Source organism: Uloborus diversus, chromosome 6 (genome assembly GCF_026930045.1).
Source record: "Uloborus diversus isolate 005 chromosome 6, Udiv.v.3.1, whole genome shotgun sequence".
In the NCBI taxonomy this organism is placed as follows: Eukaryota; Metazoa; Arthropoda; class Arachnida; order Araneae; family Uloboridae; genus Uloborus; species Uloborus diversus.
In genome coordinates, this window is record NC_072736.1 from 91328450 (window position 1) to 91569685 (window position 241236).

General features: G+C 32.3%; 3 protein-coding genes across 3 annotated transcripts; 1 reads left to right on the top strand and 2 right to left on the bottom strand.

The window, feature by feature from the left end:
• Positions 1-37332: 37332 nt before the first annotated feature.
• Positions 37333-37929, bottom strand: LOC129225221 (gastrula zinc finger protein XlCGF32.1-like). Its single transcript, XM_054859794.1, has one exon. The coding sequence runs from the start codon at positions 37876-37878 to the stop codon at positions 37402-37404; it is 477 nt and encodes a 158-aa protein (XP_054715769.1). The 5' UTR covers positions 37879-37929; the 3' UTR covers positions 37333-37401.
• A 77522-nt stretch (positions 37930-115451) lies between these two features.
• On the bottom strand, positions 115452-158115 carry LOC129224009 (heterogeneous nuclear ribonucleoprotein H2-like). Its single transcript, XM_054858404.1, has 10 exons — positions 157939-158115; positions 157465-157562; positions 154758-154913; positions 154117-154260; positions 144054-144192; positions 140205-140344; positions 136769-136899; positions 135371-135506; positions 128901-129563; positions 115452-116103 (listed from the first exon to the last, which is right to left on the bottom strand). The coding sequence occupies exons 1-10, from the start codon at positions 157953-157955 to the stop codon at positions 115976-115978; spliced, it is 1752 nt and encodes a 583-aa protein (XP_054714379.1). The 5' UTR covers positions 157956-158115; the 3' UTR covers positions 115452-115975.
• A 1522-nt stretch (positions 158116-159637) lies between these two features.
• On the top strand, positions 159638-241036 carry LOC129224425 (GON-4-like protein). Its single transcript, XM_054858874.1, has 17 exons — positions 159638-160084; positions 160169-160315; positions 176332-176448; positions 177214-177390; positions 201652-201820; positions 203175-203309; positions 207192-207294; positions 212612-212732; positions 216154-216240; positions 219373-219529; positions 220917-221049; positions 226468-226621; positions 230245-230358; positions 235183-235917; positions 239119-239256; positions 240371-240523; positions 240697-241036. Exons 1-17 carry the CDS (start codon positions 159737-159739, stop codon positions 240877-240879), a joined length of 3171 nt encoding a protein of 1056 aa, XP_054714849.1. The 5' UTR covers positions 159638-159736; the 3' UTR covers positions 240880-241036.
• The last annotated feature ends 200 nt before the right edge of the window (positions 241037-241236 follow it).

Below are 241236 nucleotides of genomic sequence, written 5' to 3' on the forward strand. Positions count from 1 at the left end.
AATAAAATAAATAAATAAAATAAAATAAATAAAAAAATTAAAAAAATAATAATAATAAATATATATACGTATATTACTTGTTTTAAAATTAAAAGAATTTTTAGTCTAGAAAAAAAAAACTTTGTATAATTCACTGCAGTAGCGAATAATAGGATGGCAAAAAAACAAAGTTAATTTTGATTTAATTCAATTTTAGCAAATAAATTTAAAACATGAAGAAGTAATAATTTTTCAGCTTTTTTCAAAATGTATCTTAAAAAACAGAGATTTCTTGAAATCGTGATTATAGTGTGTTAATTACTTTACGACAATGAATAAAAGCAAGGGCGCTAAGACAGTAATGACAGCTTCTTCTTTGCCTGTAGGGTTGTTTATTTTACGTAGCATGGAACGTGTGAAAGAAAAATTCAAGCAATATAAAATAAACAACTCAACAGACACAGAAGCAGTCTGAGGAGTTGAATCCTGGTTTATAAATTAAAGGTCAGTACTAAGACGTTGAGGAAAAAAGAAGCACAAAAATGCAGTACCGTATGATCCGCTCCTCATTCATTTTACTTTTTCAAACAGATAATGGGTGGATAATGCGGAGGGAATTAAGGTATTTTAATTTTTCAAAGCAAAAAAAAAAAAAAAATTTTTTTAATGTAATCAATTTTCCCTGAATTTTTGTTATTTCTTCGAAATTCCCTGATCAATAAAACCCTGATTTCTAGGTTCTATAGCCACCCCTGTAAGAAATAAATAACAAGGGGGGGGGGGACTTTATTCGTTTCTAACAAATTAAAAGTTCGCAATCAAGAATTGCAGTTCACACAATAATTGTAAAAGTTGAAATATACCCAAAATCCGGCGTTCGAAAATTAGCAAGACCCGAAAATCGGAAATTGAAAGTAATTAGTTTCATTTTTTCCACGTGAGTGCTAAAGCGGGGGGGGGGGGGGGGGCGACAATATTTTGGTTTGAAAATAGAAAAAAAAAATTGTAAGAGGCAAAAGTTTTTTCTCTTGTAAATGATAATAAGTATTTCTTGCAGCATTCAAAAATTTAAGAAGTTCAGAGAAAACAGAATTGAGTATATATTATTTTTATTTGTATAAACGAAGAGCTCCGTTTTTGCGATTGCGATACCTTTCCCGCAGTAAGCTCTCAAAAATATCTTTTTTTTGGTAAATTTCGTTGTTTTGATGAAAAAATCGGGAGACATTTACTTTATAAGGGAGCTCGAGGAAATCTCCCAAACGAATTGGGAGAGTTGGCACACTGTATGGATGGTCGTGCGTAAGGTAGGAAATTTCCTTTGATAAAACCAGATTGGAAGAGATAAGTTTTTTTTTTAGATCACTTTCTGAAAATAGGCTATTCCTTTTAGTTTTGTTCAAGAAGTATTTTGGCTGCATGATGAATTGGGAGGCATCAAGATGGAAATCTTAACAATAGCGTCGTTTTTAAATCCACTAGAACTATACAAATTCTCAGAAATATAAAAATGAATTTCAATAAAAAAACATGAACTGATTTAAAGTTGTTTGTAACTGCGTGGGATTTAAATTACACGAGTTCTTGTCCTGTAAAGAATATTCGTAGAAGTACGAATTTCAGCATCTTGCTCTCATGGGTGAAAAATTCAACCTCAATGAGAAAGAAAAAAAAAAAAAATGACATCGTGGTTCGTTGATTTAAATCAAGTGGTTTAAAAAAAAATCATTGATTTAAATCAAGTGCTTTTTTTAACAAAATCAGTAACAAAAATCTGTTTATTTTATTTTATACTAGTGATACCCGTACGGCTTTGCCCGTAATAGAAAAATCAAAAGGTCTTTTGGTTCGCATGTATATTTACAAATAATGTATGGTGAATTTTTTCGCCAGTTGATTTGTACCCATCTTACGGTTCCACGTTATGATAATTTCGTATCTCGCCAACTGGCTTGTGCCCATGTTACGGTTCCACGTTATGATAATTTCGTAATTTACTCGTCCATTTTATATTTTTTTTTTCTTAAAATTGGAATAGGAAAAGAACTACATCGAATTTTAGAAAAATCGCTTCGAGGTGCACACCCCCATGCTACATACTAACTTTGTGCCAAATTTCATGAAAATCGGTCGAACGGTCTAGGCGCTATGCGCGTCACAGACATCCTACAGACAACCTCCGGACAGAGAGACTTTCAGCTTTATTATTAGTAAGTAAGTAAAGATAAAGAAATTAATTTTGCATTTTTGAAAATGTGTTGCTCTAAATTTAATTCGCAACTCCAGTGCTCGAATACGCTACCTTGCGGTGATTTACAAAACTGCCGAAAAAACTAAAACATTGCCACGTTGTGTTCCATGTGTGTCTGTTGACGTAAACACAGGCAGTTTGCTAGGAGTATTTATTAACGCATTCGATGTGTCTTAGATTGCTTTCAGCAACAGAAATTGTTTGTCGTCCCTTAATGGTATCCTCGATCTTCTCAAAATAATGTTAGTTTTCATTATTTCCCTAAAAAGTGTGATGATTGTCGTAAATGGCGAAAGACAAGAAAACTCTGGGTAAACAAACTTCGTATTTGCTCTCTGTTCGATGCATTTTTCTTTTTTTTTTTTGAAAGAGGATAACGGTATACCAGGTAAGTTTTTTTTTCCAATTGTTTTGTGTGAATTTGTAAGAATATGGGGGTTTTTAATCTTAAAATCGAAAGAAGGATTTGATAACATTAGCAGAAGAATTAGGGCTTTCATCTCCGCCTAGTTTAAAAATAATTAATTTAACCAACCTAATTTTACTGCAGCATTTAGTTGGAATGGGCAGTATGCAAAATATTTTCTTGAATATATTATTTTAGAACGAAATGAAAAATGTTTAACGCTGAGAATTTTCCTCGCCAAAATAGTGGGATTATAGTTTAGGGTTATAGTTTTAGTATTGTGCGAGAAGAACATTTGGCGAGATTTCGCATCTCAGTTAAACCATATTTATTTTTTATCATGAGTGGAATAAAATGGTAGATAGATTACAGAATTCGATAAGTTTAAAGAAATAATGTTAGATCAATTGAAAAGAAAACTCCGTGAGAGAAATCCGTGAGAATGTTGTTGATGATGTGCATGGCATGACATAATTAAATCATAACGCAGAAATTAAAAAATTTGGTAATTTGTGAAAAATAACTCTGCTACAAATGCAAAACAATTAGCGCTAGCCAAGCAAGGCAAAGAAGTATCATCTTCATTTGATAATAATTCGTAATGTAATATTAAATTTTTTTGCATTAATTGTTATTCTTGTCAGGCCACAATTAAGTTAGTTTTATCAAGAATATCGAATTCAACATCGTGGAAATGGCTGCTTAGAACTACGAACTACGTAGTTTACATTAATATTTGACGTTTAGTAATGCTTCTTGAATTCTCATATTCCTTTCTACGTGGGCCAGAATATCCACAAGACTTTGAAAATTAATTTAAAAAGAATAAAGCGAAAAAATCATTCATACGAACAAAATTTACTTGGCTTATTAGCATTTTCTTCGTTACTACGTGCCTTTGTTTTACCTTTTTCGTCCGCCATTAGAAAGTGGCTACAAAGCCCCCTATAGTTCGTTGAAGTTGCGAATAACACAGCAGCATTATACAATCTTAACTTCAACAGGCATCTTTATACATAAATGGCTACTTCTGTATGTATGTACAGTGGCTCCCAAAAGTGTTCGTACACCTTGAAATTTTGTAGTAAAACCAAAATAACGCAAAACTGAATTCGAATATGAAGACCAATTTTTTTTCCACACTTTTCCTATGCCATTCTGAATAAAACACAGTAGTTTTTTTTTTTTTTTTTTTCAAAATATTGCCTAATTTTATATTTGAAATTTGTCAAAAAACGACGAGACAGAGAAAAAATACGCCACAAAAGTCATCGTACACTGAAATATTTTCGAATAAATTCATGATTAAAATCATCATATGTGGGTTTTTTATTATTTTTGCATTGTAATGACACTGTAAAGTCATTTGCCTTTATTTTTTTGTTTATTTATTCCCTAATATTCTGCTTATTATTTTTAAATGACAGGTATGTGTAGAAAACAACAAACACGATTCGAAATATGATTTTTTTTCCCTCACTGTAGCCATAAATTGGTTTGAAATGTCTCTTAATTACTTAATTTACAACATTCTATGGTGAAGGGCTTGATAAAATGCTTTAAAGACAAGAATCGGATCGAAAACAAGGTAAGAAAAGGTCAACTGGCAAAGTTAAAAAAGCATGATCGGAGGTTTACTGTTAAAAAAATTTATGAAAAATACACATTTGAGCGCTGAAACAGTTTCTGCAGAATTGAATGAAACATTTTACGTTTAATTTTCAGCTAAAATTGTTCGTCAAGTTCTCTGATTAGCTGGATTAAAGGGGACCTCTTCCCGCAGAAATTTTCTTGTTCGTGCGAAAAACAGAAAGTTGACGGTTTCCGTCGTAAAATCAATGATAAATAATCTCAAAACGTTTTGGAACAACGTCTTACTTATAGATGAAAATAAATTCAACATTTTGGGTTAAATTGTTGCATAATTGTCATTAGAAGAAAAAATGAGGAATTTAATCTTAAGAACTTAGCTGGATCAGTTAATCAGGACGGTGAAGGTGTTTTTGTGTGAGGGTGCATAACAGCATCAGGACTTGGAAAATTGGAATTTTTTGATGAAATGATGAATCATGCTGTTCATTTAAATGTTTCAAAAAACAATTTTAAACCCTTAGCAGAAAATTTGGCAACACGTTTGCGTTTGGTGCCTCAAAAATTGTCCTTAGAAATATCTCCTCAATCGCCAGATTTAAACTTAATGGAACATATTTAGAGATATCTGGTGACTAGATTTCGAAAATAAGCCATTGGAACGAAAAGCGAAGTAAAAACAGTAAGACTTGAAGTGCGGCTCAACACTTGTCCGGAAATTGCATAAAAAAAGAAAGAAAAAACAATGAAATCTATTCCCAGACGTTTAAAAGCTGTTGTTGATACTGCATGGTATTCTACTAAATAATAATTTTGTAAAAAGTTAGATTATTAACTTATTTTTTGACATTTTTTTAAAAGTGTACGAAGACTTTTGTGAAATAAAATTTCCGGCACTTTTTGTTTTTTGTTTTTTAAAAAATTAAGTTTCAATGTTTCATTAAAAATTTTCGGGTAGTTTCGTTAAAAATAGATCATGGATCTTATAATTAAATACGTATTCCGAAGTAATAATTCTAACCAATGCATAGGGGCCTTTTTCATTGAAAGTCATAGGTGTACGAACACTTTTGGGAGCCACTGTATGTATATCCGGGGTAATCATCAAAACTACTGGACAGATTTTAACCATTTCTTCCACATAGATAGCTACATTATCAGGGAACAACTTAGGCTATAATTTATTGCTAAAAAACTTAGTTTGGAAACGGCGTGATCGAAAACAGTAAATGTCATGTAATTTCCACATCAAATGATTAAATATAAAACACATTGTTTCGAATATTGGTTGCCTTACAACAGCAATATTAAAAGTAATCATGATGAAAATTTTGAATCAAGGCTTCTCCGGAGCAAACATGAGTTTCAAGTCATTTAAACATTTGGATACTCTACTTTTCGCACACTTAGGGAAACATAGTAGAGCGCTTTTTTTTTCTTTCTTTTTGTGTGTGTGTGTGTATGCTATTTAATTAAATAAAACGTACGGTTTTCTTAGTGATTTTGTTAGTTCATATTTTGGAAATTCTTCAAATTTTTATATACTTCAATTCGTGCTTTCGTTTCTAAATGAATACTCGTTCGTTCTTTATACTTATTGCTATTTTACTTTTATGGGAAAGGAAGAAGCTTGATTTTTAATCACGTCAAAGCATAGTGTTTTGAATTCTTTCAGCTAAAACAGAAAACGAAAGAAAGTAGCGATTGTTTCTCACAATTATTACTGACCCAGGCAACGCCGGGTATTTTTGATAGTAACTACATAGATCCCTCTTTCTGTGTGTGAAACAGATTTTCACTCTTACAATATTGCTTTTACACCAAAACTACGGTTCAATTCAGTACAGAACCTAATAAAAATTTACAGTTTTTCTCATACACCATTTATTGCTCAACATATTCTTTTACACTAAAACGTACATGATGATGGAAACCTTATTTTTAAGCAAAGCATAAAACAGAATCACTTACCTAATAATTATAGCGTATTTATAAATCTTAAAAATGTATTGAATAGTTAGAGAACTGAGCTTAGTTTTATAAAAGTAACCTGAATGGATTCATCTACTGTATGAAATATATTATTTTTATAAATGTTAAGTAATTAATCAAACAAATTTTTTTAAGATAAAAAAAATCTGATTTAAATTTTAAAAAAATCCGACTTTTTTGATTAAAAAAGAAAAAATCACGAACCCTGATTGACATGCACTAGGGAGATCAATGGTAAACGCATTGAGAGTAAAAATGTTAAGACCTGTTAAGGAAGCAAAAAGATTGCATGTGGCAACACGTAGATACTTTAAACGAAATAAAAGGTAACCTGGTGAATTGAAAAATAGATAAAATTTAAAAAATCCTCTTTTTAATACTAAAAAGACAAATATGAAAGAGATTTAATGCAAATCTGCATTTGTAAAAAGTTTTGTATTTTCTTCCTTTTTTTGAGATGAGTTAATATTTGGAAGATCAGGATAATAAAATAGCAAAAAACATAATGCATTTATTGAATTGTCTAAGCCTGGAACTCATTTTAGTACTCAACTTTCCTGCAGTTGAAAAATTTGATCTTGTTAGTTTCTCTTATTCGTCTTCGTTTTTTTCGCTCAAAATTCTTTACAATTTAAATAATGTGAATGTCTGAAAGTATGTTTCAATTGATTAAGCTTTACTTCTATGCAAAATTTCAAGGCACTATTAGCCCAGTAAATTTAGGCCAAAAATAGGATCGATGCGCCACAAATTTACAGGGTGGCGACAGGAACTGTGAAAAAAAGTTCCCTGACTTTTCCCTGATTAAGTTCACCAAATTTCCCTGATTTACGTTACCAATGATAATAGATTTCTTTCTTTGCTCTACTTGAAGTCCGTTGTATGTTTGTATAAAATGCAGTATTTTAAACGTTTTAAGTTGTGTAAACTTGTTGAACTAAAGATATATTTTAAAAAAATGCTACTTTTTTAATAAAATGGTTTTAAAAAAAAGACATTTTTTGGGGGGGGGGGAACCTACAAAACAGTATATTAAATTTTTACACATGGAAAGATTATAGAAAATTTAAAAAAAAATACTTCACTTCCAGAAACCACTTAGCATAAGAATTTTTAGAAGCTATTAAAATGACTTTTAAAATCATATGTGTCCTTATGACAGAACTAAAAAGTAATTGAAATTATTTTGAACTAAGTTTTTAAACAGTACAATAATTGTTGCAAGAATAACAAGTAATAGTAGTCTTATATAACTAATTGACATATTTATGCAAAACAGATGAAACCATTTGACATCCATTCATAGAGAGCTTTTCTCTAATCAAGAACATAGGTTTTAATGAATGAATACAGCATTTTAACAATAAAAAATAAAGATATTTACTTAAGTACACAAGTTAACTCTATTTCAAATGATTTAAGTATGTAACGAAAAAAATCTTAGATTGCTTTTGTAACAAACAACTTTGAAATACAAGGAAAAAAAAGCAATTAGTTAATTTCAAAATATATAAAAGAACCCTAGTAGCACCCGATATCTTAGCGTCATCTGTACGTCATTGCCGTATATCGTTTCATCTACCCGATATCGTATATCGTTTCTACTGTATAGCTCGTCATCGGCACGATATCACACGAAACGGCATTTTACAAAATTGCTTATAATAGTCAAATTTCAAAACTGTACAGTTATTTTATGAATAAAATGGAATAAATCAAAAATAATTCAGTTTTAATAAAAAAAATTCATATATTTGAAATTTCACGCACTTCTCTAATCGCGACGCGATGACGCTTACGTTATCGTTACAAAGACGCGTAAACGATAAAGGCAGATATCGCAAACGATGACTGCACAATGACGCTTGCGTTATCGTTACAATCACGCGTGACGATTTTGTCAATGGCACACGCTCTGTCGGATTAGACATCATTTTATATCGTGACCCGATGACGCAGCGATATAGGATTGGTTATTTTCACGATATCGTCGTACGTCATTGTAATTTCTTTTTTTTTTACTTGTACCCATTTATATTGGATAGTCACTCCTCTCTAAACAAGAAATTTCGAAAAATAACTTATTCTACGTTCGAAAATAGGTTTCATATTTTTTCTTTTTTTTTTTAGGAATGACAACGATATTTTTCGCTTCTTCCAGAAGCCAGAGGGCGTTCGCGCTGTTTTCTAATTCAAATTTCAAGTGTAAACAAACATTTGCTTCGAGCGAACGTGGAAAATTTCATAATTAATTTTCGGGATCTACATTATGATATTTGACTGTTTTGTGTCAACAAGCTCTAAAATTCAAAGTCAAACTCTAAAGTAATGAATTTGTGTTTAAAATTTAAACATTGTTTTAGCGACAGTGAGTTTGAATGCATGGTAATGGAACGCTGTTATGGCTGAAACATGATTTTTTTGTTGCTAATTGAAACTAAATCACAAATTTAATTCCTTATGCAAAGCTGCTTCAGTAAATTGATTTCAGATGAAATTCCATTAAAACAAACACTTGCATTGTATATAACTAGGTTTAGTATTTTTTTAAACGGTACAATAAAAATGGCAGATATGCTTGCCTGCTCCTGGATTATCCATCTCATTACTAGAAATGCTGCAATTTTGAATATTCTACAGCAAGATGAATTATAGTTTGACATTTTTCCCCCAATAAATTTTGATTTTCTTATTATGTCCCCCCCCCCTCCCCTGGCATTTTAAGAAGACCCTGTGCCATCTTTTAGTATTTCTCAGTACACTGTCCTTGCGGGAAAAAAAACACAGAAGATCTTGTTTTAAAAATAGGCCAAAAAGCACCGGTGGAATGGTTTAATTGATGGAAAAAACTGCTTTTCTTTTCTGCTAATTTAGTAATTTAAAACAGTTTAGTTGACTGATTGCAATTTTAATTTACAGCATATTGCATGCCTTATTGAAAAAAATGTTGTTTTTTTCTGGATTCTTTTCGATTATTGTTATCAAAATATATTTGTCCCAAAGCTATTGCATTGAGCGTTACTGTACTGTTTTTTCCTAACATTTGCAATGTGTATATGTCCATTGCCTCGCTCCCCGTGAAAAAATTTTAAATGATGGGCTTAGTGCGCACTAGAACTGCCTGAAATTCTACATTATGGTTGCAACAACAGACAAGAAAGCTAGTGAAATAGAATTCCAATATATACAGTGAACTCTCAGTAACTCAAAGTCCCAAAAACGTGGTTAAAACCTTCCAGTAATCAGCAGTTCCAGTTAGCGTAATTTCCTTTCCTATCATTCTCAAGTATAATTTTTATTTTGTTTCTCAAGAATAGTGCCCGATACATAAACTATTATAACATGCATAGTTTGGATAAATTAAATATTAATATGTATTAAATAAAAATAACTTTACAAAGAACAGAATAAATTTTTTAAGATACTGTCACTTAATGGGGTAACAGATAAATGACTACACCGATTGTATGAATAAAACCTCCTGAAACCAAAATTTTCCCCATATATGCAGTTTTAAAGACAGGGCTGGATTAAGTTCCATATACACCCTAGGCCAAACTTTGAAATGACGCCCCACCTCACATCCGAACTATATCGAAATCAGCCCCCCACCCCAATGGGGTTAGGCTTAGAAAAGGCCTCCTTCCTCGTATTTTGCTTTGTCCGTAATATATACAGTTGGCTCTCTGTTTAACGACGGCTTTTCACGGTCCCAGATAGTCCACTATAATGTTAAAAGCATTATATTTAAGGACGCTTTCTACTTAAGGATGATTTTTTGTGGTCCCTTGAAAGTCGTTAAACAGAGAGCCTACTGTATTTTTTATTTTTAAAAATATTTTGTAAAGCATCCTGCCATACTTTTTCTTTTCCAAAAATATTTAACTTTTAGTTTTCCCATAAAGGAATTTTCAAATTTCAATCTCAAATTTTTGTTCCCCCTGAAAAAGGAAATATTGATACTATGGGCTGAGGTGGGTATCTTATGTATTTTTTTTTTTTTTATTTACTCAAATTTAAATATGTCTCTTGAATTTCCTGATACACTTTTGTTCACCATTCATTTTTTACCTTAGGACCATTTATAACTGCTAGTATCTCTTCCTTACCATATTCTAAATTACTTTCTTCATTTTATTTATTTATTTTTTTTTCTATTTAAAACATATTTTGGGTCATCCCATGTATTTTTATCCACTTTGTTGGTGTCTTCGTGATGAAATTTTGAATAAAAATGCTCCAAAAAATATGTTGGCAGCAAACTCCGATAACCGATATAATTATGAACAAAATATATAAAACTGTGTATATAATTTGCTATCAATTTGAAACTTTCACGCAATTAATGTGTGTGTAGAGAATTTAAGCAGTCTATGGCAAATATTTTGTGCAAAATAGGTGATATGTCTTGCAGAGGCGCCCCAATGGAGGTGTCATGAGACATCCCCAAACTTTTTCTCTCTTGAACCTGTGCAACATTTTTTTTTCTTTTTCTTTGTGCCTTTGAATCTGTGAGCTCTTCGAGAGGACCCAGTCTAACCCTGAGCAAAGCTATACTTTGAAGAAATTATTGTTCAAATCAAAGATATTGAAAATTATCTGCTTTTACTGGAAAAGGACCTCGACTCAAGCATACACCCCCTCAGCTCTCCTCAAATAGCTTTTTTTCTGTCTAAATATCTGGTTATAAAGTTGAATTTTGCTTCTTCATAATAGCATGCCAGTTTTTTTTTTTTTTTCAACAAGCTATTAATTTTTTTTCCCGTGACGTGTGCCCTTTTCGGCTTGCACTTTTAGCCCAGGGCTTAGGGTGGCCTATTGTGTAATCCGGCCTGATTAAAGACTCTAGCTTAATCGAATAATTTTCCTGGGTAATTGAATAATAGTGATCAGCTTTCAAATATTTTTGTTGAGAAATTTTTTAAATAAATTTGAAATTAGTAAGAACAATTATTGACGTAAAGATGTAAAATAATATTTTCCGCCCTCAACGGGCGAGAAAAAACTTGAATTTTCCATCAAAACATTTCGTCTATTCTTATTGTTTTTTCTTGCTGCCATTACAAGAAAAGACTATAGTGCAGTCGCAGGGGTACATTTGAGACATAAAAACAACTTGGTATCAAGAAAAACTTAATTATTTTGGGACCAAATGGAAACATCGAAATGAACGAATGTTTAAGTTATAAGCCTTCGAGTTATCGAGAGTCGACAGTAGTATAGTATTCTGATTTTTTTGCTCTTGAAATAGAGGAAGGCTATCATATTTCAATTTTTTGGCTCTTGGTTAAATTTTGCCGTAAACTAAAATTAGGGTTAAAACAGATTTAACTTTAGTTAAATAGGGACGACCACCTGAGGGGGGGGGGATCATGGTGCCGACTGCGTCCAAAAAGTTTTTAGGGGTTATTTTTTACCTTTTTAGGGAGGTTCTTGGTTTTTGGGGGTCTTCGTGATTTTTAAGGGGGCTGGGCACTCCTGAGTTAAAACTGTTTTGCGAAATTCCTTAAGTGGTCTTAATCAGGGCTACAATAACAAATATAGAGTGATTTAGCAGTAAGTTACCACTCCTAAGCTAGGGCTAAGGCAGAAATACATGAAATACAGCACGGTTATCGAGGCTTGTAACTATAAATTTTGGGCCCTCCTACAACAAAATCTGTATGCCCGCCCCTCAAAGGCCAACAGTGTAAATTTGCAACGTTCATAAGTTGTAGTGCTCATGTTTTTTTTAAAACCTCTTAAGGACGTACCCCCCCCCCCCCCACTCCAGGGGTATGCAGATCGGAGCCTGCGGTTATCACATCCAGGGACTGCAGTTCCGCTCTTATTAGAACTCATCAGTCTAAAATAGTGAATAACCAAGCTGGAGGCAGATGTAATGGCATTGAAGCTGAGAATGCCAACTAACGAAAGGTAAAGTAAATTTATCTCACCATTGAGTGTATGAAGCATTGTTCAGTTTGACTCATGATTAAATTACGAATTGGGAGAAAACCTATAAAGCGGGCAAAAATGTAAGCCTAACTTGAAAGATTTATAGAATGAAAGCCCTACCCTGTACTACGTTAAGCTGATTCCGTGTAATGTAAAAATTCTTTCAAAACCGAAACAGTTTTGAGGTTCTTAAACTTGGATTGAAATTAAAAGATTGGTTAAATCTCGGAGAGCTGTAAAATTATGGGAAACTTGTTTCTTTGCTGACATAACTTATAAACGAAATGAGTTTAACAAAATCAACATTAAAAAACCCACGTAACTACCTCGATACGCTTAAACAGGTAAGTTAAAAATCAATAAACTATAATATAAGAATAAAATGAAATAAAAACACTTGAACAAATAAATCCAAAATTTGAGAAGAAATATTGAAACAGGTAGAAACAAGCAACTATCACTTGGTTAAAAATTCATCGTTTGGGGGAGGGGGGGCAATCCAGTGAGCCGCTGGGACACTGCAAAATTTTTGAAGAGGGCCGCTTACAATTTACAGATCCGTGCCGGCTGGATGGCCATGGTTTCAATTCCTGTCGGTGTAAGTTTATCCATGTTTGCTAATGGTGACTGGTGTATGATTAATCTGTAGAAATCTCAGTCTTTCAAATTATCCTGTTTGCATTTTTGAAATTTACCAACCATAAATGAGTTATGTTAGCTGTAAAATTTGTGGAAAAAAAATCGAAAGGCATTGGTTGAAATGACAATTGCATGCGATTGTGGATGTTTAGTTGGGTAGTGACTCCATGATCCTCTCCTTGTATCCGTCCCTTAATACTCAGCTCTTGGCCAAAGTTTGACTATGTAGGGGGAGATGATGCATGTAGTTTGAATGCATAAGTTTGAATGCAATAACATGCATTTTGAGCAAGTCAAATATTTTTAAAATGAAAAAAGTATGTTTTCAGCAGTTTTGAAAATTAATTTCAACACTAGCTGAGTGATTTTGATAGGCAAAATTTTATTTTGTCATTTTAATGACCTTGCTGGTTGCTATTGAATAACCCCAAAGAATAGCTATTGCTGTTGACTAGTGCATCAGGTAAAGTAAAGAAATTTTGTGAAGTAAGTGTTCATTTTACTATGCAGATCAGCAATTCTCAACCAATGGTCCCAAGGACCAAAAACTGGTTCACAGAAAAATTTGACTGGTCCTCAGAGGTTTTTGTTAGTTCATGTTAAAAAAGTTACCTTATTTTTTTTAGAAAAAAGGAAAGAAAAAAAAAGATTTAATGTTTAGCTCACAACATTTAGAGTACAATCCCTGGCACACATGTGAGTTTCGGCATCTTGAATTCAAATTATGTTTTTCGCAGCCACAAGTTATGATAGGATCATACTCTTTGGGATTCTTGTTTTTACAAATGCCTCCTATTGTAATTATAATTTAATAAGAACTTAGTTTGGATTCAAGATGTCAAAATTCAAATTAATGCAGGGAACTGGATGCCAGATGCTGTGCGCAGGGTTCCGGATGTCTACAAAGGATTGTATAAAGTCAAGTGGGTCCGGCATAAATGAAATCTATTCCAGGTCAGGTGACATGGATGCCACAGCCCAGGAAGAGCACCAGTCTGTGGATTCTGGGGGGGGGGGGGAGGTGTTCAAACAGGAAAGAATGTCTTTCAACTTCAACGTTCAAGTAAAACCGCAAACAATTGTGACTTCTCAATAAAAAATATTCCATTATCTGACCTATTTGAAATCTTTTACGTTAATTTGTTATTAATATTCGTATTTTTCTACTTTGTTTAACATTGCAGTCTTTATTACGCATGTATAATTATATCAGAATAATTTCTAATCTTATAATTAACGTTTAAATATTTTTTAAAAATAGTTCTTTAAATCCAGAGCTGCGAAGTGGGAGGAAAAATGACCAACTCTCTGATTACTCTACTTTAAAATCAGACTGATTCAAACTCTGACTCCGCAAGCACAGGCAGCATTACAAACTTTGGGAGAAAATGACTCATTCCAACTCTTGAAATTTCAAACGTTCGATTCCTTCTCCTTCACCCCAAAATCAATACGGCTCCGACTCCACAACCCTATTTAAAACTAAACAAAGCTTGATTAAACTATTTATCAATTAATTTTTATCAAAGGTACCCACAGGGGAAGATTATTGCGCAAGTTGCGGCATCAAAAAAAAAAAAAAAAAAAAGCAAGGGGGGGGGGGAGACAGCATTCATTTTTTAAAATTTATTGATTTATTTTTAGTTTCAATTATTAATTTACTTCAATTTATTTATTTATTTAGCTTGTGTGTGTGTCATTGGCATAGCACAGATCTTTTCTATCAAAATAATAATAGCAACAATAATTAAAATAAATAAATTATCAAATAAATATTTTAAAAAAATCAATGAAATTACGAAAAAGTGAAAAAATTAAAAAAAAAAAAGGAAAGAGAGTTGAGATGAGGGGGGGGGGGAGCAAACCTGATTTTTATTATTTCTTTGTAAAAAAAGATGATCTTAATTACAGCTAGCGATGTCGACATATAAAGCGAAATAGGGGTGATATCAGAATAGTCAACCAAATGATGACAGCACGATGTCACTTACAATATCGTCACAATGACGCTTACGTTATCGTTACAATGACGCATAAACGATATAGGGAGATATCGGAACTATGGGCAAAACGACGACGACACAATGACGCTTACGTTATCGTTACAATAACGCATAAACGATATAGGGAGATATCGGAACTATGGGCAAAACGATGACGACACAATGACGCTTCCGTTATCGCTGTAATATCGAATACGATATTGTTACGATAGCGCACGCTCTGTCGGATTAGACATCGTTTTATATCGTGATCCGATGACGCAGCGATATAGTATTGGTAAATTTTACGATATCGTCGTACGTTATGTGCTACTAGGGTAAATAATTGAAATTAATAGAGTCATTAGTTAAAATTAGTGGACAAAAATTTTATGTTAAGTGATAAATTAATTATTGAAAGTTTAATTTTAGCAATTAAATTCATAGTAATAAGCTAATAAGCTTTCACAGTATTAATTCAAAAACCAAAGATTTCTTCTTGAAATCGTTACAGTACTTAATTACTTCGAAACAATGAAAAAAGGCAAAGGAGCTAAGGCATTAATGAAGGCTTCCTCTTTGCCAGTACGGTTGTTTATTTTACGTAGCATTGAAAGCATAAAAGGAAATTTCAAGCTAGGTAAAATAAACTACCTAACAGACATAGAAGCAATCTTAGGAAGTTCATCCTGTGGTTAATAAGTAAGATTCAATACTTTGATGTTGAGGAAAAAAGATGCACAAATATGCGGTAGTGTATAAACACACCTCATTAATTTTACCTTTTTTTTTTTTTTTGAACAGATAATTGGTGGAAAATGCGTAGGGAATTAGAGTATTTAATTTTGTAAAGTGAAAAAAAAATTTTTTTTCTTTATAAAATCAATTTTCCCTGATTTTTTGTTATTTTTTCGAAATTCCCTGATTTCTCCCTGATTAATAAAGTTCCCTGACTTTTCCCTGATCTGTCGCCACCCTGATTTATAATTAGCTGAATTTTTCAGGATTAGTTTCTGAACATGTGTAGAATAAACCCTGAAAAGTCCCCTAAGTTCCCATGTGAGCTTCTATCCAAAATGGCGGATCAAAGATGGCCGCTTAGTACTTATTGTTTTCCTTATAACTCGGTCAAAAATTAAAAAAAAAAAATCAGTTCTGAAAAAAAAAAAAAAAAAAAAAAAAAAAAAACTGTAGACTCTAGAAGTAACATTGTTTTGATGCATAACTTAAAATAACAAATAAAAAATTTCTAACATTTGTTTTTACACCAAAAACTGAAATTTCTGTCTTCTATGTAACATACAGCAGAACACATAAACTACTAAAATTAATAATTGTATACTATTTTTAGAGGTTTTTTTTTAAAAATATTTTCACTCATACATTAGTCAATAATTGTTATTTCTCAGTTTTAAAAAAATGCTATATATGTTTGAATTGGTGCTTGTGTTTTACCGACATGTCTCCATAAAAAATTATAAACATATATGATCCACAAATTGTGTTTTTTGTCTGAAATGCAAAATTTTCGGTGTGAAAATTCAATGCTGATTTGTTTAGCTGTTTGAAACTACCATAAATCGTAAAGTGGCTAGTTACTCAAGAATTGATTTTTTTTAAAATTACGTTTCCATATAATTATGTGACAATGGAAAAAATGTCGGTGAAAGATCACTGCCTTCAACTATAAGAAGTTCTTTTGGGGAAGTTAAACTTAAAAAAAAAAAAAGGGGGGGGGGGTAATATTAAGAAATGAGCGTTCTGTTCAGTCTTCCAGTTTTTGACCAGGATGCTGCTGTTTTCAAATCAAATGATAATTTACGAGATATCTCAAATACGAAGCCCCTAACCTACACTTGCTTTTAGGTTTTATTTCTCTGCGAAAGGTTAAAAACACAAGCCTAGCAGCTATCATTGAATTAGTAGAGCCTTTTGTTAAGCCACCCGCCACCAATCTCTTTATTCATTACAGATGGATTTCTTATGCACGCATTGGCATGGGACGAGTCAGACATATAATAAAAAGACATATTCCTCAAATACTTCAGCTGTCTTCAGAAAAAACTTCCTTTTTATGTCAAGCAGTGGTTTTAATGGATACGCTGATGCATTACCAACTAAGATTGGGAAGAAACAAATAAGGATGATGTCGAAAATGGCTGACACTACTGCTTTTTGAAAAAAATTTAGTGGGAACGACTTAGTAGGCTAACTTTTTGCGGAATTCTGAGAACAAATCAAGATTAATTCAAATTATGATGGAATACTTCAGATTATAAGGAATGACTGTTGTACAATTGGATAGGGAAGCAAGCCATCAATGCATTAATTTGCTCAATTGCGATAAAAACATGCCAGAACAGCTCCAGACCAGTCACAGTAATAGGAATAGGTACTGATACAGATCTGCTCTCGATTCTAAGTGAATGAGGTATGTCTGAAACATCACGGTATTTTTTACCCAAAAAACCAATTAAATACAAAGAAAATGTTACACAGGGGTGATTGTGAGTTCATCAAAAAATACCTGAAAGTTTCAAAGCGAGAACGGGGGGGGGGGGTAATCTTTGGCCCCTATTACTTAAGTGCACCTATGTCATAGCATTAAATAGTTCAATAGTCAGAGTCAAAATAGTGTGTGTACATTTGATTCAAATTTTAATGGGTTACAAAGTTACTTTTGAGCTGGTGTTATACAAAATTATCTTGACATTTGTCCCTCTTAAGGGATAGGTGTCCACCTTCCCAGACAACCACAAATGTCTCTTAGACATCCAAAAAGGTCCATGACATATCCAAATATCCATTGGATTTGCCATACAGCTGATGGATATCCATATCTGGTTATGTCTATGGATATGGATTTCTGGTATATCTTCAAGACATCCAAACGGTTACATGTTTTGGATGTGGATATTCGGATAGCTTATGGATATCCAGGTTTTGGATATGGAACCTGAATGTTTAAAAAAAATATCCATCTAAGTCTCATTTATGGATATCTGCTAGATATTTGACTTTTGGATATTACTTGATTTGTTTATATTCAGGTCTCTGTGGCAAAATTCTTTTAATTTAAAGTTTTGTTGATTTCAGGTGAGTTTTTCTTAAATTCATTTCCTTTTAAAATGTGATGAACTAAGAAAACTAACACTTCTTCTTCTAAACTTCATTGTTTATCAACAAAATCGCGATCGCGATGCGGCGTGAGTTCGGTGGTAAAAATTTTGTACTGGATACTTTTCTTTGCTGTAACTACATTAATTAATATAGCTATTTTCTTTTCTCAGATAAGTGTTTCAGATGCTGCTGATTTTGTGTTTTTCACATTTTAGAACATTTGTTGGTCAGCAAAAGTTAAGTGTTTGTATGTTACCTACCGCTTTTCCGTTTGATTTGAATGTCGGCCATTGCTACTTTGTTTGCTGTTTTAATAATTTAGTGGAGTATTAAACTGTTTTGAAGTTTTTCTTTTCTTTATTGGTATGTTTCTTTGTTTCTGGTAAATGTATTTTTTTTTTTACTCAATGATAATTTTTTCACTAATGTGGAGTTAAGTTCACAGGTACCCTAACTTTGATTTCTGTTCGTGTATGTTCGATCTGCATTTCTTCCACAATGTTAACTTTTCATTTTTTTTAAACATAAAAATCTATCTTGCAAGTAGGCTAGGTATTAACTTAGATTTCTTTGCATGTGTTGTGTTACTTTGCTGAAAGAATTAAAACTCTAAAGTTGTTTTGTGGAAATGTTTAAGGCTTATTTTCTAGAAATTTTTATGTTCATGAATGTTCAGTTTAACCATTCGATTTAAGCATGCATTCCCCCAAAACATCTATCCAGTTTGTTAATTTTTACAATTGCACATTGCTTGAATATGTGTTTGCATTATAAAGATAAAGATTGCATTTTAGTCTTTCCCCTTGTTGTCGGATGGCACAAAAAAGCCCAATGCTGGGTTTATTATTTGCATTCATGTTTTAGCACCTCTACTTTTACATTAGCAAGATGAGCACTACTATTAATATTATTTCTCCCTAAAAGCTATGAAATCTCATATGCTGGAATTTTGGTTTTACCAATGTATTAAAAGTGTCTCACTTCTCCTCCATAATAATTAGCATTTTTTGGCATGATTTTTTTTTTTTCAATTTCCCGATTGTTTTATTTAAATTCAAATGGTATTATATTTGCTTGAAAACTCAGCCCACTGTTGACTAAAAAGTGGTTTTGTTTAAAAATGCCAGGTTAATGAGAGTGCATATGTAAAGTTTTTCTCTCAGGTGTTTTCGTCCTGCCAGAATGTAGATGAGTTTTCTGGATTTGACAGGGTTATTAAGTATCAAGTTTTTGGAAAATCTAACATATTAAAATTAGTGTAATGTTTTATAAGTCTCTGAATGCTGTAAATTTTGCAACAATTAAATATGAATCCAAGTTTGCCAACTATTACTCATAAAAGTTTGGCTTCAAAATTCACATTGTATGTATTTGATGTGTAGGTTTCACTAGTGCCGTACCAAGTAGCTCTTAGTTCGAGTTCAGAGCATCAACCTTGTTGACATACACTTTACCGAGCACTTAGAATGACACTAAATACTCATAATACAATATACAAATTATTCTTTTGCAAATATTTAATTATTTTATAGTATGAAAGAGAAAATAGAGAATGAGAAACATCCGGAGAGGAACATTTTACCGCGACTACCTAATAAAATTGATGTAGTTTCTTTTTTATGTTCCTTCTCTGTCAAGCCAGTTTTTTTTTTTTTATTGCAGTATCCTGTGTTTGTCAAGTATGTAAATATATAATTCATAAATTGTTATGAAAAACAAGATAGCAAATATTTATTTCTTTATTTTAGCAGAGAAGAAAAAAACCAAGCGGAAAAATTACTGAGAAAAACATTCAGGAGGAACTATTTAAATTAATGTAGTTTCTCTTTTATGTTTGTTCTCTGTGTTTTCGACATCTTTTAAAATTATATCCTTTAACACTCAAACATATAAAGTAAGTATATCTTATAATTTAATAATTCCAAATGTGAAAACACATGCTTTATGCAGCATCAGTCCATTATTTTTGCAATTTTCTCATTTTTTGAATTAAAAGGTTTTCTTGGCTGTTTTTCAGAACAAAAATTAGAAAAGGGAGATGTTTAATTCAAATATTTTGGAACAGTTTGGACTTTTTGGTGAAAAGGTCTTCACGCCAGTTACATCTGCAATTGTGGTTATGGCTGCAATTTTCTTGAGTATTGTATACTCAACTGCAAGCTTACTTGACAATGGAGAAATAAGATGAGACCAAATGAAGGAAATAGTTCATTGTGTCTTTTCCGATATTCGGGGTAAATTACGCTCTACCGTTTAGAAATCAGATTTGTTCGTTAAACCCACGCATACTACCTTTTTTAGTCATAATTTCTGTCAATCTTTAAATATTTTCAATTTTACGAGCGAAGCAGCGCGGAACATTAAAACCATTTGAATCAAACATGCCAGCCAGTAGCAGCTCATACACAGGTGGTGATCTCCTCTTATTTGTGAAGCAGGTAGGGTGAGGAAGCTAGTAAGTGTGACGTTTTATCTGTTAACACGGTTTTTCTTCTGTGTGTCGTGATGATGCCACTGTCCACTTGAGTTGCAGGCAAGTATAGTTCCAAATGTCATGATGTTATTGTAATTGAAATTCTAAATTTTTGCATTAAATTCTAAGTATTTTTTCCTGCTGTAATATGTATTAACAAAGTTCCAGATGTTGCATTGGCATTGCCAAAATAAGTATTTTTATAAATTGGTTTTCTCCCAGTATTAATCAAAATTAGGGCAACAGGTTCTGCCATGAAAGTTGTGGTTAAAAATTAGTTGCGGCACATCAAAACCTGACTAGATAAAATTAAATAAATAATAATAATAAACCTGAATTTTTGACATCTTGAATTAAAATTAAGCTTTTTGCAATCATGAGTGTGCATGTACTGGTGCGTGTGTTTTTGTGTATGTGTATTTGTAAAGATATGTGAATGTTTGATGGCGTGTGTGTGCGTAAAGACGTGTGTATGTTTGAAGGTGTGTGTGTAGGATACAGAAGCAACCGCACAGCAGGAGCGGATTCTGGTGGTCAGTGTTGCTGGTTTAGACCGTGCTTGCTGGAGAAGCAGGACTTGAGCCAGTTAACGGTGGTACTCCCGAGGCTCCTTTTCAAAAATCAAAGGACTAACATCATTCACCGGTGAAGTGAAAACAAGAAGCAATTCCTGATTGCTGAAAACAAACATAGATGTTTTGTCCCTGTCAAATTTTCATGCAATTGTGATGTTTTGTTTGTATGCATTTTTTTAAATGTTAGTCAATAAAAACATTTTACAGTAATTTTGATGACATTAAAGCTTTTTTCACTACGTAGAATTTAGTTAAAAAAAGTAGAGATTTGCTGTGTGTAACTCATGTAAAGGAAGGAACATATAAAGGTAGGTCATTTTGCCTAGGAATATCAAAATTTTATTGAAGTTCAGTTTTCAGATTTGAAATTCGACATCTTTTAAGAGATATGAAACAAAATAAATATTTTCATATTTGTCTATTATTTTTTTTCAGATTATACATGCATTAATCACAATGCATCATAATATTTTAGTGTTATAGTTAATTCTTTTTGAACACTTATCAAATAAACTAAACTTTATTAAGTATTATGCTTTATTAAGTATAAAACTTCCAAAAAGAAAATGATACTTCAAAATTCAGAAAACTAGAATTTGCAAACTAAGACTAAATTTAATTCATTTTTTAGAGGAAATAGGAACCGTTTTGCAGAAAGGAGGGGGAAATACAGTCGAGCCCGCCTATTAGAATATCGGTTAACTGTATATCCTGCTTAATGTAATACATTTTCAATGTACAGAACCATTTATGTCTATTTTAATTCTGTTTAATAGAATATCCGGCATATTAGAGTAATTTTTGTGGAAGACTGGCTATTCCATTAGGCGAGCTTGACTGTATTTGGAAAAAATCGTAACACTGTGCAATAAAACATTTTATAGTGCACAAGTGATAAGAACTCATCCTTTGAGGATCATCAAGTCAATAGAACAAGCCTGTAAATAGAATGTTATTTTTATTAAAATTTTTGTGGCATATACTTTAAATCTATAGACAAACTTACACGTTTTAAGATTGTTTTTTTTTTATCAGCAAATAAGTTATTTACAAATATTAACACTTTTATTCATAAGTATCAGGAACAGATCTTACTCATGGTGCCAAATAAGTTACTTAAAGTATTAAAGCTTTCGCATTTAACTACAGTTATTAACATTTTTCCGAATTATTATTAGCAGAGATGCTAAATTTAGGTGATTTATTCATCGACACCAAAGAGCTGCTACTTTTTAACTTGTAAAATTGGTTAAAGCAAATTACTTGGAAAGTCTGAAACAGTATGCGAAAAAGTAAAAACTCCTTTTATAGGTACCCACAGGATGAAAACTCATCCTTTGATGATTATTGAAAAATGAAAAGTCTGTAAATAACTTATGAATCTAGACTTCATTTATTACTAAATTTTGTGGAATATATTTTAAAGCTGTAAACAGATTACAGGTTTAAAAATTACAATTTTTTATATCAATAAATTAATTTATTTGCAAATATAACACTTATATTCATGACAATCGGTGAAAAAAATCTAGAACAGTATGCAAAAAAAAAAAAAAAAATTATAGGTAGGTATAGAATGAAAATTCCTCCTTTGAAGATTGAAAAAAAAGAAGAAAAGTTTATAAATGACTTTTATGACTGAAGACTTTATTTAAAACTTATTACTAATTTTTCTGAAATATATTTTAAAGCTGTAGACAAGTTTACAGGTTTCAAAATCACAATTTTTGTGTATCAATAAATAAGTTATTTGCAAATATAACACTTTAATTCATATTTATCAGTAAAAAGAATCGTCACTGCATTGAGAAAGCAAATTTAAGATATTTTCCAAATAACTTATTTTTTAATACACAAAAAGTTGCGTGTTTTAAACCTGTAAATTTGTTTCCAGCTTTAAAATATATTTAAAAACATGAAATCTATAAAACATCGATTCTAATATCTCCTATACATCTATATGATCAAAAATCCATATCTATAAGCAGTTATAAAGACATCCAAAAGCTTTCTGGACATTACATCCTATGAATAGGAAAGAAATATCCTCTACATGTGCATGAGCTATCCAGAATATCCCCTTCATATCTCTGAGATCGCCGCAGAACGTCTGGATATTTTGGATGTCACTGGAAGTTAAAAATTTTCAACCTTTCGACCACTGGTGGATATTCAATTAGACATTCGGACATCCCATGCACATGTTTTGTATTTGGCTCATATCCAGTTCTATGGCTAGTGGATCTCTTGTAGATAACTTTTAAAGATAGGTGGTTGTCTGGGTTAAGGCTCTTGCAGGTATATTTGATGAGTATTATATAATTTTTAAAAAGTTGTGGAGGTAGGGAGATAAAAGCATAACAAAAAAAACATAATTCCGGTATTTTCGGAAATAAAAATACCGGAAAAATGTCCGAAAATACCGGAAATTCGGTAAAATACCGGAACACAATCACCCCTGTGTTACAATAGTATATTGAAAGTACAAGAAGCCTTGGTCCCGTGAAGGATCCTCTTCTTTTGCTTCATGCAGCCACAGGATGTGGCTCCAACTCCACGTCAGATATATTCAGAAAGGGTAAATCTTGAGCTTTGATGTTGCTAAAAAAAAATCTCAAACTGCTTTCTCTGATCTCACAGCTCAGTAGTTATGTGAGACTGTGATCTAGATGCCAATGAAAACGCAGACCTTTAATGTTCCAAGTTTTACATGCACTGTTTAGGTGAAACATGTAAAAATTCAACTTCTCTACACAGTTTCAAAGATGAGAATGATGATATTGAATGTTGATGCTTTTTTTTCTCCCGATTTTTACTGACATTACTATCTTCTCTTTATATAATTTACATGCTTTTTAAAAAGATATTATATGTCAGTTTTTAAAGTACTAAATAAATGATATTTTGCAATTTTTTTGATTATTCATTATATAAGGTCACTTTTTTTTCTCTAATCATATTCTCATTTCAAAGCTAGAAATAGCAAGATTTCTTTCAGAAATGGAATAAAAGCTACTTGATTGTTCAATAAATGGAATATATTCATCCTTTTTTTCATATTTAAAAAAGAATACCATAAAAACTTCTTTACTTTAGTAGCTTTTTCGTTCTGCTGCATATTACGTAGAAAATATAAATTTTAGCTTTTGATGTCAAAACAATTGTTTGAACTTTTTTATTAGTTGTTTTAGAGTATATATCGAAACAGTATTACTTTTGGAGTATACAGATTTTTTTAGAACTGAAAAATCTTTATTTTTGACTGAGTTATAAGGAAAACAAAAAGTACTAGGCGGCCATCTTTGATCCGCCATTTTGGATGGAAGCTCACATGGGATCTTAAGGGACTTTTTAGGATTTATTCTACATGCTATGAGGAACTAATTCTGAAAATATTTCTTAATTATAAATTTGTGGTGCAAAAAATCCTAAATTTACTGGACTATATGTAATTTCTAAATATTAGCTTTCAAATATAAAACCAACTAGTGAGACAACAAACCAATACTGGTGACAACTAATTACCATTTGTTATGCTAACAAGAAAAAGCTTTTGTCAAAATTTAGTACAGTTAAGACAAATGTATTTTTAAAAACATCATAAAGTAGGGGAAGCTGCTGTACCCACGGACAAAATTTACTTTTCGATTTTTCTGATCTCTGGGAATGGATAATAGATCGGAAAAATTTTATGGCAGAATCTACAACTTACCATCTGATTCGGCAATTTTTGTCAGGTGAAAATCTCAAGCTTTCAACTTAAAATTTTTTTTTTTAAAAACTATCTTTTTTGTCCGTGGTTACAACACCCCGTTCACCCCGCGGACAGGTACCTTTGTACACATGGACATACAAAAAAATAATACATAAATCGGTCTGAGGAACTCAATTATACTCAATACATTTTCATAGCCATTTTATATCGAAATACTTCAAACATACACTGAAAATAACATTAAATAAAATATCCATCAGAAATTAAACTTTGAAAATTAATCGAAGGTTTTTTCCCTTTTATTAATTTTCCTTAATTTTTAACATCAGTGAATTCCTTAAAAAAGTTATTACTCTTAAGAGAGTTAATGATGTTATGAATAATTAATATGCTTTAAACAAAAAAATAACTAGATTCATGATATTATGGCTCTCTATGTACCTACATAATAACCTCAATTTATATGCAAATTGAAACTTTTAACCAAAATTAACCCATTACAAAAAAAAACTCAGTTTAGATTAAACCAACAAAAATCTATAAAAGTCGACTTCAAATAAAAACAGGTGGATTGACGGTCTGTAGATCCTACAACAGGTGGGGATTACTTCAACACTATATCTTCAAGCCGTAATTCAAATTCATCATCATTGTTAAAAGCTAATTTCGGACGTTGATGACAAGCACCATTTTGAGGTACTTCACATTGTAAGAAGACTCACGTGTGACCCAAGGAGACTAAAAATTGCCGTCCGTGGGTACATATGGTTACATGTCCTTGGGTACAAAGGTACGCCCTTTTGGTTTTGCAAGCCAGTTACATTGACAGGACCAGTTTTACAACATTAAAAATCAGAAACAAAACCTTCAAAATATAGGGAATCATGATATCTACAACAAAAATGAATAATACAATCCATGACAGACGAAAAAAAAAAAAGAAATTGCTCATGTTTTTTTTACTTAGATCCCACTAAAACCGAAAAAAAGGTGATAGAATCTTAAATATTCGTTTGATAGGGTTGAAACTTCCTGGGGTACTGGAGAGGTCTGTGACACATCTATTGAACCCCAATTAAGATCTCTCTTGACGATACCCAGAATTTCCCAACGAACGTCCGTAGGTACAACCGTCCGTGGGTACAGCAGCTTCCCCTATTACTGCAATTGATGGTTGGGATAAATTTTTCACAGGACAAATGCATTTAAAATTACACTCGAAATTACCTTTCACAAAAGGGAAAGTGAGTGACCAAGAAAATGGAAAAAATAAAAACGTAGTGCACAAAAGTGCATGAAAATACGATTCATCTTACCATTTAGTAATGACAGTATCATCTTGCAATCTTTCCGTTACTTTCGTTAAATGATATTCTATTGGTTTGTGCTTTTGAAGTCAAATTTTTTCATCAATACAGTGGCTCCCAAAAGTGTTCGTACACTTTGAAATTTTTTAGTAAAACCAAAATAACTCGAAACTGAATTCGAATATGAAGTCCAATATTTTTTCACATCATTCCTATGTCATTCTAAATACAACCCATTGGTATTTTCAAAATATTGACGGATCTTTTTTTTCGAAATGGGTCAGAAAACGAAGAGACAGAGAAATAACACGCCACAAAAATCATCGTACACTCAAATGTTTTCGAATAAATTCATGATTAAAATTATCATTTGTCGTTTTATTAATATTTTTGCATTGTGTTGACCCTTATAAATCATTTGGCTTTATTTTTTTGTTTATTTATTCCTTAATATTGGGCTTATTACTGTAAAAAGGCTGGTATTCGTAAAAAACAGCAAACACCATTCAAAATTTGAATTTTTTCCCCACAGTAGTGGTAAATTGGTTTGAAATGTCTTTAAATTAGTTAATTTATTTGTTTGTATAGTAAAGTGCTTGATAAAATGCTTTAAAGAAAGGAATCGGACCGAAAACAAGGTAAAAAAAGGTCAACCGGCAAAGTTGACAAAACGTGATCGGAGATTTAAAGTTAAAAAAATTATGAAAAATACACATTTGAGTGCTGTAAAAGTTTCTGCAGAGTTAAATGAAACATTTTACATTTAATATTCACCTAAAATTGTTCGCCAAGTTCTCTGATTAGCTGGAATAAATGGGACCTCTTCCCGCAGAAATGTTCTTGGTCGTGCGTAAAACAGAAAGCTTACGCTTTTCGTCGCAAAATCAATGATAAATAAGCTAAAATCGTTTTAGAATCATGTCTTACTTACAGATAAACATTAATTTAACATTTTTGGTTAAATTGTTGTATAATTGTAAGTAGAAGAAAAAATTAGGAACTTAATCTTAAGAACTTACTTGGATCAGTTTATCAGGACGGTTCAGGTGTTCTAGCGTGAGGGTGAATATCAGCATCAGGATTTGGTAGTTTGTAATTTTTTGATGAAATAATGAATCATGTTGTTCCTTTAAATGTTTTAAAAACCAATTTTCAACTCTTAGCCAAAAATTTGGTTATTGGAAACAACTTTGTTTTTTTTTATCAAGATAATGATAAGAAGCACACGGTTTTCAACGTTTGCGTCTAGTGCCTCGAAAATTGTCCTTAAGTTTAGAAAATACCCCCTCTCCCCCCAATGTCCTGATTTTAACTTAATGTAACGTATTTAGAGATATCTGGAGGCTAGATTATGAAAATAGGGCTTTAAGACGAAAATAGAGCTAGAAACAGTGAGACTCGAAGTGTGGTTAAACATTTACTCAGAAATTACGCAAAAAAAAAAAGAAAGAAAAAAATAAATAAAATCTATTCCCAGACGTTTAAAAGGTGTTATGAATACTGTATGATATTCTACTAATTAATAACTTAATCAAAAGTTAGATTATTCAATAATATATAGACATTTTATAAAGTGTACGAAGACTTTTGTGAGATAAAATTTCCGGCACTTTTTGGTTTTTGATTTTTAAAAAATTATGTTTTAATATTTTTTAAAAATTTTTCATGTAGTTTTGTTAAAAGTTGATCATAGATCTTATAATTAAATACCTATTCCGAAATATTGATTCTAACCAATGGATTGGGGCCTATTTTGATGAAAGTTGTAGGTGTACGAAGACTTTTGGGAGCCACTGTAGATTGATTTTGGTTCTGTATCATGGAAAAAGAAATATACATTTTCATTAAAATAGCTATTCAATAAGTTCAATTAAAAAATCTTTAACTGAAACTATTATTTTCAGCTAATACCAAAAATACTGGTATTTTACCTCAGCAAATACCTGTATAATGAAATTGCAAAGTTTCTCAAAATACCAGTATTTGGTGCTGCAATCACTAGGCGTAATGCTAGTTAAATATATTGCTCAAAATCAATCATATTTATAAGGTAATTTCACAAACGTATGATGAAATATTTAAATATGTAACACTCAGATATGATAAATTAAGTTATAAAAGGACTATTTATTTACAAATTCAAATTATAATTCAATATTTTATGAAATGGTTGACAATGTGACAAATAAAATATTGTTTACATTTTACATGTATTTTACAAGTAATAACAACAATAATGGCAGAAATACTTCTAACAGCTTGAAAACAGAAAAACATGTTGGGAGGGGACAAAAATGAAGCAGGAAGTTAATGCTATTATAAAACACATGAAGCAAGAACTCAATTTAAAAATGTTAAATTACACGCAGAAAAAAAAAACATTTTCACAAAAATTGATAAACCCGTACTTGAATACTACACAGAATGAAGCTTAAAAAAACTTGACAAACATGTGCAATAAAAGGGAACAAACAAGGGTAAGATAAACACATATGTCAGTTTCACAGTATGTTGGTACCTTCAATGTAAGAAAAAAATAAAATCATTTTTGTTATTTTTGCTTAATTTTATGTTTTTTTTTTTAAATTTTATTTTAAATTAAAACATGGTTTAAAATAAATTTCTTCTGCAAGAAAATGCATGTTTAAACATTTTTCAATTTTACCTAATTTGAAAATTTATACAGCTGCATAATATTTATATGGAAACTTCAAAATTGTAATACTGATTGGATGCTTTATTATAATAACAATTGTCAATTAATGCTAACTATTCAGCGGAAGTGAATTCAAAAATTTAAAAACTGTTACATTAAGTATTCGTAGGCTTTTACAGATTTTGAGATAAGTAGAAAATCTGAAGCCTTGTGTCAGCATTTAGGATTCTGATGGTAGACAAACCTAGCACCTAGTTTTCTCTAGTTATTTTTCTTCAGAACGTAGTATTTTCTGAACAACACAGTTCAAAGAAATAACACTGAAAAAGCTAAAATACTGGTTGGTGGAGTAAAAAATAACATTATCAAAAATTTAATTTTATGGGTTGATTCTTAAACACTTCTCACTTTATCTAGATAAGATTTCATATAAAAAATTAACAGAGTACTATATAATGAAATAACAATACGACAATCATTGTGACTAGTAACTTAGCTCGGTTATGGTTAAAATAAACAATTAAAGAACTCCACTTAACAATTCAATCATTGAGTCCATACTTTTTTTTCAGCTCATTTAAATATCAAATATCTAATAATAAAGTTTGATATATATATATATATATAAAATTAAGCAAACAGAATTACAAATATTAAACAAATTATAAATAACAAATGATGATAAAAAGGAAAAATGCAAACAGCTATTAAGTAGGAATAGAAAAAGAGTGAATCCAGAGCTCATCAGCCGTGGAGGATTCATTAATTATGGTCAAAAGACCAAAATTTTAACTATAAACTAGAAGAGAATGTTTAAGCTCCAGTACATGTAATATAGAGTAACAATGGGCAAACGCACCACTTGCTAAGCTAAAAACAATAAACTAGAGCTCAAACCTAAAACTAAAAGCAGGGGGTTTCGCCTCGACTAATTAGGAAAACAAGTTCCGATAATTAGCCTTAAACGGGACAGTACCTGCCAATAACAAAATTGTCTTACCTCGAAATCCGCGTAAACAAATCCAATCCATTGTTCAGCCTGATAAAAAAACCAATCCATTTGTCAACAAAACATTAAAAACATAAAAACATATCCCGAAATCGGTCCATAGACATACCGAGTCGCCTGTTTCGCACGTGTAAAATTCATCCACCACGGTGATTCATAAAAAAATGGTTTTTCATGGTTGCATCATACATTTACACAGTTAAACAGTTTCAAAGGAAGCGAAATGTTCATCGAAGGCTATACTTAAGCAGATGTTTACAACTAGATTTTTAGGGAAGTGATTATTAAAAAGTAAGTTTTTGAGTACTGAAATTTCTGGCTTAAATGCAGAAATGGTATTGCAAATTCTTTTAATTCTGATAGCTTGCGAAACAATAATGCCAATAAAAACCTTTTTACTTAGGCAGGAGGAAAAATCTTGTAAACTGTTAACTGTGAAATTGAATTCACGTCTTTCATCATAGATTGTAGTGGAACAATTTCAGTCAATTTGTATGTTGATATCTAAGAAATTAAAGCTATTTTGATTCGAACTGGTCTTTTTGAGCGTTAATGAACTATGATAAATAGTTTTGCTGAGTTCAGAAAAATTAGGAAAATTTATACACAAAAGGTCATCAATGTATCTGCAACAAAGAGGTGTAGAGGAAGGATTGTCTATTTTTTTTTTTTTTTGTTCATAATATAAAAGAAAAAGGTTGGCTAATGTAGAGCTAAAATTAGTTCCCATTGCTATGCCATTAATTTGTAGAAAACATGAATTACCATTTTTGAAAAAATTATTGAAAATACAAAATTTAAAAAGACCAAGAAAAAACATTTCATTAAAATCAAGGGAATCCTTGACTGAATTAAAAAGTTCTGAAACAGAGGAAAAAAGTTCAATGAGTGGGATATTGGTGAAGAGGTTTTCAAAATCAAAAGTTTCTAAGTGATTTATATCAAGCATATTAAGTAAATTGATGACTTCAACACTATTATTAACAATCCAGAACCAATTCATTTGTTGAAGTTTAAGTTGTTCAAGAATTTTTTTGAGAAACTGTTCAAGCTTTACACTCAGATTTTTTCCAATGGTGTTGGTGGCAGAGCAAATAAAGCGAAATCCAACAGGTGTTTTATGAAATTTTGGAATTGCATATAAGTAAGGTAAGTTAACAGAATCGGGACGTGGCAATTTAAAAAGTTTGTAAGCAGCAGCAAATTTTTTGATGATGGAGGATTCATTAAGTTTGGAGGAAACATAAGTGGTGGTTTTTTTCTAGTTCATTTTTCAAAATATTAGCATATAATTTTTTGCAGCAGTAATTAGAACTGGCTTTATCAACAACTGTAAAGACAAAAGCTTTTTTAAAATCATTGATGGCATTATTTTCATCAGCAGAAAGATGGAAGTATGAAGAATCAGTGTTAACAATATCACGTAAACGTGATTTCAGTTCAATTAAAAAGTGGTGTCTATATTCAAGAAATGCATTAAGTGGAACATTAAAACAATAGGAGATTTTTCTTAAAAAATATTCAAGTTCAAATGTAAGCTTATTAAAAGCTTTTAGGAAATTAATACGAAAATTAGGCCGATATTTAGTACCCAAACTAAAAAGTTTAATGAGTTTTTTGTTTTGTAAAAAATTCAAATCACCGGTCAGAATATGACCAAAATCAGAGTTGAAGAAGATTTTGGATTTTTTTCCCATTAAGGATCTACAAATTGTCTTCAGCTACAAATTCAATCCTCCTTTCTCGAAAAAAATTCTAAACTATCAAGAAGTTGCAAAAAATTTTGATAAATATTTGAATTTTGATTGTAATTGTGCTAATTTCTCTATTTCCATCTTCTTCAACTCTGATTTTGGTCATATTCTGACCGGTGATTTGAATTTTTTACAAAACAAAAAACTCATTAAACTTTTTAGTTTGGGTACTAAATATCGCCCTAATTTTCGTATTAATTTCCTAAAAGCTTTTAATAAGCTTACATTTGAACTTGAATATTTTTTAAGAAAAATCTCCTATTGTTTTAATGTTCCACTTAATGCATTTCTTGAATATAGACACCACTTTTTAATTGAACTGAAATCAGGTTTATGTGATATTGTTAACACTGATTCTTCATACTTCCATCTTTCTGCTGATGAAAATAATGCCATCAATGATTTTAAAAAAGCTTTTGTCTTTACAGTTGTTGATAAAGCCAGTTCTAATTACTGCCGCAAAAAATTATATGCTAATATTTTGAAAAATGAACTAGAAAAAACCACCACTTATGTTTCCTCCAAACTTAATGAATCCTCCATCATCAAAAAATTTGCTGCTGCTTACAAACTTTTTAAATTGCCACGTCCCGATTCTGTTAACTTACCTTACTTATATGCAATTCCAAAATTTCATAAAACACCTGTTGGATTTCACTTTATTTGCTCTGCCACCAACACCATTGGAAAAAATCTGAGTGTAAAGCTTGAACAGTTTCTCAAAAAAATTCTTGAACAACTTAAACTTCAACAAATGAATTGGTTCTGGATTGTTAATAATAGTGTTGAAGTCATCAATTTACTTAATATGCTTGATATAAATCACTTAGAAACTTTTGATTTTGAAAACCTCTTTACCAATATCCCACTCATTGAACTTTTTTCCTCTGTTTCAGAACTTTTTAATTCAATCAAGGATTCCCTTGATTTTAATGAATTGTTTTTTCTTGGTCTTTTTAAATTTTGTATTTTCAATAATTTTTTCAAAAATGGTAATTCATGTTTTCTACAAATTAATGGCATAGCAATGGGAGCTAATTTTAGCTCTACAATAGCCAACCTTTTTCTTTTATATTATGAACGAAAATATTTAATTGACAATCCTTCCTCTACACCTCTTTGTTGCAGATACATTGATGACCTTTTGTGTATAAATTTTCCTAATTTTTCTGAACTCAGCAAAACTATTTATCATAGTTCATTAACGCTCAAAAAGACCAGTTCGAATCAAAATAGCTTTAATTTCTTGGATATCAACATACAAATTGACTCAAATTGTTCCACTACAATCTATGATAAAAGACGTGAATTCAATTTCACAGTTAACAGTTTACAAGATTTTTCCTCCTGTCTAAGTAAAAAGGTTTTTATTGGCATTATTGTTTCGCAAGCTATCAGAATTAAAAGAATTTGCAATACCATTTCTGCATTTAAGCAAGAAATTTCAGTACTCAAAAACTTACTTTTTAATAATCACTTCCCTAAAAATCTAGTTGAAAACATCTGCTTAAGTATAGCCTTCGATCAGCATTTCGCTTCCTTTGAAACTGTTTAACTGTGTAAATGTATGATACAACCGTGACAAACCATTTTTTTGTGAATCACCGTGGTGGATGAATTTTACACGTGCGAAACAGGCGACTCGGTATGTCTATGGACCGATTTCGGGATATGTTTTTAATGTTTCGTTGACAAATGGATTGGTTTTTTTATCTGGCTGAACAATGGATTGGATTTGTTTACGCGGATTTCAAGGTAAGGCAATTTTGTTATTGGCAGGTACTGTCCCGTGGAAGGCTAATTATCGGAACTTGTTTTCCTAATTAGTCGAGGCGAAACCCCCTGCTTTTAGTTTTAGGTTTGAGCTCTAGTTTATTGTTTTTAGCTTAGCAAGTGGTGCGTTTGCCCATTGTTACTCTATATTACATGTACTGGAGCTTAAACATTCTCTTATAGTTTATAGTTAAAATTTTGGTCTTTTGACCATAATTAATGAATCCTCCACGGCTGATGAGCTCTGGATTCACTCTTTTTCTATTCCTACTTAATAGCTGTTTGCATTTTTCCTTTTTATCATCATTTGTTATTTATAATTTGTTTAATATTTGTAATTCTGTTTGCTTAATTTTATATTTACTTGGCTTTTTAGTTTTGCTGCGTTGCGCATCTATGGGCTCTTGGTGTGGTCTTTTCAATATTTTTCACTTTTATTATATATATATATATATATATATATATATATAAGCATAACATTTCCTATTACAAAAATTATACTCGCCAAACAAAATGTTTAAAGGGAAATTTAAACCAAATATTTTTTTAAGTTTTAAAATAATAAACTATCAATCTAACAAAAACTTTTAATTACACTGCACACCAGTTAATTGTGCTGCTATAAATTATTTTAAGATAAGGAATATTTAAGGTAAGCAATCAGCTTGTGTTCAAGTTCAAAGTGTGTAAAAACTTAAAAATTTTATTTCTGAAAAATTTTGGTCTATGTCTGAGAATAAATCTGGTGTTTTTCAATTCTTGTGAAGCTAAATACTTTAGATGATACTTAGGATGAAAAGCTGCTTCAATGCATTAACTTAGAACCGACATACTCACACAAGCATAAAAATAAAAAATTGAGATAGAAAATGAACAATATCCGAGTACTGAATCCAAATATTTAATATTCTACTCGATTTCATAAAGATAATTTTGTTTTGTGTTTAAATCTTTATGAAAACTAATTCAGGTAACTAAATGACGAGACAGAAAAATACTGCAATATAAAATTATTGATTTGAATTTTTAAATGAAACTTGTCCCCTTTAAATAATTTTGGTTTTTCACAATCAAATAGAAAATCTGTTCGAATATCAGAGGAAAGAAATTCACACTATAAGTATAAGATATACATTTATGTGAAAAAATATTTTCAAGCAGTGCTTTTTCTATACAAAATATTATGAAATCCCTAAATAGGATATGTACAAATTAGGGTAAAAAATACAATAGGAATTAACATTTTTCACATCTAACAAATAAAATAAAACATTATGAAAAATAGCAACATAAACTATTTTTGTTAGCAATTGCTGTTTAAAAAAGGCATAAAATTGTCCCTATGAATTGAAACTTTAATTGAAAAAAGTTTTACTCTATTCAAATTTGAATGAAATTTTGGAGTTTTCATAATACTTCTAGAATGATGTTGAGCAGTTTTTTTGGTTCGTTTGAATTAATTTTCATGCATAACTTAAAAAATGTTTAACTACGTCATTTTCCCACAATAAACTTATTTTTAAATTCTTTTGAAATACGATAACCCGTTGTAACAACGCGCCTCATCATATCGTTCATTTGGATGCATCACGCTTTTCCATTGTCTCTTGAACAATTATATTCAAAAAATTGTTGCTTCAAAGAAAAAAAAAAAGTTCCTCAGAAACTTTATTTTTTCTCCTTCTTAATTCAATGAACAAAACTGGTATGTTTTCCATATGCTTAAATTCGTTGTAGTTTAAGCTGAAACTTTCAGCTCATATTCCATCATAAAACAATAGCATCTCTAACTATTTTCTTTACGTGAAAAGAACAATTAAAAAGCTAATTTCCTTTTGCTTTTCATAAGAATTTTATTATTTTTGCTTTTATTAATCTTAATTTGATTTAAATTTTTTTTTTTGTAGGAGTAAACGTTGTTGTACGTTAATTCAATCGCTACTTTTTATAACCCTGTTACATCCTCTAAATCAAAGAATAAAGCAGCTAATTTTGTAATTTCTTCTTACAAATAGAAATTTCGTTTGTGAGATTAGTGGAAGTTATAGTCTCAGTAAGGGGTTAATTTAGCAAAAGCACTACAGAACGTTATTAATTGCACTGCAGCTGGCTCTCATTTCATTTTGGATTCATTCAAGTGTGAATATGTCTTATTCAAAAGTGTAGTTTCTTCGGCATACCATATATAAACAATGGATTTCTCTTTTTCAAATTTTGCATTCACATTTTGTAATCTATAATAGTATGCTGATTTTAGTTACCAACCTTACAGCTAGTTAACACAACAAATTTTCATTGATTTGAAAGAGTGACTAAAAAATAAATAAAAAATGTTACATTTAAGTTTGAGATTACAAACTATAAGAGAGGGATTATAAACTATATTTAGGTTAGTGGTCAACCAAACAATATTTTGAAAATACACTACATATGTACATGTAAATACTAAGGCATGTTTTGATGCAGTTAAATAATAACAACAAAAAATACCAATAAAAATGTACCAATATGGATGGCCTTAATATACTACTAACTTATTGTTCTGAAGTAGTTTCTTTTATATTTCATTTAAAAATTTCTCTTTTTTTAAATAAAATAACACATGAATATGCATTCAATAAACTTAAGCTTCTGGTGAATTGATTACAGCAATTTGAAGATTATTCTAAGCAATAAAAACTAATCCAAAGGTGCATTAATGGAAAAAAAAATAATAATAAAATCTGCAATTCAACATATTAGATCAAATTTTGCAGCAAATAGAGATGTAAGAACTCAAAATATTATTTATTTACTTTAAAGTTTTATTCTGTACATTATGAAATAAAATTTCAATGCATTTCAGGTATGTTACATCTCAAACATCATAAGAGAATGCAAATATAAAGCACTGATGAGACTTGTAGTTCAAAAAAATTGAGAAGTGCAAGTACTACGATTCAGTATAAATTTTATTCTTCACAATAGCAGGAAGAATTTGTTTAGGGCGCAAGTTGTTGCTTCACACGATATCATTATTAATTTTTTTTTTTAAAATCAACAAATATTGCATTGCATTCAGCAGATACGGGGGGGGGGGGATACAGGTATCTTTTTCTTATTTCTTCAGTACAAACTACTTCTAGTAATTAAAGATTTGTTTCTATTAATGCAATGACAATTTTAAAAAAATGCTTTATACTCGAAAAGGGTTTTACCAAACCAATTTTGAGGAATATTTTACAAATTTGAATAAAAGTTGAGAAAAAAGTAATTGTTTTTATATATATATATATATCTCTCTCTCTCTTTGAAGGCAAGATACTAAACAATAAACAAATACTTTTGTTTTATGACTATATTTATATTTTTTGATCACTGACAAATTAAACCATGAAAAATAAAAACAAGTATTTTTGTTTTATATTGAGTTAAGAAAGAACTATATTTATCGCTTAAAGTTCAAAATATATTTTACAAATAGCTGATTCGATCATAAAATTACAAAAGTAGGGACTTTTTGTAATGAAAAAGGGTAAAGAAAATAGGGGGGGGGGGGGGATCATTTGAAACTACTAATTTGATGAAGAAAGTAAAGAAGGTAACTTTTATAAATCACAAGAAATAAAAACTTCAGGTCTTAAGTCAAGTAATACAGTTGTATTTAGAGATATTTTACAAATTTGAAAGATGATAATAAAAAGATACACTAAAAACTTGGTTGTATTCAGTTTTATTTATATACAGATTTAAGTTTCTCACAAAAATATGTGGGTTCTCACAATTATCAAGCATAAAGATGCATTTTACTTGTTTTGTACTGTTTCTTCATCAGAAAGCGAGTGTATTGCAGAAGGTGACTGATTATGCTTCATGAAAAATCTAGCATGCTATTTTAACACCACTTATTTGTTTTAAATAATCATATTGGGCCAAGAAAATGCAACAGGAACTAAAATATTATTAAAATAAAAATACAAACATTTAAAGATAAACAACATAATTTCAGGAACACATACAACTTAAATCTTACATATCTTCATGTATATTATTAACAATAGTAAGAACTTTAAATTGTTTGCTAATTTTGACATCTATTATTTAATCAGTACCAGCCGTGAAAATACACACAAACAACCAGTCTCTGAAAAAAAAAAAAAAAAAATCATATACATTTGATAACATTTTTATTACACTGAAAGAGAGGTGAAACAGATGTGAAATTTACATCCAATGATTCAATGTTGGATACACCAAGAACCATTTATTTCTGAAAATCATCCATTTGGTGCTGAACTGCTAAATGTTTCTTCATAGCAGCATTATTATTAAAAGTTTTATCACACATGGGGCAATGAATGTCAATACCCAAATGTATTTTCATATGAGTCCTCAATGAAGAATTATGCTTGAATTTTTTCTCACAATACACACATACAAAAGGTTGTCCAGGCTCATGAGTCTGCATGTGAGCATGAAGTCTTCCTGCAGTTTTAAATCCTTTGCCACATGTCTGGCAGTCATGTGTTTTGTAAGGTTTGTGGCCTTCCATGTGTGACTGGAAAGCTCCAGCCGAATGCGTCTCAAATGGACACACGTCACAGTGGTACAAATTCATCATTTTAGAAGTAGGTGGTGGTTGCTGTTTGGTTTCAAAAATTGTTAACTCTGGTCTTTGTTTGAGGAAGGGTAAAATTTCTGCAGGAATAGTCTCCCTAACATTGCTTTCTTCAAATGTCATAAAATCTGGGAAAGGAAATAAATAAGAATAAATTTATAGGTAAAAAGTGGGATGATTACTTTTAAAGAAGAATTTTACAATTTTTAATTTTAATAAACTTACAATTAATTTGAAAAACTTATCTCAGTTAAAAATTTACTTTGTTGTCAATTTAAAATTTGAAAAGCTCTAAACTCAGCCAAAAACTATTGCATTACACTGCACTGAACAAATAACATTAAATGAGTATATAACAGTAATAAAGTAAGAAATACCATATTCATGAACCAACCTGAAAGAAATGAAATACGCTTATTAGTTTATGAAGGATGGCATGTTTATCAAATGCATTAGTTATACAACAAAGAAATAAGGGCCATTGATTTCTAAGATCATATATTTACCAAAACTTTCTCAGGATGACTGCAGAAATAGCTAATTTTTAAAAAGTAATTTTCTTAGTACATTTGCATTTATGCTTTAATCTTGAATGTTACGTACATAAAAACATGCATACAAAACCAACAATAACATACATATTAAACAACTCATTAGGTGTGCAGAAGCAGATTTTTAAAATAGTTAACAAAAAAATATCATTCGTGTATCAATAATAATTAGAATACTTTATAGTGTACCATTATTATACTTCAAAATTATTTTAAAACAAATACTTATTGCATGATAGCTTTATTTATTCACTATAGATGATGGTTTTATGCACTAACAGGGCTGGGCGATACATCGCCAAAAACCGGTGTGCATCCTACATCGTTAAACCGGTTTAGTCAACATACAATTGCTATTCTAGTCCAATTTTTGGTACTAACATTCTTTTATATTGACTTTTTCTCAGAATTTTATGCTGTGTCAGTCAATACTTTTTTGGAAAGCACTTTTAGAGAATTTCATTGTTTATCTAGGGATCTAATGTCCACTCTGCTGTTAGTGCAATTCTAAAAGGCTAGCAAAGAAAGGGTAGATGACATGTTATTGAAACAAGCGTGAGCAGGACCTTTAACAGACCAGACTGTGGTTTAAAAAAAAATGTACAATAAAAACTTCATTTACTTGTTTAGTATTATATATAACAAATGCAAATATCATCAGAACAAAAAATGCTCAGTTATTCGTTAAACAAACATAAATAAGTGCTAAATTATGATTTTGTACAACTGCATCATCATTTACAAACTGGTTAAAGCCAGAAAATGTATGGAAACTATAGTTAAGTCACAGGAAACTAGAATAAAAATAAAGCACAATATTAAGATGTACAAAAAACAAAAACAACAACAAAAACAAAAAATTCAAACAATAAACATATATTTACCTGAGAAGTCCCAAACATAAAATGGTACATAACAAGGTGAAGTTTCAATAACTGAAATATACTGAATTAAATTAATGTAACCCTGTAAAACTATAAATTATAAACCATTGAACAAAAACAAAAGAGATTTTTTTTTCTCAGAAATTAGAAATGTAACAAAAATTGAGTTACAAAAACATCAGCACAAATATACATCAACATAAAATTTACCCTTAAACAAATACACTTAACTGCTTCTCTTTTCATCTGAAATATAAATTCAACATAAATTACGATGTTTGATTTCATAAACTAAAATTAAGAAAATTATTTTTATACATAGGGAAATACAGAAACTGAAGAAAATTTAAAACTTGAAAAGGCAAAAAATTTCTAAATAATAATTTTTTTAAATCAATAACAATAATAATTAAAGAATGTAATGATAAATAAGTTTTCAAGTGTAACAAGAACAAATGTCAATATAAAAATAATATAGTCATTGGAAGTTATTCATTGAATAAAATAACATCTATGAAATACATATTTAGTACGCATGTTCATACAGAATTTAGGCAAATTAAAGGTAAATTGGCAGTAAAAATATAAAAACTACATAAATAATGATTGCAATGAAAATACATAAATAAAAATAAAAGATAAAATGCATCAATAATAAACTTGAACAAACAAATAAGTCCCCCAATATCCTTAAATTTGTAGAAATTGAAGAATGAATATCATACTATTAGTCCAAGCCAGAGAGCTATCAGAAATTTCACAGTCTGAGCCCACGCTCATCTCTAGTGCAGGCGCCAGTGGCGGCGCTAGGCGTCGGCGACGTCGGCGACTGCCGACGGCCTCGCGCAGATAGGGCCTCGCAAAATTCTCAGAAGTAAATTCTCAAAAGTTTTAAGAAATTTCCATGTTTTCAATTGAAGCTCTTATTAAATGCAACAAACACAAAAGTAATCAAAATAGTGCGTGCAGCGGAGACTTCACAGAGCCAGCTTTAGCAAATGCGGGGCCCAATTCTGTTGGAACCTGAATTTAAATTATTCACTAGCTACAGCTTATTGATCAGCTAACTCTATTCCCCCCCCCCCCCCCGCTCCCAGTTCTATTTCTTTTCTTTTTCTCTTGTTGAAAAATTAGAAAATATTCAAAATGCTGCTCCTCCGAACACACACCCCTCCATACACGCGCGTACCGATAGCATTATGGAGCATCTGAAATTTCGTTTCGAGATCCTAAATTTCGCGATATTTCCAGCTTAAAGCTAAAACCCCCAAATACTAAACAACATCGAAAATCGCTTAAAATTGTGTTTTTGTAGCACACTTTTGATTTTCAATTATTAATTTCAAAAATTACCGAACCTAATATTACAAAATATGGCCTTAGAATCGCATTTTTAAGGCTTGAATATCAGAAAATATTCATGCAAGGGTCCCCATACCGCCTTTCTTTTATATCATTAGCAATCAGGTTTTTTAAACTACATCAACAAAAAGTTTAGGTGGACTGGCTTCTGAATATAAAATATTGCTAAAGTTTTTAGAAGCATAATTTTCAAAATTTTTCGAGGGAAGAGCTCCCTCCCTTTCCGTAAAATCATCAAAGTTTGTCTAAAATTCTGTTTTTGAAACTTCGATTTCGAGCCGAGAATTTGCAGGGGATTGATTTTGACCTATTTTTTTTAAACAAAAGAATCGATCTGGGACACTCTCTGACCCTTTAAGTCAATAAAAATGGCCTATAATTGCGTTTTTAAGGCTTCAATTTCTAGAAATTTCCACCGAGACCTCTGTAAATTTTTTCCCCTAACATCAGCAAAGAAAGCCTAAAATGGCGTTTTTAAACTAAAAATTTTAAAAATTTTCCGGGGGAGGACCCCCGGACCCACCTTTCTATCAGGTCATTTTTCCTCTTTCAATGTGCCGCCCCCTCCCCCCCACCACCAAAAAAAACTTTTTGATTGCGCTACTAGTCACGAAACGTTTTTGTCCCAGCAATTAAGTGAATTGGAAACTATAAGTGCCAATAGTTAGTACAAAAATTAATTCCGTGAATTCAATGATTTGTCTGAAAATATTTTATGATTAAAAGGGCCTCGCAAAACTGCATCGCCGACGTCTACTTTTGCTCTCGCGCCGCCACTGGCAGGCGCCTCTGGAAATATCGGTTTAGTAAACAGAAATATATACATACACATTTGACAAGTTATGATCTTACCATTTATAATTAGCTTAAGGGATAAAAATGACAGCAAATATAGCTAAGTCAAAGGAAGCTACAGTACAAAGGAACCCCACACTAAGCATCATGGGTTTATGTTAACAACAACTGTTTAAGCCTCCTTTTCTCAGGTTGCGTTCTCTCAGGTTTCCCGTTTCACGTGCGTGGTATCTCAAAAAGTTTCCTATATATTTCCGTAAAGCTTTTAATACATGTTTCTCTGGTTTATTTTTATGATCCTAACCTAAAAATGATTTTTTAAAATTATTTATTTATTTTTTAATTTTATAAGTTAATATCAAAATTTTCCAAAATTTTGGGGTTTTTTTTATATTATTTTTTATAGTTAAAATTTAGGTTCAGATCATAAAACAGACAAACATGCATGAAAAGTTAAACAGAAAAACAGAAGAAACTTTATGAAATATTCCGCGCACAAAACGAGAAACTGGCATCTGCAAAAAAGAAGCTTAAACAGCTGAAATGAAAATTTTTTTGGGTATGGTAATAAATAAGGTATTAAATTGTTCAGAATTAAATTACGCATAACATATATTCTTTCCAGAAAGTCGAAAATTTTGAAGGTTAAGGGTCCTTAGACCCCTTAAGAGCACACATAGTTTTCATTTATGCTTGTAAAGTTTGCGAGTGAAAAAAACCCCAAATGACAAAAAAAAAAAAAAACTTGAAAGGATGACCGAAAATTGCAAGAAAAAAGGTTAAATTTTTAATTAGAGACGATTATTTCAAAAATTCGAGGAGAATAGCGAGCACCTCTGTGGTCTGCAACGCAATGAGTTGGAAATAACAGAGCTATACCTAAAAAAAGTCAAACGGCGCGGGTCTAAAAGCCACTACTCCAAAAGCAGGTTGCAAACAAAATAAGCCCATGGCAGAAAATCGAGAGAATGTCGTTGTAAATTCGTGGTTATGGAACTGTCCAGTAATTAAAGCATATTTTTCAAACACTCAATTTTTCTTTTTTAAGTAAAAACTGAAAGAAAGTCATCCAATTTCTTTCCGTCCCAACCTCCGTCTTGGAAATTTGTCCAAGACAGAAATCCATCCTGAGACGGAAGGTCTTGCACTCATGCTAAGCATAGAAATTATTAAGAAATAATAATTTTTTTCTTGAGGAGTTCAAAAATATAATAGTATGCGACAAGGGTTAAACTTGATCTGAAAAATTAAATATTAAATTAAATACAACATAATAAAAGTATGAATCAATAATTGCTGAAAGAAAATCAGTGGGAACCTTTTTCATCAACTTGAAATAAAACAAGTATTAAAATAATGAAAATAAATAAATAACAGCACAGAAAAACATGAGCATAAAATTTACATACTTTATGTTAGAAAAAAATAACTTTAAAAAATGTACAACAAAAACCTAACTTCCTTGTTTAATATTATATAAAACAAATGTGAAAATCAACAGAACAGAAAGCTGCTTCTGCTTCTCTTTTCATCTGAAAGATAAATTCAACGTAAATTACGACGTTTGATTTCATAAACTGAAATTAAGAAAATTATTTTTATACATAGGGAAATACAGAAACTGAAAGAGTTGTAAAACTTGAAGAAAAAGGCAAAAAAATTCTAAATAATGATTATTTTTTAAAAAATCAATAATAATAATTAAAGAATGTAATGATAAATAAGTTTTCAATTGTAACAAGAACAAATGTCAATACAAAAATAATATAGTCATTGGAAGTTATTCATTGCAAAAAATAACATCTATGAAATATATATTTAGTAATCATGTTCATACACAATTTAGGCAAGTTAAAGGTAAATTGGCAGTAAAAATATGAAAACTACATAAATAATGATTGCAATAAAAATACATAAATAAAAATAAAAGATAAAATGCATCAATAATAAACTTGAACAAACAAAAAAGTTCCCCAATATCCTTAAATGTGTAGAAATTGAAGAATGAATATCATACTATTAGTCCAAGCCAGAGAGCTATCAGAAATTTCACAGCCTGAACCCACGCTCATCTCTAGTGCACACGCCTCTGGAAATATCGGTTTAGTAAACAGAAATATATACATACACATTTGACGAGTTATGATCTTACCATTTATAACTAGCTTAAAGGATAAAAATGAGATCAAATATAGCTGAGTCAAAGGAAACTACAGTACAAAGGAACCTTACACTAAGCATCATGGGTTTGTGTTAACAACTGTTTAAACCTCTTTTCCTCAGGTTGAGTTCTCTCAAGTTTCCCATTTCACGTGCGTAATATCTCAAAAAGTTTTATATATTTCCGTAAAACTTTTAATACACGTTTGTCTGATAAGATACGATAAATAAATACCTTTACATGTTTGTCTGGTTTATTTTTATGATCTGAACCTAAATTTATTTAATTTTAAAAATTATTTATTTTTTTTCTTTAAATATTAACTTGCATTTTTAGTTAAAATTTAGGTTTAGATCATAAATCAGACAAACTTCCATGGAAAGTTTAACAGAAATACATAAGAAACTTAATGATATATCACGCACACAAAACGAGAAACCGGCACCTGAGAAAAAGAGGCTTAAACAGCTGCTGTAAACATAAATCTCTATGGGTAAAGTTTATTCATTTTTGCGATAGCTTGAAAAGTTTTTGCGTATGGTAATAAATAAAGTATCAAATTGTTCAGAATTAAATAATGCATAACATAACATAACATATTTTTCCAGAAAGTCTAAAATTTTGAAGGTGAAGGGTCCTTAGACCCCTTAAGAGCAAACATAGTTTTCATTTAAGCTTTTAAAGTTTGCGAGGGTAATAAAACGCAAATGACAAAAAAAAAAAAAAAAAAAAAACACGAAAGGATGACCGAAAATTGCAAGAAAAAAGGTTAAATTTTTAATTAGATACGATTATTTCAAAAATTCGAGGGGAATAGCGAGCAACTCTGTGGTCTGCAATGCAATGAGTTGGAAATAGCAGAGCGATAACTAAAAAAAGTCAAACAGTGCGAGTCTAAAAGCCACTCCTTCAAAAGCAGGTTGCAAACAAAATAAGCCCATGGCAGAAAATCGAGAGAACGTCGTTGTAAATTCGTTGTTATGGAATGGTCCAGTAATTAAAGCATATTTTTCAAACACTCAATTTTTCTTTTTTAAGTAAAAACTGAGAGAAAGTCATCCAATTTCTTTCCGTCCCAACCTCCGTCTTGGAAATTTGTGCAAAACAGAAATCCATCCTGAGAGGGAAGGTCTTGCACACATGTTAAGCATAGAAATTACTAAGAAATAATAATTTTTTTCTTAAGGAGTTCAAAAATATAATAGTATGCAACAAGGGTTAAACTTGATCTGAATAATTCAATATTAAATTAAATACAACACATTAAATGTATGAATCAATAATTGCTGAAAGAAAATCAATAGGAACCTTTTTCATCAACTTGAAATAAAATAAGCATTAAAATAATCAAAAATAAATAAATAAATAAATACCAGCACAAAAACCATGAGCATAAAATTTACATACTTTATGTTAGAAAAAAATAATTTTAAAAATTAAAAAAACCTAACTTTCTTATTTAGTATTATGTATAACAAATGTGAAAATCAGCAGAACAAAAACAACGTTTAGCTATTTGTTAAAAAAACATATATAAATGATAAATTATGATATTGAACAATTGCATCATCTAAATCAGGGCTCTCCAAACTATGGCCAGCAGGCCGAATCCGGCCCGCAAACAGTTTTTGTCCGGTCCGCGGGAAGCTTACAAACTTTTCTCTATTTTTCGGAACAGAGACAGTCTTGTTGGGAATATAATTGATACATTATTTTTAATTACAAATAGTTATTTTAAAATCTTTTTACTGATAATTTTTATCATTTTTTAATCATTTTTTTACCATTAACTACAAATGCAGCATCCATCTTTCTTTTGCTCTTTCTGAAAACAAATCTCTTTTCTCTGCGCTACATACTACCGTTAGTTCCCTGGCATTGAGCATTTCTTGGCCCCAGGGAAAGCATGTGCCAGGCTGATACCAGATTTAAATGTTTATTGCCAAACTCTAATGCTAGATTCTGAATTTTGTGAAAAAACTTGATAACAGAAATTGAAAGTTTCCCACAAATAGCATTTAAAGCAGAAAATCAACCATTGTAGATTTATCTCTTCGTTTTTCATTTTCATAATTTTGTTCTTTCATGCATGCGCGTCTTTTTATTTAGCTTAGAAATATGGGAAAGTGTATTCTCAATCCCTTAAAAAATTTATCTAGAAGAAAGGATGGTTTTTGCTCAGGTTGGCTTTTTTTTCTAAATTTTTATGTCAATCCTGGCATAGATATGTAGATTGCAGCTTTACATGCTTCATGAAATGTGCAGCAATCGTGAACAGTATCTTTTATCTTTATAGTGTAGTTTAGCATTACAATGACTTTGTTCAAAAAAAATGGAAAGTTGTTTATAGTGCTGTACTTTGAATAGACAGCGGACACACATTATTTTATGATCGATAACAATAATAAAGCAGTGTTTTATTTGCAAAGAGCTTATTGTCATGAAAGAATTTAATGTCCGTAGACATTAGGATACAAAAATGATGCAAATTTTACAATTTAACTTCCAAACTACTAGAGGATTAAATTGCTTCTTTGAAAAATTCTCTTTCAACTCAGAAACAAATCTTTACGAAGCCGGTAAAAACCAGTTTCAAAGTCAGCCATATTCTGGCTAAAGCTGGTAAACCTTTTACAAACGGTCAATTGGTGAAAGATTGCATCTTGGTGACTGGTTGTGAACAGATGTTTTCAAAATTGAAGTATATTAAATCTAGGTATAGATTGCTTTTTCATACGAACATTTAAAATCCCTCTTAATGATCGGAACTACGAAATTTGTCTCAGAATCAAGGTGGCGACAGGAATGGCGAAAAAAAGTTCCCTGACTTTTCCCTGATTAAGTTCACTGAATTACCCTGATTTACATGTTACCATAGATAATGGTTTTCTTCCTTTACCCTACCCGAAAACCATTGCATATTAAATGAAATGCAGTGTTTAAAACATTTTAAGCTATTAATTAAAAAAATATATTTTGAAAATAAGCTTCTTTTTTTTAGTAAAAATAGTATATTAAATTATCTACGGAGAAATATTATAGGAAATCTAAAACAAATACTTTACTTCTAGTAACCTGTTAACATAAGAATTCTAAGAAAATATTAAAACCACTCTTAAAGACATATCTAATCATGATAAAACTGAAAGGAAATAATTTTGAACTGAATTTTCAAGCAGCATAATTGTTGCTGCGATAATAACAAGTAATTGTGAAAGTATAGAAGTAATGCATTACTTTGTACTATTTTACTTACATAAATAATGAACATATTTATGTAAATCAAATTGGAAGCTTTAAACAACCAGTCATATTGAGCTACTCTCTAATCAAGAACTTAGGTTTTAATGAAGGAATACTGCATTTTAACTAGTAAAAAATAGTAAAAATATTTACTTATGTACACAATTCAATTTCAAATGATCTTATTATTAGTCAAAAAATCTTTTGTAACAAACAACATTGAAATGTAAAAAAACAATAATTCATTTCAAAATTTATACAGGGCTCCCAACACATTTTAGCCATAGAAAAGGGTAAAAGAGGACCACTTTGAATCAAAAAGGGGACCAAAGAGGACCAGTTAGGATTAAAAAGAGGACCTTGGGAGGACCATTCATAGTTAAACCCAGGGTAGCACCAAACGGCAAATTAGCTGTCTGGCAATAAATACGTGAAGATAATTCGTTAATTAACCAAAATAATGATTTTTAATGATAAATCCTTATCACCTTCTGTACATCTGAACTTCTTATCCATTGAATTATATTATTCACACAAACATTTGGATGGGGGGGGGGGGGAATGACAAGCAAGCATGTGACTGACCATCTTACAGAGTAACTTTAATTGTAAAATAAATTTTCTACTACTTAACAGGTAAAAACTGGCTAGTTAAAAATAATCACCCAAGTGACCGATCAATCAGTGCATACCTAATAAAGATCTTTTAGATACAGTTATTACAGTAAACACCTTAGTACATAGTAGTTTACAAAAATTTTTACATAACCAGTTTAAAGAGAATTCATTTTGATATAAGGTACCACAAGACAAGAAGATATAGTTTGGAGGCCAGGAGGTCCCACTCCCCCCCCCCCCACAGCCCTTGGTTTTTACACATATTTCCAGCCAAAATATGGTAAGTTTATATACATATGAGAGTTTATGACCAAACACCAAAGCAGGAGGTAATTTCTGGCTACGCTACTAACTGACTAAGTTCAAAAATATTAGAGGTTTGCAAATCATTTATTAGTATGCTAAGTTTCCAAATCATTTCTTCATATGTATGTATTATTTGTTCGGGCACCAAAAAAATATTGTAACTGTCTTCAAGTACATATAAAAATTAGTGAGAAAGAAAATTTTTTTATTAAAGTCACCATACCCAAAAATATACAAATGCTGCTTAAGCGATAAATACACTGAATGTAAATTTGAGCCTGCTTTTACTGGATAACTTAGTGTAATAAATAAATGTGTAAGTTTAGATTCATAGAGCTATATTTTCAAATTGAAAATACTCATTATGAGTACTTAAAAAAATGAGGATACAAAATTTTTTAGTTTTTAAAAATAAAATTAAATAAAAAAATTTGAGGTAGCACATGTTAAAACAGCTTCCAATTTTAAAAAATATTAAAATAATAACAAGATACAAAAGGATTGAAATCTTGCACAAGAGAATCAAATTTTCGCGAAGTATGTTCACTGTTGGCATAATTTCCAAAAAAAAAAAAAAAAGAATATTCTCTAAAACTAAACATGACTAAAATTGAACAAAAATATGCTAGTCTAGGATAGCATATGTGATAATAACATTCGATTGCGCAAAATATCAAAATATGTACAAGATGCAAAAAGATTGAAATCTGAAAGACAAGAAGCAATTCCTCGCGAAGTTCCAATAAGTGCAATGCTGCAATGGTTCCAAAAATAAGAAAGTTTATTATCTATTAAAATTAAACAAAAAATAAACTATTCTATGATGGCGTATGTCAAAATAACTTCCGATTGCCAAAAATATCATAACATTAACAAGATGCAAAAAGATCGCGAAGTGCGAGTAAGTTCAACGTTGCCATGGTTTCGAAAAAAAAAAGTAATTTATTACCTATTAAAATTAAACAAAAAATAAGCTAATCTATGGTGGCGTATGCCAAAATAACTCCCGATTGCCAAAAATATCAAAATATTAACAAGATGCAAAAAGATTGAAATCTCAAACACGACAAGCAATTTTCCGCGAAGTGCGAGTAAGTTCAATGTTGCCATGGTTTTGAAAAAAAAGTAGTCTCTTATCTATTAAAATTAAACAAAAAATAAGCTAATCTATGGTGGAGTGTGTCAAAATAACTTCTGATTGACAAAAATATCAAATTATTTACAAGATGCAAAAAGATTGAAATCTCAAACACGACAAGCACTTTTCGCGAAGTGCGAGAAAGTTCAATGTTGCTATGGTACCAAAAATATAAAAATTGTCTATTAAAATTAACCAAAAAATAAGCTAATCTAAGGAGGTGTTATGTCAAAATAACTTCCGCTTGCCAAAAATATCATAACATTAACAAGATGCAAAAAGATCGCGAAGTGCGAGTAAGTTCAATGTTGCCATGGTTTCGAAAAAAAAGTTTATTATCTAATGTAATTAAACATAAAATAAGCTAATCTAAGTTAATGGATGTTAAAGTAACTTCTGATTGTCAAAAACATCAAAATATTAACAAGATGCAAAAAGATTGAACTCGGAAACACAGGAAGTAATTTTTCGCGATGCTACATATCGAACACAAGTTCAGAAAATTGCTAGGGCTCGACCGATGGCATTTTTTGGCCGATGGGCCGATGCCGATTGTTGGCCGATTGTTCAAAGATGGCCGATGGCCGATTGTTTTCCTTCAAATGGCCGATTGCCGATGGCCGATGGCAAAAAAAAAAGAAAAAAAAATCTAACAGAAATAAATTGATAAGATTGTCAAGGATTTAAAGGATCATTGATTCATTTCACTTTACTTCCTTTCTAGGAATAAGGAATTGTAATCCCCCCCCCAAAAAAAAAATCAGATTTCGACCTAAATTTTTATTTTACTATCATCCAATTTAAACTTTACAAGTTTTTTCAGCGCATATGTACCTAAGAACATATAGATGACCGAAATATCCATTTTGAACGCCTCCTTAGTTAATTATCGCAAATTCTCTTGTGATGTCTTCATGCGCGTAAACTTACGTTACACAAAAACGTTATGAAATAGAAAGTTGAAAACTCATACGTAAGTAGTATGATCTAAAAGTTCGAGGACAAGTTGTATAAAAATATCGTGAATAGTTCACATTACCGAAGTACATCTACAGTGGCTCCCAAAAGTGTTCGTACACTTTGAAATTTTGTAGTAAAACCAAAGTAACGCAAAACTGAATTCGAATATGAAGACCATTTTTTTTTACACTATTCCTATGCCATTCTGAATAAAACCCAGTAGTTTTTCTCAAAATATTGCCAAATTTCATTTTTGAAATTTGTCAAAAAACGATGAGACAGAGAAAAAACACTGAAATATTTTCGAATAAATTCATGATTAAAATTATTATATGTGGTTTTTTTTATTGTTTTTACATTGTAATGACACTGTAAAGTCATTTGCCTTTAATTTTCTGTTTATTTATTCCCTAAGCTTCTGCTTATTATTTTTAAATGGCAGGTATGCGCAGAAAACAACAAACACGATTCGAAATTTGATTTTTTTCCCTCACAGTAGCCATAAATTGGTTTGAAATGTCTCGAAATTAGTTAATTTATACCATTCTATAGTGAAGTGCTTGATAAAATGCTTTAAAGACAAGAATCGGATCGAAAACAAGGTAACAAAAGGTCAACTGGCAAAGTTAACAGCGTGATCGGAGGTTTACAGTTAAAAAAAATTATGAAAAATACACATTTGAGCGCTGAAAAAGTTTCTACAGAATGAAATGAAACATTTTACGTTTAATTTTCACCTAAAATTGTTCGCCAAGTTCTCTGATTAGCTGGATTAAAGGGGACCCCTTCCCGCAGAAAATTTCTTGTTCGCGCGAAAAGCAGTAAACTTACGCTTTCCGTCGTAAAATAAATGATAAATAAGCTCAAAACGTTTTGAAACAACGTCTTACTTATTGATAAAAATAAATTCAATATTTTGGGTTAAAATAGTGCATAATTGTCAACAGAAGAAAAAATGAGGAATTTAATCTTAAGAGCTTAACTGGATCAGTTAATCAGGACGGTGAAGGTGTTTTTTGTGTGAGGGTGCATAATAGCATCAGGACTTGGAAATTTGGAATTTTTTGATGAAATAATGAATCATGCTGTTCACTTAAATATTTCAAAAACCAATTTTAAACTATTAGCCCAAAATTTGGTAATCAGAAACAACTTTGTTTTTTATCAAGTTAACGATAAGAAGCACACGTTCGAGTTTGGTGCCTCAAAATTTGTCCTTAAGCATAGAAATTTCTCCTCAATCGCCAGATTTAAACTTAATGGAACATATTTGGAGATATCTGGTGGTTAGATTACGAAAATACATCATTGAAACGAAAAACGAACTAGAAACAGTAAGACTCGTAGTGCGGCTGAACATTTACTCAGAAATTGCACAAAAAAGGACAGAAAAAACAATGAAATCTCTTCTCAGACGTTTAAAAGCTGTTATTGTTACTGCATGATATTCTACTAATAAAAAGTTAGATTATTTAATAATTTTTTGTTATTTTTTCCGAAGTGTACGAAGACTTCTGTAAAATAAAATTTCCGGCACTTTTTGGTTTTTGATTTTTAAAAAATTAAGTTTTCATGTTTTATTAAAAATTTTCGTGCAGTTTTGTTAAAAATAGATCATAGATCTTATAATCAAATACCTATTCCGAAATATTAATTCTAACCAATGCCATAGGGGCTTATTTCATTGAAAGTCGTGGGTGTACGAACACTTTTGGGAGCCACTGTATCTACAAAATAGTCACCTTGAACGATTATACACTTCTGCCAACGTTCGTATAGCTTTTAGAAGGGCTCCTGGACATTTGTCGCAACCTCCTGTAAGGCCTCTTGCGCTGCTGCTTCAACTTCATCGTGGGGAAGAAGGCGACTTTCTTGTTGAGGATGCACGGTTCGATTGGTCAATACTCTTATATGATAAGGAAATAACATAACATTTCGTCGGACTTAGCTCCGTGTGATGTTTACCTGTTCCCAGCAAAAAAAAAAAAAAAACATTTACATGGACACCGCTTTCTTCCGTCAGGAGAAGATAAAGCTGCATCACAGAAGGTAGCAAAAAATGGCTTCCAGGAGTGTTTCCAAAAGTTATATGAACACTGGCAGAAGTACATAGTCCCTCAAAATGACCTTTTGAAGGTGGATGTGCTTCGGTAATGTGAACTATTCTGGGTAAGGATTTATACAACTTGTTCCCCGAACTTTTGGATCGTACTACGTACAATCTGTATAGGGTGCACTGTTAAAAAAAAACCTGAAAGTTCAGGTAGTTTTCTGACTGATTTTAACAGAATATTTCCGTAATAGCTTCAAAACGTATTTTTTCCTTACAAAAATGGAAATATCACGAAAAAGAATAACGAAAACAGAATTTTTCCATTTTTAGGGTTGCCGCTGTGTTGTACTTTGTTAGTATTGTGATTAGCCTTCAAGTTATGATAAACGTCACTTTTTGATTATGCTTATTAAATCGCACTGTTACATGTTATTAATTAAAAGCTTATTTAGAATAACATCTCACATGTCGCAGACAAAATAGAAAGCTTGCTATTTCCTGTCTGGAGAGTAATATATTCGTATGTCGAAATTGTTTTTACGCCTTTGGACTTTGTAGGTTTGGAAAAAATGTTCGCGCCATTTTCAGACAGGCCAGATGTGTTTTGATCCCCCTGGTGATTTGTTGTGGATTTTACTGAGTCAGTATTAGAATATTATTGCGGTGTATTATTTTGCTCAATACTTCGAACAATACTATTCGTTAGTCATATTGTGTGTTCTAGCGGTGAGAAAAGTTTTAGGATCTCTTGTTATCCATTTAAAATAAAGGCTATTTATTGGATTACTTGTATCCAGTTGCAATTTAGATACTTAAATTTAGCATCGCTGGTCACATGTAAGTATTGATCTTTGTACATGTTAATATACAAATGTATTTTTCTTGTTAATATGCATTTGATAGAATTCCGATGGTAGCTGATTTAGAATTTATAGAACTATTATAAAGTTATTGTTTTTGCTCTAACGCATTGTATTCTTTTGAAAGTCATTAAAACATAAAACATTAAGTGCCAACATTTCGTATCAACCGGAGATTATCGTGGTGTGCGAGCAAGACAGAAAAAATCACTCAATTTTTTTTTTTTGACTGATTGAAAGTAAACATTTTAAATCTCTAAATAAAACTATTTCTTGCTGTTATATTTTTTGCGAAAAGGCATAGTAGATTGTTAATCTTTGAAAATACGATTAAAATTTTGACAAGAATAAGTTTTCTTGACTACTTAAAATCTGGAAACATTCATTACTCCTTTCGGGATTTCATTTATAATAATAAATATAAATTACTTAATTTATTTTATTAGGATATCATCCAACCACTTATTTGAGATTATTGCAAGTTTCTTGTAAAAACATTTCGGGTAAAACGAACTGATTGATATGTTTAGCCTAAATATAATGCTTATGCACTAAAAATCTATGTTGCTATTCCAATGAGTGGAAAATGCGGAAATCACCGGGGGGGGGGGGGGGGGGGGGGTATACATCATCTGAGCCAAAAATTCTTCACGTGTATGTCAATGATTCTGCTTTTAAACACAGTAAATTGGTATACTCTCCAATCAGGTATATTATTCCATGATAAAGTCAACTGGTTTTTAGTGGTATTTTATTTGACTCATTCTTCAAATAAAAATATTCTATGTTTCATATATGCTTTTCCATGCCACCCCAGACAATGTACGACGAAGAGAATATCGAACAGTATCAGCAGGGACAATTGGTGTCATATTCAAATCCATCAATTTTTCTGCTAGTACTATTTGATTGATTTGATTCATCTGAAGGTGTATGGTAGGTAAGTTATCAAGCAAAATTTTCACTTAAAATATATTTTAGTAATAAATACAAATTAAAATAATAATAGTTTTTGAATGGTTATCTATTTTTCTATTATACATATATAATTTTAAAGATAGAATAAAAAAACGTGAATGAAATTTCAGTAAAATATGTGAAAATGAAAAACGAAAAAATAGCGCAACGAAAAATCAAGAACCGAAAGTTCTGTAAAGACACAGAAAATTTAAAAACGGAAAAAGAGATGAACGGAAAATTTAAAAACGGAAAAATAGATCAACGGAAAGAAGAGAAATGGAATTTTCGTTAAATCACGGAAAATTTATAAATGGATGAACAGAACTAAACGGAGAAATGAGAGATGGAACTTCTGTTAAGTCACGGAAAATAATTTAACGGAAACGTAATATTTACGGCAACTTTGCTGCCGGTACTTTATCCGTTATTTTCAGGAAATTTTTTTAACAGTGTGTAGTAATGCTTCTACTTTTTTGTGTGCTGTATGATGGAAGACAAAGAACTACAGCCAAAAAAAAAAAAAAAAGGAAGAAAAACAAAGATACTGTTTAATAACCAATTGATTTTTTTTAATTGAACACATAACAAAGACTTCAGTAATATTGTATGATTTAAGTAAACTAAACATAGTTAAAAAACATTAAATTATGTTGTTTTATCATACAAAAAAAAAAGAATAAAACTATGAAACCGTCAACAAATTACGCAATTAAAGTGGAAAGATTGCACGTCGACATTTTTTAATCATCAAATTAAACAAAAAAGGTAACAGATAAATTAAAATATTAAATCATAATAGGAATATTTTTATACTTATTTAAAATTTATGAATAGAAAAGTTCGCATTTTTCATAAATGTATAACAATGACATAAGTTTTGCGGAAAAAAGAAATAGCCATGAAAAGAGCGAGGTTCTTAAAACGCAGCTACAATAAACAAACTCAATATTTACACCAAGTTAATAACTGAATACATATACTACTTGATCTGATGTTTGCACACGTAATATTGAGCAATTTTAATGTTTAATCTTTTATGCAGCACTACAAACAAATTCAATCTAAATTTTTCAATTTAACAATAATTTTCTGAAATTTAAAAAATGGTATAGTAGGAAATCCTTGAAACTTTTCTATAACATATTATTAAACGTATGATGAAAACGAAAATAACTTATTCCTTGATTTTATATAAAGACATAAAAATAGTTACTTACAACAGAAAAAAAAATCGATCGCTATTAATGATGCAAAAAAGATGGCGCATTACAAAATATAGATGAAATAAGTACAAGAAATACGCAAGATGGCATTTCTTGACCAAAATGAATAACCGCTAATTATTTAAGAAATGCTTGAAACGACGAGGATGGGTTAGGGGGGTCACCCTCTGTTTTTGGAGTAACTCACAACGTTAAACTTCGGCCGCAACTTCGACTTAATTTTTTTAGTACAGAACCGCTACCACCAACGTCTCGGAAGAGTTTCTGAATCTACTTCAGCACTTCCGAAGAAAAAATTCAAAAGTCCCTGTTTTCCGAGTTATGCCACCATTCAAAACGTCTTTAATCAATTTCTTACATGAATACTCTAAATTCTTCCTGAACAATAGATAAAGCTTGAAAAAAATCTCTAATTTTATGAATGGTGTTAGTTTTAAACAACTCAGAAGTACAACTAGAGTTTAATTTCAGAAATTGAGGGAGTGGGAGGAGGGGCACGCAAGTGTTCTCGGAAATACAAAAAATAGAGTTCAAAATAATCATAAATATTGAGCAGAAAAACCCTTTTAAAACTTGCACCCGAGTTTGTTTTGACGTGCAGTGGCGGATTTAAAATATAGCGAATGTTGCAATTGCGCGAGAGGTCCCATATACATAGGGGCACCGTAGGAGTTACAAAAATGCTTATGATAAATGTTTTACAACTTTTGTGATAGAGAAATAGGGCCCCAAACATGTAGCTCCGCCGAAGCGATACAGAAAAGACTGCATTACTGTGGTTCATATTACAAATATCGAAAAATTAAAAGTTACCGTCGGTTCAACGGGAATCTAACAAAATGAAACAAAACCGGTTTCTGCATCTCATATTTGTTTTCATAGTCTCCAGTTCTGCAATATATCACTAAATGATTGTCAGTCTGAGACGCTATATTAATTTTGCTTTGAAATAAGTAATTAATAGCCACAAAAAATCGGTTAATAAGCTTTTTAGTACACCCGATCGAAAACAAAAAGCGAAGTGCACAACTGGAACGTGCGCACATCCCACATGCTAAAATTTAGCCTTCTACAGCTTACCATTTTTAAGTTTTGACTTATGAGAGATACATACATACATCCAGCAGCAAGAAACAACGCAATAATTAATTTGTTTGGTACCTGAATGCAGTATTAAAAACTCTTTCAGGGGTGACTATAGAAATTCATACTGAAATTTAAGTAAACAATTTTGTTTGAAAATAATAATTCCCTTTACTCTGTATTAAAATGTAAAACAACAAAAGTCCTTTTTTTTTCAAAAACATCGGCCAATTCCATCGGCTTTTCGATGTTTTTAAGGCCGATGGGCCGATGTTTCCTGCAAGTTAGCATCGGCCGCCGATGCCGATGCCTAAATCGTTGAACCATCGGCGCCGATGCATCGTCCAGGCCGATGCATCGGTCGAGTCCTAAAAATTGCACTGATGAAACATTCTTGATTTTTTTCAAGTGCTTACGAACCCGTGAAAAATATCAGTAGCAAAATGCTTTGATTTCACGTTATAACTCTTCCCCCAAACTTCTCCATTTGCTAGATTTCCATGTTACAGCGGTGGGAGGAGGAGTAATGACGTCAATCTGAAGCGAAAAGCGAAATAATACCAGAAAGTCAAGTTCAATAGAAAAACGGCGCCGCGGCAGCGTGTTCGGGCTTAACATAAGTCAGCACACAGTATCTTTTAATGTAATGAAAATTTTTAAAATCTGATTTTTTAGTAAAAACAATACAAAAGCGGACTAAACGGACCAAAATGTTAAAAAGCGGTCTAAAGCGGACTTAACCCTAAAAAACGGACTTTGGCGGGAAAAGCGGACCATTTGGGAGCCCTGTTTATAGTATATAACTTGGTTTTAAAATAAAAGAATTTAAAAGTCAAAAAAAAAAAAAACCCTTTGTATAATCTAAAGCGACAGCGAATAATAAGATGGCAAAAAAAAAACTAAGTTGATTTTCTTTTAACATTCAATTTTAGCAATTAAATTGAAAATGTCAAGTAAAATACCTTTTAAGCTCTTAGCAGTATCAATTTAAAAAAGAAAAGTTTCTTGAAATTGTGATTACAGTAATCTAGCTAATTCAAGACAATGAGTAAAGGTAATGGAGCAAAGTCTTTAATGGCGGCTTCCTCTTTGCCTGAAGGGTCGTTTATTTTACATAGCATGGAACGCCGGGCAGAAAAATTCGAATTACGTAAAATAAACAATTTGATTGACACAGAAGCTTAGGAAGTTCATCCTGTGGTTAATAACATAAGATTCAATACATTGACCTTAAGGAAAAAAAATGCACAAACATGTGTCAGTGTATAATTGCAGCTCACTAATTTTACTTTTTTTAACAAATAATTGGGAGAAAATGCATAAGAAAAAGGGTGTTTAATTTTGCAAAGCAAAAAAAAAAAAAAAAAAAAAGAAAGAAAAATTTCTGCATTTGATCAATTTTCCATGAATTTTTATTATTTTTTCGAAATTCCCTGATATTTCCCTGATCAATAAAGTCCCCTGACTTTTCGATGATCTGTTGCCACCCTGAGAATGGACTGAAATTTTAAGTGGTAAACAAATGCGATCTTCTTTTTAACTTTTAAAAATATTTTAAAATCTTTACATGTGCTGTGTTCTTATTTATTTCCAAGTTTTTAATCATCATTAATTCAATAACATAAATTTGTAGTGCATTGCAATAATTTTATCTCGTATCACTCTCTTATTAGCCTTTTTTTTTTAAACTTCACTTTATTTTGTGATAAAAAATACTTTTTATAACAGTTTTTGTACTATTCTAAATTTTTCAAGACTCCCTATGGTTTTATTATTAGAAATTTAAGGGCACTTAAAATATAATTTCATTTAGCTAACAGCAAATATGCATAAAGAATTATAGCAACTTAGAAGCAAGCTCAGAAATTTTCAAAAACCACCACTGAGCGCTTTTAAAGAATATAATGATAAATAATTTAACAAGAAGAAATTTCAGTATAAAAAATATAGTCATTGGAAGCTATTCATTGCATAAAATAACATCTATGAAATGCATAATTTAGTAATCATGTTTAGCTAACAGCAAATATGTATAAAGAATTATAGCAACTTAGAAGCAAGCTCAGAAATTTTCAAAAATCACCACTGAGCGCTTTTAAAGAATATAATGATAAATAATTTAACAAGAAGAAATTTCAGTATAAAAAATATAGTCATTGGAAGCTATTCATTGCATAAAATAACATCTATGAAATGCATAATTTAGTAATCATGTTCGTAATACACAATTTAGGCAATTGGCAGCAAAAATGTTTAAACTACATGAATGATCTAAGTCAATAAGAATAATAATTAAAGAATATAATGATAAATAAGTTAACACAAGAAGAAATATCAGTATAAAAATATAGTCATTAGAAGCTATTCATTGCATAAAATAATATCTATGAAATGCATAATTTAGTAATCATGTTCATAATACACAATTTAGGCAAATTGGCAGTAAAAATGTTTAAACTACATAAATGAACTAAATCAATAAGAATAATAATTAAAGAATATAATGATAAATAAGTTAACAAGAAGAAATATCAGCATAAAAATATAGTCATTGGAAGCTATTCATTGCATAAAATAACATCTACGAAATGCATAATTTAGTAATCATGTTCATAATACACAATTTAGGCAAATTGGCAGTAAAAATATTTAAACTACATAGATAATGATAACAATGGAAATAAATGCACTTGGTAATAATTTCACTGAACAAGTATGGCTTATTTTTAAGTAAAACAATTGATTTACTAATATCTAAACTATGAATACATAAACAAAAGTTACACCTTGTGCTAAATAATGTTTTGTAAACAGATATAAAAAGTAAAACAAATAATTATGTTTTGTAGTAAGTTACTGCCCTAAGCCAGGGCTAAGGCAGAAATACTTAAAATACACCACCAGCTCAGTTATTCCATCTGAGGACTGCAGTTTTGTGCTTTTTAGCACTCTGAGGAATAGGAATCACATGAGCTGGAGGAGAAAAACCTCTTAAGGGAGCCAAGAGAGCCAGTTTGGCTCTCTTGGCTCCCTTAAGAGGTTTTTCGCCACCAGCTCATGTGATTCCTATTCCGGGCTGATGAGTGCTAAAACGTAGGAAACTGCAGTCCTTGAATGGAATAACTGAGCTGGTGGTGTATTTTAAGTAAGTAATTATGTTCTGAAAATTTCAATATTTCTGTTTTTTTTCTTTCAAGTTTTGGTTTCTAAATTGTAAAATAAAATAAATAAATGAAACATAAAAAGTGGAGAGGGGGGCATTTGCATCACCCACCCCTTCCCCATTTCTGCCATTGTAAATGCTAACTGGAAATGCTTGTAAAAGATTTTTATACTTATTTTTCTTTCCATGCCATAAAAAACTTATTGTGAATGCTTTTCAAAATTTCTTATCTTTAAAACACTTTTAAATCTTCTGTTTCTGATTCACTTTTAAGCTAAACAGAGGACAGCTGTAGAGCCTAAAATCAAAAGAACATCACAACTTGAAAAAGTAAAAATGAAAAAAGTATGTACAGTATAAACCCTGATTTAACGATTGTCAAGGGACTTAAGTTATCTTTAAACCAAAGATATTGTTTAATTGAGGAGCATTTACATTGGATGCAGTTAAATCTGGACCAGTGAAATATACCATCCATTAAATTGTGGAAATTGTTCAATCGAAGTTATACTGCATTTGAATATAACAGGCGTCATTAGATCATAACATTAAATTTTAGTTTGCTTAGTATTTTCGAAAACTTGAGAACATAATGCTCCCCTATATACATACTTTTTATGGTAAAATGTTATACAAAATGAATTATTGGGTCATTCTCAGAAAAATCAGGAATTTGTTTCTGGTTTTTACTATAAAGAATAAAAGTTTAGAAAATAATTAAAGATGCCACTAAGTTTAACTGCCTCCTTTTATTTAATTTGAACTTCTACAGTAAAAAGTTAGTTGTACCAAATAATTAACATTTTCTTCATGTATTTATTAGATTATGATAATACAATCATTTTATTTTAACTATATGATTAGTTTTAAACTATTTTACTAATAACAAATATTAAAATTATACTTCAGTTATGCAATAATTTTATTGCATCATAGCAATATATTTACGCTTTTAACATGTGGAAAATCAGTGGATTTTTTTTTCGTCGAGTTTTGTCCATTTTTTCCTATTTCTTCTGGCGTCCCGGACTTATGGCAAAAAAATGGACAAAATACCAACCCTGCTACTAGAACAATTATTATTACATTTACAGAAAAAGCGGCCAGAAAGATGAAAGGGTTTATTGGCCACTGGCTAGTAACTGAAAATTGAAACTTACAGGTCTACTCTTTTCCCCCTCAAAATCCTGAAACCTATTTTCAAATAAATTTTGGAAAATTTTGCTCTGGTTATGTAATTTATGATTTTACTGGAGAAGCTTCTTTTATTTTTTTTCCTTGTCTAAACATTTCTTTTCTTTCAAAACAAATAAATATATATTTTCTTTAAAAAAAATTTAAATGCACTCAAAGGTCCCACATAATTACGCGTGGGTCGTAGGTTGTGCACCTCTAATTTACTGTTTTGCTTCATACAAATCTTTTAACACAAAAAATAATATTCACTATAGGTATATGGATGTTACAAACATGTTGTAAAAATTTACAGAGATCTCATAATACAGTCGAGTCCCGACTTACGCGAGGGATGCGTTCGAAGACCCCTCGCGCAAGTCGAAATTTCGTGTTGTGGAACAAAGTAGGGTCAGTTGGGGTGAAATGGGTCATGCTGTGTATTTTTATTAATAAAAATTTTTGGTCTGGCTGAATTTTTCTCAAACTTGACACAAGTTATGAGGGGCTTTTTGGCTACAATTCTGATTTTAAAAAAGTTTCTGGGTAAATTGCTGGGAGCACTAATGACATTTTGTTTCTCAAGTCACATGTTAATTTTTAGGAAGCCTGACAAACTTCTTAAAATCTTGCTATACATTTTTTTTCTCTTGAAATTCTCAAGTGTTATCAGTTAGAACAGACTTTTATCTACAATTCGCAAAAAACAGGTAGGAAAAGTATCAATTCTTTCTTCTTTTGTTGCTATTTTCATGTGGTGGGGTGAAATGGAGCATAGTTAGGCTTAGCGAATTTTAATTCATAATGAGAGTAAATTGACTTTTAAAATCCATAAGTTGGTCTTAAACTGAAATTTAGAAGATTTTTAAATGTAACAAAAATAAAGTATGTATTATTAATGTGTAGATTTCAAAAGCTAAACTTGCCATCCATATTTACAACCTATTACTTACCTACTCTTTCCTACTTCAAATTTTTAATTTAGTCAATGAAAATGCCTGGGGTGTATGTAAGAAAAAGGAGAAAAAAAATATTCAGACTCTGATTTAGAGGCTGCACTAATTGAAGTTGAAGGTGGTTTAGCAATTCCTGCAGCTGCAAGGAAATATAATATGCCAAGAGAAACACCGAGGAGATGGATCTCCGACACACAAAGTCGAAAAGGTTCAGGTGGACTTACAACGCTAAGTGAAGAAAAAGAAAGATGTATTGCTTCAGCTCTACAAAGTGTGGTTTCCCATTTGATAGAAAGATACAATCATTGTTGCTTAGGATTTCATAAAGACCAATCCTGAAAAATGCAATTGTGGCACTCTCGGCATAGAGTGGGCCAAGAATTTTGAAAAAAGGTCGGCATGCCACTAATGTCAGAGGAAGCCAGAATTGCTCACGAAAGCAAGAGCCAGGACATCTTCTAAGAAGCAGCAACCGAATGAAACCCAACTCTTGGATGAAGAAATATCTGAGTTACTTATTCAAGAACCAACACCTGGGAAGTGAGATCTTGTCTAATACAAGGTCAAGAAATCATCAAAAGAATTTGTTGATTACTTGACAGAAGTCCATGACCTATATTACAACAACGTAAATTTTCTACGAAAAGCCAACTCATGCAAATACTACATCTTCCCTGAGTAGGAAGATACTTACATTGTTTCTAGATGTCAAATTCTGAAGACATTGAACGAGCAGAATTCGATTGTTGTGGACATTATATTTTTGAGTTTTAGTTCAAAATATTTTGGTGTTGAATAAGTTAAAATAAATAAATGGTTCATTGGAAACAATTTCTTTCAGCTATTGTACGTGTTTTGGTAATAATTTCTTAGTTATTCTATGTTTTTATTGCTATGACCCATTTCACCCCATCAAAACCCATTTCACCCCACCGTGGGGTGAAATGGGTCAGATACTTGAATTGCAATTTTCAGATTGTCAATGACAACAAATTTCAATGAGAAGCAGCTTAAATTAGAGAGGAAGAATCAAATGTAAAGAAATTTTTTTAAAAAAAGTACAAAAAAAAGTATATGGGTTTGCAAATGGCATCATTTAAAAAAATAGACAAAATCCGCCTCATTTCACCCCACCTGACCCTATGTTTAGAAATTTTTTATAAGCATGTCCAATTATTTCAGACATGTGTTAACACCCCTCAAATTGTTTCAAACCATTTCTCATCTATATATATTACTGTACCTTTTACAAAGAATCGACTTTTTACTGTATTTTAGAAAAAGCGTTACTATTTAACATAAATTACTCTGTTATGTTGCACAAAATCAATAATCAATGAGAGATATGAATTAAAACAGTACGGCATTTACATTATACATAAACATTACATTATACATTTACGGCATACATAATTGCATTATGATAGCACTGAACAGTAGATATTGTAAACTTAATTATATTTTTTAAAATGATGAAGATGATGGTTTATGCAGTGTGGGAACACCCCTCTTTCTGACTTCTTTTAACCACAATTAAAGAGCAGCTTCTATTTTCATGATGTTTGTATTTTGCTCCACCAGCTTCAGTATTAAAGCTAAGTTCTGAACTTTTACAGATTTCCTTTTTCTTGAATTTTAATGGAACGTATCGAAGATTCACTCATACCTAATTGTCCTGCTACCTTCGAAGCAATTTTAAATTGTTCAATCATATCAAGAATCTTGACCTTTTCTTTAATGCTCAGAACCTTTCTCTTTTTCTTTCCACTTCCACCAACTCAAAATGAAAAGACAAGTTTGGGAACTATTCCATTTTATCAACGTTCATTATGTAGAATGAAGGGGAAAAAAAAACGTTGAATCGGAGGGAGCGGTTATTTGTATCAACTAAAGCAAAGCGTTGTTTAGACTAATGCACCATGTGAACTTCCCCTTTCAGTGATGCTAAAGGGAAGAAATTTAGTGTCAGCAAAGCTCATTCTAATGTTCGGCTGCTAATTTTCAAAAAAAATTAATGTTGCAGGCGAGGAATTTGTACCCGCAATAAAAAATTCATTACTCATGAAAAACTCGCATTATAGCCATTTCGCTCAAGTCGGATCACATCGCGCATAAGTTGGATGTACTTAATTAGCACAAAAGTTAGTAAATATTTCACAAAAAAAATATGACAATGTTACTTTCCTACTTTTAAAAGTAAGCTGAAGGGTTCATTAGTTCAGATTGCTTTATTATTATTATTTTCTTTTTTTTGCCTTCTTCATCCCAATTGAACAACTGAATCCATTTCAGAACTTTTGTTGACTCTAAGCTGATGAACATAAAAAAACTGTCAAATTTTAAGAATTTTTTCTTCTAAAAAGTATGAAAAATATAATTCTAGGAAATAGTGGTATTACTGTTTTCTAGAATTATAGTTCAAGGATTGGTGGTTGTAGTGGTGGGCAGGGAGAGGGGGTAACTTTTAATTTTTATTTGAATCATGCATCTGTGTAAACAGATCTACTTAAACTATTATTGAAAATAGCTACTGCCATGAAATGAAAATAGCTAAAAAGTTGCTTTTCATCTATAGTATGAAATATATTATGTTAATAAATGTAAAGTTATTAATATCCACAAATTTTTTGAAGATTTTTAAAAAATAAAAAAAATCTGATTTAAATAAAAAAAATCCAATTAAAAAAAAATCTGACTTTTTCGATTAAAAAAAAAATTAGGCTCTCCTCTGATATGCCCCCCTCTTGGCGAGATTTTAATTTTTCGCTCGATACGAAAATTGCCAATAAGGCGATAACTTGGCAACCCTGGTTTTGCAACTTGAACGCTGGAAAGTAGTTTCTCTAAGTCTGTTTTTGCACGTGTATGTGTTTTAGGAGGTAGGTGCTCATATGTTTCGCTCTTAGGGAGATTTTAAGTTGAATACTCTAAAATAAAGTTTCAATTCAAACTTTATTTTAGAGTATTCTTTTTCTTGTTGTTTTTTAATGTTAATTTAGTTGAATTTTCTATTTTAATTATGAGTTCGGTTTGTGATGTTGTCCAAATGTATCAATTGAAATTTTTGAATGAATCTTCTTTTTCTTTTTCGTCAGGTCGTCCAACGTTTGGACGTACCGGAGTCCTAAATAGATTTTTTATATTTAAACTAATTGAAAATAAAGAGGTTAGGTAAGTGAACATATTTTGAATTATTGTGTTTTTAGTGTGTTTCTGGTAGTTTGTATTTTGGTCTGGTTGGCATTTTTGTAGCACAAAAATGGTGTTAATTTCACATAAAATCTGTGACTTTATTGTATACTGAACGGAGGAGATCTGTGACTTATATCCGACTGTGATGTATATTAAAAGTCGGAGGGATAATGGACCGAGCGGCAGCGAGGTCCTGGCGAGCCCGAGGTGTCATAGTACTTTCGTAATGAGACCGAGGCAGGGCCGGCGAGCCGAGGTCTCATTACGAAAGTACTATGAGACCGAGGGCTCGTATCCCGGAGAAACAACGGAAAAAAATTAATGCATTAATTTCATTAAATAATTAATGACATAATTTGAATTTTTCCTGTTGGCGCTAAAAAAGCATCGCTAAGAACGATGTATGACATATGACGTCATACATAGTTTTCTTGGCGACGCTTTTTTGGCGCCAACAGGAAAAAGTCGCCAAGAGGGGGGTATATCAGATTTGTTCCAAAAATTAAAATAACCAGCCCTTTTACAGTTCCATTTCAGAAACTAGCGGCTAATGTCCTTTTTGTATACAAAAACATTATAAACGCTTCAAGTATTTGTGCAGTGATATGTTATAAGAGACATTTTTGAGTTTCTGCTCTGTTTCAGCATCAGTAAATGTACTTGGGTTATTTTTTTCTTAAAGGGGTCAAAATGACACCTTCCAACGTTTCTAGGTATAACCCTATAGTTTGGGTTTTAAACAAAATACAATTTTTTTGAAACCTTTATATTATGACACAGCACAATGATTTAGAAAAACTCAAGGAACGATGAAGCTTTTTATAAAGATACTGAAGTGCAGTTAGCAAAACAAGTGTGCTAAGGGTCAAAATGACCCCTCCCAAAATTTTAGTGTTAAAAAAATAAGTAAATGTTGCTTGAAAAACTAAATGCAGTTTTGTTCTAGCAAACAAGCAAATTCCGTTGAGAAAGTTATAAAAATTCTCAAGAATTCAACTCTTCATTTAAAATTTAAAAGGGGGGGGGAGGAGCCTCAAATTTAGTTCTTAAATAAAAGGATTTCGTACATAAAAGCAATATGCATGTACAAGAAGTATAAATAAAACTAGAGACGTACAGAGTCGCATTTTGGCCGAGTACCGAGTTTTAATTATGTTTTAAGAAGAACCACCGACACATACGTGATGAATTTTGAACTCATTGGAATAGTAGCATTGACCTCCATGTCCAAATAATAGTTTTTAAAACAAAATTATTGCTGAAATTTGATTATGCATTATTTAAAAAATTTTGTTTGTGCCAATAACTATACAAATAAGTTATTTTTTTAAATTAAAAATAAACAAATAGATAAAAGGTAGGATTAATCAAGTTGGAATTCAAACAAACTATATCAATCTATGTACCTCTAAATTGCCAAAGGTAAATAATTTTTTAAAGGCAAATGAAACAACGTTAAAAGTAGGCTTGCCAGACATCCTAGTTCGATCGGGACAGTCCCGGTTTTCAGACAAAATTCCGGTGTCCTGGTCGGTTTACTTAACGTCCCGGAAAATGATAAATCTGAATATAGATGACCAAAAACATCTAAAAATAATTAACGGTGAAAGATTATTTAGGATAATTTACTTTGTCATTTGTAACTCATTAATATGTGAAACAATTATTCAATTAGCTCGTGAAGAATTTTACAACAATATTAAAACCAAAAGAGTTCCATCCAATGAAAAGTACAGGTTTTTTTCTGTTCCTTATTCTAAGTGTTTCTACTTACTTAAATAACTTGAAAATATTAACGTGTAAGAAATAGATTGTTTCAATTATCTGCTTGGGTCATGTACTATTTACTCCTGGTTTTGGTTCATAATTTAGTTACCATTAATTCAAAGAATTAAGAATGAACTACTCTCTAAAACATTCTAAAAACCAGTTAAGATTGTAAACCCTTTTGAATACCAGCGACACGGGTGGGGGGGGGGGGGTGGAGAAGGTTTCACTTACGGTGTCCCGGTTGAACATTTCAGAAATCTGGCAAGCCTGGTTAAAAACACAAATGTGCAGGAGCACTGCAGACATGTGTTTTTGCATTACAAGGAATGTCTTTTTTAGTGCATAAAATGTAAGTTAATGAATGTAAAAAAAATCCGACTTTTGTCGTATGTCTTTAAATCCATAAGCTCATATTTTGTGCATTGAAAACAGCATTCTTTGTAATGTCAAAACACCTGTCTGCAGTGTTCCTGCACATTTGTGCTTTTAAGGTTCTATTTTATTTTTTAAGAAAAGTTATTTTTATGCTTCTTATAAATAATTTTGTTGGTGGCAAAAATCTATTTAATAATATAAAAATTTCATATTTTCTGTACTTACCTTTTTTTGGTTCATTTTTAATAAATAAGTTTCATTAACTTTGGGGCATTAAATAAAAGATTTACTAATGAAGCATAACAAACTTCATTATTCTCAAAATTTAAGTTTGACTTGTTAAGTTGAATTGTAAATGATTGCAGTATATTACCTATATGCTTGTAAAATCTGCTTTGAACAATAGTCAATTTTTTACAACTACTTGGTATTGGCCGTGTACCTGATCAAAATTTGGCTGAGTACCGAGTAGTTACTGAGTACTTGGTACGTCTCTACCTTATTTTTTACGAAAAGTGTTCAAAAGTAGAAAATATTGCAACACACTGAAAAATTATGATTTTTTGAGAAATAAAATTATAAGAAAATTTTTCACTTGTTTAAAAAATAATTTTCATCATTAGGCAATAAAGAGCAGTTTTCTTTTTAGTATGATCACAAAATACTATTTAAAAAATAAAAAACAGCTATTTCATCTTCCCAATTACTAAACAAATTCAATGATTATTAATTAATTCTTTAATTTTTACTTTGCCGTCTCTCTTCCAGTTTCTTTTTTTTTTAAATGACGGAAATCCGTCGAAAGATTGAAAATTTTCATCATTGAGCGAAATTTTAAATTGATGCTCTCGTTCATCATACAACGAACATAAGCGTTCGCATTCTCGAATTTCTTACTGAAACCTTAGGCTTAAATGCTTGTTAATTCCTATTTTTGACTCTAACTATTATATTTGAAAAATACACAAGAATGTGTTGCAGCTCATCAGCTTTGCTGGGTTTACAGCTTTGGGGGGGGGGGGGGGCTTGTCAAAATTAATAGGGCTTGCAGATGAACAGATCAAGAAAATATAATTTTCATGTGCTTTCTGGATCCTTTTCTCGCCCTTATGCCGTGACGTCCCTTGCAATTGCAACATCTGCCACTGTGCATGAAGAAATCATTTTGAATCTTTAAGAGGAATTAAGACTTGAAAGGACTATTTTCTAAGACTTTCTTAATATCTGAATGTATATTTTTTTACAATATTTTAATTCAAACTAAACATTTAAGTTAGTGTACGTAAATCTCCAGAAAATTTGCTGATCACTTTATCAAAGGAAGAATACTAGCAGCCGTCTAATTGGGCAGGGCAAGTCATTCCTAGATTTGTCTAGTCTTTTTAAATATACATAAAATAATATGTTTTATATAATAATATGATTGCTATGAAAGAGGAGCACTAGTATGGACAACATTTATATATTTGAAGACATAAAACGGAATCATATGGCGATTGAAAGCATAAATAAAAGCATACTAAAATTTAGCATGGGACAGTAAAAGTACACATAAAATCCCTTCTTAAATTTAATTTTATTCGTTCTAATTATTAAAAATAACATTCACTTCATGATCAAAGATTTAGACACAGGTCAAACATACGGTTTTGGAAAATAGATACATATTTCGCATTAAAATGAATTAAATTTTTTGTTGGATATAAATGTCATTATACAAACCGTTGGAACAATTAGTAATAAGCTGTTATAAATTACTTCAAGATTACAACAGGAAGAAATTAGAATAAGTTTAGTTCACATCTAAAAAAAAAAAAAAACCAAACGAATGCAAACACTTTAGAGCGTTCTTAAATACTTGATAATCATCAAGTAATTTTGATTTCCATTTCAATAAAAAGCTAGATCCATAGCTAGTAAACGAAGTTGAAAAGAGCTGTTTGCACAGCGTGCGATAACGATGATTATGCCAAAGATTCGTTAGGGATTAGAGAATTATCGCTTGAAATTTTAGCAGCTATTGATAGTTTAAAATTAGAACCTTCATGTGCTTAAAAAATCTTATTTAACGACAGGAAAAATAAATTAATGTAATTAGTTCTTTTGTTTAACTGATATATTTAGAATAACTGCGACTGCCGTTTGTTTTGTTTGTGTTTACATTGTCTCTAACGTGGGTAGCCGACAGCGGGAAATTTCTTTTTTCATTATTTTTTGAGTGCAATAAAAACATTATTGCAGAAGGATTTATCATTACCATTATGATTTTAAACGAACAATTTATTAAAGCGTATGAAACAAATGACCATATTCTGTTTTCATGAAACAACTGCATTCAAAGTATATGTGTTGGATGTAAATTTCAAACGAAATATGCAGACCCCGATTAAGACTTTTAAGGATACTGGGCACGAACTTTATTTAGTGCCCCCCCCCTAACTTATACTGTATATTAATAAAATATTTTGATGCTTAAGTATTTTCTGCAACCACGCTAAATGTGGTAGTCTTACATTGCATTATAAATTACGAAAACACAATAATATGAGATGTTGTCGAACTTTTGCCTGGTAGCAATACGACACAAATACCAAATATCTTGAATATAACATTTAAAATACCATAAAATATAATATTAAGTCTGTAGTAGCTTTGGGAGAGTTTATAATTTTATATATGTAGAATTTTTTTTTTTTTTTGCTATGGTATGATTTGAATTTGCTCCATTTAAAAAAAACTTTGGCTACATATTTCATGCCATCCAAATGTTGGTGCCTGGGCCGGTGTCCAAGCCTTAATCTGGCCCCCCGGAAATTTGGTCTCATGTGAGCAACTTCGAAAAAAATATTTTTTTTTCCAGGTTCACTATTTCATTCTTACATTGAAATAGAATCCTTAATAAATAATAAATTTGTTTTTATTACAAGTAGTAAAAAATTATTGCAGCATATGATTTTTTTTTTTGAAAAATCCTAAGGCTGTAGTAAAATTTCCTTGGAAATTTTACTAGAGCCTTAATAAATAAGAACATCGAAAGAAAGTAACAGGATTGTATCTTAATTACACAATTTAGTAAATAATTGAAAGTAGGGCAGTCTCTGACACCTCATGTCCCCTGTTATGTCAGGGGTGCCCACCTCCCTTAAGAACAAGGGCATCCCTCCCCCCCCAAACCATGAAGATCCCCCTCCCAAATTGGAAGCCCCCCCCAAATGAGGAAAGTATGCCTTAACATCCCCCCCCCCGCTAAAATTTTCAATGCCGCAGTCTGCGCCATGACCCCTCCTCTCCTAGGGGTCCTCTTTTTCGCCTTCCGAGTTACTGGTTAAATATTCGACAATTAGTTGATGAACACATTTTTTTTTAACACGAAGGAAAGTTATAGCATAGCACCATGAGATAAAATTAATTCAAATTGTTACTTGCTAATATTATCACATTCAAAGTTATTTTAAGTGTCCTTCATAAATATCCTTTGCACTTAGAGATAAAATATGAAAATGATCTAACAATGTTTGAATTTGACTCCTCAAGTTCAATTTTTTTGATAAAATTATTGATCAGATTTACTGAAGAGACTTAGATAGAAAATCATTTCAATAAATTGTAATTTATTATGACATTTTAAGCAACTTGTGTTTATGTTTGTAAAGTAAATGCAAGATTCCTAATTTATAACATGTTACCACAATTATCAGTTAGCAAATCATATATCAGGAAAGAAATTAATTATCAATTTATGCAAAATTGCTGATGAAAATAAACCAAATTAGCCATTTACTATATTACTTTGCTTTTGCTCTTTAAATAACTTACTTTATATTTTAAATTACTTATTGCAGATAAATTTAGAATGTTAAACGGAAACATGCTTTCATTTCACAAAACACTCTATATAAATTAACATTTTCTATTTTCAATTGGCATAAAATAAGTATACAAATCTATAAAAAATCTTTGTTCAAATACTCGATATTCGGTTAAACATATGGTGTTTGGAGCATCCCAGAATAAAAGTATTCATAGCTGTTTTTGTCCACAAAATAAATGGACTATTTTTGTTTTAACTGTATTTAGAGATGTGGATCGGGTAAATATCCAGCGGGTAGGTAAATATTTTTTGGGTATTTACCCGGGTAAATACCCAAAAACTGGGTATTTAAAAAAAAATGCAAAAAGTGAATCAGAATTTTTTTAATCCTAAATCTAAATATGAAATAATTGGTAAAACTGATACATAAACATATGTATTACAGATTATAATATTTTTTATTGAAAGACTTGATAAAATTATGAAAGAAGCATTTTGTGTGAAAAAAAGAATCTTTCTTTTCAATGTCATAATTGGAGAAGTATAAGTAATACAATGATGAATTTCAGGATTTCAAAATCACAATCTAGGTTAGTCACATGCAAGATGAAAAAAAAGGAAGCATGAGGATGTTTCAAAGAATAAACTGAGAAGTTATCCAGCCTCCCAGGCGGTTGGATAGTACATGTCAGCATTATCAAAAAACTTGTCACCTATTATAATACTCGTTTAATGGCGACCAATACAAAGCCTACCACACAGTTGAAATACCGTATTTTAGGAATAAGCACCGCATTGAAATATATTCTCAAAGAAAAAAGTTTCTTTAATGTATGCGCCGCACCCGTTGTAAGCGTCGCACTTTCCATAAGCGCGCACCCAGCATTAAACAACTTAAAAGCACGATCAGTAGTAAAGAAAGCTGGATTAAATGTAAATAAAAAGTATTTTTAATTAATGATAATGAAATATTTTGAAAAATCCCCATTTTGCACTTTTTGCCTTCGGCATCCCTCGATTGGCCATCACTTTCGATGTTTAATTTATCCGATTTCCAACGGCAAACGCATCTCTCGTCAATGCCAAACTCTGGCAGCAAAACGATTTCTAATTGCTTCTGCCTTTATCACCTCAAACTTAAAGGCTGCAGTATAACTTTTCAATTGCTTAGGAGCCATTTCAAAAGCAACTCTGAACAAATTCCATAAAAAAAGATAAGCCAAGAACATACGAACGACAGCAAAAGATGCAACACGATGATGTGATTGAATAATAAAATTTGAGCTAGGAGACAAGTTTCCCATTAGATTGCTTGACAAAGCAACCCATTTTTGTGAGGGAGGTGGTAAATTCCTTTTACAAAATGGACATCCATCCCTCTCTCTTACAAGTACTTTTGCTGCCTCCTGTCTCTGACCCCTTCAATCTGACGCGATAAGGCGTGCTTGCCCACGTGTATCAGCGTTTCTCTCCTCAGTGAAACATGTGCAATCGTTGACTCACCTTCCTTTCCCCCTCTTTGCTTTAGTTGTCACCCAAGGTCGAAGGATTTCCTGTCCCTTCGTTCGGACACGATAAGGCTTGCTTGCGCACATGGATCAGCATTTCTCTCCTCAGTGAAACACGTGCAATCGCTGACTCACCTTGCCTCCCCCCTCTTTGTTTTACTTATCGCCTGAGGGCAAAGGATTTTGCCAAATGAAAGCAAACGATGTGGTGCCATCTGTTAGCAGCATTTTCAACTTTAAACGGGAAAAAAACACTGTACCCGCCGCACTTGTTATATGCGCCGCACCGGCAATTTTTTTACTTTTTTTCTTATATGCGCTGCGGCGCTTATTCCCAAAAATACGGTAAACAAGCAAATTCTTGCGAATTTGATAAAAATGTAATTACTAGCTTACTTGTGTGTTACTGCCCTCTATAGAAACCTGCAAATTATTATAATATGCCCACAGATCCAGCTCTTTGAAAACGTAGCAGTTACTGCCCAGTCCATTAATTATCTTAATGTTCATATTTACAACATTATACAATTTTTGGGCAAAAATTTATTGCTTTGTACATGGTTGGTTATATAATATACATAGTGGAATATATACATAAAAGTATTTTAGTTGAATATAAATGTTTGAAATAAATACCCGGGTAAATACCCATTTTGGGTATTTACCCAGTATATACCCTAGGTATTATTTACCCCTAAAAATAAATACCTGGGTATTTTACATCACTAACTGTATTAGACGTACTTGTATAATGCAGTACATAGTAGTTTAAAAAAAAAATTTTCAATGACATTTTTAAACGTGCAAAGTCTTAATTTCAGTGAAAGAATCATTATTCATGGAAACAATTTTTAGTTGAAGTAATCAAAAATTTAAGTGTTCACTCATCTTGATGGATTAAACTTTGAGCAATGACCATTTACCTCAGGCAAACTTATTTATGTACTATGAAAAAAACCTATTTAAAGTTACTTTAACACCTATTTACAGCTAACTTTTTCGAAGATTGAGGGTACAAGGAGAAGGGGAAGACCAGCAACAAGGTGGCTGGATAGTGTTGAGTAGGACCTAAAAATTTTGGGAGTTAACAGGTGGAGAAACCTGGCAACGTGTCGTACCGCCTGGAAGAAGCAGATGGAGAAAGCCTTGGCCTGCATCAGGCTGTTGTGCTGATGAAGAAGAAAGTTACATTTGCAGAATAAAATTAAGTACAATTATTAGTGCAGTGGTTCCCAAATTTTTGAGGCCACAGAACCCTTGGTCATTTGCTTTTAATTAAAGGAACCACATTTTTGTTTATGACTAAAAGACAAAATGCTAACGATGTAGGAGTCAAATGATAAATATGAAAAATGATCATCATTCAATTACTTGCTTCTGCACAGAAGAGAATTTTCGTATTTTGACAGACCAACAGGTTTCAATGTGCTCTGAAACCACCTTAACCATTTTTAGAAACTGTCTGTCCGTCTCTTTGTGTTAGCATGCATTTTACCGATTTCTTGAGAGTGATTTAACTCATAGCGTAATACATGGAATTCAATAAAACTTAGTTTACATGTGCATCTCCATGTAAGCTAGTGTTGATTAGTTTTGGCACTAATCTCTTCAGAGGTTGACCTTATTGAACTATTTCCACTTTTGACGTGACTGCTGTCTGTTGAACACATGCATGGACATAAAAATTAGTAAACATATGAACCTCAATGGGAGAGGTGCAGATAAATTCTTGCCACCAATCATTTCTAAGGGGTGGCACAACAGAAGGATTTTCTTGTCAAGCATTACTACTTCTATCTCAGAAAATGATACACAAATTTAAACAAAAACTGAAATACAAGGACACTACAATCAAAATATTTGGATTTGGTGTGGTGGACGGGGTTTGGTGCGGTTGTGTTTTGGTGTGGGTGGTTTTGGCACTTTTATCCCCAAGAAAAGACTTTGAATGCTTTGGTCGTTCAGCATGACTGATATTCTTTTTCATCAGTTCTGTGATAGACATGTAGGGGCCACAAATATGCATTTACCTGCCTTCAAACCTATAAATCTGGAGCGGTAGAAGTTTTGAGATACAGAGCTTTGTTATCCAATAACAGCATTCATTTTCTACATCAAACCAAAATTTACTGAGTGAAATTGAATCAGAAAATTGGTTTCCAGCAGATGATCTCTGAAGTGCAATTTCGATTCATACTTGGGCATGGACAGTATCATAGGTTTTTCCAATGAACAGTAATGGTTTTTAATGTCACAAAAGTTGCACTGTGTTATCTTCATAGAAATAGTTTCTATCAGAAAATTCACTTTTCAAGAGCAACACATTCTATGTTCTTTTTATGCAGGGAACACAAAAGTTCAACTTTCTTTTTAATGTGTTATTTTGTCTCTCACAACAACTGTGGTTGCTGTCTTCCTTTGAGTGAAAATAGCCACTTTGTTTAGTTCACCAAAAATGTCGACGAAATATTTACCAGTCGTTGTTCCTCACGCAAAACATTGAAAACAGCAGAAAATATTGATGTCTTTTGCTGCAGTCAAAAAACCTTCATTTCATATGGAAGTCCATATAATCTTTTAAAATCTTGTGTATAGCCAGCATATTTCGTTAGGAAAAGTAGTGATTTGTGCTACCTACACATGTCTTCATAAATCTTGCTAAATATTCTTGACTGGTGAAAACAAGATTAGACAAAGTAATTTATTTCTGGAGCTACATTTATGATTTTCCCCAAGTCAGATGGTATTTACTTGATTATGCTGGCATGATGCAAAATACTACTTCAATCTGCAACAATACTTTAGATTCTTGATACTGATTTTTTCATTTTTTTAAAAACTAGTGGGAAATGAATTGATGCAACAGCTAACTTTAGGCGGAACCCTTCTTATACCTCAACTTGGGGAAGCGCTGAATTAGTGTCAAGACCAGGGCTGCAGCGTTGAAGAGAAAATGACCGACTCTGGCTCAGACTCCTTTGCCCGAAAATCAGCTTGACTCTGTAAAGACTGCAGGGAATCTTACCTTCTATTGATCCAATGGAGCTTCATACTAATCACTGAAATAATAGAAGATGTATTCACATGACTGTACTTGTGAATTTTATTTTTGGTTTTGTTATGGCCTATAATTGTCAAACTCTTAATAAAAATTGTGGTTAAATTAAAAAAAAAAGGCTTTGGACATTTTTTTTCTTATGATTTATCTGAGTGATTTGTCCTACGGTTTGTTCATATTCATTTATTTTCCATGTTTGAAGTTGAAATTAAATTTAAAAAGATTAGTTCATGTATTGCATTGCTTTTTTACTAACATATTTTTATGTCTTTTTATTACAGGTTCTTTCCATAGTAGTAGTGCACTTGATCAAAGATTGTATACTTCAGCAAAAACCACAATAAAGGGAATTAAATATCTTATGCATCAATGTATGATATGTGATTATTCATCAATTAATGTAACAAGTTAAAATGTCAGTAATCCAACGTTATTAAGCACAAAACTTGCAAATGATTGCAGACACGTGTTTCGGTGTTACAAGGAACACCTTTTTCAATGCAAAGAAGTGTGAGCTTTTGGATGAAAAGTCATCCGAGAAAAGCAACACGGTGGAACAGGAGGTAGTATAAATATCAAAAAATAGAAATTAAACAAAACAAAAAAGATAAAATGACACATGGAGAGAAAATTTATTATATAATTCCATCAGGAAAAAACCGTTAAGTAATAAATTTTAAAAGAAAACCCATAAACAATGCAAAAAGTCCAAAAATGAAACCACTCAGAATAAATTAGCAATAAATTTACCAGCGGGAAAAACTATGTATGGAAGCAATGTATCAAATGGAGAAATGCAGAAAAAACAGAGTGAAGGATAAACATATTGGGATTAGTTAATCACAAAACGAAATAAGAAAGCAAAAAATGAAAAAATAAAAGTAAGAAATGTACGACGTTTACATAAAAATAATAGAAAATTTAAACCAATTTTAACAAAGCAGTCCACACAGAGGAAAAATAGGGAATTGCAGTAAGATCGTTAACTAAATTAGAACGGTTCCTCAGGATGTGAAAAGATTCCCAAAAATCAAGATCCAACGAATTGGGGCATTTTTGGATAATTTGATAAGAGTTAAAATCAAAAGAGTGATTCGATTCCCAACAGTGTTGAGCAATACTGGATTTATTCAGCTGTTGTTTTCTCACATAGCTTTGATGTTCTTTTAACCGAAATTTCAAAGAACGGCGGGTCTGTCCGATGTATCCGAGTCCGCAATTGCAAACAATTTTATAGATCCCACAGCAATTAAGAGGGTGAATAGAATCTTTAAGAGAAGAGAAAGAAAGTTTATTAATAGGAGAAAATACCACTTGGAATTGGAATCGCTTCAGAATCTTAGCAACCTGAAAACTGATACCAGGGAAGAAAGGCAGAACAACTAAATTCTTAGTGTTAAAAGTTCTATTAAGAACAACATTTTGAGATTTTTTGCAAAGTTTTTTATAAATGGAATCAACTAAGGTGGGCGGATAGTCTCTATCAGCAGCCACAGCTCTTATATAGTTAAGTTCCGCATTAAGCAGCTCAGGTGAAGAACAAATATTCATTGCACGATAAACATATGTGTTGAAAGCTGAATATTTTTGATTAGGAGGGTGAGACGATAATCTATGTGGGGGTAAGGAAACAGCAAAAGGTTTACGATAAACCGTAGTTTCAAAACCGGACTCAGTTCGAGAAACGAGAACATCCAGAAATGGAAGGCAATTATTCTGTTCTTTTTCACAAGAGAATTGAATATGAGGATCAATGGAATTTAAAATGGATAAAGCATCATCAATGCTTAGTTGACCGTGGTTCATAAGAACAAAACAGTCATCAACATAGCGAACATAGAATTGAAACTGTAGTTTCTGAAACAACTTGACCTCAAAGTAATGCATGTAAATATCACTAAGGATGGGGCTAAGTGGGTTTCCCATTGCCAAACCATCCAACATAGTATAAAATTTACCATTAAAAACAAAGGAACTTTGCCTTAGACAAGTATGAGTAAGGAAAACTAAATCCTCAATTTCCTTAGAGGTAAAATGAAATTCAGACAGTCTACTCTGAAGGCATAACAATGAACCCTCGACCGGAACGTTCGTAAATAATGAGTTCACATCAAAAGAAACCATAAAAGAATTATTTGGAACGCAATTCTGAATTTTTTTGACAAACTCGATAGAGTTTTTTACAGTGAATACATTATTACTCATAAGAGGAGAAAACACAGAGACTAAATATTTTGCAAGTTTATAAGAAGCCGTACCAATATTGGAAACAATCGGTCTGAAAGGAATGCCAGCTTTATGTACCTTGGGTAAAGCATAAAATCTAGCGCAATTAGCAATAGAAGGAATAACAGAGCGTTTAACAATTATTGGAATAGACTGAACAGACTTGACAGCCGAAGAAATAGTCTTTAACTCATTTTCACTAGGATCTTTAGAAATCTCTAAGTATGGACCAGAAGAAATCAAATCATTAGTTTTGTCAACATAAGATGATTTGTCAAGAACAACAATTTGACCACCCTTGTCAGCTTTAGTAACAACAATATCTGAATTAGAAGTTAAATTCTTTACAGTACGCCGAACAGTATTAGTAAAGACGGGATTGGAAATTCTAGAATTAAAGTCCACATTAGAAGCAATAAGATGCCTAACGCAATCTTTTTGATTGGATGATAAGGCACTAAATTTAAAAGCTTTCTCAATAGGAGCAATAAGCTTAGAAAAAGAAGGTTTGCTGGCTAGAGCAAAGTTATCATTGCATTTTATAGCATTAATTTGAGAACTATTTAAAGGAACACTTGAAATATTAACGACAACATTTTTATTTACCACTCTGTCTGAATTTCATTTTACCTCTAAGGAAATTGAGGATTTAGTTTTCCTTACTCATACTTGTCTAAGGCAAAGTTCCTTTGTTTTTAATGGTAAATTTTATACTATGTTGGATGGTTTGGCAATGGGAAACCCACTTAGCCCCATCCTTAGTGATATTTACATGCATTACTTTGAGGTCAAGTTGTTTCAGAAACTACAGTTTCAATTCTATGTTCGCTATGTTGATGACTGTTTTGTTCTTATGAACCACGGTCAACTAAGCATTGATGATGCTTTATCCATTTTAAATTCCATTGATCCTCATATTCAATTCTCTTGTGAAAAAGAACAGAATAATTGCCTTCCATTTCTGGATGTTCTCGTTTCTCGAACTGAGTCCGGTTTTGAAACTACGGTTTATCGTAAACCTTTTGCTGTTTCCTTACCCCCACATAGATTATCGTCTCACCCTCCTAATCAAAAATATTCAGCTTTCAACACATATGTTTATCGTGCAATGAATATTTGTTCTTCACCTGAGCTGCTTAATGCGGAACTTAACTATATAAGAGCTGTGGCTGCTGATAGAGACTATCCGCCCACCTTAGTTGATTCCATTTATAAAAAACTTTGCAAAAAATCTCAAAATGTTGTTCTTAATAGAACTTTTAACACTAAGAATTTAGTTGTTCTGCCTTTCTTCCCTGGTATCAGTTTTCAGGTTGCTAAGATTCTGAAGCGATTCCAATTCCAAGTGGTATTTTCTCCTATTAATAAACTTTCTTTCTCTTCTCTTAAAGATTCTATTCACCCTCTTAATTGCTGTGGGATCTATAAAATTGTTTGCAATTGCGGACTCGGATACATCGGACAGACCCGCCGTTCTTTGAAATTTCGGTTAAAAGAACATCAAAGCTATGTGAGAAAACAACAGCTGAATAAATCCAGTATTGCTCAACACTGTTGGGAATCGAATCACTCTTTTGATTTTAACTCTTATCAAATTATCCAAAAATGCCCCAATTCGTTGGATCTTGATTTTTGGGAATCTTTTCACATCCTGAGGAACCGTTCTAATTTAGTTAACGATCTTACTGCAATTCCCTATTTTTCCTCTGTGTGGACTGCTTTGTTAAAATTGGTTTAAATTTTCTATTATTTTTATGTAAACGTCGTACATTTCTTACTTTTATTTTTTCATTTTTTGCTTTCTTATTTCGTTTTGTGATTAACTAATCCCAATATGTTTATCCTTCACTCTGTTTTTTCTGCATTTCTCCATTTGATACATTGCTTCCATACATAGTTTTTCCCGCTGGTAAATTTATTGCTAATTTATTCTGAGTGGTTTCATTTTTGGACTTTTTGCATTGTTTATGGGTTTTCTTTTAAAATTTATTACTTAACGGTTTTTTCCTGATGGAATTATATAATAAATTTTCTCTCCATGTGTCATTTTATCTTTTTTGTTTTGTTTAATTTCTATTTTTTGATATTTATACTACCTCCTGTTCCACCGTGTTGCTTTTCTCGGATGACTTTTCATCCAAAAGCTCACACTTCTTTGCATTGAAAAAGGTGTTCCTTGTAACACCGAAACACGTGTCTGCAATCATTTGCAAGTTTTGTGCTTAATAACGTTGGATTACTGACATTTTAATTTTTCAGCACAAAGGTATTTATTCTTTATTTATAATGTAACAAGTGTTAAGCGTCATGTCCGCCTGCACACTGGAGAGCGTCCTTTTAAGTGTCATATTTGTGGTAAACAATTCACCCAAAACTCACACTTAAAAGTACATTTGATTGGTAAACATAAATATTTTAGTTCCAGCAATTTTTCACAAGGAATATGAACTAATTTAAGACTGATGTACAACCTGTTATATGTTTATATTTGCTGTTTTTCAAGTTTTATTGTCATCCTTGTTTCACTTTATGTTTTGTTGATGGAATAGCTTACATTCAGTATTCATGCCTTTGTAATTTTAATGTAGGCTAACTATTATGAAAAGACAGTATCTTTCTCTCTGTATATAAATTAGTGATGTCAAACTAAACCATTTTATTGGCATCTATGTTTTAAAAGAAATAAAGTAATTAATGTCATTTTTTCTCATACATTCTCCCTATTTTTTTTCAATTTCTCAATTTTGATGCTTTATTTCAACTATGTATTGTTTTCTATTAATGTTTCATTGAGTTGCTGCATGATTCAGTTACTATTATTTACAGAGAATTGGTCATTAAAAGTGTCTAGTAGGCGATAAACGTAATTCAGTTTCTTCTGACTCAAATCATGCTTAAATTTACTTAAATTGATAACTTATAAACGAGATAAAATAGGGGGAGATGTGGTTCATTGGACCGGTCTGAAAAATAGTAACATTATTAAAAATACTTAATAATTTTAATACTATTTATTATATTAATTTATGACCAACAAATAGCCTGTATAGTCCTACAAATCCTATAACAAAACCACATGCTACAGTTATATTGGACAAATTTTATTTCAGAAACAAATTTTATTGCTATTTTTTCAGTGCAGAATAATTTTCATAAGTCTGCAACTTTATTTGTTTTAATGGTTTCAATAAAGAAAAGAGTAAAATTGAACTCCTCTCTAAAATAAGTTCTTTTAGTTTATAATTATTTGTAGCCTCTTTATTTTTGTCATTAAGAAAACAGTTATGACAGCATTTCTACAGAACAAGAGCGCAGGGTACAGTGTTCCACTTTCAGAAAACTCACAAAAAAAAAAGGAAAACTTTTAGAATAATTATACAAGCAAAATTTTAGTACTAGCGATAGTGAAGTTGATAAAGGCCTAAGTTGTGTTGATTTTTGAGAAAATAGATAGTTCTGGCAGTAGTTTACATGAGCTTCGGTGCCCCCTCCCCATAAAAAAATTTGTTTTTAATTTTCACAGTGTTATTTTTTTAGAGCATGCTCCCCCATACTTCTTGCCTCCCAGTCTCACCCCTGATAATATAATAATTTATAATATTTATCAATGAAATAGTTATAGAAGTTGTTTTTGTAATGTGGATCAACGTACTCCGTGCTCAAGGCATGCTAGTCTGCTTCAGAGCTCCGTTTAAAAATTAATAGATAAAGCTAATTAACAGTTTCAAAAAAATCTGGAATGATAAGAAATGTTTAATGAAACTTACTATAGGAAATCATACTACTCATTAAATTTTTTGAAGAGATAAAAAATGAAAAGGGGATAAAAGTGGGTCAACATGCTCCATCTCTCCGATATGTTTTATTGTTATAAGTCAAAGTGGGCTCCTGCTATACAGGATTAGACCTTAACACTTTAAAAAAAAAATAATGCAATCATTAGTTTCGGTAGTTTAAACAGAAAAAAACGTTTTACTTTAATTCAATGGAATTAAATACACTGAACCTAACACTGCTTACTTAATTTCTTCACTCAATTACTTAAATTTTTTCAAAAATTTTTAAAGTTTGTTTTCTTTTTTCTAAATGATAGAAACACAAAATTAATTTTTGTCTGAAGAAAAAAAAAGATCTAGTTTTCAACAATTTGAAAACAAATTATCAGAATGCAGTGCTTGATTAACCTAAAGAGGGACTCAGGACTAGAATAAACGAATCAACTTGTGCTGCTCTGGAGTGATTAAGATGTGTGAAAGTTAGGCTGGTCCTAGTCAATTAATTAGTCCTCAATGAAGATCAATGGCCCTCTTAAAGCTATCCACCCCGTAGCTCATTACCGCCTCTTCCAGTAAGCTGTTCCAAGTGCCCAGGACCCTACTAAAGTAGTAATTTCACCTGATTTCCAAGTTAGCCTGAAATTTAAATAGCTTAAAACAATGACCTCCTCATCCTGCTTTCTTTGCAAAAGTTTAATCCATTAACATCTTTCATATTGATAAATTTAAATAACTGAATCTTGTCCCCTCTGACTCTCCTTTGTTCCAGGCTATACATATTAAGCCTATTAAGTCTGGTATCATAATCTAAATCTGAAAGTCCCCTTACTAGTCTAGTTACCCTCTTTTGAACCCTTTCCAATACAGAAATATCTTTTTTCAGATAAGACGACCAAAACTGAACATCATACTCCAAATGAGGTCTTACTAAACTCCTATATAAAGGCAAAAGAACCTTCTTAGATTTGTTTGAAATATATCTATTGATAAACCAAAGCATTTTGTTGGCTTTGTTACTTGCAATGCTGCACTGTTGACTAAACTTGAAGTCCTGATTTATTAAGTACCCAGATCCATAACATTTTCTGCCTGACTAATAACTGAACCCTGTAAACGATAACTTGTACTCTTATTTCCATGACCTAAGTGTAGCACTTGACATTTAATGTAAGCTATTAGTGTAAATCATGGCAGTTGAACAATGAGTTAGTAACAGTGTGTTGTAAATAATACAAAGAAAGTAGTAATAATTTTTTAATAATATTTTTTAAATTATAATTAATTTTACAATTAATTTTTGCGGGGCTCATTTTTGCTGTTATTGTATTCTTGAAGTGTTTTTGCATTTTTTGGAGCTAAACCTAACATGTGGTGATCTGGTTTTTGATTTTGTGTGCTTTATTGGGTGTAGCAACTCTGTTTATTTACTGCTGTTTTTAGTATTTATTCTGTGTTTTTTGCATTTTTATCTTTCTGATTTGCCTTTTGGAGTATATTCACTGAGTAGAAATGGGTATTATATACATTATGAAAGAGGTAAAGAGTGGGAAGGGGGACAGGTGGATCTCTTGTGACTTATGTCATATGTTCTGCCTGTATAAGGGGGAGAATGAGTCTGTTATTGTGGAGGATCTTATTTGCACTAAATGTGCTGAACTCAGGCTTAATAGACTTAAGATTCTAACTTTGGAAGCCCAGTTAGCATTAGGTTGTAGGCCAGTTGTAGAGGGTATAAATTTTCCATTCAGGGGGAAATGAGGAGTTAGACTGGGAAACTAAGGGTGTAATTTTGGGGGACTCTATGGTAAGAGAAGTGGGTAACACAGTTGGGAGCTAAGGTTTACCAGGAGCTCGGGTAAAAGAGGTTAATAAGGTTGCTGAAAAGAAGGAAATATTCAATAAGTAGGACATGGTTACTTTGTGGGTGGGAACAAATGATGTAGGCCACAGTAAAAATGAGGAGTTTTCTAAGGGATTTGAATCCCTGTTGGATAAAGCAACCTGCTTTTCGACGAATGTCCAAGTGGTTAGTTTGCTTCCCAGGTATGGAGTACATAGGAGATGACTAAATCAACGTGCTAGTTGTATGAACCTGCTACTCAATTCAATTTGTGAAAAGCGCAGTATGGTTCATTGATGTATAGAGTCATTGTAAACAGGATTGGATTGCTAGGGATGACCTGCATCTGAGCTCTACAGGGGTCAAAATGGTTAGTGGATTAATTTTAGGGGTTTCAGAGTCAAAAAACTAAGTTGGAATGGGGGGCATGGTTCAAGCATCAGGTATCGAGGGGATGAAAAATTTTTGGGTATTACTAGAAATGGAAATAAAGTGTGGAACAAAAGTGTAGTAATTTTAACAATTGTAATTTAGGAAATTTCAGGGTGATAAGTAAAAGCAATTTAGGCATGCTTAAAGTTTTCGAAACCAATGCTTGCAGTATTAAGAACAAGATGGATGCATTGAAAAGCATAGTTATAGATGAGAAGTTGGATGTTATTGGAATTACAGAGACATGGGCTACCGAATTTGATGCAGAGTTATTACATATTGCTGGATATAATTTGTTCGAACAGGATAGAGTAGGTAAAAGAGGTGGTCAGGTTTTATTTTATGTTAGAGAAAATTTCATTTTAAATTTGAATTGGTCATAAATGATAAACCTACTGATATTGATATGGTTTGGCTGGAGTTGATGAGCAGGAAGGGCAAAAAAACTACGCTTTGGAAACATTTATAGGCCACCTAATTCGAACCAGGGACAAGATGAACAGATGCATCATATTATTAGTGACATGTCCAGTGAGGGATCCGTTATCATAATGGGGGATTTCAATTTTTGGGTATTGATTGAAATAATTTTTATCCTGGTAATGGCAAAGAAGAGGAATTTTTAAAAGCAATTGGTGACTGTTTCTTGGATCAAGTTGTAACTCAGGGAACTCGAGAGGAGGCGATTTTGGATCTGGTTTTTTTGTTGACATAGAAAGTTTTGTTCTGGGGTTGTATGTAGGGGATCATATTGGAGATAGTGATCATAACAGCATTAGGTTCTGGATTAAATTTGAAGGGTACAAAGATGATAATTTTAGGTTTGTGCCCAATTTCAGAAACACTGAGTTTGTTGCACTTAGGCAGAGCTTGAAGGAGGTTTTTTCGTCAGGATTGGAAAATAGCGACGTAGATCAGCAGTGGACGGAATTTAAGGAAAAACTTGCTGAAACGGTTGGGGATTATGTTCCATTTTGGAGAAAAGGTGTTAGTACCAAAATTTGGCCCATGTGGTTCTCCAGGGAGACTAAGGAAGCTCTAAATTATAAGCAAGCCGCTTTTCGTTAGTTTAAAGAAACTGGTCAGAGTGCGGAAAGGCTCCAGTATGGTAAGGCAAGGCGAGATTTTAAGTATTTGGTATGAATTCAGATAAGGGAATCAGAACACAGGCTAACAGATGACATTGATGGGAACCCTAAAAGGTTTTTTGCTTACTCTAATTCTGGAAAAGCTCGAAACAGTCAAATAGGTCCATTGGTTGATGAGTATGGAAATTTAATCCAAAACGATGGAGATATTGCAAATGTTCTAAATAACTTTTTTTCCAGTGTGTTTAACTATAACTATCTCAACAGTTGACACTAACAAGACACAAGCGTTTATACAGCTTCGGGATTTCGTATTTTCCAGGGAGGAGGTTCTATTTCATTTGAAAAAGATTAAAGCAACTAAAGTTCCAGGACCAGATAATATTTATCCAAAAATTTTAGTTGAATGTGCAGAATAATTAGTGGATGGATGTTATTTTAAATATTTTCAATGCTTCTTATAACTCGGGGACAGTGCCAGAGGACTGGAAGCTGACTAACTTTACACCACTCTTCAAGAAGGGTCTAAAGGTAATGCTGGGAATTATAGACCTGCAAGTTTGACTTCAGCGATTAGTAAGATTTTTGAAACTTTGATCAAAATTAAGATCATGAATTTCTTATAGTCTAATAGTCTGTTGACTGGTTTGCAAAATGGTTTCAAGAAAGGTAAATCCTGTGCTACAAATTTATTGCATTTCTATGACAAGGTTACCTCAGCTTTAGATAACAAAAAATGGGTGGATGCTGTTTACAAGGGGTCATTGTTTTAAGCTATTTAAATCTCAGGCTAACATGGATATTAGGAAAAATTATTATTTTAGCAGGGTAGTGGAACCTTGGAACAGCTTACCGGAAGAGGTGGTAATGAGCAAAGGAGTAGACAGTTTTAAGAGGGCCATTGATCTTCACTGGGGATTGTAAATTGACTAGGACCAGTCTAGCTGGGCTCAGAGCCTGTTGCTGGTTGTCACTTTTGTATTTGTATATATTGATTTTCAAAAAGCTTTTGACAAGGTACCACTTGTTGCTCTTCTCAGCAAAGCAGCAAAGTAGCTGACATAGGAATAGGAGGAAAACCTTTACTTTGGGTTAGTAATTGGCTCACTGGTAGGAAGCAAAGAGTAATTGTGAGAGGAAATCATTCTAAATGGAGTGATGTTTTAAGTAGGGTTCCTCAGGGATCAGTTTTAGGGCCTCTTTTGTTTATTATCTTTATGAATGACATCAATCAAAATATTTCTGGAAGCATGAATTGTTTTGCTGATGATGTAAAAGTTATGGGGATTGTCAAAAATGAAGAATGAGTAAAACAGCTCCAAGACTCCATATTACTAAGTGGGCAGATAAATGGGGTACGGCAGTAAATGTAGGGAAATGTCAAGTGCTACACTTAGGTCATGAAAATAAGCATATGAGTTATCGTTTACAGTGTTCTGTCATTAATCAGGCAGAAAATGTAATGGATCTGGGTATCTTAATAAATCAGGACTTCAAGTTTAGTCAACAGTGCAGCATTGCAAGTAACAAAGCCAACAAAATGATTTGGTTTATCAATAGATCTCTTTCAAACAAATCTAAGAAGGTTCTTCTGCATTTATATAGGAGTTTAGTAAGACCTCATTTGGAGTATGCTATTCAGTTTTGGTCGCCTTATCTAAAGAAAGATATTTCTGTATTGGAAAGGGTTCAAAAAAGGGCAGCTAGACTAGTAAGGGGACTTTCAGATTTAGAATATGATACCAGACTTAATAGGCTTCATAACGTATAGCCTGGAGCAAAAGAGAGCCAGAGGGGACATGATTCAGTTATTTAAATTTATCAAAATGAAAGATGTTAATGGATTAAATTTTTGCACAGAAATCAGGAGGATGGGTCATTGTTTTAAGTATTTAAATCTCAGGCTAACTTGGAAATCAGGAAAAACTACTACTTTAGTAGGGTCCTGGGCACTTGGAACAGCTTACTGGAAGAGGCGGTAATGAGCAAGGGGTGGATAGCTTTAAGAGGGCCATTGATCTTCATTGAGGACTAATTAATTGACTAGGACCAGCGTAACTGGGCCCAGAGCCTGTTGCTGGTCGTCACATTTGTATTTAAGAAATCATTATCTTTTTTGCATTCCTGCTCAATGTCTCTCCAAGGTTGGGTGAAAGAAGGAGAGATTTAATTCATAATAGAGGGTAGGAAGGGGGTTATTATGCTGACTGCACCATTGACATCTTAAGGGTATTTTTCTCTTTTTTTTGGGGGGGGGGGAGGGGCTCTAATTCTTTGGGGATCTTTATGGCATTGAGGGGGAGGAGCACTGCTGATTCTGCTATCACCAAGGTAATTTAATGTCAGTTTAATTGGTTTTGTTTCAAACTTGAGTTTTGTGCCAAAATTTTGAAAGAAATTAGATATTCTGAATTTTATTTTAAATAGAGTCAGAAAAGTAATTACCACCCTCCAAACAAAATATTTTGTATGAACTCAACATTAATTTACATTTAAAATATTTCGTTTGAATTTAAAGAAGAAATATATACATAAATATATATATAGTGAAATCTTGCTACAACAAACTTCAAGGGATTGCAAATGGTATTCATTGTAATGGAATTTCACTGTATATACAAGCAATGTGAGATTTGGTAACAGTAAAAAAAGGAATTTAAATTTGTTTCACAATTTAATTTAGTCAAGTGTACTTTTGATGTTCGAACAATGTAATCGATCTCATTTAATGCTATTAAAGATTAATAAAAAATAAATGAAGAAAAAAAATGAAGTCTGGTATTTTAGTAGGCATAGTAGTTGTAACTTGGAGCTCAATTTACTGTTTTGATTGGCGTTTAAGTGGTTTTCAATATTTTGATCTCTGTGTATTAAAGACCAATCTTAAAATAAGCAAAATTGTGATTTCAAAGAAAAATAGTTTAGGCTGGAGTTCTGTTTTTAGATAAATATATTTTTGATTTAATTATAGTTTCTTTCGAATGCATGCGCAGAGCTAGAAACTAGAAATCACCATAATTGATACGTGGTTGCTAATGAGTGTGTCTCAACATGTTAATGTAACTGGTTAGATCATTTGTTCATCAAAAATCTTCTCTTTATATCAATTATTATGAGATTAATTTTGATTGTAAGATTTTATGTGTCAAGCAGTTCATGAAGTGCATAATGATTTCTGAAAAATTTATGGAGGCAGTTCGACTCATGACAATTTTTCAATATTTGCAGACTATTTCATTATTTGGTGATTTTTCTGATTTTAGTGTAACTGATTGGTGGGATTATGTTTATGTGCATGCAAGCATAATTTTTACAAGTATCTTTAGTTAGTTAATTGTATTATTTTTAGAGTTGTATTCATAGTGAGATGGGAGTGGATGGAGGAAATCTCTTTCTGACAGGGCGGGATGGAGGAAACTGATTGAGACGGTTTTGGCCTGCCCTAGGCTGTAGTGCGGAAAAAGAAGAAGAAGAAAGATTCATAGTAAAATAATATTTTTTATTTTATGTTTTAAATTTTGTTGGAATTTAATTTAATTTTTTCACAAAAATATTCTTATTTTTGCAAATAAAAAAAGAGCTAAAAATATAGAAGCAGGTGCCCTGATTGTTATCAATTTATTTTATGAAAGATCCTTATAAACTCAGTATTTTCCAACATGAGCCATACGTCCCATCGGGAGGCATTTGGTTTCTTTCAGGGGGAGGGATTGCCATCCATGAATGAGACATTAATTGTTTTGATCTGCTGTGAATTTTTTTTTCATATTACCAATTTTTATTCTGTAATTTTTATTCTTACACGTTGTTTGAAAGTATTTTTTAAAAACCAAGTTAACAAAGTTAAGTTTTGCCACATGAACATGTGTTTATGTTTTAAGTATTGTGTGCGAATTATGCATCACCATAGGGAGCATTCACATTTAAAGGGTGGGTTGTGACTAACAAAAGTTTGAAAATACTGTTATAGACTCATTAATGAATGTTTGTAGAATAAAAGAATATTTATTTCAAATTTCTTTAGAGAATGTGTATGTTCTAAGAAGCTTTTTTCTTTGAAATAGGAGAAATAAATGGAGTCAGTGCAAACAAGAGATAATAGTCTCGCAAAAATTTTATTGGTAATATGAAAATTTCTAGAAGTAGCATGAAGATTAGAGACAGTCAAGTCTATAAACACTTCACCTCTTGCCTGTCATGTTTTCTATAGGGCTGTGACTACTATTTTGCTTCCGTGACTGTGAGACAATTTTCCTAAACATGTGGATTTTATTGAGTAAGTTGAGTTCAATTTCTCATTACTTTTAACTTGTTTTTTTTCTTTCCCCCTGCTTGATAAGTCATTTAAACAACTTGTTTTATTCCACCTCAAAAAGTCTCCCTGAACTCCCTTTAGGATATGACTCTCTATAAATGTATAATATCTGCATCTGAGAGGTAAGGGCCACTAAGGCCCAAAAACAGAGTGAGGCATGAGATGAGCTTAGAGTTTTTTTCTTTTGTGATGATTTGTGTTACTGGATTGTCAATTATTGACTTTTAAATGGAAATTTGTTCATTATCAAGAAAATTTTGAAATTTAAAACTTTTTTTGCTTTAGAATGATTATTGATTAAAATATGTTATTCTGATAGCTAATGTATATTTGTAATATATATACCCAAGTAGCATTGAATCTTGGCGCAATATTGTACTTGGTTGGCTGAATGTTGGCGTACGATTTACACCCAATATTGGCTGAAGCTCGTAGGGGATACATTTTGACAATATCGGCCAATATTGCTATTGCAATCTTGAGCCATTATTGCATGCCGATCTAATGCCAATATTGGCGTTACGTTGGCTAAATAGTGGCTCACAATATTGGCTGAAGCACGGAGGGGATACATTTTGACAATATTGGCCAATATTGCAATCACACTCTTGAGCCATTATTGCATTTCGATTTTAAGCCAATATTGGTTAAATAGTGGGCTTCCATTATTGTTATTGTTATATACACTGCTGTCTACATAAAATGCGACATCAAGAAGGTGCAGTCAGAATGATACAAAATTTTACACTTGATGGCAACATTGATTACAAAATGAAAATAAAATGAACATTTATTACTGGAAAAATCCCAAATGAATGGAGGTTTAAGTACCTGCTGAATCAACTCTAGCTTGAATGTACAACACGATACAGTCGAACATTGAGGTATACTAGTCTCATATGATGTAATAGGTCAATTCCTATCAGTTAATGTAAAGCACTACTAATTCAATCAAACTCATAGATTGCTCAATTTACCGTCAAGTCATTCCAGATATGCTCAATTTGTGACAAATCATGACATCACGCAGGTCAGAAAAGGTGATAATGTGGGAGAGGAACCCCCCCCCCCTGCTGTGTGTGACGGTGCATTGCACTATTGAACACGAGTCTCAACACATGACAAAAATATATCATTAGGTTGTGATAGTGCAGCGAATCAATGTTAGAGGTGATCCTGTCCCACACACAATATAGCACCCCACAGCATCACTACAGCTGTCGATGTGGTGTGCTCCTAAAAAGCAGGCTTTATTAGGGTCGCACACACTTGGAGTAGGTTCGAGTTCAAATCAATTTGTTAGCAACTGAATGGTTCCTGATTGCTCTCATAGCGATGAACCTAGATCGAATTTGGCAAAAATAACATTTTTGTAAGGTTATGGAGAACACGTTGTGAACTACCAAATAATGCTTTTGCTTTTCAGCGGCATACCCCACCCACAGCTGGGATGCCTTTATGGGTTACAATCATGTACAAAACATAGTCACTTCTAATATTGATCCACAGCACCACGACAGGTCACCCTGCGGTCCCCATGACACCCAACTGCATTAATATCATTATTCAGTCACATGTGTTGACACTCATGGCGGGGCTCCCAGGAAGACACTGCTTGATCACACACAGCAAGGGTGTGAGGGGACTTCCTTTTCCACTTTCTATGTCCAGTGCGTCACCCTGCTTTGTCACAAATTGAGCATATCTGGGATCACTTGAGATGGTAAATTGCGTAGGCTATGAGCTAGATGGAATTAGGTGCACATTTCTAGTACCTGTGTAGTAGGATATCCTACAAGACTGATATGCTTCAATGTTTGACTGTATTACCTCGTACATTCACGCAATAGGTAGCTCGACAGGAGACTTAAACCTCCATTCATTTGGAATTTTTCCAGTAATAAATGATCAATTTGTTCTAATTTTGTAATCACTTTCTGATAGTAAGGTTGCCATCATGTGTATAAAATTTCATTTCACTCTGATTACTATCCTTCTTGGTGTTGCATTTCGTGTGGCCAGCAGTGTATGTGGCTGTTACAGTTTAACCAGGACTGAAATTGTTAGGATTCCAACAATTTCAACGAAAAGGAAGAAGGAATTAAAAGTCGCTTTCCTGGAAGCTTCGACCACGTAAACACTGAAGATGACTGCCACAGATGCAGTTGAAACGTTTGTGGTAACAACACTCAGACCACAGCAGAACAGTCCAGAATCTCACAACATCATCAATTTAATTCATATTAAGAGTGCCTAGTTATTAAATGTTTGTCAGAAAAAAAGAGAATTTCTTATGACTGTGCACCAATTAATGTATATTTTATTTTTGAATCATATAACTGTAAAAGTAGCTAACAGAAGAAAAATGAAACAGTCAATGCTAACTCCATAAAAATTGATGAAAATGTAAAATGAAATATAATAAAATTCTTTTTATTTTAATTCTACATATTGTAATAATAACATAAGAAAATAAAGAGTGATTTGAGGAAACATTTACTATTTTAAAGACTTTAATTTATGCTAATTGAAAATATCGGATATTTCCAAATTCTGCTCAAAACTTACTAACATTGCTAAATATTAGTTACAAAAGTTCCTGAGCAGAATTCAGATTAGAGTTAATTCTCCCTTGACGAAAAAATAGAAAATTTGTACACATTTGGTTTCATTGCAATTCTAAGGTTGTACAGAAAGTAAATGTAATTGAAGTACAGTGCAAAAGTTGCTCAAAATCTTTGCTTGATCGTTTTCATTGTCATTCAAATTAATAATAAACTTTTAAATTTGAAATAACTGATTAGTAAAGTTATTTTGCAATATTGAACAATGGTAGGAATTTTTATTCCTATTTAAAAAAATTAAATATGAACATCATTTTTAAGTACCTTTTTCTTTGACCCGGATAGTTCAGAAATAGCAACTTAATTTTGCAAGAATTAACTCCTTCAGTAAAATGTTTGACCATGTTTATGTAAATAAAGTAAGTAGATCTTTAAAATTTCTTTATCAAATACTCCAGCATATGTCTAATATTTTCACATAAACAAAAAGTATTCAATAATGAACTAACAATTATTGTCAAAGAAAAATATTCTATTTCACAAAATTGGCATTCATTATAATAAATGTGGAAACAAACTACACTCAAACCTAGTTTTGTGTGGTGGATAGGGACCGCATAAAAAAATTCACTCAAAACTTCACTATTAGCTACAAAAAAAATGCTTTCGTAACACAGTCTCACTTGAAAATGACCCAAAACTTACGAAACAACTGTAGGAATTTCTTCTTTAAACAAATTCAAGACACTTTTCACTCCAGAGTTCCCTGTACCTACCACTTTTTGTGGCTTAACCAGTTAGATGGGACCCTGAAGACAGCTCTGCTTTTGCAACTACTTTGAATCTTGCCAACCATTTAAATCCGCTTTTAAAATATACATCAGAGAACGATTCATCACTTAAAAATACTACCGAGCACTTGTTTTATAGACAAGTTAGTCAATTGAGTCACAATTTGATTGAAATTTTCATGTACCACAAAGAAAAAGGATCCCACACAAACAGGTTTGAGTGTACTACAAACAAAGTTGTTAAGTTTTTCTTTTTTAAAATGGATGTAATGTAGGTGACAATGAACACTGAATAATCTGAAAATCATTTATTATTGATGCAAATATAGGTTGCACTTATTGCAGTGAAATTATGGACAAGCAGTCAGTCTAGTACATATGTTTGAAAACTAAAACACATAAAAAAATACTTCCACTTACCATAATGAAAGGAAAATTTAAAAAGTTGAAAATGATTATTAAACCCTTTGCATTTTGGCTTAACTTCTGACATCACTTTTTAGCTCTGTATTGTCTTAGTTTTTATAAAAAATAAAAACATTTATTTTTATTTCTAAACAAATAAAAAATATTCCATACATAATGCAAAAGAACTTACGGCTTACTTAACATGTTTTTCCCCTCACCTTTAAATTTCCAAAATCTTCAACATTATTAAATTTTAATCTACTTTTAATAGACGAAAGAGTATGAACACTTAATTTTTTTGTGCAAAAGAGATGAAGTGAAACAATTTATAAGGTTGAAAAGGAACATTCACTAGAACAGTTTGTTACAGGCAACGGTATAAATAGAATTATTTGTAAAGCAAATGGACAATTCCACGGTATTGGACGTAGAATTTGCACAACATTTATCAATAAAAGTTCAGATTTTCTAGATGACTGAGCCATTTTTTTGCTCAATACATACTAATTTTAATTGTTTCTACATATGCATGTAGAAACAATTAAAAAACCTACGAAATTTCTAGAAAAAGTTCTAACTTGAAATATGAAAAACGTCATGGTGTTGAACGTACATTCAAGAGATTCTTGACATGTCATTAGAAAATAAGGGTTTGGCACAAAAAATTCAACACTGGTGTAAAATCATAGTTAATCAAAGCATCTTGGTTTTATTCGATTTCGGATACATTTCTTGAACTACTTTATCAGATAGAACTTCAATTATTTCCGTAACAATGGTTGACGCTAAATAGTTTACACTACCTTTACTGCCATTTAATCGTACATGCTCAGCTGAAAATAGACCATGGAACTTAATTCTCATTCCGTAATGAGCCAAAAGTCTTACGATCATCAAAACGCAAATCCGTGTAGAGAAATGAACTTGGTAGCACAAAACTAGTCTGTAAAATCTTGTTTCACATTTTGCATTCAGACTTCTAAAAGTTTACTAGATTATTGTCAATAAGTTTAGGTGTTATAGAGCACTGTGAAAAGGAATGCAGTTTTCCAGTAGAAATTTGAATTTTCGCGGAAAGTTTGTCTCATGATACATTCTCACTTTAGAATCATGAAAATAAAACTCCTGGAATCTTTATATATTGACCCAGTGTTTTCAAAGTCAAATATGATCCAGAATTTACTCCAGTTTCAAATGTTAGTTCAGAATTCTCAATGTTTGACGCAATTTAGAATGTCACTGTTCGATTATGATTTCGAGTTTTGAAAACACAATGTCGATCCAAAATTTTCACTGCTTCACATCGTTTCAGCAATTTTTTCAATGTTAAATATCTATCCAGAATTTTATTCAGTATTTAATATTTCTTCAAAAAATTTTTTGCCTTATTTCATTACTTTTATTTTGGAAGACAAAGTTCATCACTGCAAAAGAAAGCTTGCTCATTGAGTTGCTCCAATAACGCTTTTCTCTTTCGCTTTTTAAAATTTTAGAGTGGATTAGACATAGTTAAAAAAAATTCACTGATGAAAATGATAAAATATCATTTAGGAAATGAAGGCAACAATAAAATTTTGAGGAAAATATCTCCGATATTCGGACAAAAGCATTTACCATGTGCAGCGGCGAGGAAGAGCAACAAAACACCAAAATGTGCAGAGCAGACAAAGTTGAAGTTTCTTTTTCGCCGGGTTTTAAAAAATTACAAAAGCGTTTAAAGTGAACTCAAATAGCTCCAATTTTTGAGGACTCTCTCTACGTTCAAAATTTGTCTTAGCATTTTAAAACAGTTCGTGGAGTTTCAGGTAATCAGACTCAGTGTTTAATTGCTCACTTAGGAAAATGAATCATTTTTCAGATTTGTTTCAAAATCGGTTGAACATCAAAGAGCCATCTTCCGCCCAATATTGGCTTTCCACAATTCGACCAATTTTTCGCCAATATTGTCTCACAGCCTAAATACAATAATGGTTGCGCATTGTTAAGCCAATATTGGGACAAGATTGTGTGCCAATCTAAGTACAATATTGTTAATGCAATGAGACGCCAATATTGGCACAAGATTATATGCCAATCTAAGAACAATATTGTTAATACAATGGGAAGCCAATATTGGCTTAATATTGCAAAAATCGTGCCAATATTGGCCAAGACATTGCCAACGTGAACAATCTCACGCCAATATTGAGCCAAGATAAAATGCTACTTGGGTATATATATATAATAATAATAAAAGTGAAAAATATTGAAAAGACCACACCAAGAGCCCATAGATGGGCAACGCAGCAAAACTAAAAAGCCAAGTAAATATAAAATTAAGCAATCAGAATTTCAAATATTAAACAAATTATAAATAATGAATGATGATAAAAAGGAAAAATGCAAACAGCTATTAAGTAGGAATAGAAAAAGAGTGAATCCAGAGCTCATCAGCCGTGGAGGATTCATTAATTATGGTCAAAAGACCAAAATTTTAACTATGAACTAGAAGAAAATGTTTAAGCTCCAGTACATGCAATATAGAGTAACAATGGGCAAAAGCACCACTTGCTAAGCTAAAAACAATAAACTAGAGCTCAAACCTAAAACTAAAAGCAGAGGGTTTCGCCTCGACTAATTAGGAAAACACGTTCCGATAATTAGCCTTCCACGGGACAGTATCTGCCTATAACAAAATTGTCTTAACTTATATATCCCTACTAGCAAAATTTCTTGCATCAACCTTGACAGATCTTGATATTATACTGACGGCGTCAATATTGATGTGTTTCATACTGCATAAAGCTTGCATAAAGATTAAAAAGCAATATTACCATAACAACACGTATGCAACATTGCATTCATCTTAAAATATCAATATTGATATTACCTTACAATAACAACATTGCATACATGTTGTCGCCGTCAAGATGATATTGATTTCATGCTGTCGCCGTCAAGGTAATTAGTACACAATAGAACAGGTGGACCTTCGTTGATACTTGCGCATGCGCACAGTTCTTTCTACCCAGCATCCCTCGCATTGCTGGCACATTCTTCCTGCTTCGACCTCAATCGGTTCAGAGGTGCTGCACGTGGCGTTGCATTCTTTTAGGCTTCGTTAAGTTGGTTGCTTAGTTATTAGTCTGGAATAGTATTGTTTTAGGAAAAACTTATGAATGACTGATAACTATATTTGTTTATTAATATAGTACTAAACAAGTCATATCGCAGACGATGTGCGATCAATGTTAGAAATGGCGAAAATAACTTTTTTCGTCCCTAGACTTTGAAACAAAGGATATGAAGCCCAAAATTTCGTATTATCACTTCAATCTCACGTAAGATTAATTTTATTCAATGGTATTTATGTTATTCTTTAAGATAAATTCATATGTTTTGTTCATGGGATATTTTCAATGCTGACATCCATTTGAAAATGTACTTATTTATTGTATTTATTTATTTATTTATTATTTTGCTACCTTTAGTGCTATAAAAACTTCCGCAATTATTCCTAACTAAGCATTTTATGTCTTTATAATACAATTAGAAGCATGAATTTAAAAAATAAGTCAAGTATTACGCAAAACGAAGAAACTTTCATTTTTTAAATTAAATCGCGAGTACTATTAATATCTTTATATGAATTTCAGATCAGATGTCAGCTTTAAGAAAATATTCTCAGGCTAGAAAACTATCTTGAAGAATAACAGAAATAATTAAAGAATGAAATTTAATTCTCGAGTTTGAAGTGAAAATAATACAAATAAATAAATGGATAAAACACCTTGCAAACATGCTGATTTCATACTGTCATGTCAATGTATCCTGACATTTTCCTGTCATATCAATACGTATGCAATATTACAAAAGCAAGATCATCTTGCCTAGACCTTGATTTCATGCTGTCATGACAACATCTTGATATTATCCTGTCATATCAATACGTATGCAAGATTACAAAAGCAAGATCATCTTGCCTAGACCTTGATTTTATGCTGTCATGACAACATCTTGATATTATCCTGTCATATCAATACGTATGCAATGTTACAAAAGCAGCCTACCTTGATATTTTCCTGATATTATGCTGCATACACCTTGTCAGTCAATATTGTGGCAGCCTGCTGACAGCATAAAGGGAGTAACATAACAACATTGAGGCAGTATTAATGCAAGATGATTTTTCTTGCATGTCAACCTTTATGCAATACTGAGGCAAGATATTTTGCTTACTGGGATATAGTGAAACCTGTGTAAGTTGACCACCTGCGGTGCACTACTTTAGTGGTCAACTTACAGAGTTTGATTTATAAGATAAGGGCTGATTCCGTGCCTGAAAAATGCGGTCAACTTAGACAAGTGGTCAACTTCACAGGTTTTACTGTATATATATATATATATATATATTTGTAGATACTGTGGACCCTCGTTTATGCGGAGGTTACCTTCTATGAAAATCCCGAGTAGCATCAACTCATCGGCCGATGATCGGCCGTTCATCGAAATCCGATCAAACTTTGATCGGTCGATGATCGGCCGATGATCGGATTCCGATGAGTTTTCATCGGAAATTGCTCCAATATGTCTCATCGGCAATAGTAGAATCCGATCATCAGAATCCGATGAATTTTGCTCCCTATACCGATGAGATTTGGAGCAATATACGAGCAGTGCTGTTCCGAGGCGATGAATTTTGCATGAAAATAGGATGAGATTTGGAGCAATATACGAGCAGTTCTGTTCCGAGGTGATGAATTTTGGATGAAAATACGATGAAATTTGGAGCAATATACGAGCAGTGTCGTTCTGAGGCGATGAATTTAGGATGAAAATACGATGTGAAGTAGTAACAACTACGATGTATGGACAAGCAGGAGGAAAAAAAAATTAACAGTGGAAAGAAAACTTTCAAGAGGGGTATTTTCGGATGACGTCATTTGGGACAATGTCTTAATATATATATATATTTTTAATAACTTGTTTAATTTATATCTAATTTAATAACTTTTGATGGGCGTGATTCGTGGGTTCAATCTTAGTCACTCTAGCCGGGAATCGAACCCTAGACCTCTGGAATACGAGATTCATATGCTAACCACTAGACAAGTTATGGTCTCTCCAAGGTGGAAAATAATGTATTAAATCGAAAATCATTTGTGGCGCCATCTATCGGGTAGCAAGGCTATGACAGATTTCTGAACGGAAAGTGAGAATTTTTTTCAAGGAATATGCTTATGGCGCAAGCTAGTGAAGAGTCGGAGTCGATCATTTTGTCCGCAAACCGAGTCGGAGTCGGTAATTTTGGGAGTCAAATTGAATGGAGTGGAAATGTTTTGGAGATAGAGAGAAAGCATTCAAGAGCCGGAGTCTCATTTTGTTCGCGCAATTCCAGTGAGGCGCGAACAAAATGAGACTCCGGCTTTTGAATGATTTCAAGAGCCGGCGTTGGAATCGTGGAGTTAAAGTTGAATTGATTTTGCAGCAAATTGGAGTAAACCCTTCCAAAATCCAGGAGTCGGATTCGGAGTCAAAGTCTCAGTCATTTTTCCTCCGATTCTCAACCCTAAATATTGATCCGTATACCTTACGTTTGATAAATAGTCGGATATTCAAATAATAAAACTTATCCTATTTTAACAGTTGGGAGATTTCCAAAAATTTTAGATTGGGAAAATTTTTATCGGAAAATTTAAACGACATACTTTTTTTAAGATGAAATGTAACTCGGCAAATTTTCATCGGAAAATTTGATCGTTACGATCTGTTTTTCCGATGAAATGTAGCTCGGCAAATTTTCATCGGAAAATTTGATCGTTAAGATCTCTTTTTCCGATGAAATGTAGCTCAGCAAATTTTCATCGGAAAATTTGATCGTTACGATTTCGTTTTTCGATGAAATTTCGCTCGGAAAATTTTCATCGGTAAATTTGATCGTTACGATCTCTTTTTCCGATGAAATGCAGCTCGGCAAATTTTCATCGGAAAATTTGATCGTTATGATCTCTTTTTCCGATGAAATGCAGCTCGACAAATTTTCATCGGAAAATTTGATCGTTACGATCACTTTTTCCGATGAAATGCAGCTCGGCAAATTTTCATCGGAAAATTTGATCGTAACGATATAGTTTTCCGATAAAAAACAGCTCATCGAAAACCGATCTCGGATTCTGATCGCAACGATATCAGCGTGCATTACGCGATGAGTTTAGGAGGAGTCGATGATCGGCCGAGCAAAATCCGATGACTAAATGCTACCTGGGATGCCATGTGATTCAAAATTGTGTAAACGAAACTTAAGGTTAGTGTTAAAATAGGAGTTAGGTTCCAGAGATGAAAAAAAAAACCCTTTGTTTTAGTGATAGATTAATATACAGAGTGTTTGAAAAGTTCTTTACACATGTAACCTAATAATGATATTTTGTCAAGCTTAGTTTAAAATGAAGTTTTATCACTAGTTTTCTACTAGTGGTACCCACATGGCTTTTCCCGTAGTAGAAAATGAAAAGGTTATTTGGTTCGGCTATACATCAACAAATAATGGATGATAAAGTTCTCGCCGATTGGCTATATTCATTTGCTTGCCCATGTTACGGTTCCACATTATGATAATTCCGTAATTTATTCGTCCACGTTGTGATAATTTCATTAGGAAAATTTTCTTAAAATTGGCATATAAAAAGAACAAAGTTGAATTTTTGAAAAACCTCTTCGAGGTGCACACTCACCTGCTATAAACTAATTCTGTGCCAAATTTCATGAAAATCGGCTAAACAGTCTAGGCACTATGTGCGTTGCAAAGATCCTGACAGACAGAGAGACTTTCAACTTTATTATTAGTAAAGAAAACGACGGTAGAGATATACAAAACGAAAATATTATATCATAAATGAAATTATAAATGCAAAAATGGACTGTTGCGATCACGAGGTCATGAAACTGCAAAGCAGGGGGGGGGGGCGAAGAACTGCTATTTTTTGTGGAAAAGAAGAAACAGCAGCAAAATGAACCTAGTGGACGGATCTGGGGCCTCTTAACTTTCAATTTTTTGAAATTGTTGTTTTAGTGGTGTTAGGGTAAGGGAACATTCGAGTGGAACTTCCCTGGAAATTTCTCGAAATTGCAGTCATAAGTATGCGACTATTGGTCATTTTTGGTAACCTTTAGAAAAAGGAATGGGTTTTAATAACTCTCCTCGAGTAAGTTTTTTTAAATTGAAGTTCCAAGAATGAAATTTTAATTAATTTTCAATTGTGCCAGGGGATTTGGGGAGTTTCTCCAGCTATTCTTTCAAAATTTGGTACCTGAAACTGGAGTTTAGAAGATCTTAAATGGTATTTATGGGGAAAAGCAATCCACTTTCCTGGAAGTATTTCGAAATTTAAGTAAAATTTGTGCTATTTAAAGCGATTAACAGTGTTGTTAAGGAGGGGGAAATTGGGAGCTCTCCTCACAATTTTTTCTAAACTGAAGTCTTAACGTGGTTTTAGTTCGTCTTTGTTAATCTTGGAGGTTAAGGGAGTAGTTCAGGGACTCTGCCTTTTTCTTAACAACTTTCTATCTATTAGCAGGAAGCCTTTTATATTTCCTGGTTTGAACGAGAGAGGTGGTAAGTTTTTCTGATGATCCATGCTGGGAATTGAGCACGAGTCATTTGGGAGAGCCGGGAAAAGACAGCAGTCCCAACCACTAGATCACCTAGGACTATCCTCCGACAAATTTTCGACAAATTTGAAAACTGAATCATAAAATCTAAATTTTAGACAACCTTTAATGATATTTGAAAATGTAGGGTTCAGGCCCGAGTCTGCGTACCAATAGAGTCCACAGTGCGGGGGGGGGGGGGGCACATCCTTTAAAGGCTCAGCGGCTCAGGTAATTGAAAAAAGAAATACCACTAAGACTTATTAATGTTGCAAATATACACTGCTGGCCTCTGTGCAGAGACCCATCAGATTTTCTTGCAGGGGTCCCAGGGTTTATAGATCCGGGCCTGATAGGGTTTGGTGGAGTACCCCGGAAATTTTTCGAAATTAAAGACTTATAAATGTAACAGTAGGTCACCTTGAGTGATGTTTGGGGAAGAAATAGGGTTCGAGACCCTTCCTTGGATAATTTTAGGAAAATGAAGTTTATAATACTCAATTGTTTGGGCATCTTTGATGGCGTTCGTGGAAGGGATGTTGTTTGGTAACTTTCCTTCAGATGTTTTTCGAAATTAACTTTCTAAGAACATAATTTTGGCTTTCCTTTGGTTGCTTAAAAGTAAAGTATTAGGGAGATTGAATGGTGCGTGAGGTGGGAAACTCAATATGCAGAGTTAGACGTAAGGTGGCTAGATGTTGTTTGCCAGGGGCTCGGGTGAGAGATGTAAATAGGGTTGCTGAAAAGAAGGGGGTATTTAATAAAGAGGATGTAGTTACTTTGTGGGTGGGAACTAATGATGTAGGCCATAGTAACAATGATGAGTTTACAAAGGAATGGGATTCCCTGTTGGACAAAGCAACCAACTGTTCGGCAAATGTCCAAGTGGTTGGTTTGCTTCCCAGGTATGGAGTGCATAGGAGTTGGTTAAACCAACGGGCTAGGTGTATGAACCTGGTACTCAAGGAAATTTGCGTTAAGCGTAGTATCAGGTTTATTGATGTGTGGAGTAGATGTAAACGAGATTGGATTGCTAGGGATGGCCTACATCTGAGCTCTACAGGGGTCAAAATGGTTAGTGGTTTGGTTTTACAGGCTTCAGAATCAAAAAACTAAGTTGGAATGGGGGGCATGGTTTAAGGAGCAGAATTCGAAAGGGTACTAACTATCGGGATTTTAGTAGAAACGGAAATAGGGTGGCTAATAAGAGAAAAGATTTTAACACTTGGGATTCAAACAATCGTGCAGCATTAAATAAAAGTAAGATGGGCTTACTTAAGGTTTTTTATACAAATGCTCGTAGTATTAGGAACAAGATGGAAGAATTGAAAAGCATAATTATAGACGAGAGGTTGGATATTATTGGGGTTACCGAGACATGGGCTACCGAAAGTGATGATGATTTATTATCTATTGCTGGGTATAATTTGTTTAGACAAGATAGAGTAGGTAAAAGAGGTGGTGGGGTTTTATTTTATGTCAGAGACACTTTAATTTGCAATGAATTGGTAATTAATGATAAACCTAATGAGACTGATATGATTTGGCTGGAGTTGATTAGTAATAAGGGCAAAAAACTACGTTTGGGGAATATTTATAGGCCACCCAACTTAAGCCAGGGTCAAGACGAACAGATGTTTAGTATTATTAGTGACATTTCTAGCAAGGGGTCAGTCATCATAATGGGAGATTTTAATTTTCCAGGAATTGATTGGAATAATTTTTACCATAGTAATAGCAGAGAAGAGGATTTTTTGAAAGTAATTGGTGACTGTTTCTTAGATCAAATTGTAACTCAGGGTACTCGACAGGACGCGATTTTAGATCTAGTTTTCTGCGACATGGAAGGCTCTGTTCAGGGGTTATGTGTAGGGGAACACATTGGAGATAGTGACCACAACAGTATTAGGTTTGGGATTAAATTTGATATGCACAAAGTAGAGAATTTTAGGTTTGTGCCCAATTTCAGAAATACTGACTTTGTGGCACTTCGGCAGAGTTTGAAAGCAGTTTTTTCTTCTGGATTGGACAATAGCGATGTGAATCTTCAGTGGGCAGAGTTTAAGGAAAATCTAGCGAATACGGTTAGGGATCATGTTCCTTTTAGGAGAAAGGGTGTCAATACTAAAATTTGGCCAATGTGGTTCTCTAGGGAAACTAAAGACGCTCTAAATTACAAGCAAGCTGCTTTTCATAGGTTTAGAGAAACAGGTCACAGTGCAGATAGGCTCCAATATTGTAAGGCAAGGCGTAAATTTAAGTATTTCGTACGGATTCAGAAAAGAGAGTTGGAGCAAAGACTGGCAGATAACATAAACAGGAATCCCAAGAGGTTTTTTGCATACCCTAATTCGGGGAAAGTTCGAAATAGTCATATTGGGCCACTGGTTGATGAGCACGGAATTTTAATTCAGGACGATAGTGATATTGCTAATGTTCTTAATAACTTTTTTCGAGTGTTTTTAACGATAACTGTATCTCAACAGTTGACACCAACAAGACACAAGCTATAGTACAGCTTGAGGACTTTGTATTTTCCTGGGATGACGTTTTACTTCATTTGAAAAAAATTAAAGAGACTAAGGCTCCGGGGCCAGATAATATTTATCCGAAAATTTTAGTTGAATGTGCAGAGGAATTAGCAAATGTAATCGCAAACATTTTCAATGCTTCTTATAATTCGGGGACAGTGCCAGAGGACTGGAAGCTGGCTAACATTACACCGCTCTTCAAGAAAGGGTCTAAAGGGAGTACGGGAAATTATAGACCTGTGAGTCTAACTTCGGTGGTTTGCAAAATTTTTGAAACATTGATGAAAATTAAGATAGTAAATTTTCTAGAGACTAATAATCTATTGACTAGTTGTCAGTACGGTTTTAGGAAAGGTAAATCTTGTGCAACTAATTTATTACATTTCTATGACAAAGTTACCATGGCTTTGGACAATAAGAAGCCTGTAGATGTTGTTTACATTGATTTTCAAAAAGCTTTCGATAAGGTACCGCATGTTGCTCTACTTAGCAAATTAGCTGATATAGGAATAGGAGGGAAAACTTTCATTTGGGTAAAAAATTGGCTGACCGGAAGGAAACAAAGAGTAGTTGTAAGGGGAAATTATTCTAATTCGAGTGAGGTCTTAAGCGGGGTTCCTCAAGGATCAGTGTTAGGGCCTGTTTTGTTCATTGTCTTTATGAACGATATTCACAAAAATATTTCTGGGAACATGAATTGTTTTGCTGATGATGTCAAAGTTATGGGGACTGTAGAAAATGAAGAACAAGCAAATCAGCTGCAAGAGGATCTAGATCATATTATGGAGTGGGCTGATAAATGGGGTATGGCTGTTAATGTTGGGAAATGTCAAGTGCTACATTTAGGGCATGGAAATAAGTGTACAAGTTATTATTTGCAAGGTTCAGTCATTAGTCAGGCAGACAAAGTTACTGATTTGGGGGTCCTAATAAGTCAGGATTTAAGGTTTAGCCAACAGTGCAGCATTGCTAGCAACAAAGCCAATAAGATGCTTGGGTTTATCAATAGATCTATTTCAAATAAATCTAAAGAAGTTCTTCTGCCCTTATATAGAAGTTTGGTAAGACCTCATTTGGAGTATGCTGTTCAGTTTTGGTCTCCTTATCTTAAGAAAGACATTAATGTATTAGAAAGGGTTCAAAGGCGGGCTACAAGGCTAATAAGTGGACTTTCCCACTTAGATTATGATTCCAGGCTTAGAAGACTAAAAATGTACAGTCTTGAGCAAAGAAGAGACCGAGGGGACATGATTCTGCTGTTTAAATTTATTAAAACGAAAGATGTTACGGGGCTAAAGTTTAGCACTGAAAACAGGACAAGGGGTCATTGTTTTAAGCTATTTAAATCTCAGGCTAACATGGATATTAGGAAAAATTATTATTTTAGCAGGGTAGTGGAACCTTGGAACAGCTTACCGGAAGAGGTGGTAATGAGCAAAGGAGTAGACAGTTTTAAGAGGGCCATTGATCTTCACTGGGGATTGTAAATTGACTAGGACCAGTCTAGCTGGGCTCAGAGCCTGTTGGTGGTTGTCACTTTTGTATTTGTATTTGTAAGGGGACCCTTCCCTCCCTATCTTTTATTTATTTCAATTTTGAAATGCTGTGGGAAAGCCTCACCCAGTTTTTATCTTTTTGGATTTTTTCTTTGTTAACTAAACATTTGACTGTAATTTCCACGATAATAACTCAACTTGATTGAAATCGAAATTCTGAGAACTGAGTAAAAAAGTTTTTTCTCTATTTGGATCGAGGTGATAACTTGTAGTATTGGTCCCTTTTTCCATTTTATTTAATTTTAAACATTGTGCCACATGAATTTCTTAATAAAGTTCTGTTCTATTACCGTTTTTTTTTTACCTTCAAACATTTAGAACTTCTATTGTCACTATTCCAACCCTCTCTCTTTTTCAACTATTCTTTTATTATAAACGTGGTTGCAGGGACTGATTTACGGCTGGGCATTCGGGGCCCGGGCCCTTAGCACCAAAGGAAAGGGGGCACCAAATTTCTGTCATCATTTCTTTTTTTAGGGATCAGTGTTCGGGGCCTCCAACGAAAGGGAACAAAAAATTTGTCATTTGACAGTTGTTTTTATTAAATGAAAGCATATTAGCCAATTGTTGTGGAGAACGATCATTTTCGCTATTGAAGAGAATTAATTGTCCTTTGCGTACTCTCATTTCTGATGGTAAATTATCTTTATTAGCTGTATTATCAGTACAAGGAATTTTGACCTAAAACATGATTATGAGGACATTATAGATGAATTTACTACAAGAAAACAAAGGAGAAAATATATAAAGAATCATTGATGCGTAGAAAGCACATTATGATTTACCTTTACCATTTGTATCATAGTAGTCACTGTAAAAAATTTTCTAGCATGAAAACCGTAAATTTATTTTAGATTTATATTAAATGATTTCTCTGCAAAACATCTTAATTATTAACTTTTTCGTATGAAATCGATATATTTTAAAGTTTTCTTTCTATCAAAATAACATCCAACACACACCTTTATAGTTTTTGTGTGTGGGGGGGGGGGCACCATATTTGTCAATGCCTGGGGCACCCAGGTGTGTAAATCGGTCCCTGCGTGGTTGTCTGTCAGTGGTGGCGCTAGGAAATTCCCAACAGGGGGGCAACCTTGCCCGACAGGGGGGCATAGAAAAATTATACTTTGCAGGATTCCCAATCTCCCTTTCTTAAATTTCTATAGTAATAAAACAATCATTCTTGTGTCTAACAACACGAATATCGATTTTGTATTTGTAGCCTACTTCCCTATGAAAATTAAAAGTAAAAAATAATAATTTAAACTAAATAAAATGATAAAAATGCACGTACGGAAGCTCTATTTCCAGTAAGAATATCGATTATGCTGAGGCAGAGAAGTGTTCTAATTTGAACATTTTAAAATTGAGTTCCTAAAATCAGAATTTCAAGACCATATTTAATGACATTGGGGTTCGGGACTATCTTCGAACTATGTTTGAAATCCACATTTTGTGTCCTTAGTAAAAAACTTTCAACATTTTAATGAGATGGTATTTTGCAGTGACTTTCTATTTTATTTTAATTTAAATGTGCCTCTGGTAGTAGCCAGAATTCCCGTTAGGGAGGGGCAAGCATTGGCACAAGATAGTGGTTTTTAGCAGCCCACTCCCCCAGTAGGGACCTTGGAAATTGTTTGAAATTATAGTTCTCTTTCCCAAAAAATAAATTTTATGCTTTTTTTTGTCAAGTGGCTTTCCCCTTGAAATTTTTCTGAATTGAAGTCTAAAAATTACAATTTTAAATTATCTTTGGTGACATTTGGAATGAACAAAAGAGTCGGAGGTTCTCTTTAGGGAGGGGCAGTTGCCCCCTGCCCTTTCCCCGGACTAAATCTATGGAGGCATATTATATGTTCCCTGAATCTCATGACATCAGGACTGATTACTGAAACTAGGCCATAGCCTAGGGCTTCCAATATTTAGGGACCAGTAAATGGCTGAAATTACTTTAGTGTTGATTCTATGGTTAAGGTTGTTTCAGACAAAGGCTAAAGTTATACAGTTTAAATTCAGAGGGCCCCCAAAAAAGTATTTGGCCTATGGCCTTTCGATATCTTAATCGGGCCTACATAACACAGTTTTGTAACATTTCCGTTTTTTTCCTTTAAGCATTTAAAACTACTGCCGTCACTTTACATCACAATATCTTACTCTCTAAATATATGTCAGCGGTTAGGACCGGCAAGAGTCTATGTTAGTGTTTTTGGAAATTTGGGGCCCGTGTCGGAATCGGATTTTTACAAGTTTTATCGGGGGAGGCGACCTTGGCTCCATGCCCCTCTGAAGCTATCAAGTTTTTTCCCCCCTTAATCTATTCATTTTATTTTCAACTACGGTTTGCATAGTTTTCTGTAATGTTACATTTTCTTTCTTTCAGTTAAAAACATGTGAAATGTATATCCATATGTTTATTTTGTTAAGCAATCTGAATAATACAAAGATTCTCGGATGTTCTTAAATTATATTTTATGATCAAATTCAGTTTTTAAATTTAACATAAAAAAAGATATTTGTTATTTTTATTTATGTGCTTTTTACTTTTAATTTATTTTTTGAGCACTGCAAAAGTTTTCCATTTTCTTAAATCACAAAATGAGGTTAGCGATCCCTTTTCTGAAAACTGGGAGGAGGGCAAGTGGCATAGCGTAGACGTAGGTTTCTGTCAGTCTGCCACCCGGGCCAAATGACAAATTTACCGCCCCTCTACCTTCTATATTGTATAACTGTATGAGTATGATGTTTTAATATAAATAGAATATTTTAAACAAAAAAGGTAGATTAGATAGATACAGATATATTTTGCAAAAAAATTATTATTTTTTAAATTGCAAGAAAACTTCTTTATTTTTACAACAGAACAATAAAAAATACAAAATTGTAGATTACTGCATCCGCATGTTTCAGGGTTACAAGGAATTTTTTAAATGCAAAAAAAGACTCCTGTCCTTATTCTTTAGATCAATTTTATTTTCTAAAGTCATAATCAATGTAGGACACTGGTAGAGTGGTAATTTTCACGAGTCTCTTGAATCAGCTCGGATAATAAATTAAAATTTTGAGTTTGACAGAATTAAAAGTGTTCATAGCCTCAACTATACAATAAGGCATGTAAGAATTGTTAAAAGTAATGCTAAAAACAATTATTAATGTTCAAACAGTGGGAACACATAGTATTGTTTTTTTCCTGCATATTATCTGTTAAAAAATGATAACATTAATGAGGTGCTGATTATTTGTTCTTTTTCTTTTCTCAACGCCAACATTTTGAACCTCAATTTTGTACCTCAGAGCCAGACTTACATAAGTCACATGATCGCTACTTTACTAGAGAGTGGAAGAATGGTCACCTGGTGCACACAAAAAAATTGGACTTGCAATCTTGTCACTTGTTTATTATTAAAGTTTTGTTTTTTTTTAGAATTATGTTCATATGGCTCAATGCGGAATACTATTCTACATACAATGCACTGATGAAAGGAAAATTGCAATTTTTTGATTTTCGATAGTCTGGTTCTGAGGTACAGAATTTACAGCAGGACTCACCAATATACTTTGTTTTAAGAAATTTCCGCGAGTAGAACTAGACTCAGTTAAGAAAAATGCTGCATATTTGTCCCATCTATGGTTTCTATCCATTCAGTAATAATCTAGTTTATCTATTTTTATTAAAGACATTAGAAATGAAATAACGGAGAGAAAAGAACCCCGTGTCAGGACGCTGGTATGTGCAAATTTGCTCGTAACTTTCGCCTGTACAGGCAAATGCGTTGAGTAGTTAAAAAAGAAAAAGCTTCACAAACCCATGAAATTTACCTTTTTGAATCAAAATATTTCTATGTATGACCTGACTTTGTTGATTAAGGGCTGTCAAAAATATCACTTATCTAATATATTATTAAATCGACAGCTAAAGTTGGTTTTTATTGCTCCTAATAGCTGAGAGTTCTCACAACTTTAGTGATACATTTATATTTTACCATTGTTACTATATTACAATTTTGTCTTACTCAATGATACTACATATTTCTATTTTATTTAATTAATAAAAATTTTTTTTTTGATACGATTAAGCATTGATTTTCAACCATGTCAAAGTTTGTTTGTGATTAGGAATGTGGATGATATACTTCCAAAGCATTGTTGTTGTGTGGCATGCAAGTACTCCACCGTATTCCTGACTAACATACCTTGTCATGTGCTTATATATGCAGGAGAAAGGCTTTACCGGTGCAAAATATGTCATAAGAAGTTTAGACAGAAAGAGCACTTGAAAGGTCATTAGTTGATACATTTATTAAACACAGAAATGTGTAGCATGTATAAGAGTTTCAGTCAATAAACTGTTGTTTGACACTTCAATTTAAATGTAATTCTTAGTTTCTTCATGTCAGTACATTGAAAGTATTAGATTTGTAAACATATCAAATTTTCACAGATTTTTAACATTTTGAGGTGTGCTGAATGCCTTTGGTAGGTTTCAAAAAGCGAGAGTCTGTATGTAATATGGATCGTTTTGGAAATTTAGTTGTTGTTTCTAGGACTAGATGTTTTACCATTGCTCTGAGACGACGATATGTACAGGTAGTTGTGAAATGAAAACACGTGATGTTTATATGAGGAATTCTTTATTAGTATGGTGTAAGACTACTTTTGGCATTTAATACAGCTTGGATTCTCCGAGGAATCGATTCACACAATTGTTGAAGAGTTTAACGGAATTTTGAATCATTTTGTCATGGAGATATTGTGAAAGATCTGGGAGAGATGCTGGTGTTGGAAATCCACTGCTCTAAAAAAGACCATAATGGTTCAATTTTTTAAGGTCAGCTGACTGTGCTGGCCGAGGCAGAAGTTTAACTTCATTCTTGTGTCACTAAAAACATGAATTGACAAGACTCGCTGCATGGATAGTTGCATTATCATCTTGGAAAACGATATCTCCTGCAGGAAACGAAGTTTTCATCATAGGATGGACCTGGTCAGCTAAAATGTGTCCCCCCCCCCCATCTTTTTTAGAGTTGAAATTGTTTAAGTGGAAAACCAGGACATGGCTGCAAATATCATGACAGATCCTCCTCCATGCTGGACAGTTAGAACGAAAGAATCACGACCTAATACGCTTGTGCTGGTATCCTCTAAAGGTGTACTCGATCATCAGTAGGGCGAAGTTGTGAAAGACGATTTGTCAGACCAACTTGCTTCCATTCATCTATCAACCGGGATTTGTGAATATGGCACCACTGTAGATGACGTTAAGCATTAACATCTGTGACAAGTGGCTTGGGAATCGCTACTCTGTCATGTTTTATTTATGAAGGTGCCTTCTAACTCTAATCACTGAAACTGGTGAATCCAGATGGCTGTAGTAGCTTTTGCTGCTGTTTGCTTTTTAGACATAACAATCCGCTTCAATACCATGGAGTCTGTTTCTCTGGGCACTTCTTTCCACCTAAAATTTTGATTTGTTCACAATGTGTGTATGCTGTCATGACTTTATATCCTGTATCTCTAGAAACGCCCAGAAGTTGAGAAGTTTCAGTTTCACTTGCGCCAGTACAGTCTGAGTAAAAACTTTAAGTCCAGAACACTTTTTTGAGAAATTGGACACACCTTAATCTTCGAATCAAAACGTCATAAGAGTGATAATTATTAACCTTAATACAAGTAAAAAAAGACAAAAAAAATTAATTGTAAGTGTTTCATTATCAGAAAATATTACAGATCAATATTTGAACCTGAGTAAAATCTTTAAGGCCAACATAGAAAAAAGCATATGAGAACAAAAATTCAAATTTTTATAAGCTTGTGTTGGAGCCATTCCATCAAATTATTTCATTTCATGAATGAAACTAGTTTTTGACAAAATTCGGGATGTATTTTTTACCATTCATCTTCGATGGCAGATTTCAGCTCTATTGATGAAGTAAAATGTCTCTCTTTTGCATTAATTCTTCTTGCTAAGTCAACCCAATAAGTTCTCTATTGGGTTAAGATCTGGAGACTTAGTTGGTCATTTCAAAGTTTCAACATTGTCTACTTGGAGCCTATTTTTTTTGCACTGTTACTCGGATGGATAGATGCATTGTTTTGCTGCCACTTCTTTTCGTTAGAAAAAAATATTTGTATTCATTGGTTAACCCAGGTCATGATTTCCTAGCTAAAGTTGAAACGCTCTATATTGCGTATTTTCAATAAATGAGGTTTAAGCAATTTTGCAGCATTAATCAAGTTTCCACACCTTCTAATTGTGTTATATATAGTTTTTGACAAACATTTAAACCTATCATCTGAATAAGTTTCCTGGTTGAGTACTTTTCAGGTAATGTAATAATTTCCCGACTCTCTTCCATGACGCGAGGACAAAGCTTTAAGCTTACCCGAGTTTTCTTTTTACCCTAATTGTGTTTAAATAAAAAAAAAATGTTGACTTCAGTCTTCGATCTTCCTATTTTTTCGCAATAGTACGCCTACTTATCCTTGGTGAAGGAAAAGCTTCAATCTGCCCTCTTTCTTGAACAGTTAACTTTTTACCTTACGATATAGTCACAAGTAGGACAAAAACTTTGAAGAAATTAATCAAACTGCAAGTTGAAGGGTTTCCACAATCTTGTTAACTGAGGTGACGTTTATTACAGTAAAAGTACTTGCAATTTTTAAAAAATACTAGTAGCCTTAAAGTTTTTACTCAAGCTGAAATGCTAACTTTAAATAAAACTCTCCTTTTCTGGTTATTGTATGCTTTACAAATCCTTCTGTTGCGTTATTTCTTATCAATGAGCATTAATAATTAATAATACAATAATATTAAAATCCCTTTGATTTCATTTTCCTTTTTTCAAAGAAAATTAGACTGGCCTTAAAGTTTTTACTCAGGCTGTAAGACACGCTCCTACAATTTGGCCTCTTTGAAAATTAAAGTTCAAAAATGTCCCTTTTATGCCCAGGTGTTTCCTGATAACTACCTGTACATACCCCCAGTAAATTCCTCAAAGGTAGGTAGAAAAATTAAATGTTCTTTTTTTGTTATGTACCGAAATATATGGTGCAAGGGTTTAGAAATAATGGTTCATAGGCAGACCTTAAAAGGTATGCATCGATTCGATCTTGACGCCAGTACAGCAATTTTGAACATGCAGAGCCTTGAACTCTCATATTTTAACACTATTTGCCACTTCCTCGATTTGTTTGTCTCTTTCTTTTGCTTGTGTACTTGTGTTTCTCTTCAAATTGGACCATTTAAGACTCTTGCACAGAAGTTAATATTCATGGTATTTATTCGGGGATGACATCCCAAAAGCAAAAAAGAGGAAAAATTACGTGGCTTAAAATGTGTAGAGACGTACCGAGTACTCGGTAACTATTCAAATTTTGAGAACAATGAAGTTTGTTATGCTTCAATGGAGTAAATCGTATATTTTAATCTTATTTATTAAAAATGGGGCAAAAAAGATAAGTACAGAAAACATGAAGATTTTCTATTATAAAATGGATTTTTGCCACAAACAAAATCATTTATAAGAAGCATAAAAATACCTTTTCTTAAAAAATAAAACAACATTAAAAGCACAAATGTGCAGGAACACTGCAGACACATGTTTTGACATTAGAAGGAATGCTTTTTTTCAATGCACTAAAATGCTAGCTTCCAGATTTAAAGACAAATGACAAAAGTTGGATTTTTTTACATTCATTAGCTCACATTTTATGCACTGAAAAAGATATTCCTTGTAATGCAAAAACACGTGTCTGCAGTGCTCCTGCACATTTGTGCTTTTAACGTTGTTTCATTTGCTTTTAAAAATTATTTATGTTTGGAGGACTAGAAGTATTGATTGATATAATTTATTTTAATTCCAACTTGATTAATCCTACCTTTTATTTATTTTTAATTTAAAAAATAACTTATTTGTATAGTTATTGGCACAAACAAAATCTTTTAAATAATGCGTAATTAAATTTCAGCTGAATTTTGTTTTAAAAATGATTATTTGGACATGGAGGTCTACACTTCTATTCTAATGATTTCAAAATTCATCACGTATAGGCCTGTGGTTTTTCTTAAAACATTGTTGGAACTCGGTACTCGGCCAAAGTGCTACTCGGTACATTTCTAAAAATGTGGACGCATATTTTTCTTTATATTATGCAAAATTATATCGTATTGATACTATACTGCCTTTTAAATATTAATCGATAATTTTTTTTAAACTTGAGTAGAAGTGCTACACATCTATATAAATGAAAGAGAGAAATATGTGTGTATGTTTCTTATATGAATCCAGTTTATGGCGGATCGCAACCAAATTTGGCGGGAAGGTAATTGGGCACCCAAGAAGGAGAGTAGGGGGGGTTTTCAAATGCCAAGAAAGTACCGAACTGTTCAAATTTTAATTTTTAAGGACCGAAAATGGCTCTTGCTACGGAAAATATTTATCCTACCAGTTCAAATTTAGCGCCATTCGAAAACCCGCAAAAAATACCCTTAGAGTTCACTCACTTTCTACAACCCCCCCTTCCCCCAAAAAAACTCTGTAAAATCATCAGGAAAAAATTAAAAGGCATTTTTAAGCCTAATGGAACTCTATTTTCATATCGGAAAACTATCGTTTTCGCGATCTCATTTTAAATTAGCTTTTAGAAGGTTGACACATTTTTTTATAGACTTTTACTAAATAAAATTGTTTTTGTTTTGAGATAAAAATTTCCCCTATTAATTATTATTTGGCAATTTATCTTCTTTCTTTTAGGATTTTGTTGTATTTATGGAGGGTTTCGTTAAATTTATTCGGGAATTTTTGATTTGCCGTTCTTTCTTTGAAAAAGATTTTTTGACGCAGTCACATCGCGATGACAGACACCTAGTGCATATGGCGTCGACGGTCAGCAGCTACAGGTGTTTCATTGAGTGCTTCATCAATTCGGAGACGTCAGCTGCAGCATGAGCTGAGCGCAAGGATTCCTCTCACGCAAAACCATCGCCGTCTGCGGCTACAATGGGTCAATGTGCATAGGAGCTGGCGTGCTGATTGGCAGCAGGTCGTCTTTTCTGACGAATCCCGCTTCAATTTGAGGCACCATGATGGCCGAATTTGTGTCAGGCGTTATGCTCGTGAACGGCACAATCCGGAGTGCATTATCGAATGCCAGAGTGGACTAACACCCGGAGTTATGGTCAGGGGGTGCCATAGCATATCATGGGCAATCACAATTGCTACAAATTGTGGGCAATTTGAACAGTGCCCGATACATAAACGAAGTTTTACACCCCCAAGCTATTCTTTTCCTGCAAGGATTGCCAGGAGCTGTATTCCAGCAGGATAATGCACGTCCACATGTCGCCAGGAATGTCAAATCCTACCTTGATTCGCAGCAGGTACAGCTTCTTCCTTGGCCTGCATATTCCCCGGTTATGTCACCGATTGAACTTGTGTGGGATTTGGTTGGGCGGAGTCTTGCTCGTGATCCTCATCCTGTAGCTTCGACAAATGAATTTTGGTTGCGCATACAAAACAAGAAGGAATGCTCTTCGGCAGGCAGATATTCAAACTTTGTTTCACTCCAAGGCGAGTAGTGTAGCAGCTCTTATTGCAGCGGATGGTGGCCACACAAAATACTAATTTATATCTCTTTTTATTGTTTGCTTGGTTTGAAAATGTAATCATTTATTTGTACCATTACCACTCAACTGTGTACTAAATTTCATTCAACTATGATGCTTCCTTCATGGTGTTGCAATTTTCAAACAGGAGTGTACGTTGAAAGAATATTTTTATTATTTGCATTTAGATTTTCAAAAATAAGAAATATAATATCAGGGAAAGACCTCAGAACTTGGCTTTTTATTGGAGGCTTTTAATTAAAAGTATTTTTTAAATAAAGAAATTGATTCCTAAATGCATTAAACCAGGAGAAATGTTTACAATGAAACAATGATTTTCTTAAAGCCTATTTGTATAAGTGTACTTATCGGGTAATTATTTCATGATCTCTAACTTTTTTTTTAAATATTCAAACAAAATTAGTGTTATTCTTTCAAAGATATGTAATGCATATCAGACCTGTGATTCATTTGCAGGTACTGCAAAATACTTTCTATGCATAAGAATATGGAATAGTACATGTTTTACTTTTATTTACTTATTTATCCTAGAAAACTATAATTATGAGGAAATTAATTTACATTCTAAGTTATTTATAATTTACCATGTCTTGACTCTGAGTAAACTATGTATTTTATTATTTATTTACATCAAGGTCCAGTTATGTGCAGTCATAAAATCTTTATGATTTTCCAAAAGTAAAATTGTCCTTAAAATATTTAGAAGTTCAGAACATACAGTTTATAAGTAGAAATGGAATGTTTATTACTTTGAAATAGAAACATTAGAGTATATACGCATTAAGCAAGTTAAAGTATTTCACATGGAAAGTTATTAATTTACTAATGAAGTTTAAGGCATAACATTTTTTACTTTAATACGATACAATTTACCTAAAAAAGCTAATTTATCATAAAGCTTTCGTTTTAAATTTTACCACTATTGCTATTAAGAAACAATCAAATATTTCTCTATGCTTGTTCACTTTAAACAAGCCTTATAGTTTTTAATGTGCTCAAGAGTTTGGCATCTAATATTGTTTTTACTTAAAGTGCCAATATTTGAAGCTGCAGATTTGGTAAACAATGGCCTTGCATGCTGTGGTCAGTTAATGCAAATTTAAAAATGACGAGTTAAAAAATAAACAAATTTAAAGAAGTATACGCTAAAAAAACTTAACTTTGAAAACTGTACAAGATGAAAAAGGAATGTAATCTAAAACGCTGCATGCAATCTTCAGCGAAGTAAGAGATTGATGTTGGTCAAGAGCCAAAAATAAGATTTTTGTTAAATGAATTGTGAAAGTTCAGTGAAATAAGTCTAAAATAAGTAAATTTCTGAGCTAAATGACTTAGATTTTTAAACGTTCACTCTCAAAAATAAATCAAAATTACATTTTCAAGGTTTTCTAGAAGCGTACAGACAATGAATGTTATTAATAAACATCTGCATGTTGAGTATAAAGCTGCAGCTCCATTGCTGAAGCTAATCGACTAAGCAGTTCAGTACAAGCAAATACTGAACAGCCTCTACTTGTACACATTTCTAATCCAATTAATAAAAGCTACTCAACAGCGGAGGGAAGGGGGGTGAGATCAAAAATGACTCTTGCATAAATTCAATATTGCCAGGAGTTTTTTCCCCTCAGGATTCGCCTTCTGTGGTTGGTTCTATGTAGAAGGCCAGGACAGATAAATCAGATAAGTCAGAAATTCTGCTGCATTTTCTTTTTAGAATATTCTTTATTAATAGTATTATTGTTACACATCTGTTAAAACCAGTGCATTGCTAAAAGCAAACATAAGCTTACTGAGATTGCAAAGCAAGAGTGAAATCTGTTATGCAATCTTATTAACAAAATAAAGAGGTTCAGAGGTGCAAACTATGGAAACGCAAGCTTTATAGTTTGCACCAAAGGGTGAAAGTTACATAAAAGTGAAACTCACTTCAAACAGGGTTATTTACAACCAAAAAAATTACGATTTTTTTTTTAAACTTGAAGTAAGTCTCATTACTTTATTGATACTAAACAATAGTAATATTACATAAAGAAAATGACATCAAATGCAACAAAATTATGTACACACTTAGTTTTGTCAACATATATGTAAGTGCATCTACAGTCAAATGTCGAAGAATACAAATGTATGCCTATGAATGAAAGTTACACAAGTTGCATATAATAGTAGCAACTGTCATACAAAAACAATCACATTGAATATTCACTTAAAACTTGAGTCTCTTGAGTAGTGAAGGTACTAACTAAAATCCAGGATAAGTTGTAGGACCCATCATATTCATTCCTTGGCCTGGAGAGGACTGGTAACTGCTGTCGCCAAACAATTTTCCAGATCCATAGAATTCTGATTCACCACCACGTGAGTCACTTCCTGAAGAATAAATGAAATTATTTAGCATTTTATTTTTCTTACAATTGCATACTTCTTATCAATATTAAACTATATTACATCGATTTCTGGCTTTTTGCTTGTGTGATGTGGAAAATCTCGGTAAGTTCGCCTGAAGAGGGCGCTGGAGTAAGTTTCAGTGTCATTCGAACAGTTGGAGTTGAACGAGGAAGATCAAAATAAGATTCGTGCATCTCTACACTCAAATGATATTTTATGTTATGTAATGTTTGTGTCCGTTAATAAAATTCTAATTGTGCTGTTATCGACTATCGAACATTTCCACATGTTACTCATCAGCAATGAATTTGCAACTATATGCTTTTCTGATTTTTAATTCTTATTGTACCCTCTAATCCCTTTTAAAATTGGCTATACATTTTGCAATTACCTTGCACATTGTTATTGTCTTATTTGAAACATGTAAGCGGAATCCAAAAAATTTTTTTTTAAAAATATTTTATTAAACTACACTTTCTACCCCTTATCCCACTTACCCCCTACATGCGACCCCTTTCAGAAACCAATATTCATCGCAGACCTCTAACTGCACATATACTTAGTAAAATTAACCACTACTAATTACAGGGAACATCACTCTTGAAGAAAGGGTAGGTAGTTAACAATGCTTTAATTTGGTAAAAAATTCTGGGGCAAAATTAAATTGAACCGACAGAAATCAAAATGACAAAAAGATTTATATTTACAACTGAACATCAAATTGATGGGAAGAATGAGCAAGATTGTTAAAATTGGTACAACTTTAATATATTGTTTTTTTTTTAATTTTTGACAGCTAGAGTCAGATAGCAGGTTCAGTGTCTATACAGCTTTGGTACATGGTTTTGGTGGCTGCATCAAAATCAGACTTAGCATCGGTAAGTGCAAATGCATTTTGAACGAACGACTGGTTAAATTTTGTTTTTCAGACGAAGCCAAAATTGGGGGTGAGAAAAGATCTACAGTAATTGAAAAATTCGAGGAGTCGGATTAGAAATTTTTAGACCCTAAGCAATTTTCTCAGATACATAAAATAACACACTTAATGAAAAAAAAAAAAAAAACTGAAATTTTCTCAGTTTGTAGGAAATTTAATATCAAGGCTTCTGAAATAATATTGTTCTGAAAGAGCTTAGTAGCCAAGGTATTCTTTTTTTGTTACCCAGATCACCTGGATATCGGGATTTGTCAGAACCTGAAGATAAAAGTCCCGGAAGATAGATTTCAAGGTACAGTCTGAAACCATGTTTATCGGACATTCATCATGACAACAGACTGACCACCTGTGTGCTTGATCTTTCAGCATTGTACCTTGAGATAGTGCTCTAAGGACAACTCTATACTCGAAAGTGAAAGTTTGGATTTTTTTTAAATACAAATGCAATATTTCGGTATGATTTCAATTTTTTTTTAGTTAGCCGTGGACCGCCTTCCGAGCTTTGGCGGACTCCCTAGGGCAGGGCTTCGCAACCGGTGTGCCGCGGCACACTGGTGCGCCGCAATAATGAACCCGGTGTGCCGCTGTATTTTCGTAATTATTGAAAAAGAAAGAGCCTTGACGTATTTTATTTTTAAGTGACAACCGAATAACGTTTGTATTGTTAAGTAACTTCTCAACTGACCCTTTCGATTATGTGCAATAAGACATACCCGACAAGGGGAGAGGCGGAATTTACTGCCCCACCTCTTTTAATCTTCTTGTGCAAGTCACAACTGTGATAGGAACAGGAGACCCTCGGGTTTGAAGTGATCCTATTACTTTCTGTTTTTGAAAACGGATTTAAATTTACACGAAATCAACTAATAATATAGAATTTTTCTAAATCTTTCGCAAACAGGAGTATCGTTCCCTCCTCCAGGAATTTTTGCCCCAGCTTTAGCTTTTGTTTTCCTCTTTTCGAGTTCCGATATTAATTTCCTTTTATCGTAGTTTCTCAGAGCTCGGTTCTAAGACTTAGTAAAATAGAAATTAAAACCATGCACTGTTTCCTCCATCGTGAAGCTCTCACGATGGAGGTCTGGTAAGTCTCTGGTAAGACTTACCAGATGAGCTGAAGTCAACTTTGGCCTAAGTGGTGAATTTCATAAAATTGAGGCCGCTTAATTCTCGAATTTTCTCCATACTTAGTAAGGAAATGGGGGCAGTTCAACTTTTTCATGTATAGATTCGCTGGATTTCAAGTGGTGAGTTACTATCAAAAATTTTTGAACTGAGGGAAGAGGTACGAGTTTTTGATTTTAAAAAACGAAATGCAGTACGCCAGTTTGTTGCAAGACAAATATTGGGCGACAAAACTAGCGCACATGGCTGACATTTTTGAAAACCTTAACAAATTGAATCGGAAATCGTAGTACAAGGAGAGAATTGGGGTTACATGTATGGACAAGCCCAAACAGGTTCAAATCAAAAATTCAGCTGTGGAGAGAAGAAGTAGTTCGTGGCTCATTGGATATGTTCAAACGGACCGTCAACATGGTATGTGAAGAAAATGGCATGGAAGAAAAGCTGCTGAATGGGGTGTCAGAACATTTAGTCATACTTCAGGACACGTTTAAGCACTATTTCAAGAATCGTAACATGGAACAGTTTGACTGGACTCGCGATCCATTCTCTTCATCTGCGGATGCATCACTTAAAGACCTTTCTCTGAAGGCACGAGAAGAATTTATGGGCCTCAAGAGCGACCGTACTCTTAACTTAGGTTGAGCGAAGTGCCTCTGGACGAGTTTTGGTTGCTGGTTAAAAATGAGTATCCCACTATCTCTTGCCTTGCTATTGATGTGTTGCTACCATTTTCAACTACATATATTTGCAAACTCAGCCTCTCAGCCCTCGCACTTATAGAAAAAAAACAGTAAGAGATCATCTCTAAAGAGCCTGGATCAAGAATTTCGTTAGCTCTTTCCAGCATAGAGCCGAACATCAAACGTCAAAAATTAGTGTCAAACGGAAATTAGGTGCTTAGTTTTAATTTCTTGCTTTCTTGTGTCTTAAAACATTATTTGATAAATCGTTTAACTGCAGTGTGCACTTAAATGACATGTTTGACAGAAATGCTTTGAAACATATGAAGCATAATTTTCTGTAAATAGCTATAGTTTTGTTGTTCATTGTCAACCTCAATACATTCGAAATATTTCTGCTTTCTAAATAAATTTAAATACACTGCGTTTGTTATAATTGTTTTATTCATATGAAAAAAGTCCACCTCCCTTCCTTCTTCATCTTTTTATCAGTGAATGATAAAAACATTTCTATATTACCATTGCGAAATTAAGTTCAGTGTGCCCCGTTAATCTAGAAATTTCTTAAGTGTGCCGCAAAGTAAAAAAGGTTGAGGAGCACTGCCCTAGGGGTCCGCACACCAGTTTGGGAAGCCCTACAGTATCAGAACTGCAAAATTAGTATACGGCAGACCTGAAATTCAAATTTTTAGTTTGCCCCTAGTAGCTTGCAGACATTTTTTAGTTTAGTAGTCTTATGTCAAAAATTAAAAAGTGGGCAGGCATTTATTAAAGCATTTAATTATTGTACAAGATCCATTTTCCGCTGATGGATAACTTGTCTTATTTTTGTATATTAGTGAAGTTTGGTTAGGTTGTAAATATGTTTAATCAGCCTGTTGAATATAAGCATGAATTTCCAGGAAGCAAAATACTAATAGAGCAAGCGGTTATTTAAGACTTAAATAGCGGATATTTAAGACATTTTGTATTAACCAAGGTACATTAATCATTAGAAAATTTGTTGTACTAATCGAGTTGTTATAGTAGCAGAATTAGAGCAGAAAGGTGGAGGCCAACTTGATAGATAATTTGGCTACAGTAACAGACACTAGTTTCTTTTTCCATACTTTTTTGCAATGCTTCTTCACAATGTCATAACAAGTGGAAACTCATTTAAAAACAGGTCACTTATGATTTGCTCTAAAGCTAATAAGGCATTGATGAGAGAAAATTCTGTTTAGCTCTGTGCTTTTAAAAGTTTTATCTCTAGCCTTCCTGTGCTGTACAAAAGGCTAACATTTTTACAGATTTTTGACTGAATTTGTGCCAGAAGTTGAAATGTTTTTAAAAGATAAGCTGCCTTGAAAAGTGCTGTTAGTTATTACAGACAACTTCATTTCTAACATCACAGAAATTCAAGCAACTTCACTCGTAGAGCATGACGATGAAGACGACTTCAGTTTTGTACAGCAAGTTCAAATCACAAAAAACAACGTAGCCAAGTCAGGGTGTCTACTCTAATTTAACCGACTTTAGCGTCTCACCTAGGGAACCGATTTTGATGATTCTTTTTTTAATGGATAGGGGATGGCTCAACTTAGGTCCCATTACTTTGTTCTTTAGAAAAAAAGTTATGGGCAAGAAACAGTAAATTTTATGCAATTTCCATATTAAATGATTAAAATGATATTGTAGCGAAGTTCGCACTTTTCATCCGTGGATAACGGTGGCTCAGTGGTAGAATTCTCGCCTCCCAAACGAGCGACCCGGGCTCAAATCCTGACTAGGACAAAGTGAATTTTCTAAAATTTCGTTTCTACTGTTTCCCGTATTTTCTCGAATGTTCTATTAATTTCTGTATCTTTCGATGTCTGGAAAGTTCCAGCACTTTCTCAAGTTGTATATAAGGAGATGTAACGTTCATTTGCTTCATTTGGCTTTCACATTGTCGTCGCTATCTTCATCTACGCGACAATATGAAACTCATTGTTATCAAAGTTTGGTGCCATATAACAGTAACATTAATAGTAATTGCAATGATAATTTTGAATAAAGGCTTTTCTAAAGCAATATTATGATATAGAGCCGAACTTACTAGGTAACTTCTTACTTTTACTGAAATATCTACATTTACACTAAAAAGAATGAAATAAAAAATTTTTGAAAAGAAAATAGAACCAACTTCAAAATTGCTCTACAAAGTGAAAAATAATTTATTCTTTAAACACCACCGATAATACTTTTAAACATAATTTTTGAAGTTGGCGCAAAAACGATAGATAAGATCATTCACAGCCATAACTCAACCACAACTATAAATTTAACCACGCTATAGTGCCTAGAAAGAGTAGTGTGCCGATCGACGAGGAAAAAGTGAGGTCAGATCAGAGGAAAAACCAGATGGCGCTGCGCTCGAGGTGTACGTTACGCTCCTCAATCAGACTCGTTTTAAATCAGCGACTGCATGCTCATTTCGAGTTTAAAAGCTCCGTTTTTCGGATTGAACTTATTTCTGCGCAAAAGACAAATTCTGTAATAAGTGCTATTTGTTACATGGGTGTTCATTTATTTTTCGAAGAATATAGAATTACCTTATGCTAATTTATCTTCAATGAAAATAGTAGACTATAAGGGGCCATTCATTAAATATGTAAGGGTCCCGAGGGGGAGGGGGGTTGGAAAAGCCTCTATGTACCTTTTTTGGGGGGGGGGGGGGACAAACTTATTCTTACGTAATATTTTCCAAGCCGGTATTTCACATTAGAAATTGCACAATCAACAAGTGATTTGTCATAGATTATGTTCCATTTGCGTATGGAAGGTAAGAAACGTGTTAGGATAAGATTTTTTTTATTTGTTTTACAAAGAATGAATAGTGTAAAATATAATAAAAGAGTCGCATTATGTATGGCATGTTTTATTTTTAACTAATATTACATTCAAAAAAAAAATGTCGAAAAAACATTCAGTTTAGGTTCTAACTTTTCAGTAACTATTTCTTTACGCAAAAAGTTAAATTTAATAATGTGAATTTAATAACGATTCCAGTGATGTAACGATTCCAAGATTTGTTATTTTATCATTTTGAAAAGGAAATGGAATCTTCAAAAAAGTTTTTCCCTGAGGAATCAAAACTTCGTCGCCATTTATAATATGCTTAAAATGCATTTCAATAAAATGTTTTTTGAAATGCAGAGCACAAATTGAGCAATATTTATCAAAAACCTTATCTAACCTGGGAATTAACGAGTTCCACTTTAGTTTTTCTTCATCTGCTGGAGCTTTAAAAAGCGTAAATTTTTTATTGCATGTTTTGTACCCACTTTTGCACCCTGGTACGAAAAAAGATGAAGCTTTATTTCTTCCAATGTTCAACTTTGATGCCTCCAATGCTGTTTCATGAAATATTCATGAAATAAAGGTAAAAAAGAGAAACGCGGAACTCGCGTCTACTAATGTAAACACCGCGAAATTGAACGTACATCTCGACCGCACGGCCATCTAGCGGTTTTCATACAATTTGTCTTCAAGAATCGTGGGGAAAAAAGCGCCGGTCGGCACACTACTCTTTCTAGGCACTATAACAACGCCTAGTTTCTTCGCTAACACATACATTATGCATTGATAACAGCATATTTGAGTAGGGTCATTCCATACAAAATGAGCAAAATTTGCAAAAAAGTGGTGGCCGCATGGTAACAGATTTTTATGAAATTTGGTATACAGGTTCCTTTTATGCCTATATAAAAATATCTAAAATATTTTTGCTTAAAATTTTTTATTTGAATAGTTACATGCAATTGAAAATTGGTCAAATTGAACGGCATTCTCATAAATGCTAAATGTTGCATTTTTGAAGGCTTGTATCTTATTACCTATTTAATGAAAACATAAAAGTTATATGTTGTTGCAATCTATGGAGTAGAGTAATTAATCTGATGTCAGTAAAATTTTCAAAGTTATTATAGTTAACTTTTAACCGAGTTTCAAAAACCGAAAATATTTTAATTTTCCCATAATTAAGCATTTTATTTTTTAATCTCAATCTTTAAGGAATGCATTAACTTTGATGAAATTAATACCCAATAATGTGCTAAAGTATCATAAAAGAAATACCTTACTTTTGAAGTTGTATTTTAACTCCTTTGTCTTCAAAATCAGTTTTAAACTTAGTGCCATTTTGTCAAATGATTTTCCCCTTCACATACACACAAAAATTCAAATGAGGGAAAATTCCGACAATGTTCCGACAATACTCATTTCAAAGGGAGATAACTCGCGTAGGGGACGGAAATACAAAATGAAATACAGCAAAAACTAATCACTGGAACCATGCTAAAAAGAATATGTAACTATTGCTGCGTGTTTGTGCACCCTTTATAGATTACAGCCCCTCAAAAATCGTAAAAATGACAAAAATGACATTTTTAGACCCTCGTAAACCAAAAGGGATGGAATTAAAAATAAAGATTCGTGGCCAATTGAATATTCCATTCAAGTACTATACATGTTATACATATTGTTTTTTGTATTTGGTTTGTAAAAAAGATACTGGTCTTTGAAATTGAGCAATTTTGCTAGTCAATTCACACACTAAAACAGAAATAAAAAGTGTGAAAACTTCATTGCACCTTCTTAAATTACGTATTTTGTGCCCTATATAATACATTATACTGAAAAAACATTGTAATTTTCAAAATAATTATTTTAATTTTATAACTTAGAACTATTTGAACATGAACAGGGGTCTGGCCAGAGGAAATTTGGGTCCGTTAACGGACCTTTCACAAAAATCTGATCAACCAAAACGGACCTTTCACAAAATCCCGATCAACCAAAACGGACCTTGGACCTCTCACAAAATCCCGATCAAGATCAACCAAAACGATCAAGATCAACCAAAACAGGCCCTTCACAAAATTCTGATAAACAAAAACGGATCTTTCACAAATTGTTTATTGGAAGAAAAAATCTCAAATCAAAACAACGCAGCACATTTCCAAGGATAATGTTTGGAACCTTTTTTAAAGTTTAATTAGAGGTATCAACTTATACAAAATCTGCTAATTTTGCAAAAGAAAAAAAAAAAGCGCTCTTGTGACTCTCCTGCAAGCGATAAATAACTACTAAGGCCAAATAAATATAATGCTTGTTGTTGGTTTCTATGAAAGAAATTAACAGCTGAAAGTCAGTTTGGATTATAATTTTGCTTGTTTGTTTTATGCAGCGGTGTTGTTGCAAACTTCTCTGAAAAAGTCAGTCGTAAGCACTTTTCTCCCTTTTCTCCCGCTCATGATTTAATAAACAATAATATACAGCGAAATGAACTTAGAACTGCAAAGGATAGTAGGGATGGGGGGAGGGGATGTGATCGCTTCAAATAGGGTTACCAACTTTAAACTTATCGCCACTTGGGTTTGATTTTGATGCTAAAAAGGATAATTAATTTTAAATAAACTCTTTTATTCATCGTTTTTTTCTTGAGATGCCTACATTTTGAAACAATCTTTTTAGATTCGATATGAGAATCATACTTTATTCTTTTTTCAAGCTAACTTCGCTTTATTAGGATGCAAATAAATGAAAAGTCTCTTTATTTTTGTAACAACGCTTATTTTAAGTTTTTAAAGCGGAATTCCATTTTCTTTTATGAGTCAAAAATTTAAATGCTGAATCGATGGTTCATTTTTTATTTTATTTATTTTGATTCAACTGTGTCCAGACATTAATGAAATGTTTATCATAGGACTCTAAAGTGCAATTCTAAAATAGTTTTATGAGAAATATTTATTTTACAAGCCGTTTTTATACTTTTGATGTTTTCACTTTCAGGATGGCGATTTGTTTGCATCCGCTATGGGAATTGATTTTTCAAATTTTCGATGTTTAGTACGCTTTGTTAAGAGGTAAACAATTAAAATATTTAAAAAATCAGTAATCCAACGTCAGAAAGCACAAAGATTGCAATATTTTGAAATATTTGTGCTTTCTGACGTTGGATTACGAGATTTTTGGAATTTTCAGCACAAAGGTATTTATTCGTTAATTAAAATATTTGTTTATTTTTGTAAAAACTATGGAGTTTATAAATTTTAAACGAAATTTTGTGTTTTTTAACAATGTCTTGGTTCAAAAAATTAAATGCTGAACCCCTGCCTGAATTTCTTTATTACAATTATTTTAAATACTATACATATAACATTTCTAGTATAATTTAACATAATGTAGAATGGTAAATAAATATTGATACTTGAGGGGTACCCATCTCCTAAAGAGCGATGCCGCCCTCCCATACTCCAATGCTTGAAAAACACTCAAGAATGATATCCTCAACAGAAAAGAGGGAAAACACTTAACATTAAGTGTCAATGATGCAGTTTGCGCCATCTCAAAATTCAAAAATTTCGTTTTTTTTTTTTTTTTTGCAAAATTTGATTTTTCACAAAATTAATTGATTTTTCACAAAAATAATTGGTTTTTCACAAAAAACGGACCCTGTGAAAAATCCTGGACAGACCCCTGATGAATGAATAGTTTATACTGCATGGAACCTGTATGGATTGACTCTTATGTGAAATTACGAGAATTCAAAACACTAGATAAACGACTCAATGATGCAAAAGCAAGTATATCTAACATTTATTTTGATTTTAAAAAAAATGTACATTTTAGCAAATACTTCATTAAAAAAAATGCTTTTGAGAAAATGAAACACGAAAGAAATGGTTAGTTTTGCTAAACTTACAATAAAAAGAACTAACTAATGAAATTTTGCCTACGTTCAAATTACTCTAGTAACAAAAATACGCTGATACCAATGATTAAAATTTAATAGCATCTAAAAGACACTTCAATATATTACATAAAAAAACTTGAGTAAATTTAAAGCATTCCCTCATCTTCAAAAAAACATCTGAAATAGAGGAAAAAATGAAATTTTCGATTTTTTAAAGTACGATTTCGTCATCAAGAAATTCATAAACAATAACTAAATTACAGCAGATAGTTAGTTATAGATAGTTTTTTAATCTGAATCATTTTTACTCTTATATTTTCATCAAAAGAACTAGAAGAGTGATTTGAAATCTGAAGTAAATTGGCAAAATTTCAATATTTGTTAATATCTCAGATTCAAAAAAAGATCCGAATAAATTTTATTTTGCTTTTTCCCAATAGAGATTTGTTTACAGAATGTGGAATTATTTATTTTTTAAGTGTACGTTTATAACTTATGGAGTTATTGAGTCACAAACTGGCAGCAATGAACTCCGAAAATTTAGGCTTAGCGTAAGCATCAACTTCTAATGTCAATAACAAAGCAACAAACAGTTTTTAAACTTCTATACTTTACATTTCCTCATAGATATGCATAGTTTACCAAAATAAAAATTTTCATTGAAATCTGTGACATGTCAGCCACAGCTGATTTGCTCATTTCGCATGGAATGACCCAGTAACGATATAAATGTTTCGTTCCTAACTTTGGATGATTTTCTGAAAAAAATATGGACAAAGCATCGTTACTCTGGATTTTACTTTTTGCGCCAACTTCAAAAATTATGTTTAAAAGTATTATCGATGGTGTTTAAAGAAGAAATTATTTTTCACTTTGTAGAGCAATTTTAAAGTCGGTTCTATTTTCTTTTCAAAAATTTTTTATTTTTCATATTTCCCGACTGTTCCAGGTTTTCCATACCCCAAACAAAAAATTTCCAGGTGCTTTTTTAAAGGTTAGTTTAGCTACTTTCGCTATTTTTTTAATGATTGGCTGTGCTTATGTGACATTTTATGCATGTTACATTTGTATGGCTGTTAAATGTAAATTTCAAACTATTACATCCATCCATTCTTAAAACAAACATTGTTTTTTGGAAACCTTGAAAACTTTTAAAATATCACTTATTAAATTGTGCACCATTAGTTTAACAGCCTGGAATCTCGTTAAAAAAACCTTGCGATTCTGATGTCACCAAAATAAAGCTTCCAAATGGTCACTGCAGGACAACCTCGATTTTGCTGTCATAGGCATTTGTGTTTGGTTTAACATTTGCAAACTCTGCCTTTGGAACAAAGACATAAGTGTGGCAAAATGTCTAAAACCCTTAGCTGAGCTCTCTACAGACTAAACCAAACAAAATTTCAGTGGAAAAACACCTTGCTTTGATGAAATTTTTAGTTTGTTTGGCTCTGATTCAAGAGGAATTGTTTTAAAGCACTTAAACCAGGGTTGGCAAGGTTTTGGACACTACGGTAAAAACCACGGTAAAAACCCTCGTTTGTTTTTACCATCCTGTCCAAAACTATATTTTTAGAAAAATTGTATTGTTAGAAAACATCAAAAACAGAATAAAATGTATCAAAGTAATGTTTTAGATAGAACATTTATTCAATGAGAACATTCAACTTATTTATGCAGGTGATTTAAAACTAGTTATATAGAAGTTGAATTCTTGATTAAAATTTCAATTTGTATGCATGATTTTATTTAGCTTTTTTATATTAGTAACCAAATTTCCCTATGTTTATGCAGGTGGGCAAATAAAAGCAGGGTTTTTATCATATAACTTATTTATGTAGCTGATTTTAATCTAGTTACATAGAAATTAAATTCTACAATAAAAATTTCAATTTGCATGCAGGAGGTTTTTTTTCCCCACAAACCAAATTTTTCAACATTTATGCAGGTATGCAAAAGAAAGTGTTCAAAATATGGTGCTATAACTGACTTAAATGCAATAAATTACAATTTTTTTTTAATAGTTACAGAAAGTATTATATTAAAAATATGAACAAAAAAAGAATAGGCCTAGTTTTATAACATAAGTGTTTCATCATCAATTTCTTGTTTTTTCATCTATGATTTAAAAAATAATTTTCGTTAAACCATCATGTAAAACTTATTTGAAAAACCATTTAAATTTTTTTTTTCTTTGGCTCCTAAATATTGCACATTTTGTAATATTCCTTTGAGTTATAAATGGAACAGCAATTAGTTGTCTTGGTTGTGTTGTGAATTTCTTTCATAACTCTACCAACTGTTACATAAGAAAGTTTTTATGTAGTAGTTATTGGTAATTTTTTTAAGTAAAATATTTTTAATTAACATTTTGGAGAAAAATATTACCAAATATTCATTAATTAAACCTCATTATTATCTATAATTATGCATTACAAATATTGCAGTAAATACGAATTGATTAGATAGCACCTGTAGCATAGTTTTGGACAGTTTAAGACAGTTTCAGACACTTTTGGACGGTAAAAACCACCTGTCCTGTCCTAAACCAGTTTTGGACAGTCCAAAACCCAACCCTGACTTAAACATAAATTAAAAAACATCTACACAACACCTAAGTAGAACAATAATCTATAAATTAGCTAACCCTTACTTTAAACTGGTATTGGAAAACTTTACAGTTTTTCATTGGTAGTTACAGAAACAACCTACCATTTATAGGGGTGTAAATTTCTCAACCCCCCAGAGAAACTGGAATGTGCAAAACTAGAGAACAAAAGGAGTTGAAGAACTGGTTTAAGAAAAGGAATATTTTCTTTCAGTAGTTTCAAGTTACATGAATTTCTGACCAAATTAATTTCACTAAACTGTAAAAAAGGAACAAATCTTTAGAAACTGGTTATAATTTTTAAAAAATCCAGGTTTTTTACACACAAAAGTAAATTTCTCTGACATTTCCATTACAAAAAATTTCCCTGACATTTCCAAGTGTGTAGACACCCTGCCAAGTACAGATGAACAAATGGAAGTGACTAATAATGAGATAATGATGAAACCAGCTGCAATGAAGGATGCCAAGCTATAGAAAAGGTCAATGAGTACCTACAACAAGACTTGCTACTGATACTAAGATAGTGTGAAACAGTTGCAAAAAGACAGTGAGTTTCAAACAGAAGCAAGTCAGTCCAAACAGAAAACACTTATGGGTTCCTTTAAGAAATAACATGTACTCGCAAATGAATTAAGTAAACTTGAAGCATAAAAATGTGCCCATAGAATCATTATAGTTCGCCAAAAGAACAAAACCTATACTTACCATAAGCAGCATTAGACCTCATATTGGCATTCATTGAATTGGCTCCCATTCCATTTCTGTAACTGTCTGTCATTCCAAATCCTCTATCACTTGATCCACGTTCATCACCAAATCTTTCTGAAGACATGAAAGGCCTTTCTGTTGGGGAACTTCCATACTGCCTGCTTGGAGCATTATTCCCAAAGCCTCTTTCAGCAGCTGTACCACCAAAACTTCTATCATTATTACCAAATCCTCCCCCTGTACTTCCGAAGTCTCCTCCACTGTATCCTCTATCTCCAGAAGGCGAATTAAACGGTTTTTCCGATCCAAAGCCATAATCTCTATCTCCAGCAAAACCTCTAGAAGGTGCAGCACCTGCACTAGCTCCACCTCCATATCCACCAGCTGTACTGGGACCAAAGTTTCTATCACCGCCAAAACCTCTTGAAGGTCCTGAATTTGGGCCTGGTCCAAAGCCTCTATCACCACCCATACCAGGACCATATCCATCAGGTCCCATAGCAGGACCAAAACCATCAGCGTCACCCATGTAAGGGCGATTTCCACCACCATTGCTGCCTCCACGACTAAATTGCGAAGGTCCGCCACCATACGGCCCCATGTCGTCTCGTCTGAATGGCTCTGGTTCAGACTGTAAAAACAGTTCAATGTAACGATGTTCTGTAAGAAAGAGGAATATTTAAAGATACAATCATACATGGAAAATTTTCCTTACACGAGTAAAAGCAGTATCAATTCACATTCAAGCTTAACATCCAAGAAACATCAATTAAGACAAGCAATGTTGCTGTATCGATTTTTGGTGCATCAAAGGCTTATTGCGAAGTATGAAGCCTCAATTTAATGTGCTTATGTAATGAAAAAAAGGGGAAATGATTCATATGTGCTCTTAACAGTTACAATTATGTCACTTCCAAGTCTAAGTATATTAACGATAAAAAACGAGAAATTTAACAACTTATGTGTTGAAAGGGGGAAAATGATGACGATTTAATGCAAAACTAGAATGTTTAATTCATTCTCTAGCATTTCTAACTTGGGTGATCATTGAGATCATTAATCCGGGTTCATACCCTTTAGGGAGAAAAAAATTGAAGCACTTTTCAAGGCAAAAACAATTTTTTTTTCAAGGCAATCTCATAAATTTGTACTAAAAATATCGTGTGTAGATTTTATTTAATGCAAACACAAAATGCATAAATAGTTAATAATATAAAAAAGTAAACGCAAACAAAATTGCCTTTTCTACAACAAGATACTCTTTGATTAAAAAAAAAAAGATCTGTGTCAAAAGTTTTTTTCTGCAAATATCTGATTAGCTTGGTCATAAAGAGGAGCAGGTCCCATGAAGTTTAATTTTGCAATCTTCACATTCAAAGAAATATATTTTATAGAATATGCAAGTTAATATTTAAAAAATAAAAATAACCATTCATGAATGATTAACTTTTATGGCAAGAAAACAAAATACCTAAATTCAATGGAATAGCTAGAGAGGAGGTTTTTAAGTCACCCCCCCCCCCCAACCGGTTTCAACATTTATTTCCATTACTGATGGTTTATACCGATATATGGGCAGTTAGGATCAAAAAAACTACCCAAAAGGTAATTTTCGGTTGCAAAAGTATCAGACATTCGATAATTATTTATAAGTATTCAAAGAATAAATCAATTATTCGTATGTATGTATTGGTTGTTCAGGCAATAAGGCATTTTAACCAGGGCTGCGGAGTCGGAAGGGAAATGGCCGACTCCGACCCCGACTCCTGGATTTTGAAATGCCCGACTCCGACTCCAACTCCGACTCCGGATTTCTTTTATTATTTTTTTTAATTGTATTTTTTCAACTCCCTCTCTCCCTTCAGGGGAAGGGCTGAAACCTCTAAACAGAGATTTAAATATTAATTCCTTTTTATGAAAATTTCGCATTTTGTTTTTTTATTGTAAACCCAAGACGCATACAACGTTAGAAATTCAATTTAAAAATCAAATTTTCCAATAGTTACGAGTTAAAAAGTGAGATAACTTAAAAATCCCTTTTAAAAAATTTGAAAAGGATTATCTGTAATTTGCCCCCCCTTTAATGTTTAACAAATTGATATTGATCAAATCGTGTGCTTTCAATTTTTGAAAGCTGTAACTTGAGAGAAAAAATGCTTTTTTTTCTAAATCCAAGTTCTTGGGACCCCAAATTGTTGACACCCATTTGGTAGATGACACCAAAAGTTAATTTCAGAGTTTATAAAAAAATAGAAATATTTTAATTCTGAAAATTTTCGCGAATATATTTTAAATTATATTTCATCAATAAAATTTCAGCGAAAATAGGGCACATATACGTCAGGAGCTAATTTTACACAAAATGCGGGGTTATATAAATTTGTACGAATAGCTTCTACTATACCTATATTTCTTCTTCGCTAAATTTTTAATTTAAATTTTATTGGCTGCTTTAAAATTAACCTTAATATGAAGATTTTAAGATTAACTGCAATTATTGAGGGTTGTAATCAAGAAATCATTTACACTTATTTTGTTCCATACTTTTTAGTGAGAACCAAGCTTATAGAAATAGTCTTAATAAAGAAAAAAAAACATTTGATTATTTCATCGGATCTTTTGGATTCGTGCTTTCGCGCCATAACTTTTTTGAATTTGCCGATCACCCTTAAACGTTTCAACCTTAGCTACGGGCCTCGACTTACTAATTTTTTTACATTTCTTTTACTATTTTATAACCGAGATCGAACAAAACACTATATTTCTATTTTTATTTGAAAGTGATTACTTGAAAATGTTAGGCAACAAAATCGTTTGCTGACAGTTGCTATTAGTTAAGTTCAAAAGCAAGCAAACTAGGGGACGGCTACAGAAAGTTCGGTAAGCACTCAAGCTAGCTGATTGCCATAATGGCAGTTATTTTCTCATTATTATCTTTTTATACATGTAATCGAACCAATTGGTAATCAGTTTTTAAAAAATGCAAGGAGAATCAGTGAAAAGGATAGAAAAAAAGAAGCTCGGAGTCGGAGTCGGCATGTTTTTGAACAACTCCGACTCCTTTACCCCAAAATCAATCCGACTCCGACTCCACAGCCCTGATTTTAACTGCCCTCAAGTAAATTTAAAAATTGGTAAGAAAGAAAACATTTTATGAGTCCTCTGTCCAGTCTCTGAACCTCAAAATTTGCAAAAGCTGCTTAAGAAGTGAAATATTCTGAATATAAACTTGAGCCTGCTTTTACTGATTAACTTGTTATAGTCAATAAATGTACAAGTTCAGATTCACAGAGCCAAATTGAAAAGATTCACAAGAAGTTGACATACGCTATGACAAAAGTAGTTTTACTTTGGGAACAAATTAGTTATTGTTGAAATTAAAATTTAAATTTAGAGAAGTGATATTATTCAGGTGTGATTATTTTCATAAAAAATCATCTGTAAGTTTCAAAAAGCTAATCAGGGGGAGGGGAGGGGCAATAAATTTTAAAACTAAGACCCCTATTACTTAAATATATATATGTACAACACTTTTAATGTACATACAAATCATTTCTTATGTTAAAATAATTTATGAAGTCAAAATATTGTACAGATAAATACCAGGCCCAGTGCCTGTTGATAACCAACAACAGGCAATGGGCCTAGCTAGGCTGGTACTTTTCTCCGCACACACTCACCACTTAGCTGTAAGCATTAGGTTTCAACGTCCGGGGGATCCGCGTAGCGGGCCCAACAGGCGAAGATGCCTGTTGCAGAACTTAGTCAGTTTCGTTTTTTAATTTGAAATTCGTTTGAGGATGTACTTTCAGCTATATTTCAGTGAAAAATCCAATGTCAAAAAGTTTATTTACTGTTTTTTTTTAACGATACAGTCAACCCTCGATAACTCAAACTTGATAACTCGAAATTTTTGATATCTCAAAAATTTTTTTATCTCCTTTCATACTTCCTATATTGTCAATGCTAAAATTACCTTGTTTAGTCGAAATTTCTAGTTTTAAGTCCTTGATAACTCGAAATGTTTTGCTAGGATTCCATTTCCTTTTTTCTTGTTCCAAAATGTGTGCAAACCTGTTTCTATTCTATTGCGTTCCGAATTTTCAACATTCCTCTCCTTTCGTCATTTCACCCTCTTCCGCCCTTTCTGACTTTTCAAAGTCACACACCTGCAGGAGAGGAGCTGTGAAATGCTGGCGGGAGGGGAGTAGGGGGGGATAGCTGCTTCTTGTTACAGTTCTGCTGAACCCTCATTCTGTTCTATCTTCACATCGCGTACAGTGGTAGAAAGGAATCATTTCAGATAACTTTCAAAACAGTCCATTTACGCATAGTTAGCTATGGCAACCAAACTAAAATTAAATACGCTTTCCATTCAGGAGAAAAAACGACTTATTGAAGAAGGGGGAAAAAGGTTCCAAAAAGAAAAACGAAATCGCAAAAGAGTTTGGCTTTGAGAAACGAAAGAGGATTCGAGTTAGCGAGTTTCATGATATGGAAAAATGTCTAATGACTTGGATAACGCAATGCAGAGCACAAAACATCCCTCTGAATGGAAATTTGATAAAAGAGAAAGCCGAAGCATTTGCGAATTGGGCCATTTAAATTTCAAAGGAAGCAATGGATGGTGCGAGAATTTTAAAAACCGAAACAACATAACATTTCTTAAGGTATGCGGCGAAAGTGCAAGCGTTGATGAGGAAGTCTGCGTGGAATATCCTTTCCTTTTGCTTACGATTCTAACCGTAAAGCTTGGATGACTTCCAAATTTTTTGAAAGTTGGCTAAAAGAATTAGAAAGGAAAATGAAAAGAGAAAAACGTAAAATCGTACTGTTCATTGATAATTGCAAAGCCCACAACATAATCCCGAAATTGGATTACGTAAAGGTTGAGTTTCTTCCCTCGAGCACTACATTGAAATTACAACCCCTTAAACAAGGGATCATTCACAGCTTTTAGATCAAATATCGCCATCAAGTTGTGAAAAAACTTTTGACTGGAATTGAAGGAGTCAAGCCTTCTGGAGTTACCATATTAGAAGCCATGCGAATGACTGACAAAGCTTGAAATAGTGTAACTTCCTCAACCATCAGAAATTGCTTTAAGAAAGCTGGATTTGTAAAGAATGAAGAGGATGTCCCCGTATGCAGCATAAATGATGAAACTGAAATGAGTGTGTCAAGGACAGATTGGGGACGACTTTCCGAACGTTTGGATTTAAAAGTGCAATTCCAAGACTTCCTAAACGTTGATGAAGTTGCAGTATGTGGTCGGTGGGAAGACCACGAAATTCTTCCTAAAATAACCGCTGGCGATCTAATTTCCGAAGAGGATGAAGAAGAAGAGATCCACAATCCTCAAAAAAAAAAAAAAACCTTGAAACAAAGAAACCCTATCCGCTACTGATGTGCTACGAAGATTCATCAAAACCCGTCAACATATGACAGAAGAGACTTCCAGAGCGCTTTCTCATTTAGAAATTGTAGTGGATGAAAATTAAAAACTCTTGTTTACATCATTAACTTGTTAGCTTCTCTTTTTCTAGTTTCACATTTTAAGGGGGTCCAGGACACATTTTGAATTTTTTTTTATTATAAACTTTAGAGTTTTGAAATTTTTTGCACTGATTCACCATTTATTTAATAAGCAAAATCATAACATAAATATGAAAAAAAGAAAATTTTTTATTTAAATTTAATTAGTTTTTTTTTTTAAATAAAAAATGGGGTTGCTTTAATTGCTATAGCTCAAAATATTCTTAAACAATTTTCAATTTTTTTCAATGAGTTACGCACAAATATCTAAGCTTTAATTTTTATTTGGTGATTTTAAAAATATTGATTCAATAAAAAATAAAAAATATTTGTAGAAAAATTTCGAAAAATTCGAAAATACTTTTTTTAAAAAAAAAAATCGTAATTTTTGCTGTAAACTTTTTTTCAAATTCGACAAATAAAATTTAAAGTAAACTGTTTGAAAAAGATATGCTCCAAGTTTCATTACTTTATCGGTTCCTGACTTATAAGAGTTTGAATGCAAGAAATCGGGAAAAATTTTATCATGGAGAAAAATGCGTTTAAAGTTTTAAAGTTAAGTACACATAAGTTAGGTGCATGAAACAAAAATAATTATATCTTTCGTTCTATTTAAGATAGAAACAAGATTCAAACCTCCTCAAGCAGAAAAACACGGAGTAATTTTTTACACGATAAAAAAAAAATTTGACAATTTTTGTGTCCCGGACCCCCTTAAAGGAACTATCTCAGCATTTATTTATAACTCCAAATATTTATCCGGCTGATTATGTTGCTAGTTACAGGTACATTTAAAGATGATTGGGCAAATTATTTTTATGCATTTTAATAGCTTGTTTCTTTATTTGGCACACTATTTTACTTTAAAAGGCGTAATAACGTAGCAGATTATTTTTCACTTTCGATGCACTGAAACATTGATAGAAACATACGTATTTTTTCTTTGTCTTTCTTCATTGCTCGTATTGCTTCTTCATGGGAAGAGAACATTGCATCGGCTTCACCAGAGGAGCGACCACTTGCTTCATATTTAATTCTCACAGCAACAGGTTTTAATGGAGCAAAAAACTAAAATAGAATATAAAAGTTTGAACGATAAATGAAAATAAAATAAAATGAACAACATGTGAATAAAGTGATGAGAATTGGGGTACATTTTTGGCAATGAAACAAAATATAAGTGGCATTTTCAAGCATTCTGCATAGAAACGGCCACTATTTACAATTTGGATTTTTCAGTCCTGAAGAAATTATAATAGCACAAAATATAACTAACATTTCATAAAGTTGAGATGAAAAAAAGTTTTATTAAAATGTTTCACTGATAACTTTTTAAAAAGAGTATTTCTGTAATACCGTCGGACCTCCATATATCTAAGTAGCAAATTGCCGGAAAAAATCGATATATAGAAATTTTGATATATAGAAACAATCTTATTTTATCCTAAAAATCCCCTAACACATTAAAATTATACTAGTTAATTTTCGTGTATGAAACCCGATTTCAAATTTATACGAGCATCGGATAAAATGAAAATTAATAATTTAAAAAAATAACAGATATTGCATTTTTGCGCCTCCATTCATCTTCATTCTTCGGCAATTGAACTTGATCTGCAACATGAGGGGATTTTCTTTTTCACAATGTAATCGAGAGAAAAGTAAAAAATAAATCTACTTGAATCATTTTTATTGCAACTAAAAAGACTAGGAAAGATAATCTACAGAAAAAAGGGATAACTTGAAACTAATTTTACAATGTTACTGGTTATCAGATTTGAAACAAAAAAATTTAGAGAATTTAAGAACTCCAGAACGAAACGATCTAACTACACACCGTTTAACCTTAGAACCCTTATGAATTTAGTAGCAAATTTTAGTGAACATAATTTTCTCCCCTAACCTTAATTTTTCACGAGAAAAATAGTCTAAAGTGGAAAAACATTTACGAATGTCTCGAAATTCTTTTTCGATATATAGAGATTTTTTCGACATATAGAGGTTTTTAGATATATAGAAACAATTTTTCTATGTAATGAAAATAGAAACTTGCTGGGATTTCGATACGTAGAAAATTTCGATATGTGGAAGTTCGATATATGGAGGTTCGACTGTATTTCACTTTTAGCTTTTAGAAGAGACTTGATGTGACCTTTAATAAACCAAAGAAACTTCATGATAAGTTAACTAATAAGAAAAATAAGCTCTCCATTATCTGCAGTTAAAAAAAAAATTTACAACTATTGCACATTACTATTTTTTTAAAAATCTACTTGGCAGAAAATCAGGAATGAAATGTGCAACTATATCTATACAGAATCAATACATACCTCAAAAATATCTCTCTCTACAGCTCTAAAGGGTAAGCCACGCATATGCACATTATGACCAGTGTCACGAACTCTTTCGTTGAACGCACCTCGATCACCAAAATTTCCAGATGGAGTGGCTCTTCCTCTTCCTGGAAATTTACAATTAACCAACAGAATTAAATATTACAATTACCTAGACAATTATATGCATAATAAAATAAGACGTGTGTATGTGGTGTATTTTCTAGGAAAACGGTAACGGTGAAGCAGTTTTCAACTCTGGTAGAAATAAATGTGGAAGCAGATCTAGAAAAAATATTTTCTAGAAATTAATAGAAGAAATAGATTGATAAATATAGAGAGAAATAGGTTGATAAAGTGAGATAGAAAATATCAATTGATATAGAAGCAGTAATACAGACATGGATTGAAATTATTTTTATACAAGTGCCATGTTTTAAAAGCAGCTGCGGAAGGTGCATAAAAAGCAAATTGCACAAGGTCACCAGGTGGTTCTTTGTTCCATATTTCAGCTTAATATAATGTTTTATAATCATTTGTCAATGAATATTTAAAAAAAAAAAGAAGAAGAAATAGCATCTGAAACAAGTACATGGAGACTTAGCAATTTTTCATTTTGACGAACGAACAATTAAGCGGAACAGTGGGGTAGTTTCCTTCAGTCAAAAATAGTACTTTTTGTCACTGAAATTGACAGAAAAAAAAAAAAAAAAAAAAAACATAGATCTAGAAAATATTTTCATTTTTCCCAACAGTTATTTTGTAATTAATTTTTCAAACAAGGCTCGGTCTTGATGACATCACAAATGATGCTATTTGGTGCATCATTCTTCCACGTTTCCATGTTATGATAATCAAGAAGCAAATTTAAATTTCACTCTACGCTGGCCATCAACCATATCATTGCCAATACATGTGAGTAAAGATGCAAATGAAATATTTTGCTCTGTGAATGGCATTTCATCATTTGTGATGTCATCAGCAGAAGCGTAAAGAATGAAAGCGCACCTATTTAACTAATTTTTTTTTAATTATTAAACTTAAACTATTTAAAAAATGTTCAGATCTTATATTTTTAAACATGCTTTCAAAAAAAAAAAAAAAAAACTTTTAAAATTTTAGGAATGACCCCATTAAGCAATGATGCGCTAAAAATTTAGTTATTCTTAACTAGTAATACTGCCGTGTTCAGGTAAACGGCAGTATCTGCAGAAATGAGTTTTCAAGATATTTGAAGAAATGCGTTTTGGATTCCATACTAACAATAGGGAAATATTGGAATTAGACGTCTTTTTCGTGCCTTTTTTTTTTCAGCGGAAACCAAGTAAGCAAGCTTGTACAATAAAGATAACGTACAATAGATGACAAAAATGTGAAAAAATGAAAAATTTGCAGTTACTGCCCTTTACCTGCACACGGCAGAATAGTACCCTGGATTCTCGGCTGTCACACCCAGCCGCGCGGGGAAAGGGGAGGGGGCACCACGTACATGGAAACCTAAGGCTTTTAGGGTTGCCACCAAAATTTGACTTGAAAATAAAAAAATAGTCGCCTAAATAGTCTCATCAGATTTCCTAGTTTAAAAACTTCATTGCATGACACAAGCACACAATACAAGATTTTGAAACATCACTACATCTAGTAAATACAAGAAAAACAAAACTTAACTTTTCAGATTTAAATTTTGTTTCAACATTTACTTAGTTCACTCTTAGCATTTTTTGATGGAAATACTGTTTTAAAAATATAAGATACTTTTCACATAAAGTCACGAAGATGTTGCGTGTAATGTCACATTTTAACAGGGTTGGCCGAATTGGACCCAATTGTTTTTTTTTTTGAAAAAAATCCATTTAAAAAACCCATTATTTAGCCCACTTTTTTTTTAAATTTTCTGAGAATTTTTTAAAATTTAATTAATTTAATTACTTTTGCAATTTAAACTTCTTTTTATTTGTTCTTCACCACAGACAATGAATATGAGAAATAATCAAAATTCATTTTTAACTCTTAACGGCATTAAAAGAATACTTCAAAGATTTTAAATAAATGTATTTAACTTTTTTCTTTAACTGGTCAATAAATAACTCAAATTATCTTGACCAAGTCCTGTCACGTATGATTTTCTCAATATTTGTAGATTGTACAGAGGAAACTAATCTAGTTAAAGTCTAGTTTTCAAACGGTCGGACAGAAAACAGAATAGGATGTACAGTATTTTCATTATCTTACAAAAAAGTTTAATATTTCTTACACTGTACACAGCAATAGAAAAACAGGCAGCATAAAATTCAAAGAAATGTCTTGATTAAGCTGGAATTCAGTAAAAAGGGATTTAGACTACTTGAGGTTCTACAGTAGTTTTGCATAACAAAATGAAATACAATAAAGTAAAATGCAAAAAAAAAAAAAAAAAGTAGTAATTAAAAACGAACAATAGATTTTATAACTCGAGAAGTAACTTTGCCTTAACTGTTGGTAATAATGAAAATTAAAAAATCTGAAACTTCACCATTCTTGGGTTTTTTCATCTTTTATACTTTTCTTCAGAAAACGCTGAATTTTAACTAGTTTTCCTGCTTTTTTTTACTCGAAGACAATTTTTGCACTTTGTCCATATACTTACGCTACAATATGCTACAAGCACCCCACATTTTCCCTGAAAAAAAAGACAACCCCCCCCCAAAAAAAAGACAAAACTCAAAACAAAAGAGACAAAAACCAAAAGAAAAAAGACAAAAACCCCCAACAGTAATTGGGGTTTTTTGGGTTTTATTTAAAAAACCCTGGGTCCATGGGCTCTTAAAAAAACCTGGTTTTTTTGCCAACCCTGCATTTTAAATGTCAAAGTGAAAAAAAAAAACTTCAGATTTTTTTTTTTTATTTTAAGGCAACTTAAACATACTCTGAGATATAAGGAATTATAAATTGAGTTTTGTGCGTGATTTTGTGTACTGACTTATTATTGAATTCTTAGACAAGTGTCATGAGATTGGTAAAGTAAAGAACATTTTCCTGTATAATCAAATAAATGTTGGAACCAACAGTATTGGTTTAAGTGGCTCAGACAGTATGTGAATTTATTGTGAAAAAAATTATGAAATACAACCTGCTAACCTTCTAAGAAAAAAAATCCAGTAGAACTTTCACTATGTACAATCATATGGGAGTTTTTTAATTTATATATGTATAAAATAATTAAGCGAAACGGATGGAAGAATCAAGTTGGGAAGCTTTAAACCATGGAGTACACATGCCCAGAAAATATTAAACAATTTTACAAGATTTTTTTCCAAAAAATTCCTTTAAAAATCCAGTAGATTCTTTTCAATAAAAATCGGGAGAGATGCCGAATTTCCAAGAAACTATTAAAAAACTCAGGCATAATATAGGCATTATCAGTAAAAGAAGAAAGAATAAATTTTATCCTCACCTCGCCCGCGCCCAAAGGCTGGTCTGTCCATTCTATCATAAGGACTCATTCGATTAGATCCCATTGTTTTCATTCGCATAGGACCCATTCCCATAGCTGAACGTATTTCTTGCATACTGCTTTTGAATATTTCAATGTACCTGGATCATAAAACAAAGTTAATTTTACAGAAAATGAACATGTTCAGTAAATGGCATCACATGCAATAAAATATTCATTAAAAAATAAAAATTGACACATTTTTTAGCAAGACTTAGCAAATTAGTTTAGTAACTCATTAAATAGAACATTGAAAAAAAAAAAAAAAAAGGTATTATTTCCTTCAAAAACCCAAGGGGCAAAAAAAAAAAAAAAAAATTGTAATAAGAGATGGGAGTGGTGTAAGCCAAGAGCCTACGGGTAGCAGGGAGAAAACTAAAATCCAAGATAGGGGGGGGGGGCTTACAAAAAATTTCAAGCCAAAATTGTTTCATTTAACCACGAAATGTATGATTTATTTTCCCAAACAGGAAAAAATTGAGTAGCTTTGAAGAAGAAATTTATACAATTTAAAAAACCAAGGATCGACAATAGATGTTTTTTGCGATAGGTGTGAATTACTGAATGAAATAAAAACATTTAGATTTTTCCCTACAAATTAATAACATCAACATTTAAAGAATCAAAAGAAATCCTAATCTTAAAGAATGTGTCTCTGTGTGTATGGTGGGGGGTTGCAACTAGTTAGAAATTTGATTCGTCGGTTAAATTTACCAGAATTATGTCAATATTAAACAACAGTTCCTAATTGATTTATAATATAATCATTCTTTAAATAAAAAACATGGACAATTTCAATGCGGTTCATCGAGACCCTCACATATTGCCAACATAGTAATCAAAAATTGTGATACATCTAGTAATTGTAAATTTATAATATTAACTTAGTTTGCATTGACATGATATGAACCCAAAAAGCATGCAGAAGTATTTTTGAACCTCATATGCAAACTAAAAGGAAGGGCTAAACCACACGCAACCCTCTAGAACCTACTGTTTTCACTTATAAAGTTAATATGTAGAGATTTTTTTAAAACTATCTCAGAATCAAAGAATTGTTTTTTTAGTTAGGTCACACTTTTAAAAAATAAATTTCAAAAGGAAAATATTTTGAAAATCAATAAAATAATTCATACAAAAAAACTTTTTCATGAAATAGCTTTTGGGTCAATAAATTTATAACCAGAACAATAATTACAAAACTGAAAAGAATATCAAATGGTTACTTACCATTTTGTATATGGAAATTTAAGTACAGTAGAGTCTCAATAATCCGAGTCTCGAAAGTTCAAGGTTCCGCTTAATTCGAGGTGCTTGCTTTATATTTTTAATTATATTTCTTTTAGTTCCAAAAAATAATTTTCATAAAAATCTGAAAATATTTTTTTCCTGCCGTTACATTTATTTAATTAGATACAGTAATTAATAAAAAAAGCATGGAGAGGTTGTTGTCAATAACACTCCTTAAGTGGCACGTAATACAAAATGCCTTGAAGATGATAAGGATGCGTGAAAGTAATTGATTTGCCGCAAAGAACGTGTAAACATGCTTTCTGGAATATTAAAATACCTGATGATAGTCAAAAAGGAAGGTTCAAAACTTGACGCCTCACGAGTAATGTATATGAAAGACGAAACAGAAACCTTCTACCTAGATTCGGGCAACGATTCGGTCAAAACATATGTTTGGTTGCCTTTGGTTGGTAAATATGTACATGCAGACTTCGTGGAAAAAAGTCCAAATTCGTTTAGAGGTAATTAAAACCAAAATTTATGTTGAAATTTCAGTGATAATTTTTCACAAGAATACTGCTTTTCTTTGTAAAGTAAAAGGGGCTATTTCATATGTCATCCGAAAAGCGTAAAAAATTAATCTGGAAGAATTTTCTGGATAATGCGAGGTGACATGAGCCCCAATTACCTCGGATTTTTGAGACTCTACTGTATAAAGGTTAATTAGTAATATTTAATATAATAGCATTACCATAAGAAACGTTAAGTACTAACAGGGGTATACTTGAAAGACACAGCCAGCTCAGTCAAATCCAGCCGAGGACTGCAATTCCATGCTTATTAGCACTTATCAGCCCGGCATAGGACTAACTGAGCTGGAGGTGGAAAAAATCTTAAGGAAGCCAAGAGTGCCAAACACAGTTTGTCAGACACCAGTTTGTTTAGCACCCTTAGCTTCCTTAAGAGGTTTTCCACCTCCAGTTCAGTTAGTCCTATGCCGGGCTGATGAGTGCTAATAAGCATGAAACTGCAGTCCTCGGCTGGAATTGACTGAGCTGGCGGTGTATTTCATGTATTTCTGCCTTAGCCCTGGCTATAAGGCGGTAATTTACTGAATATAACGGGGGTATAATCATTTAGTAACTACTCTCTTAAACAATTTCAAGGAAAATATGTGTTATAAAAACAGTTGCTTTTATTAAAAATATGATCAGCTTTATACTCAATATAAATTTAAAACTTCAAAATTAAGAACTTCTAGACGTGACCCATCAACCCTGCCGCATTTTACAGAAGCTTTTGCATGTAAGTGCCATGTTTCACACAGAAGATAAAATATCCTGCATTCTCTTTCCTATTTGAAATGAATTCATTCCCAAATTTGCAGTTTCAAAAGCAAAGCTAATTCATTCGAAAGTGTGTCATGGCAAGAGTGAGCTATGTGATTACATGCTATGCGACTAATATCTTACTCTGAGATACAAAAAGGGCCAATAAATCTTATTATTGGAGGCATAACATATCAACTAGTGCAATTTGAAAGTCTTATATACAGTCATAACTAACATAATTTCTCTGATGTTGATCAGAGTTTGGAATACTTACTTTCGTTTGTTGCTTTGTGCACTTTTACATTTTAATTTTTTTAATAGCCCTTTTTTTTTGCAGATTAAAGGAGAAGGAAAGAATGAACGGATGCTTGTAAGACAGGCACGGTAAACAAAATAAAAGAAGTGATTGTTATGAAGGAGTTGAACACATAAATTTCATTGTTTGAATTGTAAAATGAAGTTACATTTTTGCCATTAAAAAAAAAAAGATTCAGTTTTTTTTTCTTGAAGTGCAAAATTTTCGATGCTGTTTTCGACATTGTCGTCTTCATGCGTTTTAAATAACAAGCCGTGATGCAAAATCACTTGCTTCCTTTGCTGATTTCAATGAATACTCTAGCTCGTTCGAGTGCTTGTCATATCTACAAGTAGCTTACAACGGTAAAATAATGTATAATACTGCTAAATAATTTCCATGTAACTGACCAAAATGCACCAGGAAAATTTAGGGTTATTACATCCAGTTGTAGGATGTCCACAGTATATCTAGTTTATCAAACCTACCCTTATTCCACTGCAGCTAAAAAATGTACAGTATATTTTAATTATAACTAATCAAGCCTATGTGGGTTTCAATTTTTTTTTTACTGATGGCAGACAGAAAAATAGTATTTTTTAATTAATTAGTTATTTTGCTTTTTGTGCCTATCTTCTGATTTTCGGAAAGCAAAGAAGGAGTTGACCATATAACAATGAGCGATGGAAATGGGCAGGTGTCAAGATACTTTCAAATCATTTCAAAAAGCACACAGAAAATAGAATTTCTACAACCCCATTGTGTTTAAGTTAAAGTACCAGCATAATTCCATTTCCATCACTGATTTCTACAATCATTAAACCCATTTTCTTTTACAGATACAACATAATTCAACAAATATATAAACATAGATCATAAAAAAAGAATAATAAAATACATAAATAGCCCAGTTGACGGACAGAGTCCCGCCCTGGCTGCTCAATTTTATACCTGTGCCCAATTTTTTCCTTGTGTTTCCCCATCGCCTTTTCTGCTATTTCTTGTGATGCAAACTGTACATAAGCCTCCCCAGTGCTTCTCCCCTGGAAGTCAGTTGGTAGGGTAATCCCATTTCGGACAATCTCCAACCCTTCAAATTAAAATCCAACCCATTATAGAGATCACTACAAAAAACTTCAGTAAAAAAACATTAATGAAACCATTTTGAGAAGACTTCATCCAACCAGGTTGATTTGCTGAAACAATGAACACTCATTTTACACAAGAAATTATGAACTATCAGTAACTTCTGTAACATAGCATTTTGATATTATTGCATTCGGAAAGGCTGTACACACTAAGTCTTTTCAAGAAAAAACTCAATGTTACTTTAGTTAATTTGAACATGAATGCAAAATGTTTATCAGCTGAACAATCAAATAATTTCAATATGTAAAAAATAAGCTTGTACAGCTACATTTTAATTAAGAAGCTTTTTAGCCTAAGATTTATGCAAAGCACTTTTACTTGTTATAAAATTACCAAAGCACATAATGATATCATTAGTAAGTCCAAAACTTGACAATTTTTTGGGGGGTCATATTTGGAGGAAACTCCCTAGATATAACTTATTTTAACACGTACAATAAAAGATTATAAGCTTGATATTGTACATTAAATTTAAACTATTACCTATAATTCATCTCTTTAATGCACTATTTGAAGAGAGAATATTATGAAGAAACTTACTGAGAGGCTATTATTTCTATGAAAACATTGCAAATACATAATGATATACAGAATCTTATTATAAACTACATTAAAAAAAATTAAAAACCTCAAGAATTAAAAAAATTCAATGACAGCTACTATATATATTTTTTCTCTAATAGCAAATGTTTGTGAGAGTGTTGTTGTATTCAAGTCACATAACAGAGAATCAAATTCAATGGCGAAATTTCTTAGATAAAGATTTTGTTACAAACTAATTAACATTTAAAGTGGGATTTTCTATATATATATATATATATATATATATATATATATATAAAACTGGCAAATTTTCAAAAGATAAAAAAATAGTTCTTTACAAAAAACAAAACATTATTAAAACTCAACACGAAGAATGCTATACGCTACTACCACGCTATGCAATGGAAATTTGAAGAGAAGTGGACTTTTAAACATAAAAAAATAGTAAAATGCAATTGAATGTCTTACACCAGCATTGCAAAAACAAGTTTTAAAACATTATTCCCAATTTACAGTAGATGCCACTTAATGTGATCACTTTGGGACAAATACAGTTGGATAATACCAGAAAAGAGTCCACGACATACCAAATGATGATTTTTTCAATAAGAAGCATTTATTTTCACAACTGCAAATTAAAATTACAATGACTCAACACAGTTTTAAATTATAAATTAGCAAAATGGAATAACTTAATTTTTCCCTTCAATTAAACCATCCGTCCGATGCTACAAAGTCTTTTTTGCCCATTTTAAAAGCAAGATCTGCTTTTTGCCTCATTGATCGACCGTTTACTTTCGCATCCCCCCCCAGCAGTGTTGCCAGATTGGGGGAAATTTTGGGGAAATCTGGTGCTTTCAGGGAAATTTTGGGGAAATGGATTTTGAGGGGAATTCTTTTTTTCTTGGTGAAAACCTGGGGAAAAAAAGAATTTTTTTTTCGTGTTTAAATTTGCGTCAAGTAGTGGGAAAATTGTTTGTATCAAAGTGTTTGGTTAGCTTTGCTCAACTTTATGGAATTCGCATTATGTGGAATATTATGCTATGGAATTTGCATTAATGTTCTGCGTGAGTAACTAGTTGATATGTGATGTTGCACGGCTTTGCCCGTAGTAGAAAATTAAAAGTTCTTTTGGTCCCCCTGTTTGGAGATGGATACGCTGGTGAAAGTGGTGAATCAGTCGATAGACAGATAGCAGTATATGTGCCATTTGCAACAGAAGCATAATGCAGTGTTCATACTCTATTTGGATGAAAAAATTCCATGACTTTTCCAGCACTTTTTCATGACAATTTTCATGCCCTTGTTACATGAAGAGAATAGTACTATTTAATATCAAAATTGCTATTTTTTTTGAAAATTAAAAATTAGCAAAACTTTTATGTGAATGCCACTACCTGATTGAAAAAATACCAGTGTACACCTAAAAAACTGAATAATTCTTACCTGTTTTCATCATAAAAGTTTAAGTGAAGTAAAACTACAGTGAATGATGCTTAAATGTCGACTATTTTGTTTTTTTATAAACAGGCAAAATGATAATGATTGGGGAAAAGGTTGAATGAATCATTACTAAGTTTCAATAAATTTGCTTCAAAAGTTGCCTTTTAGGTCTGAACCAAAACTTGACAATTTTTTGGTTCTTTAAAATAAAACCACATTCTTTAGTAAATTCATATTTTTAAACCAGATATTTTTAAAAAATAAAAATAAAAACATTTCATAATAAATAAATCTTTGATTTAAATGTGCTTGTTTACTTATTTGTACATTTTCAAATGCATATAAATTAATAGGTTCAGAAATTCCAGAACATGTTTGAATAATGACACTGAACGTACCAGTGGGTCGTATGGATTAGTTTTGCGGGCCATATATCGGGCACTACTGTTTTTGAGCATTAGAATTCCCCTATTTCTGTATTCTATCGCCTGACTTAAGATTGTCCAAAACCTTCAACAACTGAGAGAAACTCTGATAAATTTTAAAATAAAGATTTAGGAATGATGGAAATGAACTTGGATGTAATGTTTTTTGAGATCATTAAATTTTCCAGTTTAAATAGCTTTCATGGTGCAATTCTAAATCACTCAAGATTTCTAATAGTCTTTTTAGCTACTGTTACTTTTTCCCAGAACTTTTTTCCATGACTGAAAATAAATTTCCATGACTTAGACTGAAAATTTCAATTTTCCATGACTTTTCCAGGTCTGAAATTCGCTCATTTTTTTCCCATGACTTTCCATGACCCGTACGAACCCTGATAATGGGATGATGCGGTAAGCATCGTCATGTGTTGTGGAGGTGCATATTAAAAATGGTGGTAACAAATAATGAATTTCTTGCCAATTTGGCTTGCCCAAGTTACGTTTCCACGTATGATAACTTGGTAATTTACTCATCTATCTTAAGATAATTTTGCTTGGAAAAATGTTCTTAAAATTGGAATAGAAAAAGAACAAAATCAAATTTTCAAAAAATTGCTAAAAGGTGCACACCCGCATGCTACAAACCAATTCTTTGCCAAATTCATGAAAATCCGCCGAACAGTCTTGGCGCTATATGCGCGTTAGAGATCCTGACAGACAGAAAGAGATCTGGACAGAGAGACTTTCAGCTTTATTATTAGTAAAGATAAAGAAAGATAAAGACAAAAAAAAAAAAAAAGCGAAAATGTGAAGGAAAAAATGTTGGGGAATTTTATAAGAAAATTTGGCTATTTGAGGGAAAAAAATTTTTCAAGAGAAGAAATATTAGAGGAAGCCGATTCATTTTATGAAAATATAAGTGGAAAAATAATTTTTGCATTTGGGGAATTTTGGTAGAAAACATCGCTTTTTGGGGAAAAGTTGGAAGGGAATCGGGGAAATCTGGATTTGACCATCTGGCAACACTGTCCCCCAGACATCCGTAAACCAGTTTCAAAGCAGATTCAATTTCACCATCTTTCCCAGCATGGTTTTGGTTGTTTAAATTTTTGTTTAGCTTCATTTTGTTTGCAATTTCGTCACAATTTATTAGTAACTTACAAGGTAAAGGCTGAGAAATGTTTAGTTGTTCTGCAGCATTTTGTACTCATCATGGTTAAATTGTCAAAGTTTTAAAATGACAATTTTTTCCCTGACAGCTGAATCACTGCACTTTGCCTCCATGCTTTAAATGTTCGACCGTTGAGAGTTAAGTTTTTAGTGTAAGTGAGCAGGGAGAAAACTTCTTCTGCTTTACTTACAAGAAGGGAACTTATTTTCTTGGAAGCTACTTGTTAGGGTTTGCCTTTGTATTTTTTTTGATTGAGACAAAGACTTTGAAAGTTGATAAAAAAAACTGATAATAATAAACGAAGATAGTGTTTACAATATCCGACTTTTTGTAACACATGTTAATATAGAGTTTCGGGATTTTGTGATTCTATTAACATTAAGCGAATGATAACATTAACCGTGATCACATTAAGCAAGCCGTGCGTACTGTATTAAGTTTTTGTTGGAGAATTATTGAAAATTGCTTTAACTATCAGACTAATATTATTGAAATTTTTAATTTATATTCTGATTTAAGTCTCAGTTGTATAACATACAAATTTATATTGTTTGAAACATATTTTTGAAAATCCAACAAATTTTTGTCCCAGTTGTAGTTTCAGTATAGCGCTGTCCCAGGAAGAAAAATGACCCCCCCCCCCCCCCCCCCCATATCCTAGATTCTACTTTTATATTTATAAAATTTTGAAGGTTTTCAAAAACGCTCTTTTTTTACTCATAAAAAATCAAATTTTTGTGCCTTGAAATCATCCTTGAACATTTATAGAAGTAGAGTATGTGTTCTTTATCAAGTTATGCAAATTCAACAAGAACCTAATATATTTGGAGTAACTGTAAAATGTTTCATGCACGGTTGTTGAGTTTTTGCATTGGGTTTTTTATTTTTTTTTAAACCTGAAAACAAAATATATTACTGCAGGAGAATTAAAAAGTAAAGGTAATGGTCCTATTTTTATAACCATTTTTACAGAACATTCCAAATTTTTAGAAATTATACCAGTTTAAGCAGTAAGTTATGAAGTGAAAGAAATTGATAAATGACAAGCAAAACATTCATACTTGCCAACCTTCGAAGGTAAAAAAAACAGGAGATTTTACTAGAAGTATATAGGTGATTCACCATCGACATATCCTCACTACAGAATTATTAAATTATGCTTCTAAATAACATAAATACTAAATTTAAAGTGAAATTGGGATTTTTTTTGCAGATGTAAGCAAATTGGTAGTAGCAAGAAAAATATACTGCTAAGGAAAAACTAAATAATAAGGATTGAATTTACTTAAAGTTTCGTACATTCTTCAGTCTCTACCAGAAAAGTAGCTACAAAAATTTAATTACTAAAATCCAAAAAAGGATATTAATATATAATGAAAATACAATATAAGTAGGTATAGGATAGCACATATTAAAATAACTTCAAACATTCAAAATAATAGAAATAATTTCAAGATGCAAAAGGATTGAAATCAGCTGCAATTTTCGACAAAGCACATGCTTCGTTGAACATGCAATGTGGAAAGCTTCTAAAACAATTTCACCAAATGAGTTATTAATTGGCAAATTTCTTATTCCCTGACATTGGTAGACTAGAAAAGGGCACCATCTATTGAGAAGAAAGTGATAAACAGGGTTCATACTCAATTTGGATAAAAAATTTCCATGACTTTTCCAAGACATTTTCATGACTTCATAAAAAATTTCATGACCTTGTTACTCAAGAATGTATGTCAAACTATTTAATGTCAAACTTGCCAAATTTCAGAAATGGGCTTTAGAAAAACTTTTACCTGATTGCCACTACTACCTAAATGCGAATACTACACACCAGCACTTGTGACTGAAAAAATATCACTGCACACTGCAAAAACTAATAAATTGTTTATATTCGTCTTTGTTATATAAAGTCAAGTAGAGTAAAAATATAATGAATTCAATACACTGATGTTTAAATGTTAAATAAATATTTTATAAATGAGGCAGAATAGTAATGAATGGGACAAAAATTGAATGTATTATTAAGTTTCTAATAATAAATTCACTTCATAAAAACATTGCCCTTTGGTGTCAATAGTGCATCTAATCACCCATGTTATTTGACAGTATATTCGTTTATTAAAGTAAAGCCACGTGTTTCAGAAAATTCATTTTTCTAAACCAGATATATTTCAACTGGCCACAAGGATCAGTTTTGCAAGCTGTATGTTGGGCACCTCCATTTTACAGTTTTTTAATTTCCCTATTTCTATGCTACATTGCCTGACTAAAGTCTTTGTTTCCTAAAGCCTTCAAAATACTGAGATAAACTCTGATACATTAAATAATGAAATTTTTACAAGTAGTTGAAACGAACTTAGATGCAACTGCCCTTTTTGAGGGGCGTGGCAAAATCAAGAATATGCATGTCCACTATTACAAAAAAATTAAATACAAGAAATGGTGAAAATAATGGTGAATTTAAAATTAGTGATTCCCCAGTAGCAAAATCACATTACAAAAAAACGTGAGCAGCTGTTACAGAAACGGATAAAATTGGATTGCAAAGCTCGGATTTGTTTTTGAGATCGTTCAATTCAATGAAAATATTACTAAATCACTCAATATTTCCAGCGCTTTTTTAGTTGTTATTTTCTTACTGCCCAAGACATTTTTCCAGGTCTGAAATTATTATTTTTTTTTTCATGACTTTCCAGGATTTCCATGACCCGTACGAACCCTGGATAAAACTTCTTGATAATTGACTGAAAAAACTGCAAAAATGGGAAATCGGGAGATGGAAGCAAAAAAGGGAGTCTCCCATTAAAAACATTAGAGTTGGCAAGTATGAACATGTTTCCTTAATAACTTAACACTTAAATACAATTGCAGGCTATAAACTTTACAAAACTTATTACTTGTAGTTCTAAAAACAAACTAGGAAATTGCAGACAAATTTCTGATTTTTGATTAAAGAAAGAAAAATTCAACATTGCAGCACTGCTTGAAACACATGTTTGAAGATTAGTAACTAAATGTGCAGTAAGCTTTGGATATTGCTGATGATTTTGCTCACACTTCTCCACTATTTCATAGCATTGGTTGTTTTAGTAAGTCTAAAAGTAGGAAGAAGGGAATGGATTCCCATTTAACTCAAAATTTGATATACAGTGGAAAACGTTTAACACGGAAACTGAAGGGACCAAAAAAACTGTTTCATGTTAAAAGATTTGTGTATTAAGTGCACAGGATACTGTATCGACCGCTATATCACTTTGTATTAACCAATTTTTCATGATCAGCATAGTTCACTGCAGCCAGAATAAATATTTTGCATTCTGCACTGAAACCTAAAATTTACCATTATAATCAGGGTGTAGATGACAAGGTAAAGCTTGCTCTAATGGCGCCTTTTACAGTGTCGGTGACATTCATTTTTTAGAAGGGAAGAACTATATGCATGTTTTAATTTAATCATTTAAAAATTATTATTAAAATTGATAAGGGAAGTTTTCGATAAAGGTGCGTCTTGGCGACTTTTTCAAAGTTTGCCAAATTTTTTGGCGCCAAGGTCTAGGCGCTATTTTTCCCGCTCTGCCAATGAAAAGGGGGGGGGGGGGGGGGAACATATGTTTTTTTTACTAACCTACTGGAAAATGAATGAAATGGAGTTTTTGCATCAGAAATACAAGAAATTGGAACATCAAAATGTAAACAAAAGGTTTAAAACAACTAAATCTCAAGAAATAAATACTAAAAAACTCAACTGCTTAAAAACACTTAATATGAACTAATCTAATCAAATAAACACTCAAAATTACATTGAAATGCAACAAAAACTAGGCAAAAAAAGTTCTTTAAAAAAACGGTTTTTTAGAGAAAAATACATTTTTTTTCATTAAAAACATTTGAGTTTATAGTGTTAAACGAGTGAGAACATAAATTTTACAATTAGATCTGTTTGTAAAATAAAAATTTATAACAGAGAGAAAAATCTCAAATTTCTTTATGTGGTAGAACATACTTTTCATAGTAAGAATTGAAAATAAATAAATATATATGTATATAAACGATTGGTTATCTTTTTCCTTGCATTGGAACCCAAAATTTGTTTTTGAAAACTTCCTAATACAATTTTGGAATAAAAAGACCAATTTGCAGCTGCCTCATTTAATCATGAAATCTCAAAACTTTTAACAGGTTGTAAAGCCTAAACCATTTGAGATTCATCATAAATATTTTTTACACTTTCTTAAATACACACAAAAACAAATAACCATGCCAAGTTAAAAAAAAAAAAAAAAAAAAAAATCGAGACTGTGGGTGCTAAGCCACATTTTTGTTTATTGAGTTTTGCATTTTTTCTAAAATAAATTAAAGAAATAAAAATATTATTGAAATGATGAATAAAATAAGTAGATATAAGGTAGAAAATAGTAAAAAACCACCCAAAATTAAAAATAATTGAAATACTTGCAGGATGCAAAAAGATTGAAATCTCAAACGAGGCATGCAACTTTCGGCGCAGCATGTGTTTGACGTCATTGGCATGATTCCAAAACGTACGTTTTTGGCAGATATCGGGGAGGATGAAGATTCAAATGGGAAAAATAGAACAAATAAGAACTCAAGGACCAAAAATTTTAAAAAATTGTATTTTTTTCCGATTTTTGAGAAAAATAAGTCCTGAAAGAGGCAAAAAAGGAGGAAAGGTTCTAAAAGCCTACAGAAAAAGCCAGAATTCCGGCAAAAGCCGGAAAAATCTCATCCCTGTTTATAAAAACTATTTTACAAATTTAAATTTAAAAAAAGGAAAAGTTGTACTCACTGCTTACAGGATTTCAATAAGATCCTCTTAGTCCAATTTAAATTAATTAAAAAAAAATTTGGCCACAAGGCGAATTTGAATTCACCACTGCACTCCCATCCGTAATGCGAAAAGGGGGGGGGGGGGGGGGGGGCTCTGCTCCGCAGAGTGGGTAGTAGGGTCAGAGAAATGAAGGGGTTGCCATAGTATCCCTGTAGTGGAGCCTGTTTGCTATGAGAACAGTTTATCACCAGGGAAGGGAAAAATAGTAGGGTTGCCGTAGTATTTCGTCAGTAGCGCTTGGTTGCCATAAGAGAGATTTATCGCCAAAATTTGGCGACATTTGAAAAAGCACCTTTATCGAATATTCCCCGTTTCCCCCCCCCACACATTTTGAGTAAAAATACCTTTTAGTAGGCAAAATTACCAACCCAGGTATTATGCAACAATCAATACATCTGTTACCGTGGAAATGATACCCATCCAGACAAAAAGTACATACCAAAGTAAATTTAGTCTTAAAACTAGCATTAGACAGAAAGAAGGACAGAACAATTTTTTGAAACTTCTTGCAATTGCAAACTTGGAAGTTAACATACTTCAGTGCTTTAACTTTAGTTTGAACATGCTTTTCTGTTATCTCAATGCCAGGAAATTTGGCATACAAGATTGCACGTAACTTCAAAGTTTTTTTTTTTACATTGGAAGTATCTACACCTCATGACATCAAAGATACTAACAATATAATAAATAACAGTGCTAAATATTTTGAAGAGTACTATCAGGACAGAAAACTACAAAAATATCAATCTCTATTTTACCCAATAATAATTAATAAATATGTAGTGCGCATTTTTGTAAACTAATGAAAGGCAATATTGATCGGTATGTATCCTTTCAAGCATCTTGAACAAGGTGCTTGCCCATTATTTTGTCAACCTTTTCTGTAAAATAAAAAATGTCACCAAATATAAGAAAGAGAACCAATAATAAATTAACTAACTAAAAAGAAGCAAGCTCTATCCTACAATAATTTTGGATGAAGTTTTTGCAAGATTTCGCGATTTTAACTACAACTCTATTTTGATATGAAAATAGTCAACAGAATAATCTGCAATTTTTCAGAGATTGAGTTTTATGCTTAGGTTTCTTTCCTCCAAAATTTCAAATTAATAGAGAAATTCCAGGCTATGGAAGATTAATGCCAAAAGAAGGATCAAAACTTGCGAGTTATCCAAATGTAACGAAGGTTGACAGCTGAGGGTCTCCATATAAGGGGGCCTACCATTCAGAAATACTTTCAGAGTACATGAATTATTTTTTCCGAAACCATTAAGTTACCTTTTCTCCATTTTCATATAGATAACAATAGCAGCTAAAGACAATAATTTTTATGTGCAAGAAATATCACTACTGCTGCTATTACTTAAAACCACTTAATTTGATTCATTAGTGTTAAACAATAAGAAAAATAAAAAAATCATTATCATCAATTACCAGTAAAGAATTGAGCTATTTCTTCCTTTGAACATCCAAATGGAAGGCCTCTTAAGCGAACACATGCATCACCAAATGCTTCATCAACATCCAAACCGCATTTTCTCAAAGCCCATTCCATTTCATTTTGTTTCGACCTGAAAACTATGACAAATCATGTAGAACGTTTTAAAGAAGCTAAAAAATAAAGCAAGCTTCTCCAGTTATGATTTTTTTACTTGCCAGTGGGGGCATTCCAAGGAATTTTTGACATTTATGTAGAGTCCCTAACGTGACCTTTTTTGCCATAACTTTTTAATTTACTGTTTGATTAGCATATTATTTTATTTTGATCTTTTCCTACCTACACACCAGCTCAAATTAAAATAATTTGCATATCAAACGATAAATTAAAAAGTTATGGCAAAAAAGGTCACGTTACGGACTCTACATAAATGTCAAAAATACCGTGGAATGCCCCAGTGGCTATTTTTTTTTAATTGTTTTACAATCAAAAAATAATCAAAGAATTAATACTTTAGTTAATGGCATACATTTAATCATATTTGACGAAAAATAAAATCAAGTCTTGCATTAGACTTAAAAAAGTATGCGTTGAAAAGCATAAAACATAATTATTCTCTACCAGAGCGTACTCTTACCTTCAATATATCTGCTACCTAAATGTTCATTATTTTTTTCAAGTCCTTTATTTGTATCTTCCTCTGTTTCAAACTCAACATAAGCTTCACCACTGGGCCGACCTTCTCTAGACATGGTTAAATGGATTCCATTGCCTTCATTTTTGATTTTACAACCTATGAACATCATAAAATACTTCTTATTACATTCCAATAACATCCCAAAAATATAGCTACAACAGTAAATAATGTTGAACACAAAGGAGCAGGGGTCGATCCTGGGTTTATTTGTGAAAAAGTAAAATATTTCTTGTGAAAAAGAATTTTTTATGAGTTTGCCTTTTTTTCTGGAAAAACACAATATCAAAGCATTTTTAATCGACATACTTTATTGAGAAAGCCCTAAAAGTATAAGAGCAAAGGATGTAATATATAAAAAAAGATGTTCAAAATTTTTAGATTCAATCAAAGATCTTTAACAGTTATGCATTCAAACAAATTTTAATTGCAGGATATATAGTGAATGAGGTTGCTTTTACAACGCAGAATGTTGTGAAAGGGCCGCAAGGCGGCCCTAATTTCGGCCTAGATCGCCTTGAGAAGGAAAAATTCTAAGTAATTAACTGCACAACAAATTATCAAATGAAAAGATGGTAAGTTTTGAAATATCAACTTAGAAATTGGAAAAGGAAAAAAAAATGCCGGTCCGCTTAAAAGCTGGGAAAAAAGAAACCCTGCCTTAATCTGTAAGCATTCTAGATTGTGTAATTTTCTGTCTGAAAGTGTCTTTTCATATCTGCCTTATATTTTTCCCTTCTCTTTGCTAATCTTTTGAAAAGTAATCAAGCGATTTTGAACCTTCTGCTGTTCCTGGCAAATAATCATGTGCCTGAAATGAAAAGAAATTTCCTTGGGATTTTTAGCCCTAGTGCATGATACAATTGTAATCCTGTAACCTTATTAAATTCTAGAGACGTACCGAGTACTCGGTAACTACTCGGTACTCGGCCAATTTGCCGAGTACTCGGTACTCGGCTAAATTCTGATCAGATACTCGGCCAATACCGAGTAGTTGCAAAAAATTGAATATTGTGCAAGACAGATTCTAAAATTTATATAAAAAAAAGAGCAAGCATTATATTCTGCAATCATTTACAGTTAAAATTTATAAGTCAAATTTAAATTTTGAGAATAATGAAGTTTGTAATGCTTCAATGGAATAAATCTTTATTTTAATGTCCCCAAAGTTAAGAAAACTAATTTATTAAAAATTATGCAAAAAAGGTAAGCATAGAAAATATGGAATTTTTATATTAATAATGGATTTTTGCTACAAACAAAAATTATTTATAAAAAATATAAAAATACTTTTGCTTAAAAAATAAAAGGAAATAAAACAGCGTTAAAAGCACAGTGCAGGAACACTGCAGACACATGTTTTGGCGTTACAAGGAATTCCTTTTTCAATGCACAAAATGGGAGCTCGTAGATTCAAAGGCATCCGACAAAAGTTGGATTTTTTTGTCGAATGTCTTTACATTCTTTAGCTCACATGTTATGCTCTGAAAAAGACGTTCCTTGTAACAGGGGAGGGGGGTAGAAACACGTCTCTGCAGTGTTCCTGCACATTTGTTTTATCTGCCTTTAAAAATAATTTATGTTTGGCGGACTAGAACTATAATTGATTGGTATACAGTGAAACCCCTCCTAACGGACACCCCTCTTATGCGGACAATTTTTAATTCCAGTTCCAATGCAAGTAACATTATTACACCCCTGTCCTGCGGACACCTCTCTATTGCGGACAAAAAAATGTCTTGTTAGTGTCCGCATTTGAGGGATTTTACTGTAATTTGTTTTAATTAATCATACCTTTTATTTATTTATTTTTAATTTTAAAAATAATTTTTTCATACAATTTTTGACACAAACAAAATTGTTTATATAATGCGTAATTAAATTTCAGCAGAAATTTAGTTTAAAAACTCATTATATGGACAAGGTGGTCTATACTACTATTCCAATAAGTTGAAAATTCATCAAATGTGTGTCGGTGGTTCTTCTTAAAACATAATTGGTACTTGGTAACTCGGCCGAGTAGTGAAAGGCCGAGTACTCGGTAACTCGGTACTCGGCCGAGTAGTGAATGGCCGAGTACTCGGTACTCGGCTACTCGGCCAAAGTGCTACTCGGTACGTCTCTATTAAATTCATCTTTAAAAATAATTTGAGGAAAATTTCAAAGCAATCAATTAGTTATAAGTGTGATTTAACATTTGCCAAGGGACGGGAAAAAGTAATTGTTGAATCAAGGAGCACAGACATATAATGCAGTCAAATATGAACCAGCGAAATGTGTCATTAAATTGAGAAAATCATTAAACCGAAATTGTACGGTAAAACACCAATATGGTCTACTTTTCCTATTGTAGGTACTCTGAATAGGTCTAGCACCTACTTTGACAGCCTTTGTTTCTTTTCATTCTGAAACAATAATCAGAGGCAATTAATGAATGAAATCAATGTTCTATATAAGATCCACAATAGAACTGGGAAATAAGATGAGAGAAAAATTGCACAGGTACCAAATTAAAATTTTTAAATAAAAATTTGGTATTAAAATCTTTTTTAATCCCCTCAAATGCATTTATTCCATGAGGCACTGCTCATGCTTTGACACTCATTTGTTTTTGGCAACATAAAATTATATTACAATACTACACACTTACCTTCAAAAAATTTTACAATATCATCTTTAGTAGCTGACCAAGGTAAACCTCGTACACGCAACACAAATGGATCATAATCATCCTGATCCTCTTTACTCCTAAAAAATTGTCAATAGAATAACCAAAATTAATTATTCACCATTACTCTACAGTATAATATCATTCTTATTTTTTTTTAGCAAGAATTCTTACGATTTGAAAAAAAAAGTTTTGGGCTTATTTTTTTTATCTTAAAATTGAAATCACACCGAGTCATTATCATAGAAACGTTCGCGCCATTTTCATGGACAGGTGTTAGTAACCGGCATAAAATTGAAAAATTATACAAAGAAGCTCGCAAAATAAGAAAATATCGACACATCAAGTAAAAACACGTCTTAAACACAACAGAATAACAACGAGAAAAGGTATGTAATTCAATTGATTAACTATTCAACATGCAAAAGAGAAAGAACATGCAAAAAGATATCTTACCTTCCACTGACAGACATTTTAGAATTAAAGAAGTGTGGTTACTTTAAATAATTTAAAACAGACAATGTTTCAAATGGAAAATACTTCCCAAGTATCGCAGCAGAAAAAATTGTATATAAATTAACACAATATTCCTAAACAGATGGCGACGACACCACCGCAGTCAAGCAACAATGAAAGAAAACCGGTTGATGCCAAACGCTAGTTTAGAAATGGAACAATAAAAATGAAACAGCATTACTAAAATGCAAAACACTAATACCAAAAATTGTTTCAAAAAAATATTAAAAATATTAAAAAATCTACTTTCTTGAAATTATATTCAATAACTTTATCTTTTATTTGAAAAAAAAGGGGGGGGGGGATTTATTTTACAGATTGGCAATACTTTCACTTCGCGGGTAAGACGACGAGAACGGTAAAGAGCACGAATCTTCGTGGCGAGAAACAAACGCGCCAAGTACATGGTTGTCTGCCGAATGCCCCGATTTACCATTGAACATTTATTCTGACAATATCAGCAAAAAAATAGAGGTACAGTCGGACCTCCATATATCGAACTTCCACATATCGAAATTTTCTATACATCGAAATCCCAGCACATTTCCATGTTCATTACATAGAAAATTTGTTTCTATATATCGAAAAAATCTCTATATATCGAAATTTTTCTCGAGACATTCGTAGATTTTTTTCCCACTTTAGACTTTGTCTCATGAAAATTGAAGGTTATGGGAGAAAATTATGTTCACTAAAGGTTGCTATGAAGTTCAAAAGGAATCTGGGGTTGAGGGGTGTGTAACTAGGTCGTTGTTTCGTTCTGGAGTTCTTAAATTACCCCAAGTTTATTTCAAATCTTAGTTTTAATCAGTAGCACTGTAAAATCAATTTCAAGTTATCACTTTTCTCTGTTGATTATCATTCCTAGTCTTTTGAGCTTCAGTAAAAATCATTCAAGTTAGGTAAAATGATTTTTTACTTTTCTCTGGATTACATTGTCAAAACGGAAATCCCCTCATGTTGCGGATCAAGTAGAATTGCCGAAGGAATGATGATGTATGAAGGCGCAAAAATGTAATTTCTGTTAATTTTTTAATTCTTAACTTTCGTTTAATCCGATGCTCGTATAAATTAGAAATTGGGATTCATACAGGAAAATTAGCTTTAATTTTAATGTTTTCGGAGATTTTTGTGATAAAATAAGATCGTTTCTATATATCGAAATTTCTATATATCGAATTTTTTTCCGCCAATTTGCTACTTCGATATATGGAGGTCCGACTGTAGTTTCTCAATTTGTTGCTCCCTTGAAGAAATAGGAGGGGGTGGGCTGACAATGATACCATAAGAGTCATAACAAAAAATAAAAAATTGACACAAAAGGTAAATTTGTATTATATTGACAGCCTGAAACATAATGCAAACGAAATAATATTCTGCAGACAATAAACATTATTCGAAGGAATATTTCATCCACCAGCAGTCAATATCTGCTGAAACCGGCATGAAAAAAATCGAAAAATAAGCACATCTCGCCAAATTTTGCAACCCAGCAAGAGACTTAAAAACGCATATTTCGTTGTATACTGAATAATGAATCGCGCTCTTTATTGACATGCGAGAAAGCTTAAACTGTAAACAAAGTTAAACAGGAATTACGTGAATTATTTTGCCCTCATTGACAAACTAGCGAAGGGTTGAAGAATTGCCAAAGACAAGGATTGTTTACAACTTTGCCTTGCCATTGTTAGTGTCTTGCATATTTTGTAATCTCTTTGACAGCTGTTTCATGTGACAAATGTCATCTGCTGACGATCAAGTTTGTGATGATGATAGCGAAAAAATAGATTGTATCTCAAGTAAAAGACTTGGGAAAAGAAAACAGCATGGAAAACCGGATTGTGATGAATTAAAATCAAAACTTCAGAATTGTGATGTTGACAATGTCTTTAAGTTACCGTTCAGTACACCTAAGAAGTCGATTGAAAATCCGATCAAAACATCAACTGAAAGAATAAATTCAAGCATGGATCCAGAAGAAATCTCTGAGGTGCTGGATGGAATGGATGAAGAAATTGATCATGTTCTGGTAGAAACTGCCAATAAAAATAAATTGACTGCAAGAAATGTCAAAAACATTCTCCGAGTATGAAATATTGCTGTATAAAATTATATTAGACAAAATGTTTTTATGTATGTATCTTAATTCCAGTTTTCTTTTGTTGACTAGCATGTTATAACGAATGAATATGTCTTAGCTATGGTGCGCAACACTATGAAATTGGAAAATAGTGAAGTTGATGATCTGGATGAAGCGCCTTTTGAGCCTAAGTTAACACGATCCAAAGCAAAGGAATTGAGAGAGAAACAGCGCATAGTAAGCCTAATTTTATTAATTTAAGAAGTGTTTATTAGTTACATAATTAAAATTAATTTTTCTTACAATATTACCTTGTTTTATAATTATCTCTTGCAGACCTCGGAACTAGTCTCTTTTCTAGCTATTTGTCTCTTTTTTTTTTGAGTGTCTCTTAACCTCTTTACTGTGAGAACTTCTTCGCCAAAAAGGGTCATTTAATGCGTAAACATTTTGAAGAGCTATGTTGTTTTCCCAGCAATGCTGCTGGTTCTGGGACTTCCCGTGTTGCTACTCCCTTTGATTTACAAAGGAGCTTCTGCTTGATCAATCAAGCCATTATGGTAAACCAGCTCTAGATAGTTTACTAAAGAGTGGGAGGGGACGCTTTCCCTGAAGGGTAGGTTGACGATGACAGTTGGAATGTATTTATTCACTTGGGTCATTCCACGTCAAATCAACACAATTTGGAGCAATTTTAGGACGCACCGTCACAGATCTGGATGAAACTTGGTACACCAAGAGATTTAACCTAGTTATGAATGAAAACGCTAAAAAAAAAATTTTCTTTATCCTCATTTAGCAGTTATTAATTATTGATTATTCAAATTTTTGTTAAAAAATGCTACACTTTGAGACTGTTAATCCTTGTTTTCTCAGAAACTATAAAAGATACAAGCCTGATATTGGTCTTGTTTTAAAGCTCTTTTAATCTGCTTCAATTTGATATGCAACTTAATAAAATTCAAATTTTTTTAATTTAAAATTAAATTTAAATAAATTTTAAAATTTAAATTTCTTAAAAACGGACAATTTTAAAATTTTGAAAAAAATTACAAAATTACTTTGTGTTATCCTCTCACATCTCACCAAGTTTCATATTGGGATCTTAATGGGATCAGTTGATACAGGGAGGACAAGTTTCAAATATCTGCCAAAATATGGGTTATTGTGCTGAATAGTTATTATTTTATGTGCAAAAAAATAAATAAATAAATAAATATGCTTCATACATGTTCACTTTTTTATGCAGAACTGTCTACTAGAAATGAAGTTTTTCTTAGTACGATTTGTTCCTGAAAAATAACTCATTAATAAAAATATTAATCATCTAAATCTGATTTTATTGAGAAAAATAAATTAAAAAGAAATAAAATTTTAAAAAAGGAAAGGAAGAAAGGGGAAAAAAAGAAAATAATTTTCTCTGGGGATGTGAACTTAAAATAATCCACTACAAATTCAGATCTGAAACAGTAAGCTACCCTTTTCACCCCCTTTGCTAACAAAATGAAACAGACTGGGGGTGGCTATTGAGAATGAGATCCAATGGTTCGTTCTGCCTCACTACTTTTTTCTCCACCTGTCACTGGTTTGGGATTGACCAATTTTTCAACATGTTTCATGTTTTTGCTTGTGGAGTTCAGTCAGCAGTACCATAAAATCTCAAAAGCACCCCCCCCCTCCCTTAGTTTCAAAAGATAACTTACTAATTCCAAAAAAAGGGGGGAGGGAGGTTATAATCAAATTTTGTTTTTGTAAAATTTGCCAAAATAATTGTTTGTAGCAATATTAATTTTAGAGTACACAAAATAAATAAGTAAATAATAGTTACTATTAATATTAAAGAAAAGGGAGAAATGAATTAATAAAAGCTTGTCATAATTTTATGGCATGGGGGGGGGACAATATTTTTTCGAAAGAATGGATTTTGCACCTTAAGTTACCAAAACCAATTCCAAAAATAATCAAAAGCAGTACACTCACATGAACTTCTTTTGTAACACATATGAACTGAACAAAAAGAAAAGTGCCCTTGCATCAAAAGGCGTCTAGACTTTCGGAAGAAATTACACTGAAACTATTTTTTTTTTTTTTTGCAAGATCTTTTTTTTTTCTTTTTTTTTTTTTGTTTAAGTCATAGTGTTTTCTTTTCTTCTTGTTGTCTTTTTTTAGAAAAGAAAACCAGCACATGAAGAGGGAAACTAAACCTCTAGAAATGCTTGCCAAATAGAGCATAAAATGTGCATTTTTATTTATTTATTTGGGGGGGGGGTGAAGGGATGCAGATGATCTGAAAATTTTTAGGAGAGGGGAGGGGGAGGGTATATTTGGGATTGCAAAATGATCCTTCCACAAAAAAATGGGGGGGGGGGGGGGTGGATAGAGCGATTCTTTCTGGTGTCTGTGGTCGGACATTATTTGTAAAGTAAATCCCATCACGCCAACAGGGAGGACATATACTCTACCAGCTGAAGAAAAGAACAATATTGTAAATATTTTGCAGCTTAGAGAGTAAAAAACTCCGACAAATGTAGGACAATGCTGACGTTCTCTTTTTAAAAAAAAAAAAAAAAATGAGTTAGTGTGAGTTTTATTTATTTTTTTCCATTATTATATTAATTTCATTCAATTTTAAAGTAGGTGTAAGACATTAGAAGGTTTTACATTACTATTAGCAGTTCATTTATAGTTTCCTGTGCTAATTTAATAACTTAGAATAATATTTGAGTAATCCATCAGAAAGGTATTTTGTCCAAACTGCAGAAACTTTGATATATGTAAAACTTGTCCTCCCTGTATCATCTGATCCCATTAAGATCCCATTATGAAACTTAGTAATATGCTAGAGGATAACACAAAGTAATTTTGTAAATTTTTTCAGAATTTTAAAATTGTCCATTTTTAAGAAATTAAAATTTTAAAATTTAATTTAATTTAATTTTAAAATTATTATTTTTTGATTTTATCAAGTTGCACATCAAATTGAAGCACATTAAAAGAGCTTCAAAACAAGACCAATTTCAAGCTTGTATCTGTTATAGTTTCTGAGAAAATGAGATTTAACCGTCTCAAAGTGTAGCATTTTTTGATGAAAATTTGAATAATTAATATTTAATAACTTTTGAATGAGGTGAAAGAAATTTTTTTTTTTGGCATTTTCATTCATAACTGGGCTAAATCTCTTCATGTACCAAGTTTCATCCAGTTCTGTGACGGTCCGTCCTAAACCGTGTGATGATCTGACATGGAATGACCCACTTGGCTTTCTCTCTTCTTATTAGGGTTGTTCTGGGAACCTTTTTCAACTTCTGCCAGCTTTAGAAGCTGTTCTCTAAGCATTTTACTACGAAATTTCGAGTATGATTTTTACATTTGTTCAGACATCGTACATTTTGTAAGTGCTAGTTACCTAGTTTAGTTATTGAAATTCGCTATTCAACATTTGAAACTGCAGTAATCCAATTAATTAAATTTTAAAAAAAAATAAATAAAAAGAAATAAAGCTTGATTGAAGTTGAAATTACTTGACTTTACCACAAAAATGCAACATTAAATTAATTATATCATATGCATAATTGAATTGCTTATTAAAACTGCAAAGCTTAGTATTTGCGAAATGATTTTACTATGATAAAGATAGTGATTTTTTTTTTTTTTTTTTACAAACGTATGCGTAAAAGCTAGATAATGTCTCAAATACTATTAGAATAACGCAGTCTTAATTATTAAATGGTTTATAGTTTTGCTGCATAAATTTTTATATGGTACCCAAAGGCTGGAATTAATTTGCATCACATGTGGCTTGTGGCAAACTGATCAAATAGTTGAGTGTGCTTGTGTTTCCTATGTTACAACCAACTTAAAACCTATGTTTTCAAACAATGAATTTTTTACCGCCATCCGTATATGCTCTCCGATCTCATAGAACAAGTGTATATAAGTCGATTTTTACGCATTAGAGGTTGTATTTTGAACATTTTGCGATACATTTCATGACACAATGACGGAAGCAGCCACAATCGCCGAATTACAAGAAGAATTGAAAAGAATCCAAATTCAGTTAAACACGAAAACAACCGTCAGCACATCCAGTGGGGGTTTGCCAGATTCTAAACACCTTGATGGCAATAATTATTCGGAATGGAAATTTCTCATGAAAAATTTCTTAATTGATGCAGGTTTGTGGCAGTGCATTGATTCGTCAGATGAAACCGATTCCGAAACTGATCAAAGATCTTTGGCAAAAATCAATTTATCCATTAAACCTTGTGCATCAGCAGAAACAAAGAAAGCGACTACCGCTAAAGAAGCTTGGGAATCTTTACGTAAAACTTATGAAGACAAAGGTATTGTTCGCCGCATCGGACTTTATTCTTCACTGTTTAGAACAAAGTATAATGATTTTAATTCCATGTCCACCTACATCGATCACATTACATCGATCGCCGAGCAGCTAGACAGCATAGGAAAACCCTTAGATGATGAAACTGTCGGAGGAATTATCCTAGGGGGACTACCTGAAAAATTTCGCCCTCTGATACTAGGAATACAGGATTCCAATCAAAGTACTTCTGTAGACTTCGTTAAAAATTTACTCTTACAAGATAACGTTAGAGACATTTGTTCTGGATCATCAAAATCAAATTATAGTACATTTCATGGAATCAAAACAGATTTCCACCGAAAGAAAATGAAAATCGCAAACCAAGATGCTACAATTGCAATGGAATAGGCCATTTTAGCTCTCAATGTAGGAAGCCTAGACGTGCACGAAAGTCCAAAAATGAAACTGCAGATAAGCCAACTAACTTTTTCACAGGCACTTTTTCGACCCCACCTGAACCTAGTGATTGGTATCTTGATTCAGGTTGCAATGCTCATATGACACTAAGGGAAGACTGGATAACAGATCTTTCTCCTGAAAGCGAAAGAAGGATAGATGTCGCAAATGGGGATACAGTTTCAACAAAAGGAACCGGAACCATTCCACTTACCACGAGCTTAACTGCAACTCTAGAGAACGTTATTTATGCACCAGGCCTTACCACAAATCTCCTGTCAATATCACAGACTACCCGAAAAGGTAAAACCATAGTTTTTGATGACAAAGGTTGTAGAATTTCTATCAAGAAGATTCATATTCCTGAAAGTACTATTCTGACTACAGCTACTGAGGATAATGGACTTTATAAACTTGATGTGCAACCAGTAACCGCTACAGTCGCTCTACTTAATTCTCACGATGTCTGGCATCGCCGTTTAGCTCACCTCAATCGTCAAGATATGAAGATTCTTGCATCCATATCAAGAGGAATGGATCCGCAACCAGATCCCAACACAATATACATTTCATGCCTCAAGGGAAAACAGCACAGAAATCCGTTTCCCAAATCTACTCATCGAGCTCAGCAAATACTAGAACTTGTGCATTCTGATCTATGCGGACCCATGCAAAATCTATCAGTTGGAGGAGCCAAATATTTCTTAACATTCATTGATGATCACTCACGGAAATCATTTGTTTACTTTTTAAAAACCAAGGATGAAGTTATGAAAACTTTCCAGGAATTCAAAGCATTGGTTGAGAATCACACTGATAAACATATAAAAAGCATCAGAACTGACAATGGAGGAGAATACGTTGACCATGAACTTAGAGATTTTCTTAAAGCATCAGGTATTATTCGTCATCAATTCACAGTTCCACGAACACCGGAACAAAATGGCGTTGCAGAGCGCTTGAATAAAACTCTCGTTGAAAAGGCACGTACTATGCTAATTGATGCTAACTTACTGATAAAACTTTGGGCCGAAGCCGTGTATACAGCGAACTATTTAAAAAATCGTTCTCCTACGAAAGCCCTTTCTAAGATGACTCCAGAAGAAGCATGGTCCGGAACAAAACCAGATCTATCGCATTTGAAAATCTTTGGATGCAAAGCTCTTGTGCACATTCCTCAGGTACTTAGAATAAAATGGGATGCTAAATCGGGAGAGAAAACTTTCGCAGGATATGCAGAAAACACAAAAGGTTACCGTGTCATAGATCCAGTTAGCTTAGAAGTTACCATCGTAAGAGATGTTGTATTTCTCGAAAATGAGTTCATCAATAAAGAGATACCAAAGACTGAAGAAACAGACAAATCCCAACAAGTAAGTCAAATAACATCGGAGGAATACATTAGCACCGAAATTTCATTCAGTAAAGACGAAGTAGAAGACACCGAACAAGAAGAAATCCTAGAAAATGATGTCATTGATGAAGATAATCCGCCAAAACGAATTCCCATACCCAATAAAAGAATATTTAATGATGATTTCATAGTATACCAAGCAAATATTTGCAGAGAAGATCCTTATAATTATGAAGAAGCCTGCAGTAGACCAGACTCCCTCAAATGGAAAATTGCAATTAAAGAAGAAGTTGAGGCACACATCAAAAACAAGTCCTGGGAATACTGTGAATTACTACCCGGCAAAAATGCCATAACAGGGTGGCGACAGATCAGGGAGATCAGGGAAAAGTCAGGTAACTTTATTAATCAGGGAAAAATCGGGGAAATATCAGGGAATTTTGAAAAAATAACCAAAAATCAGGGAAAATTGATTTTATGAAGGAAAAAAATGTTTTTTTTTTCTTTTGCTTTACAAAATTAAATACTCTAATTCCCTACGCATTTTCCGCCAATTATCTGTTCGAAAAAAGTAAAATTAACGAGGTGCGATTATACACTGCCCCATATTTGTGCATCTTTTTTCCTCAACGTCAAAGTATTGAATCTTACTTATTAACCACAGGATGAACTTATTAAGATTGCTTCTGTGTCTGTTAGGTTGTTTATTTTACCTAGCTTGAAATTTCCTTTTACGCTTTCAATGCTACTCAAAATAAACAACCATACAGGCAAAGAGGAAGCCTTCATTAATGCCTTAGCTCCGTTGCCTTTATCCCACTGTCTCGAAGTAATTAGCGTACTGTAATCACGATTTCAAGAAGAAATCTTTGGTTTTTAAATTAATACTATAAAAGCTTAAAAGTTATTACTTCTTCAGGTTTTTAATTTAATTGCTAAAATAGAACTTTCAATTAAAAGAACTTTGTTTTTTGCCGTTATACTATTTGTTGTCACCGCAGATTATAAGGGTTTTCTTTTCTTCAGACTTAAGTAATTTTTTAATTTTATAACAAAGTTGTATTCTTTTATATATTTTGATATTAACTAATTGCTTTTTTTTTTCTTGCATTCAAAGTTGTTTGTTACAAAAGCAATCTAAGATTTTTTTTCCGTTACATACTGAAATCATTTGAAATAGAGTTAACTTGTGAACTTAAATATTTTTATTTTTTTTTATTGTTAAAATGCTGTATTCATTCATTAAAACCTATATTTTTGATTAGAGAAAAGTTCCTTATGAATGGATGTCAAATGGTTTTATCTGTTTTGCATTAATATGACAATTAGTTAGATAAGAATAACTACATTACTTCTATTCTTTCACTATTGTTATTCTTGCAACAATTATTTTACTGTTTGAAAACTTAGTTCAAAATAATTTCAATTACTTTTTAGGTCTATCATAAATACACATATGTTTTTAAGAGTAATTTTAATAGTTTCTTAAATTTCTTATGCTAAGTGGTTTCTGGAAGTGAAGTTTTTTTTTTTTAAATTTTCTATAATCTTTCCATGTATAAAAATTTAATATACTGTTTTGTTTGTTTTTCTTTCCTTCCAAAAAAAATTGTCTTGTTTTTTTGTTCTTTTTTAACCATTTTATTAAAAAAGTAGCATCTTTTTAAAATATATCTTTAGTTCAACAACTTTACACAACTTAAAACGTTTAAAATACTGCATTTAATACAAACATACAATGGATTTCAAGTAGAGCAAAGAAAGAAAACCATTATCATTGGTAACGTAAATCAGGGAAATTTGGTGAACTTAATCAGGGAAAAGTCAGGGAACTTTTTTTCACAGTTCCTGTTGCCACCCTGCATAAAAAGCAAGTGGACTTTCAAAACAAAACATCGATCTAATGGAGAAATTGAAAAATACAAGGCAAGACTCGTTGCCTAAGGATTTTCCCAAAAACAAGGAATCGACTATGACGAAACATTCTCGCCAACTGTGAGACACAGTTCAATACGATTTATACTTTCTCTAGCAGCAAAGTTCAAATTAAACATATACCAGATGGATGTTGTGACCGCATTTCTTCACCCAGTTCTAGAAGAAGAGATCTACATGGAGCTTCCGGACAATCCAGAATATTTTACCCACCGGTACTGTAAACTGAAGAAGTCTATCTATGGCATGAAACAAGCCAGCAGAGTTTGGTATCAGAAGCTAGACAAAGTTCTTTGTAAAATGGGACTGCAACGATCAAAAGCTGATCCATGTATTTTCTTTAAACCAGATCAAGAAAACATGCTCATAATTGCCGTATATGTTGATGACCTGTTGATACTTTACAATAACCAGAAAGAGAAAGAACATGTTCAAAACAAACTTAAGAAAGAGTTCAATATGAAAGATCTTGGAGAAGCACACTACATTCTTGGATTAAGAATTAGTAAAGACCAAACGAATGGAACGATCACCCTGGATCAGTCAAACTACATCAAAAACATGCTCAAAAGATTTGGAATGGAAGACTGTAAGGAAGCAAGCACTCCCATTGCTCCGAACCAGATCATAACGAAAGAGATATCCCCACAGACGGATGAAGAGAGGAAGTCAATGGAAAAGGTTCCCTACCGAAAAGCAATTGGTAGTCTGTTATATGCGTCTCAGGGGACACGACCTGACATTTGTCATGCTGTTGGCGTCCTAAGCCGTTTTTCAAACGACCCAGGGCAAGCTCATTGGTCCTGTGTGAAAAGAATATTTCGTTACCTCAAAGGTACTATAAACAAATAGCTACATTTCTTCGAAAGTTCTCCCTCCCCCGAGCTAGAGGGATTCTCCGATTTAGATTGGGCAGGTGATAAAGACGACCGTTGCTCCACATCTGGTTACATCTTTAGTCATGCAGGAGGAGCCATAAGTTGGTGCTCTAAAAAGCAACAAACAGTCATCCTATCGACGACAGAAGCTGAATATATGGCCTTAAGTTCAGCTACTCAAGAACTGTTGTGGTTGGTGCAACTGCAACAGGAGCTACTCAAGAAACAATGTCGCCCAGTACCATTATATTGTGACAACCGTGGATCAATAAATCTCAGTTCGAATCGAGTGTTATCCCCCCCGAGTAAAGCATATAGACATTCGACATCACTTCTTGCTTGAGAAAATTGAGGAAGGACTGACTACAATAAACTTTATTGACTCTAAAAACAATGCAGCTGATATGTTGACCAAAAGTGTGTCTGCTGGCCAACTTCATTCATGTTCAATCAAAATGGGACTAGAATGAAGTGGGGGTGTTAAAATATCATTCTAGTATGACTCAGTATATGAACTACTTAACTCATGTTACTTCGGTTGTTTACCTTTTTCTCTCCCTGTAGTTCTACTTCACTTTTGTATGTTACTATGTCGTAATAAATGTTGTGTGTTCGCTAACGGCGCATATTATTGTTTCCACTGTGAATATATCACTTTGCTAATATGCTTACATGTTAGAGGAGGAGGTGGTTGCTTAACCTCGGAAATTTTTTTTTCATTCATTCTATGAAATTTATTAAAAACTCGAAGAAAAGTCATTTTCTTGAAAAAGAACAGAGCAAAACAGGTATCCAAAGAAGCTATCAATGAGGGGGGTTTTTGACATCTTCAGTTCAAATTATGTTTTTTCGCAATCACAAATTGCGATCAGTTCCTACTCATTGAGTTTCTCGTTTCTATAAGTGGAAAATGTCCCATAAATTTGCACCCGTTTCATTATGACTGGGGATTTTCTAGAATAGATAATACGAGCCACATTCATAAAAAAAAAAAAGAAATGGTGATGAGGATGCGGTAAACTAAAGATTTTATGACAGATATCTACCAATACTCTTATCATAAGTATTGTTTACTGCGTATAACCTAATCTTTTTTTGTTTCTTATCAATCCTAAATGATGGGGATGAGTAATTTGGAAATTTTGTATTTCAAAGAAGTTTTGCTGTTTAAAATTATCTGTGTATAGTGTTTTTTACTTTAAAAAACAAGTGTTATTGCACCCCATCCCCTGTTTAAAAGTAAAATCCATCGATTTAACGAGTTAGCTTATTCTTATCCATCAAGGCAATCTGAAAAATCAGAGCAACATCAACCTTGGTCAAGTGCAGATAATAAGCAATTACTTGTGGCTCGAAAAAATCTTACATACTTTGTTCTAAGAGTCGGTGAAGAATAAGGGGTTCGTGTTGGAACACTTCGTAAAAATATTCTAATTAATGAAAAAAAAGATCCTCATATTCATAAGATTACACCTTTTTTTGCAATGGCTTGTTACACCAAAATGGATGTCAGCAAGTTTTTGAAACTTTGCAGGTTTCTTTTAGCACAATGGTAGTTAATTTTTTATTATTTTAAATCTCTTGTAAAATTGCAATTTTTGTCTTTTTTTTATTTTTACTGGCAAATTTTGAAATTCAGTTTTGCGAAACATTGTTGCATGATGAGAAAATTTTCAGCTCATTTTCGGATTTAGAGCTAAAAATAGATAAGAATCAACTGTCAAAAAATTAGAAACATGACCTAAACATTTTACAGGTTAAGTAATTTTTTCCATTAGGTATTGTTTATTGACACCAGCTTTTCTTTTATAAAATACATCAACTTTATGATATTTTTTTTAAACTGCAAGTATGTTTCTTCGACAGGTTATTGATATTTGAACAGACTAATTACGATTTTATACTGGCATGCCAGTTGTAATTTTTGTGGAATAACTTATATATTGATTTTAGACCGAGATCTCTAATCCTGACCTTTTTGTACTTGATATATAATTGCAATAAAAATTTCATTTTCAGCTGGGTAATATTTTGCAAGAACATACATTTTTAGTAACTAATTTTAATCTAAAAATTCATTGTACTTTGCAATATTGCTGTTATTTTTCTGTTTTAAAAATTTCTGAGTACACAATACACATCCATTTCAAGCAGCGGGAAGACAAACTTACAGATTGGTCTCGAACACGTGCGCCTGTCCAGTGAGCGGAAATAAGCTAGATCGACAACTGATGCCCTATCTGCTCACGGCTGCTCCTTTTTCGGAATTTATCTTAGAACGCCAGCAGGCAGTTAAGGAACTTGGAATACTGCGGGAAAGCCCTCTGCCCCTATTCTAGGGGCTCGGGCTACACAGTTAAAGGAACATAAACCTCACCCCGAACTCAGCTCGGGCTACGTAGTTAACAGGTTAAGTCTATTTTCATGATTTAGTCTCTAAAATCTCTTCCCCCCTGCGAGTGCTATGAAAATCTTACTTTTGACGCCTGTTGCAATGATTTCAGTTCGCGGAATTTCGTTTAGCAAACCTACGCAGCTTGACCAATCAGATTGCTTCTAATGATCAAAAAAATGGCTGGAAAAAAAAAGCAGCTTTGTCAATGGAGAGTGTAGTCCTATAAACCACTCCCCTATGTGCTGTTTTTTTTTCAAAGAGCAATTGTGTGAAGCTTGAGGGGGGGGGGATAGTCCTTAAGCTCTGTGTCACCAATTATACGATAAGGTGATAAAGTTCAGAAGCTATCAATATAGCTTTGACTTTTTTTATTATGCAAATGTAGTTTTATTTTTCTTCTTTTTTTTGCTTTTCTGAACGTGAACTTAATTTCATGGAGCAGTATTGAATTTGAAAGGGATAAACATTTGCTTTTCAATTACTTCTGAATTAAAATAGAATATTTGTTGAAAACCTGTTAAAAAAATGGAAGATTAAAATGATAAAAAAAAGTGCAAACATGGAGCCAAGTGCTTCGCAGAGAATTGATTGACTGTGTATAAGATATCAATCTTTTGCATCCATCAAATAGTTCAATATTTTTTCACTTTGGAAGCTCTTATATGCAAATGTAGGACAGCCTTTTTTATGTTAATAAAAAAGGCTGTCCTAAATAATTTATGACTATTATTATTATCAACAGTTGACACTAACAAGACACAAGCTATTATACAGCTTGAGGATTTTGTATTTTCCAGGGAGGAGGTTTTATTTCATGTGAAAAAGATTAAAGCAACTAAAGCTCCGGAACCAGATAATATTTATCCAAAAATTTTAGTTGAATGTGCAGAGGAATTAGTGGATGTTATTTTGAATATTTTCAATGCTTCTTATAACTCAGGGACGGTGTCAGAGGACTGGAAGCTGGCTAACATAACGCCACTCTTCAAGAAGGGGTCTAAAGGTATTGCTGGGAATTATAGACCTGTAAGTTTGACTTTGGTGATTTGTAAGATTTTCGAAACTTTGATCAAAATTAAGATCATGAAGTTCTTAGAGACTAATAGTCTGTTGACTAGTTTGCAGTATGGTTTCAGGAAAGGTAAATCCTGTACTACTAATTTATTGCATTTCTACGACAAGGTTACCTCAGCTTTACATAACAAAAAATGTGTGGATGTTGTTTATATTGATTTTCAAAAAGCTTTTGACAAAGTACCGCATGTTGCTCTTCTCAGCAAGTTAGTTGACATAGGAATAGGAGGAAAAACTTTACTTTGGGTTAGAAATTGGCTTACTGGTAGGAAGCAAAGAGTAGTTGTGAGAGGAAATCATTCTAATTGGAGTGATGTTTTAAGTGGGGTTCCTCAGGGATCAGTTTTAGGGCCTCTTTTGTTTATTATATTTATGAATGACATCAATGAAAATATTTCTGGAAGCATGAATTGTTTTGCTGACAATGTAAAAGTTATGGGGATTGTCGAAAAGGAAGAACAAGTAAATCAGCTGCAAGAGGATTTAGATCATATTACTAAGTGGGCAGATAAATGGGGTATGGCAGTTAATGTAGGGAAATGTCAAGTGCTACACTTAGGTCATGGAAATAAGCATATGAGATATCGTTTACAGGGTTCAGTCATAAATCAGGCAGAAAATGTTATGGATCTGGGTATCTTTATAAATCAGGACTTCAAGTTTAGTTAATAGTGCAGTATTGCTAGTAACAAAGCCAACAAAATGCTTGGGTTTATCAATAGATCTATTTCAAACAAATCTAAGAAAGTTCTTTTGCCTTTATATAGGAGTTTAGTAAGACCTCATTTGGAGTATGCTGTTCAATTTTGGTCGCCTTATCTGAAGAAAGATATTTTTGTATTGGAAAGGGTTCAAAGAAGGGTAACTAAATTAGTAAGGGGACTCTCAGATTTAGATTATGATACCAGACTTAATAGGCTTAACATGGCCTGGAGCAAAGGAGAGTCAGAGGGGACATGATTCAGTTATTTAAATTTATCAAAATGAAAGATGTAAATGGATTGAATTTTTGCGGGGAAAGCAGGACAAGGGGTCATTGTTTTAAGCTATTTAAATCTCAGGCTAACTTGGAAATCAGGAAAAATTACTACTTTAGCAGGATCGTGGGCACTTGGAATAGCTTACCGGAAGAGGCGGTAATGAGCAAGGGAGTGGATAGCTTTAAGAGGGCCATTGATCTTCATTGGGGATTAATTAATTGACTAGGACCAGCCTAGCTAAGCCCAGAGCCTGTTGCTGGTCGTCACATTTGTATTTGTATTTTTTTTTCTTTTCTTTTTGTGAACTTTATTTCAGGGAAACATCGGATCGGAAAGGCATAAGCATTTGATTTTACATTTATTGAAAAGCTGTTTAAAAAAAAAAAAAGTAATGGAAGAATAAAAGTACGCGAACATGGAGCCATGTGCTTCACGGGAAATTGATCGCTGTGTATAAGATTTCAATCTTTTTGCGTCTTGCAAATATTTCAATTATTTTTCAGTTAGGAAGCTATTATATGCTAATGTAGGATAGCTTTTCTTTTTGTTATAAATCTTTTTTATTTTATATTATTTTTTTTAACTGAATTTTAGAAAAATATTTTTAATTTATGAACTAAAATGGAACATTTATTGAAAAGCTGTTTAAAATAAATTAAAGTAATGGAAGAATAAAAGTATGTGAACATGGAGCAACGTGCTTTGCGGAAAATTGGATGCTGTGTATAAGCTTTCAATCTTTTCAAAAGTCGTATTTGCAACTGAGCTCAAAATGAGAAATTGCTGCTTAAAATTTTTCACTTCCACGTACTTGATTCAGATGCAGCTTAAAAGAAAAAAAAATGCATGTTTCCCATTGACAAATGACCATAAAACATTGTATTTAGGTGAAATATATGACAAAATAAAACCCAGGGACCGTAATACAATTTTGATAAAAAAAATTTTTTTAAACTTAGGTACGCCCTTTAAATAAAGAGATAAAAAATTAACTAGTTGCTCGTTGAAGCATACAAAGTCTTGCAGTTTAGTACAAAAATGATGAATATTCGGGAGGGGAGATAAAGGAAGAATCGTGGTTCTTCCGGAGTGCAGAGCAGTCAAAAAGGTGCCCGCCATTCATGTCAACTCCTTCGCCAAACAAAATGCAGTTAGAGAGTCCACCAGTCTAAATCAATGTAAATGAGCCTGATGATACAAGATGACAAAAGGCTATCCCAAGATTTGCGAACACTTTTTTCCCTACTGAAGCTTGTGCGGTGCTCATGAAGATTTTACTTGAGGAAAAGTTTGATGTATCGCAGATTAGCAGGGGACGAGGTCGAGGGAGAAGCCTCTTTTGAAAGAGTGTCTGCCTTTTCACTACCCCATAAACCACAATTGCCATGAATCAATTGTAAAATGATCTCCTTACTGGAAGTTAGGAGAATATTGATAATGTTCTTGTGTTCGAATTCAATGGCGATAGGGAGCATATATATTGTTGGATGAAACAGTATGGGTTTTGGCCTGATAGCCTATGAAGAGCACTAATTCTTCCCCATGCATCTCTTCAATCCTTTGAATAGCCAGATTGCCATCAAAATTATCTAAATTCAAACTTAATGGTTGTTTAATTTGGAAACACTTGGAGAAGATGCTGGAGCCTGCTCTTCCAGAGGTTCACTCAGTTGATCCATCGTTGTAAGTGTGTGCCCACTTATTGTCCGCGTACCTTGCATAAATTGTGACAAGAGAAGATAATTTCAGTTTAGCTAGAGAACAGGGAGGACAAGGTCATTAACAGGAATTACATATTTGATCATACCATTAGTATAGTGCATAAAATGTGCAACTTTTGTGCTTAGCGCGGCAGTATGAGGGGGTCATTTGTGTGGGGCGCTTAAAAGTCATTTGTGACAGGCCCCAAAATTTCTGTGCTCACCCTGGCTGGGGGGGGGGGGGAAGCGATCCCTTCAGGCAAGGTTACCAGTTTTTAAAATTATTGCTATTTAGCATCTGGCCTTATACCTTTCAGCGATATGTTTTAGCATTATTTTAGGAGAAAAGTATATGGGTTTGACTTTTTGATGCTAACAGAGGTGATTGTGTTCCGGAATAACCATATTTTTTCTGCCTGTTAATACCGGAAGTCCGTTATGCTTTTATAACCCTCTTTCATTCAAAGAAAGAAAGATGCCTTTCATTCCTTGTTGTATTTGAGAGACATGAGATTATCTCTTGTATCCACAATTTTCTACTCTTTGTCCTTTTCCTCTTTTTTTCCGGTTTTTGATTATTTTTTCTCATTTTTTCCCACAATTTGTTTCCTTTCTATGGCAGTGCATGTAAAATGGTTAGTTCTTTCCTATAATAATGCTGCTGCTCAAAGACGGTTTTCAACATATCAATTTGAGACAAAATATGAAAAAAGAGACAAGTTTTAGTGATCTCGTATAAGTTGATTGTTTTTTTATGTTTTTTTTTTTTTTTTTGTATTTATCTTGTGCCATCTTTGTTTTTAATTTATCTCTTTTCTTGCCAAGAAACTGGTAGATAAAGTTAATTTATATCACCAGCATGAGTCTGCAGACATGATGCGGCTCAACTCGTAAATTGTAGGTAAAGCTTGGGTACTAAGCAGTAAGTTAGTGTCCCAAAGAAACGGCTAAGTCGAAAATATATACAATATTACCGAAGCTTTGCCTTCAATTTACAAGTTGCCCCCCCCCCCTCATCCTGGAAAATTTTTAAATGATGAGGCACTATCTGTTGTAAAATGAATTGCTACTTAATCTGAAGAGGTAAATCCTTAACATTTGAGGATTTTTCATAGCTAGCTAAAATTTTAATTTCTTAATGGTTGAATATGTGTTTTCAGCTTCCATGGCCAGTTTCTTCCCCTATGAAGCAGCCTGATGTGGCTTCCAAGCAACTTCTAGAAGCAGAGTTTTCTGAGGAGTCTTCTGATGAAGATTATAAGCCTACAGAAGAAGAGGTTATCTTACTTTTTTTTCTTTCCTGGTATTATAGAGTGAAACCTGTGTATAATGATACTGTCTATAACAATAACCTCTCTATAACAATATTATTTTTTTTTGGCCCGAGCAAAATGTCAGCATGAATAATCAAACTGTCTATTACGATATTTTTTTTAGGTCCCAACAGTGTCGTTGTAGACAGGTTTTACTGTATTAAGCAAACTCGAAGTTTAATTTTAGTTGGGTGCTATAGAGTCAGAATCGGGATTTAAATTCTCCATGTTTGAAGTAGATATTTAACTCTAAGAGAAATTGCGGTTTATGAACCGTATGTACTTGTTACAGTTAGTTTTGTAGTTACTAACTGACCCGTTATTTGAAAGAGAAAAGTGAGCTGTTTTAGGTAAAAAATATTATTTTATTCAAAGACATCAGAAGAACATTTGATGCAATCTGAAAGAAAAAAAAAATCAAGATTATTATGTGCTAGTTAAGAATACTTGTTCTTCTTAACTAAATTAAAGAAGGTTATTTGTTTATTCCAGTTGGTAGACAATAATTAGAATAAATAAATGTATTGGAACGCTCTGCACCTATGTCTACCGGAAAAGAAATGATGAAGCATAGCATTTAGATCGCCAACAATCCACACGGCCTTGAAATATATATCCTATAAAGCAAAAGTTCCAATAATGTTTTCCCATGTAAAATGTGCATTTGTAAGACTATTTTAGATATTATTTTCAGCAGCCATTAATAAAAAATATGAATAACTTTTTTAGGTTCCAAGTGAAGAAGATGAAGGAGCATCATCTCCCAAATCTGGAGCTTGTGAGTCTTCCATTTGCGAATCACCTGCTGTACCAACCGTTACAAAACTTAATGAGGAATTTGGAGATGAGGAAAACAATCTTATTATTGTATTTGATGACCCTGAAAAACCCTCCGATGTGTCTGAGGTGTGTCCACATTAAATTATTTGTTTGTTGTATATATTTTTAGAAAATGACCTATGAAAAGCCTTTAGGCCACTAGGTTCACACTTTCTTTCAAGGCTTGACAAAAGATAATTCAAGACTGATTAAAAATGAGATACTTAAAGCGTGCACCTGTCTGTTTAAATTTTGTTATAAGTGTTGAGTGTTTTTGACGATTTTAAGAGAAAGCTTCAGTGATCCATATTTTATGACAAGCTCTCCAAACTATTGATGCAGCACTTGTCAATGAAGCGGCACTAACATCAAAATGTGGGTAAAGTTCAGCCGATATTGATGTACAGGAAAAAAAAATTGAAATAATGAAATGTAGGCAACTATGCAAAAAAAAAAAAAAAAAGATGAATAAACACTTCCTGGATTTAAAATTTGAATCTTTTGCAAAAGTTAGAGTTTTACGTTATTGTAATTGTAAACAATTTTAGTAAATCTCATAAATGATTTATAAGATGACTCTTGTCTATGACACTAGGCAACAAAAAATAAAATTTTGTCTGCATCCTACTTTTAAATTGTTTATTCTTACTAATTTTGGGGGGAAAAAAAAGCCAAATGTGTAATGGAATTTTTTTATTAGCTCTTGTTTTCAAGATACACAAAAGCCCATTGGAGAAAGACACACAACAACCACCCATGGATCTGAAAATAAATCTAAAAAGGAAAAAAAAATGTGTGCAATAATTGTAATTATGTAGGCCCTGTTTAAAAAAAAATGATGACCCTTATACAAGCATGGCTCCCTCACTAGGCAGTAATTTATAGTGTCACCCCCCCCCCCTACATGCACAAAAAAGAAAAAAAAAAGTTTTAATGTTCGATGAAAACATGAAATTCATACAATTTTCAGAAACAACTAGATTTGTCTTCTTACAAGATTTTAAGTTTGTCAATGTACAAAAGGCAAGTAAAAACTGAACGCTTTTTATATAACTTGCCCTAAACGGATATGTGTAGAGCCGTTGCAAGATCTAAAAGGTAAGGAGGTGTATGAAATTGATGGCTCTTAATTACAAGGTTTGTACGCTAGAATTAACTAAACCATCTGAATTGAAATGTTGTTGGATTGTTGGCTTGCCTTGCTTCCAAAAATTTATAACGTGACCCTTGAGCAAAAAAGGTTGGTGACCCCTGATCTACTAGTCAGTTAAGTTAAATTTTTGATCAATCAATTCAGTTGAGTTATTCAATGTAATCATTTAGTTAATTTAGACCTCTTGGAAGTTAAACTTTGTCTGTATCAGGCTCGTCATTTTGAGATGTTATATCCTTATCAAGGGTTGGCGATGTATCGTCAAAGTTTTGTGCCCAGAAAACATTTTAGCGTGTTTAGTGAAACAAAATACTTTGGAACTAACTAATTTTTAACTGGATGCATTTTTGGTGAATCAGCTGGACAATGACGTTGAAACCGAAACCAAGTTGTTAACTTTTGTCAGAGTGTACTAATACTTCTACTTTTATGCTTCCTGTTTTCTTCCGTCTGAAAGCATTTTTAAGATTTTTGTTTGGTCAGGTTTTACTAGAGCTAAATTTATGAGTTAGCTAAAGATCTTTTATTTTAAAAAGTTATTAATAAATTCTTGAGACTTTAAAAGGGTCAAATTGGTAATCGAAGGTGCCACTCTGGGAAATGTTGTGTTGAATCATGCATGAAAAACATTAAACTTTCTTCCTTCTAACTAGTAAGTATAAAGTACTAAAAGAAGTAGGAGAGAATGGTGTTAAAAAAAAGCAGATCCGTGCTCTTTTTTTTAAGGATGTGTTTATTCAATGTTGAAGGAAGGAAACAGGTGCAGATCTGCGTACTCGCAGACCTTGCAGGGGGGGGGGGGGCATGTTCTTAAGAGGCCCAACACAGGGTTAGCAAGTTTCTACCAAAGTGTTTTAAAACCACTGGTAGAAACTGGTTTAACCGGCATGACAAAATGCCTTTAAGCCCAAATGTGGCAGAGACATGGACGGATCCAGAGAGGCGGCTATGGGGGCCATGCCCCCCCTCCCCCGAGAAAATTTCAAGAATAGTTAAACCCCCCTTTTTTGAGCAAAAATGTTAAAAACTTCCCTTATGATGCATACAAAGTCTAACAATAAGGAAACAATGAAAGGGGGTGGCTACCCTGAAAAAATTTCAAAAATAGTTAAAAACCTCTTTCAGAGTTGAATGCTAAAAAAATCCTTATTACTCCTCAAAGTCTAACATGAATATAAAAACAACGCCAAGGAGCCATAAAAATACATTGAGGAAGTTTCAAGTATAGTTTTTCAGCCTCTTTCCTCGCTTAAATTGAAAAAAAAAAAAATCATTGTAATTTATGTGAAGTCTGACATGAATGGAAACAATGCCAGACAAAGGGCATGACCACCTCACGAAAATTTAAAAAATATCAAGTGTAAGTACCAAATATTTGGGTTCATTTAGCACTTATGACCGCGGTGTCTCCCACAAAGCGAGCAAGAAAAGCCAGATGGTTTCCGGACTCTTTGGAAGATAGGCATATTTTTTACTGTTAACGACAGATAAAAAAATAACCACAATTTTGAAATCTAGAGAAAATTTCTGTCTAGTTTCATATGTAATTTGATATAAAAATATGGTATTTTGAGAAATAGATTCACACCCCCAACAAGTCAATATCTCGCTGCTGGATAAGACGAAAACTTTTTTCAGTCCCTGATTTAAGAAATCGTTATTTTAGTAATTAACACCTACACTGATTAACTATATCGTATGCAATAATAAGTTGAAACTAAAGGAAATTCCAATTGGAGAAAAAACATAAGTGCAATTAGATCCGAAGATTTTGTATGATATAACGCTTTTGTGTTGTTCTTTTTCATATTTTAAATGTGTTTCATTTCAAAAACTTAGTTTTTCTAATTTTCAAACTAAAAGTATGAACTTTGCTTACAAATTTACATTGCAAAAAGCCTACGCTTATGTACATTGGAAATAAAAGCAGCTCCTAGCTTAAGCTTCAAAGAAATTTGTACAGAACTTTTTAAAGAAACACTTTTTATATGTATATATAATAATTTTAAAATATTTTTTTACTAGCCTGTCAATAAATATACTACCTGTTTCAATATTCCATCCAAACAGATGAACGAAAATTTGTTTACAAAAAGTTAATAATATAATACATTTAATGATTGCGCATTTAGTTAAAGTTAGATTTAAGTTTTAACCTGGCTTTATGATGTGCTATGTAATTATTCTTCATTCCCTTTTTAATATGGGACCCTCCAAACCACTCCTCTTGTTAATATTAACATAGATCGTCTACAAACTGCGTTTAAAAAAGTAACTTGTAAAAGTTTCTAGGGAAGGGTTCTCCACTTCTCCTTTTCGCCAACATCGTTCAAGATCGGCCTAAATTTTGTTTTAAGCTCCTGAGTTTCAAAATGTTTCCGGGAGAGAACTCCCCCACCCAGGGCGGTCCCGAAGGGGGGGGCAAGCGGGGCAATCCCCCCGGGCGCCACGGAATAAGAGGGCGCCGCAAGGCATCCCTCGTTTCGACGGAACACGACGACATTCACATGAAATAAGGGCGCTTTGTGGTGCCTCTCTGCATATAAAATGTCCCGATTGTATAAAATTAGGGGCGCCCCCTCATTTTAGGTATCATAGATACACAGCGATACACACACAAAATAGAGAGTCATTGCAATGGTTCTCTATTTTGTTCTATGGCACTAAAATATTCCTGTCTCTCAGTCTCCAAAGCATTCGTTTCCTTTGTATCATTGAAACAGATACAACTTCTGAGAATATCTTCTTCTTACTTATCTACTCTCTGTTCTGAATCAAATCAGATCCATGAGGTTGTTCGCCTTAATCAACTTCAAGACAGACGCAGGTCTCTTCAGTAGATCCTCGCGTACCAAACCAACACAAAAAATCAGATGTTCTGCAGTGGCCTCTTCAGTATGACATTTGGTGCAAATTGGGAAAGTCCTATTACCATGGGAAAATCTGAGTGTTTTTAGATGACCTGTGCTCAGTCGAACCAAAGCAGTTTGATCTCTCCTGTCACCCTCAAATCCAAGGGAAGCACCAGGACCCTCGCAAGAATACCATGGATGCTCAGGAGGACGTCTCCAAGAGCTGTTAATAGTAGCCTTACATCTGGAGTATAGTTCAAGGTACGTCAGAGGATCCCCACTATTCTGAGCCATAGTAGAGCCCTCTTTCGCCAGTCCATCCGCAATATCGTTATATCTCAAATTCACATGAGATGGAATCCATTGCAAATGGAGGTCACAAGAACTGGACAGTCTCTTGAGTTTTTTAACAATTCTTATTCCCTTCTGATCTGCAATGATTCTCCAATTTTGCAAGTATTGGATTGAACTGTGGCTGTCTGATAGGATCCATGTCTCTCTAGGGAAATGTTGCTCAGCAATATAATCCAGAGCCATGTCAATGGCGATCAATTCGGAGCAAAACACGGAGCAGTAATCAGTGTTTCTACGTTTAAGAGATATTTCTTCATCTCCAGACTTAACAACTCCACTTCCAGTGTTCCCTTCAATTCTGCTGCCGTCTGTGTAAATCAGAACAGCCTCCGTAGGAATGCTATTAATCACTTCTAAAGCAACCTGTCTTGAGCAGTCAGGATGTTGAGTTGTCTTATTTGTGCGGATAAATTACTTTGTATGAAAATAAACCCCAGGCATCTGGTCCAATGGGGATTCAATGGGCTTTAAAGAATTGAATTCCACAGTAAGTTTTAATACGTTTAACTTCTCAGCACTGCTGAGAGGACTATTCCTTTTCAATCTTTGGTTATTTTGCCATCCACATACAAAGTTTGCAGTACGATGCTGATCACAGTAACTCATGAGCTTGCTGAAGTATTTAATTGAGAATATAACTGTTTAGAACCAAACAGAAGGCACTTCTCTTTTGTCTAGTTCTCACCAAATTTGCTTGAGTTCTGCCCCTGCATGCAGTGACGTAACGAGAAAATTTTTTTAAGGTGTCACTTTAATTTTTTTTTTTTTAATATTATTGATCGGATAGGAAAAAAGGTCAAATAGGTGTCCAGTCAAAATTTTTGAAACTTTTAGTTTTAAAAACGCAATTTCAGCCTTAAAATGCGATTATAGGCCATGTTTATTGACGTTAAGGTAAGGGAGGGTAACAGTTCAGAGACTGTTTCCGATCGATTATTTTTTTTAATTGATTGAAATCAATTACTTCTCCCCTTGAAGTTTTCGAAATTGAAGTTTCAAAAACGCAGCTTTAGACAAACTTTGAAGATTTGATGGATAGGAGAATCTGGAGTATCTCTCATTAAAATTGTTCAAAATTATGGTCAAAAAATTTAAGCAGTGTTTTACTTTCAGGAGCTATCCCACTTAAATTTTTTGTAACTGTCGTTTGAAAAACCCATTGCTTGTGATATTAAAGAAAGGCGGCATGGGGGGGAGGGAATATTTTCTTAAACTCAATTCTTAGAAGCAATTTGTAAGGCCATATTTTGTAATATTAGGGCCAGTGATTTTTCGAAATTATAACTCCAAAAACGCAATTCTGAGCGATTTTCGGTGTTGTTGAGTATTTGTGGGCTTCTCTCTAAAACTTACAAATATTTTATGCAAAAGAATAACATCTTTGTTTATAACAAACAAGAAAGCTAATATTAAATTGGTACAAGTAAAACCAAAAAACGCATGAAAAGAATCATTGGATGAGTTCAGATCGAAATTTAATTTTGATGTAATTTACTTTGATAAATACATTTTCTCTTTATAATCAGCAAATTATATTCGTGTTCTTAGTTTGATCAATATGAATAACCAATTCAGTTTTAATTGCTTGTTTTTTATCTAGTGGGATAACATTTTACTAGATAAATATTTGGATTATTTACATTTCCGTTTTTCGAAAAGTTTTTGGGCATTAATGTTTCACAAATATTATTGCTTGTGTTTTAATTTGTATTATGCATAGCCCTTTAATTGTTCTGTTTATCAATATGTAAAATATTCAAGTATGTACTATGCACTGATGTTATAACTAACTTGATTTTTCTGTGTGTAAAGGGGGGGGGCGCCAGGAAACTTTCGCCCCGGGCACCGTCAGCTCTTCGAACGGCCCTGCCCCCCCCCCTCCCTAACATCATTGAAAGATTTCAAGAATTACGTTTTTGGAGCTTCAATTTCGAAAAATTGCTGGTCCTCTAAAAGTTACTCATTAATCATGGATTACCTACATTTGCAATTTAAAGAGTTCAATTTTGAAAAATTTTTGCAAGAGGTCCTCAGAATCTCTTCAACCCCTAAACTTATCAAAGATAGTCTAGAATGCGTTTTTAAGTCTATAAATTAAAAAAAATTCCTGGGATGGGCTTTTAAATCTCTCCTCCACTTAACATCACCAAAAATCGTCTAAAACAGCCTTTTTAGAGCTACAATTTTCGGGGGAGCACTCCAAACCTCTTCTCTGTTACCATTACCAATAACAATTAGAATGTATCTTTAAGACTGTAAATTACTCGTAGAAAAAATTTCTTTGTGTGGGCCCTCGAATCTCTCCTCCACGTATCATCACGAAAAGCTTGGTTTAAACTGCATTTTTAGCTCTACAATGGCAAAAAAAAAAAAAAAAAAAAAAAACCCCGCTCCTCCCTCTTAACATTATTGGCGTTAATGTTTGCGTTTTCAAGGTTTCAATTTCGAAAAATGGTCGGAGGTTGGGTTGCTCGCACCCGAGCCCTTAATGTAACGAAAGACAGTTAAAATGCATTTCTAAAGATTACAAATCAGAAAAATTTCCTTTGATGGGTCTTCAAATCTCTCCTCTCTCTAACATCATCAAAGATCGTCTAAAACTGCATTCTTAGAGTTACAATTTCGAAAAATATGCAGCTGAGCGCCACCGAACCTCTTCTCCCCTAACATTACCAGAGATCGTCTAAAATGCATTTTTAAGACTACAAATTCAAAACATTTTCCGGGGGAGAAACCCCCAGGCCCCCTTCCCTTCGGAGTAAATATTATACTTATACTGTTGGTTCATATCCGATTCCTCTTAAAACAGAAGTCCTATACAGTCGCCTCATAAACTAACAGTACTGATTACAGGAATACCACTTTCAGGCGACGATATATGCACACGTTTGTTAAAGAAAAGAGGAATATTACTGGAAAGGTTACAGCCTTTATGTTCAACTTGTGTCGCCTAGCGAAAATGCCTAAAAAATGCTCTGGTTAAAAGGTGGGCTCTATATTGATATTTGTAAAATTCTAAAATTTCCAAAGCATCATATTTTTTCAAATGGCCCCCTCCGAAAATTCGAAAATTCTGTCTGGATCCGCCCCTGGGCAGTGACTCACAAAATGATATAAAGTTACTGGCATATTTTAGGAAATGTTTGAGAAAAATAATTTAATCTTAACTTGAGTGCAATTTATGTAAAATACAGTATTGTGGCAATTAATTGGGAAATGCATTTTTCTTAAAAAAAATCAGTTCTATTTAAGTTTTTAATGAATATATTTGAAACTAATAATTAATATGACCTCCCTGAGACTTAATAACATCGCAGACTTGTTTTGGCATGGGATGTACTAGACTGGCATATATAGTTTTAATTTAAACATCTTTATACCATAGTTAAATAACAGACAAAATTAGCTTTTCCATCATAGTACTGACAAGCTTATGAAGACGTTTTTTAACAATAGCCCAAAATTTTCAATCAGATTTAAGTCCAGTGAGTTTCTGGGCCAATCCAGTACATTAAGTTTGTTTTTAGAGTAGAAATTGACAATTCGCTTCAATGTGTTACATCGCACGACTTCTTGTTGAAAAACAGTCTCCGTTCGACCAAAGTTTAGACATGGTTCTATGCACATTTTGGATCAATATCGATTCTTAGCCAACACTGTTCATCATTCCTTCTACGGGAACAAGATATTCTGACCTTGAAATGCAGAAATAACCCCAAAACATCTTTTTGGTTAGATACTTGGGTGCTTGATTAATGTGGTGCAGACAAAGAGGTTCTCCTTTGCTCCTTCTCAAGAACTTGGATCTTAATCCCTGAACCACAAAATCTGTTTTGTCTGAAAATAAAACCTTTTCCCAGTAATTCTCAGTCCATGTTCTATATTTCCATGCCAATTCTAATTTTCTTTTTCTTCATGCGAGGCGTGAGAAGCAGTTTCTTGTACAGTGGATGTGCTTTCTGCCACATTCTAAAAGCCTGTATTTCGCTGTTGAAGGTGCAATGTTAACACCAGCTGCCACCATGGACTTGGACAGATCAGAGCTAGTTAATCGAGGATTCATAACACTCATTTGATGTAAACTTTTGTCCTCGCGAGCCGAAGTTGATCTTTTTCCCAATACGGTTGGTTCTAGCATTTCCTGTTGTCTTAAACCGCTGTCATATCCCCCCGACACTTGATTTACTCACTCCACATATTTTGCCTATTTCTAATAATAGTGTTCCCCCTAGGCCATTTTTGAAGGGCGCAGCGCCCTGCCCTTTTTCATATCAGCAGAATGCGCTCTGCCCTTCATTTAGTGTGCAAAATGCACCCTGCCCTTTTCAAAAATAAGGAATTGCTCCCTGTGCTTTTAAAAAGGTATCATAAGCATATTGGACCCATTGAACTATAAGCAATGTGGAATGACTGCTGCCGATTCCCCTTTTTGTTAAAGACTCGGTCCAGTTTTGAAACAGGTTCTTGAGGATACTAGAGGGGTGACAGCAGGCTATACGGCAAAAAATAGCGTCTATCGTATAGAGCCATTCAAAAGGTTTGCTGATTTCATCCGAATTAGTTTATAATTAAGATGCTAGTTTAGTATTTTACCATGTGAAGTTTTGCCTGATCCATTTTTGATGAAAGGAAAGAAGAATCGTCAATAAAATTCGGTTTTTGGGGAGTGGTAAAAGCCCATTTTTTTATTTTTTCATAAGTTTAAGCATTCATTTAGGTTAAGTTATTCTTCATGAAGACCCACTAGAATCAGCCTGTTGTTTTCCTGGACTTCTAGTATGCATAGCTATATCAATTCACTATTTTATTCACTCAACTTTTTTTTCTCATATATTAATTAATGTATTCGTTTACTCGTTTATTGTTTCTTTTTCTTTTTATTTATTCATTCATTCTTTTACTTACCGATACATTTTATCAAAATTTTCTGTAATAATCGAATAAAAATACTTTATTTAAAAAAAATGTTATTTTTCACTTTGCCCCATGGGAAAAAAAGGTGAAAAATGTCCACCTTTTTCGGAAGTACAAATTTACTGCCAAAAATAGCAAAATCAAGTTTTAATGGAAGTTTTATTATAAAATATATTGTTCGTTCTTTATGTAACATAATTTTGAGAACAAATATTCAATCTGTTCGTTTTGAAAACAACACAGGCATCTTAATTATTTAACTTTGCCCCACATTCCTTTACTATGAAAGAAGGAGAAAATTATAGACACATGAAAAATGGTGCATCATCGTATATCATTGTATATAAGAATGTATTCATTTTTCAATCAAATGATATAATAACAACTAATGTTTTGTTGAATCAAAAATCAATAATTCAAAGAGTAAATTGTAAACTGTGTGATATATAAAGTTAGAAAGAATAAAAAAAAACTGCAAAAAAAAAAAAAAAAAAAAAATCAAAAGCTGAGATGAGGCTATCGTAACATAAACTTAGAACATTATCCTTTAACATTTCATTCATTTTTACGAGCTTTGTAAATTATTTGTTTTGTAAACTTTCATACTACATGTTATAGTAACGTCATATACAGAAAATTACATTTTGTCTTTTTTTTTTTGTTAACAAATGATTTCATCATAGTTGCTTGTTGAATGTATGCCTAAAAAATCATTTTAAAGAATATTTTTTTCCGCCGATTAATTGGCAGTGCTTGGCCGTTATAAATAGTCGGCAAATTGGCCAATTAATCGATGCATCCCTAATGTATGGGCATCCTGATTTCTCTGATGTACCTTCACTCTACAGATTCCCAATTTAGTGTCCAAGTTTAATTTTAAAAATGTTGTGAAATTTTAAGTGAAATCTTTTGAATGTCGAATACATTTTTGTAATTTCTATCTTGTATACAAAAAATTAATTTTGTGGAAACAGAAAATTCGCTAATATTTTCCTTGGTGATACACTGAGATAGATGGATTTAAAAACTTTCTTTTGTGAATACCACTATTCATTATTTGTTTCACTTATTGTTCAAGTATAAAAGTTCAGTTTCACAATTACAGAGTGTGTTACACGTTTTAAAAAAAATTTGACAACAGTGCATAAAACATCATTTTCTCATTCTAAATATATTGAAAAAGTTAAGAAAAAGATCATAGGCGGATTTAGGATTGAGTTCCTGGGGGGGGGGGGGGGGCAGGATGATTTTTTTAGCAACATTTTTAATGCCCCTCCCCCACTCCCATGTTTTTGTCTGTTTCCTGTGATGCATAAGTCCATGCTTTACTTTTTTGTGTGTCGTTTTCATTAATGTGTGTTTTCATGCTGCCCTTTTTGAATTGACCTTAAGAGAGGGAACTTGTATCAAGAGAGTGACACAGGGCTCCCTTTTAAGTGGGAAATAGAATATCTCCAATTTTAGGGGGCCGGGGGCTTCTCCCCCAGAGGAAATTTTGTAAAATGGATATAAAATTCTGCATTTTGAAGCCTTATGAAGATTAACTGGATAGACATAGAAATTGATAACTAGATTATACAGTTTTACAGTATTGTTCAAACTTTATAAGAAACAGCCATTTTAAATTTGAAAAAAAAAAAACTATAGATTTCTCATTCCAACAACCTTTTTTGAATTATAAGTAGTGCAGAAAACGAAAAGGAATAGAGGTAGTGTATCATTTTGTTTCCTGGCTAAACAGAAAAACAATACGCAGTAGAAGTAATTGGAGCCCACTTTGCCTAGGATTTTCAAAGACTTATCTAATTATTTTCAAGGATTCTAGAATGAATAAAAATTTTTAATGCACTTCATTTGTAATTTTCAGTCTCTGATATTTTAGTACTTGATTGTAAATTTTTACAGTCCTGTTCTAACTTTGTGAGAAATAGCTATTTTAAATTTAAAAGAAAAAAGAAACCATAGATTTCTCATGACAACAACTTTTCTTCAGTTGCAAGTGGGGCAGAAAACGAATAGAAATAGAAGAAGTGTGTATTTTTTTTCCGTGCTTAACAGATAGACAATATGCAGAAGAAGTAAGATAAAAGCAATCAATACAAAAGAATTTATAAAATACTGCATTTGGGGTTGAATAAATAGCAAGATATGAATAATGTGAGTCACAAAAATTTATTTCAAATAATATGTTACCTACATGAGAGCCATGATTTTTACATTTTTAATACAGGATGTGGCAAAGAGCTGAATTTGACATATTTTGGCATTCCTCCCCCTCTACCATTTGTTAGAAATTTTAAAATTTAAGGTTTATAGCCACATGTTTCCAAATATTCAAGGTTTTCAAGCACTTAAAAATGAAATTAGTTTTTTCAAGCAATTTCCATTTTTTAAGGAACGAATCATGAATTTTTTTGGGAGTTAGGGACCCACTTCAAAGCAGGGGCTCTTAGCAATAGCTTGTTTATCTTATAGGCAAATTCGGCCCCATTTGTAATTCATTCTTACCTACAAATGTTTGCTTGATTTTTTTGTAATTTTTACAAAATTTGTCAGTTTTTACGGTTAAAGGATTTTTACGATTTTACCAATCTTTGTTAGGCTTTTATAGACTTTTATAAAATTTCAGCAATTTTTTCCAAAGCTTTTGATGACTCAATTATTTAGATTTCAATAATGACTAGGACTGGCTCATTTAGACTTTGATGATTATGACTTACCTTACTTTTTAAACAGTATTTATAAAGTAATTAAAATTGTAGTCCCCCTCTAAGTAAAAAGATTCATTTAATCTAAACACTCAGATAACTGAAATTTATTCAGTTTGCGATAATATTTATTTTCTCTCTCTCTCTCTCTTTTTAAAAGAGTGAGAGAGAGAGAGAAAAAAAAAACTATTTTTTTTTTTAATTTCTCAAAAGGCCAATTAATCGACTAAGAACATAAATATTATGCACAAATATACTTTAAATGTGGACACAAATCATAACGAGTAGATCGTTTTGTTAGCGCAAATGGGAGGGGGGGGGGGAGTTTTTTCTCCTTTGCTTTAGGTTCTAATTTGTTAAAATAATTGTCAATTATTATAAGTGTTGCAGCTTAATGTATAGCGCGTTTAGCCTATATTTTCATTCATATACTTGCCCAAATGGTTACCAATCCAAAATAATGAATTTAGACACATTTTCAGCACCCCAGTGACAACTGTACTATTTGTATTTAATGTTCGTTTTTTTTCCTTTTCTTTTCTCCCATCAGAAAAGGACATTCGCTTTTCTCTTCATTTTCATTGAACTATTCAAAAAAATGTCATGAATTTTTTTTGTTTTAAGATTTTGGAAGATGTGTTGTTACTACATAAAGTTCTCCCAAAACTGGGGACATTGCCCCTATGCCCCCCTATAAATCCACCCATGCCCTTCTGAACTATTCAAAAAAGAAAAAAATAATAATATATATATATATTTTTTTAATTTTTAGAAAATGTGTTGTACTACGAAGTCCTCCCAAAACTGGGGGGGAGCATTGCCCCCCCTCTGCCCCCCCATAAATCCCCCTATGAAAAAGATCGAACCTTTTGATTAAAATGAGGAGTGCTTTGTATAAACTATTTTAATACTCCATTTTGAACTACATTCAAACATTTTTAAAATGGCTTAATAAAGAGAAATAAAATATTTCATTTTAGTTAAAACACGAACTTATTTTATGTTTCTTTATCAAGCCAAGCAGAAGGAAAACTTTTTGTCACTGTAAATAACTTGCCTTGTAATAATTTAATCATTTTACAAAACTCTTTCAGTAATATTTTCTGTAGATTCTTTTCTTTCAAGGATTCTGAATTTTTCAATCCGTTTTTTTTTTCCAAACTTATTTTGTAATTATGTACTTAAATATCTTCTTAAAACATAAAACTGGAAACTTTATTAATGTTCCTCATTTTTCATTTTTTATTTCAGGTTTTTAAATAATGATTCGAAAAGGAAAAAATGGAATAAATCGGTTCATTAAACAAATAGTTTGTTATGAAATCAAGATGCATTTTTGTGCGAACCTAAGAGGGATATTATTTTAAATACTGGAGTTGTGTTCCATATTAATAAACTCCTCGGTAAATTGAGCAAAGCAGGTCCCTAACCAGATTGTCTTGCGGTCTAGACCCCTGTCAAACGGTGAGGAGGAATGAGAGCTTTTTTCGGACTGCGTTTTCTCCCACAGCAGTCATTCCACCTTACTTATAGTTCAATGATCGGACTCCATGATATCCAGCAATTTCATTTGCCCAGCGATCCGTCACAAAAACGTCCAAGTACTGTCATTGTCCCTAGAATTTCACCCTGAAAACGGCCCCATAAATAAAAGAAGCCAACGACAAAGAGAGTAAATGAGATTCTCAGAATTCAGACAGGCTTATCAGTTGGGTACAAAAGCAAGTTCTTCCTTCTTCCCAGGGGAGCTTGAAAGAGTGTGGGAAGGGGTCAGGTCATCTGTGAAAGGGGGAGGGAGAGATTGTTTCATTCAAGCCCCATCTTTGATCTTCTGAGAATCAACAATGAGAGTAAACATTTCATAGTATTTTCTGCTGTAGGATCAGGGGTTGTCTGTTCCAGGAAAAGTAGTAGGGGTACTTGGAAAAGTCTGACTGCGAACGCAAAGGACACTTGCCTTCTGCTAAAAGGAAATTTAAAGAGTTGGAAGAAAAGAACATAGATGCCAGCAGATAAAATATAAAGATTAATGATGTTTCAGGCTTTTTCCCTTCTGCAAAATAGAACAGGCAGGCCTCGGAACTAGTCTCTTTTCTAGCTATTTGTCTCTCTCTCTCTTTTTTTTTTTTTTTTTTTTGAGTGTTTCTTAAGTCCCTAGTTTCATGGTTTAGTCTCTAAAAAAAAAATTTTTTTTTTCCGCGAGTGCTATTAAAATCTTACTCTTGACGTCTGTTGAAACGATTTCAGTTCGGGGAATTTCGTTTAGCAAACGTACGCAGTTTGACCAATCAGATCGCTTCTAATGATCAGAATAATGGCTGAAAAAAAAGGAGCTTTGTCAATGGAGTGTAGTGCAATAAACCACTCCCCTATGTGCAGTTTTTTTTTTTTTTTTTCAAAGAACTATTGTGTGAAGCTTGAGGGGGGAGGGGGGATAGTCCTCAAGCCCTCTGTGTCACCAATTCTAGGATAAGCTGTAAAGTTCAGAAGCTATCAATACAGAATCGATTTTTTTTTACTGTGCAAATGTAGTTTTATTTTTCTTCTTTTTTTGGCTTTTGTGAACTTATTTTCAGGGGGAAGTATCGAATTTGAAAGGGATAAACATTTGCTTTTCAATTACTTCTGAATTAAAATAGAATATTTGTTGAAAACCTGTTAAATAAATGGAAGATTAAAACGCGCTAAAAAAAGTGCAAACATGGAGCCACGTGCTTCGCGGAAAATTGGTTGCTGTGTATAAGATATCAATCTTTTTGCATCCTTCAAATATTTCAATTATTTTTCAGTTTGGAAGCTCTTATATGCAAATGTATGACAGCTTTTTTCATTTTCATAATTTATTTTATGATTATTATTTTTTCTTTTTGTGAACTTGATTTCAGGGAAATATCGGATCGGAAAGGATTAAGCATTTGATTTTACATTTATTGAAAAGCTGTTTAAAATAAATTAAAGTAATGGAAGAATAAAAGTATGTAAACATGGGGCCACGTGCTTCGCGGAAAATTGATCGCTGTGTATAAGACTTCAATCTTTTTGCATCTTTCAAATATTTAAATTATTTTTCAGTTTGGAAGCTATTATATGCTAATGAAGGATAGCTTCTGTTTTTGTTATACATTTTTTAATTTTATTTTTGTGAACTTAGTTTCAGGGAAACATTTGATCGGAAGGGAATAAGCATTTGGTTTTTAATATGTTGTGAGCTAAAACAGAACATATATTGAAAAGATGTTGAAAACAAATAAAGTAATGGAAGAATAAAAACATGCAAACATGGAACCACGTGCTTCGCCGAAAATTGATCGCAGTGTATTAGATTTCAATCTTTTTGAATCCTTCAAATATTTCAATTATTTTTCAGTTTGGAAGATATTATATGCAAATGTAGGACAGCTTTTTTTATTTAAATAATTTATTTTATCATTATTATTATTTTTTTTCTTTTTGTGAACTTAATTTCAGGAAAACATCGAATCGGAAAGGCGCAAGCATTAGATTTTTAATTTGTTGTAAGCTAAAATAGAACATTTATTGAAAAGCTGTTTAAAACAAATAAAGTAATGGAAAAATAAAAGTTTACGAACACGGAGCCACGTGCTTCGCCGAAAATTGATCACAGTGTATTAGATTTCAATCTTTTTGCATCCTTCAAATATTTCATGTATTTTTTACTTTCGAAGCTCTCATATGGAAGTATAGGATAGCTTCTTGTACTGCAATAATGTATTTTAATTTAATTTTTACTATCGTTTTTTCTTTTTGCAAACTCAATTTCCATGTAAGATTTCATTCTTTTTGCATCCTTCAAATATTTTTCAGTTTTGGAGCAATCATGTGCCAGTGTAGGACAGCTTTTTTTTTATTACAATATAATGTATTTCAATTTTATTTACTTTTTTATTACCTTATTTTTTTTATGAACTTAGTTTTAGGGTAGAAAGAAATAAGCATTTGATTTTTAATTTGTTTAAAATTTTAAAATTTAAATAAAACATTTTTTAAAAAGCATTGGAAAAACAAAACTGAAAATTATAAAATAATAATAATATGTCAACATGACGTTGTTATTTCTTATTTTACTTTTTATGCACAAAGGTATTTTTTTAACCAGGGGTGCCAACCTGGGGGGGGGGGGGGTCGTGGCACAGACTGCGTCATTGAAATTTTTAGGGAGGGTTGTTTTGAGAGGTATTTTTTTCATTTTTAGGGGGGGGGGGGGCTCTTACTTTTTTGTGAGGGTGGGGGTCTTTGCAAAATTTAGGGGCGGTGCGCCCTTTTTCTAAGCGGAAGGGGCACCTCTGATTTAACTTAACCCTGATTTAACTTGAGCTTCGCAAAGAACTGATTATTGTATTTCAGACTTCAATCCTTTTGCATCTGAAGATAATACAATTATTAAGTTTGAAAACTATCACATCCTTGTATGAAATGACTTTTTCATTGCAATAAACTTACTTTAAGGAAAGTACCATATTTGAAACAAATAAACATTTGATTTATTATTTGAAATTAATTTAAAAATAATTAAGTAATAAAATGATGTATGCAAACATTGCAACATGTTTCGCAGAAAATTGCTTGCTCTGGGTTCGTACGCTCCTTCAAAACTCCTCCAATACTCCTTCATTTAGGAAATTTTTTTGAAGAGCCCTTCAAACTCCTGCATTTTGGTTTGAACTCCTTCAAAACTCCTTCTTTCTAAGTTCAAGACTACATAGTCTTCTCTATGACAGTAACTTGAAGTACTTCGATTAACAACTTAACTTTGTCCCAAAGGAAAGGTATTAGGGCAATTTTAATGTAGTAGCAATTTCGTATATTTATTTTTTCATAAAGATGTGATTTACAAATTGATCATAGAAGTTATAAAAGTTGAAGCTGAAAATATTATTAGATGACTAAGACATTTCATAAATGAAATAAACCATGCTTAAATGGTGCTTGGCCATTTTTTCAAGTTTTATGATTATTGCTTTTCCTTTCACTCCACTCTCAGCTGTAAATGTCAGTTTAAGTATTATTTAAATATTTAAAAACTAGCTGTGTTGTCCGGCTTTGCCCGGTCTACTTTGAAAATAAAAATTGTGTCAAGTGACGTCTATTCAACAATCAGGCTTAAATAAAAGAAAGAAAAAAAAAAACATCATGCAAAATTTCCCCTTTAAACAATGACGACAGATATTAAAATACTTTTAAGAAATTAAAATAAAATGAGAAAGAAGGAGTCGTGCCTAAATTTCAGCTAAGCCTAAACAAATTCGAGCTAAAAATGTGAATAACTCCCGCTGTAATTAAGTTAGATATTGAAACAAATTGCATAAAACGCGGAAAATTCTACCCTTTTCTAACGATACATAACGACAAACGATACATAATTTTATCCAATAATATTAATATGTGCAAATAATTTTTCGCCCCCATATTCGGGAATTTATGTGAAAATTGGACCTAAATTGGAATAAAAAAAGAACTATTCATTGAATTTTTTTCGAACTGGTCTGCAAACCTTTTCAGGACTTAAAGGAACAAACTGTGAAAATTTCAGCGAAATCGGTCAAGTAGTTCTCGAATTTAGCGAGTTCAAACAAACAGATGCTTTTTGGAGACTTCATTTTATACTGTGTAGAGATACATAAGCAGATGTACAATATTAAGTGATTGTGTGAAAAACAATTGTTTAGCAAATCACAGTTATGATACTGTAAAATGAGTCATTCACAAGTAATATCATGCCTTGAGAGGGAGACGGGTTCATGAAATTGGGACAAGGGGAAGAGAGAGGGGACAAAAAGTTTCATCATGCAGTTATTATAACAATATGTTTATAAAATGTATGACATGTGACAAGAGGAGGGGTAAGATAAAGTGTGACACTTTGTGACAAAGGGGAAGGGTTGTCAAACATCTTGAAAAAAAAGTGCGGCATAAGACAGCCGGTTAGTACTCCTTCAAAATCTCATTTTACTCCTTCAAAACTCCTTCATTTTATTTCTGAAATTGAGTACGAACCCTGTTGCTGCAATGCAGATTTCAATCCTTTTGCATAATTTATTTATTATTATTTTTGTTAGATATTTTTCGAGGAACGTTTCTTTTCAGTTTTGTTTCAAAACTGAAGTAAAACTTAGCTTAAAAAGTTTTTCTTCTCAAAATTTAAATTATAATCCTTTTCTATCCTGCAAATATTTTGATTAGTTTTAAATGTGGAAGTTATTTTTATCATATTAGCTTAGAATGCCTTTTTATTTTAATTTATTCTTAATGAATTATTGATAAATCTTTTTTGCAGACTGAACTTGAATGAAATTAGCACTTTTGTTAGATCATCATTTATAAAAAGAGAATAAATTAAAATTAAATAGTTATTTTAAAATTTCCAATGAGATATTTGAACGCCTCACTTGACAAATTGACTAACTCCATAAAACAAAAAGTAGATAATAGTTATGAAAAAGATGGTGTTATCCATAAGAGTAAATAGGTCCTTGTGTTACATTTTCTGCCATCACATGTTCAGAAACATGGTACTGAATCCAAATTTAATATAAATTCACATACTAAGCATTGGTAAAAGACTATTAAAGCAAAAATGAGGATTTTTTTTAAAAGTGAAGTTAATCGATTTGAAAATTGAGGCATCCGTTAAAAAAAATATATAAATAAATAAAATGCTTTCAACTTTGTATGCTTTGCAGAAAATTGTTAGCTGTGTTAGAGGTTGCATCCTGCAGAGTGTATAAATCATTTTTTTGAAGTATTTTATCAAAGCCTGCGCTACAGACCTCAAATTGCTAGTCAACAATTAGACAAATTTTAAAAGTTTTAGCCTTATCCCAAAGCTTTTATCAAAAGACTTAAATTCAATGAATTTTTAACGGTGAATTTTTATGTTTTTTTCTTTCACTTCAATCAGAAAAACTGGAATAATTTTATAAAAAATGCATTGAAAGTGCTTATTATTTTCCCTATGCAGTTTACACTTAAGTTTAATAAACACTTAATAGCAATGTATTAGACATTGAGTTCCTAATTTATTCTTATTTTTATTACAGAATTTCTAATAATAGTTTTGAAGATTGAGGAAAAAATCTTATTTCTGTTTTTTTTTTTTTTTTTTTTTTTTTTTTTTTTTGTGGAAATGTCTAAGAATTTTATGTTAGCCAATATTTTTGTCTAATTGGAGTTTTTTGGCTGTTATGGTTTTATAGCATTTGGTGTGATGACAAATGTGTAGCGCAGGCTCTGTTTTATCATACCAAACCACTGTAGAAATCATGTTGCTATTTTCCTGGCTTAGAATGAATTATTTTTAATAACTTTTCTTGTTTTTCTTATTAATGCTCACAGTATTTTAGATTTGAAAGACTGAGTTATTTGATTTTTATTTGTTTTTAATTTAAGATAGTATTTTGAAACACTAGTTATTTGTATGATATTTATTGTCGCTGTTTTTCAAATGGAGAAAAAAAGAACATTTAAGAACTTTAAAAAAAGCAAAAATCAAAAAAAAAAAAAAAAAATGGTTTGCTCTTGATTTGATACATTAAGTAATTTAATTTCAGTTTTTTAACCATTAATGGAGCATTTTTTTTAAATACTTGATTTAAAGTAAAATTTAAATTTTATATATTATCGATACAGTAAATTAACATAAATAGCAAAATTATAACATAATGGGTAAATAATACCAATGTAATCTTAACTGCATTATGGGTTCAGAAACAAAAAGAAACACTTGCTGTTAAATTCAAGTTTTAATACAAGTAAATACAGTTTTAATACAAGTAAATACAGTACAAGTAAATACAGTAAATTATGCTTTTTTTTGGAGAGGGGGGGGGGAGAACCCAAATTTATTCAAATTGTCATCATTCAAGTTTCTTATTTACAAGTTTCTAAGGTTGTCATTGGGTTATACTTTTCTGAATTCATGTTAATTCTGCTGTCCAGTGTTAATAAATGCACCTGTGGGTTTTTAATGAGTGTTTATAAGTTGTATTTCATGTTGCAGGGTTTCAGGAGAATATATTCTCTTGGCCATGTTTTTTTGGAAAAAAATTAACTAGACTACAGATATTGAGCAATTATACATTATAGCATTTATTGTAAAGAATAATGTTAAAACTTGAATTTAACAGCAAGTGTTTCTTTTTGTTTCTGAACCCATTATGCAGTTAAGATTACATTGGTACCATTTACCCATTATGTTATAGTTTTGCTGTTTATGTGCCATGTTTCTTTCCTTTTTCCTTATAAGTTGAAATAGCAGTCCTCAATTTAAATTTGCATCCTGAAATAAATGCTAAGCACCCAGGCACACACTGACCTTATCATCTTACTGATCTTATCAGAGAAACGTCGGTAAATGCATTGAAATGTAAAATTAATAAAATGTGCCTTGAATCTGAAGTTAACTAGTTATAAAGTAAAATGTATTCTTTTGTGCAGATTTGAATTTCACTCCTTTGGCATCTAACACACAGTCAGTGCCTCAGCTACGATTGTTGAGCAAACTTTTTTTTTTTTCAAATGTAGTATGATTTTATACAATACTTATAAAGTTTTTTTTTTTTTTCATACTATTAAAATATTTAATGGATTAATCAAATTTATTCTGCCCGAAAAGATGTAAGGCTCATGCCCCTGGGCTACTGCAAAATAGGCCTGAGCTTGTCTACTTTTAGTCTCTTTTTTATGGTTTAAAGTATCTTTTCTTTACTTTTTTGGGTGCTTATTTTGTTCCTTGGCCTGCAACATTGAACTTGCATTTCGCGGAAACTCTTTTCTCATCTCTGAGATTTCAATCCTTTTGCATCTTGTAAATATTGTAATATATTTGACAATTGGAAGTTGTTTTGACATATGCAACCCAAGATTAGCTTATTATATCTTTTATTTCAATAAATCATAACACTGTTTTTGGGATGTTTCACGAAAAATCACTTCCAGCATTTGAGATTTCAATCCGTTGCGTCTTGTAAGTATTTCAGTTTTTTTAACAATTGGAATGTATATTTTAACATGTGCGACTTTAATTAGCATATATTGTTTTTTTATTTTAAATACTAAAAAATTAATTGTTTTTGTTTTTAGTCTTGTCGATTAATTATTGGAAATAGGATTTTAATCATTATTTCCTCATTGGTTATCACTGATTTTTTGCAAAAAATACTAAAATTAAACAAATGAGCTCATGGTATTTTAATTTAATGTTTGGCTTGAAATGGAATATTTTTTAAAAAGTTTAATTGATCTTGATGTCTACTAAAATATTTCATGGTATAATGCAGATTACTAAGAAGTTTTTTTTTTATCTAGGAGGGGGCAATCTGTAATTAAATACTGTTCTTCTTACATTGCAATTCAAAGGATTTTGAAATGCCTAGAGTTTTTACTCTTACGCAATAAGTAGTCAAATTTATAACCCAAAATAGTGTTGAAAAACACCCAAAAGCCAAAGTTCAGCATTAGCTAAATGCTCCTTAGGGAGTGGGGGAAATGTGCTTAGTTAGTCAAGCGAAACTTTTTCTAAAGAAAAGTAACTCTAATATATAACCATATTTTCTGTATAATATAACTATATTTAATTCTAAAGTCAGTGGCCGTTGAAGGGGGCTCATGGTGCAGACTACACTGTTTGAATTTTTTGCAAGGTGTTTTAATTGTTATTTCTCTTTTTTTTTTGGGGGGGGGGGCTAAGTCTTTTTTGAGTGGGTGCATCATTGCTCTTTGGTAGGGGGGTGGGGGTGCACCACATTGAATAGTGAACTTTTTATGATAACAGTGCCCTTTTCAAAGACCAGCACCTTGCCCTTTTTTCCTCTAGAGTGAGCACTAATCAACTGATTATCCATACATAAATTTATTGTTATGATGTGATAAAATTAGTTTATAATTCTAATGCATTATATATTATGAATTAATCATTTAATCTAAATAGAATGATTGTTAACTTTAGAATTTAGTAAATCCAAAAAAAAAAAAAATTAATTACTACAACTAATTTTAGATCATAATTTATTTAAAAGTTAATAAAATTTAACAATGTGAATAAGCTACTGGGCATGATTACACTATTATGTATTACAATTAAAAAAAAAATAAACTCAATGGAATAGTCAAATGAAATGCTTGGAGACATACGTACAAAATGAAGATTTATAGACTAAAAACGTTTAACTGTTTTATGTTTTTCAAGTTTATTGATGTCACCCCATAGTAAAATATTTATGTACTCTGCATATTTTTATGGAAATGTAATGTCAGTAGGATGGTGGGTACTCAGAACAGTGTACTTGAAGAGACTATTATGAGCAAGGGGTTAGATGGCTTTAAAATGGCCATTAATCTTCATTGGGGGCTAATAAATTGACTAGGAACAGCCTAGCTGGGTTCAGAATCTGTTGCTGATCATCACATTTGTATTTGTATTGCAAGAACAGATTTCACTTCATGTCAACATTTCCTTTATTAGTATCCCCCCTAGGGGGGGGGGACTTCTAGATACTAATAAAGGAAATGTTGACATGATGATAAATAATTTTTAAATATGATTTTTAATGTTTTGAGACTCCAACCTTTAAAAACTTTTGTTTCTACTTTTTAATTTTATAAATTAAAATATTATGGGCTATAAACCTCCACATCACAGATAAACATAAAAATGTACAGCTGATGTGTTTGTTTTTATAAATGCTATTACATGCATTATAACTTACTAGCTGCATTGCCCGGCTTTGCCCGGTTTATCATGAAAATAAAAATTGGGTCAAGTGACGTATATTCAACAATCAGGCTTAAATAAAAGAAAAAAATTATGCAAAAATTTCCCTTCCAAACAATGATGACAGATATTAAAATACTTTTAAGTAATCAAATTGAGAAAGACGAATTAAAAAAGCGTAACCATCTAAACACAGAATAAAATAAGTTTTAAAATGAGAAAGACGGAAAGAAACATTGAATTCAAACGTGTTGCTGTGGAAACGCAAAATAAAATGTTTAAAAACTTGAATAGAGAACAGATTTTTGAACTTCATTTAATTGGCTTGTTACTTTTTTTCCAATTGAGATAGTGTTAAACTTTCGACCGTAGCTCGAGTTAGATCTGGAATAAAAAAGCAGCTCTTTCCAATGGTGTCAAAAAGAAAACTGAGACAATTCCTTCACTTTTTATTGGTGGATTTAATGAAGGAAATAGTGCCTAAATTTCAACTAAGAACTTTAAAAAATCGAGATAAAAATGCAAATAACTCTCGCCGTAATTAAGTTAGAGCATTGAAACAAATTGCGTAGAACGTGGAAAATTCTACCCTTTCCAACAATATATAATATTACTATATGCAAGTAATTTTTCACCCTCATATTCAGGAATTTAAGCGAAAATTGGGCTCAAATTGGAATAAAAAAAGAACTATTCATTAATTTTTTTTCGGAAATGGTCTGCAAACCTTTTCAGGACTTAAAGGAACTAACTGTGCAAATTTCAGTGAAACCGGCCGGGTAGATCTCGAGTTTTGCTAGTTCAAACACGCAGATGCTTTTTGGAGACTTCATTTTATACTATGTAGAGATTAACACTCTTTTGATTTATATACACACTTGCATAAACTTTAACAAATCTTAATTTTTTTATTTTCACTTTTAAATATTTTTCAATCAATTGTTTATATACATGTTTATGTATGCTATTTTTACATTAAAATATTACTTGAATAGGAAGAATCTATGTAATTACTTATAATTTTCAATACTATAATTATATACTATATTTATCATTTTTGAATTTCAAACTTTTAACTAAAAACTTTCAGTTTACCGAAAAAGTGGACGAAATGGACAAAATGACATTTTGTCTGGGACGATTTTTTCCAGGTTTTTTCCAGGGTGGACAAAATAGGACAACCCTGCCTACAGGTTTTGTTGCAGGGGGGACCAAAATTTATACATCAGGGTCTGGAAAGGAATAAGGTCTTAGGGAACAGGTTTAGTTTGAAAATGCTATTAAAGAAATAAACCCTTGACAATCCAAACTTGCGCTGGCAAAAAACGTTAGTTAAAAGTTTGTAATAATAATTTGAAAAAACAAAAAATTTTCTACTTTTTCAAAAAAGATAGAAAAATGGAATGGTGAGTTTCCCTCATAGTTAAAAGCAACATGATGACTGTTTCTTGCCTTTCTTAATGAAAAATTCAGGAGGGAGTGCCAATATTACTACCTTATTTTTATTGTCAAGGATGAAAAATTTATTAATTCCGGTATTTTTTCAGACAAGTTCTTCTTGATTGCTTTTGAATAATTATTTTGTAAAAAAAGTCACTAAATTTTATCCTTACTTTATGAATGGATTTCATTAAATAGGCTGATAAAATTGCATTGAGAACCCGATCTAAATTGTGTTTAAATGCCACATCCCTAGAAGATATTGAAGCCTCATATGTTGCTCCTGACATTACAATGGATATGTATGACACAACATGTGATGATGAAGAATGGCAAAAGTTTTTGCAAGCAGTTTTTAAGTCTACGGGTAAGTGATAGTTAAAATTCTGAAATGTAAGCCTACGCTGCAGTTCTACTTTGATTTCCATTTTCATGTAACTACTGCAGGTTTCCAAAAGGCTATACTTGCTTTTAATTAAAAAAAGTTTTAAGATGATCACAATGCAAGTGTTTTAACTGATGCAGTGCACTGATAAAACATTTTTCCTCTAAAAGATGGTTAACTTTATTTTTCTTTGATATTAAATGTTTGCAACCAAAAACCTACTTTCAAAAATTAAACAAGTTTGATATAAAAAGATATTGTTAAATTAAAAAAAAAAGTTTTAAAGTTAACCTATTAAATAAATAGGCCAAAAATCTCCTGTAAATCATTGGTGAATGTTTCTGAGGATTTGCATCAATTTAAAATCTGAGGATTTTAATTTTATGCATTAAATTAGTCTATTTCAAGCTTGAAATACTTAATGAAAACTTTTTTCCACAAATCAGGTTGTTTAAAATATCCCTCCCCCCCCCTGAGAATGTGAAAAAATTTCCATTTTTTTTCTTTTGCTAAGGTTGGAAAGTCTGATATGGGTCGCCACAACATCTTGTAACTTGGTAAGCTTTCACCAAATTGCAAGTGATTAAAGACAGTCTGCTAAATTAAAAGTGGTTAAAGACATTCTTCGACTGTTCTGATAGAACGCCAGAAATATTTTTGTTTTCCCTTTTTAATTTCAATGAAAGCATCCTTTAGTATGCTAGGGGCGGGGGGACCTAGTAATATTTGGCAACTGCCTATGATTGGTGAATGTTGATTTTTGTTACCTTGAATTACATGGTATGCTGACCGATACAATAAATTAATCATAATTATACTAAAAAAATAGTTTCGTATTTTGCTCAATATGTTTTGTGTTATATACTAACAGGAAAGAGAAGAGAAGTATTTTAAAACGAAAGAGGATGTTAAAAGATTGCTGCACGATTGCAGCAAAACATGAGTATTACACATGACATCAAAGAAATGATAATATACATTGAAAGTGCTTTGTTTTCAACTAGAAAAAAAAGAAGTTAACAACTTAGAGCATTTGAAACATAAAAAAATAAATAAATAAAATTTTGAGACAACACCCAGAATATTTGAGTGAGAAAAAAAAATCAAAGTCTTTTTTTTAAAGTATCATCTAAGGGGAAAAGTTTTGGGTCTTTTCCACTACTATTAACCTAAACCACTAGTGTATGAACCCTGCTAGAAAGTTCATTAAATTGGATTGGTAAAAATGAAGAAAATTGATGTTCTTCAAACTTGATACTAATCTTGTTTTTCCTGATTTTTCATGTTGTGAGCTTTTTTCAATACCTTTATTTTTCACATTTTTCTTAAATCTCAGATTCATCACTTCCGACAGAAGTCCCGGTTGAAGAAACAGATGATGCAGAAGATGATCCAGAGTATAATGTCTTAGAAGATGATGATATGCCAGATGAGTTTGATCTGCGTTATGATAAAGCAGTAAAAATCCCAAGTATGTCAAAAAAAGAAAAAAAATTCTTTGAAAATATTCTTGCATATGTTCCTTTTTTTAATTAATTTATTTATTTTTTGTTAATACTGTTTTGTAGTGTAAATAATTGCACTAACAGATGCTATAGATTAAATTATAAATTTGTCAAAAATCCAAACATTGAGAATTTCTCCTCCTTATATTCAAGTTATAGTGCTAGAGTTTAAAATAATGTGTTCAGATTATTTGCTTATGTGAAAATTATGTTTTTAAATCGATATTTTAATGTAAAATAGCATGAAAAATGCGATTTACAAATTTCAAACAAACACCTATGCCGTTTCAAATGTAACTTTGATTGATACAAGGCATGTTATACAGTGGTCAAAATTGGCAGCGGTACATTGATCTGGAAATACTAGCCACAGTCTGATGCAGAATACATTATATTTGCCCATTAGAGCAATTAAGCTTTATTCTCATTTTGTTCTTAAATTCTTTGTTCTGTGCTTTAAAAAATATATAAGTAATCAGTGTAGGATATCTATAAATTGTGTTACCTGACGTCCAGATTTGACTGCAGGCTTGTCATCTTCTTTCTTACTAGCCTTTTTAATTGCTCTGAAGATGTATTACAGTCGACGCCGGTTAATTGAATCAACCGCTTTAATAAATCAAATCGTCAAAAACAGAACAAAATTCAGCTTTAATAAATTAGCTGCTTTATTGAGTAAGCTGTTTCATGGAATCAAAACTGTTTGGAACGAACATAAGGTATATATAAGAGGGGGCCAATGCAACTCTAAACTCTTATCCTGCCTTGTTGTTATTATTTTTTCAAAACTATCTTCAGTTTTGAATATACCACACAGCATGAAGTTGCATACATGAGCTGTTCTTTAAGTATATAATGTACACATTTATAGCATAAACAATGTGTTAACTTTGGCAGGAACTGGGCTCAGATCTATAAATTTTGCAACAAAATCGGGAGGGCCCCTCCACAGAGACTAGCAGTGTATATTTGTAACATTATAGATCTTCGTGCTAGTTTTTTAAAAAAAATTTCTTCAATTTCTTAGACTGTTGGGTGCTTTAAGGGTGTGGGCCCCCCTGCACTGCGGGATCTGTGGGTACACAAATCCGGGCCTGGCAGGACTCAATTCAGCGAGAGCTGATAGAGGAAGTAAACAAAGAGAGTTACTACTTTCATGACTTACTCACCTGATTAGCAATGCTGTTCGCATTGAACGCAATTCGTTAGAGTGAGCTTATTTTTCTGCTTTTAATTTCAATTGCGCTTTATTTGCAGCTGCCCCAAAACATGCAAATTTTTCAGAAAATTGTATTTTTCTACTTTTAGAGAATATTTTTTGAATCTGAAAAGAAGAATTTTCCATTGAAAGTTCCGACTTTCTAAACAATTTCGTTTGAAAAATACTTTTTGTTAAAAATCTCGGGCTGCAGGATCATTTTTCTCAAAATCATTGACTCCATCCAAAATACTTTTAAGACATTTAGTAATCTTCGGAGAATGTAATACACCATCTTGTTTGTACTCGAATAATTCTGTAAACAGAAGCTCAGAAGCCATGCCAACTCCTAATGCAGTAGCAGCATATTCAGCCACGTCGTTTATTGAACTATCGGGTTTTTAATAAATTTCAGTTTCAAAAGTATTCAACATAATTTCTTTCGCAGCTTTATTAATGTAAGATTTTTTCTGCCTCTTTTTTGGCGGACTCATATCTATACATACTAATGAACTTAACACAAAGTGCTATTGCATAGCAGGAGGATAATTATTAAGAAAGAAATGTTTTATAGCGTATTTTTTCCTTATTGTTCTTTAAAGCAGGCTATTATAGCTGATCAAAAACAACGAAACTGAGCTCTTTGCACACTTAAAAAATTTCAGCACTTCCTGTCTCAGTGTAGTGTCAAATTAGATTCCGAAAATTAAATGACCACCAGTTTACAGGCGGAAAATGGACAGATCGCCCTTCCACATTTTGTGGGACACATTTCAAGTGAATGTTCTAAATAATAGAGCAGACAAGAAGGCACCTGCATTGACATTAATTGTTAGCGAAGAGCGTGATGACATTCTTGTAACGCCCCCTCTTAGCATTGAAGTACACTTCACCGCACACTTGTCAGCCATGTGCGAACTATGCGACTGCACCGGACTTGTGCCCCTAGAGGTCTAACCTAAAATTCAAGGCTGTCGGCGGCACTGTATACAAAGGCCCCCGAAACTCCTATTGCAAAAAGCTGGAACCGCCGCTGCGACTAAGGGGAGTACAGAATACATTTTGAAAATTTTATGACTAAACATTTATTTATTTCATCCGAAATTTCAAGCAGAGAGGGGGGGGGGGGGACCGAGTATCCATAATTTTAGATCAAATGTTAAAAATATGCATAAATAAAGATAAGTTAATATTTTTTTAATTAAACAGTTCTTGGAAAAATGTTTCGAATTTATTCTATACATAATATATATCTTTTTTTTTTTTCAAAGCAGACTGTATCTAATTAAACATTTCAGTCATTTTAGAGTAACAATTTTTGATTGAAATAAAACTAATGACGAATGAGCTAGAAAATCTTGCAAAGAAAAGAAAATAAATGTGCAATGATTTGTTTCTGTTATTATTTTTTTTAAAACAAGAGAGAGAGAGAAGAGGAAAAAAACCATCTTTTTAAAAAATTTTATCACCAAAGTGCATTTTTAAAATATATGTTAATTTGACTTAATGTTTTACCTTATTGTTCAAAATGCTTTGTATCAAAAAATTAATATTGATTTTAGTTGTTGAAAACTAACAGTGTTTGATAAACATTGCTTTTAATTTTTCCAACGTAACTTGGAGAAAAACGCGCGCGGACATTTCGCTTATCTAATTGTTTTCAATCATCCCAGCGCCAAGCAGACAGCGGTAATGCCAATTGTCGCATTGCTTTGTTTACTTCCACTATCAGCTTTCGCTAAACAGACGATATATTTAGTCACATGCAGCATTAAAAAATTAACATATTTTAATTTCATTACTTTCTCACTGATACAAAGTATATCTCAGTTTGTCAGTGAAATTTTATCGCTGTATTTTCCCCTCTCCTATACTTCTTTATTTTCAAATGGTTTGGAATCAGTGTACTTCAAAAACAATCTAAGGCAATGTTTTTTATCATACAAATGCATGTGGGACTCATAAAGTCATTGGCTACTTGCCTTTGTTTGCCTGGAACAAGAACAAGATTACCACACCGAGTCAATGCCATCCTGTATGAACGAGTCATATTCTAATTTGTTTGACACTAACATTGGTGAAGTTCACTTTCAAAATTGTACTAACTTTTATTTTAATTGAGTAAGTACAATTTTGAAAGTTCACCACTGTTACTTTAGGCTGTCAAGTTTTCACTGTCAAAAATGATGAAAGGATCAGAAATTATATGATTAAAAATGAAATGAAAATTATAATATCTCAGACTAAAAGCCAATATAATAGAAACACAAGTGAAATATTTTAAATTCCAAAAAGCAACATAGTAAAGAATTTTGGAGAACAAGAGTGGTATTCAAAAAGATTATTTTGCATTCTTACCTTTTTTTTTAAAAGTTGGTTTGATCTGTAATAAAGACAGATTTCAGTTATCCTGATTTCAATTCACCCCTCTCACTTATGCATCTTTTTACTAGTTCTTTTTGCCAACACAAATTTAAATAACTGCTATTTATTAAATGAAGTTTTACTTTATTTAGAAAAATAGTTTTAAATGCAAAAATATACATCCATGAAAGCATACATATTTTATACTTGTATTAAATTCAAGCTAAAGTCAAATATTATATCAAGAATAAGATCCTAATGCTTTGTTTTTCTGCTATTTTACTAGGAAAAGAATTGAATGCTTTAATGGAAGAAATATTAGAGTTCGATTACCAAGGGATGCCTGATTGTGATGAAGAAGAAGATCTGGATATTTCATTTTCTGAAAAGTATTCTTCATGCTACTTGTTTTTGAGAAAGATAACTTTATTTTGTATCTTTACTTTCAGGTTCTAAAAAAATGCCATTCAAAGTCTCTGCTTATGTTTAAAATGAAAGCATTGAATATATCATTTTTGAAACTGTAAACGAAAAAAAAAATCCACATTATAATTCAACATGTATGACCTTTTTTCTGTGAATGAAGTTAATATTTTCATAACTGTCACACACACACACACAACTCTCCTGATTTGTTTGGTAGACTCCCAAATTTTGCTGCATTTCTGTCAAACTTCCTTATGAAGTAAGTATCTCCCGGGTAGTTATTAAGATGATAATATCTCCCCCAAAAGAGCTCTTTCAGTGATCAAAATTTCGGAAGAAATCCCTACAATAAAGTGATCACGATTGCAAAAAAACGAAACCTGTTCATACTTGAGTATAAATAAGTTTATACTCGTGTATAGGTCCAATCATTATTTTTCCTGTTTTTGGTTTTTCTCTGAACTTCCTAGATGTTTACCAGCTTCAAGGAATGTTTATTACCACTTATGAAAGGTTAAAAAAAAAACTTATGCCTGTTTGAACACATTTGTTTTTAAACCTAAAAGTTGTAGTTTTTAAAAAATTTCAGCAAAGTAAAAATTACTCTAAGTTTCCGAATTTCGAGTCCTGCTGGATTTCTGAATGTCAAGTTTCAGGTCCTCTACAGGTTTAACTTAAGAAATTCCTACTTTTATGGGAAAAATCACTTTTACACCCAAACTTCTGTTAATACATTTATTTGAACAAAGGATCCTTAATTTTATGCATAAGTATCTGATGTTTTCATGTTTGAATGTTGGCAGCTATGTATTTCACTTTTTCTATTCAAAATTGTTATATGACCTGAAAATTTATAAATCGTAAGAAATCAAACACTAAGAAGCTATTACACTCAGCCATTCATTATTGTTTGATGCTCTTATATAGCTTATGTGGACTGTATATTTCATGTCAATAACAAAATAAAAACAATTCACTTACTTAAAAGTCGAAATCAGTATCAATACAAAAGCATTTCAACTCTACAAACAATGAAATGAAACATTACCCAACTGGTTAAAAATGATCAGAAACAGTTTTTAGAACATTGAGGCACGTTTGCACTTTTTTCTTCCTGAACACTGCCAATACCCCTTGTGCTTTCATTTATGCAACAATATTTCTGAATTTGCTGCCATACAAGTTTTAAAATTGAATATTTTGTGACTATTAAGTTTGTTGTATCATTACTCTCCTAAACGATCTTTATTTTACTCTGAGCAGAGCTTAAACTTGAAAATAGTTTTTTTTTACACGCTTGCTGGTGATACTTGAAGTCAATTTCAAGTTTACAGAACTAGAATGAATATGTTTCTTTTTGATGAGAACAACTGTGCTATGTATTGAATTTACATTATTTACTACCAAATCGAAAAAAAAAAAGAATTTGAAAAAAGATGAGATTTTTTACTGGTACTGGGTCAATATAGATTTTAAAAAATCGATTTTATCTGTAACAGCAGTTGAAGTAGATTTAATTCCTCAATGCAGTTCAACTTCTCATTTCTTTGTACAGTGAATGCAATTTATGAACAACAAAATGAACTAGGATGAAATAAAAGAAAGGGGCTTCAACAAAACTGAACACAATGACCACAGGTCTATCTTTCTTGTCCCCTAACAGAAGCCTTAGAAAAGATAATAAAAAAATCTGTAGCTGAGGCAAAATTTAGCAAACACCTTATAGGAATGTCATGAGTCTCCCATGCAGGGGCGGCTCGTCACTATGGGCCGGGTGGGCCAGGCCCACCCAGAAAAATTGTACACAACTAAATAGATCATGTCAAAATAACGTTTAGTATTTCACTAAAAAATTTAAAAAAAAAAACAACAAACAAACATCGAATTGGGGACATGAAACACATTTTAAATCTCTAACACTCTGCATATCGCTTCTAAAATGTGAAAAGTTTTCCCTCTGTTAACGTTTGCGCTTGCGAGCTCTGAGAATGATTCTTGGGGCTTCAACTGGTTTGCCCCTCGACTGACTTGCCACACCTCCGCTCCTAACCAATCACGACGATTCAACCAGACACCAAAACGCCAAGTCCGTGCAACCCCAATTCCTTCTGCATGGGCTCCAGCTCCCTAGCCCTCCGAAAAATAGCTTTACCAAATAACAGTAGAAGAGCAATAGCAGGCGGGGAAGGATTTGACACACATCACTTGTACGAAACAACAGCTCGAAAAAGGTTAAAAAGGGCAAAAAACGGCTAGCCCACTGAATGAAAGAAAGTGCTCTTATCGTTTTCCACCGTCCTTCTTTTGTATTTGTCTTTAATCTTAAATGGCTGTAAATATCTACAACAGGCATTTTCGATTTTATGCGTTCCTCCCGATTATACCGCATCACATCGCATGCATATTTTTATTTATTTTTCTGTTTGGAACTAATATGATCAGAATTTCTGAATGAAGAGTTTGTTTTCAAATAGTTCGTTTTGAGTGTGAAGAGTTCTGAATTTTTACAAAAAAAACTTCAATTGGGCAAGGTCTATTCAATTTTCTTTTTTGTTCTGATATTTGGCTAAAGTAATGAGTACTAATCGTATAATAGGTCTTATCGATATGTGTTTTCTATACTGTAGTACTCTAAGTAGTACAATCCTAAATTATTTCAATTTTTGGCCACATAACCTCAAAAATGACCGAACTATTCGATTTTTTTTATTGTTTATTTTAAAACTTCAGATTGTTTCAAACTTTATGCATGAAGAGTTTCAATGCTCTAGTTTAATTATTTTAAAAGTTATTGGCTTTAGGTCACTCACAATAGGTGCGCTTTTTCTCGATTTCGAGTGGGGTGGGTGTCTTGTCTTTAAATTTAGTTGTTTACCTTGAATTTTCAAAAAATACTCAAGTGGATATTTTTCTAAAATAATTTCAACTTTGAAGTGGAAGAGAAGTTCGAAATGAAGCAACTGCAATAAGGACTATCTTATATTGTTCAGCATTACTAACTGCAGTTCTCTCCATTGTATCTGTATAAATATTATTGAGAAAACTTTATACAGCGGAGCCCACCCGCTAAATTAAGGCACGAGCCGTCACTGCTCCCATGGTTCAAGCAAATGGCGACTAAGGTGTTCAAACCTATAGCCAAGGATGGATACAAGGGAGTGGCAATGGCTCCTAAGGGACTCTACTCCAGCAGCATTTCGGAATTAAAGTCCTAAAAATCCAATTGTAGGCATCTCGGATGAGGTTAGAGGAAGGAATGGGGTTTTTTTTAACTCTGACAAAAATTTTTTGGAATTAAAAGTTTCAAAAAGGCACTATTGGAGGATCTTTTGTGATGTTAGTCGGTGTAGAGTTTCAGAGGTCTTCCCCCCAGACATTTTTTAAAATTGAAGTTGTAAAGAAGCAAGAGTAGGCCATCTCAGATAATGTTTGAAAAAGAGGTAAGGTTCATTTACTTATCTCCAGTATTTTTTGAAACAGGAGTTTAAAAATCGTAATTTTAGGAGACCTTCTATGATTTTAAGGCAAAATGGGTTTGGGAACACTTGCCCCCCCCCCTCGAATTTTTCCGAATTTGAAGTTTGTAAAATGCAATTTTAGATTACCTTTGTATGTAGATGTCAAAGAAAGGAAATAGGTTCAAGAGCTCCTCCCTCTCTCCTCAGTGGTGAGATCTCTATACTTTATTTGTTTTTCAATTAAGGAAAAACAGCTGATTTTGCATCACTGAATGGGTAAATCAGATATGTAGTAAGAGGTAAGAGATAAAAATAAATCACCCCCTCCTTAAAATTTTTCTGGATCCTTCCTTGTCTTCAGGCAGAAAACACTTCACAATCACAGTTTCCTCTTGAAAGAGGCAACCCCTGCAAGTTGGATCGTTACTGACACCCATTATAGCAAGGTATTGCTTTAAGGTGTAATGACCTGTAAAAAGACCTATAGCCTTCCTAATACTATTTCTATTACGACTTAAGAGTTATTTTGCCCTAATACTGGGACAAATCCTGTTAGCCTGATGTTGCCCATCCAAGTTACATCAGTCATAATACTGTTTTTGCCTAAAAATATCAAAAAACAGCAGTCCTAATTAGAGTTGGGATTAAATCTTGATCAAGTCTTAATTTTCTTGTACATTTAAAAGAAATTCACGAACAATATCTGCTGTCAGTAGCGCAGCCAGAAATTACCTTATGGGTGGAGTTTTTAGTCAAAACCCTGCTCATATGTATATAAACTCATCCTAGGATTGGTGAAATGGATTAAAGTCGAGTTTTGATTGGGGCTTTGACCCCAAAACCTCCCCCCTGGCTGTGCCACTTTCAGCTGTTAGGGCATTTTTACGCTGAAAGCGATCCAGAGCTGAAGCGAAAGTCTCAAGTTTGGTAATAAAATGCTTGGCTTCCTTATAAAGCTGAATGTTATTATTGACATTATTTATAAAAATTGGAATTTCATCATCATACTTATCAACAATCTGAACCAGAACTTTCTATTTTTTAAAAAATATCATGACATCTGATCTGAGAATGCTATTGTGTTTGACATAGTAGTTGCTCTTTTCTACATGATGATCTTGAAAGTGTTTTTGAACTCGAGTTATTTGATTTGTAATTGTTTCAACAACATGTAGTGCTGTAGTTGAAAAAAAGTATTTGAGGGAACTCATTCTCTCTCTTTATGTACCGTTGAGTTGTTTACAAATTTGTTAAGCCCAAAAGCTTAGATTCTTTATGCAATTTTGAATTCCAAATCAGACATTTATTTTTTAAACAAAGTAGCTTGAAACCAACTTACATTAAATTTGCATAACTTTTTTGTCAATAAATCAAATATTTCAGGAGACAACATTCCTTAACTATGGCACTGGCTATAGAAAAATAGATTTATTAGAACTTTTAAAGCTACTTTGATGTATAAGAGTAACAAATTGCACTTTTTAATATTAACTGAGATAGTGATAAGCAAAGGGATGTAAGTGGGCATTCTCAAATTTCAAGTAAAACGACTGTAAAGATAACTTTCTAGGTAGGCTTTCATGGATTTTTTCACCTAAATCATGCTGTACAGCAGCACCTACCAGGGCTACTAGTACCATTTCTTGCCCCAAGACAGAGGAGGGGTTCATCTACCATTTGTGCTGGTTCTCTCCAAATTTTTAATTTTGCCACTTACATCCCTTTGCTTCTCATTGCCTTAACTGTGAGATAAATTTTGCCTTGATTTCATCGACATATAATTTGTATTATAACGCATAGCTTTCATTTTCATATCTTGTAGCAACAGAACGGATACACCATGCATACCTGCCTTGCCTGTTGAAAATGATTTTGTTGAAAATTTTTATTCTCAGTGGATGACAGCTGAAGAAAGAATGCTATTAGATGAGCAAATGAGAATGGTACCAATTATATTCTTTGTTTTTCCATGCATTTTAAGTAATTTCAATCTCTTTTTAATCTCTCTTTCTAATTTTTGTTGATTTCTCATATTGCCTTGATCCTAGTTCAATGAAATACAGTCAACAGTCTTTTGAAGGACCTCCCACTGTTGTGACTCCTCCATTATAGTGACTGGTGTATGAAGTCCTGTTTTCAATTCCTTAGATGCAATGCCATTTTAACATTCTCATCAGCCTCAAATCTGAAAAGTTCTTTCTAATAATGGCATTTAAAATTAAGTTTCAACATATTTGTGATGCTCAAAACCATCCATTCCAAAACTAATACTTAGCATATACATCTTTCCAAAGGTAAAATAGTTCTGTTGAAAGGAGGTACTTGATGATGAAAGAGTCAAAGAATTGATGATTACCCTACACAATCGATAGACATTATGAAATATTTTATCAAGGAAAAGAGGAAAGCTTTTATAGTATCTCAATAGGAGTTAGTTTTTGTTTTTGAAAAAAAAAAAAAAAAAAAACCCTAAGAGAAAACAGAGGCAAACCATGATTTCTAAATTGAAAAATAACTGATTTCTCTCGGGTTTTTTCATTGTATTTTTTTGTTAAAGTTTTATTTAATGTTTTGTGTAACATTTATTATTTTGTATCCCCAATTATTTATTATTTTATTAGTTTCTTGATTCTTGTTTGAAATGAAGCATAACTTGTGAAATTTATTTTACTGTTTTTAAAGATGACTACATCATGCAATATCTGGCACATTTGCATTATCGCAACTGATGACACAGAGATCATTATAATGAATATTGATTGTATAATTGACACACTAAAAGTATATTTAATTTAAAGTCCTTAGATGGAGCTTAGGCTGAATCACATGCAAGTAACAAACATTAGTCAGAGACTGCAATTTTGCTTTTCACATTTGTAGTCACTCTGGTTGCTGTAAAGAACTGTTTAATATTTGCTTGTACAAGTATATCATATCTGTTAATTTTTATGCATTAGGTGTAAAGTTTCTGCATTACAGCTGTTACTATGCTTTAACCCACCAATTTTTATGCATTTAAAATTTGATTGTATCCACTCTTTAAATAAAAGCGCATTAAGTATAGCAATAGATTTCAGATGTTTAGAAATTCTACTCTTTGGGAAAAATTAAAAATTAGGAAGACTGAAAAATTTGTGATTTACTTAATTGCAGGCGTTATTTTCAGCCTTTCTTGTTTTAAGTTTTTTGAAAATTGAGAGTACTAGTATGTTACATGCAGTTAAAAGAATTTATAAGACTGATTTAGGTGTTTATTACTGAAGCATAATAAGTGCATGACACATGACACCCCGAAGTCCCCCACATCTACAGTAACATAAAAAGTGCAGTGAACTCTCTCTATATAAACGCTCCCTAATGTGAACACCCCAAAATTCTGAACACATTTTGGTGCTCCCAGCAAAACTCCATATACTTTTACATAGGCTGGCCTGTCTGTACTCTGAGCACCCTATAATATGAACACCCACAGTATTATGAATGCTATTTTTTAACCCCGTTCAAATATTACCTCTCTATATACTGAACACGTTCAATCAGTACTCGGGAGTTCCTATGAATCAAATTGGAAAACCTGAAATACCTTCAGTTTTATCACAATTATTGAAGAGCATTGAGAAGATGAAGAGAGGAAGGAAAAAAAAAACTTTTGTGGATGTTGCTGCATTTTATAAAATCATTGCCTGAAGTTTCTGCCACTGAACTGCATATTTCTGGAAACCAACCATTGTATGTATCAAGTAGTATTCAAGACCTTTAAAGTACAATTGACAACAAGCAATATGCAGTTAAGAATCACTTGGAGAGCTTTTCGCTTAAACAATTGCCACGTTCTTTAGATGAGAATACTGTTACAAATTTTGTAAATAGTAATTGTTTTTGTGATTTTATTTGTTGGAATCTGGCTAAATTTGGCGTATGTTCCATTAATTTTCATTCAAAATTGTCGTAGTAACTTAACCTGTAAATTTTTTCCTGTAATGAATATACAACACCCCCTCACATTCTTATGAACTATATGGTCCCCGGATAAGATTTGTGAATGAAATAAAAAGAAAATATGAGAAATTGGTAGAATTCAGTAGGATTTTCTGGATATTTCTTTGCTAAGTATAAATAGCCTTTGCTAAGTATAAATAGCCGGGCATCTTGTGAATGAGAATTAGTTTGCCTTTTAATCGTCTGGTTGCCCTGGAGAGTGTATTCACTCTGTTTTGTGGAGCCTTTGCGCTGTGTTTTTGCTTATTTTGATGTAAATACGTGTGCTACCATTGAGTTTACGGTGTTAATTGATATTTACCTAATTGCTATGGTTAATTTAGCAGTTGCTAACTACACTTACTGTACATTGATGTAAATAAAACTCCTGTGTTTTTCTCAAGAACTGTGTCGTCATTAAAGAATTTCTTGAAGTAGCCCCACTCATAACAATACATACTGCAAAAACATATTAAAATTATTCGTTAACAGGTATTTTACTGATAACCGTATTGTAATATTTTTAGTTGAATGTTGTGTAAAAAAATTTTTATTAAAGAAAGGAAGAAATACAAGAGTTTTGGTCCTATTGAGTTTAACTAGACATTGCACTAGCTACCAATCTAAAGTTCAGCACCTCTATCTGAATAGCTTGTATAGCTCATTAGAGTAAAGAACATAGTACACAATCATATGCTTGCGTTTTCAGACTCCCTATATAATGAACAACCCCATTATCTGAACACTTTTGTTCGGATGATGAGGTCCCATGAGTGTTCTGAATAGAGACTCCACTGTATTGTATCCAAATTTTAGAGGTACTGTACATTTGTTGTCGGTGAAATATGCATCACTCAAGTACTATCAAAAAATTTGAAACAGTGTGTGCAACCATCAGTTTACTTTTTCCTTGATATATTTTTCAAGAACACTAGGATCACTTGCGGTGATATTGGGTGGGCCTCACAAGCACTGCAGCATAGTAGGGCCCTGCAGCTTAAGCCCCCCTTCCACCTCTCAAAAGACCAAAAATGCAGCATATCTTGAAGGAAGGATCATTTAAACATATTATGGAAGGCCCTCAAGTTAATAGTACCTCTAGATTTTCTGTCTACCCATTTACCATTTTAAGTATGTCCTTAAGGCCAGCAGAGTGGCCTATCCTTATTAATATTAGGAGCGAACAATGATAGATGGTACATTTAAACAGATGAATAAGGATTAGCAATTGTTTCAATTGCCCAAACTAAGTTAAAAAAGAAAGTAAATATTGTGACTTTATTACCATTTAGATGATCTAATAAGTAAGTTTTACTGTATACAAAATATTTTCTTTTTTCTGTGAAATCATCTATTTTGTTAATCTCTTTTTACTTATTTTTTCAGTATGTTCAACTTCTTGCTCAATCATTTTTACTTTCTGTTGGGATTCCAGAGCTCAATTTTCTCAGCATTTCGACCAAACTCTTCCTGGTAATTAATATATTTTTCGCTAATACATTTTTTTTATTAAGGATCTCTTTGATTGTGTCACGTATTTAATGTAATATATGTATTTACTATCTATTTTAATAAACTATAGCAAAATTTTAGTCTTTGAAATGTGGGTTAGTGAATCAGTGGCGTCGCTACAGGGGTTGGCGGTCCACCCTGTTTGTCACCCGTGTGGGGTGTGACACCTAAAGTGTATTTGCTTGTTTTCGAAAAATAAAGCTAAAATGCATTTTTAAGACTGCAAATTTCAAAATTTACCGAGGGAAAACCCCTGGCTCCCCTCTTTTCCACCTCACACCATGGAGTAAATACTATACTCAGGATTAGGTCCATATTTTCAATGCACCTGTGTTTGAGATACGTTTGAAACAATTAAGTAGCCATTAATTTCATACACACCCTTACTGTTTTGACCTATTGACAGTTTGCACACATGCGTCTAGATCAAGTTATATAAAAAACATTCCGTCTTTTAATTGTTTTTTGTATGTTAGCCTGCTTAAAATTGCTGTTTGAAAATTGTATGAATTTCTTTTTTTTCCAGTTTACATAGAATATTAAAACCTTTTTTTTTTTCATTTGTGTGTGTGGGGGGTGGGGGGTGACACCACAGATTACCGTCCCGGGTGTCACCCATGCTAGGAAGCTACGCCTTTGGTTGAATTGAAGCATTTTACTTTAGTAATATTATGTGTTGTGTTTTTATGAAGTAACTACATGAAGATGAATTTTATCTGAATAAGAAAAAGATGATTAGCATAGATTTTAACAAAAAATTAATAATAATTTTGTATTTGTACTTTACTTTTATTTTCAGGAGTTTATACTCACTAAGTAAAGGTTGCTGTTGTTTTTATTTCTTGATTATATTGTGTTTTTTTTAAATTGATAAAACAATGTTAATAAGGCACAAAATTAAAAAATGGTTAAAACTAAATGTTTTGTTGTGAGAAGGATTAACTTTTCAATGCTTAAAGAAGACATGAGCTGATAACTGAAAGAATGTCTGCCAAAAAATTTTGCTTTTTTAGTGTTGTTTTAATTCTACCTATTGAAAACATTATTTTAACTTCTTTTCAATGGCACTTTTCATGTGCAGCATTAGAATTTTAGCATAACTGTGCAGCAGCTATTTACTGTCTGCTTTCTAGTTAGTGTTTCTCATTGATTTTGCATTAGTATTATTTTTTCACAGTGTGTATTCAGGGGTCTGGCCAGAGGATATTTGGGTCCGTTAATGGACCCTTCACAAAAATCCGATCAACCAAAACGGGCCTTTCACAAAATTCTGATAAACAAGATCGGATCTTTCACAAATTGTTTATTGAAAGAGCAAAAGCAAAATAACGCATATTTCTGTGTATAAACCGCATATTTCTGTGTATAAACCGATAATTTTTGGAGCCTTTTTTGAAGTCATATTAGAGGGATCAGCTTATACTAAATCGGCTAATTTTGAAAAAAAAAAAATCGGCACTCTTGCGATGCTCCTGCAAGTGATAAGTAATTGCTACTGCCAAATAAATATAATGGTTGTTTGTTTTATCACAGCTAATTAGCAACGGTGTTGTTGTAAACTTTTCTGAAAAGGCATTGGTAAGCACTTTTCTCCCCCCCCCCATGATTTAATAAACAATAATAATATATATCTGCGAAATGAACTAAGAACTGCAAAGGGATAGATAGTAAGGGTGAGGAAAAAATATGATCTCTTCAGATAGGGTTAGCAACTTCAAAATTATCACCACTTAGTGTCTGGCGTTGAACCTTTATAATGACTTGATTAGAAAATATTCTTATCATTTTACCAGCTTGTCAATATTTGCGTTTTTGCAGTGCGGTGTGAGAATCATATTTTGTTCTTTTTTCAAGCTAACTTCGCTTATTAGGATGCAAATAAATGAAAAGTCTCTTTATTTCTGTTGGAACTCTCATTTCAAGTTTTTAAAGCAAAATTCCATTTTCTGTTATGAGTCAAAAATTAAAATGCTGAATAGATGGTTTATTTTATTTTTTATTTATTTATTTATTTATTTATTTTTTTGGCGTCAACTGTGTCCACAGATATTAATGAAATGTTTATCATAGGACTCTAGAATACAATTTTAAAATAATTTTATCAAAAATATTTCTTTTACAAGCCGTTTTTATACTTTTGATGCCTTCACTTTGAGAATTGCGATCTTTTTCCGTCCGCTATGGGAATCCGATTTTTCGAATTTTTTATGTTTATTACGCTTTGTTAAGAGGTAAACAATTAAAATATCTTTTTATTTTTCTTAAAATCATGGAATTTATAAGTTTTAAACGAAATTCTATGCTTTTTAAGAGTGTCTTGGGTCAAAAAGTTAAATGCTGAACCCTATTCTGAATTTTATTTTATTTATTTATTTTTTTGTTAGAGTTATTTTAAACACTGTACAGAAATATTTCTAGTATAATTTAACATAATGTAGAATGGTAGATAAATATTGATACTTGAGAAAGCGATGCCACCCCCTCCCCCTGCCAAATATCAGATAAACACTCCTGAATGATTTTTTCGACATAGAAGAGTAAAACACTCAACTTTAAATTTAATTGATGCAGTTTGTGCCATCTCTAAATTCTAAAATTTCGTTTTAACAAAAAAAAAAAAAATCTTTTTTTTAAGCGAAATTATTTGATTTTTCACAAAATTAATTCATTTTTCACAAAATTGTATGATTTTTTACAAAAAACGGACTCTGTGAAAAATCCTGGACAGACCCCTGGTATTAATAAGACTCCTAGAAAAACTGACGACTTTTTCAAGCACTATTAAGTACTGGGCCTGCAGATTTTGCTCCTGAAGTTACGGTAGAAATCTACATTAGCAGAAATATACGATTTTTTCTCCATAAGAATTTCTTTTTTTTTCCCTCCCATATAAAACGAAAGGCTGCAGACTTTCTTAAGAATCTGTGACGTAGATAGCAGCTTTGCACTGCTTTTTGCTACTTGATACTGTGTGTGTGTGTGTGTGTGTGTGTCTACAATGCAGTTTTTAATATGTAATGGAAGGTAGTGAATTAGTACTAATTTGAATCTAATAATTAGTAATATGTAACTTATGTAAACTTTTCTGTTTAGGATGAAATTAAAATGTTTGCATCTAAAGAAATGACTAGTGGAGTTAAATCTGCTTTTTACTCTCATAATCTGGATGGTGCGTTAAATATTGTAAATGAATATGAAAATGAGCAGTATTCATTTCATAGACAGGCATCAATGATTCAAAGACCCCTAAGTAAGTGTTTTAGTTTCATTTTGAAAATAGTCTCTCTTGTGCATCAAAGTGATCCAATTAGTTTAGATGTACAGTGAAACTTTGGTAACTCAACTCTCAGATAACTCAACCACCTTGGTATCTCGACATTTATTTTTCTTATGGTTGGCCCAATGCTAATTTCAATGAGTAAAAACCTCTCTAACTTGACACGCACTTGCAGGAACCCCTATAAGTCAACATCCAATTGCTATTGTAGTCAAAATTTTGCTACCAACATTCTTTTCTATTGACCTCATCTCAGAATTTCACCCTGTAGTTTCTTGGTCAGTCAATCCCTTTTTGGAAAACTCTTTTAGAGAATTCCATCTTTTGTCCAGGGGAATCAGCCACCACACTCTGTGCTGTTAGTGCAATTCTAAAGAGCTAGGAAAGTGTAGGATAAATGTACCCATGAAAGTCCTTTAGAGAAAAAAGGCACCATAACATGTTTTGCACATGCTGCTGACATGTTGTGAGCAGAGCTAAAGGGCTAGAAAGGGTAGGATAAATGTATCAATGAAAGTCCTTTAGAAAAAGAAAGCACCACGACATGGTTTGCTCATTCTGAGCAGGACTTTTTATCCCTAACAAAAGAATACACTTTATCACTTTTCACAAATTATGGATTTATTCCTCAGGAGGTATCCTAATAATAATAGTGATTTTATTATGTACTTTTCAAAAAAGAAAACAAAAATAAAATAAAATTTATTTATATACTGGAATTAGTATTCATAATGTGAATGTTCAGCATCATTAAATAAGTGATTCAGAAATACTTTGGGAATTAAAATTTTGGAACCTTAGTAAGTTGACATGTTTTCATGTTCCCTTGGGATATCAAGTTAAGATTTGACTGTACTATTACAATTACAGACATTATCAAATCTGAGCTGTTTCAAAGTTTTTAAGACATTTCTGCTTATAGGTATGTAAGTACTGCTGTTCTTTGATACAAACATTACTTTCCCTCCATTTTGAATAAAACAAGTAACCAATGTAAATAAATTTTGATTGTTTCTTTTCTTGTTATGAGCCGGTTCTTGCTTTTGACTAAAAAAATTTAATCTCTCAAGAATTTGTGTAGTTAAAAATACAAAGAATAAATCATTAACAAAAAATTCCATAGGAAAATTTGAAATAAAACTTAAAGCAAAGTAGTAATTGTATCTGTAAGAATACATTTATTTTAAGTTTTATTTCTTTGTTTTTCTGTAAACTATAGATGATATTTATCATGTTTCTTGATGTAATTTTTGATTTAAAAGCTGCAAAAATGTCTCATGATTATGAATGTTTGTAATAAACAATTTTATAATCACTTTGATTTATGTATCTGTCATAATCACGCGGTAAATTCTTTCAGGTATTGGTCCAACTCGAATAAAAAAAACACTTGCAAGCAATGAAGTTTTCATGTATCCTGAGCTTCTGCCGATTTGTAGCTTTCACATTAAATTTGAAAGACGGAAGACATCTTTCACAGAAGGCGAGGACAAGTGAGGTTTTTTTTTGTGACTTAGGGGGGAAAAAAGCTTATCCTTTATATGTGTTAAAAAATAAATATGCGTTACAAGCCAACGTTGTCTAATAACTGTATGACATCTTTTTATGAAACCAATACATTGTACTAATCAAAAGTTTTGGTATGCTTTTTATTTCTGAAAAGGTTTTGGCTAGAAATAGTAAGTAAACATTCCAAATTTTAACAAAAGTTCTTTGCTCTGTAGAGTTAATTGTCTATTTCAGTTTTGTTTTTAAAAGTAGAACCTGCTAAAAGTTTTAAACAACAGTCAGAGATATTTTTAAAGCCTGTACCAGTGTATTCATTGAAAACAGAATGTAAGTTGCAAAAATTTATTCATGTGTGTTTTCATGTTTTGTATTTAAAATAAAAATTTGGAAAGTGGGAGGACAGAAGGGGAGGGGGAGCTAGTCAAATTTAAAATTAATGTTTTTTTAAAATATATATAATTCAAAATGTCAGTTATTTCTAAATGTTAGAAATCAGAAAAGTAAGCATATGTCCTTTCCCTGACATCTTCCATTTCATACTTAAAAAGCTATTACCTGGAGGATCGAGCATCGCTCGGCTTTAAAAGAATTTTTTCTCCTCGTAAAATCATATTTTTCTAAGGTTCAAAGTACTTTTATGTACTTAAGGGGTCACAATACCTTTCAAACATTTTTTTTGAATTTAAGTAAATTCTATTTTTTGTGGAAACCATAACATGCTTACTTATTTTGTAATCAATAATTTATTTTAAAAATTTAAAAATAATACCTATTTTTTTTTAAAGATTCAAAAAATTTAGAAAATTTTTTTAAATCCCTAAGGCTTTTTTGTTTTCAAAGTAATATAAAAAAAAAAGCTTTTTGCTAAATTATCACAATCATCATCTATAAAAATCTGCATTCATTTGCTTTTGTGTTTATTAGAAAACTAGTGGTACCCGCACGGCTTTGCGCATAATAGAAAATTTAAAAGGTCTTTTGGTTCGCCTGTATATTTACAAATAATGTATGGTGAATTTTCTCGCCAATCGACTTGTATCCATGTTGCGGTTCCACGTTATGATAATTTCGTATCTCGCCAATTGCCTTGTGGCCATGTTACGGTTCCACGTTATGATAGTTTCATAATTTACTCGTCTATCTTATGATAATTTTGTTCTTAAAATATGAATAGAAAAAGAACCATATCGAATTTTTGGAAAATCGCTTTGAGGTGCACACCCCCATGCTACAAACTAACTTTGCCAATTTTCATGAAAATCAGCCGAACGGTGTAGACGCTATGCGCGTCACAGAAATTCTAACAGACAGTGATCCGGACTGAGACTTTCAGCTTTATTATTAGTAAAGGTTTTCTGTGATTAATTATGTAAAAAATCGTAATTTTTTTCAAAAAAATATGGTTTTTAAAGATATAACATGCTCCAAGCATTTGAGTAATTTATAAAATGCTTATCCAATGCACAGTTTTGTTAAATATGTTATCCTTAATGCAAAAAGTATTACTTTAAAGCTGTATCTTAAATAGAAAATATCCTTAGGGATTCTTATGACATGAAAGCACAAAAAAACAATCATTGAGAAAAATCAATTTAAATTTTTTCTTTTGCATAAGAACACATAGCGAGCATGACCTAAAACCACTCATAACTTTTTAAATATTTGAACTAAAGCAATGAAACTTTTCCCCTGTGTTTGGACTAGTGTTTAGTTTTGAAATAAGCAATAAATTTTTTTTGATGGTTTGATCATTTTTGAGGTACTGTAACCCCTTAAAAAGCAAAACGTTAATGAATATTAATGTTCTCACCAATAGTTGGATCTGCTTTCAAGAATTGAGAGATAAGAGGCATACATATAAACACTTCATCAGCATTATAATCATTTCAGCTATTAGAAGCCACGTGGAGGCCATTGAATACAGGCCTCCCCCCCCCCCCCCCACACACACAGACATCCACCTAAGGAAACTCTGAGTTGGTTTCATATAAATATTTAACGTACGCTATCGCCAAAAAAGTAGTTTCTTAGACCAAACATGGTGACAATAAATACGAAAAAAATTGCTAGGATTGAAAACACGCCGCGATCTGCTTGTAACACTAAAGTACCAAATAAAGCAGATTCTGAATGCAATTAAATCAACATTTTGTTTTAAACTATGCGTTGCATTTTCGCTTCAACTATACACTTTTCTTGTCGTTAATTATAAGATTTTGAACTTGGAGCCAATTTTACTATGGTGAAATCGGTTCTTAACCTAATACTTCCTTCCATACAGTGTTGCGATAACTTAGCCAAAGTGGCAAAGATCAGCCAAGCCTGGTAACGCTAAGCGAGTTTGAAATTTTAAAACGAGACCAGACTAATTTTCATTGTTATGGTTTCAAATCTTCTACCTTATGTGTCAATTCATAGTTTTTTTTTCTAGACAAAACTTAAGCAGACTTTACTTTAAACAATTTTTTTTTTTTTGTAAAAATCCCATTTTTACACAAAGAACACTGATGTAGATGAACTTAGAATACAAAACTACAATTAAATCCAAAATTTCATCCTAATCGCTAGAGCCATTTCTGAGACACTAATTTATATATATATATGTCATGATGCGTCACGTTCAATTTTGAAGAGTTATTCAGAAACACAAAAAGATAACAATTTTGGTCGTGAAAGCGGAAGCATCGCAGCCGCACATAACCTCAGATCAACAACTGCCTTGAATGCCCAAAGAACAAAAAATTTAAAAGACTTACCCCATGTTGAATGTATGTGGACGATAGGAATGAAACATATCAATTACCGTACATTCTTTATTTCAAGCTAAATTTCGAAGCAGACCAGATATGACAGGACTTTTGTATGGTGATCACCAGGAAAAAAAATATTCAAACACTTAATAAAAAAAACACAAATCCACGGGTGACATACTTAAAAGTTCAAAAAGAAGAAAAAAAACGTCGAGCTGGAGTTTGCAAAGTTTGTTAAAAATCGGAAAACGGAGAGTTCATTCGCATGGTTTGTAAAACATTCAAATTAAAATGGGCGCAGAATGGGCAGTTCATTTTGAAGATGGTGGGGTGTATTCAGGGATGAAGCAGATATCAACGATGTCAGTTGCAGGCCAAGCCACGCCGAAAAATGGCGCATCAGTTGTTAATCTCCATGGTGGCGGTGTTGAAATCATCATACAATTAAAATTTGATTGGGGTAAATGCAGCTCCGCATCACCGCTCACAGCTATGTTGAGCATCAAAATATGGTCGTTAATGAAGGGCTCGATTCCGGCTCATTCTGCGTACCTCCATCAGAAGTCATCATACACACAGGTGATACACTACCTATGCAATCATCATCTGCCACGAAGTTTAACGTTCTTGATTAAATAATTATGTTATAAAAAATAAAAGGTTTCACCTCATTTTGAGGTCTTATACATGCGGCGGAAAACCACGGCCGTCCAAGGACGCCGGGCACTGATGCTTCAGCATCGCCATCGTAGAAGAAAACCCGGGAGCCGCAAAAAGCACGACGGAGGGGACTGGGAGCTGCAAGGAGAGTGAAGTGGAGTGGAAAAAATAAATCAGCGAATGAGCGATCAGATCCGGGTACGCAGCGATGCGCGGGAACTATGCGTTACTACAATGAGCGCGTTTGGCGAGCAAACAACGAAGGAAAAGGACGCTACCACCATTTTAATGGCGGACAAAAAGATGAAAAAAATCGGATCAACGACTGAAAAATTGACAAAAAGCTAGACGATTGGAAAAATGAATAAATTGCATAGTTGATATTATAAAGTGCGCAAAATTTAAAGAGGAACGCAGGGAAAACGTGGAATGCACAAGAAAATTAAAAAAAAACTACGAAATGAGGGAAAAACGATTAAAATGACAGAAAAATGGGAAAAAAATAAATTGGTAAAAAAATGTGATATGCATTATCACAATATATATATATATATATATACATACTCACACACCCACAAGAATTGCTCGTTTAAAGATATAAGATAACAAACAACATAATTATTTCAGATAAATACAGCAAAAACATCTTTTTTTTTTGACAAAATTTATTGAAAACGTCAAAAGAACAGGAAATGGCCGAATCTTGAATCTTCTACGTATTTGTGATAAAGGAAGGAATTTTACCATACACATCAAATTTGTTATGGGAATTTAGTGCCACCAATGACACCTTTTCTTCACTACCCATCACTGAAAAAAGAAAAAACCTTTTTTTTTGCTAACTTTGCTAAAAGCATCAGAAAGCAGCATTTGGTCAAAACTTCAATGCAATTGCGTCAAATCAAGAAATTGTTTAAAAAATTTCAAATTTTTTATGCACACTTACTCCATTAATGGCAACTTTTCTGCCCTACCCATGGTCAAAATTAGAAAAAAAAAGAAAAAAAAGGCCCACTCCCACTCTACTGTGCCACACTTTCCGGCTATGCTCAAACTTTTCCAATTTGCAGCTCTCTTTGACGAATAATAACTTTTCTCAGGACACCCTAGTCCAGGGCTTCCCAAACTATGGTCCCCAGACCCCTTGGGGGTCCGCGAAGCCTTAGCAGAGGTTAGTCACAAACTTCGAGAAATTTATTTAAAAAACATTAAGTGACATTCAAGTAATGCTCTTTTTCTGAAAACCAGAATTATATCCTTCAAAATATAGGCTTGTCCTTTGAACACTTCTTCCTGACATCTCTAGAAATAGTGCTGTAAGATGCAGCTACAACACAGCAAATTCCCAGTACACATTGGAAACACATTTGGAACACTTTATTTCAGAGAGAGTGTTCCAGTTGCCTAAAAAAAAGTCGCAACATTTCTTTTAAGTTTGGGGGAGGGGAGTGACATCATTTAGGGGTGCCCCCTTCTGCCGTCGAGCTCTTTGGGGGGAAGGCTTCTCACTAATTATTGGTCTATGAAAGGGTTCCGTTGGCTATACAGTTTTGGAAACCCTGCCTTAGTCTATCTCTATCATACATTGATACCATGGACTTTTTGTGGCAGCCCTTGCCTGTCCTTGTGGCATCTGCTTTGGGAAACCCTGTACTATACATTGGTAACACTCGTACAGAATTCAAACTGTCATTAAATCTTGAAGTTTAGCAAACATCTACTCTCACTACAGTTTATTTGCTGTACATTTTTTTTTTTTTTTTGTCTGCTCATGAACATAGCTTTTAGTGTGCTCGATATGTATTTGTTTTTCCAAGCATTTGATTCATGTGAATAAGGTTTAGTATTTCAGTTTTTTTTTTTTTTAATTGTATGCTTTAATCATCTTTTAATTGTTTTCTTAAAATGTATTGTAGTTAAGAAATGCATACTAAATTTTTTTCCTGTCTTTTTAAAACTTATTTTAATAATAATAATTTTTAACTTTTTCAGTCTCATTGCACTTGGGTTAGAGCAATTTTCATCAACATCATGCCCTGTATATAATATTATGACTCTTATGATGCCAGCTAAAACTGAGAGGCAGATTAAAATTCGAATAAAAAATTCGAGATGCCACAAAATGTCACTTAGTAATCCAATTAAGGTATTTTTGTTCATAATGATTTGTAAAAATAATTTTTGTTTGAATTTAAAATTCTCTTCCTCAGCAGTAGAAACTTTTGCTATGTCCTGGAACAGATCTTTACGTCACTGAAAATATTTTGCTGTATATCGTAGTGCTGGCAGATCTTGAAAGGCCCCAAAAAGAATTGGTCATGAAAGCAAGGAAAAAATAACAAAAGTTTTGTATAGGTTGTGAAAAATGTCTGCCAGTGTTACAGGAGAAAAAAAACCCTCCTCAAATCTTTGTAATACTATATAACTTTTTTCCTCACTCTAACAGTCAACAAAGTAAAATTGTTTCTTCACTGTGTTAAGAATTAAATTACATTGTTATTTATTTTAAGATTTAGAGTATTTCAATAAAAATAAATGTTACTGAAATAGGTGTTGTTTTTCCTTATTTTTTAAATTAAGATTTTGTGGGAAATGATTTTTTTTTTTTTTTTTTTGCATTTTAGTTGTTGGAAACAGGAAAGTGAGGCTTCATACGCTTTAAGATATTTTCCTCATAAAAGTATACAACTGATATTTACAAATATTAAGATTGTTTTAAGTGCCAACAAAGCTATTTTTAGATTCCAAAAAAATTGCAAAATTTCTCTTTTAAGATTCTGTATACATGCTGTATATGTACACATTACAAATCTGTGACAATCACATTATATTTTTGTGAGATATTTAGTGAGATATCCCCCAATCAGTGGAAACTCCTCTCCCGCAAAATTTTGATGAAATATTTTCTTCTTGAAAGTCATCGACCTCACATTTATTGACCGGCTTTCTTGCTAGATTATATCACAGTCCGCCTTCTTCATTTTATCCAGCTTAGAAAAACATGTGTATAAAACTGGCTTCAATGTTGCCTTGGGCCCCGTTGCTGAGGCATCTTCAGCTACTAAAGTACCTAAAACTAACAGCCCCTACTTTTGGGAGAATTTAATGTTGAATATGTGCTTTAGGTTAGTAACCTATTGAGCCTCATGTGCACTCTCAAACAATATTTATTGCTTTTACAACTCTTCATTACACAGGGTGTAAGGATCATACAACTCTTTTGAATCTTAAATCTAACATGATTATTTTAGTAGCAGTTGCAGTAAAATATTGGTTATCAAATAAAATCGAAGGATGAGAAGTAAAATACTTGTTATCAATAACTAAATAAAAAATGAGAGCTGTCATTTGGAAAACAGTTTATTTCAAATACATAGTAGTTTTATGTTGAAGAAGAAAAACTTAGAAAAAGGCTTCCGGAAGTAACGTGATAAGGTGCTAGATGTTTTACAAAAATCATCATCCTCTATTTCTCAAACATTATGTGTATTATTGTGATTGAAATGTAAACTAAATATAAACTTCCGAATTATGTTTCTGTCATCAAAGTTTCGTTTAACAACACTTGTATTAAATTTTCGATTGAAAATGCATCATTTTTTCCCCTAAACTTTTATTTCCTCACTGGATGTCTTCATTTAACAAGAAAGAAATTTTAACAAACTGAAAGTCTTTCACATTAGCTCTTAGTATTGCATCACATGTCTGTGTCAGTTTCAATGATATATTTTTTTCTTCTTATGATTGTTATTGAAAATTGATCTACATGATTGATTCAATAATTTTGGAAGCTTCAGCAGTATGGTTGTATTGTAACATCATGTTTAAAGTTTAAAATATTTTCAATATTTTTTGAACTCTAAAACAAGTATTTTCAATTCATTCAACATTCACCTCAACTGTTCATTCAAAGCTAAATATCATATACATTTATTTATTGTTGCAGTGACACCTCAATTATTTCTCATGGAACCATTCATTTCAAACAATTTGTTTTGGGGAAAATATGAATGTTAGTAAACAAAAATTATCATTTTATTTGAAAAAATATATGGCAACAATAAATTCACTTATAAGGCATTGGCTGACAAGCTATGAAAAATTTGTTGCATATGAGCTTGGCAAAAACTAGCGTTCTTGTGGACCAGTTTTAATTTACTGGTACCTTTCCAGATATTAATTTCTATGTACTATAAATGCACTCAAATTTGCACCTAGATCTCAATCCTGAGTTTCATGGGGTTTCATCCCCAAATCCCCCCTGGATTTGCCCTTGTCTTCAATTATGAAAATAACCCTGATGTATATTATCACTCCCAACCTAAGTGTATGGTTATAGTCTCAGATATTACATGCTGAATAGTATTGTACATCTATTATACAAAATAGTTCTTATTTGTAAGGTGAGTTTTATATTTTGCTTTTTAGAATGATATTTTATCGTTTTTGGTTTTTCAAAGAATTTTAACCTCAACATTGGAAAAATAAAATATTTTATTGTTCTAAAATGTCTAGTAAAACAGATGTGTTAAATGTTCATGCAGTGTTGTGTATGATTATTTTTTCTATAGATGAGTTACTTGATGGTAGGTATTAGTTATTTACATATTTCTGCAAAGGTTTGTATGAAAAATCTAAAACAATTAAAGATCAGGCGTCATTTTTAGTCAGATTTTTTTTTGACACTTAGTTGAAGGGATAATCAATAAATAAATTAATTTTACGATCTTATAGCTTATCAAAGGAAATCAATTTATGCGTTATGCATGTTCTCAGTTGATGCATTGTTAAATCTAACATTGTTTTATCATAAAGCTACAACATACTTGCCAACTCTATTGTTTTTAACGGGAGGCTCCTGTTTTTTGCTTCCATCTCCCGATTTCCCATTTTTTACGATTTCTCCCGTTTTTGCAGTTTTTGAAGTCAATCATCAAAAAGTTCACTTTCTTCTCAATAGGTGGCGCCCTTTTTTAGTCTACCAATGCCAGGGAATAAGAATTTTTTTCAATTAATACCTCATTTAATAAAAATTAATTTTTTGGGAGCTTTCCACATTGCATGCTCAAAGGAGCACGTGCTTTGCCGAAAATTGCAGCAGATTTCAATCCTTTTGCATCTTGAAAATATTTCAATGATTTTGAAAGTTTGAAGTTATTTCAACATATGCTACCCTGTACCTACTTATTTGATATATTATTTTCATTTTATATTGATTTTATTTTTCCCGGAGTTGAGTAATTTTTCATAGCTACTTTTTCGTAGAGAATGGGAAATGTACAAAACTTTAAGCAAATTCACTCCTTGTTATTTGGTTTTTTCTTTGCAGCATATATATATATATATATATATATATATATATATATATATATATATATATATATATTTATATATATATATATATATATATTTGCTGCTACCAATTAGCTTGCATCTGCAAAAAATCCCCATTTCACTTTAAATTTAGTATTCATGTTATTTAAAAGCATAATTTAATTATTCTGTTGTGAAGATATGTCGCTAGTGAATCACCTATCTAGGTACCTATAGAGGAATCTCCTGTTTTTTTCCTTCAAAGGTTGGCAAGTATGCCTACAATGAAAATAGAACATACATTCTGAGTTACATGGACCCCATCTTCCATTTCAGTGAAAACAAATGAAATGAGCAATGTTTGATTTATCAGTAGATTGTAGTTTATGCTTGATAATCATGCCACAAACCTCTGTTACTTTTTTGATGTTTCTCTTTTAATTTCTTCCCATCTAGTTTTATCATGTTTACAAAGTAGCTCCTACTTTTCCAAGAATCATCAGATTGTTTGATCCTGAGAAGGTTAAGGCTCCAAAAGATTTGCCTCCTGAAATTCTACCTGCATGGATGGTACAGTAATATATATATTTTCAAATAAAATTAATTTAATTGTGTTTAAATTGGTATGATTCTGCTGAGTGTTCTTAAAAACTGTTATCCTTATTGCAAGGATGTGATTTTTTTGTGCCTGTGTTATGACATTCTTTTTTACTCAGAGGAGCATGGATTTTCATTTTTTTTCTAATTGTAATCATTATTTTAATTAAATTCTTTATTGTTTAATTTGGGGGTGAAGGAAATTTCACTTTATTCTAATTTATCAAAACTCCAAACATCGAATTTCTAGCTTTTTATAATGACAAAATTATTTACGCCGCTGGAAATGATCTTTCAGACCTTAATCATTCTATAAATGATACTTAAAAGTACCTTAAAAACTGGTGCTAAGAAAATCTTAAGAGTGTACAAGCTTGTCAACAGTTCACTTTGTCAACTAAACAGTTCCTTACTAGTGTCAATTACGATAACAAGGTGGGGACAGATCAGGGAGATCCAAGAAAAGTCAGAGAATTTTGTTAATCAGGAAATTTCAAAAAAAATAACAAGCATTCAAAGGAAAATTAATTAAATGAATAAAAAAAATATTTTTTTTTGCTTTGCAAAATTAAGTACCCTAATTCTCTATGCATTTTCCGGCAATTATCTGTTAAAAAAATATAATTAATGAGGTGCAGTTATATACTGCTGTATATTTATGCATCTTTTTTCCTCAACATCAAAGTATTGAATTTTAACTTATTAACCACAGGATGAAATTTCCCCAAAGATCGCTTCTGTGTCTGTAAAGCTGTTTATTACGTAGCTTGAGTTTTCCTTTCATGCGTTCCGTGCTACATTGCTAGGTAAAATAAACAACCCTACAGGCAAAGAGAAAGCCATCTTTAATGCCTTAGCTCCTTTGCTTTTACTTATTGTCTTAAAGTAATTACTAATTAGTATACTGTAATCCCAATTCAAAAAGAAAGATTTTGTTTTTTGCCATGGTATTGTTCGCTGTCGGCTCAGATTATACATAGGATTTTTTTTTCAGGCTTTAAAATTCTTATATTTTAAAACCAAGTTATATACATATATGTTTTGAAATTAATTGACAGTTTTTTGCATTTCGGTGTTTGTTACCAAGTAATCTAAGATTCTTTTTGAACAAAGAATGAAATCATTTGAAATTGAGTTACCTTTTTCACATCAGTAAATATTTTCATTAAAAGAAAAAACGTCAAAATGCTATATTCATTCATTAGAACCAAAGTTTTTGCTTAGAGAATAGCTCAATATGATTAAAAGATTTCAATTTGTTTTACATAAATATATCTATTATTTATGTAATAAAGCTACATTACTTCTATACTTTCACTATTACTTGTTATTCTTACAGCAATAATTATACTGCTTGAAAATTTAGTTCGAAATTATTGCTATATAAACTTTTTAGTTTTATCATGATTAGATATGTCTTTAAGAGTTTTTTTAATAATTTCTTAGAATTCTCATGCAAATTGGTTACTGGAAGTAAAGTATTTGTTTTAAATTTCCTATAATATTTCCTGTAGATAATTTAATGTACTATTTTTACTAAAACAAGAAGTTCTGTCTAGAACTAGACGAGCCTACTTTCCCGTATACCCATACTACTTTCTAGTACCTGATCAATATTCTCAAAAATAGCTAAAATCGCAAATGTTTTCAAACATATTTTCAAAATACTTTAAGCTGATTTCTAGGAATAAAATATTCCTCACTTATCTAAAAAAAAATTAGATGCGTAAAAAAAAAAAAAAAACGAAAAAAAAACGAAAAAATAAAATAGCAGCAACTTTTAAACAAAGCAGCTAATACACTTTTTTCCATTAAAAAAATCTTTAATAGCTTTCAAAACGAAAAAACAATAATTAAAATTAATAAGCTCATTAAAATAAATACATCATATCAAAAAAAAAAAATCGTTTCTTTTCCCCTGTTGCCAAAAACAATTTTTTAAATGAATTAATGCACTTAAAAAATTGAATAAAAAAATTAAAAAATTGAAAAAAATAATAAAATGTCAACTTAAAGAAATAATTTTCATTGTCAAAAAAAAAAAATCATCTTCGCATATCTTTATGTAGAAGCATAAATGTCTTCGAGTTTATTCGCCGAAAACTGAATGCCTAAATTAAAACTTTAGCGTAAGAATAAAAACAAGTCAAATCAATAATAATTATTTCACAGTCAAAACCATAGTTGCGGAGTCGGAGTCAATCTCATTTTGGGGTAAAAGATTCGGAGTCGAATATCTAAGAATCGGAGTCAGTCATTTGTCCTCCGTGTATAAATTTTTGCCAAAGCTACGAAGTCGGGGAGTCGAAGTCCGATTATTTGTCGAGCACAGGAGTCGGAGTCAAGTGCCCCTAAATTCTCGGAGTCGATGTCTGGAGTTTGGCGTCAAGAGCTATTTCCAACAAATTTTGTTTGAAGTAAATCCGCCTTCAAGTACGGAATCTACATTGACTTTCAGTTTCCCCGTAGGCCAGCGGTTCCTAACCCATGGGCTGCGGCCCACAAGTGGGCTGCGAACAGCATGTTACTGGGCCGTGGACACTGGTCGGGAATTTGAATCAAGATAAAACTTGTAGTCTTAATTTCCGTTTTTCGCGAAAATTCACTTATTAAATATACTATCACTCAAAAACTCTCCTGGCTCATCGCCAATAAGGAACTTTAGGATTAAGATTTCTTATATTTCTTAGGAACTTTCCCCTATAATTGAAGATGAAACCTAATAAATCAGAAACTTCTTTAATGAAAATTGCCAAAGAAGCTAGTATTAGATTCAAGCTTCAAGTTAAAAATGATCCTCTTTTGCTGAACTCTGGCAAAAATGAATTGAGGCACTTGAGGGGTTTTTCGACAACGTACCTATTTGAATGAGACTTTTCATTGCAGTTTAAAAAAAAAAATATAGAAATGCATTGAATGTTGCGAATTATTTGAGACTAAAATCATTCAGTTTCAATCCAGATATCAACTCTATCGTAGAGGAAAGACAATGCCAAAAATCCCATGGAGCTTTAACTTTGAGGACTTGTTTTTGAGTTTCCTTACAGCTCTGCCAGCTAAGTGAATGCAATAAAGTTATTTTCTTCCTTGAAAAATATTTTGAAAATTGTTTTTGCACAGTGTATTTATATATGTAATGCAATATAAAGGGAAAAAGGGATTAACATCTCCAGAACTCTTGTTTTTAACGCACTTTCAGTCCTAATACGGTATATTATTCACACTTAAGTGCAGTTATGAACAGGCACCCTCCAGATAGTAAATTTTGGCTGTACAAGTAATGTATAGTAGTTTGTGGGCCTTAATCGTGTTTTCTACAAAACTGGTGGGCCGAACAATCAAAAAGGTTGGGAACCGCTGCCGTAGGCACTAATGTTAAGAGATTTGAACTGTTCAAAATTGAACGAAAACTTGTTCAAATCAAAAAGATATTTTCTATACATGTTTTTCATCAAAAGCTTTTCCCTATAAAGTTTGTTTGGAACCACTTCGCCTCTAAGTTCAAGATTTATTTTTGATTTGAATTTCCCCGTAGGCGCTAATGTTAAGTTTTTTTGAACTGTTCAAAATTGAACGAAAAATTGTTCAAATCAAAAAATGAATTATGGGAATGGGATGTTCTCGCCGAGATCTTTCTAACAAAAAAAAATTGTTCGAATCGGACTATTCATTCAAAAGTTATTAGGGGGGGACAGACAGACATTTTTCCCCATCTCAATACCCTACTTTCCAATTTTTAATTTTTCAATATTTATTTAACTATTTTATTTATTTATGACTTTTTTTTGTTTTTCGGGATGTTTTTAAGATGCATTAAGCCTTCTTTCATGCTTTTTTCTTCTTTCTCTGACTTTTACTGGGAAAGTAGGCTAAAAAGGAGCATCTTTTCAAAATATATTTTAAATTAACAGTTTAAAGCGTTTTAAACACTATATTTTATTTAATATACAATGGTTTTCTATTGGGGCAAAGAAAGGAAACCATTATCATTGGTAACACAAATCGGGGAAATTTGAGGAGCTTAATCAGGGAAATCAATGAAAACTTTGGGAACTGTTTTACACAGTTCCTGTAGCCACCCTGGATAATCTGACATTAAATCAAGTGAGCACTTTTTGTTGTTACCTTGGTGTTTTTTATGGAAAAAACCCAGGGAAGAAATCACTAAAAAGAGTAACAGTAGACTCAATTTGTTAAAGAGGCTTTCTGGCATTACCTGGGGCGCCTCGACTGAAACCCTTTTGGGAGATGTCCATAAATGATGTCACACTTTTTTCTGCAGCATTTACCCCGGTTCAAAAAATCGTGAATCCAGCACTGAAATTTTAGGGATGTGCCCTGTTCTCCGTCCTCTAACAATCCCAATATGCTACAAAAACATTTGGACTTCCAGCAATTGATTTAGTCCCTTAATCACCCAACAGGAATTTCATTAATTATTTATTGAACATAATCAAGTGATTAGTTTGCAAAAAATCCTGCAAGAGCAACATTTTTGTAAATATGGACTTCTATACCAGCAGCATAGGTCCTTATTTCTGTAGGGAACTACTTACAACTTGTTGAGTCCTTGCGATGTCAAGGTGTTGCATTTCACCAAGCAAAAAGAGGTCCGACACAATATTAGTAGGTATCCCATGATTTTTGTTGGCTTAGTGTATATGTATATATTTTAAATACGCTTTATTCATTTTTCTTTACTGAAGTAATTTCTTGAAAGAAAAAGATTATATCATTTTAAATTAATCATTTAAATGTACATGTTATTACTGTGTATTAATTTTTAAACATTTTCAGAAACCTTTTTGCACAACAGTGACACCAATAGCTCCAGCTGCAGAAAAGAATTCACTTAATGCTCCAACTTTTGATACACCACCTCCTAGTAAAAGAAAATATTGTCCAATATTACCTCGTGGTTTGCACTTTTCTCCTTTAAAGCAGATTTCTCCTATTCTGAAGAAATACTCACAGCAAAGACGCTCTGTTTCCATGGTGCCATTCAATTCTGCCTCCCCTTGTAAAAGAAAGTGTACAACTTTTGTCAAAAAACCAAATAACAAACCTCTTCCAATTAAGCCTAAACCAGTTGCTGTAGATATAAAACAGGAGCTTCCTTCACATGACTTAAAGTCTGTTCCATCTACAGCTACTGCATCCAATTTTAAAAAAGAAATGAAGCAGGTAAATAATCAACAATCTAATAAAGAACCAAATTTAGTGTGTTCGTCTGTAAATAAATCATTTTCAAATAAAGTAGCTACACAAACAAAGTTACGTGCTCCTGTGAATGAACTAAATGCTTCATTAGCTCCTTCAGTTTCAAAATCAAATGAAGCTGAAGCTGAAATATGTGATGAAGTTGATGAAGAAGCCATCGATGATGAACAAGACTTAGTCGCTTTAATGGCTGCTAGTACTACAATCTGCAAAAAACAACAGTCAACAAGTAAAAAGAGAAACAGATTGCAGAGGGATTTGGAATCCTCGTTAGCTCTTTTACAACCAAATTTAATTGAAAATGATCCTAAGGTAAGTTGGAAAATATTTTCTTATAAACTTTTGGAGATTCATGTTGTGGAATGTATGATAATAAGTACTATATTTTCGTGCGTATTATCCGTGGCAGCATATAATCTGCAGATTCTAAAATCAACATAAGAAAAGCAAAAATTGTATTTTCCGCGCCGCTGTATACTCTACGGATAATACAATGTCAAAAAACAGAAATTATTTTGATTTAACATACAATTTTAGCAACCAAATTAGAGCATGTGAAGTTTTAATAAAGTATAATCAAAATTAATCTAAACAGTAATTATTTCTCCTTGAAATTGTGATTACAGTACGTGAATTACATAAAGGCAGAGTCAAGACAAAGGAGCAGATGGACTAGTCTGGTGCTAATGGAGACTGCTTTTACTATGATTGCATGGTTGTTTATTTTACACAGCCTAAATTGTATCAGAGGAAAATTCAAGCTATGTAAAATAAACAACCATACAGGCTACGGAAACGGTTTCTATTGGTGAATCCTGCTGAAAGTTGAGGTTTAATGCGTTGGCGTTGAGGAAGAAAAAGAGCAGACAATCTGCCGCAGCACATAATCCACACCTCATCAATTTTTCACTTTTTAGATAATCCACGGATAATAAGCAGGAAAATATGGTAGTACTAACATGTAACTTGTATGAATATGTATCCTTGTGTATGTGTGTAAATTCTTAACGTTATGCCTTTCTTAGGAATGATCTCTATTAACAAATTATTTTTTACTTTTATTGATCTTTCTGACCTGCCAGTTTTGTTGCATACAATTTGGAGCATGGAGAAATACTACTCACATCATTACAATGTACCAAATTTGACTCCAAAATGATATACCTTCCCCTTCCCATTGCTTACCAAGTACTTCAATTTTTAACCCTTTTTAATGTTCTCTGAATATAGGGGTGCTCACCAGGTAGGTCATGGTGCAGATTGCAGAATTTAAATTTTTATGAGTGGTGTTTTTACGAATGCTATTTCCATTTTTTAGTAAGGGTTCATTCTTTAGTGATCTCCATAGTATTGGTTGGGAGGTATTGCTCTTAGGGAGGATGCGCACCTCTGCTGAATATAAGATATATTTACAAGGTAGAAAACATTTAAATGCAATGGTATAGAGCAGTAATAATTATGTAATTGATTATTTCATTGTCTCAAGGTTACTTTTACACAATGCTAAATTATTAACATTTTGAGGAAAGGATTCTTTTAAACTTACATTTGTTTCAATATATATGCTAAAAACAATTTTTCTTTTTCTTTTTTTAATGAAACTAATTATTCATATTTTGTTATTGAAGAAAAATGTTAAAATAAAAAAAAATATGAAATTTGTGCTCTAAAATTTATCTGTGCATTGATACTATAATCATGTGGAATGGGACATTAGTTCAAAAAATAAAAATAAAAAAGACATGCAACAGTTTGTTTCAATGTTTTTAAGTTCTTGAGTTACTCTTTTGCAACAAATCAAAAACTTATTTTGATCGAAGAGGTGTTGCTAAAGGTTTTGAAGGTATGTTAAAAAAATAAGTTTTTTAAAAAGAAATCATTAGTATAATATTTTTGTGATTACTAATGTAATTTATGTATGACTTACTGATTTGAGTCACAACTTCTCATAAATGTGGGCCATCTTAAGAGGATAATTTCTTTTATGAATTAATACATTGAATAGTAAAGTTTTTTTTTTTTTTTTTTTTTGAATTCTTCAATGTATTATGTTTTTTCATTGTGTACGAGGTAATATTTCAATTATATTTTGTCTCAGTTCATACATCCTTTTTTTTTTCAAAATGAATCAATGCTTTCACAAAAGAAATCCCCCCCCCCCCAAAAAAAAACATGAGGAAGATTTTGGTCAAACCTTTTTACAAACAAGCCTAAATACACAACAATTTAAAGGCAGTTGTTAAATACCTCATTTATATGCCTCATGCCACTGCAACAAATGAAAAACTTTCATGTATTACGGTAATGAATAAGTGTTTTGCAGTTTAAGAACTATGAAATGTTTCAATCTACAACTTATTTGATTTTTTCTTATTAATAACACTAATTTACCCGGTAGCAGAATTTTGTCCATCAGTCTGTGTCCGAGATTGAAAATTCAAAAATACCTTCAAAATGCTTCGGACATAATTCTTGCTAATTGTCATGCAAAGTGACCCACTGAATCTAAATATGATCAATGTTTCCTACCTACACCTCCCACCTTTTGGAAATGGTGCCCCCTCCCCCCCCCCCCCCCATTTTTTTTTTTTTTTTTTTTCCTGTTTTCGACAGTTTCATAGTATTTTTATTTGGAGGGAAATAGAGTGTTATATTAGCCATTGACACTCTTATGTGAGACTAAAGAGGTGCTAAGTTAAAAAAAAAACATTTGAAGCAAGTTAGGAAAATTCATGGGGGTATTCCCCCTTAAATATTTTTTAAATCATCAAAACCAATCTGTTTTTTAGGGGTTTGTTTTCAATTTTTTCCGTTATTTTTTGGTATAAAGCCAGAGTATAGGACTCACTCCTTTAAGCTCCATATCCAAAAAAAGTTTTACTTTAAAAAAAAGAAGAAGAAGAAAAAGAAAAATAATAGCTTCTGTCAAAAACTGAAAAAAATTGTGGGGCTTTTCCAAAAAGTGGGAAAGAAGCACTTCTTTTCCAAAAAGGGGGATGTAAAGGGAGAAAACAGTGGTCATATTTGGATTTAGGGGTTCATTTTAGGTAAGAATCAGTGAGAATTACTTTCTGATATAATTTATATCAAAAGCATTTTGAATGTTTTTCTTTTTTTTTTTTTTTTTTGCCACGCAATGTAATGTGTGGGATACACTGACACATATTAACCATAAACTCTAAATTGCCTCCAAGAAGTGCTTGAAAATAAGATGCTAAACTTCAAAACTACAAGTACATAGTACCTGTGAGTTATATCTCAGAGAATACAGTGCAACGGCTTCATTCGCTGAAATTCAAAAATTTTTACTCTTAATTTTTTCCTCTAAATTTTTCCTCCTTCAACTAAAAAATAGTCTACAGGCTTTCTCAAGAATCTGCGACGCATGTCGCAACTTGCTGGTGTCTCTGCTACTAGACTTTTTAATAAGAAGTGATTGTTGTAACGTTAACGTGACTATAAGAAACATTAATTGACTAATTGTTTTAACACTGAAGTTTTAATTTATTACAGAGAGAAGAAAGAGAAGCTCTTTTTGCAAATTCTTATCTTTTAAGAGTCACTGAAGCTTTAAAAGCTGATCCGGAAACTTGTGAAATGTTTTTAAAAGCTCTGTGCAAGTATCAACACAGTGCAAAATCTCCTGTTAAGGTATAGTATAATTCTTTGCTCTATTGTTTCTAAATGTTTTGTGGATTAGTATGAATCTAGAGACTGTATATGTTAAGCATAATCTGTCTTAGGAGTTGCATGAAAGATTGAATGTGTTTTAAGTAAATATGGAAACTTTTATCAATGTTAATCATTAATACTGATAAATCATAAATTTAATTGCTCATATCAGTAACACTAAGTGCACTTGTTTTAGCTAACATAAGTAAACGCATGTCTTTGTCTGTAAATTAACTCTTTCAAAACCAATGTCTTGCATTGCTGATGGATATTTAAAATTGTACTTCATTCTGCAATGACTTTTATTAGGTAACATGTTTTATTAGTTAAGTGTATGCTGCCTGTAATTAAATTATAGTAATAACTTCTTAATTTTAAGAAAAAATAGATTTCAGTTAATGAATATGTATAGTAAAGCTAGTTTTTTTTCCTAAAAAAACATATCATTTAAATCAAAATGACTTATTTTAGTGCTTTATCCTGCTGTACAAAGAAAAATACTGTTGCATATTTACTTTATTTATTTGTCTGAGTACAAAATGAAAAGTGATAACATGATCCTATCCTGAATAAAAAACATACTTCATGAATTTTATGAGAAGCAATTTGTAATTTCTTAAGTTATGTCAGTGAAAGATTTTGATTTTATTGCAATCTCTAAAGTTAACGTTATTTATTACGTCTGTTCAATTTTACTGTCATAAACTTTGCAAATCCTCCAATGTCATTTTAACCAAAGTTGACTAAATGTCATTAATTTTACACCTTTTTTTTTTGTGAGAAACTGGGATAATTGTTTCTGAAGGTAAGGGTTCCCCCCCCCCCTTGATCTTTACTATTTTGTGGTGGCAAATATGTAAAAATTAATAAGGTTACACAGCCAACAACTCTCTTGCCATTCATACAATATATAATTATGACACACCTTATTGTTATTGTTATTACAATCTCAAACAAAGCCACTATGCCTCAAGGGGTTAATGATTCTTCCATAATCAATTTAGCATGTGTTCTTCAATTATTTCTTTATGATTCATGAAATCTAACATTAATGAAACAAATAAATGAACAAAGTTTTTTCGTTTGAATATAGTTGTATTTTGAATTACAAGACATTCTGAAAAACTATCCTGGTCTGGCGGATGATTTTATTGCATTTTTGAGTCCTGAGCAAGCTAAAGTTTGTGGAAAATACAAAGAGTTTACCATGCTTCGCAAAGTACGAGAATTCTTAAGAAAAGTTGAGGTAACTTCTTTTTTTTTTCTAAATAGACCTGTTGATATTTTTCTGATCAATGATGCTGTATTTTTTGAATTGATTTCAAAATGTTATTAAAAACTTGTTTCTTTTGACAAATTTAATTTTGTTGTATATTAACTTATACAGAATTTCAAAAAAACTTGACTAATTTTTTTCAGATTCACTTTAGCAACCAGCCTCAACATCTTGTAAGAATCTTAAGAACATTTGGGCAGCTTAGGCTCCAAAAAGGCATTACTTCAGCAGAAGTGATAAATGCCCTACAATCTTTACTGAGAAATCAGAGTCATCTGATGGAAGAATTATCCAGTCTTCTACCAGACACACCTCCCCCTGAATAGTATGTATAAATGTTACAGCTTGAAATTTCCATTGTAAATTATTGTATAAATGGTGTTAGAAATGTTAGTGAATCTAATTTGAGTGCAATTTTATTTAAAATGAAAACATTTGTAAAATTTATGAAATTGTGCATAGGTACATGGTACACATTGTAAATATAGCAAAGAATTTAATAAATAATTTTTAAAAAGTCACCGTGTCCATTTTTTTAATTGTTTTAAGTCGAAATAAAAATGTTTAGTATTAAAAGCTTAATTGTATTTATTAATTTAACAAAATCTTTTGGAAAAAATTTCAATTGCGTTTTTAAAAAAATGAAGATTAGTGTTTTTGGAAAATTCATACTCATTACTCTG

What these genes read in the sequence shown, in the direction of transcription:
- LOC129225221 (XM_054859794.1), bottom strand. Translation starts at nt 37,878, where the DNA reads ATGACATTTGAAGAAAGCAATGTTAGGGAGACTATTCCTGCAGAAATT.
- LOC129224009 (XM_054858404.1), bottom strand. An exon ending in AATAGCTCAATTCTTTACTG is followed by an intron (nt 144,193 to 154,116) that starts GTAATTGATGAT and finishes TTTAATTTGAAG; the next exon opens with GGTTGGAGATTGTCCGAAAT. An exon ending in GAAAGACAAAGAAAAAATAC is followed by an intron (nt 129,564 to 135,370) that starts GTATGTTTCTAT and finishes TCTTTCTTACAG; the next exon opens with AACATCGTTACATTGAACTG.
- LOC129224425 (XM_054858874.1), top strand. Translation starts at nt 159,737, where the DNA reads ATGTCATCTGCTGACGATCAAGTTTGTGATGATGATAGCGAAAAAATA. An exon ending in CACTTAGTAATCCAATTAAG is followed by an intron (nt 226,622 to 230,244) that starts GTATTTTTGTTC and finishes CTTCCCATCTAG; the next exon opens with TTTTATCATGTTTACAAAGT. An exon ending in AAATTCTACCTGCATGGATG is followed by an intron (nt 230,359 to 235,182) that starts GTACAGTAATAT and finishes AAACATTTTCAG; the next exon opens with AAACCTTTTTGCACAACAGT.